A 288,358-nucleotide genomic window follows, 5' to 3' on the forward strand; every position below is an offset into this window, starting at 1 on the left:
TACAATGATGCCCTGTATTGGGGAAGTCAACAGCTAGAAAACATTGCTGCCTTTGAAGCTGCTGGTTGCTGTTGAGGTGCATGTCATAGGCTGTACAAGAAAAATAGGGTTTTGATTATCTTCTCAAATGGAATGATATGCTTCAAAGTGTTAAACTCCTGAGACATTCCCTATTGTACCTGTAAAATGCCTGTGGCATAAAATCTGAGGGCAATGATGGCACAATGTTCAATGTGAGCTTAGCATTGTTTCCAAGGGCGGAATCGTAGCGGGTGGGGGAACTTAAATTTGGCAGGAGGCATGTTGATTCAAAGGCCACCATTCAAAAATCAAGTTCGCCCTTCAAATTAAGTTCTCTCCAGCAAGAATTTAGAACATTCTATCACTATATATAAGTCGCATGCAGCTGGAGTTTCACTTCTTCCACAACTTTGAAGTTAGTTACTTTTGTCTTCTTGGGGATTGTATATCAAGTGTTGGTCGCAAAAGCTGGACCCGTGAGGCAGGGTAGGTTGAGGGGGTGAAGAGTGTCTGATAAAGTGAGGGGGAGAAAGGGGTGAAGGTCCTACGGTGGGAGGTGGAAGTAGTGCTCACAGAAGGTGACTGACAGTTGGCTCAGATAACAGGAGGGAGCATGATCAGGGTGAGCATGGTAGTGGATATCGGCTCGGAGGGAAGGGAAGGCACGTGAATGTGGATCATAACAGGGTCAGGGTAACAGTTGGGAGGTTCAAAGGTGAGATGAATGGTGATATTGGGTGGGTCAAGATGATGGGGGAAATTGGTGCGTGACAGGGGTGGGGTAGAGGGTGGTGCACAGAGTCAGAAAGGTGATGCACACCATTGTTCAAATCTGATCTTGTCCAAGTAAGTAATCAGCAAGTGAGACAAGTGAGATCCCTTGAAGTAGGAAGTGTCTTTTTGGGTGGATGGAGTTCAAGGTCAGCACAAGTGGCAAACTAAAGGGATACCCTAATAATTATGAGGCATCTGGATGCTAACCATATTCAGTTGTGTTCTCCACTCTATGATTAAGCCCACAGGACAGCAGGTTTGTTCCTGACTCATGAATCTCATAACATCGAAATCTCAGCTGTCATTTATTCCGTGTCATTTGCCTGATGCCCAAAGAAAGACACACAAACACCAGCAGTAATACTATGGCTTCATATAGAATTTATAACTGATACAAATGACATTATGGAAGTACAAAATGTATTAAGTTTTGGAATATAATTCTAAAAACTATTTTTTTTTCTTGATTACTCATTGAAACTTCACATTTTCTTCCCACAGAAACTAATCGGAGAAGTTTGTCTGATACTAAATTCCGCAACATGTGATGTCCACATAAGGGTAAAGATTACTTTAGTGCCAGTACAGTGTTTTAATATTGACATGCCAAGGGAGGTAAAGAAAAGGAAACTTCAAAGAGGCTCTTTGTGTCTAATCAATTAGCTTCTCTGATGAATTCATGGAAATTAGAACTTAATTATTAAATACAAACTGAACTGTGTAATCTACTGAGCCTCCACACCGAATTATCTGTGTTTAGCTGCATATCAGTCAATTTCTTTGTAATGTCTCTATAGTGGAAACCTGTAATTGACAGGTGCATCCCCAAAGTACTTTGCTCTTGTTCAATTTGAAATTTCTCTCTGTACTCCTGTATCTTTTCCTCACTATCTAATAAGGGAGTGGGAGGCAAACTATTCTGTTTTTTCTCCGTTTTTGTTCTCATTGTGAACTCATTCTTGGTTTCTGAGATAGCAGAAGTGATGATGTTTCTGAAGGCACGAGCCTCTTGCTCAAGAGCACATCCCAAAATGTCTGTAATTTGGTCTTCAGATCCAGTTCTCATGTGTGTTATCACACAATCCGGCGGAAGGACTCTGATGAGGCCATGAAGGAACATCAGCAAAGATGATTGATTTCTGTGAGGAAAAAATTCAAAAGAAACTGAGTGGGTTGAGATGAGATGCACACTAACATTAGTGTTCGAACAAGGAAGAAAGCTTGCATTTTTACAACTTTGTCTTAACTTCAGAGTTCACAAAGCATGGGTCAGCCAATGCAATATATTTTTATTCAATGTCAATTGTTTTGTAGGCAAGCACACTGCACAATTTGTGAACATGCCCCACAAGCAACAAGTGAGAGATGTTTTGATGATGTTGGTTGATGAATATTGCCTAGGACCTCAAGAGGACTCCTGCTCCTCTTCAAAGGTCATAGGATTTTTATTTCCTCACAATTACCTGATTAGGCAGTTAGAGCCTCCGTTTAATGGCCTATCTGATAAATAGTATCTATGGTAATGGAGGACTTTGGTCAGGATTGAAATGTCAGCATTGATAATATGTTCAAATCTTGGAGTAGGGTTAAACTACAATCTCATGATGCAGAGCACAAAGGTGGCTGGTGTGAAAGTGAAACTGCTACATTAACTGATGTATCAGGATATATAAGGAAAAGGTTGTACATAATTTTATTTTGCGTGAAATGCACTACTCCATGGATTTTAAGAAAATTCCTCCTATGTTTTCCTTCTCTCATAGTAGGTGTCTCAGAACTGAAAGAACCAGAAGAATTCACGATGTTGACATGCAATATGATCTGCACTGAGGAATTGATAGAACTGCATTCCTCCAACATTACTTACAGATGATCAATTGAAGATCTATATAACACTCTGACCTCTCCAATGGTGAGGTAACATCTGACAAAGACAACCTCACCATTGTCGAGGATAACACACAATTAATTTGTTTTCTGCCTTTTTCAAGTACTATTGTAAGAAATGCTTACTTGCAAAGAACTGTTAAAGTCCCTTTAAAAGGATTTTGTGGATGCCAGCTAAGAAGGATGCCCTGTAGAGGTCCCTGTTTGGAGCACAGCAGATACACAGGGCAGATATTCAAAGGTTCACACTGCATTGGACCCAGTAGCCAATCTTTCACCTGAGCCAAAGTATATTCAGGGGAAAATATTTTGAAGGATGACCTTTGAGAGATAGCCATGGTGGTATAAATATCTTCTACCGCATTATCTATGGAAATAAAAAATACCGTAATGGTGATCTGCAGGACAAAGTCAGGAAAATAATGGTTAGTTTTTTAATGAAAATGTTCCAGTTATTTTTAAGCCATGACAGTTTTACCTGGTAGATATTACAAAACATGTGAACTGTAAGAAAACTTGACCAGAAATATTGATCCAAATAGAATTTTTAATCTGCAAGGTTAATTTGTTTCAGAGTACTGAACATTTGGTTCAAAACTAGTCAAGCATTGTAAAACAATAGTGCTGGGATCACAGCTATTTTAAAACTTAGAGGAATAAATCAATTAGGTAATTATAAAGTCAAATTCTAGCTAAACCAAAGGAGTACTTAAAAGTCTAAAGTTGAACTTGACTGAAGGCTTCTCATTAGAACAATTCGCAAAATATTTTTTTATTCCATTAGAGCAATTTGTTTCTGAATAACCTGAAATCACTGAAGTCACAAAGGCATTCAAGGTAAAATATAATTGTATTCATTACAACTTCTGAAGCTGCACAAATGGAAAATGTACTCGGAATGATTCAGGATTGACCCATGATACCATATAGCCTGAAATGGATTCCTGGCTTAATTCAAGGGAAAATAATTATATTCCAATAATTCTAAATCAAGCAATAGAAGAGGACATGCTGATCATAACAAATTAATCTGTGTTCTAATGAAGAATCTCATCCATCATGTTAATCTATTTTGCTCTCTTCTGCTGACTGACCATCATATAAATCAGTGTAGCACAAGGAGGCCAGTCAGACTGCTGCGCTGGTGTGTTCAATTCAAGCTATTTACTATAATCTTATTTTCTGCTTTTAATTCAGATTGCCAGCATTGGTGGTTTCATTTACTTCACCGGTGGACAGGTAAATTGATCATGAGGGGCGTGGGTTTTTCTATACATAGAGAACACTTAGAAGTTTCCATTTCAGAAGTTAGACTAAAATCGTGCATCAGCCACCAGAGGAAAGATACCAAAGAAATGAACTAATTTTTGGTTTCCTGAGTAGAAGAATGCAGCAGGATTTCCTTCTGAAAAGCAAATGTTGAAGAACAGCAGCAACCCGAAACCTGACTAATTTATTATCTCTCCAGGGGCTGAGTAACTTGATGTGTGCTATTTTTGTTTCAGGATATCTATCCATTGACTTTTCTTTTGGTTTTAGAAATAATCATTGGGGCAGACACTGAATAATTGTTAATAATTAGCAACAATAATGGTCAGAGGAGGCTACAAAATATATTAACTAGCTCCTGGCAGCACTCCTCTGCTATTTTAAGGAATCTGAAGGAATCAAATTCTTGAGAATTGGTGGATCTTTTTCCCCACATTTTGGGGTGCGAGGTTCTTTGCAGGAAGTTTTATCTGTTGTCCTTGAACAGATCCCATGTATGAGGGAATTTGGAACTGTTGGAGATATTGTCAAGACTAGGATGGATACTAATATTCCCAGATATTTCAAATGGGTAGACTCCCTTTTAGATTTGAACAATAAAGTGTTGACCACAACGAGATTATTTGGCAAATGAAGAGAGACATTTTAATTACTGGTGTAAAAATAGCTGTGGAAATCAAAATCAATCAGGTTTTTACTTCATTACCCAAAAACAATTTTAACCAAGTGCTTGATTACCTTCACAGAAAAAAAGACTACAAATTGGCAAGCTTAAATTATTAAAGAAACAATCTTAATGAATTTGGAGGACGTGTGATAGTAATGCTCAGTTCCCAATCTGAAAAGTAGTTTTAAAAAAGGGCGAAAGAATCCTAGTTATTGACAGAACGTTGTGCAGACTGTGAAGCTGAAGCACATGATATACTCTGAGCAATCAATGAATAAAGCCCTATAATTTAATATGTACCATGCTCACAGAAAGCTGATGTCATGAGGTTTTAGAAGGCTAGGAGCAATTTACCATGTAACATGCAATGTATATGTTTTATGATAAAAATAAACAAATTTAGTGGGAAAAATGTGGAGAAGTCTTATTCAGTGAGGGAAGAAATAGTTCTTAAATAAACTCAATGAATATCACAGGACTAAAATCATTTAACAGAATATCTGTGGAATTCCATCTTTAGCCACAAAAGACTAAAGTCATGAACAAAATGTGCATATTTCAGAGACAGAAATGGCTTCATCTCTAATGTTTACTTTCAACACAGTTATTGGGACATAACTGTTACAATCATTACAATTCTTTAAAAAAAAAAATTTTAGAGTACCCAATTCATTTTTCCAATTAAGGGGCAATTTAGCGTGGCCAATCCACCTACCCTGCGCATCTTTGGGTTGTGGGGGCAAAACCCACGCAAACATGGGGAGAATGTGCAAACTCCACACGGACAGTGACCCAGAGCCGGGATCGAACCTGGGACCTCGGCGCCATCGCTAACCATGCTGCCCTACAATCATTACAATTCTAGTAAGTCATATTCCCGCCTGTTCTACCTTGAGGGAAGGTAGAAAGGTTTGAAGTGAAAATCAGAAAGCAAAGGGATTTTAATTGTAGAGGGGAAGAGATAAGAGGGACAGGATAAAATTGTTTCCCTTGGCAGAGAATTCTAGAACCAGGGGACAAAGATTCAAGATAAGAGGCAGAAGGTGTGGAGGAGACATCAGGAAGTACTTTTTTTATGCGGAGGGTAGTGGGTGTCTGGAATTTGCTGCCCGAGTTGGTGGTGGAGGCAGAGACCCTAAACTAAAGTACCTGGACCTGCACGGTAAGTGCTCCAAGCTACAGAGCAATGGACCAGATGCAAGGAAGGTGGGATTAGAAAAGGCACCTGGATGTCCTCAGGCTGGCATGGACAAGATCAGCCGAATGGCCTCCTTTTGTGCTGTAACGTTTCTATGATTCTAGGACATATAATGATTTTGAACCAGTTATTTATAAAACATTTCAAATTAGATTATTTTCATTAGAAAAAAGGTATAAATTCAATGCAAACACAATACAAAAAGTGTTAGAAGAAATAACTGTTCAATGTAGGGAGGATTTTTGAATAGAAGTGCAGTCTTTTCTGAATTTGGACACAAAGAGAAGGCTGGAGCTTGAAGGTTAAATCTTTATTGGACTGACAATGGGTGTTAATGGAGTCCAGTTAATTTGAAAAGCTGGATTTCATTGGGAAAGAGATTACCATAGCCGTGTTGCAATTATTAATATGTTGCAAAATATTTCAATTTGGCATAAGCATTATACCACAGCAGTGTTCTAGGATGGTGAGACATTGTTCAAATACTTTATAAGTTAACTCACTGGCTTGGCTTCCAAGACCAATAGTGACGTCAAAAAATTGAATGTCACAGGAACAGAGATGTTTAGAGGTGAAACTTTGTAATGAATTAGTTGATACAAAACATTGTTTTTCTTACTCTTTACAAACTAGAGAATTCAACAACCAACAGTTGCATTAAATAATTGCTTTCAGACTATTGACGTTTGGAACAATTACATTAATATTTAGGAACAGCAAATTTAGAAAAGCAAAGTAATATAATAATAAATACAATGTCAGAGTTAACCTCCCTAGCCAAATAATATGTGAAGCAAAGAAAATGCAATACATTTTAGTGTCTGATTTGTCACAGCACAGGGCAGGGTATGAACTGCAGCTTTATGGCATAGCATGTAGTGAAATGAAAATCTCAGAAATATGTATTATTAAATCTCTTCCCTTCCCTGAAGGCAATCACTTTTGAAGGGCATAGGTCCATGGGTGACACCATGTGATTTGATTGTAGGAGACATTACATACATGCCCAGACTTGGTCTTAATTGATGTCCAGAAAAATACATATAACTCCCAGAAATCAGATAGCAAGCAAAAATGGGGTTCCAGGCTGATTTTAAAAAAAATCAGTTAACTACAACTGCATCTCCTGAACAAATATGAAAAATTGCCCAGATTGGTTCTGCTTTTTGTGGACAGAATCGGTTTAATCCATCCAATTACTGCCCCAACAACCTCCTCATGATACGTAGCAAAATGATGGAAGATGTCATCAACAGTGCCATCAAATGGCACTAACACAGCAACTAAATGCTCACTGATGCTCAGATTAGATTCTGTCGGGGCCATTTGGCTCCGGATCTGATTACAGCCTTGGTCCAAACATGGACAAAAGAGCTGAATCCAAGCAGGGAGGTGAAAGTGACTGCCCTTAACATCAAGGTAGCATTTCACCAAGTATAGCATCAAGGAGCTTTGGCAAAATTGAAATCAGTGGGAATCAGGGGAAAAGTCTCTAGTGGTTGGACTCATACCGAGCTCAAAAGAAGATGGCTGTGGTTGTTGGAGGTCAATCATTTCAGTTCTGGAACATCGCTGTAAAGGCACCTCAGGATAATGTCCGAAGCATTCAAATGCTTTATCGTTGAACTTCCCTTCATCATAAGGGATGTTCGCTAATGATTGCACATTGTTCTGCACCTTTTATATCTTCTCAGAATCTGAAGTCCATGCCCACATGGAGCAAGATTTGGACAACATTCAGGCTTAGGCTGATAAATGCAAGTAACATTTGTGCTACATAGGTGCCAGAAAATGACCACCCCTAACAAGGGAGAGTCCAACCAACTCCACTTGACATTCAGCAGCATTACCATCAGATTCCTCTATTATCAACCTCCTGGGTTTACCATTTACCAGAAACTGAACTAGACCAGTCACAAGAGCCACAAGGTTGGGAACCATGAGGCGAATAACTCACCTCCCACTTCCCCAAAGCCAGTCGAACATGTCAAAATGCAAGTCAGGAGTTTGAAGTACTGCTCTTCACTTATTTGGATGAATGCAGTTCCAACTGTCTGGGTGAGTGCAGCACCAACACTCAAGAAGCTCCACACTATCCAAGACAAAGCAGTCTATGGCCGGAATTCTCCGGCTGCAGGATTCTCTGGTGCCAACGGCAGCACACCCACACTCCACCGCAGGTTTCCCGATGGCATGAAGTTCCCAATGAGAGTTCCCATTGACAGCGGCGGGAGCAGAGAAACACGCAGCTGGGAGGCCGGAGAATCCCACCCTACGTGATTGGAGCCCCATCCACCACCTTAAACATTTATTCTCTCCACCACCAGCGCAGAGTGATAACATATACAAGTATACAAGTTGCACCGAGGCAACTCATTAATAGTTAAGTCCTTCAACGGCCTTTCCAAATCCGCGATCTTCACCACCTCAAGGGCAGCAGATGCATAGGAATACTGTCACCTGCAAGTTCCCCTCCAAGGCACACACCATCCTGAGTTCTATCACCATTCCTTCGCTGTCCCTGGGTCAATATCCTGGAACTCCCTTAACAGCATTGTCGGTGTATCTGCACCACATAGACTGCAGCGGTTCAAGGTGGCTTGCTGCCACCTTCTCAAGGGCAATTAGTGATGGGCACCAAATCTGACTTTTCCAGGAAATCATTACAAAACATCTAAGAATGACTCCAACTAACTCTAGTGCCCTCACAATTTATAGGCACTGTGCTAGTTAAGACCAGCTAACTCAACTCCCATAACAAGATGTGAACCAAAAACCGGAGAACACTGAACAATCATTCTGAATAAACTTTTGTCGAAGGTGTGCAGATTAGGTGGATTGGCCACGTTAAATTTTGTTTTCGTGTCCAAAGACGAGCAAGGTTAGGTGAGTTGGCCGTGATCAATGCGCAGGGTTACAGGGGTAGGGCGGGGGAGTAAGCCTAGGTAGGGTGCTCTTTCAGAGGGTCGGTGCAAACTCGATGGGATGAATGGCCTCCTTATGCACTGTAGGGATTCTATGGATTCAAAGTTGAAGTTAATCAATATTTACTCCCACAGCTACCTTAACTGCACTTCCTCGAAACTAGCTTCCTGTCAGGACTCTATTCCAATTTTCTAGTTTCTCCACATCAGTGACTTTGAAGATGCCACCTTTCATACAAGAGCTTCCAATACGTCTTTCTTTTTCCTCAACCAAGGAATCCCCAACGACGGCTGACGGAGTTTGTTCTATTTCCCACACTTCTGCTCTCACCCTTTCTCCTCCCAGAAACATGTTAAGATTCTCCATATCATTATCTTACATCCCACAACTCAACATTCAACAGATCATCCTCCAACCTCCAACATTTCTGCCACCTTCAGGGTGACACCACTAACAAATAAATCCTTCCCTCCCCTCCCAGTATTCTGAAAGGACTGCTCCCTTTGCAACACACTTCTACTCCATCACATCCAACACCCTTATCCTTTTCCTATGCAAGCACAGGGGATGCAAAATTTACCCTTTTTCCTCCTACATTCTCACTGTCCAAAGTTGTAAGCACACCTTCGAGGCTGGAGTGATTTATTTTTACTTCTTTTATTTTTGTGCACTGAACACTCACTGCTCATAATGTGCTCTCCGGTATATTGGGAAGAAGAAATGAGATTGGGTGATTGATTTCTGTTTGCCTTTCATGTTCTGCCCTATTTTCACTTTGACCTCTCTGTCCTTGACCTCCTTAGTTGTTTCGATGAAGCTCAACAAAAACTTGATGAACAGCACTGCGTCTGTTGATTAGACACTTTAGACCCTTCCAGACCATCATTGAGTTCAACATTTAAGATCATAATATTTCCCCGCATTTTCATTTGGATAGCACCTGTTTGTGGTGATTTTGCTTTTTTCATTTACACCTCCTCCAGCCCATATTTTCTTTACCATAAGATACAGAAGCAGAATTAGGCCATTTGGCCCCATCGAGTCTGCTCCCCCATTTGATCATGGCTGATATTTTTCTTATCCCCATTCTCCTGTCATCTCCCCATAACCCCTGGTACCCATATTAATCAAGAACCTATCTATCTCTAAAGACACAGTGACTTGGTCTCCACAGCCTTCTGTGGCAACGAGTTCCACAGATTCACCACCCTCTGGCTGAAGAAATTCCTCCTCATCTCAGTTTTAAAGCATTATCCCTTCAGTCTGAGGCTGTGCCCTGGGTTCTAGTCTCTCCCAATTAGTGGAAACATCTTCTCCAAACCCACTCTATCTAGGCCTCTCAGTACTCTGAATTTCAATGCGATCCCTCCCTCATCGATCGAATATAGGCCCAGCTAAAAAACACAGCAGCTACAGTAATCTATGTATATAACTCTTAAGGAATCCTCCTTAGCTGTTTCAATTCAATATAAAATCCAATAAAACCAAAACCCCTTTCAAGGGCATGGCCCAGCACACTGTAATCTCACTTGTATGGGACTGGTCTTTTCCCTGAGATTCTGGTTCAGTTTCCAACTAGCAGATTCAAAACTCCTTCAGGAAAGCAACTTTAGCTTCAAGGTTACCAGACCCAATGTGCTTTCAGTTCACTGGAACAGCTTTAAAATAAAACAGAAATCAAGGAAAACTTCCTTCAACTTAACACAGTACTTTCCAACACTGCTTCTTCTTCTGCAGTCCACACGAACAAAACCAAAAATGAAACCAAAACACTAAGCCCCCTCTCACCTGACAGCCACAACCCAACTCCACCCACAAATGACATCACTGAAGCCATGCAACAAGCCATGTGGTAAAACAGGGCAAGGTTTACAATTGGGGGAAGGGTAAATACGATGTTGTCAGACAAGAATTGAAGTGCATAAGTTGGGAACATCGGCTGTCAGGGAAGGACACAAGTGAAATGTGGAATTTGTTCAAGGAAAAGGTACTACGTGTCCTTGATATGTATGTCCCTGTCAGGCAGGGAAGAGATGGTCGAGTGAGGAAACCATGGTTGACAAGAGAGGTTGAATGTCTTGTTAAGAGGAAAAAGGAGACTTATGTAAGGCTGAGGAAACAAGGTTCAGACAGGACGCTGGAGGGATACAAGATAGCCAGGAGGGAACTGAAGAAAGGGATTAGGAGAGCTAAGAGAGGGCATAAACAATCTTTGGCGGGTAGGATCAAGGAAAACCCCAAGGCCTTTTACACATATGAGAGAAATATGAGAATGACTAGAGCGAGGGTAGGTCCGATCAAGGGCAGTAGCGGGAGATTGTGTATTGAGTCTGAAGAGATAGGAGAGGTCTTGAACGAGTACTTTTCTTCTGTATTTACAAATGAGAGGGGCCATATTGTTGGAGAGGACTGTGTGAAACAGACTGGTAAGCTCGAGGAAATACTTGTTAGGAAGGAAGATGTGTTGGGCATTTTGAAACTTGAGGATAGACGGGATATATCCAAGGATTCTATGGGAAGCAAGAGATGAAATTGCAGAGCCGTTGGCAATGATCTTTTCGTCCTCACTGTCAACAGGGGTGGTACCAGGGAATTGGAGAGTGGCGAATGCCGTGCCCCTGTTCAAAAAAGGGACTAGGGATAACCCTGGGAATTACAGGCCAGTTAGTCTTACTTCAGTGGTAGGCAAAGTAATGGAAAGAGTACTGAAGGATAGGATTGCTGAGCATCTGGAAAGACACTGCTTGATTAGGGATAGTCAGCATGGATTTGTGAGGGGTAGGTCTTGCCTTACAAGTCTTATTGAATTCTTTGAGGAGGTGACCAAGCATGTGTATTAAGGTAAAGCAGTGGATGTAGTGTACATGGATTTTAGTAAGGCATTTGATAAGGTTCCCCATGGTAGGCTTATGCAGAAAGTAAGGAGGCATGGGATAGTGGGAAATTTGGCCAGTTGGATAACGAACTGGCTAACCAATAGAAGTCAGAGAGTGGTGGTGGATGGCAAATATTCAGCCTGGATCCCAGTTACCAGTGGCGTACAGCAGGGATCCGTTCTGGGTCCTCTGCTGTTTGTGATTTTCATTAATGACTTGGATGAGGGAGTTGAAGGGTGGGTCAGTAAATTTGCAGACGATACGAAGATTGGTGGAGTTGTGGATAGTGAGGAGGGCTGTTGTCGGCTGCAAAGAGACATAGATAGGATGCAGAGCCTGGCTGAGAAGTGGCAGATGGAGTTTAACCCTGAAAAGAGTGAGGTTGTCCATTTTGGAAGGATAAATATGAATGCGGAATACAGGGTTAACGGTAGAGTTCTTGGCAATGTGGAGGAGCAGAGAGATCTTGGGGTCTATGTTCATACATCTTTAAAAGTTGCCACTCAAGTGGATAGAGCTGTGAAGAAGGCCTATGGTGTGCTAGCGTTCATTAACAGAGGGATTGAATTTAAGAGCCGTGAGGTGATGATGCAGCTGTACAAAACTTTGGTAAGGCCACATTTGGAGTACTGTATACAGTTCTGGTCGCCTCATTTTAGGAAGGATGTGGAAGCTTTGGACAAGGTGCAAAGGGGATTTACCAGGATGTTGCCTGGAATGGAGAGTAGGTCTTACGAGGAAAGGTCGAGGGTGCTAGGCCTTTTCTCATTAGAACGGAGAAGGATGAGGGGCGACTTGATAGAGGTTTATAAGATGATCAGGGGAATAGATAGAGTAGACAGTCAGAGACTTTTTCCCCAGGTGGAACAAAGCATTACAAGAGGACATAAATTTAAGGTGAATGGTGGAAGATATAGGGGGGGATGTCAGAGGTAGGTTATTTACCCAGAGAGTAGTGGGGGCATGGAATGCACTGCCTGTGGAAGTAGTTGAGTCGGAAACATTAGGGACCTTCAAGCAGCTATTGGATAGGTACATGGATTACGGTAGAATGATATAGTGTAGATTATTTTGTTCTTAAGGGCAGCACGGTAGCATTGTGGATAGCACAATTGCTTCACAGCTCCTGGGTCCCAGGTTCGATTCCGGCTTGTGTCACTGTCTGTGCGGAGTCTGCACATCCTCCCCGTGTGGGCGTGGGTTTCCTCCGGGTGCTCCGGTTTCATCCCACAGTCCAAAGATGTGCAGGTTAGGTGGATTGGCCATGATAAATTGCCCTTAGTGTCCAAAATTGCCCTTAGTGTTGGGTGGAGGTGTTGACCTTGGGTAGGGTGCTCTTTCCAAGAGCCGGTGCAGACTCAATGGGCCGAATGGCCTCCTTCTGCACTGTAAATTCAATGATAATCTATGATTAATCTAGGACAAAGGTTCGGCACAACATCGTGGGCCGAAGGGCCTGTTCTGTGCTGTATTTTCTATGTTCTATGTTCTTAAAGGGACACTCACATGACCGCTTAAAGTCTGTTACATCACTTACTTGTTCCAGTTCGGACGATAATTGTTCATTGACTGGAAATGTTAATGCTTTTTCTCATTCTACTGATGCTAACAAACCTGCTGAGTATTTCCAGCTTTTTAAGATTCTAGCACTGCATCATTTTGCTTTTGAAGTCTGTGATGTCTTTTCCAAATTGAGTGGGAAAATTAAAAGTTTTTCAGGCATGTTAAATATGCAATTCTCTGTACGTTAGCCATTTCAATTTTATTGAGCTCCCTGGTAACATATATAATTATTTTTTTCCACATAAAAGCAATTTTTATTTTAAGGTCAACCATTTGCGAAACTCTATAATTAATAAAATCTTGCTAATTTTTATAAATTCATTTGAATTTACAAACCATTACAGTTACCTGTACTCAGCAAAGGATTCTGCAACGAGTTTATTGCATACTTTTCATTCCAAAAGTCATCCAGGCTTAAAGATACTTTCCCACATGGTATGATCATCGCTCTTTTCATCAATTCATTTTTCTGAATATGACCCATTGTACCGTGTAATAATACAGAGCAGTGGATAGTATTGTATACCAGTAGCGGTGACAGGTTTGTGACGACTGTGATGGTCTGCGTATGATCTTTGTAAATCTTAAAACACAGGTCTTCCTTATGGTAGCTGCTCAAAGTATGTATGTCTTGCATCTCTAGTCTAGGCTTCTTTAACGGAGGTTCTGTTAGATAATTGGGAAATGACGGCAATACTTGAGGTTTGTTTAGCTTCAATACTTTACTTTGAGATTGAATCACTGGAGCACTATTAAGGAGGTCATGATCCATCACCAGCGACAAACTCACACAGTCAAAAGTTCTGTAAGGATCAATAGAAAAGTCTCACAAGGGCATGTCATTATTAACTATTAAAATGTAAGGTAGTAGATTTCAATAAATGAGTCTAAAAAGGTTTTCATTTTAGTTTACTCATTATAATCCTTAAAATTGGTTCAAGTGTCTAATTTCATCCCATCTATACTACCAAAAATGAGGAAATTATTTGTTTAAGCAGAATTATACACAATATTCAGTAAAAAGATAATGGACGGCATTCTCTGGTTCATCGGCCGAGGGTTTCTCAGCTGCACGCCATTCACTGACGGTGGGATTCTATCTTTCCGCCGATTGTCAGTGGGATTTTCCATTGTAACCACCCCTCACCGCCATGAAACCCGCTGGTGAGGCTGTGCTGCTGGCAGGAAAATTGAATCGCAGCGACTGGAGAATTCCGAACATTGTCTTTATTGATGTTACAATTATGTAAATATAATAGACAAATACTGAAAATTCAGAGTCTAACTTATTTAAGGAATGAGTACTCCTGTCACATACTGTAATTAAACAATCACTCCTATCCAATATACTACCCATGATTACACACTTTCTAACCTAGTTATAAACCTCCATCCATATAGCAAAGTATTGGATAGAATAGTAAAAGGTTGCTTTGTGTGCACTAGAACCATTGATTAGGCATGCAGTGTACTTTAAATTCTGAGATAGACTATATATTAATCAAGGGCTATATCATTTCAAAAGTTGGAACTTTGTAATCAGTAGCACATTTTAAATGGTTCCCTAAAGGTTCACCCAAGATTCTTTAGTAATTTTGTTGTTGTGCGCTCAATACCTATGAAGAGTGACTGGATCATTTTCCTAAAAATCTTATTTTAGGAAAACATTAAGAATTTGTATGAATGTAATCTATTTTGATATCAATTAAGTCAGGAGTTTACTGTGCATTAACTGTAAAATAAATTTTGCAAAAATTACCAAAATCAGAAAATCTGCACCACGCAACAATTTGTATTTATCTACAAGTATAGCCTTCAATATTTTTCTCTTGAGTATTAAGATTATTTATTTTTCTTCTCTGAAAACTCCTTTACATTAGTCAACACAGGAGCAAATGTGCCTTTGTTTTTTGTCCAATTTACTTACAAATTGACAGATTCAGATAATTGTACTCCCACAATCCAGCTGCCATCCACTATGCGTTGCCAGATCCTCTGTACTGGATGGTTTAACGCTTGATTGGTAGAACAAGTCTCTTCAACAAGACGTTTTAGTTCAGAATCCTCCTCATGCCAAAGAGAAACCAAACCTTCCTATGGAAATACAATGTTTTTATGACTAATAATCAGATTTAATTCTATTGTGATCTTTGTGATTTACGAAGATCAATTGCTTTCTCATATTTCAAAGCCGAAAAGGTAGACTGGCAATTTAGAAATCTATACAAAGTTCTAATATACCAACTTGTTGCTTTGGTCAAAGTTGAATTAAAAGCGAATTCTAAATTCAGCTTTACTGTGATTTTTGACATAAATATTGCTCGAGTCATGCATTAAGACAACACATTAGCACAAAGTTGTCACACATTATTTAAAAACTTGTTAATAATTGTTATTAGATCAGAATATCTGTGGAGTGACAATCACAGTCGAATTGCCACTTTACTCCTTTTTTCCTACCCGTGTTGGGAGCTGCATTTCCTCACCCAACTTTCTGGCTTGGGATGGATGAGAAAACTGCAGGGTTCCTGAGGCCTTCAGTCAAGTACTGCAGAGTTGGATGGAAGGAAGCCACACCCTCTTTGCCAGCCATAACACAAGTAAATTTAAAGGTCCTAGCCATTTTCAGAATCCAGAGAGAAAGCAAGTATGTAAAATGAGGGAAAAGGAGCACATGTACCTTTAAGGTAAATGTTTAAGCTAAATGGCTAGAATGGCAGGAGAGGGAGGGAGTGACGGAGACGGGACGGGATGGCAGTCAACTGCCCAGCCGGAAGGTCAGCAGGGTCGATCAGGGAATTGGGAGGGTCATCAGAGCATGGGGTGCAGTGAGGAGTAATTGGGGGATGAGGGAGGATAGTCAAGCGGCTGGATTGTCCGCCCCGCCACAATTCTGCCTCGACCCGCCGGCGGGATTCTCCGTTACGCCAGCTGGTCAATCGGGTTTCCCATTGTGGGGCAGCCCCATGCCGCCGGGAAACTCCCAGGCACCGGCGAAACGGAGAATCCCGCCCATGGTGGCCCATCGGGGGGGGGGGGGGGGGGTTTGGGTTCAGTACTCTAGTTCCCCAGGAGTTAGATGTGCATTTCTTTCTTCTAATTTTTCCAGGGTAACTACTCTAGTTGGAATCATCCCAAATTTTGATTTAAATTGGAAGTATTGGATGGTTCCTAGTACAGGGTGCCCATTAGAAGTTTGAACATCCCAGGCAATTGCCTAGTTCACCTTCTGGGATGTCTCCCAGGAAGATATAGGCCATGTTGTCAGTATATATAAATGTCATACCTCTTCAGCATCAGGTAAGGTGGACTGCTTTCCTTCAATAAGGTTTGTTAAAGCTTTTGAAGATTGAAGTAAAACTCTCTGTTTGGCTCTTAGTAGTCGTTGTAGCTCTTCAAGAGAAGCCAGGCCTGACTGAAAGGGATGGGAAAAAAATGCATGCAAACTTAGAAGGGCAACAGCTGTATGTACAAAAAGCATTGCATTTCAACATCCACATACAAAAGCCAAAACTGGCACTTTGAAATTTACATAAGAGCGCATTTTCTTCTCCATTCCTCAATTAAACTTTATCTAGTGTCCAACTGACCTTTCAGTCCAAATAATAAACTTGGCTTAAAGCGACTTAATAACCATCACATAGAAAAATTATTCATAAGTATTGGTTTTGTGATAATAACATGCAGACTTAAAACATTTGAAAATTTTGAAATAATAAAACGTACATCTAATAATTTATAAATTATATAACGTGTAAACATTTATACAACATAAATGCAAGAAATTCTCTTTAAAGATAAAACATGTAACATTGCATATCCCAAACAAATACAGTATAGAACCCTATAAGAAACACCCCCATCGATAATGTGATTCTGAAGATCTTGCAGCGAGCTGCACAGATGCAATGGGCTGAATGGCATCCTTCTGTGTTGTAAACATTCTACGATTCTATAATTTCCATAATAGAAGCTGTTTGATTCATGTCACAAGTTTCTGTGGACCAAATTTAAGCATCACAATGCATAGGATATACAACAGATTCAGGCATTACAAGTATTACAGGCAGGTTATTCATTCAGACTCCAGAGTCATTACTGTAGTTTACTTTTCAATAAGGATATAAAATCTAAGCAAAGCATACCTCCAACTAGTCTAAAAAAACAGCTCCATGGAGATGACAAGAGGAAAACTCTCATCACCACAGAAGATCGAAAGATTGAATTTGGAAACTTCTAAACTGGAGTCAGAAGAGAGGTAGTTTAATTTCAATTGACTGCATGTGAATAATTTCTCATTCCTAAATAACTGTAACATTTTCTGTTTCTCTGCTGAACCATGAATGGATTTTGATTAGATTTCTTCAAGTAACTCCAGTAGGAATGCTCCAAAATTAGAATTTACCAAAATTAACCTTTCATCATATTTATTTAGCTGCCTGAATTACCCATTTGGGCAGATCGAACACGAGTAGATCATTTCATTTTTATATTGGTTTACTGCCAACGTTGCATTAAGAGTCATCGGAACTGCAGTGATCTTTCTTAATTTTAACAAGGTTTAGATATAGAACGTGGAGGCAGGCAGTGAATTGTATTTAAAAACTATAAAATATCACTGCATCTCTAAAAGGTACAGCCATTTAAAAAATGGACTAAATTACTGAACCACCTAAAATTATGACACAGATGCTTCTCAAAGAGGAAATCTGTAATTTTCCTTAGCAAGCTATGTGCAATATAATTTTCTTCAATACTATTGAGTAACTCAGAGTCAGAGACTGGATCTAACAATAGCAGTGAGTTGGAAATATTGAAAGTGAAATGTAGATCAATCCAGTTGCCATGTTTTTAAATTTCACCGAATGTCTGTAGTCATTTTTATGTCAAATATATGACATTCCAGGACATATCTCAACCTAAATTAAATTACCTTTGAGTTTTGGCTACCAAAGCACATCATTTAAATTATGGGACTGATATCATCTCGAGTGGTTCCACACATTTTTCTTATTCAATTTTCTTCACTCATTTTCTGAATGTATTAAGTTTAGTAATGAATTACATGTATTAAGTTTACATTCCTATGAAGAGTCATATTCAACTTGAAATGTTAGCTCCGTTTCTCTGTCTCTACAGGTGCTGCCAGACCTACTAGGTATTTCCAGCATTTTCTGTTTTTATTGGAGTAGAATGAGTCTATATATTCTCTGGAGATTAGAAATGAGCAGAGATCTTATTGTAACATAGAACATTCTTAGAGGATTCAACAAAGTAAATGACAGAGAAGGTTGTTTCCCCCATGCTGGAGTGTCTAAAACTATGTGCCACAATTTCAGAATTATGGGGTTGGTCATTTACGCCTGAGACAAGGAGAAGGTTGTGAATGTTTGGAATTCTTTATCCCAAAGGACTGTGGCTGCTCAATTGGTGAGTTTATGCAAAACGGAGATCTATAGATTTTTGGGTATTAAGAGCATCAAGGAATGTGGGGATTGAGGATTGGGTAGGAGAATGGAGTTGATGCAGAAATTCACCCACAATTTTATTAAATGTTGGTGGATCCCGAGGGGCCTTATGGCCTACACCTACTCCTGTTATGACTATCTAAATAATCAAAACAAACAACATGGACAATTGAAAAAAATCAAAAAGCTGTATTCTGCACATAGTACTAACCTGTAATCTTGCCTCCAGGGCTTGGACTGTGTGGTGAAAGTTTACATGCGCTGCATCATTAATCTGCACTGTTTTATCTTCAGCATGCCCAGAGTTAACCTAGATCATAATAATAATTTCTAACCATTTAAAAAAATACTTACAATGAAAATGTTTAAACAAAAGTTCAGCAATAAAATTCACTGTTAATTCCTGTGAAGTGGGTATACATGTAAACTTCTATAATGAAAAGGGCTACCTTACTGATTGGCATCCCTCTCTAATTTCACTGTGAAGAGATCTGCCAGGTGGCCATCTCCCACGTCTCTGCATAGGTCGCTTAATAGTACAGCAGCTTAATTCTTTCTGTGTTGAGTCTCCAATCAGCAATTCCCCTGAAAGCGTGGCATTTATCATCATTTTGCCATGTGGGCACCGTAACTAAAAATCTTCACGAAAGCCATGACATTCTTCTTGAAAGTGTGGTCCACAGAATTGAGACTGAACCGGAATTTTAAAGACATTATAACTTCCTTGCTTTTGCACTCTATCCCTCAAGTCATAAAGCAGGATCTCATTTGCAATTGTTAAGAATTGGGGAAAATTCAGTTTAAAAAATAAAATTGGAATAAAATTAAAAGGGGAACTGTCTGGGGGGATTTTGATATGCGAATTAGTAAATCAATGAGAAAAGCAAGTGTTTACGCCTGTGACTTGGGCAGAATAATGGGATGCAGAAGAGGCAACTTCAAAGTGGAGAGATAAAGGAATTGGCACTTATATGCTAAAATCACAGGGTGGTTTTTAAAATTCATTTACAGGATGTGGGCTTCGCCGGCTGGCATTTATTGACCATCCCAACTGCCCTCCAGTTCAACCACATTGTTGTGGATCTGGAGTCTCATCTAGGCCAAACCAGGTAAAGATGGCAGATTTCTTTCCCTGAAGGACATTACTGAACCAGATGAATTTTTATGACAGCGACACTAGTTCTATGATTATCATTAGACTTTTAATTCCAGATTTTATATTGAATTCAAATTTCATCATCTGCCGTGATGGTATTTGAACTTGGGTCCCCAGATCTTGCCCGGGTCTCTGAATTACTAGTACAGTGACAATGCCACTATTCCACTGCCTCCCCATCAAAGGTAACATCAAAAGGAAAGAATGATATATCCACAGCACAACAAAGAGAAAGGATCACAGAAACAACAGCTACCATTACAGCCACACTCAGCTGCAGAAAAGTCTCCCCTTAATGCAAATTAGCGCAAAAAGGGTGGCTGGTTAAAATCCAAAACTTGAACCTAGATTACTCTTTCGTTGAAAACGAAGACAGTTTTCCCCAAATGTGGACAATTAACTAGGGTGTGGTAACTATCTGCTGCATTTAGCTCATAGAGTTATATAATATTGGATGTTGTTTGGGAAAAGGGGCATCCCAGAGTTCAAGACACCTAGGTAGTTGGGAACAAGAGGGATCATGAGAAACTGTGTGTATAGCCATCAGTGTAGTTAAGTGGAACGTTTTGTATTATAGCCCTTCTTGGGTGTTTTTTTATATTTATAAATATTCTTTATTAATTGATCACAAGGACTTCCAGTGACTGAGTGGATGCACAAAAGATGGCTCTCCCCCTAGGAAATCGAATCTAAGCACTTTTAACTGAAAATAGCCCCTCAGAATCGAGAAGAAAACGCATCCCCTCATCAGCCTCTTAAACCTACTAACAAAAACGAAAATAGAAATGTCGAGCAACAACTACACCAGAAGGCACAAGGGAACAAGAGGCAACAGGAACCTGGAGAAACCTGCAAGCGAGATGGCAGACCCACGAGGCGAAGAAGCCCCGGTTACACCTGATAGAGAGGGGCCAACAAGTCGTGCACAGGACTCCTCCTCGCTGGAGGGCGGATGGAGGAAGTTCTTCACCAGAGAGGCAAAGGAGCTCAAAGAGGGCATAAATCTCAGAATCCAGACAGCGGTCAAGGTGGCGGTCACGGAAGCACTGGCCACCATGCAGGTGACCATCGACAAAGCGAAGAGGCGAATAGAGGCCCAGGGGAGCATAATCAGGAACTGGAAAAGGCTTCCATAAACCAGAACGACCTGATCATTGCCCTCGAGACAGAAATAGCAAGGTTGGTAGCAACCCAAGGAAGCCCTAAGGGGAAGGTGGAAGACCAAGAGAACCAGTCAAGGCGTCAGAACCTCAGAATAGTGGGCCTGCACGAACCTCACGGACTAAGTGGCCCAGATGCTGGGAAAGCTGGTGGGAAGGGGCAGCTTCCCCAACCTGCCTGAGATAGACAGGGCTCACAGGTCGCTCTGGCCACAACCCAGGATCGGGGAACAGCAATAATTGCGAAGATGCACCGATACCTAGACTGGGAAAGAATCCTGCGATGGGCCAGGCAGACGAGAACCTGCAACTGGGAGGGACACCAGATACAAATCTATCAAGATATTGGGGCAGACCTGGCCACATGCTGGGCCGAATTCAACAGAGCAAAGGCGGCCATGTTTAAAAGTGGGGTGATCCATGGGATGCTCTACCCAGCCAAGCTATGGGTAACCTTCCAGGGCAAGGAGCACAATTTTACGGCCCCCGCAGACGCGGACAAGTTCATCCAAAAGAATGGGCTGGGAAGGAAGCAGCAGAAACAGAGGTGAAGATATCACCCTGAGAAACTGAGAGGCTGAAAATAAATTTGTGCGGGTCTGTACCGCCTCGCTCTGAAACAGAAAACAAAGGCACAGGAAGGAGGAGGCGAGAGCAGCAGGGCGCAAGAAAAAGGGAGAAAGAGGAAGAGGGGAAAGGGAAGGAAAACAGCAGGCGAAGAAGAGGCTCAGACCGACCCCGGAGGGGGCCAACACACTAGTGGGAAAGCTAGCACCGGGAGGTACAAGTGAGGGGGGGGGGGGGGGGGGGTGGCACATCTCCCATGGGGGAGAGTAAGCAACTGCCAATTGGGGGGGGGGGGGGGGGGGGGTGGTAGCATGTATTAGGGATCATGTGGGACTGGAAGCCCTAATGTCATTGGCTGACAGATCCCGGGTCCTGGTTGGCCGTTGACCTCTAGCTCCGCCCTGAAGGCGGAGTATAAGAAGCCGGAGTCCTCCCTCGCAGACCATTCTACTATCGAGCTGCGGGGGAACAGACACGCTTAATAAAGCCTCATCGACTTCACTCTATTCGTCTCACGGAGTCTTTGTGCGCTACAATTTATTAAGCGTGCCTAAAAAGGACTATGTAGCTCAGGATCATTCCGGAATGCCTGAGGATCAGCCCCCACGCAGTGAACGCGGCAGCAGCCTTCAAGCACTGGCAGACTTGTTTCGAGGCCTACCTCAGAACGGCCACCGGCCGGGTCACAGAAGACCAAAAACTACAGGTCCTGCACTCGAGGGTAAGCACGGAGATCTTCTCCCTCATTGAAGACTCGGAGGATTTCCAGACGGCGTTCGCAGCACTGAAAAGTCTCTATGTCCGCCCAGTTAACCAAATCTACGCTCGCTACCAGCTCGCGACGAGACGGCAAGGCCCCGGAGAATCGATGGACGAATTCTACGCCGCGCTGCTGATTTTGGGACGAGCCTGCAGCTGCCCTTCGGTGAACGCAAATGAACACACGGACATGTTAATGCGCGATGCTTTTGTGGCAGGTATGAATTCCTCCCAAATCCGCCAAAGACTTCTAGAAAGAGAGTCGCTAGGACTCTGAGGCCCGGGCCCTAGCAGCCTCCCTAGACGTGGCCGCGCGTAATACCCGCACCTACGGCCCCGACCGCGCGGCAGCCCATTGGGCTCCGTACGTACCCGTCGCGACAAACCCACCCCCCCCCCCCCCGGACACCCCACAGGCTTGCGCGGTCCAAACGCCAAGTCGCACCGGGGGCGCCCGCTGCTATTTCTGCGGCCAGGCGAAACACCCCCGACAGCGCTGCCCGGCCCCGCGCAGCGATCTGCAAGAGCTGCGGGAAAAAGGGCCATTTCGCGGTTGTGTGCCGGTCCCGCGAGGTCGCCGCTGTCCCGGGAGAACAGGGAGCCCTGCAAGCCGTTTACGCTCCCCAACCCCCCCAGCGCATCATGTACGACCCGCAGGCGCAGCCGCTCTGGGTCCCGACCACCGCGGTCCCGGGAGAACAGGGAGCCCTGCACGCCGCTTACGCTCCCCAACCCCCCCTCCCCCCCCCCGCAGCCCATGTATGACCCGCCGGCGCTACCACTTTGGGTCCCGACCACCACTCCCCACGGAGAAGAGGGAGTTCTGGGCGTCTCAAACGCCCCCCTAACCCCCCCCGCGCCCCACGTCTGACCCGCCGGCGCTACCAACTTGGGTCCCGACCACCGCTGTCCCCGGAGATGAGGGAGCCCCGCGCGGTCCTAACGCTCCCCAACCCCCCCAGAGCCCCATGTGCGACCTGCAGACGCCGCCATTTTGGGTCCCGGCCACCACGAGGGGAGGAAGGGCGCCATCATCTTGGACCACCCCAAACCTGTACGACGCGTGGGGGCGGCCATTTTGTCCACTCCCGCCGCCATCTTGTGACCCCCCAGCCATGTGCGATGTATGGGGGCGGCCATTTTGTTCATCCCCGACGCCATCTTGGACGGCAACAACGGACCCCACTCCGCTACTACAACCACGTCTCGCTTCAATTACGCTCGATCAAGCTCGGCCCCGGACACTCCAGACGACGACGACAACGGTGCTAATAAACGGCCATGAGACACCATGCCTAGTCGACTCCGGGGACACGGAGAGCTTTATCCACCCCGACACGGTAAGACGCTGTTCCTTGACCACCTATCCCAGCGCACAAAAGATTTCCCTAGCTGCAGGATCCCACTCCGTACAGATCTAAGGATTCTGCATAGTTACCCTAACGGTGCAGGGGAGGGAGTTCAAAAACTACAAACTAAACGTCCTTCCCCAACTCTGCGCCCCCACCTTACTGGGATTAGATTTCCAATGCAATCTACAGAGCCTTACGTTCAAAATCGGCAGCCCAATACCCCCACTCACTATCTGCGGCCTCGCAACCCTCAAGGTGCAACCCCCGTCCTTGTTTGCGAACCTCACCCCGGATTGCAAACACATCGCCACTAGGAGCAGACGGTACAGCGCCCAGGACCGGACCTTCATTCGGTCCGAAGTCCAGCGGCTACTAAAGGAAGGCATAATCCAGGCCAGCAATAGTCCCTGGAGAGCGCAGGTGGTAGTAGTGAAGACAGGGGAGAAACAAAGGATGGTCATAGACTATAGCCAGACCATCAACAGGTACACACAACTAGACGCGTACCCTCTCCCCCGCATATCCGACATGGTCAATCGGATTGCCCAATATAAAGTCTTCTCCACCGTGGACCTCAAGTCCGCCTACCATCAGCTCCCCATCCGCCCAAGTGACCGCAAGTACACAGCCTTCGAGGCAGACGGGTGATTATACCATTTCCTAAGGGTCCCATTTGGCGTCACAAACGGGGTCTCGGTCTTCCAACGGGAGATGGACCGAATGGTTGATCAACATGGGTTGCGGGCCACGTTCCCGTATCTCGACAATGTAACCATCTGCGGCCACGACCAGCAGGACCACGACGCCAACCTCCAAAAATTCCTCCAGACCGCCAAAGCCTTGAACCTCACGTACAACGAGGACAAGTGCGTTTTTAGCACCAATCGGCTAGCCATTCTGGGCTACGTAGTGCGCAATGGGATAATAGGCCCCGACCCCGAACGTATGCGCACCCTCATGGAATTTCCCCTCCCGCACTGCTCCAAAGCCCTGAAACGCTGCCTGGGGTTTTTTTCATACTACGCCCAGTGGGTCCCCAGTACGCAGACAAGGCCTGCCCCCTAATACAGACCACGACCTTCCCTCTGTCGACAGAGGCGTGCCAGGCCTTCAGCCGCATCAAAGCGGATATCGCAAAGGCCACGATGCGCGCCATCGACGAGTCCCTCCCCTTCCAGGTCGAGAGCGACGCCTCAGACGTAGCTCTAGCGGCCACCCTTAACCAAGCGGGCAGACCCGTGGCCTTTTTCTCCCGGACCCTCCACGCCTCAGAAATCCGCCACTCCTCAGTGGAAAAGGAAGCCCAAGCCATAGTGGAAGCTGTGCGACATTGGAGGCATTACCTGGCTGGCAGGAGATTCACTCTCCTCACTGACCAACGGTCGGTAGCCTTCATGTTCGATAATGCACTGCGGGGCAAAATCAAAAACGACAAGATTTTAAGGTGGAGGATCGAGCTCTCCACCTTCAACTGCGAGATTTTGGATCGTCCCGGAAAGCTGAACGAGCCGTCCGATGCCCTATCCCGCGGAACATGTGCCAACGCGCAAATTAACCGCCTCCAAACCCTCCACGAGGACCTCTGCCACCCGGGGGTCACTCGGTTCTACCACTTTATCAAGTCCCGCAACCTCCCATACTCTTTAGAGGAGGTCCGTACAGTCACAAGGGACTGCCACATCTGCGCGGAATGCAAACCGCATTTCTTCAGGCCGGATGGTGCGCACCTGATTAAGGCTTCCCGCCCCTTTGAACGCCTCAGTCTCGATTTCAAAGGGCCCCTCCCCTCCACCGACCGCAACACATACTTTCTTAATGTGGTGGACGAATACTCCCGCTTCCCATTCGCCATTCCCTGCTCTGACATGACCGCGGCCACAGTCATTAAAGCCCTGAACACCATCTTCACACTGTTCGGTTGCCCCGCAGACGTCCACAGCGACAGGGGGTCCTCTTTCATGAGTGACGAGCTGCGCCAGTTCCTGCTCAGCAAGGGCATAGCCTCAAGCAGGACGACCAGCTACAACCCCCGGGGGAACGGGCAAGTAGAGAGGGAGAACGGCACGGTCTGGAAGACCGTCCTACTGGCCCTACGGTCCAGGGACCTCCCAGTTTCACGGTGGCAGGAGGTCCTCCCGGACGCTCTCCACTCCATCCGGTCGCTATTATGTACGAGCACTAATCAAACGCCTCATGAGCGCCTCCTTGTCTTCCCTAGGAGGTCCTCCTCTGGAACATCGCTGCCGACCTGGCTGGCGGCCCCAGGACCCATCTTGCTCCGAAAGCATGTGCGGGCACATAAGGCGGACCCGTTGGTCGAAAGGGTTCACCTCCTCCACGCAAACCCGCAGTACGCTTACGTGGAGTACCCCGATGGCCGACAGGACACGGTCTCCCTGCGGGATCTGGCGCCCGCCGGCAACACACACACCCCCCCCCGACACAATTCACCCAACCCCCCCCCCTTCCTGCCACTGCCGCACCCCGCGACCGCCCCCTTCCCAGGAGGATCGGTTCCCCTCCCCTCAGGCCCGACCAAGAATAAAGCCCAAGCGGAAACCGTAAGGCTCCCGGAGACGACAACACCGGTACCACCACCACCACCACTGGGGCCGAGGCGATCGACACGGACGACCAGACCGCCCGACCGACTCGTGGCGTCGATCTAAATCAATATATGGACTTTTCACAAGAACATTTTTGCTTTTCTCCCGATACCTTCTGTAAATAGTTGAAACAGGACAAAATTGTACAATACTGTATTGCCATGTGAATGTTTTTTCCTCCCAGGACCAGCCCTGTAAACTCTTACCACCATACGAAGCATCACCCCGCCGGGTTCATTTTTGACAAGGGGTGAATGTGGTAGTATGTATTAGGGGTCATGTGGGACTGGAAGCCCTAATGTCATTGGCTGACAGATCCCGGGTCCTGGTTGGCCTCTAGCTCCGCCCTGAAGGCGGAGTATAAGAAGCCGTAGTCCTCCCCCGCAGTCCATTCTACTATCGAGCTGCGGGGGAACAGACACGCTTAATAAAGCCTCATCGACTTCATTCTATTCGTCTCACGGAGTCTTTGTGCGCTACAGGGGGACGGGACTGTAAACATCACAAGAGGGGGACAGGCAGGGGAGGGGGGGGAAGCGGAGGGGGAAAAGTTCAGAACGCAGGGACGGGGGTGCTACAACAGGCCACACATGGCAACAGTGAAAAAGATGGCACTGCAAGCAGCCGCTTTGGAGCTGTTCAAACAAAGGGAAATCCCAGAATGCAGGCACACCCACACGGTAAATATAGTTGATCTCGCAGGTTGGGAGGGAAACTTGATCACACAGGATGGGATGGAAACCCTCATCAGAATAGTCACCTGGAACGTCAGGGGACTTCAGCCCAGTGAAAAGCTCCAGTGTTTTCACCCATCTGAAAAGTATGACATAGTATTCTGTCAAGAGACACACCTGAGGGAAAAGGACTGACTACAGGTAAGAAAGGACTGGGTGGGACAGATGTGCCATTTGCGCCACTGAACGCGAGCTACGGGGGGTGGCCACAATGCTTAATAAGAGGACGGTGTTTACAACGACGAGGAAGGTTACGCACCCAGGCAGATGGTACATCATGGTCAGCGATGTCCTGGAAGGTGCATCAGTGGTCCTTGTTAATGTGTACCCTCCCAACTGGGACAGCATGGAGTTTATAAAGAACATGATGGCGGAAATCCCTGGCATAGAAGAGAGGGTGGCGAGGCAACAGCTAGTTGACTCCATACTGGAGATAGACCGGCGATATTCTGCGGTCGTAGAGGAAAAAGCTACAAATGGACTTTGACCTACTCTCCATGAGGAAAGCAGTAAACCGACTCCGCCAGACATGGGGGACCTTCGACGAACACGGAGACAAAGCCAGCCGCCTGCTGGCCCATCAGCTGAGAAAGCAGGCAGCCACGAGAGAAATAGCACAGATTAGGGACAAAGCCAGACTGGAAATAGAACATTACAGCGCAGTACAGGCCCTTCGGCCCTCGATGTTGCGCCGACCTGTGAAACCACTCTAAAGCCCATCTACACTATTCCCTTATCGTCCATATGTCTATCCAATGACCTTTGAATGCCCTTAGTGTTGGCGTGTCCACTACTGTTGCAGGCAGGGCATTCCACGCCCTTACTACTCTCTGAGTAAAGAACCTACCTCTGACATCTGTCTTATATCTATCTCCCCTCAATTTAAAGCTATGTCCCCTCGTGCTAGACATCACCATCCAAGGAAAAAGGCTCTCACTGTCCACCCTATCCAATCCTCTGATCATCTTGTATGCCTCAATTAAGTCACCTCTTAACTTTCTTCTCTCTAACGAAAACAGCCTCAAGTCCCTCAGTCTTTCCTTCATAAGATCTTCCCTCCATACCAGGCAACATTCTGGTAAATCTCCTCTGCACTCTTTCTAATGCTTCCACATCCTTCCTATAATGCGGCGACCAGAACTGCACGCAATACTCCAAATGCGGCCGCACCAGAGTTTTGTACAGCTGCAACATGACCTCATGGCTCCGAAACTCAATCCCTCTACCAATAAAAGCTAACACGCCGTACGTCTTCTTAACAATCCTCTCAACCTGGGTGGCAACTTTCAGGGATCTATGTACATGGACACCGAGATCTCTCTGCTCATCCACACTGCCAAGAATCTTACCATTAGCCCAGTACTCTGTCTTCCTGTTATTCTTTCCAAAATGAATCATCTCACTTTTCTGCATTAAACTCCATTTGCCACCACTCAGCCCAGCGCTGCAGCTTATCTATGTCCCTCTGTAACTTGTAACATCCTTCCGCATTGTCCACAACTCCACCGATTTTAGTGTCATCTGCAAATTTACTCACCCATCCTTCTACGTCCTCCTCCAGGTCATTTATAAAAATGACAAACAGCAGTGGCCCCAAAACAGATCCTTGTGGTACGCCACTAGTAACTGGACTCCAGTCTGAACATTTCCCATCAACCACCACCCTTTGTCTTCTTCCAGCTAGCCAATTTCTGATCCAAACTGCTAAATCACCCGGAATCCCATGCCTCCATATTTTCTGCAGTAGCCTACCATGGGGAACCTTATCAAACGCTTTACTGAAATCCATATACACCACATCAACTGCTTTACCCTCATCCACCTGTTTGGTCACCTTCTCAAAGAACTCAATAAGGTTTGTGGGGCATGACCTACCCTTCACAAAACTGTGTTGACTATCTCTAATCAAATTATTCCTTTCCAGATGATTATACATCTTTCCAAGATTTTGCCCACAACAGAAGTAAGGCTCACTGGTCTATAGTTACCGGGGTTGTCTCTACTCCCCTTCTTGAACAAGGGGACAACATTTGCTATCCTCCAGTCTTTTGGCACTATTCCTGTAGACAAAGATGACTTAAAGATCAAAGCCAAAGGCTCAGCAGTCTTCTCCCTAGCTTCCCAGAGAATCCTAGGATAAATCCCATCCAGCCCAGGGGACTTATCTATTTTCACACTTTCCAGAATTGCTAACACCTCCTCCTTATGAACCTCAAGTCACGGGGAGGATAGGAAACGGGGGCTGGAAGCACCATTATAGCTGGGAAAAGGCATGGAGAGCGTCAACTCCATACAGGCGGGGAAGGCACCGGGACCAGATGAATTCCCGGCGGACTTCTATAAAACATTTGCGACAGCACCGGACGCGCATCTGTGGGCGGTGTTCACTAGACCCGCTAGCAAGGGCACCCTGCCTCCAACTCTAGCCTCAATCTAGCTGATACCCAAGAAAGACAAAGATTTGACAGAATGCCGGTCCTGCAGACCCATCTCGCTGCTCAATGTGGACGCAAAAATACTGGCCAAAATCCTAGCCAGGCAACTGGAAAACTGCGTACCCAGAGGTGCTCGCAGGGGACCAGATGGGCTTTGTTAAGGGTAGGCAGCTAACATCGAACATCAGGCGCCTGCTAAACGTGATAATGACCCCATCTGGGGAGAGAACACCAAAAGTGATCATCGCCCTGGATGCAGAAAAGGCCTTCGACAGAGTCGCGTGGAAGTACCTCAGAGGTAATGGAATGGTTCAGGCTTGGAGAAGGGTTCACAGCATGGGTGAAACTTCGGTACAGCGCTCCCATGGCGAGGGTGTGGACTAACACCACCAGCTCTAAATAGTTCCAGCTGTACAGAGGCACAAGGCAGGGATGCCTGCTGTCCCCGCTGCTATTCACCCTGGCAATTGAGCCACTAGCGATCGCACTCAGAGCGGCAAAACACTGGAAGGGGATCTGGAGGGCAGACAGGGAGCACAGAGTCTCACTCTATGTGGATGATGTGCTCCTCTCTGTCGCAGACCGCCAAAGAAGCATGCAGAGGGATCATGAAAGAGTTTGGAGCCTTCTCGAGCTACAAACTCATCCTGAGCAAAAGTGAAATCTTTCATGTGAACCCACAAGGAAGAGGGGCAGAGCTGGAGGGACTTCCATTTAAACAAGCCCAAAACAAATTCCGTACCTGGGGATCAAAATTGTCCATGACTGGACACGGATCCACAAATGGAATCTGGCAGATCTGGTGGAGGAAGTAATAAAGAACATGCAGAGGTGGGACAGATTCCCACTCTCCCTGGCGGGGAGGGTGTAGACGATCAAGATGAACGGACTGCCCAGGTTCTCCTTCCTGTTCAGATCCATACTGATCTACATCCCCAAGAGCCCCTTTTAAAAATAAATTTAGAGTACCAAATTCTTTTTTTCCCCCAATCAAGGGGCAATTTACCGTGACCAATCCGCCTAGCCTGCGCATCTTTGGGTAGTGGGAATGAGACCCATGTAAACACACGGCCCAAGGCCTACCTTAACACAATAGACAAAATGATCATGGCATTTGTGTGTGTGTTTGTGTATGTGTGTGGGTCGGGAGAAAGAATCCAAGGAACCCCAAAAAAGTCTTACAAAGAACGGGAAGCATGGGAGGCCTGGCCTTCCCAAACCTGCAATACTATCACTGGGCAGCCACAACAGAGAGTGAGGGGATGGGTAAAGGAACCAGAAGCAGAATGGAGGGGAGCTCCTGCACAGGGACATCCCTCCAAGCCCTGGTCATAGCTACGCTCCCATCCCCACCAGCCAAACACTCAACAAGCCCAGTGGTAATAGCCAAGCTCCGGATGTGGAACCAACTGAGACAACACTTTGGTCTGAATGAAATGTCCATTATGGCCCTCATCTGCAACAATCACAGGTTCGCGCCAGTCAAAATGGACGCCACCTTTAAAAGGTGGAGACAGGATGGGGGTACACTGACAGTTAGTGATTTCTACACAGACTGACAACATTAGAAGAACTGACGGAGAGGCTTCAGCTGACTGAGCAGAACGAGTTACAGCACAAGCAAGTCAAAAACAACGACATACCCACGGGGACTAGGACACACAACCAGGCACACATTATTAGAAGAACTATTGGACAGGGTGACTTGTTGGGAGGGGGGGGCGGGGGGGGGGGGGAGAAAGACTGCGGGGACCTGTATGGTTGACTGTTGGGAAAGACACACCCTACTGGACGAGACAAGAGAAAAATGGGAGGAAGAGCTAGGGATCAAAATAGGATGGGGACCGGAGCGAAGCACTGCACAGGGTCAACTCCACTTCCACAAGGACAAGTCTAAGCCTAACACAGAGCGCACCTAACCAGAACCCAAATGAGCAGGTTCTTCTCGGAGGTGGAGGACAAATGTGAATGGTGCCAGGGAGACCAGGTCAACCACATGTTCTAGGCATGCCCTAGACTGGTTGAGTTCTGGACAGCCTTATTTGAGGCAATGTCCAAGGTTGTGGGAGTTAGAGTGGAGCCGTGCCCAAAAGTGGCAGTCTTCGGGGTTGTGAGACCAGCCAGAACTCTTTATGGGGAGGGGGCCGATGCCCCAGCTCTTTTGCCTCCCGAATCGCCTGCTGAAGAATGCTGCTCGGCTGGCGATCAGCTGCACCACCCAAAGCTGCAGATTGGCTGGCCGATCTGTTGGAATTTCTCCAACTGGTGAAAATCAAATTTGCTATCTGGGGGTCGGAAGAGGGCTTCCCCAAGACGTGGAGACCATTCACCAATCTGTTCCAGGACTGGTTTGTAGCCAACAGCAATAAAGTGATGGGATAGGGGCCACAGAGAGACCACAAGCACCATCAAAAGAGAAGGGGAGGGGAGTGGAGAAAATAAGGAGGCACATACGCCGACCACGAGGGGAAATTGAAAGTTTGTAAATACGTGCAGTCTGAGATTGATTTATCACTATGTAACATATGCATCATTATACCACCTTGTTATGTATGAAAATGATAAACCAATAAAAACATTTTATATCAAAAAAGGGGAAGGGGTTGTGGGGGTTGGGGGAACGCAAGGAGGCCTGGAGTTATTTTTAATGTTTGGTCTTTGTAAATTGCATTTGGTTTGTACAGATTTGTCTATTTTATAAAATGAAAAACTCTATTAAAAACATTTTCAAAAACAAAATTAATTGATCACAAAATGACTGGACTACTCCTCCCTGGTTTACATCTTTTCTCACAGTATACCAAATACACCATAAGAACCGGTGTTCCACGTCACTCTTCTGGGTTTTGGGATATCCTCTCATTCAACATTAGTGGGATTCTAAACACCATTTTAATCTCTTTGTTAATCTGTCCTACCGCCTTCAATGATTTGTACACAAACCAATTCCTGCATTCCCATTTGAATTTTCTCTTTAGTTTGTATTGCCTCTGTTCTTTCTTCCTCCCAAAATGTATCAATTCACACTTCTCTGCATTAAATTTAATTTTCCCGGTGTCTGCCATTCCATCAGTCTGTCCAGATCCTCTTGAAATATATCACTATCTTCATTCTTCACAATGCTTTCAAATTTTCTCAACTGCAACTTTTGAAATAGTGTCTGCACACCAAAGTCATATCAGGAAAAACAGTAATCTTAGTACTCATTAAAACTCCTCCAGTCTGAAAAACAACCACTTACCACTCCTGTCCATTTCCTGTCATTCAGCTAACTTCTTGGCCGCGATTCTCCACTCCCACGCCGGTTGGGAGAATCACCTGGGCCGCCAAAATTTCCGGGGACGCCGGTCCGCACCCTCCTGCGATTCTCCCAAGCGGTGGGAACGGCCCGGTCGAGCTTCGCGGGCCGCAGGCCGGAGAATCGCCGGAGACACCGAAAATGGCGATTCTCCGGCACCCCTGCTATTCTGAGGCCCGGATGGGCCGAGCGGCTGGCCAAAACGGCGGGTTCCCCCCAGCGCCGTCCACACCTGGTCGCTACAGTCGTGGGCGGTGCGTGAACGCTGGGGGGGGCGAGGGGGGATTCTGCACCGGGGGTTCCTTAAATGTGGGGTGGCCCGTGATCGGTGCCCACCGATCGTCGGGCCGTCCTCTCTGAAGGAGGACCTCCTTCCTTCCGCCGCCCCGCAAGATCCGTCCTCCGTCTTCTTGCGGGGCGGATTTGGACAGGACGGCAACCACGCATGCGCGGGTTGGCGCTGGCCAACCCGCGCATGCGCGGATGACGTCCGTTATGCGGCGCTGGCCGCGTCATCTATGCGGCGCCGCTTTTACGCGGGCGACAAGGCTGGGGGTAGATGACGCGGCCCCGATACTGGCCCATTTTCAGGGCCTGAATCGGTCGGGACCGGGGCCGTTCCGCGCCATCGTGAACCTCGACGGCGTTCACGACGGCGCGGCCACTTCGGCGTGGGGGTGGAGAATCCCGCCCCTTGTCTCTGTTACCAATGTCCCTTCTATTCCATGGGCCCCAACTTTGCTGACAAGCCTATTGTGTGGCACTTTATCAAATGCACCAAGGTGCAAGCATTCTCCACATTTTGGATCTTCAAATTATATTAGCCCTTATCTTGCTGCAAGTGGCATGTGAATAGCGCAATGCAACCTGGACAGAAACCTCTGGGTTTTCAGGTTTAACTGAACATTTGTTCTCGACAGAAATTTCTGTCCACTATACCGACTTATGCTAAATAACAGTGAACACTGTTAGCTTCACCGATACTTTCACAGCAAAATAAGACCCATTATGGAAGTCAAGTTTTCACTTCCTGTAGTACTGACAATAGCCTGTAATGGCATGTAATCACATCTCAGAACTTTTTTAGTGAAGAATGAGATGAAGGGGCAGAAGACAAGGGGACTAAAACAGCAGAAATAATTAAATATGAGGAAATTAAACAAAAGCAGGAACTTACTGTGTAACTGACTTCACCAAGGTCAGTTAATACAAAATCTTTGAAACAGTCTTCAACAATGGAAGTTGTCATAGAGAGCAATAAAATTTGCTCCGTCCCCTTGCCTAAGAAGTCGTCCAATTGTACTGACCATATCTCCTGCCAAACAGCAGCAATCTAGGGTGAAATGAAGGCCATTATTTTACTTAAAACCATGATAAATTGATGTAATTAGCAAAAGGGTTGGTTGTATAAACCTTCAAGAGTACAAGAATTATCTGTCCATTCTTACCTAAAAACATTTTTAAAAAATTATTTCACAAGATGTGGGCATCTTTGGCTAGGCCAGCATTTGTTGCCCATCTCTCATTGCCCTTGAGATTTGATAGCTTGTAGAATTTATTGGAAACTGTTAAATCAGTTGAACTCATAACATGCAAGTGGTAAATATAAATTCTGGCAGTAGTTTTGTCATTTCAGGAACATATTACCATGTTTTCCAAGTTGACTGTAACAGCTGTGTTCTTGACAGTAATTTATCAGGTGATGTATTGCTTTGGATCCTTTCGGCTATTTTTGTAAATGTGTCTTTTGTTTTGGCCACTCTGTTCCCATTCTCTCCTGTTCATGCTTTCTTTCTCAGTTGGGAAAGTTTTGATAATTCATGTCATCAATGCACCATCAAGGCTACAATTGCTGACTAGTCTCCTTACTCCCTTCCACTTAAATAAAAAGCACAATCGTCTGCGACAAAGGGAAATGACAAACAACCACCGAGACTTGAATTAGTCTCTAGTAAGATCAATTTTTAGTGCTATATATATCTAGCTGCTTCACTTCCTGATTTTAAAGTGCTGTGAATACTTAAAGTAAAATGAAAGGGTCCATATATTTTACCATCACTGAACTGAATACTTTATCAGTGAATCAGTTCTGAAGTCATATTGGACTCAAAACGTTCACTCTGTTTCTCCCTCCACAGATTCTTCTAGACCTGCTGAGTTTTCCAACACTTTGAAATCAGATTACCAGCATTCATAGTATTTTGCTCTACCTTATCATTGGAGTTATGTAAAAATGTTACTGATGTCATTATTAAAGTCTTATGCAAAAAAGGGTATGAATAGGATTGTTTCGATACCACTGATAATTTACACCTCTCTTTGAAATAACCAATTTACAAATTCCAGCAAAGTAACAATATCCAGTTTTGCTGTCACTTAATTAGAATAATTTTGAAAATTCATAATGAAGACTATCACAGTATCACTGGACAACTGAACGAATATCTCATAAGCTGAGAGAAAAATCTAAAATATGCAGAATTGTTTTCCACAAACCTGCAGCTTTCCTGATAGAACATACAGTGCAGAAGGAGGCCATTCGGCCCATCGAGTCAGCACCGACCCACTAAAGCCCTCACTTCCACCCTATCCATGTAACCCAATAACCCTTCCTAACCGTTTTGGACACTAAGAGCAATTTATCATGGCCAATCCACCTAACCTGCACGTCTTAGGACTGTGGGAGGAAACCGGAGCACCTGGAGGAAACCCACGCAGACACGGGGAGAACGTGCAGACTCTTCACAGACAGTGACCCAGCGGGGAATCGAACCTGGGACCCTGGCGCTGTGAAGCCACAGTGCTATCCACTTGTGCTACCGTGCTGCCCCTTTCAGCAGCATTTATTTCTTTGTAACCCAACTTCATACAGACATGGCTAAAATTTAGTGTTGTCGTAAAGGGAAAATAATTCCAAAGACAGGGAATTGTTAATTTAGTGGACATTTTCTCTCTCATCTTTACCTATATATTTCTAAAAAGGTTTCTGAACAAAAACTAAATTTTTCTGATAAGGTCCAATGAGATTAAAATCAGGCAAAAATAATTGCATCTGTAAGAAACAGAAGAAAATTAATATTCACAGGTTCTCAAATTAGAAGACTAATCTCGGTGGTTGTTTGTCATTTGCCTTTGCCACAGAGGATTGTGCTTTTTATTTTAGGGGAAGGGAGTAAGGAGACTAGTCAGCAATTATAGCCTTGATGGTGCGTTGCTGACATGAATTATCAAACCCTTCCCAACTGAGAAAGCATGAACAGGAGAGAATGGGATCAGTGGCCAAAACAAAAGACACATTTACAAGTTTTAAACTTTCTGTAATCTTGATGAGCTACGAAAGTAGTTCAATACCAGGTGTAGAGTAACAAATGTTTATTTACATCACCTGAATCTTACAGAAAAGATTTTAAGTAAAGATTATTTGAATAATTTTAAATTACTACAAAATTGTTTAAATGGTCCCAAACAAGTCTCTGAATTCAAAGTTGCTTCATTGAAGTTATTAATAATGCAAATGTTTCAGCACAAAAAAAATCAGTCATTTGCATTCATTCAAATGTTTGCATAAACTAATTGTAAATGCAAAAATAAGTTTGAAGTAACAGGCTATGATCCGAATGCTGCAATATCTGATTATTAACATCAGCTTCTAAACAGCGGAATTTATAGGCACCAAATGGCACTGTGTGTGTGCCAATAATTACTGTACTTTTAAAATGCTAAAAATTTCCTTTTGGAAAAATGATTTAAATATCACTCTTCTGTAAACAAACACCAGCTGTACAATTCAAGTGGACCCATAAACGTATTAATAATAATAATCGCTTATTGTCACGAGTAGGATTCAATGAAGTTACTGTGAAAAGCCCCTAGTCGCCACATTCCGGCATCTATTCGGGGGGGGCTGGTATGGGAATTGAACTCGCGCTGCTGGCATTGTTCTGTATTACAAGCCAGCGATTTAGCCCACTGTGCTAAGAGGTCAAAAAGAAACATGGTTATTGTATTTGTACCTGCCAACTTTCCTTTGAGACAGCACAAACATGTCCAGCCTTAGAAGACACAAGGAAAAGGCAATTCTCTCTGCTAGTTGTGACCATCTTTATATCAGAGGTTTCTTCAAAAGGAAGCTGGCAGACATTCTTGGGGACACAGTTTTCGAACAAAACCAGCTGCTTCTTACAAGTGCTTGCTACAACTGTAGTCTTTAGTTGATTATCTATGTCTTCAATAGGGCAAATAAGTATGTTTGTAACTACAGAGCTGTAAGCATGTGGGATGAAATGATGGCTGCAGCAGTTTCCCTTCTTTTGTAAGGAATAAGTGACAAATTCACTACCCCAGATCAGTTTATCAGTTTGACAAACAGAGGTTTCATCATGTTTTACAGGTCCAACAGTTTTTCTTACACCCAGTACAATTATGTCCTCATAAGAAATTTCTCCAATCCATTTAACTTCAGTAAATGAAATGGGAATGTTCAAAATTCCATTTGTTTCAAAAGATACATAATACACTTGGTCACTACAACTCCAGAAAATACAAGGTCCAGGTAACAGGGTCAGATTCTCCTTTATTTCATATTCCAGTTCAAAGCCCAAACAGTGCTCAATTTCATTTGAACTGTGCAGCATAAGTAAATTATATCCAAATTTAGAATGAGCCTTTTTATGCTTCTTCAGCAAAATGCACGGGGAATTTTGCCCTGTTCTTGAATCAATGGTACAACAACAGGCAATGATTTGCAAGAAGGAACCTTTTTGATTAGAGTTGAATTTTCCTGAAAATCTTTGGATGAATTTCCCTGTCTCTGAATCAAATGTCATCCTTTTGAATTGCAGTACTGCTTCATTATTCCCACTAGGTTGTTTTTCCTTGGATACAATAAAAGAGATCACTTCTCCTTTTAAAGTTGCTACATTCACAGTCTTCTTAATGGATTCCAGCTCCATTACAAATAGCTTTAAACCAGCCCTGATCTTTTTTCGGAGGAGAAATATTTCAACTGAAGTGATCCAAACACAGCTTTTAAATGGAGAAGATAATAGTATTTGCAAGTCCTATCTCCAGTTGTTGATGGATATTTCTGTGTACTAAGGTCTCAGAATACAGCAAATCATACAAGACTTCTCCAGCAGAAACAACACATCATCTCCAATATGTGCTTGTTCAATCGTCACAAGAGTGCATCACATCCAATATGTTGAGACACCACTTCAGCAGACTGGATAATGCAACATCAATATGTGGGGCACTCCTTCAGCAGATACAATAACACATCGGCTCCATTTGTTGGACCTCATTTCGGCAAACACGAGAGTACATGATGTTGATTATATGGGGACTTCCTTCAATGGACATTATGTTTTATCACCAATACGTGTGGATCTCCTGCAGCAGACACAACAGTATAACCGCTCCAATATGTATGGACATCATTTTCACCAAGATATACCACAAAACTACATAGTGTGCACAGCATGGGATCCTCATTCAGTAGCCGATATTTCCAAGCTGAAAAATTTAGCACAAACATAATACCTTCATTGTCTGGAGATACAGTATAAAGCAGATATCATAGTATGTAGTCCATAATATGTACAACTGACAGCAACACAAAAAACATTCTTGGTTAACCAAACCCCTCAACCACCCTACCCAGGTTTCCTACATCTGGAGCCCTCCTTCACCTCTCCATTAAATTGGGACCACCCCCACCCATTAACGAGAAACCTTCCCTGACAGTGTTCATTAACCAGGAGCTCTCCCTTACTGTCTACATTAATCAGTATTCCCCTCCTAATCATCTCCATTAACCAGGAACCTTCCCTCATTGTCTCCATTAATCGGGACTCCGACGTCCTCCCAAAGTCATTAACCGGGACACCCCATTCCTTCCCTCACTATCTTCATTAATAGGGAATCCCTTCCTCACCTTCTCTATTAACCAGACCCTCCCGCACTGTCTCCATTAACCACACTCTACCTCACCATCTCCATTAACCAGACCCTCCCTCACCGTCTCCATTAACCGGGCCTCTCCCTCATCATGTACACTAACCGGGGCTCTCCCTCACCTTCTCCATTAACCTGGGCCCTCCCTCACTTGCACAAATAACCGGATGCTCCCACACCTTCTCCATTAACCGGATGCTCCCTCACCGTCTCCATTAACCTGGCTCCTTCCTCAGCATCTCCATTAACCGGGCTCCTCCCTCACCGTCTCCATTAACTGGGCTCCTCCCTCACCGTCTCCATTAACCACACCTCTCTCGCTTACCGTCTCCATTAACCACACCTCTCCCCCTCACCGTTTCCATTAATTGCACATCTCTCCCTCACTGTCGGCATTATCCTGCCCCCCTCCCTCACTGTCTCCGGGAATCTCTTCCCTCACTGTCTTCGTAAACCGGCCGTGCCCCACACCCTCACTCGGGCATCTCTCCCTCACCGTCTCCAGTAACCGGGCATCTTTTTCCTCACCATCTCCATTAACAGGATTCCTCACTATTGCCATTAACCAGGTTAACCTCTCCCTCACTGCATCATTTGTTTGGAAAAATAAATTTAGAGTACCCAATAATTTTTTCCCAATTAAGGGGCAATTTAGCGTAGCCAATCCACGTGCCCTGCACATCTTTGGGTTATGGGGGTGAAACCCATGCAGACATGGGGAGAATGTGCAAACTCCACATGGATTCAAACCCGGGTCCTCAGCGCCATAAACAGCAGTCCTAACCAATGTGCCACCTATCCTCACTGTATCATTAACAGGGCCCCTCACTATCACCACTAACCGGGTCCTTCTCCCTCACCGTCTCCATCAACAGGGCATCTCCGTAACCTGGCACCTCTCCCTCATCGTCTCATTAACTGCACCCCTCTCCCTCACCGTCTCATTAACCTGGCTCCTCTCCCTCATCGTTGCATTAACCGGGCCCATCTTCCTCACCGTCTTATTAACCGGACCCCTCTCTCTCACTGTCTCATTAACCGTGCCCCTCTCCCTCACCGTCTCATTAACCGGGCTCCTCTCCTTCACCGTTGCATTAACCGGGCCCATCTTCCTCACCGTTTTATTAACCGGGCCCATCTTCCTCACCGTCTTATTAACCGGACCCCTCTCCCTCACCGTCTCATTAACGTGCCCCTCTCCCTCACCGTCTCATTAACCGAACCCCTCTCCACCGTGTCATTAACTGGACCCCTCTCCATCCTGTCATTAACTGGACCCCTCGCCATCGTGTCACTAACCAGGCCTCTCTCCCTCACCATCTCTGATAACCGGGCCCCTCTTCCTCACCGTCTCATTAAGCGGACCCCCTCCCTCACCATCTCCGTTAACCGGGCCTCCTCCCTCATCATCTCCGTTAACCGGGCTCCCTCCCTCACCGTCTCATTAACCGGGACTCTGTCCCTCACCGTCTCCATAAACCGGGCCTCTCTCCCTCACTGTCTCCATTAACAAGGCCCCCTCCCTCACAGTTTCCATTAACCAGGCCCCTCCCTCACAGTCTCATTAACCAGGCCCCCTCCCTCATGTCTCATTAACCGGGTCCTCCCTCACTGATTCCATTAACCGGGCCCCTCTCCCTCACCATCAATCGGGTCCCTCACCATCTTCATTAACCAGGTCCCTCTCCCTCACCATCTCCACTAGACTGGGACTATACCCATTGGAATTTAGAACAATAAGGGAGGATCTTATAGAGATGTAAAATTATGAAGGGGATAGGATAGAAGCAGGGAGGTTGGTTCCACTGGCGGGTGAAACTAGAACTAAAAATAGCCTCACAATAAGGTGGAGCAGATTTATGACTGAGCTGAGGAGGCTCCTCTTCATCTAAAGGGTCGTGAATCTGCGGAATTTGCTGCCCAGTGACACAGTTGAGGCTACCTTGTTACATTTTCTAAGGCAAAGGTAGATAGATTTTTGAACAGTAAAGGAATAAAAGGTTGCGGTGAGCGTGCTGGTAAGTGGAGCTGAGTTCACAAAGAGCAGCCATGATCTTATTGAATGACGGAGCAGGCTCGAGGAGCCAAATGGTCTACTCCTGATTCTAGTTATTCACTAGGCCCATCTGCCTCAGACTCTCCGTTAACCGGGCCCCTCGCCCTCACCGTTAACCGGGCCCCTCGCCGTTAACCGGGCCCCTCGCCCTCTCCGTTAACCAGGCCCCTCGCCCTCACCGGGCCCCTCGCCCTCACCGTTAACCGGGCCCCTCGCCCTCACCGGGCCCCTCGCCCTCACCGTTAACCGGGCCTCTCACTGTTAACCGGGCCCCTCACCCTCTCCGTTAACCGGGCCCCTCGCCCTCTCCTTTAACCGGGTCCCTCACCGTTAACCGGGCCCCTCGCCCTCTCCGTTAACCGGGCCCCTCGCCCTCTCCGTTAACCGGGCCCCTCACCGTTAACCGGGCCCCTCGCCCTCTCCGTTAACCGGGCCCCTCACCGTTAACCGGGCCCCTCGCCCTCTCCGTTAACCGGGACCCTCGCCCTCTCCGTTAACCGGGCCCATCACCGTTAACCGGGCCCCTCGCCCTCACCGTTAACCGGGCCCCTCGCCCTCACCGTTAACCGGGCCCCTCGCCCTCACCGTTAACCGGGCCCCTCGCCCTCACCGTTAACCGGGCCCCTCGCCCTCACCGTTAACCGGGCCCCTCGCCCTCACCGTTAACCGGGCCCCTCGCCCTCTCCGTTAACCGGGCCCCTCGCCCTCTCCGTTAACCGGGCCCCTCGCCCTCTCCGTTAACCGAGCCCCTCGCCCTCTCCGTTAACCGAGCCCCTCGCCCTCTCCGTTAACCGGGCCCCTCGCCCTCTCTGTTAACCGGGCCCCTCGCCGTTAACCGGGCCCCTCGCCCTCTCCGTTAACCGGGCCCCTCGCCCTCACCGGGCCCCTCGCCCTCACCGTTAACCGGGCCCCTCGCCCTCTCCGTTAACCGGGCCCCTCTCCGTTAACCGGGCCCCTCGCCCTCTCCGTTAACCGGGCCCCTCGCCCTCTCCGTTAACCGGGCCCCTCGCCCTCTCCGTTAACCGGGCCCCTCGCCCTCTCCGTTAACCGGGCCCCTCGCCGTTAACCGGGCCCCTCGCCCTCACCGGGCCCCTCGCCCTCACCGTTCACCGGGCCCCTCGCCCTCACCGTTCACCGGGCCCCTCGCCCTCACCGTTCACCGGGCCCCTCTCCGTTCACCGGGCCCCTCACCGTTCACCGGGCCCCTCGCCCTCTCCGTTAACCGGGCCCCTCGCCCTCTCCGTTAACCGGGCCCCTCGCCCTCTCCGTTAACCGGGCCCCTCGCCCTCTCCGTTAACCGGGCCCCTCACCGTCAACCGGGCCCCTCGCCGTCTCCGTTAACCGGGCCCCTCGCCCTCACCGTTAACCGGGCCCCTCGCCCTCACCGTTAACCGGGCCCCTCGCCCTCTCCGTTAACCGGGCCCCTCGCCCTCTCCGTTAACCGGGCCCCTCGCCCTCTCCGTTAACCGGGCCCCTCGCCCTCTCCGTTAACCGGGCCCCTCGCCCTCTCCGTTAACCGGGCCCCTCGCCCTCTCCGTTAACCGGGCCCCTCGCCCTCTCCGTTAACCGGGCCCCTCGCCCTCTCCGTTAACCGGGCCCCTCGCCCTCTCCGTTAACCGGGCCCCTCGCCCTCTCCGTTAACCGGGCCCCTCGCCCTCTCCGTTAACCGGGCCCCTCGCCCTCTCCGTTAACCGGGCCCCTCGCCCTCTCCGTTAACCGGGCCCCTCGCCCTCTCCGTTAACCGGGCCCCTCGCCCTCTCCGTTAACCGGGCCCCTCGCCCTCTCCGTTAACCGGGCCCCTCGCCCTCTCCGTTAACCGGGCCCCTCGCCCTCTCCGTTAACCGGGCCCCTCGCCCTCTCCGTTAACCGGGCCCCTCGCCCTCTCCGTTAACCGGGCCCCTCGCCCTCTCCGTTAACCGGGCCCCTCGCCCTCTCCGTTAACCGGGCCCCTCGCCCTCTCCGTTAACCGGGCCCCTCGCCCTCTCCGTTAACCGGGCCCCTCGCCCTCTCCGTTAACCGGGCCCCTCGCCCTCTCCGTTAACCGGGCCCCTCGCCCTCTCCGTTAACCGGGCCCCTCGCCCTCTCCGTTAACCGGGCCCCTCGCCCTCTCCGTTAACCGGGCCCCTCGCCCTCTCCGTTAACCGGGCCCCTCGCCCTCTCCGTTAACCGGGCCCCTCGCCGTCTCCGTTAACCGGGCCCCTCGCCGTCTCCGTTAACCGGGCCCCTCGCCCTCACCGTTAACCGGGCCCCTCGCCCTCTCCGTTAACCGGGCCCCTCGCCCTCACCGTTAACCGGGCCCCTCGCCCTCTCCGTTAACCGGGCCCCTCGCCCTCTCCGTTAACCGGGCCCCTCGCCCTCACCGTTAACCGGGCCCCTCGCCCTCACCGTTAACCGGGCCCCTCGCCCTCTCCGTTAACCGGGCCCCTCGCCCTCTCCGTTAACCGGGCCCCTCGCCGTCTCCGTTAACCGGGCCCCTCGCCCTTAACCTTAACCGGGCCCCTCGCCCTCTCCGTTAACCGGGCCCCTCGCCCTCTCCGTTAACCGGGCCCCTCGCCCTCACCGTTAACCGGGCCCCTCGCCCTCACCGTTAACCGGGCCCCTCGCCCTCTCCGTTAACCGGGCCCCTCGCCCTCTCCGTTAACCGGGCCCCTCGCCGTCTCCGTTAACCGGGCCCCTCGCCGTCTCCGTTAACCGGGCCCCTCGCCCTCACCGTTAACCGGGCCCCTCGCCCTCACCGGGCCCCTCGCCCTCTCCGTTAACCGGGCCCCTCGCCGTTAACCGGGCCCCTCGCCCTCTCCGTTAACCGGGCCCCTCGCCGTTAACCTCGCCCCTCGCCCTCTCCGTTAACCGGGCCCCTCACCGTTAACCGGTCTCTGTCTCTGAAACCTGTCCCGCGCGCGCCGATGATTCAAACCGAGCGGCCCACTCGTGCGGATGACCCAAAATCAAATCTTATGCGTTTATATTTTTTAAAAACTTGCTGATCGGATGTTGTATTCGGGGGGGGGGGGGGGGGGGGGGGGGGGGGGGCGGGGGGGGGAGCGGTTTATTTTTAACCGCCTGTGAATGGGCGTCTCCTCTTGAGGGAAGGGTGAGAGGTCACCTGGGCTGCGGGCGAGTTGAGAGGTCAGAATGGGGTCACGTGGCCGGCCGGCTCCAGCTGCCGCTGTGAGTGTGATGGAGGTAAGGAGAGCAGCGGAGCAGCTCCGGGGCGGGGGGGGACTCCTCGGCGGCTCCGACAATAACCATTCCTGTCTGATTTCTTTTGTAGGATAGAGAGAAGTTAATAAATGAGACGAGGCAGCGTTTTGCCAGCGAATATTTACAACAAGGTACCGTGCCCGCTGCGCTCATATCGGGAGGGACTCGGGCTGCGGTCTGTCCGAGCGGCTCGGCTGGGGGAAGGGAGGGAGCGGCCGGCCGGTCCGCCCGCTGCCCCGACCCAGCACCGCTGCCCCGACCCAGCACCGCTGCCCCGAAACCGCTTTTCCTCTCTCTTCCCTTTCGTCGCAGTGTCTTCTCTTTTTTTTTTGTTCTCCTTGATGTGAGGTTGTGACTGGACATCTCCCGCCCCCCATGTTAAGAGATATAGTCGGTCTTTCGATTTATTTTCAGCTGTTTTCCTCGCACCGGCTTGCGGTAGCGGCTTCGCTGCTCCTTGAGCTGTCGGCTTTCCGATTGAAAAATAGCTTTTAAAAATTAAAGTCACCACATGATGATTCCCGGAAGTAACGTTCTGTTGAATGAAGCAATTAGAACTCGCAGCAGTAAATCAAACTTGTTTTCTGTAATTTATACTAATGCCGTACCGTTACAAAGTTGCCAGCTGTGTTGCTTTTTAATTGATTCAAAAGTTAATGGGAACCTAAAGCAGCAGGGCTGCCATCGCACCTAAATCTATGGGTGAATGCCATACTGACCCATAGCACTGCCCAAGGATGGGACAATGCTAGGTGGTAGTTATCTATCTAAGTCTGGCTGCTGTTGGTAACGATAGGCCAGACTTTATTAGCTCAATTGGCTAGATGGTTCAGGGCAACATGTGTTCGATTCCCATTTCCAGCAAAGCTAGACTATTCCTGTAGACTATGCCCTGCCCCTGGGTGTACTGGGAAAGAAAACTGGCTCAGAATGCAGCATCAATTGATATTGAGCCAAGGATCTGTCTTTGTGCAGAGCACCTGGTGTGCATTTCTAACATTCCATGGGTTATTTGGTTATTGACCTGCATGATACAGAGTTATTGCACAGTCCACATCCGAGCTCTATATTTAATCCAGCTCTCTAGTTACCCAGTGTGGCAGTGGGTGACTTGCCCTGTTTCAACCTGAGATGAGGTTTCAAATCCCATGTCCATTGTGTCAAGATCACTGATTTCACCTTTCAGTCTTTAGCTACTTCCCTGCTGCTGAAAGCTTCATTCACACTTCCAGGTTCCACTTCTTCACTTTCCTTCTCTGCCATTCTGATCTGTACGCAAAACTATAGCTCCAGAATTTGGTGCTTTAATTCCAGCCCAAATCAAGGCCCATCTCACTAATTCTATCATGCTCTGCTTGTTTTTCATTCCCCAAAGCATTGATTTTAAATTCTGTTCACAAATTGGTCTGGGCTTTGTTCAGATTTGTACAACTTCCAGATATCCAATTTACAATCTCTCTTCTGATTCTGCATTGTTATGCTTTCTTTCTAATCTCATGTTGCATTTCCTCAGTTATGCTTTTGTTTAGCCACATATTGGATGCTAATAGCACACTCCTGGTTGTAGATGATGGATACCTGCTTCTAAGAGTGATTGGTGATGCTGAGTCTGAGGAAATATCTAATTAGGCATGTAAAAAGCTTGCTGCACATGATAAATGGCCACCTGGATAGATTATTGAAAGGTTGCTGGTGCCCTTGGAATGTGGAACAATATGATAATTGAATTTAGCAAAGGAAGGGTCAATTATTGGCAAAGCAACCAGGGCACAGTTTTTGGGTTGATTCAGAATTTTGGGATTCAAGTTCCGTCCCAGAGATTTGAGTGCTGATACAGTGCAATCACAAGGGAGTGATTCATTGTCAAGGGTACAGTCTTTTGGATGAGATGTTAAGCTGAGGCCCCATCTGTCTGCTCAGGTGAATGTGAAAGGTCCCACAACACTATTTGAAGAAGTGTTAAACAGATAACCTAATAATTTATCTTGCTGTTGTTTGTGGGGTAATTGCTGTGTGGTAATTGGTTGCAGCTATTACAATCATGGTTATGCTTCTTAATTGGAGGCATGAGATTTTGAAAGCTATGTAAATACACATTTCTTTGCTCAATTCATAGGCTACTGGAATTATGGCGAAGAGATGGTCTTTTTCACACTGCCACATTTCTAGATTCTTTCACTTTTTCTACAGAGGATTTAGGGGGAAAGAAGCATTGAACTTTTATATTTTTATAAAATGCTAACAAATGAGGCTTCAAAGTTGTTTCTCTATATACTGTAAATAATAAGTAAAACAACTCAGCCACTATTAGGATGTCTCTGGTCCTGGTGCTTGGCGTGGTGTTGAACATAAAATACTGTTAAAATTCTTTGAAAAAGCAGATAAAACCTTTGAGGGCAAGCTTTTACTTGGCTCAGGTTTAGCACACAAAAACTATATTTTTGTTTTAGTCAAGATAAACGATCAACTAATATGTGGAAGCTTGATATCATTATTTGTAAGAAAAACTTGGATTTATGTAACACCTTTCACAACATCAGGACATCCCAAAGTGCTTTACAACTGATAAAGTGCTTTTGAAATGCAGTCACTGTTGTAAAGTGTAACATGCGGCAGCTAATTGTGTACAGCAAGCTCGCAAACATCTGTATGACAATGACCAGTTAATTTGTTTTTGCAATGTTGATTGAGGAATAAATATTTGCCAGGAGCCCAGGGATAACTCCCCTGCTGTTCTTCAAAGTAATGCCATGGGATATTTTACACCCACTTGAAAGACCAGATGGGACTTCAGTTTGGCATCTCCCAACAGTCAGTACTGCACTAGTTAGCCTATTTTTTTTTTGTTTTCAATTCTCTGGAGTGAGACTTGAACCCAGAACTGAGTGCTACCAACTGACTTGATAATGTAGCTCATACTATTGATATTCCGTGAAGCCAAATTTTACTGATTTAGATTCATTGAGTCTGATGATAACTGATGGACTGCACGGTCACTAGCTGTGAAAAATCAATTTTTATCTGGCCTTGTGAGGCATTTACTCGTCCTGTGTTTGATAGATTGGAGTGGTGGCAGTGTGGCCACAACTGCTCCAAATCTCACAATGCTCCTGTTGTCATAGCCTCGGGTTATGCTATCATATGAATAGTTGCAGAGTGGTGTGAATCCACTGCAGCTGTGGGGTCCACTTGCAAGAGCCACTGATGCATCTGAATCCAATGTTTCTGATGCTTGCTATTCATTTTGTTGGTTGGCGAGATCTTGTGATGAGATTGCTGTTTTCTTTTCCCCACATAGCTTCGCGACAAGTTAATTTTACAGTCAAGGAAAGATGATTGGATTTTGTTTGTATTTCTAAGGGATTTAACATTGCTAAATAATTGGTGTCCAATTGTTGGAAGGTGGGTGGGTGTCTCTTCAAAGAAAGAACATTTTCAGTTAAAGGGGTGAGTAGACTATTAATTTTCATAAAAACAAACCGAAGCAGACGTAGAATCATACAACATTATAAATAACCAACACCCCCCCCCCCGGGGCTCCCCACCCTTTTCCCTTCTCCCATCCTGCATTCCCCATTATAACCCCCTTCTCCCCCCGTTTGCTGACTCTGCAATCCTCCTTAAAGAAGTCAGTGAATGGCTTCCACCTCCGAGCAAACCCGTTAACCAACCCCCTCAGGAAGAACTTGACTTTCTCCAGCCTCAGGATTTCTACCAAGTCGCTCACCCACACCCCTGCTTTCGGGGGCTGAGGCTCTCCATCCAAGCAAAATCCATCTCCGGGCTATCAGGAAAACAAAGGCCAAGACATTGGCCTCTCGCCCCCTGGACTCCAGGGTCTTCTAACACCCCAGCAACAATGGGAGCACATCCCACCTCTCAAGTCCCCCTTCATCTGCTCCACCAGCCGAGTCAAATTCAACTTGTGCCACTGCACCCAATCCCACGTCACCTGAATGCCCTGATATCTGCCCCCACTACCTTAAATGGCAGCTCTCCTAACCATCTCTCCTGCCCTCTGGTCTCAATCAGGAACTCCTCGCTCTTGCCCATGTTTAACTGGTACCCTGAGAACTGGTGAGAGTCCTCCAAAATCCCCATAATGGTACCCAATGGGTCTGAAATGTATAACTAGTTGTCCACGTACAGCGAAACCTGTGCCCGATGACGCCCCCCCCTCACCTCGCACAATCCCTTTTCAATTTCTCGACGCTCTTAAGTGACATTGCTAGTGCATCTATTGCCAAGGCAAAGAGCAACGGAGAGTGGACACCCTGCTTCGTCCCCCTGATGCAGACCAAAATATCCTGAACTTATCCGTTTCGTTCACACACTTGCGACCGGTGCCTTGTACAGCAATCGGATCCAGTTTACAAACCCCTGACCGAACTGCCCCAGCACTTCCCACAGATATTCCCACTCCCTGGTTGAAAGCCTTCTCCATGTCCATCGCCACTACCACCTCCACCTCCTGTCCCTCTGGAGGGATCATAATTACATTGAGCAGCCTCCTCTCATTTGCCAACAGCTATTTCCCTTTCATGAATCCCATTTGGTCCTCGCCTATCACCCGCGGGACACAGCTCTCAACCCACAAAGCCAACACTGCCCCCCCTCCCCCGGCCGGGGCTCCGACTCGTACAATTTCCTGTAAAAAGCCACAAATGCCCCATTCACCCCCACTGGGTCCAACAATACCCTTCCCATCTCATCTTTTACTCTGCCAAAATCTCTCGCCGCCACTTACTTCGTCAACCGGTGAGCCAGCTTCCTGCTCGTCTGACCACAGTTATATACTGCCCCTCTTGCCCGCCATGGTTGACCCACCGCCTTCCCCATGGACACTAATTTGAACTCCATCTGGATCCTCTGCCTCTCCTTCAACAATCCTGCCTCCGCGGCCTCCGAATACCTTCTGTCCACCCTCAGGGTCTCCTCTACCAGCCTTGCCATCTCTGCCCCTCCCGCTTTCTCCCTATGCGGCCAAATTGAAATAAATTCCCCCTGAACCACCACCTTGTGTGCCTCCCACAGTGTGGCGGCTGTGACCCCCCCCCCCCCCCCCCCCCCGTGTCATTGAGCTCAACGTATCCCTGAATGGCGGTCCTCACCCACTCGCACACCACCTCATCTGCTAACAGCCCCACATCCAACCTCCACTGCGGGCGCTGTTTCCCCCCTCCCCCAGGTCCACCTGCAAATCACCCAATGCGGCGCGTGGTCAGAGACCACGATCGCGAATACTCCGGCTCAACCACCCGCCAGCAATGCCTTGTCCACCACAAAAAAGTCAATCAAGGAGCACACCCAATGCATCCCCCCCTGCCCCCGCAAATTCACTCCATAAACCCCTTCAACTCCTTCGCCACTACCGACACCTTCCCCCAACCTCTGCTCCCCCTCTCAACCATCACCACTACCACTGGTGTGAATCTAGGTCCGGAATCTTCCCCATGAAGCATACATCCCAATTTAGGGTGTAAACGATTACCAGGGATACCGGCATCCTCTCCAGCTTCCCACTCACCTTCACAACATTCCCCCCCCCCCCCCCCCCCTTTTCTCCCTCGAGTCTGCCACAATGTTCCCCACCTCGAACGCTACCCACTTATTCACCAGCACCCCAGACCTCCTCATCTTCATAGCCAGTCCCGAGTGGAACACTTGCCCCACTCATCCTTTCCTCAAACTTGTCTGATCCCCTATCTTTTAATGCATCTCCTACAAAAAGGCCATGTCCACCTTAAGACTCGTGATCACGCGTGACCATTTGACCGGCCCATTCAGCCTCCTCTCATTCCATGTGACCAACCTGTTTCGTGGGCTCTTCTGCCGATCAACCATATCCTTTTTTGAGCCATCACACGACCCTCCAGGCCCACCTTCATCACTCCCTTTCTAGCTGCACCTCCTCCCCCAGACAAAACAACAACCCCATCCCCCTCCCCCACTTCAACCTCCTACTGCACTCCCGTTAACTTGCCTGCCCAGCTAATATGGTGACCCCTGCCCAAGGCACCAAACCCCTACCCCAACTAATATCCCCCCCCCCCCACCCCGTACACCCCCCCCCCCCCAAAAAGCAGAAAAGGTGCCCGCCAAACATCCCGCCGTCAAAACAAAAGGAACATTTCGAGGGGAAACGTTTAGCGAGAATAAAGAAATATTTGCACAAACTCCTCAAATTTCAATGTCTTCCTTCTCCTGCCAGCCCATTGTCCCTCATGAACTCCCATTGCCTCCTTTGGCATGCCAAAATAATATTCACGCTTCTGGAAAGTCGCCCAGTGGCGGGCTGGGTACAGCACCCTAAACCTCACCTCCTGAAAGAGGGCAGCCTTGACACGATTAAACCGGGCCCCCTCTTCGCCAGTTCTGCACCCAGGTCCTGGTACACCCGCCGCTCCTTTCCTTCCCTGGTGCCCTTCCTAGTCTGCCTCGCCCACAGAAGAATCTTCCCTTTATCCAGAAAGCTCTGCAACTGCACCACCATTGCCCTTGGCGGTTCACCAGCTTGCAGCCTCCTCATCAGTGCCCTGTGTGCTCGATTGACCTCCAGGGGCCGGTCAAAGGCCACCTCCCCATCAACTGATCCAACATTTTGGCCACACACGTGACAGCCTCTGCACCTTCAATATCTTTGAGCACCCCCACAATCCTCAAAGTTTCCCTTCTGGAGCAGTTCTCCAGATCCTCCACCTTCTCCTCCAGCCTCTTCTGGGTCTCCCACATCACCCCCACCTCGGCCACCAATTAGACCAACTGCTCCTCGTGCTCCCCCACCACCTCCTCCAGTTTCTGTATCGTCCGACCCTGGGACTCCAGCCTCTGCTACACTCTCTCGATACCTGCTGTAACTGGCTCAACCACTTTGGCCAGGTCTTTCAGGGCCTCCTTCCTCTGCTGGCTGAACTTAGCGTTCAGAAACTCCACTAACTGCTCTGTTGACCACTGGCTGGGCAGAACAGCCCCTTTGCCCTCCGCCCTCTTGACTTGTGGCACACCATGAAGACTCCTGTTCCAACAGCTCTTTTCTTCTCGCCCAACTCCTAATTCGTGGATCCATCCCCCAGCCACATCAGAGGAGTTGCACCTTCTCCAGGTACTCTTTCCATCCAAAAGCTTTGTTCTTCAGATAGGAAAGGACTGAAAAATGCCGCCAAATGTGCAACCGCTCACTCTGTGGCCGCCACCAGAAGTACAATTAATTTCTTAAATATACTCAGTCCATCAGCACTGGTGCGCAAACAAAATAGTATGTTTACAATTGTAATCAGTATCACATTGAATTGTTGGAAGTAATTTAACACATGTTGCTTTGATATATCTAAGGAGTGTATACTTGTTATTAGAAACCACAATCTTGACCAGTAAATAATGAGCAAAACAACTTTGGAGCCGCTGTCAGGAAGTGTCTGGTCCTGGGTGCTTGGCAAGGTGTTAGCATAAACTTTCCTCTATTTGCGAACAAAAATATGGGGGTAAGTGTAAAAACGTGTGTTTTTTTTAAAAAAAAGTCCTTGTATTTTGTAATACACACCAATGCACACTTTTGTCACTGCTTTTGCTTTTAAAAAATATTTTGTTGAGGTATTTTTGGTATAGTAACAACAAAATAAACAATATACGTGAAACCATAAACATAGTACAAAAGCCATTTATCTTTTGTACAGGTCCCACCCTTATTGACCCCCTACTCTAATCTAAACTACTCTTTCTCGCCCCCCCACTCCCCGACGATTAATTTTCCGCAAAGAAGTCGACGAACGGTTGCCACCTCAGGGAGAACTCTAACAGTGACCCTCTCAAGGCGAACTTGATTTTCTCCAAACAGAGAAGGCACGCCATGTCCGATAGCCAGGCCTCCGACTTCGGGGGCTTTGAGTCCCTCCATGCTAATAGTATCCGTCTCCGGGCTACCAGGGAAGCAAAGGCCAGAACGTCTGCCTCTTTCCCCTGGATTCCTGGGTCGTCTGACACCCCGAAAATCGCCATCTCGGGACTCCGCGCCACCCTTGTTTTTAACACCGTGGACATGACGTCCGCAAACCCCTGCCAAAATCCCCTAAGCTTTGGACATGGTTCGCTGGTCCTCCTGCAAATTTTGCGCACCTGTCCTCCACCACAAATAATCTGCTTATTTGGGCCACTGTCATGTGAGCCTGGTGAACAACCTTAAATTGTATCAGGCTGAGCCTGGCACATGTTGCGGACGCGTTGACTCTACTCAACGCGTCTGCCCGTAGACCATCCTCTATCTCACCCCCCCAGCTCCTCCTCCCATTTGCGCTTCAGCTCCTCGATCTGCGTCTCCTCCGACCCCATAAGCTGCTTATAAATGTCCAAGATGCTCCCTTTTCCTACCCACCCTCTGGAAACTACCCTGTCCTGAATCCCCCTTAGCAGTAGGAGCGGGAAGGTTGACACCTGTTTACGAAGGAAGTCCCGCACCTGCAAATACCTGAATTTGTTTCCCCTTGCCAACCCAAACTTTTCCTCCAACGCCCTCGTACTCGGAAATTTCCCCTCTATGAACATATCCCCCATCCTCTCAATCCCCGCTCTCCGCCGTAACCGGAACCCCCCCCCGTCCATACTCCCCAGGGCAAACCGGTGATTATCACAGATTGGGGCCCAGACCGATGTTCCCACATGCCTCCTCCATTGGCCCCAAACTCTCAAGGCCGCCACCACCACTAGACTGGTGGAGTACCGTGCCGGCGGGAACGGCAGAGGCGCAGTTACCAGCGCCCCCAGACTGGTGCCCTTACATGAAGCCACCTCCATACACTGCTTTTGCTTTTTGTGCAAAATTTTTATTCCGCTTGTAGGTCTCATGCTGGTACTCGTTAGGACAGTACATCATCTCTTATCTAGCAATACCAAGAGATGTCTGCGATAGTAATAATTTTTTCTCCGACCTCCATTGTGTGAGCCACTAAAATCCACTTGAGATTTACCAGAAAGCACTATCAATTATAATGAATGGCCTGAATTTTGTAATGCGAATGATGAGATTGTGACTGAAGCTGACAGTGCACTCTACAGTTTGTCCATGTCTAGAATAAAGCAGCAATTTGGAAATTTCATCAGGACATTATGTCCCTGTATTTTCTTTTTAACACCTAAACATTTGGCCAGAGAACTTACAAATATGAAGAGACTGCACTGAAATTTAATAAACAGTGGCACCCTCGACGTGAAATGCACCTGTTACTAAAGTCAGTGTTGTCCATCCTTATTGCAGGGCAGGCTTAATGTGCTTCCTTCAGTGTCTGTTTGATTTTCTGAAATTAGAACAAAATAAAGAATACCAGATACACATACTGTTGGTAGAAAAATTGTGAGAAAAATTTTAAAGATGCTAGGAACCATTCTAGCCACTAAATCACTAAAATTCTGACTGAGAAATTTTAAAACTCCGTTCCATTGTCATTGACATCTGATTGTCAGGATTGCCATTTAGGAACCAGTTCTTCAGCGATCCATTGGATGTTGCACATCATTGGTTACTTAATAAAAAAAAGCATGGGAGTTGCTGTAAAATACTACAGCCCATCGGAGGCAGAGAATCGCTGAGGCCCTGGAGAATACTGGGTCGGGCCCGCTAATGACTTGCAAAAGGTGTTTACTGTAAATGCATTCGGGACCGCATTGACGTTGTTGTCAAGGTGACTAGAGAATTGGGATCTGGCGTCAAATTGTCGGCCGCCGTGATTTTAGCATCGGAACCTATTCGCCGCCCAATCGTGTTTCGCGATTTTGGCGTCAGCCAACAGAGAATCACGCCCAATAGCATTTGACTGTTGAATACTGTGAGCAAAGAACAGGAGTAGTCAATTCAGTTCCTTGAATTTGTTCTGCCATTCAGTCAGATAATGCCTGATCTGCGCCACTACTCCATTAACTCACCTTCAATCTGTATCCCTTGCCGAACAAAAAATTATCGAATCTCGTTTTTAAACTCAGCATCCACAGAATTTTGAGGGGAAATGTTCAGATTCCCAACATTGTTTTAAAAAATGTTGAAGTTCTTCCTGATCTCATCCTAAGTGGTCTCATTCTGATGTTTAAGATTGTGCCTGCAAATTCCCGCAGAGGAAATAGTTTCCATTTGCTCTTTTGAATCACTTTATCATCTTAAAGACTTTGAATATCTCTGCCTTCTAAATGTACGGATAAGCCAAGTTAATGCAACCTGTCTTCGTAATTTAGGCTTGTAAGCAGTGTTACCAGGCTGTAAAATGATTTCTCTCGGCAAGGACTTTTTCCAAAGTCAAGCAATTAACTGACATTGGTGAAGAATAATTTTAGGTGTCCATAAAGCAAAACTGGAGTATAGAATATTTTACATTATAACCATCTAAGGAACTTAGTTTTTAACCTGCACAGCAGTATGACCACTGCACCAAAGCCGAGTGTGCCTCTAAATGAAGTAATTTAGGAGATAAAATGTGAATGTGTAACAATCATCATTGGATGTAGAGTTGTCTTAATTGAAACGTTGTGGAATTAAGTTGGATAGTGTGGGAGTGAATATGATAGAAGCTCACACCAGGAATTCAGATAATGTAATAGGCCACAAAAGTGAAGCTCAAGTGGTCTATGAATTGCAGCCTATTTCACTTTGACACTGCCATTCCCTCCTAATCGTTAAAAGGACAGCATTGTATTGAAGTCTGACTTGATTGTGCTTAACCTGCAGTGCTAATATTGCAGATCACTTAAGACCATAATAAATTATTTTTGTTTTAATCGAATTTGGAGTGATAAATTGAAATGCAAATGATTTTGTAGTATGTTTCTTTCTCCTTGTATAATGTGATGTCCCCTTTTAGGGTTCATGGAACCCTGAGGATCCCTGGCGTTATACCACTTCATTTGTAAATAAATTGAAGCCCTGGGATATAGACATTGATTGCTGGTAAGTCAGCACTTATGCCAGCTTCCCTGAGAAGTGTTGTGCCTTCTTTTACTTTATCTTTTCTGTGGCTCTGTTCCAATTATGGCAATCAGTGAATTTGCCCTTTCTGGGTTATCTATGTCCGAATGCTTAGAGTCGCTAGGTATCAAATGATACCACCACAAGTTTCAACCGGCTATCGATCAAAGAGCCAAACACCAGTTAGTTCAAGGTCAAGGGTACTTTATTTGCACACAATTAGTCATGCAACATAAACAAACTAGTTAACTACACCATTCGACTAAGACAACCTGTATTTATCTTCGGGAACCCGGCTTAGGTCAGAAAACAGTGGCCGCTGTTCGATTCTGGATCTATCCGGTTCGAAGGAGTAACTGCTGCTCAGCTGGGCTCATTTGAACTTGTACTTGCTTCTGGTGTTGCTACACTTGGCGATGGCCGTGACCGAGGTACCAGGACCAAGAGATTTGGCGAACTCTTCGTATACTCGGGGAGTTTTCGTGCTCTTTTGGGCGGTCCTTCGATTTGGACCTTACTAATTGGGTAAACCCTGATCACTCTGTTCGATTCCTTAGCTATTAAGTGGGCGGGGATCTGGATGGCTGGGTGTGTCCCAAACGGTCACTGACCCCGTTGTTTGCTTTTTCCTTGAACAGGGAGTGGCACCGAAATGTCTGGGACTGTCCCGGTTGCTTGAGTACCAGTCCTTTGTTTTGGTGAAGATGGGCCATCAAATGCTAATCGGCCCCATTAAAATGCTAATTGGACGGAGTTTCGATACCGTCTGGACTTCTTGCTTGCGAATATGCATTTCAGGCTCTGAGTCTTGGCTTGTCCATTTTACCTGGCAGGCTTAGAGTTTCTCTGTACCTAGTTGGAAGTGGCCATCCCAGATGGCTACACTCCGTCCTCTTGATCCTCAACACAAAGCGTGAACGATCACAATACTGGGTCTTCTTTGTTCTCTGAAATGCCGGGTACCCTTAACCAAGGACAGTTCTACTCTACTCTGTCCTATGGGTCAAAAAACATTTACCTAATTTTCCCTAAACAACACGTATCTAAGAATTCCGAAGGGGCCATTTAACATTCAGTGAAAGGGGAACCTCTGTCTCTAACTAGACTACACTCATGCTGCTATTTAACAATCAAAGAACCTATATTACAATACAAAAAAAAATCCGATAGCAGCATCACATTTCTTCCTATCACTAACATTCACATACAGAGAACCTACTTTATTAACAAAAACAACAACCGCAGATTTTATTAAAGAGAAGGGTTCAGAAAGAGTGTGGGGTTTGCTGGAGTCCGAGGAAAGTGGCTCTATATGTGTATACTGGAGGGCGGGAGGCTCTCCTCCATTTTCGCAATCTGATTGTCTGAATGATACTGTACAATATGGCTATCACTAGTAAGGGGCGAGATTCTCCGGAAACGGCGCTATGTCTGCCGACTGGCGCCCAAAACGGCGCCAATCAGACTGGCATCGCGCTCCGCATCTTTGGGGGCCAAGCCCCAACATTGAGGGGCTAGGCCCACGCCGGTCGAATTTCCGCCCCTCCAGCTGGCGGAAAAGGCCTTTGTTGCCCCGCCAGCTGGCGCGGAAATGACATCTCCGGGCGGCGCATGCGCTGGAGCGTCAGCGGCCGCTGACAGTTTCCCACGCATGCGCAGTGGACGGAGTCTCTTCCGCCTCCGCCATGGTGGAGACGTGGCGGAGGCGGAAGGGAAAGAGTGCCCCCACGGCACAGGTCCGCCCGCGGATCGGTGGGCCCCGATCGCGGGCCAGGCCACCGTGGGGGCACCCCCCGGGGCCAGATCACCCCGGAGCCCGCCCGCGCCGCCTTGTCCCGCCGGTAAGGTAGGTGGTTCAATTTGCGCCGGCGGGACAGGCAATATATCGGCGGGACTTCGGCCCATTCGGGCCGGAGAATCGAGCGGGGGGGGGGCCGCCAGCTGGCGCGGCGCGATTCCCGCCTCCGCCGAATCTCCGGTGCCGGAGACTTCGTCAACCGGCGGGGGCGTGATTCACGCCAGCCCCCGGCGATTCTCCGACCCGGCGGGGGGTCGGAGAATGTCACCCAAGGCTTCCATTGTGTACGACAGGTAATACCACTTAACGAGATTCTCACACCATGTGGTGGTATCGGTGGCTGGCTGTATGTGTTGTAGTGTCCGGGCTGGGGGTGTTGTGTTGGATAGTCGTGTTCGGGGCCTGTGTGGTGAGGGGGTAGAGGTGGGTAATGCGCGCAACTGTACTGTTCCAGTGACGATCATGATGCCGATCATCAGGGTCGTCTTCATTTTGTTCAGGTTTTCCTTCGCCTTCGAGTATCTTTGTATCTTTCTAAGGGAACAAGCATAGTATCTGTTATAATCGTGTTGTTTAACATCTCGTATGTCTGTCTGTTTCTCCTTAACGTCAATGTCCCATTAGAATCGTCACCGTAAGTGACTCCCTCATTTTTGTTTTAAACCAACCATTTGCGGAGACAAGCCATCCAAAAAAAAATTCTGTCACAGTGCGAGCACTCTTGCAGCCTATGTCTGTTTGGCTGAGTGGGTGGACAATTTCTCCGTCCTCTGCAAACTTGTTTTTCTAACCAAGTGTTTCTGACATGTAAATAGAATGTGGGGGACAGCAACCGAAGGGTTGCTGGGAAAGGAAAACGTCGTGGCAAAAAGCATTCTTTAAACCACAAGACTGCAAAAGAACCGCAAAAGAGTTTCGAAAACTATCTGAATGGGGTGGTGCGTATGATCTGCGGCAGGGCAAGAATTGGAATCCCCGGGTAGGGCGGTGATCAGTGCCGTTGCTCCACTACCCGAGCTTGGCTGACCAAATGTATAGGGGGTCCCCAGGCAGGGCGGGGATAAGTGCCGTTACTCCACTGCCTGAGTAACCTTCCAAGAGCGGTAAGAATTTGTAAATTATGGGCTCCAGACAAACTTGTTTCTCTAACTGCCATGTGGCGTCAGAAGAGTAATTATGACTGCATCAAGAAAGCGTCCGAGAGGACGACACACAAAATCGTACAAGAGAGAACGAACAACATTTACACACAAACTAAACATAAAAGCGGGCAGGTTCCATCAGAGTACAGGACACCGTAAATCTCAATCGGTTCCTGACTCTCATCATCTGGACACTGCAAGGTTCCATTTCAAAAAGATTTTCAAAGGGGTTATCATGGTGGGAGTCAGACTCGGAGTTGTCACCATCTCCCGGGTGCCAAACTCGTTCATGGAGTTTGCGTGCTAATGCGACGTGTGTTGATCTGGGGTCCATTTCATCATTCCTGGTCAGGCGACAGGAATTATCATAGTGCCAGTGTTTCATGTTCCGTAGGGAGATTGCAAGGGGGCTGTCGCTATCGTCAGGTTCCGGTGTGGGCAAATACATCGTCTCAAAGGGGCTGAACGTATCGTGGTCGGGGTCTCCGGGCCTGTAGTGACTGGGGCCTGGTTCGTGGGAGCTTTGTTCGGGTCTCTTGGGGGCTTCAGTTGTGCTGTCGCTAGCAGCCGAATCAAGCGTCAGGGTGAAATTTGAATCTGGGGGCGTGGTCAAGGTAGTGTCTGTGGACGTGCTGCTGGGGGATGGGGAACTTGGGCTGTCAGTGGGCGGGTCCTCATTGTCTGCCATTGCCAATAAGAGGTGGTGTGAGTGGCTGCGCTGCGTTCCATAAACCTTAAGTTGGTTTACATGGAACCATCCAGATTTTCCATTTGGATATGTGATTTTATAAACTGGGGTTGTATAAGGTGATCCGACTGTATACTCTTGACTGGTGTACTGTTTTATCAAAGCAGGCCTTACTCTGCTTTCGTTTAGCGCCTAGTCGAACAGCTGCAGCCAGCTGTGCTGCTTTAATATTCTCTACCACGTGCTGGACTGCTTTCTCATGGGTCAGGGCAATGACTGCGGGGCTGGCCAAATCAAGTCCGAATAAGTATTCGGTACCCTTCATGGGGTCAGAGGCTTTTCTCCAGGGTAGAGGGGTCAATTACTAGGGGGCATAGGTTTAAGGTGCGAGGGGCAAGGTTTAGAATAGATGTACGAGGCAGTTTTTTTTACACAGAGGGTAGTGGGTGCCTGGAGGTGGAAGCAGGGACGATAGTGACATTTAAGGGGCATCTTGACAAATACATGAATAGGATGGGAATAGAGGGATATGGACCCAGGAAGTGTAGAAGATTGTAGTTTAGTCGGGCGGCATGGGCTTGGAGGGCCGAAGGGCCTGTTCCTGTGCTGTACATTTCTTTGTTCTTTGTTTTATCAGTGCGAAGGGGTCACTGTTTTCCATGTTGTGTTCTGCTGCTGCACATCTTTCTGAGTGTGGCTTTTAGTGTCCGATTCATGCGCTCCACAATGCCGCTGGACTGCGGGTGATAGGCAATGTGGAACTTTTGTTTAATCCCAAATATCGTTATCACATTTTTCATGACCCTTCCTGTAAAATGGGAACCTTGTTCCGTCTCAATGCTATGGGGGAGTCCCCATCTCGTAAAAATTTGCTGGGCAATACAGTACTCTCGTACATAATCGGACTCAACCCAGTAACCATTTTGTTAAGATCGTCGCCGTGGACTTGGCTGTATTTGTTCTCGAGGGGAAAGCTTCGACCCATTTCGTGAATGTGTCTATCACCACTAACACATACTTGTATCCATTTCTGCAGGGGGGGATGGGACCAATATAATCCAATTGAAGGTTTGTCCATAGGCCATTTACAGGGCGGGTGTGCCGTAGCTGGGCTTGTATCTATCGGGGTTGTTTTGAGCACAAATTCAGGCCACCAGCAGAAGGTCTGAGGTGGGCAAGGATGGATTCAATCCCTTTGTGCCCATGTCCGTCATGGAACTTACAAATTATCTCATTCCTGTCTTGGGTGGGGACTACATAAATTCCATCTTTTAAAACGATTCCCTCATGGACCGTCAACAAATTTCTAAACTTTTGGTAGGGAGCTGGGAAGTTTCCTTTTAAAATCTCCTTTAATGCTTCATCTTTTTGTGCCTGGGTTAGGTCTTGGATGTTAGTCTGTGAGACCTGAACTGCGTGTACTTGGGCACTCTCGGGGGGGGGGGGTTGCCAAAAGTGGCCATGTTGTGAGCCTGCCTTCGTTAGGGCGTCAGCTTTCACGTTACCGGGTGGGGAGGAACGATGGTGACTTCTTACTTTAGCGATGCCATATTTCCTGCCTTTAGCTGCCTGAAGGATATGTTTGAGCAATGGGGCTGAGGGTAGTGGTTTTCTGTTGGCGGACATAAATCCTCTCGATTCCCAAAGGGTTAGGAATTCTGTTAGGCTGTTGCAGACGTGCAAACTGTCCGAATATATGTCTGCAGGGGTTGGGAATGAATCGGGGTGCTGGACGATGTAAGCAATGGCTGCTAGCTTGGCTGCCTGCGAACCTAAGTGTCCAGGCAACTTTAAAGCTATTCTTCTAAAGCGTGTCCTCTACATAAATCCCACAGCCTGTTCTCCTTTTTCCCCTCAAGGACTGTGGAGGAGCCATCTCGTAAATCCTCAGTGCTTTGTCTGTGGGCTGGGGTCCGATACCTGTCTTTCTTGGTACCGACTTGGGAACAAAGGGGCCTGTGCTGTGCTTGGGGGCTATGATCTCACACTCGTGTAGGTTTCCTGCATAGTGCAAATTATCGGCCAGAAACGTGTGTGTTTTTGTCTGTTTTACAGTGATGTCACGTCCCTGTAGGAGTAGGTAGGGTCCATCGCGCTGCTCGAATTTGGCTTACTGTGCCGTCTTTTAGTCTGCGGTCCAATAAAAGCTGGGTCGGGGTGTGCTCTGTCAAAATGGTTACTGGGTTGAGTCCGGTTATGTACGAGAGTACTGTACTGCCCAGAAAAATGCTAACAGGTGCCTCTTGCAGGCTGAAAATCCTTGTTCCACTGAATCTAAGACTCTTGAGGCTTAGGCTCCTGCCTTTCCTGCAGGAGTACGGCCGAAAGGATTTGGCCTGTGGTCGCTACCTCTATCGCGTATGGGGAGTGTGGATCTGGGGCTTGCAAAGCGGGGACTGTGCTCAGGGCGCGTTTCAATGCATCCACGGCGTCCGTGTGCTGTGGAAGCCATTTCCATGGGGCCTGTTTCTTTAGTAGCTCGGAAAGTGGGGCTGCTTTTGTGGCAAATCCGTCTGTGGTTCCTACAATATCCAACCAGTCCTAAAAATGACCGGAGTGCTGTAACCTTTTGGGGCAAGGGCAAGTTTACAATGGAATCAATGCGTTTGAGTTCTATGTCACGCTTCCCATGCGTGATGACCGTACCTAAATATGTGACTTTTTCCTGAAAGATTTGGGCTTTCTTGGGGTTAATTTTGCATCCAATCGTTGTGAGCAGTCCTAATAATTCAGAAAGAAGCAAAATGCGCTCTTCCTTGGTGTCAGTCTGCAGGAGCAAGTCGTCCACATACTGAACAAGGCATTCAGGGTGGGAAAATTTAGATAATCCGTTTGCCCATTGTCTGTGAAAAATGGAGGGGGAGTTGTGGAAGCCTTATGGAAGGCACGTCCACGTGTACTGCTGTCCCTGGAAAGTGAACGCAAATTTATACTAGCATGCTTTGTCCAGTAGTATGGACCAAAAGCCATTACTGATACTAACACCGTGAAAAATTTCGACTGGGGTCCCTGTCTCAACATGGTCTCGGGACCCGTGGCAACGGTGGGGGCTGCTAGGGGAGTCACTTTGTCAAATTCTCTGTAGTCGATGGTCAGTCGCCATGCTCCATCAGGTTTTCTTACTGGCCAAATCGGGGCATTATTCGTCGATGCGACGGGTCGAATCACGCCTTGATTCAATAAACTTTGAATTACCTTGGCTATCTCTCCCTCGACTTGCTGGGGGAAGCCGTACTGTTTCTGGGGCTTGGGATCGGGATCTGTAATGTTTTCTATTCCTGGGATTTTGCCACAGTCGTGCTTGTGCTGGGCAAATGCTGCCTTATGTCTTTTCAAGACCTCCCTAACCGCTTTGTCTGTGGTAATGGTTTGTGGATCAAACGTATTCTCCGACTGAGCTGATTTTATGGGCATAATCTCCTACTGTGAGCATGCCGGGGGCTCGCGCTGCTCTCGCCATTTTCCATATGCATCGGTTGACTGGGCTGAATGATAAGGTTGTGTGCGCTCATGAAATTGATGCCTAGGATGTGTTCTGCTGCCTGGGGCAAGTCTAGTAAAACAACCGAATGTTTTGTCCTGATATCACCGAGCTGTTCGTCCACAGGGGCTGTGATGTGTCCCTGCTGGAGGTAACCTGTAAAGCCACTAAGGGTAATGATGTCCATAGTGGGCCATATCTCTTTCTGGTACATGATGGAGGAGTTTAACGTGGTTCGGGACCCTCCTGTGTCCCAAAGGAACTCGACGAGGTGTCCCCGGACTATGCCTGCAACGACCGGTCTTCCGGACTTATCACAAAGGGTATCGCAGACCCACGTTGGGGAGCCCGAACACCGTCAGTCGGTGCCATTCATGGCCAAATTATCTGGTCGGGCGCTAACACTGTGGATGGGTCTGGTATTGTTTCTGGGGGTGGGGGTGCTTGGGTGCTGATTCCTTTGCTGCTTTGGGGGGGGGGGGGGGGGGATTGACATTCTCGGGCGTAATGTCCTTTCTTTCAGCAATTATAGCATTCCTGTGTCTTGGGGTGCTGCGCTGTACCTCTGCCTTCATTTACCCATGTGGGGTCTTGGTGTGCCCTTACTGGATTCATTGTGGCGTCTCCTCCCTCATGCTCTGTTATTTTCTGTACAGACTGTTCCCAAGCTCTAAACAATCGTTTCAGAACCCACACTTCATTGTGTGCTGGGTCTGAGGGATCGTAACTGGCACATGCCTTCTGTCCTGCCTCTGTGGCATGGGATACTAACGTACGGGTCCATTTGGCCGTATTGTCTGCTGATAAATGGGCGTGGGCTAACTCACCAAATACAGCAGTAAAATGCATCCAAAGGCGTCCAGCAAACGCTGTTGGATACTCTTCCTTTTTCTGCCTGCACTGGTTGAGTCCGTCTACCAGATCGCCTCTGTTATATCCTATGAAGTCTAAAATGGCCGTTTTCAATTCTTGGAGGCTATCTCCTCCTACATTTTGTGGGTCGGGAAGGGCTGAACTAACTGAGTGGTCTTAGCACATAACTATGAGCTTTACCTGTTCCGGCTCATCTCAACCATACATGAGGTTTTGTTGTTTCACTAACTCGAAAAAGTGGTGTGGGTCTGATGTGGGGTGGAAAGTATCTATCTTCTCGTGGGCATCTCGTAAATGGGTGATCGTTAATGGCGTGGTGTACACAAAATCAGGTTGGTCTTCCGTGGTAACCCTGCGCTGCATGGTAATGGGGTTCATTGGGTTGGGTGCTGCCTGTGCAGTCGGTGGTGCGGGTGCTTTTCTTTTCGGGACCTTGGGGGCTCTATTTTGATTCTCGGTCTCGCTTACGTACCGTTGGGCCGTTTCACTGAGTTCCTGCCAATCGGGGCAGTCTTCCTCGTCTAGCTGTGGGCCAAAGGTGTCTCTAAACCAATTTTGAACTGATAGCAGGGATTGCAACTTTGCAATTTGCTGCCTGCATTTGGCATGATCCACCGAACTCTGCCTCTGTTCCGTGGTGGAACTGTGGAGTGCTCGGAGGGCTGCCTTTAGATGATCGTACTGTTCCTTTAACTGTTGTATCTGATTCTCTATCTCTTCTCGTATCATTACAGCACGTTGTGTATCCTGGTAGCCCTTATCGTACTGGAATTGGAAGCTGCTAAGGTGGGCGAGACAGGATTGATGTGCCCTCTTGACATCATCCATTTCCTTGTCCTTCAGCGCTAACTGCTCCTGGAGCTGTACATTTAATCTCTCGCTTTCACTTAAATCTCCCTCTCTACTTTTCTTCTTCTCCTCAAGCTGCTTGCGGAGCGACCTCACGACGTCCTCTGTGCCTCGCAATTGTGCCAGATAGGACACGATTGCCGTCGGCTTATGAACCTTAGTCAAACTCTTTTTATGGATCTCGGACAGGCTGTCCCACCAAGTCTGTCCTATGCTGCCAGGACCTGTCTCTTCATCCGCGCAAAATTCGGACATCCTTTCCCCTTTAGTTATCTCCTAATCTTTTCTTCCATGCGAGACACTGTTCTGATCTATTGGTCGCTGCGACCTCGGGCTCTTGTGGATGCATAATGCGTTCCATTGCCTTCATGGCCATCCCTACAATTACCTGTCTCTTACCGGAAATTTGGAACAAGGGGAATAAAGTGGTGGTGCAAACACGGATATGGCTCAAGCTATTTTCTGGTTTATGCAACTCTCGAAAGTTTCACGCAGCAAAATCGATTGAGTTTACCGTATATCCCTTTGTTAGTACGCATGCAAATTACACAGTTCCGAATTCTGGAGGTTTGATCGATACTGGTTTCGCTTGTGGTTTCTTTTACTTTGCTAATTTGGATTCTAATTCAAACGCCTTTGTGGGTTCTCTCGGAGTGACACGGTCACTTCTGGGTCGAGTCCCATCAGATGTCGCCAATAACTGTTTTGCTTTCTTTTACTTTGTCTTTTCTGTGGCTCTGTTCCAATTATGGCAATCAGTGAATTTGCCCTTTCTGGGTTACCTATGTCCGAATGCTTAGAGTCGCCAGGTATCAAACGATACCACCACAAGTTTCAACCGGCTATTGATCAAAGAGCCAAACACCAGTTAGTTCAAGGTCAAGGGTACTTTATTTACACAAAATTAATCATGCAACATAAACACTACTAGTTAACTACACCTATCGACTAAGACAACCTGTATTTATCTTCGGGAACCCGGCTTAGGTCAGAAAACAGTGGCCGCTGTTCGATTCTGGATCTATCCGGTTCGAAGGAGTAACTGCTGCTCAGCTGGGCTCATTTGAACTTGTACTTGTTTCTGGTGTTGCTACACTTGGCGATGGCTGTGACCGAGGTACCAGGACCACGAGAGAGCGAACATATGGCGAACTCTTCTTACACTCGGAGGGTTTTTGCGCTCTTTTGGGCGGTCCTTCGATTTGGGCCTTACTAATTGGGTGAACCCTGATCACTCTGTTCGATTCCTTAGCCAATAAGTGGGCGGGGATCTGGATGGCTGGGCGTGTCCCAAGCTGTCACTGACCCCGTTGTTTGCATTTTCCTTGAACAGGGAGTGGCGCCGAAATGTCTGGGATTGTCCCGGTTGCTTGAGTACCAGTCCTTTGTTTTGGTGAAGATGGGCCATCAAATGTTAATTGGCCCCATTAAAATGCTAATTTTACAGAGTTTCGATACCGTCTGGACTTCTTGCTTACGAATATGCATTTCAGGCTCTGAGCCTTGGCTTGTCCATTTTACCTGGCAGGCTTTGAGAGTTTCTCTGTACCTAGTTGGAAGTGGCTATCCCAGATGGCTACAGAAGGTGGTGGGTTGTCATCCTGAAATACCACTGAAGAAATTGTTGGACCACTTCAAAGAAGACTTTAAGATTGGGACTGGGATCACAGATAGGTTAGGTTGAGTAATGACAGGAAGCTTTGTGAACCTATAACATTTTTGTGTTACAGTTTAGTGGTCACTTTTATCTAAATTGAAAACTTATTGCTACAACTGTCTTGATGAGATTTGAACCGAGGTCTCTAGATTACTGACCCAGTAGTGTAACCACTGCAACACTATTCCTAATGGTCAATATAATGCATGTAGGACATTATACCCAGGAACATTCTCGTGTACAACGTGACCCCTGGGATGTGAGCAGTTGATCCTTCACAATAATCCAGCAACTTTTTCTGACACCATCCATGAATAATCCAATTTCTTGAACTAAACTGTTCAGTTTGTCAGATTGGGATTTGGACTCAAATTCTGGGTACTTTAATTCCTGCCCTACTGCATTTTTGTTCTATCTCCTGTGCTGGTGTACTGAATATCTTAAGTACTGCGAGATAACAGTCATTGGTTACCTGGTAAGTTAGCTTGGTTGTTGGGAAGCTCGCGCAATAAATGTTACAGATAGATCACTGTCTTTTTTTTTCTTTGTTTAATTGTTTTCTCATAATTTTCTCTTTCGTGAAAATTAAAATTAACTTGGTGGTGGAGGATGAGAGAATGGAACTGTGCCCTGTAGGTGGTCTTTAATATTAAATGAGGACAGAAGCTGGTCGATATATCATAGAAGGTTTGTTGGCTTAGCAATCCTTTATCATAGGAGAATAGTTGAGGCAAGAAAGCACTGTCTATGGACGGCTGGATATGTAATTGAAGCAGGTAGTATGGGGCTGGTTTAGCTCACTTGGCTAGACAGCTGGTTCATGATGCAGAAAATGGCCAGCAGTGCTAGTTCAATTCCCGTTGAGGTTTATACATGAAGGCCTCACCTTTTCAACCTTACCCGAGGTGTGGTGATCCTCAGGTTAAATCAGTCATTTTCAGAGCTGGGGTCACGACCCGCAGGTGGGTCGTGGAGCCATCCATTGCGGAGTTCCTGATCACGGGAATTAATGAGCAAAGCCCCCAACAGCCGTCTTTTAAAAAATTACCCGCAACCGGCTTTAAAACTGACGGCTGCGACCGGCTTTCTGAATGCAGGCGTGCTTCGCATGTGTGTCCACTCATCAGTGCGCATGCCTGGAGTCCAACAAGAAACACTGCCTTCTCCTAATGTCAGCTCGCTGACCCAGCAGAAGAGTTTTAAAAAAATTTGATGCAGTCTTCCTGTCTGAAGCGACAGCAGAGATCAGGTCACGTGCCCAAATACTGACGTCACGTACTCTGGGCGCGATTGAGATTCCTCCATTTTGTCAGCAGCAAACCAGCAGCAGGACTGTAAAATTTAAAATTGATCATTTTGTAATAAGGAACGGAGGTCCAGAGACACTAACAGGCCAGGATCTCACAACTAAACCTGCTGGAGAGAGTGGCTCAGGTGAATCCGGAGCAGGACAAAGCAGTGGTGGTGTGAGCTCCAGAACCTCGGATGAAAAACCCATATAGAAATGTAACATCGAATGACAAAGCAAGTGAGACTGTGAGGACCAAGCAGGCTCACCTGTCTGATTCAAGGCACAAGTGAAAATGGTGGGTCGCGATGGTCGGCCGGCATGGGTCGTGACGGTCGGCTGACTTGGGTCCTGAAGATTGGCCGGTTGGTAAAAATGGATCATCGGAAAAAAAGTTTAAAAAACTGGGTTAATTCACCACCAGCCAACATTCCCCGACAGAAGAAAGCAGCCTCTGGTCATCTGGTACTATATCTTTAACTTTATGGATTTCCTCGCCCCACTTGCCGCCCCCGGCCCTTCGCGCAGAGTTCTCGCCGTCAGCAACCAGGGGTGAACGGCGCCAGCAGGTCTCTGCCGTTTCCGCGCGGCCGCTCGGCCCATCCGGGACAGAGAATCGGCAGCCCGGCCGCGAACAGCGGCCCTCGACCGGTGCCGCGCCAGCGAAAATGGCGCCAATTCTCCGCACCGCAGAATATCGCGCGTCGGGGTGGCATGGCGCGGTTGATGCGATTCTCCGGCCCGCGCGGGGCTGGGCGAATCTCGCCCAAGGTGTTTTTAAGTTGATGCTTGTGACATGTTTGCTATAGCTGGTACCTGGGGAATGTCTGTACAAGCTGATGATTGCTTGTGACAACGTGGCAGGAACACTTAGTTACTGTGCCTGCTGGCAGCTATATTTTGCTAGCTACCTTTGACTCTCATGGCAAGTTGTTTGGCATTTACACTGAAAGCTGAAGTGGGGAGGGAGTTGTGCAGTGTCTTACTGTTGAAAGTTCCCCAAGTGTTGCAGAATTGCTGAGACAAACAAACTCCAACATTAAGGAGGATTTTAACTGCTTTTCCAGTTGAATTATTGCAAGGATGGTCTGTTCCAATGTGTAACAATAATTATGATTTTAAAGTATATAATAAACTTCACACCCTTCCCACTGGTCCTTGATTTTCAAAGTCACCGTGTCCCTTTTGAAGCGTGTAATGAACAAATATTTTTAAAAATTGATTAATGCGTCTGCAGGGTCAGCATTTGTTGCCGATCCATAATTGCCCTCTTAAGGTGGTGGTGAACCACATTCTTTAGCTGCTCCAATTGATGTGGTCTGGGTACACCCACAGTGCTGCTTGGGAGTTTAAGTTTTTGATTAAATGACAGTGAAGGAATGGCAATATAGTTCTAAGTCAGGATAGTGTGTGGTTCGGAGGGGAACTTCAAGGTTCATGTTCCCATGTATCTGCCTGCCTTTCCTTGTAGGTAGTAGAAGTAATTGATTTGGAAAGTGCTGTCCAAGGAGACTTGGCGAGTTGCTACAGTGTGTATCTTGTGGATGGTGCACACTGCTGCCACTGTGCATTAGTGGTGGAGTGAATGACTGGATCAGGTTGTGGATGGATTGCCCATCAAGCAAGCTTGTCCTGGATGGTGTTACGTTTCTAGTGTTGGAGCTGCACAGATCTCGGCATGTGGAGAGTATTCCATCACATTGCTGACTCTGCCTTGTAGTTAGTGAACAGGCTTTGGGAGCTAGAGCTAAATAACTCACCATAACATTCCCAGTCTCTTCCCTGCTCTTGTGGCTGGTCCAATAAGCTTCTGACCAAAGATTTTGCCCAGGGTGTTGATAGGGATTCAGCGACTGTAATGCCATTGAACTTGATGGTAATAGTTAGATTCTCTCTTGTTGGAGATTGTGAAGGCTGTGCACTTGTGTGGCGCAAATGTTACTCTCCATTTACCAGTTCAATACTGAAGGCTGTTCAGGTCTTGCTGCAGCGCAGACTGCTTCAGTACCATAGGAGATGTGAATGGTACGGAGCACTGCAATGAGCAGCAAATATTCCCACTTCTGACCTTCTGCTGAAATCTTGAAGAAACTTCTTAGTGCCGATTACAATTGGTTAGTTTTTTAATTGAATTGATTGATTCTTTCATTTCAAACCTTTGCTAGTTTAATTTGTTTTTGTGTGAGCAATTCTTTTCTCAACTGTGACAGCTGTTGCATTTATATTGAGCCTCCGTATAAGCAAAATGTTTAGAAGCAGTAAAAGGGTTAAAAGACACTTGTATCTTGGCAAACCATGATGTCGTCACAGTTAGTGGTCAGTGCCTAGTTAGCTGCCAGTGTCAGAATTGCGGGCTTTTTCTCTGCTTGTCGTTTGAACCTGGTAACTTTTTTCATTTTCACCTGGAATCAGTTGGGATTTCTCCTTTTGAAGCTTAACCATCCAATCGGTACCACATACTCTAGATAATCAATTTTTTACCCTTGAAATTGAATTATCTAATCATTTGGTGATTGAAGTAACTTCAGTTACACTGCAAAATTGAAACTTAAATGATGGACAAATGGAATGCTTAGATAATCAGAGCAGAGCTACTCAGTTAAGAACATAAAACATACAGTGCAGAAGGAGGCCATTCAGCCCATTGAGTCTACATTGACCCACTTAAGCCCTCACTTCCACCCTGGCCCCGTAACCCAATAACCCCTCCTAACCTTTTTGGTCACTCAGGGCAATTTATCATGGCCAATCCACCTAACCTGCACGTCCTTGGACTGTGGGAGGAAACCGGAGCACCTGGAGGAAACCCACGCAGACATGGGGAGAACGTGCAGACACAGACAGTGACCCAGCGGGGAATCGAACCTGGGACCCTGGCGCTGTGAAGCCACAGTGCTATCCACTTGTGCTACCCTGCTGCCCAGAAGAGCAGACTGTACTGGGAAACTTGGTTTGTGCCACTGTTTGGAAAACTTGGAGGTTTGGTGGAGCACCATGCAATGTTACGCAAGAGACATTAGAGGAAAATAATGAAGTTGACATTTTATCAGGCGTCGTGAGGATTTCTCTCCACCTCTGTTAAGAATTTCATATCTCTGTGAGGCATGTTTAAACCTTGTGCTGACATGGTTTTCACGATCAGCAAAGAATCTATTCATAGGAATTTACTGTACTCTGGGCTTGGTCCTCCGGTTAGGATGTTGTCCTTCCTAAAAACTGTATAAAAGTGTGAATTGAGATTCCTGTCAGATCATTGCAATGATTTGTCCTTAGAATCTGCATTCTGAGGAAATTATTAGTATGGCTGGTGGGTTACTAAAAATGTCAGTGTCAGCCTGGAATTGTCCTTTATCTGTTGTGTCAGGTGGCATAATGGGGATCTTTCTCTACACTTGGGGTGCAGATCAGATAGACTCTGGTTCTTGCATTTTGCAGCCTAGCTTTTTATTTTGTTGCAATTTCACTTCGTTCCTACAATTTGAAATGACTGCCATACATAGTGAGATGAAATGGAAACTTTTAATTGTGAATGGAGACTGTGCAAGTTCTCATTTAAAGTAATATGTAGCCATGGTATTTTGGTTGCATGTGTGTTAGAAATGGTTTGAGATATGTGTTGCTATATTTATTTGGCTCTGAATATGGCGGTCAATATGGTTGTCTTCCTTAATTCTAATTACGTTTGCTCCAGAGTCGCCAGGTATCTTTCGATACTGCCACATGGTTCAAACCGAATGCTGATCAAGGACTTGATACACCAATTAGTTAGTTCAAAGTCAAATGCTTATTTATTTACTCACACAGTTAAATATACTCATGCACAAATACTACAGACTAAACTATCACTACTGCTAAAGCCTATACTTAGCTTCGGGCGCCCACTCAGTCAGAGGACAATGGCCGTTGTTCGGTTCTGAGGCTGCTGGGGTCGAAGTGGTGAAGGGGAACAGCTAAGGTAATATGTCTGGTAGCGTGCGTTAACCTTGGACTTGCATGCTTCTGGTGCAGCTGGTGGACAGGTCTCTCCTCGGTGAGAGCCGGGTCCAAGAGAACGATTCTCTCTTGGGGGCTCCTTCTTATACCCAAAGGGACTTCACGCTCTTTTGGCTGGGCCTTGAACTTGGCCCCAATCAATTGGGCCGTTTCTTGATCATTCATATCGATCTCATCCAATAAAGGGGTGGGTGCCCTGATGGCTGGGCGTGTCCTAGGTGGCCGTTGGCCTGCTTTGTTTTCGGTCTCCCCTGGTGTCTGCCTTCGCATCGGTTACTCAAATGTTACTCTTTTGTTCCCGGAGATGGGCCATTAGTATGCTAATGGGCCTGCAGTTTTGGTATTGTCTGGGAGCTGCGGCTCCAATAAACAGACAAACCCTGAACCTGCTTGTTTTCTCAGTATTGTCCATTTTCCCTTTGCAAAGTGTCCATTTTGTAATCGGGAAGTGGCCATCCCAGATCCCACCAGTGACCACTGAATGATGTGATGACATTGTGATTTCAAAGAAAACATCAAAAGCCATTGCTGCCAATCTTGATAATATGTTCATTTTTATTTACTGAGGTATGTGTTGTTCATGCTGCTGACCGTAGTTAATTCACATAGATTAAACATTGCTGATCCATTTGGTTTATGAGATTTCCTTAATCTTGTAATTCATTTATGGGATATGGGCATCACTGGCTAGGCCAGCATTTATTGTTCATCTCTAATTGCCCTCGAGAAGATGGTGAGCTGCTTCCTTGGAACTACTGCAGTCCCTGTGGTGTAGATACATCCACAGTGCTGTTAGGGAGAAAGTTACAGGATTTTGACCCTGCGACAGTGGAGGAACAGTGATATATTTTCAAGGCAGGATGGTGAGTGACTTGGGAGGGGAACTTCCAGGTGGTGGTGATCCCATGTATCTGCTGTCCATGTCCTTCTAGATGGTAGTAATCGTGGGTTTAGAATGTGCTGTCGCAAGGAGTCTTGGTGAGTTCCTGCTCCTAACTCGAGTGTTAATTTTTGCCTTGCCCCCTGTCAGAACTCAGGCCATAGTGGTCACTGTGCTTGCCATGTACAGCAGCTATCTTTGAAATCTGCAATGTTTTGTCAAGTGCTGTTTAATCCTAATAGGTTTTGGTTAATGGTATTTTAAATAATTGTGTTGTGAATGTCCATACTTTTAAACCTGCTTTTACATGAATAAAATAATCTGCATCTGATATCATTAAACTATGTATGAAACTACCTCTTAAATTGGGGAAGGAATAGATTGAAGGAAATGTTCCGATCTTGGCCTAAATGGGTCCGAACTGTTTGACCTTGGTTCCAGTGTCTGAGAACTAGGTATGCTATTAGAACGCTAGGTTAAAAATACAGATAATGAATGGAAATCAATTTCATTTGTTTACAGGAAAGTTTTCTTCAGTCTTCTAATAGCATTGTCTTTTCCTGTAGACAAAGCTGAGAAATATGATTCCCGAGATGTTGAAAGACTACAGCAAGATGATGGGTGGATTGAGAGCTATCTGAAATGGAGACATCACAATGTGGATGACACGTTGAAAATGATCGATGACAGTTTTCAATGGAGAAAGGAATTTTCGGTTCATGGTAAGTTGTTAGCAATATGGAAATATATTTGGGATGACTATTTGAATCCTTTTCACAGTCTGCCTTTTTAAAACCTGGAACATGTATGGTTTTCAGAAGGATACTACTTTGTGCACTGAATTTATTTCTCAGGTAGTTGCAACCCGTGGTGCATAAGTTACAAAGTTTCTGAATGTTTCACTTAGAAAAACTTACTGCTGGCTTTCTCAGTTAGACATTCAGATTGTGTGTATTCAGGTTGTGTGTCGGTAATAGGTAGCGCTACGATTTAATGGAGCTGAGTTTTTAACTTTCTCTATTAAAATGTAACAGCTTGCTGGGTCATTTCTTCGTTCACTTTAGTATTACAGCATAAATTTAAATTGTCCCCGTTCCGATTTTTATAAGTAGGTATAGAACATTCTTGAAAATGATGGATGTAGTAATTTTATCAATTAAAAATGTGACTTCAATCAAGATTAACTAATTAAAGATATCAATTAAGATTCATGTTGGAAATTGCTTGACAGCCTTAATTTCCTGGAATGTTTATTTTGTGGCAACTTTATATCTTGCATTTCATTTATGTGCTTACAACTTCAGCAAAAACTGGAAATGTTGATAAATGCTATTATTGGTACATTGCTGATTTTAATCTGTGAAAACTGGGTAATTTCAGTCTGCATGACGAGCTATAAGATATTTTTGGTACATTAAAACTTGTATAATTTGTATAATAATTCTACTTGTCTAATATATGTAATATGCAAAATGTAATAACTTTAAAGTTCTAAATTATAAGCTTTTGTTTATTTGAATTACTCAGCACTGTTATGTTCTGTTAGTGCATGATTCTGAAGGCTGCTTCAACAGATACTGACAGCCCAGATTTGCTACAAGTGTTTTGAGTACATTGCATCTCCATATCTGCAGTTGGACGATTGGCTCATTGAAGCTTCTAGCGCAGCCCAAGAGCTGTGGTCCTGATTCAATTACAAAAATTTCCGTTTGCAGTTAGCAGTAATTAGCTTGGACAACCCAGTGAGGGTTTCTCTTGGCTCAGACAAGTGTGCATTCATCAAGAAGCCAATATCCCCATTACAGACTGTTGATTCAGGCAAAAAAAGTTCTTCAGCGAAACTAGGTCAGATTGAAGCATCTGCCTTTGTAGTTTTCAAGGTCTGACTCTTTTAAACCACATGTTTCAGCTGGAGCTCTGCAGAAGTGGGCCTTCTTTAGCGTCTACCTGTTATGGATTTGCATTCATGCACTTTTCAACAAATGCCACGAGTGCTTAGGACTGGGAAGTCCGGCTCATTTGTTTTCTGTCCCTTCAGTTACAATGGAAGCTTAGGCAAATTGTCACACCTCAATTACTGTGCAGATGAGGCCAACTAGCCCTGCAGGGAGATGTGAAGTTGCTCATAATTTGTGAATCATATTCTTGTAAAATAGTTCCATTGGCCTTCCAGTTAAGGACAAGGTGTTGTATTTTGTTGAAAGATTTACTGAGGCATTGTGAGCATATAGCTCTAAGCTGTGTAAAAACATGTATTAATCATTAGTATAATTATGTTTTGACTTGTATTGCAGATTTAAGTGAGTCCAACCTCCCTCAATGGACTTTTGAAACTGGAGCTGTATATCTTCATGGATATGATAAAGAAGGCACCAAGATGTGTACGTTAAAACTCATTTATTTGCAGGGTGCAATTTGCAGACTATGCAGGCAAATGGAGTTAAGATGCAGATGAGCCATGGGCAAAATGGTGGGATGGACTGGGTGCAACATTTCATATTTCTGGTTCTCTGTTATTATGGCTGAACTTCTATTTTTTTTTTTTTTAAAGTTCTTCAGATCCTTGAGATTTTACTTCCCATTTATTTTTTGGGAACCTCCAGGTGGTGGTGTTCCCAGGTGTGCTGCTCTTGTCCTTCTAGATTGTAGTGGTCGTGGGTTTGGAAGGTACTGCCTAAGGAACCTTGGTGAGCTCCTGCAGTGCACCTTTTAGATGGTGTACCTGGCTTCCACGATTCATCGGTGGTGGTAATGCAGGGACTGGTAGTCTGGCATTAAGAGCAATAACGTATATTGCTGTCCCCTTAAAAATAGTGAAACCCTTGATGTAAAATATATTGAGTAGAAAATGTAAAAAGTAATTTTTGCAATGGTAATGTAATTTTCGGAGATAGTTGCTGCAAATCCAACTCTCCTTTGTTCATGTGATTTAACATAGGTTTGCTTGGAGTTTTATGATGACACCGATTGTTTAAAGGTTAATGAACCGAGGCTGTAGGTCAAGCCCTACAGTTCCTTTGAACAATCTGCTGCAGCATGTGCTTTAATTTGTTTTGAATTAATGAGGGTCAAAATAAATAATTAATTGCCAGCTTGTCTCGCAATTAGACATTTTCAGTCTGCAGAAGAAGATGTGAATGGTGTCGACAAATGATCATCAAACTTTGCACATTTTACTGGCAAATAACAGTGAATGCCATGGGACTGACTACGCTGATACTTAAAAAAATGATCAAAAAATTAAAAGCCCAGTGGATGCAGGGTAATGTAGCAAACCGTGCCGCCCTCCTGAACTCTTTTCTAAAAAGTACCTGAATCTGCACCTTTAAGTGCTCTAAGCTACAGGGCTTTGGGCCAAGTGCAGGAAGATGGGATTAGAAAGGGCACCTGGGTGTCTTTGAGCTGGCATGGACAAGATGGGCGAATGGCCTCATGATTCTAAGGGTTGGAATGCTTTTTCAAAATTCCCACCAATAATGCAAATCTGAAGGATTCAGTGATAGAGATTGTTTGGCAGCAACAATTATCTTATTACAATATTAAACATTCACTTAAATTGAAATACAATAGCTTTTTTTTGGTACATTTAGTGGCTACACACAATAACTTCACCCACCTGTGTCTTAATGCGGAATATGTTGGTGAGGTTCCAATGAAGTTTGTAGACGAGCACAGTAAATCAGGCAGTAACTTCCTGATTTTCCCATTTAACCCTGTATCTGACATGGGAGCACAAATGGCCTCTTATTTGTACGGAAAAGTCAGTGCCTTTGTCTCTTTCTGTCCATCAAACTAACCAACGTGGCGTGCGGGAGTTATTTTCTTCGTGTAAGGATACTGAACGGGTTTTAAACCAAGGTGGCTCAGTAGAAATGCACCTTGTTCCAATAACTTCTTAGTGATGGCCAGTTCCCTGGTGTTGTCCTTCAGACAATTAATGTGGATGATTGTCTGCATGGTTCAGTGCAAATTCAACGAAAAAGAGTTTTCATTTACATTTCAAATGAACTGCTTTTGGGACTCCTTTCAAGATTAAGTGAACAATATTGCCTATAAAGTTCAATGATGCGATAGGGAATAAAACTTACTCTACTGACTTTTTATGCAGCCGTACAGGGTTGACAAAGCTTTGATTTTTTTTTTCTCTTTCTTCCAGTTTGGTTTAGGGTGAAGATGCATGTCAAGGATGCAAAGACATCTTTGGACAAAAAGAAGTATGTAGCCTTCTGGTTAGAACGTTATGCCAAAAGAGAGCAAGGAAAACCTCTGACGGTAGTGTTTGATCTGACTGAGACTGGATTAAGCAATATAGTAAGATCTCAGCATCCCTTTCTTTCTGCATGCATAAAATACTGCTCTCGGCTAATTTTGGAAATTTTGTTTCTAATGGATAATACCTCTCTGAGCTGTGCCAACTTCATTTAAGTACCAATTACATCAACCAATGTCATAACTTTGTATATTAATTAAAACTTTGAAATTAACTTTCAGAAAACAATTGGCACCCCTATGAGTTAATTTGTTTTAAAATAGTTAAGAATGGATTAATGGAGTTTTTATTGTTTTTGTTGTATCTTGAAGTATTACTGCGCTTGGTTATAATTTCTACGTGATAAAATCCTGACTGATGTGAAGGTATCTTTCTTACATGGAAGGAGAAAGGGTGCTGTACCTGTATTGAAGGCAAAGTTGGCATTGGTTTAGGTGCCTTGTCCACCCGTTTAGCTGGTATGGAGATATCAAAAGGAGGCAATGTTTTTTTTGTAAATAGAGCGTACCCAATTATTTTTTTCCCATCTAGCATGGCCAGTCCACCTACTTTTTTTGGGTTGTGGGGGTGAGACCCACGCAGACACTGGGAGACTCCACACCGATAGTGACCCGGGATCGAACCCGGGTCTTCGGCACCGTGAGGCAGCACCGCTGAGCCACCGTGGCCGCCCTAGGAGGAGTTAATATTTTGTAAGGAAAAATGGTTCTACCAATTAATCCAGAGTTAAGGTGTCTGCCTTGGGTTAGTGGCAGCAAATTTGTTTTTGAGTCAGCAGATTGTGGGTTTAGGTCCTTCTCCAGAGATTGAACCCACAATCTACTAACCCAGGCAGTACAGAGGAATGTGGCATAGTTACAAAAAAAAAACCCTTATGGATAAGACATGAAACTGAAGGCCACCCCATGGGTCGCACGGTAACAGTGGTTAGCACTGTTGCTTCACAGCGCCAGGGTCCCAGGTTCGATTCCCACTTGTCCTCCGGGTGCTCTGGCTTCCTCCCACAAGTCCCGAAAGACATGCTGGTAGGTGAATTGGACATTCTGAATTCTCCCTCTGTCTACCCAAACAGGCGCTGGAATGTGGTGACATGGGGATTTTCACACAGCACGTTGGTGACTGTTGCTTCACAGCGTCTGGGCCCCAGGTTCGATTCCCGGCTTGGGTCACTGTCTGTGCAGAGTCTGCACGTTCTCCCCGTGTCTGCGTCGGTTTTCTCCCGGTACTCTGGTTTCCCCCTACAAGTCCTGAAAGACGCTGTGTTAGGTACTTTGGACATTCTGAATTCTCCCTGTGTACCCTAACAGATGCCAGAATGTGGCGACTAGGGGCTTTACACAGTAACTTCATTGCAGTGTTAATGTAAGCCAACTTGTGACAATAATAATGATTATTATGTCAGGTGGGCATAAAGATTCCATTACATTGTTTTGGCGAAGGATACTTGTGGTCCACTGGCTGATATTTATCCCTCAATCAACATCATTGAAACAGATCATCTGGCTATTGTCACATTACTTAGCTATGTACATTACACTAGCAAAGATATAACTTTTAGAGCAGTGCATGCCTATTATAGCAAATGTCAAAAATCACGTAAACAAAAAAGAATGGAATCATAACGGCCAAAGCACATTGCTTGAAGTCTGAAGCCCAAACATCATTCAGAGACACCGGAGTCTTGGTTTCGATTCTATCTCTTGGCAGTTCCAAAATCGGTGGGAGGGACTGCAACAATAGGGGGGAAATTGGCTAACTGGTTTTCCTATTACAAATCCAACTTTATTGCGCTTCTTAGTGCCTTAATAAGCTGTTAATCTAATGCCAAATGTTGATCTTTTAATAAATAAACAAATATGCGTTTTAAGAGAAATGAATGTCAAATCTCAAAACAAATGGCTACCAATAATTTAATAAAATAATTTAAGTATTGAATGCTAAAAATTTAAGAGTACAAAACAGTTTTCATCACAATTGGAATAGATGTAGTGATTATTTTTGTTGTGTTAAATGAATTGTGCATCTGGGCTTCTGTTTTGAAAGATAATGTGTGTTTTCAGATCTTTCTGGCGAAATCACAAGCATTTCAAAATTTATTCTTTATTAAATTTCTCATTTTGCGCACAGCAATAACTAGAAGATAGAACAAAAGTAAAATTATTCCTTCACTTATGAGTAAAAATATCTAAAACCCATTTACACTTCGCTGACAAGCTAGATTTGTATTGAAGGCCCATAATTGAACCCCTCAATAAAAACAAAAACAATTTTGACCGGCATTGTAAAATAACCATTTTCCTTTCCTACCCCTAAATCCTTCTTTTTAAGGATTTACAGATTGCTGAAGAGACCCCAGTGCATCCCAAAATTGACTGGTTTCATTTACTTTCATAAATAATTTCCTGTAGCCACACTTAATTACTTCATGTTAGTATTTACTTTGCCTAGTATTCGTTATGTGTCTGAGTGTGCTACAGCTAAATCTGATTTTGGTGTCATCTTGTATCCATAACCTATACTTTTTTCAGCAGTAACTGAAAGACCTGGGGCGAAATTCTCCGGAAACGGCGCGATGTCCGCCGACTGGCGCCCAAAACGGCGCAAATCAGTCGGGCATCGCGCCGCCCCAAAGGTGCGGAATGCTCCGCATCTTTGGGGGCCGAGCCCCAACCTTAAGGGGCTAGGTCGGCGCTGGACGAATTTCCGCCCCGCCAGCTGGCGGAAAAGGCCTTTGGTGCCCAGCCAGCTGGCGCGGAAATGACATCTCCGGGCGGCGCATGCGCGGGAGCATCAGCGGCTGCTGACAGCTTCCCACTCATGCGCAGTGGAGGGAGTCTCTTCTGCCTCCGTGGCGGGGGCGGAAGGGAAAGAGTGCCCCCACGGCACAGGCCCGCCCGCGGATCGGTGGGCCCCGATCGCGGGCCACCGTGGGGGCACCCCCCGGGGCCAGATCGCCCCGCGCCCCCCCCAGGACCCCGGAGCCTGCCCGCGCTGCCTTGTCCCGCCGGTAAGGTAGGTGGTTTAATCTACGCCGGCGGGACAGGCATTTTAGCGGCGGGACTTCGGCCCATCCGGGCCGGAGAATCGCGGGGGGGGGGGGCCCGCCAACCGACGCGGTGCGATTCCCGCCCCCGCCGAATCTCCGGCGACTTCGGCAACTGGCGGGGGCGGGAATAGAATTGCAGAAATATTTGAGAGCTTGCTCAATGTTAGATACATGTCATGTTCTGAGAAATTTGAACTGTGGTTTTCTCATTAATCCTATTTTTGCTTTTTAAAAAAAATCTAGGATCTGGACTTTGTGCGCTTCATCATCAACTGCTTTAAGATCTATTATCCTAAGTACCTTTGTAAGTACAAATCATCATTTACGACCTGTTCTATTGATCAGCTATGATCTTGCAATTGGAGATGGGTTCATCAGTCATTAGTTTACTCCTGTTTATGGATTTAAATCATCGGATGTGAAACTTTGACCCTTGTTTATATTATTTTTTTACTACCGCTTATGTTCCAGCACGGTGATGCCCAATTTACTCACTTAAGTTAAAACTCCCAAAGCACCAGATATTTGTTTCTCTTTCTGTTCTAGCTCTGTTCATTACATCAAATTAATTTTAAAACATATAATTTTGCATGCATTTATAACTGAAATGTACAGTGGACTCCACTGATAACTCAATGAGTAAAAGCTCTACCCATTGTAGAATTGAGGCATGTAGACTAAAAGACTACAGTGCTGTGTCATAGTACTTCGCTCATCTCACTTGGGCAACTCTGATCTTGCTTCTGGTCAGTGCCCAAATGTACGTCCGTTAATGGTGGAGGATAACACACTCCCCCATTACACAATTAATGTTCATGTAAGTTCTGAAAACCCAATATCTAACCTTAAATATGGAGAATGAGTACTTGGGCAAAGATTTTGAGGTCTTCCAACACGGTGGAACCCCAGCAAGTGATAACACAATTTTAGAGGAGGAAAATTATGCTGTTATAATAGATCTCCGAACAAATCGGTACATGAGCTAGTCCAGCTTTGCTTTCATTGTTTGTGAATTCATCAGAACCCCTCAGTCTGCTATAGCCCTGTGTAACAGGTTCCCAAGTAGAATAAGGAGAATAAGTGATATTATTCAATAAAACCTTTAGCATTGATAAGTGTAATGTATAATTGGCAAAATATGAAAGAGCACGTATTACAGAAAATAGGGGTTCTAATGACTCAATTTTTCAGCTTTGTTATGTAAATTTATCATTAGTCCCTTGTCATGCATTCAGTCACTTTTGATAGTCTAACCTTTCAGGAGCATTATAATACAGCCCAAGTATTCCTTGAGTAAAAATCTTCTCTTGGTGCATGAGACTAGTGCATTTTTCAAATTAAATTAATCTCATCTAGCATAATGTTTGCACCAAAATGTTGTTATGGCATAATGAAAAGTAGCACAACTCAGCGGTATCTATGGCAGTAGTTAAAGCAGCACAAACGACTTGGCAATCGTAAATGAGATCAAATGAAAAGATTACAACAGAACTGGCTCTATATATTACTCAAGTGAACTCGGTAACATAAAGGAATTAGGATGACCGTCATAAACTTTGAAAATTGTACTTTTACTTGGTATTTACAGCCCAGAGGAAGGTGTTGGCCCATTGTACCAATGTCTGGTCATCTGTAAAAGCTATCCACTTAGTCCCCTTCCCTTTTAGTTCTCTTTTTCTCAAATATTTATCCACTTCCCTTATAAATGCTGTTATCAATTCTACCACCATTGCTGTTTCATGTGAGGAATTCCATATTGAAAGAACCTTTTTGCATTAAAATAAAATTAATTAAAGTGTTTTTCTCTATCCCGTTGTTCTTAAATCCATGTTGTCTAGTTACTGAAATACTGATCTTTGGAAATAATATTTCCACCAGTGATTTATAGATATTTTGCATTGCCTCTGAATTTGTATGCTATATAGGGCTATGTAAAAAAAACATAGCAATGCACATGGTGGTGTCATCTGATTTGTCAGCTTAAAGATAACTATAGTCCTATTTTCCTTAAACATAAAGTGCTGTGTGTGTTCAGTCTGCTATTTCGAGTTTGAGTTGGAATAGCTGTGGCATTGTTTACTTACAAACTGTTGAAATGGTGCACGTGTTACCACATTGGGAAGCTGTCCTACATTTTTGAAAAAGAAAAACCTTTTGAGTTCTTTTCTAACCTTTTTAACAAAAGTGAAATGTACATTTAAAAAATGTTTTTTCTGTGCCTATTTACTGATGGAGAAACTGAATTGCAGAGGTCAGCAAATTTTAAGTTGCACGTATTAGACCAAGGTTTTATTAGACTTACGGCTTTTCACGGTAACTTCATTGCAGTGTTAATGTAAGCCTACTTGTGACAAAGATTATTATTATTATTATTATTATTATTATTATTATAGGGTTTAAAAGTTACTCCTTGTTAATTTCCAAGCCCTGAAATTTCAATTAGTTGACATGCAGGGTATTAGTTCTCTTTTAAAAATATTTTTATTTGGTTTTAAAATTTTATACATAAAACAAAACAGCACAAAGCAAAAGAAAAACAGAAGATCCCCCACCCCACTCCACCAACCAACGCACATGATTCAAAGAATAGTCCTCCCCCTTCCCTTAGCAGCTGATGGTGACCAACTCTTTAAAGTGAAGAATAAGTAGACCCCATCTCTTATGGAACTCCTCAGTTTCCCCCCCCCCCAAGGTGAATATAACCTTCTCAAGATACAGAAACTCCCATCAGGTGCACTGAGGCACAGGACGGAGAAGCTGACCTCCACCCCAATGGGGACCCACCTGCAAGCAATCAGCAAGGCAGAGGCCAAAACATCCACTCCCGCCTGCAGCTCCGGCAACAGTGTTAGTTGATTCTAACGGACACATTAATTCATAGAATGGTTACAGCAGCGGAGGCTATTTGGCTGTGATGTCCTTGCTGGTTCTCTGCAGAAGCAACTTAGCTTGTTCCAATCCCTTTCTTTTCGTTGTAGCCCTGCAACTTATCTTTAGGTAATTATCCAATTCCCTTTAAAAGGCACAATTAAATCTGTCTCCACCACGCATTCAGGTATTTGATGCTAACCACTCTCTGTGTAAGTGGGTTTTTCTCACGTCGCCTCTGGTTCTTTTGACAATCACCTTAAATTGCTGTCCTTTGGTTCTTGACCCTTCGCCAGTGGGAACAGAGTCTCCCTAGCTACTTTGTCCAGACTGCTCAAGATATTGAACATCTTTATCAAGTCTCCTCTTAACCTTCTCTGAGGAAAACAGCCCCAGCTTATCCAACCTTCTCTAAGGAAAACAGCCCCAGCTTATCCAATCCATACACCTAACTGAAGTTTCTCATCTCCAAAACCATTTTCATTACTTCAGAAGGAGACACAGTTACTCCATTTGAGAATGAACCAGTGTTTCATGAGGGTTCATCATCCCTTCCTTGCTTTTGTACTTTTGTACTCTGTTTATAAAGCTCAGGGTACCATCTGCCTTATTACTTGCTTTCTCAACCTTCCATGCCACCTTCAACAATTTATGTACATGTACCCATTGGTCCCTTTTGCCCTTGCACCACCTCAGGAATCATATCTTTTATATTGCCTCTCCTTGTTCTTCTTAACCACAGGGTATCACACAACATTTCTCTGTATTTAATTTCATCTGGCCATTCTGCCAATCTATCTATGTCCTCTAGAAATGTATCACTATCTTACTTCCATGTTTTGTGTCTTCTGCTGATTTTGAAATTCGTAGACCCAAGTCTAGGTCATTAATATTGATCAAGAGAAGCAGCCGTCCTAATACACCCGAGAGAAGTCCACCATATACTCTCCACCCTAATCTTTGTTTCCTGTCACTTGGCTAATTGCTTATCTATGCGGTTGCTTGCTATACATTTTATTACATAGGCTTGTCAGCAAAGTTAAATCCTAAGACTGTTATGTAGCACTTTATCAAACTTTTGGAAGTCCATGTACACCGCATGTTATTGCATTCAGAACTCAAATTGATCCAACACAATTTGCCTTCAACAAATCCGTTCCTTAATTAATCCATATTTGTCCAAATGACTGTCGGATTATCATTTCTCAAACCTTTCCCATTACCGGGGTTAAATTGATTGGCTTTTAATTACTAGATTTATCCTTCTGCTCTTTTTCAAAACAGCAACTCTCCAATCCTCTGGCACCTATAATATGAGGATTGGAATTAGACAGTGTCTCTAACTTGCGCCCAAGTAAGGAAGTAATCCTCAGTATCTTGAATCAGTTTAGCTCTTCCAATGTCTCAATTGTCTCCTCTTTCACCACTACTTTTGCAGCATATTCGGCATGAATAATTAAGGTTTTAATTATAGGATGATTCTGAATGGATTGCAGTGCCCTCCGTACTGTGTATCCTTCTGAGAGAAAAGTACTGTGGGGAAAAATAAAGATAGAAATATAATGTTCTTGAGCTTGCATTTTCCCCCACTCTTCCAAATCATTCAAACTGGCAGACATCTCGTGTTGAATCGTACTGAAATTGTGCTCCTTGAAAAGCATGCTGTAAAAACCCTTGAAATACTAGCTTAACGTCAACTTTGTTTTTTTTCTGTGGCAAGGCGAGAGTCTGACTTAATAAACAGTCTGATTGCTTTGGAATGCAGTATCTGTCAAAACCTGAAGGCACAACATATGGTATAGTTTGCAAGTGCGGATCTAACTCTTGGGCTGTCTTTTGTTATCCATGAATAATTGCAGATTTTGAAATGATTGATTTGTGCAATGTTCCTAATGAATCTGCTTTTGACTGTAATATTTTGACAAGCTAGGAGCTATGTTTCAAATAAAACCGATGTTGGCAGACTAATTAGCTATGGCTTATGTAGCTTATTGATCAGATTGTTTAAGGGTATGTGATGCAATCTTTGAAAGAATTATTTTGCAGTTTGCATTTAAAATCAAAAATACTGTATTTTTATGTTGCAGCAAAAATGATCATCTATGAAATGCCATGGATAATGAATGGTAAGGAGTGCTCACACCTTTTTAAATAATGAGTAGCTTTAGACAAATGGGCAAATAGAAACTTTGTGATCTTTTTTTGTTCTGTAGCTGCCTGGAAGATGATAAAGTCATGGCTGGGACCAGATGCTGTCAACATGCTGAAATTTACCAACAAAACTGATGTGCAGGAGTATATAAATACTGAGTATTTGCCAGCACACATGGGGGGAATTGTAAGTTGCGTCCTTATAAATTTTGACCAGATAATTTAAAAAGTATATATATTTTTAAGTAACAGAATTTGAAAGGGCTGGTGGCCAACCACCTGAAGGTGATTAGAAATATAACATGATTGGGCCTAGTTGGGATGGTCTTTCGAAGGATCGGTGCAGACTCGATGGGGCAAATGGCCACCTTCTGCACTAGGGATTCTATGTTCTAAACCAAAACAGACACTGATTATTTTATGGAGTAATCCGCTTTCAAGTACATAATGGATTCTGCAACAAGCAAAGGATTTCACTTGTGCTGCTGCAGAACATTTTTATTATCTTATTATTTTGTCTCCTATTGTTATTATGCTGTTGAAGGCGCGGAATTGTTTTTTCCAAATTATTTGTAGAACATGACAGTTATGTGACCAAAAAAAACCCCAAAAGGCTAAAGTTGCCAGAGATTAATAGGTAAGAACTCCCCCTATTTTTAATATAAAGGGCAAGAAATATAACTTATTGATGTTTAGGTTCTCCTGCATAACAGCCTGCGTGATCGTCATCTGAAGCACATTTTTGAATTTTGCAACTTTAAATCTGAAGGCATTTTGCAATGTTGTTGCTTTCGACAAGGTTTTTGGGGCAAATCAATGAACACACCCAAGTGTAGAATATTGTTAGTTCTATGTTTGCTAGCTATCTTTTTTACTGTCAGGATCCATGTCAGAGAATGGGGTACCACTTTAAAGTAACTGCATTTACCTGGATAGTTCTGAGATGGCGGTAGCGAAAACTCCATATTCCATTTGGACATCGTGTTCTGGTGCTGGAAGTTCTAGACATTTAGTGGACAGAATTGCATGATGTATTAGACATTTTAAGCAAACTACATTTTTACTCGAGTTAGTTTAGAAGCAAAATGAAATGTAAGTGGCATATAGAACAAGAGCAAGATAAATGTATTTACACAGAATTGTGAGGTGATAGAATCTGATTCCAGGGTGCATAGTTAAAGGAGAAACTATATCAACATTCAAGATTAGACTGGATAAAATAATAAAAAAGATTTGAGAATAGTGCAATTCAATGTAATTGGGACTATTTGCTTTCATGTTGAGTAAACACCGACACAGACTGGTGGGCCGAGTAATTGGTTAATAATTAATTTTCTATCACTGTGGACAAGAAGTTATTATGTGTTAGGTTCTCACTATTTATATCTCTCTTTAAATATTCTGACTTCAAAATCTTTAACTACAGTTTATATAGCTATTTCCTAAGCGCATGTGTGACTTCTCATTGCTTTCACCTGCAATAGTAATTGGTGTCTGTGGTTTCACAAGAAGGAAATGTGCAGTATTTGGAATTTAATATTCCCTCTTTCCCATGACCGGTCTATGACTTTAATCTATTGTTGGAAATGTTGTTGAACTATTTACTCATTTTAAAATGTCTCTGAATTTCACCAGATGTTGTTTTCCCTGATCTGTGAAGTAGGGTGTGATGCATGGCCTCGGTTCTTATTTCCTTCCTGTGTCAGTCCTCTCATCCTATTTTAGGCAGTCCTTCAAGATCAAGGATGACTTGCTTCCTCTCGGTTCAATGGGTTTGAGATGGCTGATGAACTCTGCGCAATCTGCAGGTTCTCGCGTGTGGGGCAGCTAGTACTTGAGGGTTGGGTAGATGAGTTATTGGGAGGTTTGTGCACTCCAAAACCTGGATTTCATCTCTGCATGTTCCTGATGAAGTTTCTCGATGTATTCATTACCTTTATCGAATGAAGCTTCCCCATTTTGGTCAGTCATATGCCAGGGACACCGGTGAATCAGAGTGAATGTTTGACTATCTTAGGAACCCTTTGAAGACATACTTAAAGCATTTTTGCTGTCCTGCTGCAAATCCCCTATCAAGACCAAGTTCTCAGTAGAGTAATTGTTTTGGGAGTAACATGCGGTTTGGGAGACGACGCTGCTGTTGGACTGCCTTTCTCACCATCCGGTTTGGAGGATCTTACAAAGGCACTGCTGGTACTTCTCCAGCTCTTTGAGGCGACTGTGGTAGGTTATCCAAATTTCCATAGCATATAAGAGCATGGGAATCACCTGCTAAACCATGACCTTATTCCAGGATTTCACCATTGGTCTTGATGGCTAGGGGTGGTTTTGTGCCATGATTGGCTGATTGGGAAAAAAACATAGTTTTCTGGCCTGTAGTGAAAAGTCCATTTTCTCATTCACTTCAAAAGGGAATCGACAATGAACTAGAGTGAGTGTACACACAAGTCTCATTTGCATACTAGAACTCCGTGATTGAAGTTGGAGTGTTTTTGGTTCTGGATTGAAAGTGGCATAGATTGAACAGTTTCCCATCTGTTCTGTGAATTATCTCCATGCCTTGGGTAATTTGCAGAGCTGAGGTGCAGTATTGCAGTGAGAAAGATGGGGAAGAGAGTTGGTGCAGTGCTACAGCCTTGTTTGACCTCTGTCTTTGTATCCTATTGAATGGAACACAACCCATTCCAATCTGTCAGGCACAGGTCCACTTTCCTGATCTGTTTGCTCCTCGGGCAATTGCCAAATGACTTGGGTAATAATTATGAGATTGCCACTTTCAAAGTTCCTCTTTATAAATGTTAGCTGTACATCATTGATCCAAATGTGGATCACAACTGATTTGTTACTGTCCCTTTTTCAGGTTCCTTCCTAGCCACTTTGAGACACCCCTTCCACTACACACAATAAGTAACACGCCCTTTAGGACTCTTGATCATGACTGCAGAAGATACTATCTTAAACCCCTAATAATGAACTATAAGATTTCTACTCCGCACTCCCTGGTGGCACCGATCTGCTTCCTGCTGCTTGGTGTTACCTTGGTTAACATTGTGGCTGACCTTTCCCACAGCCTTTCTCCTTGCCTTCCCAGATAGCAAGAACATCTCAACAAGACCAGATTTGTCATGGTGTAACTGAGTTCTGGAGTAAACTATCCACTCTCTTTTTGGACAGAATTCCCAGCCCTTCCCCACTGGCAGGATCTTCCAGTCCTGCTGAAGTCAACCCTCGCTACGGGTTCCCCGATAGCAGCATGGGAGAGGAGTGTAATCAACATTGACTTCAAGACTGGAAGATCCTGCCGGCAGTCGATGGCAAGCCATCTCTTCTGCAAGAAAACCTGGCGCAGGCGTGCTGGAGAAATCCCTTCTTTGTCAGTGTCTCTCACCTGTACTCTGTTTTAAGGACTCTGAGCTGGACTAACCCAAGGCAGAAATATTTCCTGCAAATGGGACCCTTCGCTGTACAGTTTGGAATCTCCAGAATTGAAACTTTGGGCCAAATTGCTGAAGCCTTATTTATCAATTCGAGTTTTATAATTGTCTGCCAATATTTAATACACACTGGCCGGTATATATATTTTTAAAAAGACTATATCAAAGCAAATTACTGCGGATGCAGGAATCTGATACCAAAGAGAAAATGCTGGAAAATCTCAGCAGGTCATGGTCCCATCTGTAGAGAGAGAAAGGAGCTGACGTTTCAAGTCCAGATGACCCTTAGTCAAAGCTAAAAGCTATAGAAAGTGGGAAGTATTTGTACTGTGGGGTGAGAGAATGAAAGATGAGTCATAGCCACAGAAACCAAGGGAACAGAGTGCTATTGGCAGTCCCCAGAGAGAACAAAAGGTGTGAAAGGCCAAACAGCAGAAACTTCTCTGCTGTTTGGCCTTTCACACCTTTTGTTCTCTCTGGGGACTGCCAATAGCACTCTGTTCCCTTGGTTTCTGTGGCTATGACTCATCTTTCATTCTCTCACCCCACAGTATAAATATTTCCCACTTTCTATGGCTTTTAGCTTTGACTAAGGGTCATCTGAACTTGAAACATTCACTCTTTTCTCTCCCTACAGATGCTGCCAGACCTGAGATTTTCCAGCATTTTCGTTGTTTTCAAAACAACTGTTGTTGAGCAAAATTTCATTTTCCAGTTTGATTTTGTTACGATCCCTGACAGGGAAGTTTTATTTTTACTTGTTAATAACTGAAAAAGTAAAGCAACAAAGTTTCATGTTTTAAGACGTCTTCTGTAACACTGGGCTAAAATCGCTATTAACAAACCACTATTTTTGTAGGCAATTTATACTTAAGACCAAAGAACAGAACCTTCCCCTTTTACTTTTAGCACAACTGAGAAAACACACTTCACAAATGTACTTTAAAGTGTCCTTTAAGTAGACATTCAATTTTCCCAGAATCTGTTTATTTCTGTTCTTTTCCCTTCTCAGACTGGTGTTTCTTACCACACGGGAAAAGTATTTCTGGAGATCCTTCCTAGATCACAAGCTTGGCAAATCTTCCAGCTTGTAAGTTTTCACAAATTAGTTTTTGTGAGACCGAATGTGAGCTTTCTCCTGCATTCTACCATGGTGAACCTCTAGCTCGATGATGGGCAAGCTAGGCTAGTGAGTGGGCCGCATGAGTGGCCATCCGTCATCTCGGTGGCCGCAAGATTGAAATCAGACTTGTTCACTAACTATGGCTCCGTGAATAAGATTAAATACATTTAATATGTGCCGAATATTTCATAACGAGTTATGGAAAATGCATAATCATTTCACAAATTTAAATGGTGAAAACAAAAGAAGTATTTCCACATCAGATGAGAGGGAGCGCACAGCTCTCAGTATGTTGTGTACATGCACCGCACTTCACTTGCCCTTGCTTTACGTGCGTATCGTTTCATTCATGTCAGTAGGAAAAAAGCTATGCGGATGTAAATCAGCGGAATGTGGCAACCCTGCGCATGCACAACGGTCAACAAAATGCCTTGTGGGCCGCATTCCGAATCCAGGTGGGCTGCATGTGGCTCCCGGGCTGCAGGTTGGCCACCACTGCTCCAGCTGATTTCTCTTTCCAGGGACCTGGCAAACTAACTGCGATTGAGTTTTCATCTTTCCCCTCAAAGTCCATTGTCAGCATGCTTCACATGGGCCTTCTAGCTAAGTGGAAATACTGATCAGCTATCCTTGAGATGCAAACACTTTTACCTTGGAACTAAATGTACAGCTGAAAGCATACCAGTTTACAACCCAACATTCTTGACACTTTTCTGGGAATTTGGAGACTTACAATCTGTCCACTGTTGGTTGGCACACAGGCTGCTGCCATTATTTCTAAATGTAAACATCTTGCACATTCTTCCGAATAAAAAAATCTGGGCCCCCTGTAATCTCTAACAATTAAACCACCAAGCTTGCTGTCTGGTAAACCTCAGAACAACTCCCATCTCCCCCTATATTTTACCTTTAAAGGCCTAGTCCCAAATGTTTTAAACCTTGTAATTTAGATTTATTGTCACGTGTAATTTGCATTTATTGTCACGTGTAATTTAGATTTATTGTCACGTGTACAGAGGTACAGTGAAAAGTATTGTTCTGCCAGTCCAGGAGATGGTTCCGTACATGAAAAATGTAGTACATACATAATTGGAACAGTTCACATTGTACTTCTGTGAATGTGATATTTGTGTTATTTTTGTGGTTTGTTGTAGATGAGTAAATCTTAGTAGAAGTACAGCCATGTCATTGTTTCCCACTTTTGCATTGTGAACGTTATATTTGAGAGTTCCTTTAAAGATGCTGTTGAGCTCTTTGCAAAAAGAATTTCATAATCTTTGTGGCTGGATGTAGGGTTGGAAGCCGTCAATTATATCTTTTGAACCACAAATCTGACTAAATGTGGCATTAAAAAATAGGGAAGAGACAAGTGAGATTGGTGGATTTAAAATGGGATTTGTTAAATAGCAATTGAGGTGGGATTCTCCGATTTAGGAGACAATTCAAAATGCCATTTGATGGAAAACTTGCATCGTGATTTATTTTTGTTTGCAGACATGAGCTAGATTCTGACCAGTGTTCACATCTGGTTTTGCCTTTTATATAGGTGATTTCAAAGGATGAGCACCAGAGGCTATTTTTTTCTGCTTTGTGGAGTTTATACTGATGCTCACTGAATTTTCAGTTCTGGCTGCCAGTTTTATTTTGTTCATTCTTGGGTGAACGATGTTCATGGTGTTGTGAATAAACTTGCAATGACTCGATTCCTTCCAACTGCTCAGAGATTTCCACAGTAGCAACTATTTGCCACAATGCAATTGTACCCTAGTTACAATTGGAATTCTACCTTACATGACATGTTGTGAGTTTCTACTGAAGTCAGTAAAGCTTTACTTTATTGTTTTCGATATGGAGACTTTGGATATTGTGATCAGTCAAAATAAAAGTAACCACTGCAATATTATTAGTTGCTGTTCTTAATTTATGATTAAAACATGGAGCTTTCCACCAGAAGAAGCTGTTGACATGAATAGCATCGATCCTTTTAAAGGAAGCTATTAAGTACATGAGGGAGAAATGAATTGAAGGTTATATTAATAAGGTTAGATAAAGAGGGGTGGAAGGAGGCTCATGAGCCATGAACATAGTCTGAATGGACTAATGTCCCCATTTATGTTCTGATCTCTTGAGAGGTCACATTTTGGGGGTCTATAGACAACTACTATCTTTGTCTTCCTTCCCCTGCTATTCATGATTTCAAGCCAAACTGATTATACATCACTATCCACTGCCTTTATATCACGACTCAGCACTGCTCTGAAACCTTCCTTGATTAACAACACAACCCCACCTCCTTTTCCCTTTGGCCTGTTCATTTGGAACATTGTATACCCTGGAATGTTGAGCACCCAGTCCTGTCCACCCTTAATAGCTCCTATGTTGCAATCTCTGCCATCAACTCGTCTATCTTGTTGCAAATGCTTCATGCATTCAGATAAAGAATAGTTAGCTTTGAGTGATTACAACTGAATTTGCTTTGCGTTGCATATTTTTGTTTACATTCCCTGGCCTGTCAAAGTACAACAGTCAAATTCACCCCACTATTCTGTGCCACTGCTCTCCCGTGCACCTCTAATTTTTTAAACCTGCTGTTCTTAGCACCTTCACCCCTCCCCGTTGGGGCTCTTGTATGAGTCTTTAGTGCAGTATAATGTTCATATGATCTATCCGTACCTGTTTTCTGTTGACACTGGACTGATCACTAACCTGCACTCCTACCTTTAACTGTAACTTCCTAATTTCGCAAGCACCTGAACCTTCACCCCCACTCTTGAGTTTAAAGCCCTCACTACTTCCCTAGTTATAGGGTCTGTAAGAACACTGGTCCCAGCATGGTTCAGATGTGCGCCACCCCAATTGTACAGCCCCAACATATCCCTGTACTGATGTCAATGACCCACAAACCGATACCTACTTCTCCCACGCTTGGTCTGAGCCACGTATTCATCTCTCTAACTTTACGCACCCTTTGCCAATTTGCACGTGTCTCAGGTAATGATCCAGAGATTATAACTGTGGAGATTCTGTTCTTTAATTTAGTGCCTAACTCCACACACTGCCTACACAGAACTTCTTCCCTTATTCTACCTACCTGTCATTGGTGCCTACATGGAACCCCTCCCCAACCACTATTTCCTCTCCAATCCAGAGCAGATGTCTCGCCTCGTACCCTGGCACCAGGCAGGCAACACTAGCCCTCGAGACTCTCAATCTTGGCTGCAGAGAACAGTGTCTATTTCCCTGACTATACAATCTCCGACTGATTTGGATTTTTCGATTTGATTTATTGTCACGTGTACCCATGTACAGTGAAAAGTATTGTTCTGCGTACAGTCCAGACAGATCGTTCCATACATGAAAAAGACATTGGACATATAAATGTAAATAGATAGACACAGGTATTGGGTGAAACCTACGGAGTGTAGTACTAAGCAGAGAAGATGTGTGAAGAGATCAGTTCAGTCCATAAGAGGGTCAGGAGTCTGGTAACAGCAGGGAAGAAGCTGTTTCTGAACGTTGGTGCGTGTTCTCAGACTTTTGTATCTCCTGCCCAATGGAAAAGGTTGGAAGAGAGAATAAACCGGGTAGAAGAGGTCTTTGATTATGCTGCTTGCTTTCCCAAGGCAGCAGGAAGTGTGCACCAAATCAATGGATGGGAGGCGGTTTTGCGTGATGGACTGGGCTGTGTTCACGACTCTATACGTATGGTCTTGGGCTGAGCAGTTGCCATACCAGGCTGTGATGCAGCCAGACAGGATGCTTTCTATGATACATTGGTAAGAGTCAATGTGGGCATGCCAAATTTCCTTTGTTTCCTGAGGAAGCATAGGCGCTGTTGTGCTTTCTTGATCGTAGCGACGACGCGGGTGGACCAGGACCGATTGTTGGTGATGTGCACACCTAGGAATTTGAAGCCGTCAACCATCTCCACCTCGGCACCATTGATGCAGACACGGGTGTGTACGATACTTTGATGACCGCTCCTTAGTTGCGGGAGAGATTGTTGTTGTTACATCACGCCACTAGGTTCTCTATCTCCCTCCTGTACTCTGACTCCTCGTTGTTTGAGATCAGACCCACTATGATTGTGACATCAGCAAACTTCCTGAACATGATTAGAACATGATTGGGGATTGGGCCGAGGTGGGATGGCCTTTCAAAAGGTTGGTACAGACTTGATGGGCCGAATGGCCTCTTCTGCACTGTAGAAATTCTATGATCTATGTTCTAACTTGTAGGAGTCAGACATTGCCACGCAGTCGTGTGTGTGTATAGGGAGTATAGTAGAACACAGCCTTGCGGGACCCCGGTATTAAGAACTATTGTGGTGGAGATGTTGGTTATCCTTGCTGATTTTAGTCTATGGGTCAGGAAGTAGAGTTGCAGAGGTAGGAGCAAGTTCGAGGTTTTGGATGGGAAGGTTAGTGCATCTCATGAATTTTCCCGCCTCCGCATGATGGTGTTTTGATGATTTGCAGGGGGGATACGTGGGATAGCACTAGGAGCCATTCAGTTGTGGACTTGAGTATACTTAAAACCGTCCTCATGGTGGTGTTCAGCTTCATGCTCACTATCTTGTGAGGTAGTTGCAGGACCATCAGGCAGAGCAATATTCTGCAGCAGACTAGATGTGGGCCACCGTTGTAGTGCAAAGCTTCCTGGCTGTGCGTCCCATGACGCTCCAGTTACTTTCTGGACCAGGTTAATCCTGGTTTCTACCTTTTGACTGCTGCTGTTAATGCAATGAGGTCAATAGGTGAAGGTTTTGTCGAAGATGACAACCAGGCATTTTGGTTGGAGGGTACAAGTTGCCTTCCGTAGAAGCAAACCTTGAAACCCTTCCCAGCTGTTATTATTCTGATGGAGCACCAGTGCATCTGTTTTCCTTGCATTGGGCAGAGGCACCTGGCTCAGAAGTAGCATTCCAGGTGCCTTGTCCGTGACTTACTTGCTCCAGTGTTAATGCCCGTGTCTGTAGTGTCCAGCCATTGGCGTAGATTAAAGTAGGCGGTTGGCAAAGATTTTTAGTAGCTTGGTTAAATATTACTCCAGAAACATTGACTTATTAAAGTGCTCTAGGTTCTGAGCTTAAGTTGCAGTATCGGTCAGCACGGTAGCAAAAGTGGATAGCACTGTGGCTTCACAGCACCAGGGTCCCAGGTTCATCAAGCATAGAACATACAGTGCAGAAGGAGGCCATCGGCCCATCGAGTCTGCACCGACCCACTTAAGTTCTCACTTCCACCTTATCCGCGTAACCCAATAACCCCTCCTAACCTTTTGGACACTTGAGGGCAATTTAGCATGGCCAGTCCACCTAACCTGCATGTCTTTGGACTGTGGGAGGAAACCGGAGCACCCGGCGAAAACCCACGCAGACACTGGGAGAACGTGCAGACTCCGCACAGACAGTGACCCAGCGGGGAATCGAATGGGACCCTGGTGCTGTGAAGCCACCGTGCTAGTCACTTGTGCTGCCCGTTGATTCCCCGCTGGGTCACTGTCTGTGCGGAGTTTGCACGTTCTCCCCGTGTCTGCGTGGGTTTCCTCCAGGTGCTCCGGTTTCCTCACACAGTCCAAGGACGTGCAGGTTAGGTGGATTGGCCATGATAAATTGCCCTGAGTGACCAAAAAGGTTAGGAGGGGCAACGGGAATAGGGTGGAAGTGAGGGCTTAAATGGGTCGGTGCAGACTCGATGGGTCGAATGGCCTCCTTCTGCACTGTATGTTCTATACAATCATTAACTAAACTGGTTGTAAAATCTTTTTGCCAACTAAAAATGTTGATACAAACCATCAAAGGTAAAGCACTGTTTTATAGGGAGTGAAAGAGACACATTTTAATTCCTGTCCCAACAAAATTTAAAATACAAAGATTATTCCTAATGTAGGGTGAATATTTTAACCTTAAATATAACTAGCATCTTCCAGCATCTGAAAAGATGGTTTAGACTTTCAGATGGAGTCCTTTCGCAAGAACTAGACTCTGAACTATCCATTTTTTTGCTGTGTATTACCAGCACTTCCAAGGTTTTATTTTATATTTTTGCAGGGTTTTCTTTTTCTCTGGTCATGCCCTCTCAACCTGCCTTGACGAGACTTGCAGTATTTATTAACCTTGCATCTGGTCACATTCCAGTAGTTTGAGATGTTGTCTGCCTCAAGCTTTCCTGAGACTGCTGTTGATAAATTAAATGGTTGCTGGCTTTCCTGAATAAAATTCACTTTCTTTTCCAATATTTCTACTTCTTTAATGTTAACTGTACCAAAGATTGCTAACCACTTACGGAATTTGACTTATGAACCTTTAGCATTGACTGATATATAACATTGTTTCTATTTGAATATTTTACCTGAAAATTGAACCATAAATATTCTCCAGCATTTAAACTGCCACTCCCTGTACTATTATTAGAAATGGCACGAAGGAGACTTTATTTTGCGTTACTTTGTCAACAGTGAAAGACTTGAACGGCCAGTGTATATTTACAAAATTTTTTTGCAGAATGTTGATAAACTATAGTAACAGTTGTGTGGCAGATGCAATTTTAAAGAGCTTTGCAATGTGAACAAAATCTTACCATGTTAAGGGTGGTTCACATAAGCAGGTCCTGAAGTCTAACACTGTTTCTATGCATCTAAATCAAGCTCAGTGAATGATTATAGTCAGGTTGGAGCAGGGAGGAAGAAGGAGCCTGAATTGTTACAAACTATATTGGTCAATTTGTAGAAAAATAAAACTTTAAATTACTGATTTATTGAACTTTAAATTACGGACTTATTGAACTGATTAGTTCTTCATCAAATATGCAAATGTTATGTTCAGTAAATTATATTCCATTGAAGAGTGAAATTGAGATTGGGATACTCTATATTACAAGGAAATAGATTTAATTAGTTATTTATTAACGGTACCAATGATTTTACATTACAAAAGTATACTGTTCAAATGGTTTATATCATATTACAAGATGCTGGAATGTCTTCATAGTAAAGTTGGAAAAACACCTGCGGGACTAAATTGGTACACCTGCCAAGGTCACCGAAAATCTCTTTGGCAACTGAGATCTTGATTGTTGGACCAGTGGACAGCACCACTGTATTCAGAGCAAAAGGTAACGTGTGATATTTGATGGGCAGCACGGTAGTACAGTGGTTAGCACTGTTGCTTCTCAGCGCTGGGGACCTGGATTTGATTACTGGCTTGGGACACTCTGTGTGGAGTTTGCACGTTCTCCCCTTGACTGCGTGGGCTTCCTCCCACAAGGCCCGAAAGAAATGCTTGTTTGGTGAACTGGACATTCAGAATTCTCCCTCCACTGTGTGCCCGAATAGGTGCCGGAGTGTGGCGACTAGGGAATTTTCACAGTAATGGCATTGCAGTGTTAATGTAAGCCTACTTGTGACATTAATAAAGATTGTTATTGTTGTTTAAATATTTTTTGTCTAAGACTTGATCTTAATGTAACTGCCCCTCTTTGTAGGATCCTTTTAAATACAGCTACCCGCCATTGCCAGATGATGATTTCCAAACACCCATATGTGAAAATGGCCCAATTCCAGGTGAAGATGAATTGGATGGAAAAGAAAAAGGAGATGGAGATAGCAAGGAAATTGTTGACACTAACCACAATGAAGAATCTTTGCAAAAAACAAAAAAGGTAGAACTTTTAATATTTACTACAATTGTAACCTAGTTAAATCAGATAATTTGGAACATGTAATAATCATTGGGTTTGCTATTGAGGTAATTTCTTTGTTCACTTTACAAAAAGTATTTGCGTTTGCCTGTTAATTGCTACATTCCATATCCATACATTAGCTCAAATATATATTGATAGCACAGTTGCTTATAACTGGACAGGTAGGATGCCTACAGGTAAACACATACATGTACAATAAGAAAGGTGGATAAAGGCCATCAGCTCATCCAGCCATTAGTGAGGCACAGTAGCACAGTTGCTTCACAGCTCCAATGTCCCAGGTTCGATTCACGGCTTGGGTCACTGTCTGTGCGGAGTTTGCACTTTCTCCCCGTGTCTGCGTGGGTTTCCTCCTACAGTCGAAAGATGTGCGGGTTAGGTGGATTGGCCATGCTAAATTGCCCTTTGTATCCAAAAAGGTTGGGTGGGTTTACTGGGTTACGTGGATAGCATAGGCGTGTGGGCTTAGGTAGGGTGCTCTTTCCAAGGGCAGGTGCAGACTCGATGGGCCGAATGGCAGCCCCCTGCACTGTAAATTCTATGATTCTTGCTAACTGCTGTGAAAACAACAAAAACAGCATGGAAGTCTCTTCTGAGGCAGTATAAGGCTATGGTCAAACCCCATTTGGAGTATTGTAAGCAGTTTGGGGCTCGCATCTAAGGAAGGGTGTGCTGGCCTTGGAAAGAGTCCAGAGGAGGTTCACAAGAATAATCCCTGGAACAAACTGCTTGTCATATGCGGAGCAGTTGAGGACTCTGGCTCTGTACTTCCGTTATTTAGAATTGCAGGATACTGAGAGACCTTGATAGAGTTGACATGGAGAGGATGTCTCCACTACTTAGGAAAAAACAGAACCCGAGGGCACAGCCTCAAACTGAAGGGTCAATCCTTTGAAACTGAGATGAGGAGGAATTTCTTCAGCCAGAGGGTGGTGAATCTGTGGTACCCGTTGCCGCAGAAGGTTGTGGAGGCCAAATCACAGTGTCTTTAAGACAGAGGTAGCTAGGTATTAATTAATAAGGGGATCAGGGGTTTATAGGGATAAGGCAGGAGAATGGGGATGAGAAACATATCAGCCATGATTGAATAGCGGAGCAGACTCGATGGGCCAAATTGCCCAATTCTGCTCCTATGTCTTGTGGTCTTCTGGAGTCTCATTTGGATTCAGAGCCATACTCTGGACGTAATAGGATTGATTGACAAAAAACACAATGTGTTAAAACAAGAATGTTATTGAATAATGATCGTAGTGATGTAACAATTATTGACAGGAGAAAGCACTTTATATATTAAAGTAAAAGAAGAAAGATGACTTTACTTGCATACCATATATAATATATTATAAATGTTAACCCCAAATTAGTCTGTCCCCCAGAGCTCCCCAAAATGATTAACCATAAATTTGTGTCTCCACGAGTAATTTGGTAAAATGCCCCTTGGAGCATACATCACCATGTCTACGAATAATTGTACACAAGGGGGCACTTCGGTCAGTCACTCTGTTCCTGGCCCTTTCTCCCGAAGTCTTGAGCAGTTGACTATTCCACTCCGGCTGTAGCTGTGAATCCTTGAAGCGGTGTCCATTTAAGCCGAATCTCTGGTTTTCAAGGTAAACATGAGCCCTTGTCAAATTCTTCTCTCAGACATTACAAGACTTTGCAGACTTCGCAATATTCAAGCTGTTTATGCATTTTTTAATAGTGTCTCCTAACTGCGATCAATCAGTTTATACGTCCATCTATCAAACTCCATCATCTTGATTCCACACCATTGTTGGCAACGTGTAAGGCTATTCCGTTTTTGCTTCAGTTCAACAGTCATCGAAAGGAGTAAGAAAAAAGGACTTCTTGAGGCATAAAATACAACTTTAATTTAGCATTCTAGTTTGAAAGGGGAAAGCCAAGATGTAGACCAAATACCAGCTGTGGATGGTGTTATGGGCCAGGGCTTAGAAACTCCAAAGTGTATTGTGAAGTTCACCTGACCTGTAACCTTTATGTTGAATTTGGCAAGGGTGAGCTTCAAAAAGTGAAATTCATCCGACTTCCTAGGTGCTTAATGAAAACAAGGTTTATTCTAAGAATGTAGTTAACACATATATATATATATATATATATATATATTGAAAAAAACACAGCAAGAATCTTTTATCAATTACAAACATAAAGACAACATCTATGTATATAACACTTCATGAATCCCCTCTTAGCTGTTCGAATTCAATAACAAAATCCAATAAAACCAAAACCCCTTTCAAAGGTGTGGCCCAGCACACTGTATTCTCACTTGAATGGGAGTGGTCCTTTCCCTGAAATTCTGATCAGTTCCAACCAGCAGATTCAAACTCCGTCCGGAAAGCAAGTTACCAAGGCAGTTTTCCACAGCCAATGTGCTTTTTCACTGGAACTGCTTTTAAAATGAAAACGGGGAAAGACTTCTCTTTCCTTCTGCAGTCCAAAGCAACCAACGGAAACTGAAACCAAAAAAAAAACCCTCTCGCCTGACAGCCACAGCCCAGCTCCACCCACAAATGACATCACTGAGGCCGTGCTACAAGTTACATAATAAGAGACCAAACCTTTCTTCAAGGGACATTCACATGACAATGGCCAGTATGGAAAAAATAATTCTTGCAAAACAGTGAATAGCAACACTAGTGATTACTATTGATTAATTATTTGCAAAACTCAACCATACAGGGTCTACAAAGTAACTTTAAATATTCAATACAGGCTTGCAATTGAGAGAAAAGAATACACAATTGCACAAATTAGTGGCTACAGGCCTCAGGCCTTCACTCTGACCAATTTTAGCCAAATATCTTGTAAAATTCTTCAAGAATCAGGCATGCTGCAGGAGGCACAGTAAGTAAAATTGAGAGTGGATGAAAGTAGGCAGATGGGATTTCAGTGTGTAGTCATCAACTTCAGATACAAGAAAGACCAATGAAACTATTTTCTTAATGAAGAAAGACACCGTGTCTGGAGGAACAAAGGGATTTAGATCACCATATGCACATTATTAAAAGTTTGTGCAGGTGCAAAAAGCAATATAAAGGCAAATGGTGATCTTTCTGTCGAGCTAGGGAGGATGTTATGCTTCACAGATGATTAGACTAAATCTGAAGTACTTCATTCAGTTTTGGACACCACATCTTGGAAGGATGTACTGACTATGGTGTAGTTACAATGCAGGTTCCTGGAGAAAAGATCGGAATTTGAAGGATTAAGTCATGAGGCAAGGTTGTGTAAGCTTGCTTTGTATTTCCGTGACTTTCGAAGTTTGAGCGGTTCTCAAATCAATGACTTTTATGTCAATGGTAAAGGGATTCAATAGAGAAAATATAAAGCAACTGTCCCTTTGGTGCGCGAATCCTGAACAAGGTGCTAATCTTAGGGGTGAAGTTGAGAGGCTGTTTTTTTGTAGAAATAGTCGTGGAATATTGAAACTTTCTCCTGCAAAAAGATGTGGACCTGATTCACTTGAAACTTTCAAGACGGGTAGATGAAGTACAGAAGTGAAGGCTATGGATCAAAGTCTGGTGAACGGAATTGAGGTATTAATCAGCTATGATAGAATGACAGAACAGACTTGAGGGGCTGAGTGACCTACTCCAGTTCCTATATTTTTATATTCTCTCACACGTGGATACAAAAAATGAATAATGTTCTAATTATGTGTGTGAATGTATGCCCTTTAAACAGCAAAACATAGTTTGTAATATACGTCGGGTGTTTCTATTGATGGCACTTCCCCACAGGAAGGAGTTTGAGTACAAGTTCTCAAAGCAATGATTTTTTTTTCTGTCAATAGTAAAGAGATTCAATAGAGATGGCTCATTAAATTAGATGGTTCTTCTCAAGCCTTCCCAATTGTACATTTGGAAAGGATTATTGGGGCATGACCACTCCTATTTATTGCATAATTGTGTTACATTTTATAACCTTGTCATCTCCCTACTTGCTGTCTTGGTAAATTTGATGGTTTTTTTTAATGAACGTTTTGCTGCATTCCCTAGACTCCTCCACTCGGGAAAATGCAATTTTTATTTTGCTGTGCAGACATAGTTATGAACTATAGCATTCAGCATCTGTTATATGAGGTGAGCAATATGTCACCGTAGCAATGTGCTGTAAGAGTCTGTATATGGGTTCTCTTGAGGTAGTCCTAAATAGTGTGTTCATTTCGTAATGTAACCTCTGTTCTACAATTGTATATTAATATATTTATAAATGTAAGTAATAAGTCAATAAACTATTCATTTTAGGAGAGACATTGCTAACTGGCAATTGTATCTGCTTTTGCTGAATTGAATTTTGCATTTATAACAATCCTTTATCCTTCCTTGTATTTCACCATTATATATTCCGTTAGTAACTTTATTACTTAAAGTTGCAGCAGCTGTTTTGTAATAAACGAACCTTTTACCTTATTTAAGATTATAACTTTCTGCTGATTATTTTTTAGTTGAATTACTCAAATTTAACTGGGAGCTACATACACATGATCACATGCACACCCATTCTGAGCTTGGGGACCACTTTGAAGAACAGCTTTTTAAGTTGTGACAAAATGTTGAATTGGCTGTTTACTCTGATACGTTTTCTTATGCTGTGTTCTATGTCAATTACTATTTTTGTGATTTGCTTAAATTTACATTTACAAAATTGGTTTTAGAATGAGAGTTCAATTGGATGTGATGAATATAGTGACATATGCAATCTTTGTCTTCAGTAAGATGTGAATTTCTTTTTTTTTCTTGCATGTAGGTTTCTTTCGATGACACTGAACGGTCAGATTCAAAGACTAAATCAGCAAAGAAACCACAAACAGTATTCAAAGGATCATTGCTAAACATAAGGTATTTCAGTTGCATTTATATGATACATTCAAACTGATCTTTAGTAGTGCATTGTTTAAAATTATGTATGCGCAGATGAGGCAAAGTAATGAATGTTGGATATGAGTTCTGATTAAAGAGGTTGTTAGTAGGTGAATGATGGGGTTGATTGAGCAGTGACTGAGGCTGGTGGTACAATTGGTGGGGTATGGCATTTTAAGATTCTGTTCCTTGACCTTGACATTGTGCAAGGTCATTGAACTTTTTACTGAACTACATCCAAGTCCTTGGTTCTAGATTCCTGACAATGACAACTATAACTAAATGCTCCCACTGCCTTCTGAGAGTTTGTCTGAAGGGCCTCCAGAACCCCGTGTGAATAGATGACATCCGTGCTGTTCTCCACCACCTGCACTAAGGCACCTACATCCCTGCTGTTCTCCACCACTTGCACTAAGGCACCCCTCCCCCCATCTCTCTCTCTCTTTCTCCCCCATCCCGTTGTGCACTCTTGGAACCTTCTTTCTTCCATGTTCTGTCATTTTCCGGGTCAAGTTCACTTTTGCAGTGACTTTCGGTACTTGCTTCAGCCAAACTTTCCCCTTTTTAAGAGGTGCACGCTGACTTTTAAGTAGTTCAGCTGGCTTGAGTTCCTGTTAGCCCCCCTCCTTTTTGCTCCGCCTACTCAGCTGACGCACAGTTCACAGCACATTTACAACTGGCTGCAAATTAGTCATTTAACATGAATACCAGTCTGAAGTTTTTATGTTGCCCGTATTGAAAGCAATGGATGCATGATAAATGTGCATCACAATCCCCATGCCGGTTTTCCAGAATAACCCAATTTTGCGGCCAAACCTTTTAGCATTAGTAATGTGTACATTTGTTTCGGAATCTGACTCAAAGGAACATTGACTTTAGAAGTAAATGCACGACAGTATTTGCAAATTGTTTTCATAATTACATCCAGGAAAAACTTTTATATTTCTGATATCCTGAACTAAGAGAATAAAGCTTGAACAATTGGCTTCAGACCACTGGTTTAAAATTAGATTTTTGCTCCGAAACCATGGTTATGTTGTGGAATACGTTTATGAGGAAGCCAGGAAGGAACCTCTTATCTTTTCATATGCAGCAAACTGAGAATGATATGGCGAAATGAGTGCTACCCTGTTGTGGTAATAGTGCTGTGTAATATTTGGGTCTTCATATCCTTATCACAGTATATAGTGCATTTATTTCAGCAAAGAATTAGAGAAAAGTGAGTTTTACAATATTGGTACTGCCTCTTTGGTTCCTTTGAAATACTATGTAAGTTTGGAACCTTCGTTTTCGCCTTGAGATTTTGTAGATTTATATGTTCAGAGACTTCCATGCATAATATGGAGAAAACGAACCAGAACATCACTCCTATGGGGAAGAGAGTTCTTTTGTCATATAGAGTGTTCATTTCTAATGTCCACTTTTCAACCAGCTATGCTTATTGACCTTTTTTTTTTTTTTGTTTTAAAAAGTCCTGCTGAAGATATTCACTTTGGCTCTAAAGAAAGTGGAGAAACAAAATGTTTGATAGTTCTGACCAATGTGACAAAGAACCCTGTTGCATTTAAGGTACGTTCTTTAGTTTAGTAATCATAGATTATCATAGAATGTACAGTGTAGAAGGAGGCCATTCGGCCCATCGAGTCTGCACCGGCTCTTGGAAAGAGCACCCTACCCAAGGTCAACACCTCCACCCTATCCCCATAACCCAGTAACCCCACCCAACACTAAGGGCAATTTTGGACACTAAGGGCAATTTATCATGGCCAATCCACCTAACCTGCACATCTTTGGACTGTGGGAGGAAACCGGAGCACCCGGAGGAAACCCACGCACACACGGGGAGGATGTGCAGACTCCGCACAGACAGTGACCAAAGCCGGAATCGAACCTGGGACCCTGGAGCTGTGAAGCAATTGTGCTATCCACAATGCTACCGTGCTGCCCTTCACTCGGCTTCTGGAATTGGAATTAATCATTTGTGTTAATCCGCAAGAAGCTCACATATTTGATTACAAATACAAACATTTTTAATTGTATAGTTATGGAATTTAGTAGAATGGGCCTATATTCTTTGACGTTTAGAAGAATGAGCGGTGATCTCATTTAAATCTCTGAAAGTCTGAGGGGCCTTGATAGGGTTGATGAGTCACTGTTTCCTCCGGCTGTGGAGTCCAGGAGGGGGGGTGCCATGGTTATACATTGAGGCTATTTAGGACGAAGATGAAGTGTTTATTTATTCAGATTCATAGAATCCCTATAGTGCAGAAAGAAGCAATTCAGCCCATTGAGTTTGCACTGACCCTCGGAAAGAATACCCTGCCCTATCCCCGTAACTCCACCTAACCTGCACATCTTTAGACTGTGGGAGGAAACCGAAGCTCCCGGAGGAACCATGAAGACACTGGTGGAACGTGCAAACTCCACAGTCACCCAAGGTCAGAATTGAACCCGGGTGCTATAAGGCAATAGTGCTAACCACTGTGCCACTATGCAGGTTGTATACCTTCGGAATTCTGTACCCAAGAGGTGTGGACGCTAGGCTGAGATCCGTTGGCTTTTTGGGACACTCAGCAAATCACGGGATAATGGTGATATTGGGAAAGTGGAGTTACTGTAAAGAACAGCCACTCTTTGCTGTTAATTCTATGATCATAGAATGGCGGAGGAGGCTCATGGGTCATAGAATCCCTACAGTGCAGAAGGAAGCCATTAGGCCCATCGAGTCTGCACTGGCGCTTGGAAAGCCCATGCCTCCACTCTATCCCCATAATCCAGTAACCCCGCCTAACCTTTGGACACTGAAGCGTCAATTTGTCTTGGCCAATCCACGTAACCCGCACATATTTGTACTGTGGGAGGAAACTGGAGCATCTGGAGGAAACCCACGCGCACACTGGGAGGAAGTGCAAACTCCAAACAGACGGTTACCCGAGGCAGGAATTGAACCCAGGTCCCTGGAGCTGTGAGGCAGCAGTGCAAACCACTATGCCACCTTGTCACCCTGTGGCTAATTCTGCTCCTATTATGATAATTGGTTATATTTCTTGTAAAAATGAAGGTATTTAGACAATTCTGTAAAAATCCATATTTCTCCCAAAATAATTTTGCCTTTTCCATATAACTGAGGTTTATTCCAGAATGAAAGCGTGAATATGAGCTGGTCGTAAATATACCCATGATTTTGACCCAGTTATATGAATCCTAGAGAAGCCATTGGTCTTGCGTTTACATCTTCTTTCACCACAGACTGTCCCGAAGTACTTTGTAACCAGTTAACTAATTTTAGAAGTACAATGTCTTTTGTAATGTCGGAAATACAGTTTGCACGCAGTAATGTCTAACTAAAGCAAATTGATAATGGCCTGAATAACGGGAATGTATTGCCCAGGGTTCAGAGAAATACCAGGGGCGTCATTCTCCGACCCCCCCAGCGGGTCGGAGAATGGCCGTTGGCCGCCGTGAATCTCGCCCCCGCCGGTTGCCGAAGTCTCCGGTACCGGACATTCGGCGGCGGCGGGAATCGGGCCGCGCCGGTTGGCGGGCCCCCCCCGCTCGATTCTCCGGCCCGGATGGGCCGAAGTCCCGCAGAGAAATTGCCTGTCCCGCCGGCGTAAATTAGAGTACCTATTTACCGGCGGGACAAGGCGGCGTGGGCGGGCTCCGGGGTCCTGGGGGGGGGGGGTCGCGGGGCGATCTGGCCCCGGGGGGTGCCCCCACGGTGGCCTGACCCGCGATCGGGGCCCACCGATCCGCGGGCGGGCCTGTGCCGTGGGGGCACTCTTTCCCTTCCGCCTCCGCCATGGTCTCCTCCATGGCGGAGGCGGAAGAGACTCTCCCCACGCTCCCGCGCATGCGCCGCCCCGACATGTCATTTCCGCGCCAGCTGGCGGGGCAACAAACGCCGTTTCCGCCAGCTGGCGGGGCGGAAATCCCTCCGGCGCCGGCCTAGCCCCTCAATGTTGGGGCTCGGCCCCCAAAGATGCGGAGCATTCCGCACCTTTGGGGCGGCGCGGTGCCCGTCTGATTGGCGCCATTTTGGACGCCAGTCGGCGGACATCGCGCCGTTTGGGGAGAATTTCGCCCCTGGTTGTTCTTAATACTACAGTGGGAATTTTTTTTTTTTTTTTTTTTGCAAGATCGCTGTTTTGTCCAGGAGGCTGCCGATAGTGTAGCATACGACTAGTGTTGTGCCAAAATATTAATCGAGATTACATGTTCACGCTTCTGGAGAGGAGAATATTAGTTTGCTATGTAGAACAGATTATCCAAAGATGCATTTATTTCCCTCCTAAGATAGAGGCCTGGATTTTCCACGGTCAGTAGCGGGGTCCCCAATGCGGCGGACAATCGAAAAATTTAGGATTGGTGTCACCGGGCGTCAATCCAATCGCGATGCTCCAACCCCCTGCTGGCGACGAGACGAGATTGAGGTTCATGACCGCGCGCAAACAGGAGGATGTAAATTAATCCCAATGGGTCTTAATGACCCATTTAGCAGACATGACACTCTATTCTCTGACTCTCTGTGAATCTCCGGTCCCCGAGGCTGGGAATTACATGGGCAGGGATTATCAGATCTCACCAAACATGAGCCTGAGGTGGTGGGCTTGGCAGTGGGCCAAGGGATAACTCCTTGAGGGCAGTAAGTGCATTGCAATCGCAGGCTTGGGTGATTGGAATGTATGTAGTGATTGCAGTGCACTTGCCTCTCTTTGATGTGCCGATGTTTGTAAACATTGGGGTTTCAGCACAGTCACTGGTCCATAAAGGCTGCAGCTGTTTTGTGGAAGCTGTCAATTACAGACCACTACTAGAAATAAATTAATGGCTTGCAGCTCCAGGATCAGAGGGGTTTAAACAAAGGTCACAGCTGTTCTCCCGGACTGCTCTCTAGCTTCCATACACGGGTCTCTTTTCTGGGGTGGGGTGGCGGTGTCCAGCCACAAGACTTTGCAATCGAGCGGCCCGATAGCGGGATTCCCTCGGGAACCCTCTCATTCCTTACCATGGATAAGTTTGAATGGCAAGGGGTACTGAATTGCTTCCCAATTTGCACTCGGCAAGAATCGGTAAGAATTCGCCTCCGGCTGGAGAACCTAGTCTCTCAGATGGAGAGGTTCGCCCGGAAGTTTTCCATGCATGATTTTGGAGTGTAAAATTTGAATTATTTTGGAGCAGTTGCACTGCGTTTAAAATTTCTAAGTGCAAAGTATTTAACATTTTGGGCACTGTTTCTTTTTGTTGTAATAAATAAATCATTCTGGAAATTAGAAACCGCCCCTAATTTTGAAAAACAATTGTTAAAAATGGATCTCTATACAATAATGTCTTTAGATAGGTATTTCTCGAAGCTGATCAATGTGACGTGTTTAGAAAAAAAACTATTCCCATGTCCATTGGGCAATAACGTAGTAATGGTATTCAAGTCCTCTTGTCTATTTTTCTGAACCAGGTTAGAACAACAGCCCCAGAGAAATACAGGGTGAAACCAAGTAATGGCAGCTTCGAGCCAGGCACTTCACTGGATATTCTAGTATCACTCCATGGAGGTATGGCGTCTTAGTTTTAACTGTCTGTAAATAGAGTACTAAATAATGGATTTAATATGTTCAGTCAAGTATTTTGTACTTGCAAAATACAAACTGGAAATAATTAATATAAGGAATTTAACCAATAAACTTATTTTACAGACTACCGTAGTCAATTGGCTAAAAATTAGGCATCTTTTATACCTTCCAATGACAAATGTTTAATTCTCTACATGCCCAAGTAATTAGTAATATACATTGCATAATTAGTGCATGCCTTCATGTAACTCAAATGGTACTCCACTCCACAGAGAACATTTTGTTTTCGGCTGCATGTGCTGCCATTGGCATGCATGCACAGTTGTACTGTTTTACTCTGTGACATCATTGCGAGTGACCGAGTAGGCAGCGGCAGCAGCAGTGTTGCTTATACAGCTGTTAAGGACAGTGATTAAAAATACTTCGCCTTCTGCAAGTCAATGGGGTGGAGGGGGACAAATCGAGCCAGGCCAAGGGGAGGCTTATAATCCACTGGTGACGACTGCAGTTCCGGATTACAATCTCCATATCCCCTACCTTTGGAGCTCTGGGATTTCTTCCAGTATGAAACTGCAGCCTCCCTGCAATTTTTGAATTTTCCACTCCAGAGCCTTAACTCGGCCCTGTCACTGGGAAGAAGCTCCAGAGCTGCCAACGAGGTATATGGAGGTTTGTAATTTGGATTACGAATAAGATCCAACCAGCTGCAAATTAGTCTCCTGCAAATTATGTCATTGATTTTCTACAAATGTGTGTCAGATATTGGTGGCCATCTTGAGTTGTCAGGAGTGTTATGGGCCAGGGTTTAGAGAAGCCCAAAGTGTATCATGGAGTTCACCTGACCCACAACTTTTAATAGGTTGTGGTATGGGGAGCACACGGCCCACTCTCCAGGTGTACAGCAGAAATGGAAAAGTATATTTTAAAGCAAAACAATGTTTATTCTATGAACTCAAGTTAACCTTTTTAAAACGTACAGTGAACATCACAGCAACCATTAATTCAGATACAACCCCCAAAGACTACAACACTAAGTAAACCTTTAAGCTTTCCTTTTTAACATCAATACAACTTAAAAAGAAAACCTTTATCAGAAGCACATCAGGTTAAAGTCACTACTGAAAACATTTATAATTCTGAATTTACCAAATGATCAAGAGATAGTCTTTTTATGGCAGAGAGATCAACAGTACAGGTGCTCCGTCTGGCTTCGGCTCCCACACTGAAAACAAAACTAAAACACACCCTGCAGCCTGCTCAAAAATGAAAGTAAAAAGCTGACAGACAGCCCAGCTCCACCCACTCTCTGACATCACTGCAGTAGTAAACACCCATTTCTTAAAGGTACTCTCACTACAGATATTTATAGACACACCCATTTATAAACACCCATTTCTTAAAGGTACTCTCACATGACACCTCCCCCCCCCCCCCCCCACCCAAGAAAAAAAAACCATCAACTTCAAGATGGTTTCATTTTTAACCTTTTCACTACCCTTTAAGAAATGCACATAGTAAATATACTTTGGCGTTTCAAAAAACAATGCACGCAAACAGCTATAATAATATAGTCCATTTTTGTTCTTCCTCCAATTGAAATCCTTCTCTATTGACAGTCTCTTTGAACAAGAAGGTCTCTGCACGATCCGTCCATTTCTCTACGCCTCGGCATTTCTCTTTAAAGTCAGATACTTTAGTTCAATCTGATCACAGAGTCCCTTGTAATTCTCCAACACAGGAGCATTGATTATCACAGCTTTCAGGCAGTCAAATGCCTGTTGAAACTCCGCTGTCCACCGAAATTTTGGACGTTTCTTCAGCAAGTCCATTAGTGGAGCAACCACGCGACAAAGCTTTTTGTACAAATGTTCGAACAAATCCACTCATGCCAAGAAATCGCATTATTTCCCTTTGTCTTGAGGGTATTGAAAACTCCTCAACTTTTGGTTTCACACCCCATGTGACCATTCGACCCTGTCCGATTGTATGGCCAAGGAAAGCGACTTTGGCTTTTCCAAATTCTCGTTTGGCTTGGTTTATCACCAAACCCGCCTCCTTAAGTCGATCGAATAACTCCATCAAATGTTCTTTCCATGTCTGGCTGAAAATTACCAGATCGTCGATGCATACCGCACAATTGGGTAACCCTGAAACAACTTTGTTAGTTAACTGTTGAAATGTGGCTGGGGCGTTTTTCATGCCAAATGGCATAACTTGGAATTGGTATATACCATCTGGAGTCCTAAAACCTGAAATCTCCTTCGCCCTTTCGGATAAAGGTACCTGCCAGTAACCTTTAAGTAAATCCAGTTTGGAAATAAAAGCTGATTGTCCCACTTTCTCAATGCAATCCGCCAAACGTGGGATAGGATAAGATTCCGTTCTTGTAACTGCATCAACCTTTCTATAGTCCACACACAACCGTTGGGTACTGTCTGGTTTTGGCACCATCACTATGGGGGAGCTCCATTGGATGCAACCCACTTCAATTATGCCATTTTTAAGCATACTCTCAATCTCTTTGTTAACCTGTGCCAATTTTAAAGGGTTAAGTCTGTATGGATATTGTTTGATTGGAACAGCATTTCCTACATCTACATCATGTATAGCCATTTTAGTACTTCCCAATTTATCTCTCCAAACTTGCCCATGTGATATCAATAACTCTTTCAGGTCAGTTTGTTTTTCCTCTGGAAGGTAACTCAACAATTCATCCCAGTTTTTAAAGAGCATCCTTGTTTTCCAATTTAATTTGAGGTATGTCAAACTCACAGTCATCTGGATTTGGTTTGTCACTTTGAGTTAGAATCATTAAAACCTCCTCCTTTTTCTCACCTCTTTCAAAGTACCTTTTAAGCATATTCACATGACACACTCGGTGAGTCTTCCTTCTATCTGGTGTTTTTACCACAATTCACCTCACTTAATTTCCTTTCAATCTGATAAGGTCCACAAAACCTTGCTTTTACAGGTTCACCTATACTGGTAACAACACTAAAACTTTATCTCCACTGGCAAAACTACGAACTTTGGATTTCTTGTCCGCTACCCATTTCATCACATTTTGTGCAACTTTCAAATGTTGTCTAGCCAATTCACCTGCTCTATTTAATCGTTCCCTAAAATTTGACACTTAATCCAATAATGTAATTTCCGATTTATCACTCATCAATTTTTCCTTAATCAATTTAAGCGGCCCTCTTACCAAAAATTAGTTCAAAAGGACTAAATTTGGTTGACTCATGAGGTGCATCCCTAATTGCAAACACTACGAATGTAATTCCTTTATCCCAATCCTCTGGATAATCATGACAATAAGCCCTCAACATTGCCACTAATGTCTGATGCCACCTTTCTACCGCTCCCTGCGATTCTGGATGGTACGCAGTTGATTTAAATTGTTTTATTCCGAGGCTATCCATAATTTCTTTGAATAACCTTGAGGTAAAATTCGATCCTTGATCCAATTGTATTTCTGTGCGTAGTCCATATCTAGTAAAGAATTCAAGTAACTCTTCCACAATCTTTTTAGCTGTAATACGTACTGGAATGGCCTCTGGAAACCTAGTAGACACATCCATTATAGTCAAAAGATATTGATTCCACATTTTGTTTTAGGAAGTGGTCCTACGCAATCAATTAGGATCCTTGTAAAAGGTTCCTCAAATGCTGGAATGGATATTAAGGGCACTGGTTTTATCCAATGCTTGAGGTTTCCCTATCACTTGACATGTGTGACATGATTGACAAAATGTAACTACATCTTTATGTAGTCCAGGCCAATAAAAATGTTTCTGGATTTTAGCTCGAGTTTTCCTTATTCCCAAATGACCTCCCACTGGTACCTCATGTGCAACTCACAACACCTTCCTATACCCTACCGGCAATACTACTTGATGAACTTCTGCCCACTTTTCATCCGCCCGCATATGTACAGGTCTCCATTTTCTCATCAAGACATCACTTTTACGGTAATAACACTCTGGTATACACTCAGATTCCTCTTCTGTGTATGCTTTCTGATATATCCGTTTTATTTCTCTATCTTTCTGTTGTAACTCCGCCAATTTTCCTGAACTAAAAATATCCACCTCATCCTCCACCTGTTCTTGTCCTTTTTCAACCATCTGATCAAAAATCGTTTCGGAAAAATCCCAGGATATTCATCCTTCAACACTTCAGCTGTCTGATTTTCCACTGGCTTATCAACCACAGTAGGCATCACTCCCACCTGCGATCCAGCTATATCATTACCCAAGATAAACTGTATTCCTGGACAAGATAGTTTCTCTATTACTCCTGCTACCACTTCACCACTCTTCACTGGACTTTCCAACCTTACCTTATATAATGGAACGCTACTCCTCTCACCCTGAATTCCACCTTTTCTGGCAATATTCTTCCCAAACTACATAACTCCTCATCTCTTGCCATTAAAGGTTGACTAGCTCCCGTATCTCTTAAAATTGTGACTTCTTTACCTGCTCCTCCTGATACACATGAGTAAACTTTACCCACACAAGTAAATTCTTTAAAGAGATGTGGCACCTTCTTATCAATCACCTCTTGATCATGCTGTACAATCTTTTGCACCTCCTTCGCTTCACTTGGGCTTTTCTTTACCACTTTAACAAACCCCAATGTCTTACCCTGATTTAACATATCAGCCTTCCCGGTGCTTTTCTTCAACCACCAACACTGTGACTTTACATGGCCTAGTTTATTACAGTGGAAACATTTGAAACTTTTCATTTCTTTTCCACCCTCCTGGATTTATTTTTTAATCTGAGTTACACACTCCTTATTATCTCCCATCAGATCACCTTTACCTTTTATCACTTGAGTATTTCTCATGTCCCCAGTTTCTATCCCTCACAGGCTGAAACTGATGTCGGAAACCAAGCTTTGATTTATGAACTAATTCATAATCATCAGCCATTTCTGCGACTAATCTCGCAGTTTTAACCCTGTGCTCTTCCACATGAGTTCTCGCTACATCAGGAAGTGAATTTTTCAACTCCTCAAAGTATAATTTCTCTGAGAGCTTCATACGTTTGGTCTATTTTCAAAGCCCGTATCCACCTATCAAAATTACTCTGATCCTTTCAAACTCCATGTATGTTTGACCAAATTCTTTCCTTAAATTTCTAAACCTTCTGTCTGTAGGCTTTAGGCACTAGGCACTAATTCAAGGGGCTGTTTAGCACAGGGCTAAATCGCTGGCTTTGACAGCAGACCAAGGCAGGCCAGCAGCACGGTTCGATTCCCGTAACAGCCTCCCCGAACAGGCGCCAGAATGTGGCGATTAGGGGCTTTTCACAGTAACTTCATTTGAAGCCTACTTGTGACAATAAGCGATTTTCATTTCATTTTCATGTGCACCTAAGATGGATTTTTTTCACCTCCTCATACGTCCCAGATACCAGTGATGCAAACACTTCACTAGCCCTACATTTTAGCTTTGTTTGAATCCGTAATATCCACATGTCCTGTGGCCATTTTATTTGTTTAGCTACCTTCTCAAATGAAATGTAAAAGGCTTCTACCTCCTTCTCGTCAAGCCTTGGCAATGCTTGGACATATTTCAATAGATCCTCACCAAGCCTTCGATTATGACGCTCTTTATCACTATCCTCATCACATCATCTAACTGTACGTTTCCCTTTACACCTGCCAATTTTAACTGACTGTCATGATTCATGGCCATTTTCTGATGTTCAAACGCTCTTTATCTTTTTCCCTGATCTGTATCGCCCTTTCTCTTTCTTTTTGTTCTGCTAGGGCTATTTTTTCTGTTTTCCTTTCTTTTCTCTCTTTTTCTTCTTTCTCTTTCTTTTTCCTCTCTCGCTCTCTTTCTCTTTCTTTTTCCTCTCTCTCTCTTTCTCTCTTTCTTTTTTCTCTCTCTTTCGTATTCAAGCTGCTTTAATTCTTTCTCATGTTCCATTTGTTTAATTTGCAACTGAATTTTTGCCATTTCCAGTGAGTCAAACTGTATCTCGGGCAACTTTAAATGCTTAGCCACCGCCATAATGACCTCATCTTTTCGCATTTTGTCAGGTAATTTTAACTGCAATGTTTTTGCCAAATCTAACTCTGCTTTTAGTCTCCCGTAATGTACTGCCTGTGACCGTCTCCACCCCCAAAAACTTCAGAGCCTCTGAAAGAGCCATTGTCCACAACACACTCCCTACTTAACTGAAATACCACACTTGAAAAGCACCCACAATGTGCTTATCCCTCACTGTCTTTAAGTTCACTAAACCAATCCAATAGACTTTTATTTCCCTTGAGCCCCCAATTTGTTATGGGCCAGGGTTTGGAGAACACCAAAGTGTATCATGGAGTTCACCTGATCCACAACTTATAATGGATTGTGGTATGGGGAGCACACGGCTCACTCTACAGGTGTGGTACAGCAGAAATGGAAAAGTATTTTTTAAAGCAAAACAATGTTTATTCTATGAACTCAAGTTAACCTTTTTAAAACATACAGTGAACATCATAGCAACCATCAATTCAAATACAACCCCCAAAGAATACAACACTAAGTAATCCTTTAAGCTTTCCTTTTTAACATCCATACGACTTAAAAACAAAACCTTTATCAGATGCACATCAGGTTAAAGTCACTACTGAAAACATTTATAATTCTGAATTCACCACATGATCAAGAGATAGTCTTTTGATGGCAGAGAGATCAACAGTACAGCTGCTCTGTCTGGCTTCAGCTCCCACACTGAAAACGAAACTAAAACACACCCTGCAGCCTGCTCAAAAATGAAAGTAAAAAGCTGACAGACAGCCCAGCTCCACCCACTCTCTGACATCACTGCAGTAGTAAACACCCATTTCTTAAAGGTACTCTCACTACAGATATTTATATACACACCCATTTATAAACACCCATTTCTTAAAGGTACTCTCGCATGACAGGAGACAGGGTTTATCTTTAAGGTGAAGGGCATTTTACTGCATTTCCAAGTATTGTCAGCTGTGATTATTGTATACATACTTGAACCTTTCAGCTCTTCCCTGTTGTGCTTTACTAATACATGTGAGGGAGCAGACGTTTGTTACAACTGGTCCCTGGGCGAAATCCCTCAATTTGCTACCCTCTGTCCCCTCCGTGGGAACTTTCTCCGCAGAAGCCCTAATTTGTTATGATTCTGGCCAGGCACCCCGAAGTGGTTATGTTCCTGGATGAGGAGGAGTGAACTGGCTCGCCACCTTTATTCAGCCCCTTTGGTTAGCCGCAACAAGTTAATTTTAAAAAATGATCACTTCCCTTGTGAATATGTTTCTCCAGTCCAAATGTATTTGTTTTAAAAGGAGCTTTTAACCAGTCTTTATTGAATTAAAGAGTGAGTTTATTACTTACTAAAATGCGAGAAGAAAATAATAAAATGCACTACACACGCACACAGATTTGAAATGAGAAGTCAAGTCCAGAAGTGAATGTTTGAAAACGATATATGAATCGGTCTTTGACTTGTCTGTGAGGGGTAGATAGTGAAAAGTTGTGGCCATTAAGATTCCTGATTCCGGTCACGCTGACTTCAGTTGAGCAGTTCATTTGGAGTTTCTGGTTCTGCAGTTCAGCTGACAGGACTTGTTCTGCTTCCTTTTCAACTGTGACTTTGCTGACTTAATTTGTTTCGAACAATTAGAGATAGCAACTTTACTTACAGTGCAGGAGTATCATAGAACTTGCAGTGCAGAAGAAGGCCATACGGCCCATCGAGTCTGCACCGGCCCTTGGAAAGAGCACCCTATCTAAGCCCTCACCTCCACCCATCCGAACAACCCCACCCAATCTTTTTGGACACTAAGGGGCAATTTAGCATGGCCAAACCACCTAACCTGCACACCTTTGGACTGTGAAAGGAAACCGGAGCACCCTGAGGAAACCCACGCAGACACGGGGAGAAAGTGCAAACTCCGCACAGACAGTGACCCAAGCTGTGAATCGAACCTGGGACCCTGGAGCTGTGAAGCTACTGTCCTACCGTACCCCCCCCCCCCCTTACTGTACTTAGTCTGTGTTCAGCTGCAACCCCCACCGCACACACTTGCACAGTGGAATGAGAATACCAGACTAGCACACAGACTAGAGTTGCAGTTGGTTTTAAGACACCGTTTCCTGCAGGATATCTGGAAATCTGTCTGATTTCCTTTAGCTTGTGGCTTTTGCTGAGCTTTCTTCCATCAATAAACCAAGATCTTTCCCTGCAGCTGCCTTTTTCAGGGGTGATTGTCTGCTGTCTCTTCATGTTTCTGTGTCGCACACTCTCTTGACACCCCCCAGCAGCAGTACACCCTGATCCGGTCTGCAGCTGGCTTTTTATCCCAGCTCCTTATTTATTCCTAGAAGGGGAAAACCACAAACAGGTCTCTGAGATATAACTTACAGAATAGTTGTAGATTCGACTGGGATAGTATTCAGCTTCCGTTACCTCCACAGGAGATCACAGGATGGCACGGTGGCCCAGTCATTAGCACTGCTGCTTCACAGTATTGGGACCCAGGATCGATTCCATCTTTGGGTGACTTGTGGAGTCTGCGTGGGTTTCCTTGGGGTGCTCCAGTTTCCTCCCACAATCCAAAGATGTGCAGATGAGATTGATTGGCCATGCTAAATTGCCCCTTGATGTCCAGGGATGTTCAAGTTAGGTTACAGGGATAGAGTGGGGTGGGTGGGGGAATGGATTTTGGTACGGTGCTCTTTTGGAGGGTCGATGCAGACTCAGTGGGCCGAATGGCCTCCTGCACTGTAGTGAGTCTACAGTTCCTATGAAACATCTCTGCCTGAGAAACGGTGTAGCATTCCATTATCTCTTTTGGGGCTTAGTATAATCCACATTCGGGGCTTAGTATAATCCACATAGGAATTACAGCAAATGGTTACTTTCCAATCTTGCAATTTGCATTCTCAACCATCCTTGGCTTGTATGTCCATTTCTGAAAATGCATGTCTTACTTAAAAACTCAACATGTCTGTGCGTAATTTGGGGTTATGGTCCATCGTCATGATACATTTTAGACAGAATTTGTTCTGGCATGATTTTTTTCCAAGAGGAAATCAAATTCAAGTGCTGCATAAATCTTTGTTCTGAGACTGTTTTTGACAAATACAGGTAGCTGAAATGAGAGAGTACAGAAACATTGCCAAATATTTCCTGTTGGCATTCCTGAATAGGTTTGGTAAAATATATTACCTTTAAACATTTGCATTCATAAACTTTAAAGTTCATAGTAAACATAATTGCCCTGCCCCCTCACCTGCAGCTCTGGAGAAAAAGCATTGATTATATACTAAGTGGTAGCTCCTTAGGCCATGTGTCAGTAATTTACCCCAGCAGTTCTTGATATGATTCATAACAGTAAATGTTAGCAAGATATTCAGCTGCAAGAGCATCAAAGTTTGTCCTCAACTATTGCTCATAGATCAGTTAAATTGGTAATGTTTGATTATACTCTGTTTATTCAGTGAGTAGGGAGAGCGAGAGAGATAAGTTTAATTAGAGTGGCTTGAAATTAAGATGGCGTAATAAAATTTTGTCTGTTATGAATTCTATTTCCTGCATGTATACATCTGTAAAGCTTCAGATTTCAACAGATTCAAGTGGCGATTAATATGATTTATGTATGTGACATTTTCAACTGCATTATATAGCAAATTGGTGTCTGGTTTAACTCCCAATGATATATAACCATCCTAAAAACTTGGTATGGTCACAACGTAATTGCAAGATGCCAAGCTGCCGATGTGTCTCTACTTTATTGCCCTTTCTCATGGTGTCCTATCAGATCTGCATTCAACATAGTCTTTTCTTTAAAAACTTGATGTATTCTCTAATGACATTTTGATCAGTGTGTCTAATCTTAGTTGATACTGCTTCTGATGATGGACCTGCTTGGTCTTGGTATCTGTATATTTAATGAATTACCCCCTCCTATCTTTGGATGTAGTTTTCATAATAAGTATTTTAATCTTCATTTGCATGAGTAGAAGACAGCTAAACGTCTAGCAGATTTATCAGAAAATTAAAACTTTTGTAGCATTTCCAAGTTACATGTAATATGAAGTATGCTGTCATTAATAATTAAAGTTATCTGACAAACCTGAGACACTGAATTATACGGTACTAATTAAAACTCATGCATATCTGTAGCAGGCGATGATGAAATGGGTCTGTGCACAGATTGTCAATTGACTGGATTAAGATAACATTCACATGATCCTCAATTGTGCATTATGGTTTAGTCATGTTTGTTCTGCATCACAAATATAATCAGTAACAAGTTTTCAAGGGGAAGCCACTTTACTGTATTTGTTGAACATGCTAGTTTTCTAATTCTTTTGCCAGGCAGTCTCTTCAAGGGTAGCTGCCACTGTCTTTTAGAAGTCAGCACAGCAAATGAGTATTTATAAGGGGTTTCCACATTTGAAACGTGCAAGAACAGTGGTCTAACAATTGAGCTGGTCAACTTTACTGCAGTGAGTTTACTCAAGCTTTCATTTCATAGACCAATTAATTCTGTGAAGCAAATGTCCTCCATTTAAACAAATTAGCACAGGTTAGATAGCCCATACTGAATGCTTTATTGTGCATCAGTTAGAATTAATATAAAAACCTGTATGGTTTTAGACTAACAAAGTTGGCTGAAGTTTCTAGTTCTAAAGTAGATTATCAGAGCAGTGGGCTGCAAGGTGCTCAGGAAGAAGTTGAGACCTTATAAAGTGTGAATTTGCTCATATGGGAAATGTTTGAGCTCTCCAGACATCATGATATAAAGAGAAATAGTCAAGTATTGTATCTACTCTGGATGCTTCAGAGCAAGAGTAGCTAATGGGACTTGATGGAAGAAATGGAAGAATGAATTGTTGTAATTGGATGCAGGAAGATATTCTGGAAATCATACAGATTACCTGAAGAGACATTGGGTTGAAAGGTCAGGGCAAGAGGGAGTTACGATACAGACTATAAGTTAAGTGATACAATTTACCCAAACGGCTGAATGGCCTATACCTGTTCCTATGACCCTGTCATTGTGAGCAGTGAGGACTTCAAAATTGAACAGTGACAGTCAAGGAAATTCTTGACCAAATGAAGAAAATTATGGCCGGCACGGTGATTAGCACTGCTGCCTTACAGCACCAAGAACTCCGGTTCTGTTCCAGCCTTGGGTCACTGTGTGGCGTTTGTACATTCTCCCTGTGTCTGCATAGGTTTCTTCCGGGTGCTCCGGTTTCCTTCCACAATCCAATTATGTGCAGGTTCGATGGATTGACCGTGCCAAATTGCCCCATAAGTGTCCCAAAAGTTAGGTGGGGTTATGGGGATAGAGTGGGGATAGGTAGGGTTCTCTTTCAGAGGGCTGGTTCAGACTCGATGGGCCGAATGACCTCCTAGAACATGGAACATTACAGCGCACTACTGGCCCTTCGGCCCTCGATGTTGCGCCGACCTGTGAAACCACTCCAAAGCCCACCTACACTATTCCCTTATCGTCCATATGTCTATCCAATGACCATTTGAATGCCCTTAGTGTTGGCGAGTCCACTACTGTTGCAGGCAGGGCATTCCACACCCTTACTACTCTCTGAATAAAGAACCTACCTCTGATATCTGACTTATATCTATCTCCCCTCAATTTAAAGCTATGTCCCCTCGTGCTAGACATCACCATCCGAAGAAGAAGGCTCTCACTGTCCACCCTATCCAATCCTCTGATCATCTTGTATGCCTCAATTAAGTCACCTCTTAACTTTCGTTTCTCTAACGAAAACAGCCTCAAGTCTCTCAGCCTTCCCTCATAAAATCTTCCCTCCATACCAGGCAACATTCTGGTAAATCTCCTCTGCACCCTTTCCAATGCTTCCACATTCTTCCTATAATGCGGCGACCAGAATTGCACGCAATACTCCAAATGCGGCCACACCAGAGTTTTGTACAGCTGCAACATGACCTCATGGCTCCGAAACTCAATCCCTCTACCAATAAAAGCTAACACACCATACGCCTTTTTAACCCTCTCAACCTTGGTGGCAACTTTCAGGGATCTATGTACATGGACACCGAGATCTCTCTGCTCAGCCACACTGCCAAGAATCTTACCATTAGCCCAGTGTCTTCCTCTTATTCCTTCCAAAATGAATCACCTCACACTTTTCTGCATTAAACTCCATTTGCCACCTCTCAGCCCAGCGCTGCAGCTTATCTGTGTCCCTCTGTAACTTGTAACATCCTTCCGCACTGTCCAAAACTCCACTGACTTTAGTGTCATCTGCAAATTTACTCGCCCATCCTTCTACGCCCTCCTCCAGGTCATTTATAAAAATGACAAACAGCAGTGGCCTCAAAACAGATCCTTGTGGTACACCACTAGTAACTGGACTCCAGTCTGAACATTTCCCATCAACCACCACCCTTTGTCTTCTTCCAGCTAGAAAGTTTCTGATCCAAACTGCTAAATCACCCTGAATCCCATGCCTCCGTATTTTCTGCAGTAGCCTACCGTGGGGAATCTTACCAAACGCGTTACTGAAATCCATATACACCACATCAACTGCTTTACCCTCATCCACCTGTTTGGTCACCTTCTCAAAGAAATCAATATGGTTTGTGAGGCACGACCTACCCTTCACAAAACCGTGTTGACTATCTCTAATCAAATTATTCCTTTCCAGATGATTATACATCCTATCTCTTATAAACCTTTCCAAGATTTTGCCCACAACAGAAGTAAGGCTCACTGGTCTATAGTTACCGGGGTTGTCTCTACTCCCCTTCTTGAACAAGGGGACAACATTTGCTATCCTCCAGTCTTCTGGCACTATTCCTGGAGACAAAGATGACTTCAAGATCAAAGCCAAAGGCTCTGCAATCTCCTCCCTAGCTTCCCAGAGAATCCTAGGATAAATCCCATCCGGCCCAAGGGACTTATCTATTTTCACACTTTCCAGAATTGCTAACACCTCCTCCTTATGCACCTCAAGCCCTTCTAGTCTAGTAACCTGAATCTCCGTATTCTCCTCGACAACATTGTCTTTTTCCTGCGTGAATACTGATGAAAAATTTTCATTTAGCACCTCTCCTATCTCCTTGGACTCCACGCACAACTTCCCACTATTCCTTGACTGGCCCTACTCTTACCCTAGTCATTCATTTATTCCCGACATATCTATAGAAAGCTTTAGGGTTATCCTTGACCCTACCTGCCAAAGACTTCTCATGTACCCTCCTGGCTCTTCTTAGCTCTCTCTTTAGGTCCTTCCAAGCTAACTTGTAACCCTCGCGTGCCCAACTGAACCTTCATGTCTCATCTTTACATAAGCCGCCGCCTTCCTCTTGACAAGTGTTTCGACTGCTTTAGTAAACCACGGTTCCCTCGCTCGACCACTTCCTCCCTGCCTAACAGGTACATACTTATCAAGGACACGCAGTAGCTGTTCCTTGAACAAGCTCCACGTTTCCATTGTGCCCATCCCCTGCAGTTTTCCTCTCCATCCGATGCATCCTAAGTCTTGCCTCATTGCATCATAATTGCCTTTCCCCCAGATATAACTCTTGCCCTGCGATTATATACCTATCCCTTTCCATCATTAAAGTAAACATAATCGAATTGTGATCACTATTACCAAAGTGCTCACCTACCTCCAAATCTAACACCTGTCCTGGTTCATTACCCAGTACCAAATCCAATATGGCCTCGCCTCTTGTTGGCCTATCTACATACTGTGTCAGGAAACCCTCCTGCACACATTGGACAAAAACTGACCCATCGAACTATAGCGTTTCCAGTCAATATTTGGAAAGTTAAAGTACCCCGTAACAACTACCCTGTTGCTTTCACTCCTATCCAGAATCATCTTTGCAATCCTTTCCCCCGTTTGTAGAGGTCCCACCTACCCCAGAATGAGCCCCAATTATCCAGGAATCTGAAACCCTCCCTCCTGCACCATCCCTGGTGTTCAACTCCTCTCTCTCCCTATTCCTTGTCTCACTAGCACGTGGCACAGGTAACAACCCAGAAATAATAACTGTTTGTCCTAGATCTAAGCTTCCACCCTAGCTCCCTGAATTCCTGCCTTCCATCCCTATCCCTGTGTCGTTGGTACCTATGTGGACCACAACTTGGGGCAGCTCCCCCTCCCCCTTAAGGATCCCGAAAACACGATCCGAGACATCACAGACCCTGGCACCTGGGAGGCAGCACATCAACCGCGAGTCTCTCTCGTTCCCACAGAATCTCCTAACTACCCCCCTAACTATGGAGTCTCGATGACTAATGCTCTACTCCTCTCCCCCCTTCCCTTCTGAGCAACAGGGACAGATTCTGTGCCAGAGACCTGTACCCCATGGCTTACACTGGTAAGTCTTCCCCCCCCCCCCCCTCCCCAAAGTATCAAAAGCGGTATACTTGTTACTAAGGGGAACGACCACAATGATCCCTGTACTGACTGTTTCCTCCCACCCCCACTCACTTGTCATCCATCTATCTTTATTCTTCGGAGTAACTACATCCCTGAAGCTTCTACCTATGACCATCTCTGCCTCCCGAATGATCCGAAGTTGCTCCAGCTCCTGTTCCCTAACGTGGTTTCTGAGGAGCTGGAGATGGGTGCACTTCCCACAGATGAAATCAGCAGGGACACTGATGGCGGCCCTCACCTCAAACATTCTGCACATTGCACTACCTTCCCTGCCATCCCCTCTAGATAAAAAAAGAAAAAGGAAGAAAGAGCTTACCTGTTATTCCTCTATAGTGATTCTACGAAAAGACCATTTTCAGAAGTTCTGGTGTGAAATCGTCAGAACCGATGAATTAAAAGAAATGGAGTTTTGAACGGAAGAATGAAGAGAACAAATGAATCAAGTTGTTGTGGAAATCTACTTCTAAAATTATGAATCAAGTTCATTATTGGCTAATTCTGTCTTCAATAGTACCTCCTGAAAAGTATTAGGCCCATTTATTTAAAATCCAAAGTCTTAATTACTGGTGCAGTGAATTCAAACATATTTTCCTTTTCTCATACATGACGCTTGTAATGAGAGTTGAATTAAAATTCTCTTTCTTTTGGAGAGAGATAAACGAGCTCACTGCCAATCCAGCCTCTGTCGTCAACTGTGAAGGAACCTTCAGAGTGTCTTAATGATGGAATTAAGTCAATAATGTATTATGGCAGTGTAGATCAAAGCAGATGCTTTTTCAATGTGTTGTTGGCAACTTTGTAGAAAACGACTTGTGCAAAGAGAACAACAGTAAAGTCGCCACAGTCCCAGATGATCATAGGCTGCTTTTCCCTTTGAGGGGGAGAGCTGACTGGTGATGATTTAACTTGACGATCACCACACCTCAGACGAGGGGCAAGGTTAATAAGGCGGGACCTTCATGACTAACCTCAGTCGGTATGGGTGTTGAACACTCGCTTTTAGTCAAGAATTTTCTCTTAATGTCCTTGCTCCCTCTAAATTTATAATCTCTTGTCACCACCCGCCCAAACAAAAAAAAGGGTTTTTTTTTTGGGGGGGGGGGGGGGCTGAATAGTGAATTACTATGTTTTAAAAACTTCGAGCTCCACTTTTAATCTTCACTGCATGAGTAGAATTACTCCTAGTGGTGTAGTGGTAATGTTACTGGAGATCCAGAATAATTCAGGACATGGGTTTAAATCTCACCGCAGTTGATGGAATTTACATTCAATTAATTAATAAATCTAGACTTAAAAGCCAATCTCTGTAATGGTGACCATGAAATTACAGATTATCTTATGAACACATCTGGTTCCTTAATGTCCTTTAGGAAAGGAAATCTGCCACCCTTATCGGAACTGGCCTACATGTGACTCCAGATCCACAGTAATGTGCTGACAGTTAACTGCCCTCTTGAGATAACCTAGTAAGCTATTTGATTGTACCAAACAGAAATGTCAAAAATTAATAAACCACCTGGCACTGACCCAGGCACCAGAAACCACAACACACCCTGCCTAGTCAATCCTGCAGAGTCCTCCTTTTTAACATCTGGGAACTTGTGGCAAAATTGGGAGAGTTGTCCTGCATACGAGTCAAGCATCAGCCTGACAGAATCATTTTTTTTAAAGTATTAATTTAGAGTACCCAGTTCTTTTCTTTTCAATTGAGGGGCAAATTAGCATGGCCAATTCAACTACCTTGCGCTTCTTTTTGAGTGATACACGCACGGGCACGGGGAGAATGTACAAACTTGACACGGACAGTGACCCGAGACTGCGATTGAACCTGGGTCTGTGGCGCCGAGAGGCAGCAGTGCTAACTACTGTGCCACTGTGCTACCCAAGCCTGACAATCATACTCCTCAAAGCACACATACAGATCATGTCCCAGACTCTCCATCACCATTCCTGCATATCTGTCCAACCGACCTGACAGATTCACCAGAAATGGCAACATAGTGGTATATATTCAGGAGGAAGTGGCTCTAGGAATCTTTCGCATCGGCTCTGGACCCCATGAGGACTCATGCACCAGATAAAACAACGGCAAGAAAACCACCTCCTGATTGCATTCTACCATCCTCCCTCAGCTGATGACCTGTACTCTCCTATGCTAGACACCAACTGGAAAAGCACTGGGGGTAGCAAGAACACGGAATGGACTCTGGGTGGGAGACTTTAATGCCCATCATTAAGTTGTGGTGCTACTGACTGCTGGCCAAGACCTGTTGGGATGGCAGGTGGTAAGAGAACCAACATATTAACCTCACCGATTTACCTATCGCAGATGCATCTGTCAATGACTGTATTGATGGGAATGAGCACTACACAGAACTTGTGGAGAAAACATCATGGGCTGGATTCTCCATCCTGATGTGTTCGGTACTCTGGATCTGTGGAGACTACGTTTACCTTAGCAGTGACATGGACAGGCTACCAACACTTGTAATAGTACAACTCTATTTTATTTAACTAAGAACTGTTAAACATATTTGCACTGTGAGTCAACACTGTTAGATTGACTGAAGACCTATGCCTAACCTGACCAGCCAGTACTGCTAGCACATGGTGGATGTTTGTGCTACTGACTGCAGGCTCTGTCTGTCTCAGAGGCTGCATCCTGAATGAGCGGGAAAACTAGTGCCCTCTGTCTTTCTAGTGACTGTGCCCTAACTGGTGATTGGCTGCTGTGTTGTGTGTGTTGATTGATCTTGCAGTATGTCAGTCAGTGTGTGCTGCTAACTTTCCTTTGGTTCAATTGCTCTGTTTTATTACCTTTGCTCTCGAGTCGCCAGATATCTTTATGATACCGCCACGAGGTTCAAGTCCGAGTGATGATCAATAACCCAATATACCGATTAGTAAGATTCAAATCAAAGCACATTTATTATGCACAGTAATCGCTACTCATGCACAGATTCTACGTCTAAGCTACTTCTACAGCTAACAGGCCTATACTTAACTTCGGACTGGCCCACCAGGTATGGGGAACAAATGGCCTTTCGTTCGGGTTCTGAGTCTGCGGGATTCGAAGTTGGTATGGATTGGTAGCTAGGAGCGCCTATCTCGTAGCGAGCGTTGAATTAAGACTTACTTCTGTCGGTGGTCACTGCACCGGTCACGGTCAATGTTGGTTTGTGTTGCTGGGTGGCCCGGGCAGGACTAAGAGAGAGAGATTTGAACTTGGGGCTTAACTCTTATAGTCCCCAGGGGCTTCCTGCCTTTCGGGGCGGACCATGTACCTGGTCCCAAGTGATTGGACTTCGTCCCAATCGCTTCGTTTGATTTCTCCAATACTGGAGCGGTTCCCTGATCGATGGGCGGTCTTGAGGTGTTTGTTCACCTCCTTTGTGTTGGCTCCTGCTGCCGCCGGTGAGTCTGGCTTTGCTTTGTGTGTCCCAAATGTTACTTATTGTTCCCGGGGATTGCTCATCAGTATATAGATGGCTGCTACATTGTTCTGCTGAAGGTCGCTGGTATTGATGTTGTCTGGCCTTTTGCAGAGTTAAATACACAGCAAACCTGCACCTGCTGCTTTCTGTCTGTGTTGGCTGACTTTCCCATCAGCCTTTGCCGTTCGCCATTTTAAATCGGGAGTTGGCCAATTTAGGTGGCTACAGTGTCTCTGCACCACTGATGTGTCTATTATGACACATCCCGCGCCAGATTTCTGTTTCAGCACGCTGGCGGGATGCTCCATTACGTCGGCTGGTCAAAGGGGTTTCCCCATGCCGGCAGGAAAGCCCTGGGCTGCCGACGGAGAATCCAGCCCCATATCTTCACACTTGAGGACGTCCTCTGTTGCTTTGTGTTACATTAGCACTGTGCCGAATGGGATGGAATCGGAACAAATCTTAGTTCAAACCTAGGCATTCATGAAGTTCTGTGGATTGTCAGCAGCAGCAGAATTCTACTTGAGCACAATTTGTAATTCATGGCCTGACCTATCCATCACTCTATCATTACCATCAAGTCAGGGACCAACACTGGCTAAATGAGGAATATAGGAGAGCATGCCAGTGGCTGCACCAGGCATACCTAAAAATGAAGTGCCAATCTGATGAAGCCACAACACAGGACTTGGGTGCCTGTTAAAATTTGGAACAAGCTGAACCTTGGAAGGAGCATGTTTTAGTCAGTGCCAAGTGATCCATGACTAATGCAACAGTCAAAAGTTATGCAGTCCTGCCAAACCCAGTCGTGAATATAAAAACGGGAAATTCTGGAAAAACTCAGCATGTCTGGCAACATCAGTTGAGAGAAACTTGGTGAATGTTTCAAGTTCATAGTACTCTTTTCTGAGCTAAAGGTCATGAATATGGTCGACGATTAAATAACTAGCCCAAGGAAAAGGCTCCCAAGACATCTCTGTGCCGTAATGATAGAGCCCAGCATGTCAATGACACCGAAAAGGCTGAAGCAGTCGCAGCTTTCTTGAACCAGAAGTGCCAAGTGGATGATCCATCCCAGCCTACTAAGGTCCCCACCATCATAGATACATGGCAGTAAGAAAGGGCTGAAGGTATTAGATACTGCAAAGGCTAAGGGCCCTGGCAACACCCTAGTTATAGTATTGAAGACTTGTGCAGTAGAACTAGCCACACCCATGGCCAGGCAGTACAGTTACACTAACATTTAATGTCAAAAATTGCTGAGGTATGTCCTGGTTACAATAAGTAGGACAAATCCAATCATAGCACCCCCCCCCCCCCCCCTCTCAATCAGAGCACTCGATGACAGGTGTCCTTGACATTGCTATCAAACAGAACGTCTTCACCAATAACCAGCTTCAGATGTCATCACAGCCTTGGTCCAAACATGGATAGCGGAGCTGAATTCCAGAGGTGAGATTGTTGTTATTAGTGATTGTTGTTATTAGTGTATTATCACACCAATATACCTTTTTTAAAAATATTTTTTATTTTTTATTTTTTTATAATTTCGAATATCCAATTCATTTTTTCAAATTAAGGGGCAATTTAACATGGCCAATCCACCTACACTGCACATCTTTGGGTTGTGGGAGTGAAACCCCTGCAAACACTGGTAGAATGTGCAAACTCCCCACGGACAGTGACCCAGGGCCGGGATCGAACCTGGGACCTCGGCGCCGTGTGGCAGCAGTGCTAACCTCTGCGCCATCGTGCTGGCCACCAATATACTTTTTTTAACAAGTCCTGGCGTTGGACTCTTAACTGGGCTTTTGGACCAGCGGTAGGGGTGCTACCACTACGCCACAAGGCCTCAGGTGAGGTGATGGCCTTTGACATCAAGGCAGAATTTGACGGTTTGTGGTATCAAGAATCTCTGTGTCAAAAATAAATCAGTGGGAATCTGGGGAGAAACTCTCCCAAGGATTGGAATCATACCTGCACAGTGCTCTGTACCATTAGTGACTCCTCAAGAGACCAAAGCAGTCAGTCCGTATGGGCAGTCGGGAGGCTTGAACTGATAACTGGTAAGATACATTCACACAAGTGCCAGGCATTGACCAGCTCCAACAAGGGAGAATCCAACCATCTCCCTTTGACATTCAGTGGCACATAATCACTGAATCCTCTACCATCAATATCCTGGGGAATTACCATTGATCAGAAGCTGAACTGGACTAGCCATGTAAATATTGTGGTTACAAGAGCAGGTGGGAGACTTGGAATTCTGTGGCAAGTAACTCACCCGATTACCCAAAGTCAGTCAACCATCTACAAAGCAAGTCAGGAGTGTGATGAAATACTCTCTCCATTTGCCTGGATAAATGCAGTTCCAACAACACTCCAGAAATCCGACACCATCACCATTTTATCTCCTCATAACTGCAGTTTCCCATTCCTGGTGAATGCTGTCTGGCCATTGCCTTTCCTATAATTGGATGCATCCAGTAGTCTTAACTAGCCTATTCTCTGGCTTTGCCAATTAATCATTATTTTGTTAATACATCATCTCTCCCAACATATTCTTGACCTTTCAAGGGTGTAACCTGCACGAAAACATAAAGGGATTTGTGTATTTGAATCTCTAGGTTTTTCTGCCCATTCTTTTACGGAGTATAAATTCCCATTGTTTTGGACTTTCCCACGGCTCCATTAGCCGGCTTGTTACCTAGTTTATACTTCTCGCCCTTCTTGAATGGATGTGTTCAGATGAAAAACACAGGCCTGAAGCTTTACTGTTTCTCTCACTCCATAGATGCTGCCTGGGTGGCTGAACATTTCCAAGCTTCCTTTCAGATTTCCAGTAAAAAATTACAGCCAAAGTTTCAGCTACCTCTATTTCTGACAGCAGCCTATGGTGAATGCCATCTAGTCTCATAATTATGCACCTTGAGCTCAAGTCATTTTTTAAAAAGAACTATTTACTTTTCTACAGTAATCTTGAAAGGTTCCCTATTCACGTATAGTGGACCCACGTTTTAAATTCCACTGTCCAAAAAGTAACTTTTATTCGGCATACGAAGCGTTGTCAATTTGCAAAGCACAATCTATAATCTCATAAATAGCTAACTACGATATGAAACTGTTGTAAAAATTGTTCCAATCAAATTCTTCTGAATTTTACAGTCATCCCTTGTAACATCTTTTCGAATGGAGATTGAGCTTGTGGAAACTTTTCTTTAACACTCTAGACGTTTTGAAGCGATCCATTGAAATGAATTTGCATTTTTATCCAAAGCTTGGCCACTTAATCACGTTTCCCTCGCATAAACAAAAATGTGCTCTGACCCATTAATAGAAATGCTGGTGCCTAACAGAATAACAATTAACTATTGATGAATTTCAAACTCGTCTTCTCACGCATCCACGTATCCATGCTATAGGTTTATAAAGCTGCAAGTGTCTCATTTATCTGCAGTATTTTGTAATATTTATTATCATAATTCCATGGAGTACAGAGTTAAAGAACATAAGACAAAATGCTTCATTTTGAAATTGACTTATACTTCAGTGATTTTAGTGCAAGTTTATTTGTCAGTAAAATTCTGCTGTATTTGGGATATACAGATGAAGTTTTAAATATACTGGATTAATATGCTGCTACTGGTTAAAGCTTCAAAATTTATATCAAGATGGTGTTGCTCTTTTTAACCTTTGTCTATTTGCTCTGATTATGTCACCTTTGCTCATGAGTCACCAGGTATCTTTATGATACCGCCACGTGGTTCAAGTTCAGGTTATGATTAATAATACAGCACACTGCTTAGTAAGGATTAAAACAACGGTCATTTATTATATACAACAAGCAATATTAATACCCTAATACTACTTTCTATATAATAAACCTATCACTACTGGCCAATACTTAACTTCAAAAGAGCCCACCAGGTCAGGGAAACGAATGGCTTGTCCAATCAGATCTGACCCGTGGGATTCAAAAGGCTGCTACAGGTCGGTGGCTAGGTGTCTCTGCCGGATAGCGATCGCTGGATTCAAACTTACTATTGCCGGTTGCTGTTCTTGCGAAGGTCACGAGCAGGCGAAGAGGAGAGAGAGAGAGATCTGAACTTGGACCCTCACTTTTATAGGGCCCAGGGGCTTCCCGCCTCCCGGGGCGGCCCTTGACCCTGAGTCCCAAGTGATTGGATCTGTCCCCAATCTCTGGGGTCGATGTGTCCAATGGTGAGGCGATTCCTCGATCGGGGGGTGGTCGCTCACCTGTCTTTGTTTCGGCCACTGCAGGTGCCGACAGGTCTGGCCCGGTATTCAATTGCTAATATGTTGCAATTGTTCCCGGGGATAGCCAATTTAACTGTGGATGTCTGAATAGATGGGCTGCAAACAGTCCTGAATGCAACTGCAAATACCTGGGTTGATGGGCTGTTGATAGCCCTGAGTATCGATCTGGGCTAACTTCCCAGAGCCGAATATGCAATACTGTCTGCAGCTGCCTGCTTGTGTCTTCTTAGCTGCTTTTCCCAGCAGTCTTTCGGGTTAGCCATTTTAAACTGGGTTTTGGCCAGATTAATCAGAACGCAGCCATTTTACGTGGCTACAATGGGTTGACATTTCTATACACTGTACTGACCTTTTGTTAGAAATAATTTTGCAACTGTTTAATTTTAGATTATATAGTGAAGAACAAAATGTTTCTCTCCTTTGCGATTGTATTTTAATTGAGACAATATTTTAATCTTTGCTTGTGTTTTATTCAAAACTGTATGAATGATTTGATACACAGGGATACTTTGTAACGGGTTTTGATTTTTCTGTAATGCTTCAACAGTGGAACTTCAATATTAGGCGAATAACTTTGATCTTAGAATAATTACAGACCAGAGCAGTTTGCTTATGTTTTTAGTCTCTAATTGTTTGTATGCTTAATTTCTTATCCATCATCTCCGATCATCACAATTGGCAAGGGGGAAGCGGAAAACGGGAGTGTGATTCCAAAGGGTAAACTCTCAAGACATTTTCATACCAGCATATTGATGTTGATAAGAGATTTTTTTCCTATGTTGTTCATAGGTGTGGGTATCCCTGGTAAAGCCAGTATTTATTGCCCATCCCTAATTCCACTCGAGAGGGTCATGGTCAACCCTTTTCATAAACCGCTGCAATCCAGGTTGAGCAGATTAGGGAGGGCGTTACAGGCGCCGGAATGTGGCGACTAGGGGCTTTTCACAGTAACTTCATTTGAAGCCTACTTGTGACAATAAGCGATTTTCATTTCATTTCAGTGACAATGAAGGGGCAGTGATATCATTCTAAGTCAAGATGGTGAGTGATTTGGAGGGGAACTTGTAGGTGGTGTTATTCAACCGGAACCTGCTGCCTTTGTCCATCTCGATGGAGAGGTTGTGAGTTTGGAACAATGTGTGAAAATTCCCATGCTCCTAAAATTCTATTGGGTGTAACTATTTCTTTATTCAGCAGGTCAGTCTCCTTGCTGATTTCCATTTAGGATCTCATTTTTTGCTCGTGTATGAATTGGTCTCAAGTTAGAGAAAGTGTTTCGTCCCTGGCTGCATTTTCCCTAAATATGGTTGCTACTGGTGTTAACTTTGTATTCCGTAAACAAAGGTTCTCTCCCAGCCCATTCCTGCAACACACAACTGCACCCCCCCCTCCCTCCCTCCACCGGACCACCAAGATCCATGGTGAGCCCCTGGACAATATGGATCATTTTTCATACCTCTGGAGCCTTCTCTCAATGAAATCCAGCATCAACGCTAATGTGCCAGTGCAATCTTCGGGTGCCCGAGGAACACAGTGTTTGAAGACCAAGACCTCAAATCCAGCAGCAATCTCATGGTCTAGCAGCAGTGGTCCCCACCCTCCTGTATGCATCAGAAACACGGAAAATGTACAGCAGACACCTCAAATCCCTGGATAGATATCACCAATGTTATGTCTGCAAAATCCTGCAAAACCACTGGCAGGATAGGTGTACCAACATGGTGTCCTCTCCAAGGCCAATATCCCCAGTATTGAGACACTGGTCACGCTCAACCAGCAATGATGGGCAAGCAACAGTGTCAGCATGCCTGACGAAGGTCTCCTGAAACAAGTGCTCCACACCAATTCCACAATGGCAAGCAATCACTCGAACGGCGGAAGAAACGCTGCAAGGACAGTCTGAAAGCCTCCCTAAATAAATGCAACATCCCCATCGACACGTGGAAATTACTCTCCTTAAAACGCACAAACTGGAGAAGAAGCATCCACAAAGTTGACAATCACCTCAAGCACCACAGGGTGGAGCACACACAAGCCGAGCGCAAACAACGGAAAAAGAGCATAGAGTTCAAAATGACTCACCCACCTCATCAAACACTACCTCCCAAACCTGTGGCAGTCTGTGGATCCAGGACTGGAAAAGTCAGCCACTGCAGGACCTACCTTCCCGGAATTGAAGCAAGTCATCCCTGAGGGACTGCGCAAGAAGATGGCAGAGTTTGTGGGTTAGAACAATCTGTATACAAATTTCCATGCTCCTAAGATACCTTTGGGTGTAACTATTTCTTTGTTCAGCAGGTCAGTCTCCTTGATGATTTCCATTTAGGATCTCCTTTTTTGCTCATGTATGAATTGGTCTCAAGTTAGAGAAAGTGCTTCGTCCTTGGCTGCATTTTCCCTAAATATGGTTGCCACTAGTATTAACATCGTAATCCAAACGGAATATTTTCCATTGGAAGAATAAATTAAGCCAAAAGATATCCAGTCTTGCATCCTATGAGCTATGTCAAGCATTGGCTGACGTGTGTTCTGTGCTCCTGGTGTCATCAGTACATCATTTGTTTGCATCATTTCAATGAGACTGACACTGGTTAGAGTGGAGAGTTGATCTGCAATTAACTCTGGGCCTAGTGCCTGTTCAATAACATGCAGGGAATACTTTCCACAAGCATTCTGTGCTCCTCTAGCATCTTCCAGAAAACTAAATCAACAATGAATCTAAATCCACAATGAATCTACTGTTGCTAATTCATTGGGTAGTAAACCTAGGAAACTAAAAACTGGGACACCTGGTAGGTGGGACCTCTACAAACGGGATAGTCTACACCGAGTGATACCAATATCCTGGGGGGGGGGGGGAAATTTGCTAATGCTCTTCGGGGGGGGGGGGGTTAAACTAATTCAGCAGGGGGATGGGAACCTGAATTGTAGCTCCAGTATACAGGAGGTTGAGAGTAGTGAGGTCATGAGTAAGGTTTCAAGGTCGCAGGAGTGTACTGGCAGGAAGGTGGTTTCAAGTATGTCTACTTCAACGCCAGGAGCATCCGGAATAAGGTGGGTGAACTTGCAGCATGGGTTGGTACCTGGGACTTGGATGTTGTGGCCATTTCGAAGACATGGATAGAGCAGGGACAGGAATGGTTGTTGCAGGTTCTGGGGTTTAGATGCTTCAGTAAACTCAGGGAAGGTGGTAAAAGAGGGGGAGGTGTGACATTGTTAGTCAAGGACAGTATTACGGTGGCAGAAAGGATGTTTGATGAGGACTCGTCTACTGAGGTAGTATGGGCTGAGGTTAGAAACAGGAAAGGAGAGATCACCCTGTTGGGAGTTTTCTGTAGGCCTCCGAAAGGGTCCAGAGATGTAGAGGAAAGGGTTGCAGAGATGATGCTGGATAGGAGCGAAAGTAACAGGGTAGTTGTTATGGGGGAATTTTAACTTTCCAAATATTGACTGGAAAAGCTATAGATGAGTACTTTAGATGGGTCAGTGTTTGTCCAATGTGTGCAGGAGGGTTTCCTGACACAGTATGTAGATAGGCCAACAAGAGGCGAGGCCACATTGGATTTGGTACTGGGTAATGAACCAGGGCAGGTGTTAGAATCTGCTTCCTTGAACCTTTTCATGTAAAATGCTTCAGACCTTGTTAACTGAGTGAAAAAGAATTCTCATCTCCCCTCTACACCTTTTATCAATGATTTGGAATCCATGACCTCTAGTTGTTGATTCACTCGCAAAAGGGAATAATTTTACACTCTTTCCTCTTGACAAACCTCCGATAATCTTAACCTCCATTAGATCACTTCTCCATTTGAAGGAGAACAGGCTTGACTTTTGCATGAAGATATTGACTGTCGTGCAAGACTCCTTCACCATACCTAGATCTTCACAGATTTTTAAGGAAAATATAAGAAATGTATCATATACTATTGTTCTTAGTACGGACACAGTGGTCAGACACCCCACTCTGTTGCATTGCAGATAGCGCAGCAGCAAAGTTGCTTGCAACAAGCACCCTGAAACATCAATATGACAATGAGATCATTTGTTTTTGTGATGTTAATAGCCAAAACACCAGGCGTAGCTCCTCCTCTTCAAAATAGACACAAGATATTTTATGTCTACCTGAGAGAGCAGATGGGACCTTGGTTTAATGTCTTATTTGAAAGATGGCACCTCTGACAATGCAGCACTCCCTCATTGTCAGCCTTAATTTTTGAGCTGAATTCCTGGAATAGGACTTGAACGCTGAACCTTCTGACTCAGGCAAGAGTGCTAGCAACTAAACCACGGATGAACCAACAAGACCAATGGGGCTGGCAAGTAAAGAAACAAAATATATGTTGAGGAGGTGTGAATGGCAGTTCCTGCCTGAAAGCAAAAAAGGGGAAAAGAAAGAAAAACCAAAACCAGCAAAAAAAAAAAGGAAACAAAATGAGAGCAGTGTTAATGATCTAAAATGATTAAACCTAGTGTTAAGTCCAGAATGTTTTGGAGTGACGAATTGAAACTTTGAGGTGTTGTTCCTCAATGGAACATTGCTATCCTCGGCCTCTTGCAATGTCAGATTGGGGACTGGTTGAGAATTAAAATTACATGTGACTGGAAGTTGAGGGTCTACTCCCAGACTTCATGGAGCTATTCTGAAAAGCAGTCACCTAATCTGCATTTGCTCTCCAATGTCAAGAAGACCACATCGTGAGCAGTGAATACAGTGTTACAAGTTGAGTACAGTGTTACAAATTGAAAGCAGTGCAAATAAATTGTCGTTTCACTGGAAAGGAGTATTTGAGGTATTGGACAGTGAAAGAAGAGGTGAAAGAGCAGGGGCGAAATTCTCCGACCCCCCCCCGCCGGTCCCAGATGGGCCGAAGTCCCGCTGCTAAAATGCCTGTCCCGCCGGCGTAAATTAAACCACCTACCTTACCGGCGGGACAAGGCGGCGCGGGCGTGCTCCGGGGTCCTGGGGAGGGGGGGGGGCGATCTGGCCCGCGATCGGGGCCCACCGATCCGCGGGCAGGCCTGTGCCGTGGGGGCACTCTCCCTTCTGCCTCCGCCACGGTCTCCACCATGGCGGAGGCAGAAGAGACTCCCTCCACTGCGCATGCGTGGGAATGCTGACAGCTGACGCTCCCGCGCATGCGCCGCCCGGAGATGTCATTTCCGCGCCAGCTGGCGGGGCACCAAAGGCCTTTTCCGCCAGCTGGCGGGGCGGAAATTTGTCCGGCGCCGACCTAGCCCCTAAAGGTTGGGGCTCGGCCCCCAAAGATGCGGAGCATTCCGCACCTTTGGTGCGGCGCGATGCCCGTCTGATTTGCGCCGTTTTGGGCACTAGTCGGCGGACATCGTGCCCATTCCGGAGAATTTCGCCCCAGGTGTTGGTTGCATCTCCTTCACTTGCAAGGAAAGGTGCTGCAGGAAAGGGAGGTGGTGTCGGGGTGACTGAGAAGTGGACCAGAGGTATCGTAGAGGGAACAGATTTTGTTCACAATTAATCTAATAGTTTACTAAAGGAATACAAAATAATAAAGTACGGTGTGAAGCTGTATTCCTAAAATTAGTGATGGGGAATTCCAGCCTTTTTGACACCCATTTTTACACTGAAAGTTCCGTTTGATTCTTAAGGTATTCGGGTGTGAGCTGGGAATGTTATGAAAGCATATGATTAACTGTGATCATATTTTGTCTTTACACACAATATAAAGTATGAATATTACACTTTTTGCACTCACTTTATCAATTTATGGAGGCTGTGAAGCTGCTGCTGTCCATTTGGATAACCTTTCATCAATTTTTTTTAAAAATCCACTTTTTAAATAAATCAATATTTTTAAAAAATCAGCTATTTTCTTATTTTTCCATTATCAATTGATTTTCTATTGTGCCAATCTTTTTATTTCATGAATAGCTATCTTAAATTTGGAATAGTTCTAAGTGCTCTATATTTGGGATGCAAAATTAAATGTACCTTTAAATCACTATTCTCAACTTCCATACCCTCCTACATTTGTCCTTATTAACCAACAGATCCTTATCCTTGAAGTTTTTTTTTCTAACAGCCTTCTTTTACAGCATTTGAGAATTGAGTCAGATGGGTGCTAAATGCTGACTTCTGTTCGTTCAACTTGTTGCTAATAATTGGTTCAGACTTTGACATGAATATGATTACTGAAATATAATGGAATTTGTCACTTGCATAAGGTGGGGGTTAACATTGTTTTAACAAACGCCAAACGAGAACAATTTGCTTTATGTAAAGACTGGAACTTTATTTCTAAACTCTTTTGGTCTGGTGCAGTCTGCACTGATTGACATAAGTGGAACATGCATTGTTTAGTTTTTGTGTCAGGTGTCAAATGTAATTAACGCCTGATCAATTTTTAACCATGAGCTCATATTGAAGAACTGCATTTATAACATAGTGAGCAAGGAGGATTAGTTTGCATTTGAAGTATTTTCCCCTCACTCAAAAGTTCCTTTTGTAAATTAAGTTAATTAAAGATGCAAGCACGATAATGTCAGTGACTTTGACATGTGAATAACAAGTTTAAGGCTGTTTAGCACTGGGTTAAATCGCTGGCTTTGAAAGCAGACCAAGGCAGGCCAGCAGCACGGTTCATTTCCTGTAACAGCCTCCCCGAACAGGCTCTGGAACGTGGCGACTAGGGGCTTTTCACAGTAACTTCATTTGAAGCCTACTTGTGACAATAAGCGATTTTTATTTCATTTTTCATTTCATTTTTTTTTTTTCGTTTAAACTTTGATCTAGATCACAGTCAGTCAGCCCCTCAAACATAATTGAGTTACTTCTGCCTGTCCTTTTTTTTTTTTAAAACAAGAAATGTTTTTAATAAAATGATAGAATCCCTGTACCACATGAGACCATTCAGCCCATTGAGTCTACGGATCGTAACATTTAAAATGGTACTGCTGACAATTGGCTTCTAGAAATGAAGACCCACCTATGGATTGGAAGGCTTCACTTTATAGGACCGCAGCATTTTATTCACTACTTGTTAGTTTTGTGGTTTCCTGTGGCAATCTCAAGCTACCAAGGTTTAAAATGTATTTTTTGTATTTTCAGGTGTTGAAGCCTCTCCCCAGGACAGGTTTCTGGTGATGGCAGCTGAAATGAATCAAGCAGCAGGAGGAGGCCCTCCTGATTTGGGCCAGTTCTGGAAGGAAGTCCCGAGAGACCAAGTGATGGAGCACAGGTATTGAAGAGTTATTTTTTTAATTTTACTCCAAATCTTCAATATTATCTTTATTACTTTTAGCGACTTGTGCTTTAGAAGTACATGGCTTTGGATTTCTTTCGATCTTAAATTAAGGTTGGAGCCACATTTGATCTAGTCTTGACTGTTTATACCTTTAAAATATTGAATGCTTACAACATATCTCCTCTTCATCTCTGCAGGGACCTTAATCCATAGTTTAATTACCTTGAATGTTAAACTCTGTGACACCTCCCTGTCACCCTTCACAATTTGTTTCCAACACTCTGTGACTTCACTACGCAAACTGCGACAAGCTTATCACTTTGTCCTTGCTCAGCTTCAGTTCCTCCCTGTGCCCTACAAGTTTCCCTGTCCTCTAAATCTATCCAAAAATCGACCTTATTAATCACTGTCTCCAACAGAAAATGTCCCTCCCATTCCTTGGCAGTAACTCCACTCTCTGAAGCCAATATTTTAATAACTGTAAACAGCAACATAATCTATTTTGTCAACCGTGACTTGGTGGTAATCTTAAGGTTGTGGCTCAAGGTACAGTCCAGAGACTTGAGTACATAATTTAACCTGGCAATTTGATGCAGTACTGAAGGAATACTGCATAGTTCCAGGTGGCATCTTTCAGATGAATGTTTAACTGTAAGTTCTGTGGATTGTCTTGGCTGAATGTTAATATTCCATGGAAGAAGGTGCAGTGGACAAGAATTCTCCCTGGGGTTGTCAGCAATATTTACCCATCAACCAAGTGACCCAGAAATTGCTGAAAAAATTGCAAAATAGCATTTGTTAATATTTGTGTGGGTGAGAAAAAGCAAGCCATTTGTGACAAAGTGCAGCATGATAGAAGTTTGATTCCTCTCAAATTCCTGGATAAATTGGAGTTGTTGCTCTTTTTAACCTTAGTCTATTTGCTCTGTTTAGGTCACCTTTGCTCATGACTCGCCAGGTATCTTTATGATACCGCCACGTGGTTCAAGTTCAGGTTATGATTAATAACACAGCACACCGCTTAGTAAGGATTAAAACAATGGTCATTTATTATATACAACAAGCAATATTAATACCCTAATACTACTTTCTATATAACAAACCTATCACTACTGGCCAATACTTAACTTAGGAAGAGCCCACCAGGTCAGGGAAACTAATGGCTTGTCCAATCAAATCTGGCCCGCGGGATTCAAAAGGCTGCTACAGGTCGGTGGCTAGTTGTCTTTACCGGATAGCGATCATTGGATTCAAACTTACGATACACGGTGGCTGGTCTTGCGAAGGTCTCGAGCAGGCGAAGATGAGAGAGAGAGAGAGAGATCTGAACTTGGACCTTTACTTTTATATGGCCCAGGGGCTTCCCGCCTCCCGGGGCGGCCCTTGGTCCTGAGTCCCAAGTGATTGGATTCTGTCCCCAGTCTCTGGGGTCGATGTGTCCAATGGTGAGGCGATTCCTCGATCGGGGGGTGGTTGCTCACCTGTCTTTGTTTCGGCCACTGCAGGCGCCGACAGGTCTGGCCCGATATTCAATTGCTATGTTGCAATTGTTCCCGGGGATAGCCGATTTAGCTGTGGATGTCTGAGTAGATTAGGTGTAAACAGTCCTGAATGAAACTGCGGATACCTGGGTTGATGGGCTGTTGATAGCCCTGAGTATCGATCTGGGCTACGTTCCCCGAGCTGAAGCTGCAAACCTGTCTTTTTGGCTGCTTTTCCCAGCAGTCTTTCGGGTTAGCCGTTTTAAACTGGGTTTTGGCCAGATTAATCGGAACGCAGCCATTTTACATGGCTACAGAGTTGGCCCATGAAAACTTTGCCAGAACATACACAACTTAGCAGTTCACCATGAGCATCCCTTCCCATTATGTGCAATGAAATTGCTGAACTTACACCATTGGTACAAAATTAATCTCCTAGCCAATTAGGGCTGGTAATTCATGTCCGTAACTGGATTCTTATGATGTGACTTCGCATCTTGCCATGCCATGGAGGGCAGAAAAGGTAACCGTGATACTCATGCAAGTGGCACATTGTCCTATGAGGTATTTTTATTGTTTCTGTTACTTTTCCTTTCTACATTCTTCCTCTTAATTCGCACTCTCTTTCTTCCTTCTAGTGGAAGGCAGCTCACTTCCACCTTCTCGAGGACAATTTAAGATGAGCAATAAATGCTGGGCGTGTCAGCCATGCCCATGTCCCCTGACTTATGAATAATTATTTTTCTGCATATCCAATTTGACTCTTGATTTCTTACCATAATTTGCTTTTCTCTATCGTTAAATTTCATTGGTTAGGGTGACTAGAAACACTATTCATGAAGTGCCAGATGCCCAATTAACATCTTTATGCATTACAACTTCATATCTTCCAGAATTTGAGGTGCAAAAATAATTTAACCTGAAAGTGGGATAAAAATCAAATTTACAGCTTCCTACGATGTGCTGTTCCAGCAATTTCTGGGCTACTGTCTGCTCATTTGAGTTTCAGAAAAGGTTTATGCTTGGCTGGGTAAAGTTTAGATCAATATTCATAGCAGTACTTTACGTCTGGGGATTTTTTGGGGGGTATTTTATTGTGGAAGTCCTTGAACATAAGAAATAGGTCCTTTAAAATTCCAGATATAAAGATCCTGCCAGCAAGTTATTTAATAAGAAAATTTCAATATGACTGCACCAAGTAATGAGATGCTCAGCATTGAGTATATTTGAGGATTTCATCAAACCAAATAAATGTTTGAAGAGCAGTGAAGCATAATTTAGCTATCCATGTATGGTTGTGCTCATTTATGACCATCTACATATGAGCAAGCTGATTATAAACTTCCAGCTGAGTGAGGACTGAAAAGACCCAGCTGGCTTGACAAGTCCTTTAGGGTTTGATTTCTTATAGACATTTTCTTTTTGAAGGCAAGTACTTGAGTACTGTACTTAATCAAGACTGGCAGTAATGCCACAGGCTCATTTGATCAAAGATACTTTATTTTTCATTAAAGATGCATAATTTCCAGCTGCTTTCTAAGTGTGTTAATAGTGATGAAACACCTATCTGAAATATGATGTTGGAAATCTTATTGTTTTAGAATTGTTTATGTACTGCATATTGGGTGCATAAAACGTGTAATCTTGTTTGTAGGACACCCTGCATTTGTGATCTGAGTGTTTTTGGTACTTACCATTGTTCAGTAATTAGCCTAAGTTGCCAGTTGATGGCAATGGGCGATGGTTTTCTGAACCTGAATGTTCTATGCCAGTCAGAGGAATTAGCAGATCTCCCCATTGTTATTGCCATTGTAACTGAAATACATTTTGAATGCAGTGACAGACAAATGCAAGGGTGGAGAGATCAAAATGCTATCTCTGGCTCCAAACTGGAATTTTTCTTCTTTGCTTTCAATAAAGGAAAGGCAGTGAAAATATAATACAAACTTTTCCCATTCCTATTTCCAAAACCTGTCAGTGTTGTGTATTCTTCATCAAACTGGCAAATGGTTTACAGTTTTAAGTTCCTTAACTAGGAACTGAGCAGTGACTTCTTTACTGCTCTGGGATAACCTCCTGCAATGCCCTGGCTTCCAGTGTCAAAAATGCTCCCCTGGCAGCTTTGGGGCAGTAGCAGCAGGGCCAAAAAGCACCCTTTAATCTCTTGCCTGGTGTATGATATTCCTGGCTGGGTTGAGATGGATTCCATCGCCTGCTTTGCCAGGCTGATGGAAATTTTTTTTCCAAAATATTACTGCTAATTTAGCAGGATGCCCAAAGCGGCCTCACACTGTCATTTAACTGTCAGCTATTCCTGGTTCTCAGTACTGGTGCTGCTTTTAAGTGAACCTATATAGGAGATTGGCTGATGAATTATCTACTTCTGTAGCCAGTTACATCAGTGTTAAAACAAGCCTGAAAATGCAGTATATTTACAAGATGATAAAGCCAGAAATTCATGTTGCTCTCAGAACCTGGCAGCACTGACATTTAGAATGTAATGAAGCAACATTTGTCACAAGCAGGGGAAAATGTTCCCTTTTCATCTATTTGTAAAATCAAACTCTTATTAACTATAAAGCAGATATGGGTGTCATCCCAGTTTTTGAAGTTTATAATTCCATTGTCACTCAATAAACTTCAGCCTACTCTAAATTTAAATGATCTGATAATTCAGGGTTTAAGCAAAAAATATTATTTTTATGGCTTGTTACTTAAATTGGATTTTGGGGATAATTCCATTCTTCATGTGAAAATGTGATTTCAACAATCAGGAGCAAACTAAAGTTTCCCTTTATGATCAGTCACTACAATCAATGTACACTTAATGAGGATGAAACTTCCACTAAATTGTTTGTGTGACTGAATGAATGGCATATTATTTGAGGAACATGCGTGGATGAAAATCCAATTCAGTGTGGGGAGTGCAATTAAAAATGGCAATCTGTATTTGAATTATAGTGAGATTCAATACTGTTGGAATGTCACAGCACTGAGTGCATTAAATTTATTGGAACAAACTGAAGTTAAATTTGGGAGTCGCAGTTTAAGATAATCATGGACCTCTCTTGCTGTAAAAATAATGTTGAGACTCCCCATTATTCTTGTGGGAATCAAGTGGCAAATTCAGGTTTGCATCAAAACAACACTTCTGCAGCAATTTAGTTTTAAGCGCCCTTCCCAATGGTGTGAGTAGCCTTAATTACCAATAGCCTCTCTGGCACTGAATATTAACATTTGCAATTGATGAATCTAATTTCTTCAGATTTTAATAGTTGGAAAAATTGTTTACTTTTTCTCTTCTTCCAGTTTTTCTTCCCCACTAATTATATTGTTTTCTGTATCTAACTTTACATGAAATTCAATTTTTAACCTATACCTCATTAATGTGTTTCATAATTCGTCAGCCTGTTTCAGGGGACATGCAGTTACATTCCTTGTTCCACCACAGGTCCCTGATGTCCTATAAAGGATGTCATGTGTTTATGTCCAATTTGCTGTGTGTATTTGCCAGCCACAATAAATTCATAGAACATAGAACAGTACAGTACAGGCCCCTCGGCCCACGATATTGTACTGACCATTTATCCTAATCTAAGATCAACCTAACTTACACTCCTTCAATTTACTGCTGTCCATGTGCCTGTCCAAGAGTCGCTTAAATGTCCTTAATGACTCCGACTCCACCACCTCTGCTGGCAGTGCATTCCACGCACCCACCACTCTGTGTAAAGAACCTACCTCTGACATCTTCCCTATACCTTCTTCCAATCACCTTTATGTCCCCTCGTGACAGCCATTTCTGTCCTGGGGAAAAGTCTCTGGCTATCCACTCTATCCATGCCTCTCATCACCTTGTACACCTCTTATCAAGTCACCTTTCTTCCTCCTTCGCTCCAGTGAGAAAAGCCCTAGCTCCCTCAACCTTTATTCATAAGACATGCCCTCCAGTTCAGGCAGCATCCTGGTAAATCTCCTCTACACCTCTCCAAAGCATCCACATCCTTCCTATAATGAGGCGACCAGAACTGGACACAATATTCCAAGTGTGGTCTAACCAGGGTTTTATAATGCTGCAGCAAAACCTCGCGGCTCTTAAACTCAATCCCCCTGTTAATGAAAGCCAACACACCAAACGCCTTCTTAACAACCCTATCAACCTGGGTGGCAACTTTGAGGGATCTATGTACGTGGACCCCAAGATCCCTCTGTTCCTCCACACTTCCAAGAATCCTGCCTTTAACCCTGTATTCAGCATTCAAATTCGACCTTCCAAAATTAATCACTTCACATTTATCTAGGTTGAACTCCATCTGCCACTTCTCAGCCCAGCTCTGCATCCTGCCAATGTCCTGTTGTAACCTGCAACAGCTCTCAACACTATCAACAACTCCACCAACCTTCGTGTCACCAGCAAACTTACTAACCCACCTTTACACTTCCTCATCCAAGTCATTTATAAAAACCACAAAGAGCAGAGGTCCCAGAACAGATCCCTGCGGGACACCACTGGTCACTGACCTCCAGGCGGAATACTATCCATCCACTACCACTCGCTGTCTTCTTTCGGCCAGCCAATTCTGTATCCAGACAGCCAAATCTCCCTGTATCCCATGCCCCCTAACTTTCTGAATGAGACTACCATGGGGAACCCTATCAAATGCCTTACTGAAATCCATATACACCACATCCACTGCCCGACCTTCATCAATGTGTCTTATCACATCCTCAAATAATTCAATGAGGCTTGTGAAGCATGACCTGCCCCTCACAAAGTCATGCTGACTATCTTTAATCAAACTATGTTTTACTAAATAATCATCAATCCGATCTGTCAGAATCCTTTCCAAAATTCTGCTCACCACAGATGTAAGACTGACTGATCTGTAATTCCCAGGGATTTCCCTATTCCCTTTCTTGAACAGGGGAACAACATTCGCCTCCCTCCAATCATCCAGTACTACTCCAGTGGAGAGTGAGGAAGTAAAGATCATCGCCAACGGCATATCAATCTCCTCCCTCGCTTCCCGTAGTAACCTTGGGTATACCCTGTCAGGCCCTGGGGACTTAAATCCAGCACATCCTCCTTCTTAATATCATCCTGTTAGAGTCTAGTAACCTAGTTCACGCTGTTCTCCTGAGCAACAAGGTCCCTCTCGCTAGTGAATACTGAAGCAAAATATTCATTTAGGGCCTCCCCTTCCTCCTCAGACTCTAGGCACAAGTTCCCTCCATTCTCCCTGATCGCCCCTACTCTCACTCTGATCATCCTGTCATAAGTGTAGAATGCCTTGGGGTTTTCCCTAATCCTTCACTTCAGGGCTTTATCATGCCCCCGTCTAGCTCTCCTAAGTCCATTTTTTAGTTCCTTCCTGGCTACCTTGTGACCCTCTAGAGCCGTGCCAGATCCTTGCTTCCTCAACCTTGCGTAGCTTCCTTCTCCCTCTTGACTAGAAGCTCAATTTCTCTTGTCATCCAAGGCTCCTTCACCTTACCATTCCTTCCTCGTCTCAGTGGGACAAAACTATCCAGCACTCGCAGCAAGTTCTCCTTAAACAACCCCCACATTACTGTTGTGCATTTCCCCAAGAACAACTGTTCCCACTTTATGCTCCTCAGCTCCTGTCTAATAGCAGTATAGTTTCCCCTCCCCCAATTAAATACATTCCCAAACTGTCTGTTCCTATCCCTCGCCATGACTATGGTAAAGGTAAAAGGAGTTGTGGTCACTGTCACTGAAATGCTTTCCCACGGAGACATCTGACACCTAGCCTGGTTCGTTGCCAAGCACCAAGTCCAATATGGCCTCCCCACTAGTCGGCCTATCTACATATTGATTCAGGAAGCCTTCCTGTACACCCCTGACAAATCTGCTCCATCCAAACCATTTGCAGTAAGGAGGTTCCAGTCAATATTAGGGAAGTTAAAGTCACCCACGACAACAACTCTTTTGCACCTTTCCAAGATCTGCCGCCCAATCTGTTCCTCCATCTCTCTGCTGCTATTGGGGGGCGTCTATAGAAAACTCCCAATAAAGTAAAGTGACTGCTCCTTTCTTGTCTCTGATGTCCACCCATATTGACTCTGTAGACAAACCCTCCTCGACTACCTCCTTTTCTGCAGCTGTGATGCACTCTCTAATTAAGAGTGCCACTCCCCCTCCTCTTTTACCCCCTTCCCTATTCTTCTTAAAACATCTAACAGCCATTCCTGCCCCTGTGAAATCCATGCCTCTGTAACGGCCACAACATCGTAGTTCCAAGTACTCATCCATGCTCTTAAGTTAATCTCCCTTATTCCTGACACTCCTTGCATTGAAACAGACACACTTTAACCAATTCCACTGAGTGCAACTTTGCCCTATCAACTGTCTATCCTTCCTCTCAAACTTGCTGCATACTATTTCTGCCTGTTCAACCGCTACCCTATTCTCCCGTCCATAGCTCTGGTTCCCACCCCCCTGCCAAATTAGTTTAAACCCTCCCGAAAAGCTCTAGCAAACCTCCCACCCAGGATATTGATGCCCCTCCAGTTTATGTGCAATCCTTCCTTCATGTATAGGGTTCCACCTTCCCCAGGTATCCCACTGATCCACATATCTGAAGCCTCTTTCCCCCTCCCCCCCGCCCCCCCCCCCCCCCCCCCCCCGCACCAGTGTTCAACTGCACTCGCCCTCTGTTCCTTGTCTCACCTGCACGTGGCACTGGGAGCAATCCTGAGATTACTACTCTGCTGGTCCTGCACTTTAGATTCCAACCAAACTCACTAAAATCACTTTTTAGATTCTCATCCCTTTACTTAGCTATGTCGTTGTTGCCTATGTGCTTCACAACTTCTGGTTGCTCCCCCTCCCCCTTAAGAATCCTGTAGACTCGATCCGAGACATCCCTGACCCTGGTACCCGGGAAGCAACATACCTTCCGGGCATCTCGTTCGCGACCACAGAATCTCCTATCTGTTGCCCCAACCATTGAGTCTCCTATCACTATTGTTTTACTATTCTCTCCCCTTCCCTCCTGAGCCACAGAACCAGGCTCAGTGCCAGAGACCTAGCTGCTAGGGCCTTCCCCCGGAAGGTCATTCCCCCCCCCCCCCCCAACCGCATCCAAAACTTCTTTTGAAGGGGAACGGGCACAGAGGATCCCTGCACTGTCTGCCTGCTCCTTTTCCTCTCCCTGACTGTAACCCAGCTACTCTTGTCCTGCACCTTGGGTGTGGGTACCTCCCTGTAACTCCTCTCTATCACCCCCTCTACCTCCCTGTAACTCCTCTCTATCACCCCCTCTGCCTCCCGGATGATCCATAGTTCATCCAGCTCCAGCTCCCTAACATGGTCTCTGAGGAGCTGGAGTTAGATGCACTTCCCGCAGGTGTAGTCAGTGGGGACACCAGTGGTGTCCCTCACCATCCACATCCTACAGGAGGAGCATGCAACTGCCCTTGCTTCCATCCCCTCTGATCTGAATTCCCAAAGAGATTTCAAAGGAAAAATAAAGATTAAGCACCTGTTAGGCCCTTTTAAAAAAAAAAAATAAAAAAAAATATATATATATATATATAAATATACACATATACTGCTGCTACTCTCTCAAGTGAACCCTCTAAAATTGGTGATTCTGCTAAATGATACATGGATAGCTTGCTGTTTCCAAAAAACAAAAACAAAAAAATAGCAAATAAACAACTCTTACCCTACAGAATGTAGCTGCCTATGAACCAACTGAAACTCCGCCCTCCGACTCTGCTCCCAGTCTGCTGCACTCTCTGTTAACTCCTGGCTCCCTTCTCGCTCTTTGAGGAAATGTAGGAAATGAAATGAAAGGAGCACCTTGCTCCCTCCTCACCTAGCTCCCTCAGTTACCAAACTTTCACTATAGCTCTCAAATGCACCCAAATTCAGCACTCCAGTGCAAACAAAGTCAGCACTGATGGCTCACCTTTATACTGTCTTGACTCGAGACTCTAGCCTCTGAAAACTGGCCTAATCCATTAACTAATTAACAAGCTGCAGCTGCAAGTAGAGCCTGAGTGAACTCTGTTTAAAGCTGGTTTAAAACTCCCCTTCTTCTAACCTTCTTCTCCCTCCATGCCTTTTCGCACCACGGGGAGGTGTTTCCTGTACGGCCTGCTGTTGCACACCTTCCACCTCTTTATCCTCGCCCGCCACCCGGATACGTCTTGGCGTGCCTCGTTGCCGTCCGGCAGAGAAGGTCCCCACTGGAGGTCCTCCTTCGGAGGTGTCCTCCCCATAAAACTAGAGGACCTGGGGTGGAGGGTGCTGCGCATGGCAGTGCCGTGCAACCATCAATTAAATCACTTCATAGCCTTGCCCGAGACCTGCCACTTTTGCAGCCTGGTGGAGACCGTAGAGCACATTTATGTTGTCTGTCCGAGGCTGCACTCCCTTTTTTGGTTTCTTGACAACGTTGTTGTTGAGGTTTTCTTTGCACTTCAGCCCCACGCTCCTGATCTACGGACGTCCGGTGCGGAGGGGGGCGGGGAAGGCGGAGGACCTCCTCGTGAACCTGCTCCTGGGCCTGGCCAAACTTGCCATTTACAGGTCCAGGCAGCGGGCGACCGAGGGGGTTGTCCAGCCTGACGGTCTGCCCATCTTCCGTGGCCTCGTTCACGGCTGGGTGTCCCTGGAGTGGGAGCATGCGGTGCCCACGGGCACACTCTCGGCCTTCCACGCTCGGTGGGCACCGCAGGGATTGGATTGCCTTATCAACCCCGATTTTCGCACTTTAATGTGACGGGTTTTGGATAAGTTTTTGCTTCCCTTCTCGTTCTTTTTGGGCTGTGCTCCACGCGTTGTTTTGGGGCACTCCCCTTTCTTTTGTTTTATCCATCAGTTAATTTATGTTCTTTTGCTTGGTTGTTACACTAAGCAACACGCCAGTGTAAGTGATGGATTGTTACATGTAAATAAACATACAGGTCATCACACACGAAAAAAACCACAAACAAAAAAAAATATAAAACAAAATGCATAAACAAAATATTTTTTTTTTTTTTGCCTTTCTGGCCCTATTAAATTAGAGTAGTAAGACCTTATAAAAGGTTAACCTTCTTCTAACCCAAACAGCAACTTTTATGTTAATTTACTAAATAATAGAAAGACTAGACTTTAGATAAAAATGAACTCTTAATATCCCTCCATCACCAAACTCTCACTGTAGCACTCATGCACCCAAATTCAGCATTCACTTGTTGTTCTATTATTAAGATCCCAGACCAAACCCCAACATTTGTTAGGATACCAGTTTAACCCGAAAAAATGTTTTTACAGTTGTAAAACTGTGAGGAAAGGTTACTTTGCCCCAGGAGTGATATCACTGATCGATGGGTACCTTTTATACTGAAACAAACTTTATTCTTAACAGGATTAAACACATTAACATAATAGAAAGTACCTGCCAAGTACAGTTAAACAATTCTTGAAAATAAAAGGAAACACTAACTTCTAACTGATACTTTCTCTATCTCCAACTAAGCAAAGTCTGTCACAGGTCAAAGGCCACTTTGATAAACAGAGATAGTTGCTCTCTGCTAGATAGAGATTTCTTGGATACACTGCTTGGAGAGAGAGAGAATGAAACCCTTTCAAAGATCAGCTGCAAGTCTTGCTGTCTTTGGGAGACTACTGTTTAACCTGACAGCCTTTAGCAAAAGCTCCTGATCCGCTTCAAGTTCCTGGCAAACGTTTTTTAAAATCCTGCCTGCTACAAATCTGGCTCCTCCCATTAATTACATCACCTCTATCCTACTAACTGGGTTATGACCATCCTACTTGGGCAAACCATAACTCCTCAATTATCTAAACCCCGGGGAATCATCAGTCTATAAACAAAATTCCATTAACCCTATATAGGTAAACAATATGCATGGTTGGAATGATGATCACATATTTACAACATCTTAAATTGCACCTTTTGCAGCTACAGATTCTGGATACCTTAATCTCGATTCTTTAATATGACTGTAACATATTAGATATAATACATCTTGTTCTCAATTGGAAAAAATGAATTGGGTGCTCTAAATTTTTTTATTTTTTTTTAAAGATATGCACATTGAAAATCATTTTGTACTGGTGGAGTTATACTTGCTCTCCTACAATTCAAAATGGAGATCATGTCATTTGTGCGATTGACGACCGGGACATTATTGAGCTATTGGAGCTTTACATATTTCCTGGTAGTTTTATTAAGCTATGTCATACAATGTTATTGTTTTAATTATCTGAACACAAACCACATTTGTTAACTTATGAACAATTGGTTTGCGTACAATCTTATTTTTTGTGTGTGTAGATGGTTCAAAAAGTTGAAACTTCTATCCCCATAGTTTTTCATGGCTGTGTTCCACAGGGGAGGCAAATTAATAAAATGTATAATAAAAAGAAAATGCTGGAAATACTCAGCAGTCACTTTGGGGTGACATGGTGGCACCATGGTTAGCACTGCTGCCTCACAGTGCCAGGGACCCGGGTTTGATTCCGACCTTGGGTGACTGTGTGGAGCTTGCACGTTCTCCCTGTGTCTGCATGGGTTTCCTGAGTGCTATGGTTTCCTTCCACGGTCAAAGATGTGCAGGTTAGGTGGATTGGCAATAGTAATTTGCTCCTTTGTGTGCAAAGGTTAGTGAGGTTATGGGGATAGGTGGGGGAGTGGGCCAAGGTAGGGTGCTCTTTCATAGGGTCTATGATTCTAGTTCAGGCAGCATCTGTGCAGAGGAACAAAGAGTTCAGGTTTTGGGTCATTGACCACTCTGAAAGTCATTGACCTGAAACATTAACTCTGTTTCTCTCCACAGATGTTGCCTGATCTGTTTATTTCAGATTTCCAACATCGGCAGTATTTTGCTTTTGTGTCATTAAAATGTATGCTTGATTTTACCTACTAGAGGCCAAAATTGTCTACAATACTCAAAAGGCATTGACTAACTTAATAGAAGAGGCTTGGGTTTGGAATTTCCACAGGCATTCTTCAATCTTCATGGAGTTCCAGAGAAATTGTCAAGATGATTCAGACTGTTTGTGTTGAGTATTTCCAAATTTCAACTGGGAGATCACCTCGCCCCATAACATTCTGTCACTGAGAATCTCGAACAGTTAATATGACCTGTTATGTAATTTTGCACAAGTTATTCACGACTTACTTTTCTTTGTCGCAAACTGCAAACATAATTATAATTTTGGCGGAGAATTAAAACAATCCAGTTTTTCCACTTTAACAAATAATGCAACAAAACCACAGGAATGGTACAGTGTAACAAAAGCCTCTCAACATGCATTGATACAGAGGAGGACAGAAGAACAATGCAGTTGGCCCAGTACAATCACTAAACTTAGTACCTCTATACACATTACCAGAGAACAAGGGAGAGGAGGATAAGGATTTGAAAATTTGGTAAAACAGTGCACACCTTCCCAGAGGGCGATTGCTGCAAATTCTGTGTAAGATCTTCACGACAGGTTCAGGCGCGCACCAGAGCATATCTCCCTCAACTGCGGCAACACCGGAGGCACCAATAAAATGCTGTAATATCCTTCTCTCTGATATAAGACTTGCCTGTACCCTTTTCGGAGTTAATCACAGATTCTTTAACCCCACAACAAAAAATAGTCAAATTACAGAAAAAATTCATAAGGACGCTAGTTTTAAGAAGGATATTTTACATATACCACGAGTCACAAAGAAACCTCCCAAACTCCGATTGTACCGAACGTTCATTATTCCACACACTTATGCAGACAGGACCAGCAAATATTCATACAATAGGTTCAGATTATAATCAGTGCAGTCCGCGCTTCCCAATGAACTAACCGGGACAGGATAAAGGAAAACTACCAGGAGTGAGGGTCTCCTCAAGAATCAGGACATAGCCTTTAGCCCATGATTCTAGGGTGTACACCCCTCACTATAAGACAAAGAAGAGAAAAAATTGCTCATTCAAACCTCACTTAGCCTCTGAAAACATCCCAGCTAAGAAGGAATGTCCCAAGCGTATGGGGACAACAGGATACCAGCCACCATACTAGACCAGTCCCAGATGCTGGAGTGGTCCAGAATACGCTTCACATGCCGAGACCCACCACCCATCCAACCTCACTCCTCACTAACCGCACCCAAGGCAGCGCACCAGCTCCACCAAGACAAGAAGAATCACATTGTCCTCAACCAAGGAGAGGCCCCATCACCGAGAAAGAGAAGAATCGTCAAAACGCACATCAGTTGGGTGTCTTGACTGTCTCTTTCTCTCTCTCTCTCTCTTCCCCCCCCCCCCCCCCGCCCCCCCCCCACCCATAACGATAAGGGGAACTCTTCTCTCTTTCCCCCCACCCCCTATAACCCAATAACCAAATCGGAACGTGCAACAACAAGCTCCCAACCCAGATAAGGAGAAGAAATCCCCCCATAAGGGAGGAACGCCAGGGTACTAGTGGACAAAGCAGCGCTGCCTCAACAGAGACAAAAACATCCTCCCCATGCAAGGCCCAACTACAACAAGAAGGGCACTCAGGAAACCACTTGGAGGAGGGTACCTATCTCTCCCATCTAGCCTACCCTCAAACTGAAGAAGGGTTCCAACAAGTAGATCCACAGCGTACAGATTCTCACTCCAACAAATCGAGCACAAGGATTAACCGATGACACTCAGACATGTGCCATCACACATTTCCCCCCTTCTCCAACAACTCCAGGATGCCAATCACAAGGGACCCAGTCCTCGCTGGGATTTATGATCTGTCCAGGCATTTGTAGGAGATGAGCATAGATTTTCAAGACTAAAAGTAACAAAAATACAAAATAACCTGATACAAATAGTTCTAACTCGGGGCCTTCCTCAATCCAAACTTGCCTAACACTACCACCAACGTCCCTGCCATGGCTCCACTTATTTTCTCTATACGAGATGAGGGGTTTCCAAAATGGACTCCGTCTTTGTAAATGCAAAGATTACAGCACATAAAGAAGAGCAAGACTGTGCACAAACCACATGTCACATTATCGACTCTCTGGTTTTTGCCAAAACACCCTTGTCCTTGTGTTCATATATTGCACACACTTGTCAAGAAAAAAAACAACATGAAACCAACAACAAAATTACAAGGGAATAAAGTTCAGGATTATTGATTAACTGCTGGATAATATCACCATCCATGGCGTTTGGAAAGGCCATAGCAGGATCGTCAAGCAACCCTCAGGGTCCTTCCAAAGTTCCATTGAATGAAATACCATGTTGTCTCCAATGCCCAGACAGCGAGAACCTAGGCCCTGGCAGGAGTGGATGACTGCCTCCAACCCCTCAAGACGCGAATTGAGCTCAAGACAGTGGTCAGGGTCTCCAAACAACCCCAGACCTCGAAGACCGAATACAATATGCTCTGTCGAACCTGCCCAGTCAAATAAAGATTGCGAAAACGTGGCAGCCAAGCTCCATCCGTCGGGAACTCAACCCCACTTCTCGCAAGAGACCCGAGTGCACAACAAGTATTTTGTGTCAGTCTTCACCATGGAAGACTTAAATAACATATAGGTAATTGATGGAAAGGATGCTATGGCAGGTGACAATCTAAAAGGCAATATTATCACTAAGGAGGTACTGTTGGGTAAGCTAATGGGGATACAGGTACACAAGTTCCTGGCCCTGCTGGAATGTATCCCAATGTACCAAAAGAGATGGCGGGGAAATAGCAAATGCTCTCGTGGTAATTTACCTAAATGCTCTGCAGGTGTGAGCAGTTCCGACAGATTGGAAAACAGCAAATGTGACGCCACCGTTTTTTAAAAAGGAGGTAGACGAAAGGCAGGTAATGATAGGCCGGTTTAGCTTAACTTCTATCGTGGGGAAAATGCTTGAATCTATCATCCATGAAGAAATAGTGAGACATCTGGATAGAAATTATCCCATTGGGCAGAGGCAGCATGGGTTCACGAAAGGCAGGTCATGTTTAACTAATTTATTGGAATTCTTTGAGGACATTGCGGTAGACAAAGGGGAAAGGCGGATGTGGTGTTTCTGGATTTCCAGAAGGCATTCAACAAGATGCTGCACAAAAGGCTGTTGCGTAAGATGAGGGTGCACGGCGTAACGTGTAATGTATTCGCATGGATAGAGGATTGGTTAACTAACAAAGTAAAGAGTGCGTATAAATGGGTGTTTTTCTGGTTGGCGATCAGTGGCTAGTGGTGTGCCTCAGGGATCAGTTTTGGGACTGCAATTGTTTACAATTTACATTGATAATTTGGAGTTGGGGACCCAAGTGTAATGTGTCAAAGTTCGCAGATGTGACTAAGATGAGTGGTGGAGTAAAGTTGCTGAGGGATATAGGTGGATTAAGTGAGTTGGCAAGAGTCTGAAGATGGAGTACAATATTGATAAATGTGAGGTCACCATTTTGGTAGAAATAACAAAATAGCAAAATGGACTTTTATTTAAATGGTAAAAAATTGCAGCATGCTGCTGTGCAGAGGGACCTTGGTGTCCTTGTGCATGAATCACAAAATGTTGATTTGCCAGTGCAGCGAGTAATTAAGAAGGCAAATGGAATTCATTGCTAGAGGGATGGACTTTAAAAGCAGGGATATTGGGCGGGATTCTCCACTCCCGCGCCGAAGTGCCCGCGCCGTCATGAACGCCGTCGAGGTTCACGACGGCGCGAAACGGCCCCGGTCCCGACCGATTCAGGCCCTGACAGTGGGCCAGGATCGGGGCCGCGTCATCTACACGCGCCAGGCCTTGTCGCCCGCGTAAAAGCGGCGCCGCATAGATGACGCGGCCGGCGCCGCATAACGGGCATCATCCGCGCATGCGTGGTTGCCGTCCTCTCTAAGCCCGCCCCGTAAGAAGATGTCTGACTGATCTTGCGGGGCCGCGGAAGGAAGGAGGTCCTCCTTCAGAGAGGACGGCCCGACGATCGGTGGGCACCGATCGCGGGCCACCCCACATTCCAGGTAAAGCCCGGTGCAGGATCCCCCCTCGCCCCCCCAGCGTTCACGCACCGCCCACAACTGCAGCGACCAGGTGTGGACGGCGCCGGGGGGAACCTGCCGTTTTGGCCTGGCCGCTCGACCCATCCGAGCCTCAGAATAGCGGGGGTGCCGGAGAATCGCCATTTTCGGTGTCTCCGGCGATTCTCCGGCTTGCGGCTCGCGAAACTCAACCGGGCCGTTCCCGTCGCTTGGGAGAATCGCTGGAGGGCGTCGGACCGGCGTCCCAGGAAAATTTGGCGGCCCAGGCGAATCTCCCAACCGGCGTGGGAGTGGAGAATCGCGCCCATTATGTTGCAGCTGTATAGGGTACTGGTTAGGCCACACCTGGAGTATTTTGTGCAGTTTTGGTCTCCTTACTTGAGAAAGAATGTACTGATACTGGAGTGGGTGCAGAGGAGATTCACTAGGTTGATTCCAGAGTTGAGAGGATTGGCTTATGAGGAGAGACCGAGTAGACTGGGGCTATACTCATTGGAATTTAGAAGGGGGGATTTGATAGAAACATATAAAATTATGAAGGGAATAGTTAAGATAAAAGCAGGGAGGTTGTTTCCACTGGCGGGTGAAACTAGAACTAGGGGGCATAGCCTCAAAATAAGGGGAAGCAGATTTAGGACTGAGGAGGAACTTCTTCACCCAAAGGGTCGTGAATCTGTGGAATTCCTTGCCCGGTGAAACAGTTGAAGCTACCTCGTTGGGTGTTTTAAAGCAAATATAGATTTTTGATCAGTAAAGGAATTAAGGGTTATGGTGAGCGAGCGGGTAAGTGGATCTGAGTCCACAAAAAGAGCCTTGATCTTATTGATTGGTGGAGTAGGCTCAAAGGGCTAAATGGCCTACTCCTGCTTCTCGTTCTTATGTTTTTATGTACGAGCACTCCCTGCCCGGTCCCTACTCCCTAACGAGTAGAGCCAGAGCTTGTGAAAATGCAGCTGCTCCTGCGCTTCCATCATGTTACAACCACTCCCCCACCCCCCAATAACTGAGGTTTAAAACTGTATACCTTAAATCAATCCAGTCATCGAAAATTCAGTTAGTGTTCTTTAAAGGTTATAGGGAAAGCATTTAAGCACCTGATTAAATCCTATTCAAGTTGTACTTCCATTTCCTTTACTGCAGACATTTTTTTTTAAAAGGGAAAATAGGGGCATGCATTTGGATGGAACAGGAAATTGCATTAGAATAAAGATGCCTGTTGAACATGATATTTGGTCATGAGGAAATTCTGAGATTTCTGCTCCAAAATGAACAGTTATGATTGCAACAGCAGTAGACCAAACATCTAACTGATTAAACACCAAAACATTAGCCTGCTTTAAACATGCAATATTCATGACAAATTGAGCCATGTCTCTGAGCATGAAAAAGCAGATAAAATAATTAACATTTTGGGAATAAGCTATGTCTGAATCTGAACAATTTACCATCTACAACTCTGTGCCATGCTATTTGTTAGATCACGCAAGTGGTTTTTTTTTTAAAGTTTGCTGGTTTGTTCTGTGACCACACTTTATACATGTTCGCTCTCCTTTGCCTTGTGCGTACAAATGTTTAACTACAGCTGCTGTTTTTGGACTTCAACCGAAATTTCAGAAATTAGAATGTGTAATTTCTACCAAATAAACGATAGCACATTCTGCTTTTGTAATCCTGAAATTTTAGAAAGCAGAGTTGAGAGTTGGGGGCAGCATGGTGGCACAGTGGTTAGCACTGCTGCCTCACCGCCAGGGACCCGGGTTCAATTCCAACAACGGGCAACTATGCGTGGAGTTTGCACATTCTTCCCGTGTCTGTATGGGTTTCCTCCAGGTGCTCATGCTTCTCCCCACAGTCCAAAGATGTGCAAGTTAGGTGGATTGAACGTGCTAAATTGTCCCTAGATGGGGTTACAAGGATATGGGTAGGGATTGGGCCTAGATTAGGGTGCTCTTTCAGAGGGTTGACGCAGACCCGATGGTTCTGCACCATTGGGATTCTATCAGAAGGGGAATATTATAAGCTTAAATTATTGGCACTACTGGAATTTAGCAATTTTAGCCTTTCTCTGCTGATGTGCTATTTTGCAAAAGCAAATTTGCACTTTTTTTTGGGGGGGGAACGTTATCACTTCAGCCTTGTTTTATTTGTAGGTTTCTCTAAATTGTAGCTTACTGTTGAAGTATCCATTTCCAATGGTACATTCAATAACCTGAAGCTCATTTGATCTTAATATTGAAAAGTTGCCTTATTAGGTACCAGCACCAACCAAATAATACTTTTCTCCTTTCCAGATTAAGGTGCCATGTTGTAGAAAGTTATAAGGCTAGTAATGTTGCCAAAGAAAATTTCTCTAAAGGATTTGCAGTTGGTTCCAGTCAAGAGGATTTGCATTCGAAGGTAGGTAAGCAATCAGTTTGAATTAATCCTTTACAAAAAATAATGTTGGATTAATACTTCATTCTGCATACATGAAACTAATCAAACAAATTTTCACATTTCCTACCATTGTCTTTGTTTGCATTTTTGCTAACAACTGGCTTCTACTGCTCATGTAATTGTGAAGATTCAATCTCTGAGGGTTTAAGATAGTCTTACTTGCCTTTCCATGCGCATCCTCACTTCTATCTGTTCTGCCATTCATAGGAACAGCAGGTGGGGGCCGGTTTAGCTCCGATGACTCGACAGCTGATTCGTGATGCAGAGACGAAGCCAGCAGCGCGAGTTCATTTCCATACCGGCTGAGGTTATTTATGAAGGCCCGCCTTCTCAACCTTGCCCCTCGCCTGAGGTGAGGTGATCCTTGGGTTAAATTACCACCAGTCAGCTTTTCCCCTCAAAAGGGAAAGCAGCCTATGGTCATCTGGCACAATGGCAACTTTACCTCGCCTTACCTAGTAGGCCATTCAGTCCCTTATGCTTGTGCCACTATTCAGTTAGGTCATGGCTTCTTAACTCAGTTTACCTGCCGTGGTTCTGTAAATCATTGATATATTTTTGTTTGGCAAGGAAAACTATTTCCATTTTTAAATTTTCAATTGAACTTACCTCAACAGCTTTTTGAGGGAGAACGTTCCAGATTTCTGTGACCATTTGTGTGAAGGCATCACCCTAAATAGTCTATCTCAAATTTGCCCCCTTGTTCTGGACTCTCCTACCGAGGAAATAGTTTCTTACCATCTACGCTATCAAATCCTTTAATACCTTGAGCACCTCAATTAGATCAGCTCTTAACCATTTATATTTAAGGGAGTACAGGTCTACTCTACGCAAACTGACCTCATAATTAACCCTTTTAGCCCTTTTCTGGTGAATCTGTTATACCTCACTAAAGCCAACATATCCTTTGAGGCATGGTGGCACAGTGGTTAGCACTGCTGCCTCACAGCTCTAGGGTCCCAGGTTCAATTCCAGGGTGACTGTGTAGAGTTTAAATTTTCTCCCCGTGTCTTTGTGGGTTTCCTCCGGGTGCTCCGGTTTCTCCCGCAGTCCAAAGATGTGAGGTTAGGTGGACCTGCCATGCTAAATTGCCCCTTAGTGTCCAAAAGGGTAGGTTAGGTTACGGGGATAGGGTGGAAGCCTGGGCTTAAGTAAAGTGCTCTTCCCAAGGGCCGGTACAGACTCAAGGGGCCGAATGGCCTCCTTCTGTACTGTAGATTCTATGACCTGCATGTGGTACTCCAGATGGGGATCTAATTTTATTCGTACATAATGTTCATTTAGGTGGCAGTGAACAAATTAGTCAAATTCTGTTTTACCTACTTGGATTTTTACCAGTGTTTTGAGAGAATTTTCTGCTACAGAAAACAAGACCTTATAGACCGCAGGTGGAACTCCTGTACAACTCCTTTGCTACAGCGGCCTCTTAACATGCTTTCAGTCTCTTTTTGTTGCCAAAATATGTTTTCTCCTCAACTCTCAAAGCTAAATTCTAGTCAATGCTTGCTCCCTTATTTTGGGAAGCCATTCTAGTGTAGCTCTTGCACTTCTGGAGATCATACTTTTTTTTAAAATAAGCCTGTTGCCTGAGTAAGTACTGTCAATCTCAAATTCATGGTCAGTACTACTTGACAATACGCAATTTTATGTGGGTAGCACAGTGGTTAGTACTGTTGCTTCACAACACCAGGGTCCCATAAGACATAGGAGTGGAAGTAAGGCCATTCGGCCCATCAAGTCCACTCCACCATTCAATCATGGCTGATTTCAACTCCATTTACCCGCTCTCACTCCATAGCCCTTAATTCCTTGAGAAATCAAGAATTTATCAACTTCTGTCTTAAAGACACTCAACGTCCCGGCCTCCACCGCCCTCTGTGGCAATGAATTCCACAGACCCACCACTCTCTGGCTGAAGAAATTTCTCCTCATCTCTGTTCTAAAGTGACTCCCTTTTATTCTAAGGCTGTGCCCCCGGGTCCTAGTCTCCCCTGCTAATGGAAACAACTTCCCTACATCCACCCTATCTAAGCCATTCATTATCTTGTAAGTTTCTATTAGATCTCCCCTCAACCTCCTAAACTCCAATGAATATAATCCCAGGATCCTCAGACGTTCATCGTATGTTAGGCCTACCATTCCTGGGATCATCCGTGTGAATCTCCACTGGACCCGCTCCAGTGCCAGTATGTCCTTCCTGAGGTGTGGGGCCCAAAATTGCTCACAGTATTCTAAATGGGGCCTAACTAATGCTTTATAAAGCTTCAGAAGTACATCCCTGCTTTTATATTCCAAGCCTCTTGAGATGAATGACAACATTGCATTTGCTTTCTTAATTACGGACTCAACCTGCAAGTTTACCTTTAGAGAATCCTGGACTAGGACTCCCAAGTCCCTTTGCACTTCAGCATTATGAATTTTGTCACCGTTTAGAAAATAGTCCATGCCTCTATTCTTTTTTCCAAAGTGCAAGACCTCGCACTTGCCCACGTTGAATTTCATCAGCCATTTCTTGGACCACTCTCCTAAACTGTCTAAATCTTTCTGCAGCCTCCCCACCTCCTCCATACTACCTGCCCCTCCACCTATCTTTGTATCATCGGCAAACTTAGCCAGAATGCCCCCAGTCCCATCATCTAGATCGTTAATATATAAAGAGAACAGCTGAGGCCCCAACACTGAACCCTGCGGGACACCACTCGTCACCGGTTGCCATTCAGAAAAAGAACCCTTTATCCCAACTCTCTGCCTTCTGCCTGACAGCCAATCGTCAATCCATGTTAGTACCTTGCCTCGAATACCATGGGCCCTTATTTTACTCAGCAGCCTCCCGTGAGGCACCTTATCAAAGGCCTTTTGGAAGTCAAGATAGATAACATCCATTGGCTCTCCTTGGTCTAACCTATTTGTTATCTCTTCAAAGAACTCTAACAGCTTTGTCAGGCACGACCTCCCCTTACTAAATCCATGCTGACTTGTCCTAATCCGACCCTGCACTTCTAAGAATTTAGAAATCTCATCCTTAACAATGGATTCTAGAATCTTGCCAACAACCGAGGTTAGGCTAATTGGCCTATAATTTTCCATCTTTTTCCTTGTTCCCTTCTTGAACAGGGGGGTTACAACAGCGATTTTCCAATCCTCTGGGACTTTACCTGACTCCAGTGACTTTTGAAAGATCATAACTAACGCCTCCACTATTTCTTCAGCTATCTCCTTTAGAACTCTAGGATGTAGCCCATCTGGGCCCGGGGATTTATCAATTTTTAGACCTCTTAGTTTCTCTAGCACTTTCTCCTTTGTGATGGCTACCATATTCAACTCTGCCCCCTGACTCTCCAGAATTGTTGGGATATTACTCATGTCTTCTACTGTGAAGACTGACGCAAAGTACTTATTCAGTTCCTCAGCTATTTCCTTGTCTCCCATCACAAAATTACCAGCGTCATTTTGGAGCGGCCCAATGTCAACTTTTGCCTCCCGTTTGTTTTTAATGTATTTAAAGAAACTTTTACTATCATTCCTAATGTTACTGGCTAGCCTACCTTCAAATTTGATCCTCTCTTTCCTTATTTCTCTCTTTGTTATCCTCTGTTTGTTTTTGTAGTCTTCCCAATCTTCTGACTTCCCACTACTCTTTGCCACATTATAGGCTTTCTCTTTTGCTTTGATGCATTCCTTAACTTCCTTTGTCAGCCATAGCTGCCTAATCCCCCCTCTGATAACCTTTCTTTTCTTTGGGATGAACCTCTGTACTGTGTCCTCAATTACTCCCAGAAACTCCTGCCATTGCTGTTCTATTGTCTTTCCCACTAGGCTCTGCTCCCAGTTGATTTTCATCAGTTCCTCCCTCATGCCCCTGTAGTTACCTTTATTTAACTGTAACACCTTTACATCTGATTCTACCTTCTTTCTTTCAAATTGGAGATTGAATTCAACCATGTTATGATCACTGCCTCCAAAGTGCTCCCTTACTTTAAGATCTTTAATCAAGTCTGGCTCATTACATAACACTAAGTCCAGAATGGCCTGTTCCCTCGTGGGCTCCATCACAAGCTGTTCCAAAAAGCCCTCCTGTAAACATTCAATGAATTCCCTTTCCTTGGGTCCACTGGCAGCATTATTTACCCAGTCCACCTGCATATTGAAGTCCCCCATGATCACTGTGACCTTGCCTTTCTGACATGCACTTTCTATTTCGTGGTGCATTTTGTGCCCCCGGTCCTGACCACTGTTAGGAGGCCTGTACATAACTCCCATTATGGTTTTTTTGCCTTTGTGGTTCCTCAACTCTACCCACACAGACTCCACATCATCTGACCCTATGTCATTTAGTGCTATTGATTTAATTTCATTCCTAATTAACAAGGCAACCCCGCCCCCTCTGCCCACCTCTGTCTTTTCGATAGGTTGTGAATCCCTGGATGTTTCAATGCCAGTCCTGAACCCCCTGCAACCATGTCTCTGTGATGCCTACCACATCATACCTGCCAGTCACAATCTGGGCCACAAGCTCATCTACCTTGTTCCGTACACTGCGCGCATATAAATATAGCACCTTTAATTCTCTATTGACCGTCCCTTTTTGTTTTCTTAGTGTGGTTGACCTTGGTTTACTGAGCCTTTCCATACACTGTGTCATATTTTCTGGGATGGGGACTATCGTAACCTCTCCTGAGTTTTGTCTGTTCGTGTTTTTTTGTATTCCTAAGCAGCTACGCTCCCCGCTGACTACTTCACCTCTTGGCTCCCTGACTTTCCCTTCCCCCCCCCCAATCTTTAGTTTAAAGTCCTATTGACCACCCTATTTACTCTTTTCGCCAGAACACTGGTCCCAGCTCGGTTCAGGTGGAGACCATCCCAACGGTATAGGTCCCCCCCGTCCCAAAACCTACCTCACACCAATGGATCTTATTATTAGGTTAGAGGAGGAGGGCGGGTGGGAGTCACTACACGTGTAGTGTCTCGGGTTTCCTCTCCACCAGAATTTATTGGTGGGGGGGGGGGCCTTCCCAGAAGTCGAACTTCCGGTTCCCGCCTTACATTAAAATTTTTTAAAAAATAAAACAGAAAAGAAGAACAGAAACGGGACTAGATAAAGAAAAACTTACCTCCCAGAAATCACTTGCGCACCGCTCCCGCCAAAATCCAAAAGCCTGCTCCTGTGAAGGTAAGTGTTTTTAAAGGAAAAACTTATCTCCCAGAAATCACTTGCGCACCGCTCCCGCCGAAATCCAAAAGACTCCAGTTGCGGAGTCTGCACGTTCTCCCCATGTTTGCATTGGTTTCCTCTGGGTGCTCTGGTTTCCTCCCACAAGTCCCGAAAGATGTGCTTTGTTAGGTGAATTGTGTACCTGAACAGGCGCCGCAGAATGATTTCATGGTTTGAAATCCTATCTGACATTCCTGGCTCTTTTTTGTGGTGGGGGGAGTGGGGTGGGGTGGAGGGGCGGAACAAGCTATGTAGCGAAAGACTCTCCTCCTCATCCTCCTATCAAACATATAATAGAATATATATTTGGGCACACTGCAAGTGCTGTAATTGTGAACTATTAAAATGGTGAAAGTGCACAGTAGGACTTGGAGCAACAACTGAAAAGAGAATGCAGATTAGTGTTTTGAGTGTAGACCCTTCGTCAGCTCTTGATAAATGAAAAATATTCATTCAATTTTATTTTTAAGAGAATGCTGCTGCGATTTAATATTGCAAAATGAATTCTTGTGAAGCCACAAGGTGATTACAGATGTCTTGAGGTTTAAATGCATTGTAAATTTTGTTATCTCTGACAACATTGGTGCTCTTTTTAATTAATTGGTACAATGAATATTTTCAAGAAAAATGCTGTGACCATATAGCACTGGGCCTTTCAATATGAAAGTCATAAAATGGAACAAAACAGATGTGTGTGCACATCTTAAAAGGATATTTTACTGAATGTGAGGTAATGTCTTACTGTTTCTCTGGAGAACGACCATCATGTTTGCATTTGCAATACACTGTTGCTCTGCTGATAGCATTTGTTAAGGAACTGCTACTGTAGAAAATATGAAGATCAACACCTGGGACTCTGCCAGGGAAAGCTGCGTACTGTGTGCGAGACCAGATTTGAAATGACAGATCTTCAGCCCTCCAAAACAGGAATAAAGTTCTCCTATTATCTCCTACCGTGTGATCCTTACTCTGTTTACAGTTTAGGATTATGAGTACTTCACATTATGCATCAGGAAATATAAAGATGTCTATTCGCAGTCATCACCGGTGACTTGCATGCAATATAGACAGCATGATTGAAGCAGGAGTGAATTTAGTCATGACAAATTAGTTGAAAGAAAGCAGTAGATTCTCTGTTAAATATGATTTTTAAATCTTTCACTAAAAGATGACTTTTCAGGTTCTTGTGACATCAGTGTTTTGTAGCTAATTAATTACTTTTCAATTTTAATCACTGTTGCAGACAGATGAAGTAACTAATTTGTGTACAATAAAGCCCCACAAACCGTAAACATGAAGAATGTCCTGTAATGTTTTCAATTAATTTAGTTATAGAACATAGAACGATACAGCGCAGTACAGGCCCTTCGGCCCACGATGTTGCACCGACATGGGAAGTCAAAAAACACAAGCCATCTAACCTACACTATGCCATTATCATCCATATGCTTATCCAATAAACTTTTAAATGCCCTCAATGTTGGCGTGTTCACTACTGTTGCAGGTAGGGCATTCCACGGCCTCACCACTCTTTGCGTAAAGAACCTACCTCTGACCTCTGTCCTATTTCTATTACCCCTCAGTTTAAGGCTATGCCCCCTCGTGCTAGCCATTTCCATCCGCGGGAGAAGGCTCTCACTGTCCACCCTATCTAACCCCCTGATCATTTTGTATATAAAATTACACAACAGAAGGCATAAAAACAGGCGATTTGGCTCAATTAATGTGTACTGGTGTTTATGCTCACCACCAATCTCTTCCCATTACCTCTGTTGTTTCAGCATATCTCTCTTTCCCTTTTCGCATGCACCTAGTTTCCTTTTTGAAAACCTCAAAGCAACTTGCTTCAGCACTTCCTGTGGTAGCAGGTTCTTGATTGTAACCATACTGTAAACAAACACTTTTTTCCTTATTTCCCTATTGGGTTTATTGGTAACTATGAAAATATTCTTTCCTGTCCATCCGATTCTTAATTGAGCGGCCTAACAGGTCACCTTAGTTTTTAAAGGCAAAAACTCCAATTTGTTCAACCTATCCCTGAAGCTGTAATCTTCCAGTTCTGGTCCATCCTTGTTTATTTTTCCCCCTCTGTGCTTTTTTGTAGTTGAGAAGCAATATTCATTTTAACTCTCTCAATATTTCACTTACTGCTGCTGCCACACTCGCAAGAATTGTAGAGCTGTAAGCTGGGGAGAAAATATTAATTTATTCTTGACATTAAATAGAACAGAAATGGCTATGAAGCGAAATTTGTTCAGTGAATCAGGAAGTAGGATTTATACATAATAGTTGATCTAACAGTGGAAGTGTCACATATACTATACCAGTAAATGAATTGTTCAAATAGTGCACAATTTTTAAATCTTTAAAGAATACTTCAATAACATTTTGTAAAGTACCTGAGATATATTATTATCCAGTCAATCAATCAGGATTTGAGTGCCAATATAGTTTTGTAAATTATTAATAAAAGCTTAAGATGGGATATAACTTTGCAGCAAAAAACATAACTGTGACAAGAAACAAGTACCTGTCCAAATCAGGCAGGGTGGTTGGTATGTGCAAACAGTTCTTTGCCTCTTCATTTCTGCTCTTCTTGGTGCTCAGGTCAGAACTTTGACCCCATCAGGAAAGTTCAGGGAGTAGCTATGTCGGGCATTTCCCATGCTCCGAGTGGCTTAGTGAATCTTGACCCCATGCAATCCAGAGATCTCTTTCTTCACGCTATTGTGTCCTATGTTGATTGAGTTCAGAGGTCCTGTTTTTTTTTCCCCCACATGCCAGAGAGTTCAGAAATTTGGCATGGACTGTCCCAAGGTGGCCCAATTTGAAGTACTTAACGTGTATTACGGTTAACTCTTCATACATCTTTCACATGGCTGAAAAAGAGTTGAAACAAGTTAAGATGGGGGCAGCAGAGATTTTGGGAAGATCTCTAGGTTACAGAAGGTGCAAGTTGAAAGTCTGTACATGAAAAATTAGAAGCAGTGGAAGGGTCATGAAGTAGCGCTGGATGTCATCAACAGACATGTGAAATGTGACTTGCTTTTGCAGGATGACGCTGAAAGGCAAAATGCGTATCTAAGAATAAATCTTGTGAAACTCTTGCGGTAATGCTGTGGAACAGGGCGAGCCATTGCAGGTCATTCTCTGGCTACGAATTGATAGGAATAGAACCGGGTAGCAGTCCCACCCAGCTAGATGACACGAGGGGTTGGAAGAGAATGCTATGGTCAACATTTGGAGACTGATTGAGGAGGATGAAGAGGGATAGTTTACCGTGGTCACAGTCTCATAGAATGCAGTTTGTTACCTTGGGGAAAGTGGGGGGGTGTTTCAATGCTTTCCAGCTTTACACCTGATTGAGGGATTCCGACATGGAATTATGGGGAAAATTGACACAGATTTGGAAGGTAACAACAGAATCAAGAATTTTAGAAAAGAAGTAAGGTTTGAGATGCCAGTTTGCATGTTCAGAAGGGTGTTTTTTCTTTAGGGGTTGGTTGGACTTGGTCTGTTATTGCTGATGCCATATTGGCTACCTCCAATGATGTGGTGGTCTTGAATGTTTACCTTCAGAATTATCTCTGAACTACCTTATTTCCCTACTTACTCAGCATTTTTTCCTTGTGCCTTTTTCTGGCATGTCTTGAGATTACCCTTTATATTTATGCAGTCTTTTTAAATGTAAACTGTTTTTACCTCTTTTTGAAAATGAGGAGTCTCGTTTGTCTTTCACTTCATGTTGCCTTCGAGTGCACCCTACAGCAGGGTAAACTACGTTCTACTCCAATTCTGTATTTTCGTCTCAACCTCAGGAAAGCACCAACTAGCTCCACTTTAATTCTGTATACTTTTCGAACACGACTGTATTAGGTAACCAATAATTGCCAATATACGGTTGGTCAGTACAGTATCCTCTGTAGGATACTGAACTCATTTAGGCTTGGTAGTTTTATGTTTTTTATGAGCCACACATTCTTTGTGTGCAGTCTATAGACTACAATTAGAAATGTAGTCTACTGCAATAATCTTGTTAAAATGTTCAGACTCTTGCTAATGGAATCAGGATGTTAGTAATATTTATTTTTTTGAGCCCCCTCGTTCCGTAGTTGGTTGATTGTATTTAAGGGTGACCTTTTTGTTGCTTGTATATTGATGAATGGCCTCATTGTGTGACCTCATTGTGATGTTTGTGTTTAAATCATAACTATGAATAATCATTCGTGTTTTGCCTTTAATTTGCATTTTTGTTTTAACAGATAACAAAATTAATGGCATCCAATAGGCGACTGGAGGAACAGATCAACCGCTGTGTCTGGTTCCAGCAACTATTAACTGGCTTGGTTACGTTGTTAGTAGCCATTGTCAGTTTGTCCCTGTACCAGCAATCTCCAGACAAGGACATGCAGTAACCGAACAAGTTTCTCAATCCACACAAGATCTTTGTAAACCAAAGTCACAAATTTTTTTTCTGTTTTGTTTTGTTTCTAAGTTGCCAATAATTCACATGTTGGAGGTTGACAAGCTGACCAATTTTTGTTTGTTATAACTGCCGTTTTTTAAAAACAATTTGATACGGTTTGTATATAGGAAACTAATTTTCATCTCTGGGGGGGAGGGGGTGGAGAAACCTGCCTAACAGTGACTGTCTTAATAATGAATCATGAATAATTGTGTGATTATTCACGATTCATTCATCAGTATATCTTGGTGCTACTAATAGACATGAATCAAAATTAGGAACCCACTGTTCTCCCTGGAAATATTTGGGTCGTGTTCTGAAGCCTTTTCCATCAATAAAAACTTCCATGTCAAAATGCACTTGATATCTGTAAACACTTGTCACAAGTTACAAAGAAAAATATTTTTTTCTGGTAGTTCCTTTAATGTGCTAGATGCTGAGGTTGTAAGAAAATATTGAACCATCTCACGATTTTAGGTTCTGGGGAGAACAGTGGTCATTCATTACCCTTTTACACCCAGTGGTGACAACCATCGAATGTACCTTTCACAATCAAAAAAGATGTAATTTACTAAACAATTGGTATTGACTGTTTGCCAGCCTGATGAGTTTAGTTACTGTGAATGCAGTTATTGGGGGAAACAAATGAAGGTTCCCAGGTTTACTTCCAAGATTGTTTCAGACAAACCATATAAGAGCTGGATTTATCTTATACAGTCCACCAACAATACATTTTAGATTAATTTAAAATAATGGAGATGTAATATGCTGTATAACAAACTATTGTAAATGATCATGTTTTTCTCTTGCTTTCCATTTTTGATAATTAAGTATCCTTTTTGACCTAAGTTTGCATCATGTTCTAAGTTTAATACTGTGTACCGAATCCAAGATTCTATGCCAAGGATTACAGTTACATGAATGCAACAGTTGGCTTAAATAAGCTTATTTTCTTCTGGAATAAGCACATAGGAAGAACCAAGTGTGCCCAAACTGACACGAGTGAACTCTGGCAGTTATTCCCCTTGAAGCTCGGTAACTCGATCTCATTTGCGCTTAATGTTTGATCTGGAGTTTGGAAAAAGCCCCATGTGCTGTTGCCTCATTACATTAAAATGTTGACAATATCTGTTCACAAGATGGAAGGAATTTAATGAAAACATAGATTAAACGTTTAGTGACATCTGACGTCCTGTGGCTATGTGCCCGCAAAGACACTGGAGAAACAAAGTACCCCATGATCCCAAGGAAACTTAATTCCCCTAGTCACATCTCCTGCAGTCTGGTGGGGCACCTGCCTTTTGATAACTTTGTGCCATGGATAGCCCCACACTTAATGCAAAAGCTTGGATTGTGACAAGAGATTCCTTAATAGAAAATGTTAAAATTACAAAATTGAAGGTTAAGATTGCCACTCGGACATTGTTAGAGATCCATTTAGTGCCATGTGCTGTAAACTGATATGTGTGTGTGAGCAAACCTATACTGCAAACATTGGACCAGATATACTTAACTACTTAACTACTTTATAAATGCAGTACTGCAAATCCTTCATTGATCTACTGATTGTAATTTCCAAAAGATAGCATATCAAAAAATAGTACATTTTTAAAAGGTTTCCAAGCAGCAATGCATTGGAGATGAGTTAACTGATATTTAAAATGTGAACTTAATCACTTCAATAAGCAAGAAAAAGAGCCTTACTGAATTGTAGTAATGGTAGTGTGTCAGTATTCACTTTTTTTCCAGATTTTCTGTTTTTAAAAACAAATATAATTGTGTTGCACTGGAATTGAAAATAATCAGTTGTGATTAAACAGCTAATTATGTGGGGTTTATGGTTTAATACCAACAAATATAAAAATAAATTCACAAACAAAACTCTACTAGATTTAAAACTGTTACAAAAGAACTGTAATAATTCATCATATTTGAACAGAGTTGAGCTTCGATCACATACCCCTGCCATTCCACCTCTATAGGAACATTATTATCGATACAGAAAGCTGGCAATTTAGATTAAAATGCACTTTATAGTATGAAATTGCTGATTTATATTGCCTTTGACACCCACTGCAAATGGATTGTTTGCTCATATTTTATATTGTTTTAAAATAAATATTCTGTAATCACATTTTGAGAATGAATACTTAATGTAAAGTTTAATTTTTTACAGGAATACATTTTTGAGTTAAATGTGGAAATTGAAAGTAGTTGGACAAATTGCACAGAGATAATAACATTCATGAAAATATAATCAACACCTATTCGAAGCTAGTTCTTGAAGTTCCCTTTTATTGCACCTAAAATGGGACCTTGCAAAAGAAGAAATAACAGAACATGGGATCAGGAGTAAACCATCCCTCGAGCCTGTCCTCCAATTCAATGAGATCTTGGCTGATCTGTGACCTAACTCCATATGCCTGCCTTGGGCCCATATCCCTTAATATCTTTGCTTACAGAAATCTATCTATCTCAGATTTAAATGAACAACTGATCTAGCTTCAACTGCTGTTTGTGGGAGAGTGTTCCAAACCTCTACCACCCTTTGAATGAAGGAGTGCTTCCTAACAACTCTTAAACAGTCTAGCCCTAATTTTTAAACAATGTCCCATAGTTGTAGATCTACCATGCCTTTCCCTGTTAATATCTTGAATACTTCGATCAGATCACCCCTTAACTTTCTAAATCCGAGCTAAAACATGTCCAATTTGAGTAACCTCTCCTCATAACTTAACCCCTGCGACCCAGGTATCATTTTTGTAAACCTACGTTGCACCCCCTCATAGGCCAAAAGAGCCTTCCTGAGGTGTGGTGCCTAGAAATGTTCACAATATTCCAAGTGGGGTCTAACCAGGGTTTTGTACAGCTGCAGCATAATCCCGTGCTTTTGTATTCCAATCCTCTAGATAAAAAAACTAGCATTCCATTCGTCTTTTTGATTATTTTCTGCACTTATTCCTGAAATTTTAAAGACCTATGCACCTGAACTGCCAAATCTCTTTTGACATCCACTGTCCCTAACCTCTTTCCATTTGGAAAGTACTTTGTTCCACCCTTTTTTGGTCCAAAAGCCATGAGCTCACACTTCGTTTACATTAAATTCCATCTGCCACAACTTTGCCCAGTCACCTGGATGAATACTGAACATCATGTAGATGCCTCTTTCTCCACCGACCCCCTGCTCCAGAACTAGCCATGCCCCTAGCCAAGCTTTCCGCTACAGTTACGCCACTTGCCTTAACCCAGCATTGGAGAAATTTGCCCAGATATATTCGATCCATAAACAGGATAAAACCAAAATGGTCAATTATCGTCCAATCTGTCATGAGCAAAGTGCTTAAAGATATCATTAATAATGGTATCAAGAGATGGCAGCACAGTGGTTAGCACTGCTGCCTACAGCACCAAGGATTTGAGTTCGATCCTGACCCCAGGTCACTGTCCATGAGGAGTTTTCACATTCTCCCCGTGTCTGCGTAGATTGGCCACATAAATTGCCCTGTGAATAGTGTTATCAAGTGGCAGTTACTCAGTAATAACCTCATTCAAATTTCACTGACCATTCATTTCACTATGATCATTACAGCTTTGGTCCAGAAATGGGCAAAAGCAATCAATTCCAGAAGTGAGGTGAAAAGTCACTGCAGCTTGACACCAAGGCAGCATTTGACAATGCAGCATCGACAATCCCTGGCAACATTGAGGTCATGGGAATTAGGGTTTGGATGGGGGGGGGGGGGGGGGGGGAGAGCGGAGAGAGAGAATGAAAATCCACTTGTTAGAGTCATACTTAGGACATAGATGGCTGTTGGAAGCCAAACACTTCAATGCTAGGACATTGCAAAAGATTCTCGGAGCAGAATGCTAGAACCAATCTTAAACTGCTTTGTCAATTACCTTTCCTCTGCCGGTTCAGAAGTGGGGATATTTGTTGATGACTGCACAATGTTTACTCCCATGTACAATTCCACAAATATTAAAGCAGTCCATGCCCATTTGCAGCAGGACCAGGCCAACATTCAAGCTTGGACTAAGAGGCAAGTAAAATCTGCACCGTGCAATGAGCTTCGCCAGCAAGAGAAATTTAACCACCTTCCTTTGATATTCAATGGCATTACCATTGGTCAGCATTGACCAGAAACCCATTGGATTAGCCAAATAAATACTTGATCTACATGAGCTAGACGATGCAAAATTTTCCTGGATGAGTGCAGCTCAATAATGTTCAAGATTCTCAATATCAACCAATGCAACCTGTCTGATCACTTTATCCGTCAACAAAGCATTCATTTCCTCCACCGCTACTGTACAGTAGCAGCAGTCTGTACCACCTACATGTTGCATTGCAATATCCTCCACATCACATACCATCTCAAATATATAGCCATTGTTATTTCATGGACAAAATCCTGAAACTCCCTTCTTAGCGGCACTGCAGGTGTACCTGCCCAACACATGGACTGCAGTATTTCAAAAAGGTGATTCACTACCATTACTTCGAGGGCAATTAGGGATAGGCATTGCCTGTGATGCCTATGCTGCAAGGAAGAAAAAACTCAAATGCTGATGGGCAAGTGGTACCCACAAAATGCCTTGCGGATCAAGAACAGAAAAGTACAGCACCGAAACAGGCCCTCCAAGACTGCGCCAACCATGCTGCCCGTCTAAACTAAAATCTTCTGCACTTCCGTGGTCTGTATCCCTCTATTCCCATCCTATTCATGTATTTCTCAAGACGCCCCTTAAACGTCACTATCGTCCCTGCTTTCACCACCTCCTCCAGCAGCGAGTTCCAAGCACTCACTACCTCTGTGTAAAAAAAACTTGCCTCGTACATCTCTAAACCTTGCCCCTCGCACCTTAAACCTATGTCCTCTAGTAATTGACCCCTCTCCCCTGGGAAAAAGTCTCTGTCTATCCACTCTATGCCCCCCAATTTTGTAGACCTGTGTCAGGTCGCCCCTCCGCCTCCTTCGTTCCAGTGAGAACAAACCCAGTTTATTCAACCTCTCCTCATAGCTAATGCCCTCCATACCAGGCAACATCCTGGTAAATCTCTTCTGCACCCTCTCCAAAGTCTCCACATCCTTCTGGTAGTGTGGCAACCAGAATTGAACACTATACTCCCAAGTGTGGCCTAACTAAGGTTCTAGACAGCTGCAACATGACTTGCCAATTTTTATACTACTGGCCAATGAAGGCAAGCATGCCATATGCCTTCTTGACTACCTTCTCCACCTGTGCTACTCCTTTCATTGGCCTGTACCTGTGGATCGGGGAATGGGCAGGGAGCAGAAAGGAAAATTAAATGCTGGTGTGGAATTTTTCCCTATTAAATTATTTTACTTTAGGCCACAGAATCTGAGGATTAGCTCGGGCAATTCTGACATTGCTATTAAATGACCCAGTCCAGCAGTTGTTGGACAGTGAGGTGCAGTAGGTATGCTGGTGGATTTTACCTCTCGCCTGAGCTGCTGAAACCAATTGTAGTACTCCAAACATCAACTAACTTTGCGTGTAATGAGAAATCAAACAGGAATTTACTTCACCTGAGACCAAACTATTTTCTGCATAAACTGGCTCAAACAAAGTCTAAAATGTATATACTATTGAAATAATGGTTTTGTGTGTAAGATAACTCAAGACATTTTTTTTTTAAACTAAAAATGCAAGGACAATCAGTTACAATTTTAGAGAGCTGCTGAAAATCTCCCAAAGGTTTCTCTGATCTGCATTTCATGCAGGCATTCTGAAATATTATGCAAGTCACTTAAATTTTAGTTTAAATTTTCAGTAGTATATTTTGCTCCAAGGTTTAAATCCAGAAGTCATTTAGATTTTCAAGCCTTTTCCATGGATTCAAATAATTGACTCCTGAAGCCATTAATAAGAGTTGAATAAATGTTTGATACAGTTGTGTAAATTCAAAAATTGAGATCAAGCTGACCTGATCATTAACATGCTAAGTTTATAGCTCAAACCTACGTTCTTTGTTTTCCAGGCAGCCACTGCACTAACTGAACTATAATGGATGATACACCATCCACCTCTGTCCCTGAATGATTGGGTTTTTTTCTGAGGTCAACTCCTATGTATATATTATATATATTGGGCCATTTACATATGGATGAGTGGACACCTGCTGGAGCTGGATAGAAGAATAAGAATAGGTGGTGGAAAAGATGGTAAAAGACTTGAGGAAGAAGCTGGAAGGGACAAGACAGATGGCTTCTAATATTGCTGAGGGTGAGCAGGTGATCCTGTTGGTCAAAGTCAGGGAAAACTGACCTATACTTTGGAGGGGAGTGACACTGGCCTGCTCCTGCCAAATCTCAAGTGGTAGTTCATTGCTGTAAGAGATTGAATGAACGGATGATAATGAGCAAGGTAAGACCAGCAGTCCTTGCCAGACTGCTGCTTCATCCCTGGCACAATCACAGAATGATCACGCCTACTTCTCAAACCATTTGCAGTGTTCAAAGACCGATTGAGATAATATATGGTAATTTATGGTGATATTAGTGGAATTGTAATACTTATAATGCTGCGCGTTGGCTGCCATGCTTTTGTGCATTATTTAGGAAGCAATGCATATGGATGGGCATTATAAAAATAAAGCCATGCTATCAAAAATAAATGAATAGGTTCAAATTTAAAGAAATTCAATTGCCAAACATTCTCATGTTGTAGATAATTGCACATAGAGCAACATACTAAATATATTTTTGGGAGGATGGTGATGGTGGGCAGGTAACGCATTCGATTAGATACTTGTATATCCCCTGAAGATCCCAGAATTTAATCTAGCACAGACTGTTAACAGCCGTAACAGCCTCCCCGAACAGGCGCTGGAATGTGGCGACTAGGGGCTTTTCACAGTAACTTAATTTGAAGCCGACTTGACAAGCGATTTTCACTTCATTTAATTTGATGCAGTCAATGTTATCTTTGCTCGATGCAGGGGCCCTAAGGTTAAATTAATGAAAGAAATCTCAACCAGGTAAAGGAAATCTGGAATTGTCTGGGCTATGTGCAACCCCGGGCATGTTTGATTACATAGAATTTACAGCATAGGAACCATTTGACTCAACAAATTTTACTGAGTTTATCATCCACATCCTACTTGATCCAACTCTTACTAGGATATCCTCCATTCCTTTCTCTTGTGCACGTTTTTGAAGGTGTCTGTGCTGTTTGCTGCAGTTCACTCTGACCGTGTGTTCTGCAATCTTACAACTCTCTGGGTAAAGCGGTTTCTCTTGAATTCCTGATTTAGTGACTCTTATAATCACCCCACAAGTATTGACAACTTCTCGGTCAACCCTATAAAACATTTTCATGACATTAAATATCCATATTAGATCATTGGATGCTTTTCTTCATCCTGATGAGCACAAAATTCAACAAACTATAAAAAAAACATTTATTATATATAAATTGAAAATCTTTAAACCAGAGAATATACACCAGAAAATATATATTCAATTGCATAAAAGTTCATGCATCATTTCATATTTATCTGTTAAAATTAATTCTGATTTGAAGTATTTGGGGTCCGGGGAGTGCAGGGGATATACCATATATTCTGTCGTGCTCATCAGCAATCGCAAGTGATTAACTTAAAATCTGGCATCCCTTCACTGAGTATATTTTTTAAATGTTTAAATCCATTCATAGTCAGGACTATAATAAAGGCCAATAAAGCTTGAATGCTCCATTCTCTTGCTTTCCCAGAAGTGAAGCATGAAGATATTAAACTCTTTTGCCCGGAGAAAGAAAATGTTTACTCAGCTTTGATTAAAAGGGACTCCTGCTCCCTCAACCCCAAGCTGATTATCCATATAATCCCTTCCCCAAGCAGATCAAATATCTTTATTTCCCCATGCAACTGGAAGCCAGTTCTTCTAAATTACTATATTCTGATCTTCCATATTCTACCTTCCTAAAACTTGAGGTCATCCCCAACTCTCTTGCCCGTGCCTGAACTCACAGCAGGGTCCGGTTTCCCGAGCACTCCTGTACTCACTGACCTGCATTGACTCACATTTATACGTTTATCAAATCCTGCTGAGGCCTCATCTCTCCCTCCCTCTGTAATTTCCTCAGCATTATAGCCCTCCAAAATAGCTGCACTCTTTTAATTCTGGCTGCTTAAGCAATCCCAAACTGATTTGTTACACCTTTGATGGCCTCGCCTTCAGTTACCTAGGCCCCAAGCGCTGGAATACCCTCCCTTCACCACTCCGCTTCTCTATTTCACTTGGATGTTCCTTGTAACTCACCCCCAGTGAGTTCTCCCAGTGAGCCAGAGAAGACACAGCCAGGGTGAGGCACAGCAAAGTGTGAGTTTGGGAATTGGAAGCAAGGTGGGAATTCGAAGCTGGGTGGGGAGGAGATGCTTTTTAACCCTGGTAAGTGACTGGTAAGTAGTTTATCTTTTCATTGTCTAATTTATTTATTTATTTATTTATTCTTTTGTTTTTTGGAATTGTAATTGAATAAGTTAACCTATGGTTTAAGAACTGGCAGGAGATCCCAGACCTGTGTCATGCTCCTCGTGTGCGATGTGGGAACTCAGGGACACGTCCACTATCCCTGGTTCCTTCACGTGCAAGAAGTGTGTCCAGTTGCAGCTCCTGTTAGACCGCTTGACGGCTCTGGAGCTGCGGATGGACTCACTTTGGAGCATCCGCAATGCTGAGGACGTCGTGGATAGCACGTTTAGCGAGTTGGTCACACCACAGGTGAAAGTTACTGAAGGAGGTAGAAAATGGGTGACCAAAAGACAAAGCAAGAGTCGGAAGGCAGTGCAGGTGTCCCCTGCGGTCATCTCCCTGCAAAACAGATATACCGCTTTGGATATTGTTGAGGGAGGTGGCTCACCAGGGGAAGGCAGCAGCAGCCAGGTTCATGGCACCGTGGCTGGCTCTGCTGCACAGCAGGGCAGGAAGAAGAATGGCAGGGCTATAGTGATAGGGGACTCAATCATAAGGGGAATAGACAGGCGGTTCTGCGGATGCAATCGAGACTCCAGGATGGTATGTTGCCTCCCTGGTGCAAGGCTCAAGGATGTCTCGGAGCGGCTGCAGGACATTCTTGGGGGGGGGGGGGGGGGGAGAGGGTGAACAGCCAGCTGTCGTGGTGCACATAGGCACCAACTATATAGGTAAAAAACGGGATGAGGTCCTACAAGCTGAATTCAGGGAGTTAGGAGTTAAACTAAAAAGTAGGACTTCAAAGGTTAGAATCTCAGGATTGCTACTAGTGCCATGAGCTAGTCAGAATAGGAATGTCAGGATAGATAGGATGAATGTGTGGCTCGAGAGATGGTGCAAGAGGGAGGGATTCAAATTCCTGGAGCATTGGAACCGGTTCTGGGGGAGGTGGGACCAGAACAAACCAGACGGTCTGCACCTGGGCAGGACTGCAACTGATGTCCTTGGGGGGGGGGGGGGGGTTGCTAGAGCTGTTGGGAAGGGTTTAAATTAATGTGGCAGGGGGGTGGGAACCGATGCAGGAAGTCGGAAGGTAGTAAAACAGGGACAGAAACAAAAGGCAGTAAGGGGGAAAGTGTAAGGCAGAGAAGCCATAGTGAAAAATCAAAAAGGGTGACAGTACAAGGTACAGTGACTGAGGGGAGCTCAGTGAATAGGCCCAGTAATACTAAAAGGAATAAAACGGGAAGTAAAAACATAAATGGTAAGCGATGCGGCAGGTTGTTACATGAAGATATGGGTTCAATGACAAGGAAAATTAGGAGAAAAGTTAAGAGGAAATATAACTATTGAGAGGTTACTGATCGAGGTGTTACGATTCAAAACAGAAGTATAAAAGCCAGCATAAGTGTACTTTACCTGAATGCTCGTAGTATTCGGAATAAGGTAAATGAGTTGATGGCGCAAATCGTCGTGAATGACTGATTTAGTGACCATTACTGAAACATGATAAAAGGATGGTCACGACTGGGAGTTAAATATCCGAGGGTATCAAACTATTCGGAAGGACAGAGTGGATGGTAAGGGAGGTGGTGTAGCTTTGTTATTTAAGGATGACATCCGGGCCATAGTAAGGGATGACATCGGTGCTATGGAGGATAAGGTTGAATCCATTTGGGTGGAAATCAAGAATAGTAAGGTGAAAATATCGCTGATAGGAGTAGTCTATAGGCCACCAAATAGTAACATTATGGTGGGGCAGGCAATAAACAAAGAAATAACTGATGCATGTAGAAATAGTACAGCAGTTATCATGGGGGATTTTAATCTACATGTCGATTGGCTTAACCAGGTCGGTCAAGGCAGCCTTGAGGAGGAGTTTATAGAATGTATTCGCGATAGTTTCCTGGAACAGTATGTAATGGAACCTATGAGGGAACAAGCGGCCCTAGATCTGGTCCTGTGTAATGAGACAGGATTGATTAATGATATCATAGTTTGGGATCCTCTCGGAAGGAGCGATCACAATATGGTGGAATTTAAAATACAGATGGAGGGTGAGAAGGTAAAATCAAACACTAGTGTTTGTGCTTAAACAAAGGAGATTACAATGGGATGAGGGAAGAATTAGCTAAGGTAGACTGGGAGCAAAGACTTTATGGTGAAACAGTTGAGGAACAGTGGAGAACCTTCCAAGCAATTTTTCACTGCTCAGCAAAGGTTTATACCAGCAAAAAGGAAGGACGGTAGAAAGAGGGAAAATCGACCGTGGATATCTAAGGAAATAGGGGCGAGTATCAAATTGAAGGAAAAAACATACAAAGTAGCAAAGGTCAGTGGGAGACTAGAGGACTGGGAAATCTTTAGGGGGCAACAGAAAGCTACTAAAAAAGCTATAAAGAAGAGTAAGATAGATTATGAGAGTAAACATTCTCAGAATATAAAAACAGATAGTAAAAGTTTCTACAAATATATAAAAACAAAAAAGAGTGGCGAAGGTAAACATTGGTCCTTTAGAGGATGAAAGGGAGATTTAATAATGGGGGCTGAGGAACTGAACAGGTTTTTTTGGGTCGGTCTTCACAGTGGAGGACACAAATAACATGCCAGTGACTGATGGAAATGAGGCTATGACAGGTGAGGACCTTGAGATGATTGTTATCACCAAGGAGGTAGTGATGGGAAAGCTAATGGGGCTAAAGGTAGACCAGTCTCCTGGTCCTGAGGGAATGCATCCCAGAGTGCTCAAAGAGATGGCTAGGGAAATTGCAAATGCATTAGTGATAATTTACCAAAATTCACTAGACTCTGGGGTGGTCCCGGCGGATTGGAAATTAGCAAACGTGACACCACTGTTTAAGAAAGGAGGTAGGCAGAAAGCAGGTAATTATAGGCCAGTGAGCTTAACTTCGGTAGTAGGGAAGATGCTGGAATCTATCATCAAGGAAGAAATAGTGAGGCATCTGGATGGAAATTGGCCCATTCGGCAGATGCAGCATGGGTTCATAAAGGGCAGGTCGTGCCTAACTAATTTAGTGGAATTTTTTGAGGACATTACCAGTGCGGTAGATAACGGGGAGCCAATGGATGTGGTATATCTGGATTTCCAGAAAGCCTTTGACAAGGTGCCACACAAAAGGTTGCTGCATAAGATAAAGATGCATGTCATTAAGGGTAAAGTAAAGCATGGATAGAGGATTGGTTAATTAATAGAAAGCAAAGAGTGGGGATTAATGGGTGTTTCTCTGGTTGGCACTCAGTAGCTAGTGGTGTCCCTCAGGGGTCAGTGTTGGGCCCACAATTGTTCACAATTTACATAGATGACTTGGAGTTGGGGACCAAGGGCAATGTGTCCAAGTTTGCAGATGACACTAAGTTGAGTGGTAAAGCAAAAAGTGCAGAGGATGCTGGAAGTCTGCAGAGGGATTTGGATAGGTTAAGTGAATGGGCTCGGGTCTGGCACATGGAATACAATGTCGACAAATGTGAGGTTATCCATTTTGGTAGGAATAACAGCAAAAGGGATTATTATTTAAATGATAAAATATTAAAACATGCTGCTGTGCAGAGAGACCTGGGAGTACGAGTGCATGAGTTGCAAAAAGTTGGTTTACAGGTGCAACAGGTGATTAAGAAGACAAATGGAATTTTGTCCTTCATTGCTAGAGGGATGGAGTTTAAGACTAGGGAGGTTATGCTGCAATTATATTAGATGTTATTGAGGCCACACCTGGAGTATTGTGTTCAGTTTTGGTCTCCTTACCTGAGAAAGGACGTACTGGCGCTGGACGGTGTGCAGAGGAGATTCACTAGGTTAATCCCAGAGCTGAAGGGGTTGGATTACGAGGAGAGGTTGAGTAGACTGGGACAGTACTTATTGGAATTTAGAAGGATGAGGGGGGAAACTTATAGAAACATATAAAATTATTAAGGGAATAGATAGGATAGATGCAGGCAGGTTGTTTCCACTGGCGGGTGAAAGCAGAACTAGGGGGCATAGCCTCAAAATAAGGGGAAGTAGATTTAGGACTGAGTTTAGGAGGAACTTCTTCACCCAAAGGGTTGTGAATCTATGGAATTCCTTGCCCAGTGAAGCAGTTGAGGCTCCTTCATTAAATGTTTTAAAGATAAAGATAGATAGTTTTTTGACGAATAAAGGGATTAAGGGTTATGGTGTTCGGGCCGGAAAGTGGAGCTGAGTCCACAAAAGATCAGCCATGATCTCATTGAATGACGGAGCAGGCTCGAGGGGCCAGATGGCCTACTCCTGCTCCTAGTTCTTATGTTCTTATGTAAAACTTACCTCTTTGATCAAGCTTTCGGTCACCTAATCCAATATCTCCTTGTATAGCTCAGTATCGTTTTCTATTGCTCCTGTGAAGTGCTTTGGCAAGTTTTATTATGTTAAAGGTGCTACAGGCTGTTGTTGGTCAACATTGCATAGCATTTTGTAGTGACATGAATAATCACCACAATTCCTGAAGACAAGAAACACAGCTTCACGAGGCAAACTTGAAGCTACTTCTACGAGATTCCAGGTCTGCCGGTATTCAGCTAGTTGCCCAACGCCAGCCATATCAGAGGAAGGAAGCTTATGTGGAGCATAAATACCAGCATAAGCCAAATGCCCAATTCTATGCTGTAATTTCATGAATCAATTGAAGGGGCTTAGAAAGTCAGCTCGTTTGAGTGACATTCTAATAATTGCTGTGTTTAATCCATTAACATTCAATGTGCTTGCTGATATTTGCTGGGAAAAGATAGTCACCAGGAAATAAAGTGGGGAATTCAGAAGAAACCTCTACCTGAAGAGTAGTGAGAATATGGAACTCTACCACAAGGAATGATATAGATAGAAAGAAAGGAGAAGGGAGTAGTGGGCTATATTGGTGGTTAGATGAGGAAGGATGGAAGGGTTGAGTGGAGCATAAATACTGGCATAGGCTGGTTGTACCAAATGATCTGTTTCTGTGCTACATATTCTATGATTGAATCATAGAATCCATTTGAACCACAAGGAAGACTAGGGTTATGGGGTCAGGCAAGAAAATAAAGTTAAGCCCACAATTGGATTAACCATGATCTTGTGGAAGGTTGTGGAGATTCGAAGGACTGAATGGCCCACGCCTACTCCTATTTCTTGTGATCTTATAGTAACTCTTTCTCGATCCTCTAGGTCATGCCATTTGACCCAAGGAGCTCCTTCAGAAAATCAAGGACATGCAGTCCTTTTGAGCACCAATTCAAATTACATGGGTTGCTCAGGGCTTAATCCCATTTCCCATTATTCAATTTATTATTTGATTTATTATTTTACCTTTTAGAGTGAAATTGCACTGTTTAATATTAGCATATTTGATTACCATGTGAAATTCTTCTGATGAATACTTTAACAGTGGCTTTTAAATGGCTTGATCCTCCAATAAGTTTGCGGATAGCTGAATCCCCTCTGTTTTAAGAATTTATATGCTCATATGTCACAGTGTAGTCAACCAGAATATTAAAGCCTTGGATTTTTAAAAAAACGAACTCTGAGTGTGTCCAGATGTATTAATTTTTAAAGAAAGCTTTCAAAACCATCTCCAAATCCTCTTTTTTCTTGTAGATGCAATCTCGAGAATAAGAAGTGGTTTTGACAATTCATCCATTTAGACTATGGCCTCTGAACACTATTACACCTTTTATTAATTCACCATTGACATCCAGAGACAACAAAGTACTCGGTATAACAAAATAATTGGTCTGTGAGCCTAAAAGGGGCCAATTATTAAAGTGGGAAAATAGGTCCCAAGAAGTTTTAACACTTCATAGGTGGAGAATATAAGCTATTAACTTGTCCCCTTTTCCTAATAAGTTTGTGTTTTTCCCTATTGGATTTGCACATTCCACACCACCCGTGGGCAAGAGAGAGAGCTACCAATGCTCTATGGGTGAGCTCTACTTGTTCTTGGTAACTCACTGAAGGAATGGAAATGCTTTAGATGCTTGAATTTTTAAGTAGAAACAGAAAATGCTAGAACCACTCAGCAGGTCAAGCAACATCTGTGGAGAGAGTGTGTGTGTGGTGGGGGGAACCGGGGCTTAAAGAAATATTTAATTAGTAGAAGTGAGTTTTTGTTAGCAATGTTCAGATATCAAAAGGGAAAAGGGATTCCAGTCACACCCAAGTGTTATAGCTAGTGAGACATCATCAATCAAAGAGTGACAACTCTGAAGAAGGCCTTTATGTTTCATAGCTTATGACTTGATTGATTATTCTGTTAAGGTGAAGGGGAGAGGAGCGATTCTTGTTAAAATTGAAGTCCAACTATACAAGGTGAGTATTGGAATAGATCCTTAAGTATTCGGCAATTGAGATACTGTTCAGCTCAACCTGTGATGCAGAGAATTTTCTCGTCTTGTTTGACCATGATGATGTAAATTTTATTATTTGTATATATCATTGTAGTCTTATTTATTCTGATGGAAAAAATACATTTAAACACTATTATCTTTGAAACAACTTGTAAGTACTTCCATTCCATTACCGTTTCCAGCTTTTTATCAGACCTTCTATAACATGGCTGAGATTAGACACTCTTCTGCAGTTATACACAGACTCCCATTCATTTCCATAATGCTTTGCCATGATGTGTCCTCTGTGCTGCTGCGGCATGGTCTACTGAGCTCCCACGATAGTTGAACTTTAAAAGTTTAGAAAATGTTTCTAAATAAGGCATACCCATTCTATCTGCCAGGGTGCTGCACATGACAATGTGCTGTGATTGGTTGGTAGTAACGGGCAGACTACAATTCAGTGTGTACAAAGCTTTTAATTGTGCTGGAGAACAAAAGCGAGAGTAATCAGTTTGATTTTCTGGTACATGTGTTATGGGCCAGGGTTTAGAGAACACCAGAGTATATCATGGAGTTCACCTGACCTACAACTTTTAATAGATTTTGGTTATGAGGAGCACAAGGGCTGACTTTCCAGGTGTTATGCGACAGAGATCTTAAGTATTTTTAAACAAAACTGGATTGTTAACATTTTATAAACACACAGTAAACATCTTATCAACTACCAACACTGATAACCCCCGCCAAAGATACAGTACTCTATAGGTAACTCTCAATAACTTTCCAAACAACATCCATAAGCCAACACCCTTTATCTACAAAACAGTAGGTTTGAATTCCTTACAGACAACAGGTATTACTTTGAAGTTATCAAGTGGTCTGGAGACATTCTTTAGCATGCACAGAGAGAGTTATGTTTTCAAAGCAGCGTTCAACCAAAAACATAACTCCTCGCAACATCTGCATGAAGTGAGGCTGGCAACAGACAATCCGAATGTGGCTGGGATTTTAACATCTGATGCTTTGTGATTGATTTAAAGCAGTCACTAATTAGTTAAAATATTTTTTCCCCCCCCCCACAACCTTTTCAGGACCGCTGATTTAATGGACTTTGTGATCACCAGCTGAATATACAACAGGCAAGCAAACAGGGCAATCCTTTCATGTAGCAGATGCCTACTCAAATTCAGAATCATAGAATCCCTACAGTGCAGAAGGAGGCCATTTGGCCCATCAAGACTGCACTGACCCTCTGAAAGAGCACCCACCTAAGTCCACTCCCCACCCTATTCCCCATAACTCTGCAACCCCAATTAACCTTTGGATACTAAGGGACAATTTTAGCATAGCCAACCCACCTAACCTGCACATCTTTGGACTGTGGGAGGAAGCCGGAACACCCGGCGAAAACCCAGACCGACACGGAGAGGATGTGTAAACTCCACACAGGCGGTTACCCAAGGCCGGTATCGAACCTGGCTCCCTGGTGTGCGGCAGTAGTGCTAACCCCTGTGCCACCGTGCCATCCTAATCCATGGCATAGGCTCATTTGCTCTAATATTCTGATATCACCCTCTTAATTTGAATAGGCATCTGCTACACGAAGGCTTGCCCAGATTGCTTGTCCTGTTGTATATTCAGCTGGTGATCACAAAGTCCATCAAGGTATAATCAGAATATATGGCGATTAAGTGGAGAATTGATTTTCACGTCGAAAACATGGCAGGCATCTGGTTCACGCCAAATCGCATCCGGTGCCTCAACAGCGGCTTCAATACGTTCCACTCCGCACATACAGTAAATGCCGTTTGCATATCATTAGTGGGGCTGACCCAGCATTCTCCGGGGCCTCCACGATCCTCTGCCTCTACTGGGGGAATTCCCGATGGCGGGGTTCACTTTTGCTTTTACAAAGCAGGGAACTGGTGCTGTGGTCGACGAGGGAGAGAGAAGAGGTAGGACATGCAGAGGCAGGACTGTGGGTTGCCGATCCTGACACTGGGCAGGTGGCTGGGAGGGGTGCCATGCTAGGGCAAGGAAGAGGGACAGGCCATGGGGGCGGGTGACCCCCCCCCCCCCAATGGGACTGGGGTGGTATCCAGACATGGACCGCCATTGCTGCAGCCTGCAAGGCAGCCATCTTGCTCCGTGCCTCACCGTGACCCATGGTTCTGCAGAGTGCCACTGGCCTTATGGGTGCCCCCAACCCCACCAGGCCGACGAGGAGAAAGTGCAAATGAGGCGTCGTGTGTACCGGCAGCGCCTGTCGTTCAAGGACCTTCCGGACCGAGCATGTCGTCGAAGACTCCGGCTGAGCAGGGGGACAGTGTGACATAACTGCTGGAACTTAGTGTACCTGGCACCGTGGGGGAATGGGGAGGACAACCACTCCCGGTGATGGGTGACAGTCACCCTGAAGTTCTTGGAGACCTCGGGCGAGCACCATTCAGGACTGGTCTCCACAAACGGGGACCAGACAGAATAGCACTCGTGGGGGTCTGCCAGGGTATCAGAGGCCGCCAGGTGCATTCCCTTTGGGCAAGATGGCACCCTGGCACTGCTGGTGCCACCTGGACACCCTGACACTCCAGCCTGGCACCATGACAGTTCTGCCTGTGTGCCAGCCTGACACTGTCATGGTGCCCAGCTGGCACTGCAAAAATGGCAAGTTGGCATTTTGTGCATAGGTGCGATCCGTTCGGGGTGCCCTATTGTGGGTGTTAGGGTGGGGTGGGGTTGGGCGGGGACCCTCCCAAAGTTTGTTGGGGCTTGGGAGGGGTTGGGGTCTCGGAGATCAGGGCGCGATTTAGAAATGGCATCTTGATCTCTCGCTATGTTGAGGAGTTCCAGCAACTGGATCTCCTCAGTGTATAATTGGGGCAATGTGTGGCCTCGGCTGTATAACGAGCTCCCCAGAAATATTTTTTCTGGAAAGCAAGTTAGCTATGAAGCTTTGCCAATTCATGGTGGCTTACTGCCTAGCATTTAGCTTGTAAGAGAAAGCTTGATCTCGAGTTTCATCTGATGCCAAAAAATTGGTACAGGGTCATATGATCAACATTAGAAGGGAAATGAATAAATCAATACTGCTGACCGCCTGAGGGCCTCAGTGTGCTATGTTAGTCATCATTAGCCTAACAAGTAATGTTGCTGGTATTGACCTCCGTGTCCGTGGTCTAGGATGAGACATCGGCCAGGGTTCACTGCCTACGTTCTGATTAATCTTACTGGAAATATATTTGGCAATTAATTAGGCCCTCAATGGACAAATAAGTACTTTATGCTTAACTCAGGGCACAGAGGGAAGGGACAAATTGGAAAGTGAAGATACTGAGCCCTGGAACACAAAACATGGGCAGCACGGTAGCACAGGGGTAACACTGTTGTTTCATAACTCCAGGGTCTCAGGTTAGATTCCCGGCTTGGGTCACTGTCTGTGTGGAATCTGCACATTCTCCCCATGTCTGTGTGGGTTTCCTCCGAGTGCTCCGGTTTCCTCTCACAAGTCCCAAAAGACGTGCTGTCAGGTGAATTGGACATTCGGAATTCTCCCTCTGCGTACCCAAACAGGAGCCGGAATGGTGTGACTAGGGGTTTTCATAGTAACGTCATTGCAGTGTTAATGTAAGCCTACTGTGACAGTAAAGATTATTATTATTATTATTACATGAAAGATTGAATGCCTGGGCTCCATTAACTTGTTCTATCACTGACTCCTCTCCAAGGCTTATGCGAGTAAGGTCACCAGAAGTGGATGGGGGTTGAAATTTGGTATGGGGATGTTCAAGCTGCAGTGGGATCCCTGTGGCAAGGCAAGTTAGGGGTGAGTGGGGGTGGGGTGGGGATGGTTGTTAGTGTAGGAGCGTTTTCAGGGACTGAGTATTGAGCTGGCTTTTACGTGGGGATCCTCCCTCTTAGTTACGACTCAGCTAAACACAAAGACCCGAGGAGACAGCAACTCTGGTTGAGATGACTTTATTTTCCAAGCTTGGTCAACGTACGAGGTGTAGTGATCTTTATATATACACAAGTGTTCAATGTAGATGCAATACAACTGAGCAAGCACTAGAGGGAGCACAGGACAGGTATAAATAGAGACAGACAGGAAGTTAGAGGGCACTTCACAGGAATGGCAGCTGGGAGCAGGACACAGGCAGGCAGCACAGATGTAACAGTTGAAAATGAAAGAAATGAAAATTGCTTATTGTCACAAGTAGGCTTCAATGAAGTTACTGTGAAAAGCCCCTAGTCGCCTGTTCGGGGAGGCTGGTATGGGAATTGAACAATGCTGCTGGCCTGCCTTGGTCTGCTTTAAAAGCCAGCGATTTAGCCCAGTGTACTAAACCAACCCCAGTTTAAGCACTGGAGAGAGAACGAACTCAAAATAAAGCATCTACTTCAACTGTAAGACTACAAGTTTTATTCAGACACAAGGAACAACACATGGTACCAGGAGTCTTCAGAATGCTTACTATAACATTACACAAGCTGCAGACTCAAAGACCAAAATGGCAAGGAAATCTACCGGACATTCGACGTGGGTAGACTTCGCTAATTTGATGATATTTGTTGGAACCCCACCGCAGCTGAACACAACCGGTAATTTAAGTAACAACTGGAAAAGATTTAAACAAATGTTCGATATGTATATCATAGCTAATGATTTAGAAGCAGCCTCAGAAGAAATGAAAATAGCACTGCTCATCGCAGGACATGAAGCTAGAGAAATATATAATTGCTTTAAATACTTGAATGGTGAAGACAGCACAAAATTAGAAGTAATACTGAAAAAATGTGAAGGGTACTGTATGGAATTTGAAGAGTACTGTATGCTCAGAGACCAAATTGCATAGTGAATGAGTGATGCAAAACTCAAACAATCACTACCAGAACAGAAAGGGTTCAGTCTAGAAATCGCGAGTGAAAAGTCCAGATCGAAAGGAAAAAGTAACTTTAACTTTTTGCAAAGAAAAAACGCTGAAATCCACTGTAAAATGGCGCCTGAGCACATTTTACAGTCTCCGGGGAACAAAAGACGGAAATCTGCGTCTGCGCAGAAAACAGAAGCCACGCATACGCAGTTCAAATCAGCCGTTTTGCGCATGCGCGGCAGTGTACAAAAAACTGCACAGTAAAGGTAGATCGAGTTGCGCATGCGCAATCGATTCCTACACATGATGTCTTGACGTCAGCGGACCCGTACAACGCCCACTTAAAAGGGAAATGCCCGAAAATTAAAAACAAGACAATTAAAGCTGTAAAACCCAATTTTCTTACCTCAAAAGACAGAACAATGCCTGAACTTATACCAGCAGTTGAAAATAACTTTCATAACACCCTGGAACAAGCAGTCTGCACCACCCAAAGTGAAGAGAATTATAACAACTCCGAAACAAAAAGAAATGATTTGTGAACGCCATGCATGAACAAGACCATGAAGGTCTACCCACCGCATCTGAGCAACCAGAAGCAGACTATGAAAGTCTACCAAGCTCACATAATCAACAAGAAGACAATGTAAGGCTACCCACTGTATGTGAAAACAGTGACAATGTGATCACAATCGACATACAGGATGTGCAGGATCACAGCAAAACTGACAGAACTCAGCTCGTCTGTACAGAAGCACTTAACAATCAAAGTAGGGCTACCCAAGAGTCCAGAGAGACCACGTCAATAGAAATTTTGAATATTTTGACTCCAGAAGAGGAGCACCAAGACCCACAACAAAATGAAATCGAGAAGATTTTGACTCCAGAAAAGGAGCACCAAGACCCACAAGAGAATGAAATCATGAAGAATTTGACTCCAGAAGAGGAGCACCAAGAAAGCAAAGAAGAGGAATCAAGTCCACCACAAATGACTCCAGAAGAGGAGTACCAAGGAAGCAAAGAAGAGGAATCAAGTCCACCACAAATGACTCCAGAAGAGGAGTACCAAGGAAGCAAAGAAGAGGAATCAAATCCACCACAAATGACTGATGTTACCAACATCAATGCAACATCAGATCATTTTCACCATTCTCTAGAAGAAACGCTCAATGTAACAGATACCACAAAGGACACTCACGCCAATAACTGACAATTACTCAAATTATCCACATGGAACACTCATTGAGCACAACAAGAACAACAAAAACAGCAAGGAGCATAGCAGAAACAAGAACAACAACAGCAACAACAAAAACAACATGAAGCACAACAAGAACAATAAAAACCACAAGAAGCAATGCAGAAACAAGAACAACAACAGCAACAACAAAAATAACAAGTACAACAACAAAAACTACAAGAACAACAACAAAAACAACAAGAATCATAAAGACAACAACAAGCACGACAGGAATAACGACAAAAGCAACAAAAACAGAAACAACAAGCACGACAAGAAAAACAGCAAGAACGACAACAACAAGAATGACAAACAAAACAACAAAGACAGAAACGACAGAAACACCAACAATGAAAGAACAACCTGTACAACATGGTACAACTTTGCACATGAAGGACAATGCCACAGCACACTGCAAAACAATGACAAGACTACAAACACACCATGAATGACAAAGAATCTCACGGATTCACATCTGCTCCAGAACAAGCAAGCACACCAGCTTTCAAGCCAGATGACACACTAAATCGATACCACAAGCACAAAAAAAAGTCCACGTCAGTCAACATCAGTGGTTCGACCATTCAAACACCTCGGCATGACTTGTTGGTTACTTAACACACAAGAACACTGACGACATTCACAAAGGAGTTGCAATATCAATATCACCACGTCAACAACAAAAAGAAAAAGAAAAAAACTCACCGAACAAATTCATAAAGTTTGGACTCATAAATGTTTTTATTCAGGTTGGACTCATAAATATCAATTGACTTTGTATAATAACCAATATCATCCCCACTTGTACAGATATACATATCATAAGTAATCTAACTGTTTTGTACAATTTCTTTACCACTGTACAGAAAAGGTGTAAAAGAAAAAAAGGGGGATGTAGTGATCTGTGTATATATACAAGGGGTCAATGTAGATGCAATACAACTGAGCAAGCACTAGAGGGAGCATGGGAGAGGAATAAATAGAGACAGACAGGAAATTAGAGGGCACTTCACAGGAACGGCAGCTGGGAGCAGGACACAGACAGGCAGCACAGATGTAACATAGTTTAAGCACTGGAGAGAGAACAAACTCAAAATAAAGCATCTACTTCAACTGTAAGACTACGAGCTTTATTCAGACACAAGGAACAACACACAAGGTAGAGTGATTTGGAAAAATGCCCAAACCACTCTGCTTTACATTGCCTCAGGTTCAACAGTTATACAATTTCCAAACATCAGTAGCCCAACCCAGTTGGACTCGATCCAATTCTTGTAGCTGTAGATTTTACCTTGACCCATGTATTTTACTTTGGGCAGCATGGTGACTTAGCTCCATCTTTTTCTCTGGCCATCTGTTTTTCAAGACCCGTGCATCCGCTGTCTCTTACCCTCCCCTACTGCCATTTCTCTTATTTCAGTTCCTGCCCATACTATTATCAGTCTGAGCACAGGGTGTTGGGAGTTACTGCTTATTGAGCTGGTTGTATTATTGCTGACCACATTATTTCTGTCTGATTCTGTCTGTCTTAGGAATGTGGTCAAGTTAGCTAGCTTAAATCCCATCATACATTGCGGCCACTACTATTAGCAAGAGTTTAAATGCGTGATACTTCTAAGAATACATGTTTAATGGTTAATAATAATTGCTGGGTATACTTTCTGTGATTAGTTTCAACCCTCAATAACCTAACTCATGTAGAACTATTCTAGTCTTATCCTAGCTATCCGATTTTAAGAGATCTCATCCCAGGACCCCCCCACCCCTTCAGTTAGCAAGATTATCCATGATCAGGAAAGGAGGTGGGTGAACCTACTGTGTCCTTATGGAATAACAATGCTCCTCTTGACTCACAATGCACCTTTGCAAATGGTCAGAGTTTGAGGTTTGTGGCTCTTGGGCTCCCAATTAAAATAGTGATCACATCCTTTCAACATCGTTGGGATTTGACTTTGTCATTTACATAAGGCCCCTGTGCCCCAGGATGTAATTTCTATTCTGAATTCAGAATGTGCCACCACCATCCCTCCACATTCACCCCTGCAATTTTAACCATCACCTTTATACAGCTCAGCCACTTGAGCACTGCTACAGCACTGCCATTTTCTACATGTGAAATGGGTCAGAATTGGAGGAACAATGAACTCTGAGAGGTTTGCAGGGCTGGAGAAAGTTATAGAGTTAGGGAGGACCAAGGCCATGGAGGGATTTGATCATTAGGATGGAGATGTTAACTTTAAGGTATCAACGATCCTGGAGGTCAGTGAATATAGGGATAATGGGATTAGATGTGTGATAAGACAACAGACAGCACAGACTGTTGGGGCGACATTCTCCGGTCGGCAACGCCGAAATCACGTTTGGCGGCGGCCGGAGAATACCCGTTTACAACCAAATCAGGGGTGGAGCCGCTTTCGCGATGTTCTGCCCCCTCCAAAGCGGCGGACTAACAGAGTACATCGCGCACCGTATCGACTGCCTCAGGACATTGCCTGCGGCCCATCCCCGATGCTCAGCCCCGAACGGCCGAGTTCCCGACGGTGTCGGTCGCGTGTGGTATCATCCGTCAGGAACTCGGCCTGGTGGCTGCGGACTCAGTCCAGTGCCGCCACAGGCGGAGTGGGCAGATCCATGGGCAGGGGGGACTTTGTCAGGGGCTGGGGGCACTGTTGGGCAGTGGTCCGGGGCTCGCGGGCCGACCAAAGGGGGGGCACTATTTCGCAGGCTGTGTCTGTGAGCAGCAGGCGCCATGTTGCACGGTGCAGCCACTGCAGGCAGCTGCTGTGTGCATGCTCCACGGACCCGGCAATTCTCCGGGCAGTATCGGCATCTAGAGACGGGTGCCCTACACTGCTCGGCTGCTAGCCTCCAGCCAAACGGAGGATCAGTCGCTGTTTTATACCAAATCTTTGGTCGTAAAATGCCACCATTCCCACGCAGGCGTGGGGAAATAGCCTCAAAATCGGTGAATCCGGCCCTTGGATATGTTGAAGTTTGTGGAGAGGGGAAAACTGGAGAGCAGCCAAGAGGGCAATAGAAAATTTGAATCAGAATGTAGTCGTAGATGGTTTCAGGAGAAATTGGGCAGATGTAAGGATGGAGATGGGCGACATTACCAGGGTAGAAGTATGTGGCCTGGTGATGAAGAGGAGATATGGTTGGAAACTCAGATCCGGTGCTAGGATGCTATATTGAATCCTTTAGATGAGGAAGAAGAGATCGAGGCCTAGGATAGGACATTAGGGAGGGGGCTCGTGATATAAACTACCACAGGAAAAAAGGTCAGGCCCACAGTACAACCATTTAGATGATGCACCAGGGATCTGCTGGAAACCATGAAACTGCATCTCATTAAGGGACTTCAGGAATGGCTGGGGGTGGGAAAAAAATAAAGGAAAATTATATATACCATATATTTTATAGCTGATGTCAAACACAAAACGTCATTGAACTAGACTTATAAACATTTTTATTTTGACCAACTGGAGTGAAAAAAACAATCCTGGTTATTTTGGCTTGTGTTTTTCTCTGTACCATTGGCAAAACACCATTACGATGGATTCCTAAATAAGAATAAAATGGAGGATGGAGGAAGTTTTCAGGGCAGCACGGTAGCACGAGTGGATAGCACTGTGGCTTCACAGGGCCAGGGCCCCAGGTTCGATTCCCCGCGGAGTGTGCACGTTCTCCTCGTGTCTGCGTGGGTTTCCTCCGGGTGCTCCGGTTTCCTCCCACAGTCCGAAGACGTGCAGGTTAGGTGGATTGGCCATGTAAATTGCTCTTAGTGACCAAAAGGGTTAGGTGGGGGTTATTGGGTTGCGGGGATAGGGTGGAAGTGAGGGCTTAAGTTGGTTGGTGCAGACTCGATGGGCCGAATGGCCTCCTTCTGCACTGTATGTTCTATGTCTAAGTTTGAAGTTTCCTTTTAAAACAGCTTGTCATTTTAGTTTTAAAAATTGCGGAGACTCCGTACAAGCTGATAATGCTACATAATTGCATGCTGCATCCTGCCAGCTTGACACTTTCATTATATCTCTAAATTAGACTTAATTCTGTTCAATTCCCCAGTTTCCCTTGTGTTTGTTTATGAAGCCTGTTGAGAAGTTACATTTCAAACTGATTGCTCCGATCTTTTCCCCTTCACATTTCCGTGTTCAGATTCAAATTGGCGCAGCTGATATCAGAAAGATCAACAGGGAGTTCAGGAATTTGCAAAGTAACCATTCACTGTCTGGATTAGTAGCTTTCTGCATCATTATCTCTCAATACTGCCTCTAGATTTGTGAACCCAATGCCACAGAATACATTGCAAGAAAGAGGCCTTATTCATTATACAAAAGGGGTTATAATTAAATCTTATTTTGGACTGCAATGTGTACAGATATTCAGCTGAAACATAATACTTGGGACAGGAATAGACCATTGTGCCTGTTCATTGCTGAATTGTAGCTTGACTCCAGCACCTTGGTTCTGTAATGCTCAATACCTTTGCCACACCAAAGTTTGTTCATCTCAGTTTTAAAGTTTTCTATTAACCCAAGCCCCTCAAAAGCTTGTTAGGAAGAAAGTTCAAAATTTGGCTTTAATACCATCTCTGGTTCTGGGCAACGTTGAGTGCGCAATGCCACCAATCCAAATATACACCACAAGTGTCCTTCGGGGTACCCCTGCTATAGAAGTCAGTTTAAGTGAGCAAAATACAGTTAGATAGTGATTACATTTTTGATAGTAACCAAGGTAAACAAAACCATGTCATCTGTGGCTAACAAAGACAGTACTGTGAGACTGAGGTCCCTTAATTTTTGGAATATTACACAGAGTCGAGAAAAAGTTTCACAGAGCTTGGACATTTCACCTTGGACATTTCTATCTAGTGTGTTAGCTTTCCCAACAAATTGTCTATGGTAAAATGGTAATTTTCTGTTAATGTGAAAATACACTAGTCCAGGGTGGGATTCTCCGCCCCCCCCCCCCCCCCCCGGCGATTCTCCGGCCCATGATGGGCCGAAGTCCTGCTGCTGTCATGCCAGTCCCGCTGGCGAGAATCAAACCACCTCTCTTACCGGCAGTACTAGGGAGCGCGGGCGGGCTCCGGGGTCCTGGGGGAGGCGCGGGGCAATCTGGCCCCGGGGGTGTGCCCCCATGGTGGTCTGGCCCGTGATTGGGGCCCACCGATCCGCGGCGGGCCTGTGCCATGGGGGGCACTCTTTTCCCTCCGCCTTGGCTACAGCCTCCGCGATGGCCGACACGTAAGAGACACCCCCCCGCGTTGACGCTCACGTGCATGTGCGGACAAGTTGAGGGCTTGGCCCTAAAGATGCGGAGAAATCCGCACCTTTGGGGCGGCCTGACGCCGGAGTGGTTCCCTCCACTCCATCTCGCTGGGACCCCCTGCCCCGCCCTTGTGTAATCCTCTTGCATGATCACTAGGATAATGGTTTCCCCCAAAAATAGTGGCGCTACAGGGCCGGGATTTTTGTTTCTCCGTCTGGATCGTGGTCGGGGTATACTGTTGGTCATTCAGTGAAAATCTATAGGACTTGCAAAACCTTACAATACTCCTGCAGTAATGTCAGAGTGAGGAATGAAATGTCACTGGCACATGGAGGTCTAATTCAGAATGGCATGGTGGTGAGAGATTTGGGGCCTGATTAACCGCTGTGTCCTGCCGGAATCAGGACGGGACACGGCCAGTAGATCTCGGGAGAAGCCTCTTCCGGGATCCCCAAAGGTCATTACACCTCGTGAGATCTAATCAGATCTCGCAAGACGTAGTGACCTGGATCCCACCCACAATGGATGGGACCAAGACTTCCATAGTTAAGTGAGCTCAAAAGTCCACTTAATTATGCCACCCTTAATCTGCCTGCATCGCCAAGGAGAGCCCAACCAGGCACCGTTTAGCACTGGACCCCACAAACAGGGACCAGGCGGAGACAAAAACCTTGGCGCTCTCCATGACGGTCACATCCCGTAACATAAAATCGTACCTCTCCCGCCACGCTGCCCACCCTTCTACTCCTTCCTACCCCACCGACGACCTCCTCAGCCGGGGCCCTGCCTTACCAATACGCCTGCGCCGCATGCCGATCCGCGCACCCCGGGGATCCCCACTGCTACTTCTGCGGTCAGCAAAAGCACGCCCGTCAACACTGCCCGGTCCGCACTGCCGTTTGTAAAGCCTGCAGTAAAAAGGGCCACTTTACGGCTGTGTGCCAGGCCCGCGCAGTCGCTGCGATCGCGCCCGCTATCGCCCCCTCCCCCACGCCAGACGCACAATGGGAGCCGCCATCTTCTCCTCCCGGGTCTACCCTGCCAATCAAAGGTTCTCCCTAGCCTCCGGATCCCACTCCGTCCCGATCCGAGGCTTTTGTAGAGTCACCCTCACGGTCCAGGGCGTAGAATTTAGTAACTTCCGCCTCTATGTCCTTCCCAATCTCTGCGCTGCACTCCTGTTGGGCCTGGACTTCCAGTGCAACCTCCAGAGCCTCACCCCCAAATTCGGTGGGCCCTTACCCCCCCTTACCGTTTGCGGCCTCGCGACCCTCAAGGTCGATCCCCCCTCCTTTTTTGCCAATCTAACTGCGGATTGCAAGCCCGTTGCCACTAGGAGCAGACAGTACAGCACCCAGGACAAGACCTTCATCAGGTCCGAAGTCCAGCGGCTGCTTAAGGGCGGTATTATCGAGGCCAGCAACAGCCCCTGGAGAGCCCATGTGGTAGTGGTTAAAACTGGGGAGAAACACAGGATGGTCGTGGACTACAACCAGACCATCAATCGGTACACGCAGCTCGACGTGTACTGTAGCCACCTAAAGTGGCTGATTCCCGATTAATTTGGCCAAAACCCGATGTAAACAAAGAACAAAGAACAAAGAAATGTACAGCACAGGAACAGGCCCTTCGGCCCTCCAAGCCCGTGCCGACCATACTGCCCGACTAAACTACAATCTTCTACACTTCCTGGGTCCGTATCCTTCTATTCCCATCCTATTCATATATTTGTCAAGATGCCCCTTAAATGTCCCTATCGTCCCTGCTTCCACTACCTCCTCCGGTAGTGAGTTCCAGGCACCCACTACGCTCTGCGTAAAAAAACTTGCCTCGTACATCTACTCTAAACCTTGCCCCTCTCACCTTAAACCTATGCCCCCTAGTAATTGACCCCTCTACCCTGGGGAAAAGCCTCTGACTATCCACTCTGTCTATGCCCCTCATAATCTTGTATACCTCTAGCAGGTCGCCCCTCAACCTCCTTCGTTCCAGTGAGAACAAACCGAGTTTATTCAATCGCTCCTCATAGCTTATGCCCTCCATACCAGGCAACATTCTGGTAAATCTCTTCTGCACCCTCTCTAAAACCTCCACATCCTTCTGGTAGTGTGGCGACCAGAATTGAACACTATACTCCAAGTGTGGCCTAACTAAGCTAACTAACTAACTAAGCTAACTAAGTAAAATGGCTAACCGAAAAGGCTGATGGGAAAAGCAGCCAACAGGGCACAAACGGACAGCAAAGGTGACAGAATTAGAGCTAATAAAACTAAGGCTAATAAGAGCTACAGTACCCCCTCCCACGCATATCTGATATGGTCAATCAGATTGCGCAGTACCGGGTCTTCTCAACAATTGACCTGAAATCGGCCTACCACCAGCTCCCCATCCGGAAGTCGGACCGGCCATACACTGCCTTCGAGGCGGACGCTTGCCTCTACCACTTCCTTCGGGTCCCTTTCGGTGTCACAAATGGGGTCTCGGTCTTCCAAAGAGAGATGGACCGAATAGTCAACCAGTTTGCGGGCCATCTTTCCGCACTTAGATAATGTCACCACCTGCGGCTATGACCAGCAGGACCACGATGCCAACCTCGATAAATTCCTCCGCACTGCCACTCTGCACGACCCGGTTAGCCATTCTCGGCTATGTAGTCCAAAGCGGACTTCACGGGCCCGACCCCGAACGCATGCGCCCCCTCATGGAACTTCCCCTCCCCCACTGCCCCAAGGCCCTCAAACGCTGCCTGGGGTTCTTTTCCTACTACGCTCAGTGGGTCCCAAACTATGGAGACAAGGCCCGCCCACTCATTCAGTCCACCCAATTCCCCCTTGCGGCCGAGGCGCAACATGCTTTCGCCCGTATTAGAGCAGACATCGCCAAGGCCGGGATGCGCGCAGTGGACAAGTCACTGCCTTTCCAAGTAGAAAGCGATGCTTCGGACGTCGCCCTTGCCGCCACTCTAAACCAGGCAGGCAGACCCATGGCATTCTTTTCCCGCACCCTTCATGCCTCTGAAATTCGACACTCATCCGTTGAGAAGGAGGCCCAAGCTATCGTTGAAGCTGTGCGGCATTGGAGACATTACTGGCCTGTAAGAGATTCACTCTCCTTACGGACCAACGGTCGGTAGCCTTCATGTTCAATAACACACAACGGGGCAAGATCAAAAATGATAAAATCTTGCGGTGGAGAATCGAGCACTCCACCTATAATTACGAGATCTTGTATCGCCCCGGTAAACTCAACGAGCCCCCAGACGCCCTCTCCCGAGGTACATGTGCCAGCGCACAAGTGGACCAACTCCGGGCTCTACCTGACAGCCTTTGTCACCCGGGGGTCACTCGATTGTACCATCTGCTCAAAGCTCGCAATCTGCCCTACTTCGTCGAGAAAGTAAGGACAGTCACCAGGGACTGCCAGGTCTGTGCGGAGTGCAAGCCGCACTTCTACCGGCCGGACCGTGCGCACCTGTTGAAGGCTTCCCGCCCCTTTGAATGTCTCAGCATGGATTTCAAAGGGCCCCTCCCCTCCACCGACCATAACACGTACATTCTCAATGTGGTCGATGAGTACTCCAGATTCCCCTTCACCATTCCATGCCCCGATATGACGTCTGCCACCGTCATCAAGGCCCTCAGCACCATCTTCGCTCTGTTCGGTTTCCCCGCCTACATCCACAGTGGCAGGGGATCCTCATTCATGAGCGATGAGCTGCGTCAGTTCCTGCTCAGCAGGGGTATAGCCTCCAGCAAGACGACCAGCTACAACCCCCGGGGAAACGGTCAAGTAGAACGGGAGAATGGGATGGTTTGGAGAGCCATCCAGCTGGCTCTACGATCCAGGAACCTCCCAGCCTCTCACTGGCAGGAGGTCCTCTCTGACGCTCTGCACTCCATCCGGTCACTATTGTGCACCGCCACTAATAACACACCCCATGAACGTGTTTTTACCTTCCCCAGGAAGTCCACATCCGGGGTGTCGCTCCCGACTTGGCTCGCTGCTCCAGGACCGGTCCTTCTCCATAGGCACGTCCGACTCCACAAGGCGGACTCCTTGGTGGACAGGGTTCACCTGCTCCACGCCAACCCTCAATATGCCTACATTGAGTTCCTCGATGGCCGGCAAGATACTGTCTCACTCAGGGACCTGAATCCTGTTTCAGAGGATATTGTATTTGAATGTTAAGAAATTCTAATTTTTCCTGTTCAAAGCTTTAGGGCGGGATTTACCAACCAACCCGCTGCGTGTTTTTCAGGGGTGGGGGTGACCCGCCAGCAGGACCTACCGGTCCCGCCATTGTCAACGTGATTTCCCGCTGACTGCACCCCTCATCGTCGGGAAACCCATGGGAATTTCCCACCGGCATGAACACCCTTAGTTTAATTCAGCTTTTGTGAACATTTCTGCTGGGTGGGCAGCCCTCTACAAATACTCACACATTCCTGGAAACCTCTGAAGGCACTAACACAATCAGTGGCAGTCCCTGGCCATACCGATACACTCTGTAGGATTTTTGCACGTACTAACACACTCATCGGAACTCTGAATATTAAAACATTGTGAAGGCCCTTTGTAGATATGACATGGTTTGCCATCTCCTAAGCTCTGACAGACAGTGGCACCACTCCCACTTCTGAAAAAATCTGCATCATTGGAGAAATCGTACCTTAATTCACAGCAAATAAAATAACATACTGACGTGCAACAATGCAAGAAACTACAGAGATTCTGATGTAAAGTTGACACAAGCATTGGTTTTCATGAATTGTGGGCAGCACGGTAGCACAAGTGGATAGCACTGTGGCTTCACAGCGCCAGGGTCCCAGGTTTGATTCCCCGCTGGGTCACTGTCTGTGCGGAGTCTGCACGTTCTCCCCGTGTCTGTGTGGGTTTCCTCTGGGTGCTCCGGTTTCCTCCCACAGTCCGAAGACGTGCAGGTTAGGTGGATTGGCTGTGATAAATTGCCCTGAGTGGTTAGGAGGGGTTATTGGGTTACGGGGATAGCGTGGAAGTGAGGGCTTAAGTGGGTCGGTGCAGACTCGATGGGCCAACTAGCCTCCTTCTGCACTGCATGTTCCATGTCTGTATGTTTCAAATACTTCTGGCTAGATTTTCCCTCCAGGCACAGAAAACAGAAATATGAATTGTTTGGGAGCCGTGAACCCTGTCCCAGAGGGAAAGTCATTCATTGGGATTGTCACAGAGCCACCGCCTTGACTAGATAAGGAGCCAGATTCCCTGTCCAATTAAGGATGCCGGGCATGCTCTCAATGTGGGAGGGTTGATAAGAGACCTTCCGGCATGAGTAGAGCAGCATATTATAATGGCAGATAATTAAAGGAGAGGACACATTATCACAGATGCACCAAGTCAGCCATATTTTTAAATATTTAATTAAGGAATGGTTCTTTCAGCCAGGCCACCACTATTGGGGTGGTTTACAGGGCGCCTCTCTACATGGTAGCATGAGACTGTTCTCTCACCTAAGCAGGCAAGAGAGTCCTTCTAACCTGTCTGGAGCATTGCAAGATATATTTCCTTTCAGATCAGATGCTAAACCATAGCACTGTCGGCCAAGATATTCTTTACAATCCACGGTGTCACTTAACGTTCTCCAGATGCTGTGTCCAACATTTCTTTCTCAACCAACACAATCAAGAAACAAATTGATTGATCGTTCCCCTTGCTTGCAGTTTGTGTGGTTGGGTGTTATGCTGTGTAACTTAGATGCTGTGCTCAGCTACATGCTAACAGAGACTGTCCTTCAAAAAGTTGGTTGTCAAAATCACGTGGATGTGATGAAGGACATTGCAAATCTAATTTCTGGATTTATTTTCAAGGTTTGTGAATTATACAATCACCTACCAGCACCTCTAAACATTGCTGAATTTGTGATGCAAGAGGTTTTAGTACGTTTGACTGGTAAATGTTTAAACTGCCTATTCACACATTACACAATGATATAAATCAACCTTCCCATTTGAGAACTCTCCAGCTCAATTTTAATGAAATGTTTGCGCAGGGAAATCTTTCTTTCCTTTCATTATTTTCAGCACAGATAACAAAGTGACAAATAATTGGTTATTGCAAGGCGCTGTACAGGACTGAGGCGCATGGAAAAAGACAGCTGTTTACACTTAACTATTATGCTGCATTTGCACAACTGGCAACTCATGTATGTCTTTATTACAATTATGAATAAATATGTAACAGAACAGTTATTACACACAGAGTTAAACGTTCATCTCAGCCTTGGTATCAGAGTGTATTTATACTGAGCAGTACACCTCTTGCTACATGGGCTGAAACAGTGGTAATAGAGTTATCGCATATAATTGTATGTAAAAACATACGCCCCACAGCCCCGCAGGTCTCTTCCACCATACAATGGTGGAATCTCTGCAAGACGTGCCAGATCATCGACATGGATACCACTATTACACGTGAGAACACCACCCACCAGGTACGCGGTACATACTCGTGCGACTCGGCCAACGTTGTCTACCTCATACGCTGCAGGAAAGGATGTCCCGAAGCGTGGTATATTGGCGAGACCATGCAGACGCTGCGACAACGAATGAACGGACATCGCGCAACAATCACCAGGCAGGAATGTTCCCTTCCAGTCAGGGAACACTTCAGCAGTCAAGGGCATTCAGCCTCTGATCTCCGGGTAAGCGTTCTCCAAGGCGGCCTTCAGGACCCGCGACAACGCAGAATCGCCGAGCAGAAACTTATAGCCAAGTTCCGCACACATGAGTGCGGCCTCAACCGGGACCTGGGATTCATGTCGCATTACATTCATCCCCCACCATCTGGCCTGCGAAATCCTACCAACTGTCCTGGCTTGGTACAATTCACACCTCTTTAACCTGGGGTTACCCCATCTCTGGATCTGTAAAGATTTAATCACCTGCTAATGCTCGCATTCCAAGCATTGTTTGGCATCTTTGAATTTGTCTATATATGTGTTTCTGGAACAGACCTCTTCATTCACCTGAGGAAGGAGCAGCGCTCCGAAAGCTAGTGACATCGAAACAAACCTGTTGGACTTTAACCTGGTGTTGTAAGACTTCGTACTGTGCTCACCCCAGTCCAACGCCGGCATCTCCACATCACCATACAATGAGATTATGGTTAATCTGTATCCTAACCCAATTTAACTGCCTTGGCTTCACATCCCTAAATATTTGGTAGCAAAAATCAATTAATTTCAAATCTGAAATTATTAATTACATCTGTTACTTGGGAGAAAGTCCTGCCTTTCTGCTTGTTTCCTCACTTTGCTCCTGGGTGGTCTGGCTCTGATTTTAAGGTTATGACTCCTTGTCCTAGACTCCTCCAGTAGAGGAAAAAGTTTCCTCTCCCGAACTTGCTCTCAAATCCCTAAAGGCCTCATCCAGGGAATACAAGCCTAGTTTATGTAGTGTCTCCTCATAATCTAACCTTTGGACACCTGGTAGCATTTGGTCCACTGCACTCCTTCCAAGGCCAAAATGTGCAGTATTCAGAACTGAACACAGTGCTTCATGTGAGGTCTAACAAGGATTTTGTATCAAAAGATCCTCCCCTTTATTGTCCAGGTCTCTTGTTGTACACGGGTCCCTGAATCCTTTTGGATCTCTACCGTTCCTTGCTCTTCACCAATTAAAAAATTCTCTGATCCATCCATTTTGGTTCAAAATGGATGACCTCACATATTGAAACCCACCTGCTGATCGACCACTTATAGTTCACGATTCATCTAAAAGGGAACATAGTCCCATAGCGAGTGCATTTAGCAGTGTGTTTCCTGGTGCTCACAGTGCTGAGAATCACAACACTATACAACGTCACTCATGTTAAATAAGGGGCCTCACCGTGGCCGAGGTCGCACATGGCCCCGTTTTCTACATCGAAGAGATCCGCTCGCCGGAACTCCTCAGAATAGCGAGAGATAAATGGCGTCCCAATTTCTGAGGCCCCCCGACGTGACCCCCGACACCCTCCCAAGCCCAAATGCACTATGGGAGGATCTCTGCACCCCCCCCCCCACACGCACCCCCCCCCCCCCAACACACATGCCAGGCCAATCGGCAGCACACAAAAAATGTCAGCTTGGCAACCTGGCAGTGCCATTGCCAGCGCCACCAGAGCACCTTCGCAGTACCAGGCTGGCACCCAGGTGGCACTGCCAGGGTGCTCAGGTGACACGAGCAGTGTCAGGGTACCACCCTGCCCAAAGGCATGCACCTGGATCCCTTGGCAGACCCCCATGAGTGCCATCCGGTTCCCCTTTGTGAGGACTAGTGCTGGACGACGCTCACCTGAGGTCTCCGAGGCAAAGGGGACTGGCTGGCTCGCTCAAATATGCAGATTTCTAAAAAAGTGATCCCAGCCACAATAGGCAGTCTCGGGAGATTGCATTAGATCACGCGAGGCGTTGAGAGCCGGGTAGATTCCGAGAGAGGGGTCTCCCGGCTTTTATCGGCCCTGCTGCATGGCAAGAGGGTATTGAGGAAAGAACAATTCCCAAAGTCTTGTCTGTGTGTTTATTGCTAATTCACCTGAAGTGCCTACAATCTATCAATATCTGTTTGTAACTTTCTGCCCCTATAACTTACTACTTCGCCAACATTTGAGCCAAAGTTAGGTGCATGACTCTTTCAAAAAGTAGTCTTCAAAACGTTCAAATTAAGTGACCATCACATTTTAAAATGTACAGCTGGATTATAAAGGCCATAAAAATCAAATGCTAAGAAGAATTGGATTCCCTCACCTTCAGTGTGCTGTGACGTGCCAGATTATGACAGTGAGGGTGTCAGCTGCTTTCACAGGCCCTGGGCGGGTAAAGAAGCACACAATCGTGAATCTGACTGCTACCCATGAGAAAACTTTGGGGGTAATTCAAGGGCGAAAAGGCAGCAAAGTTGGAACATAGGAACAGGAGTAGGCCATTCAGTCCCTCAAGTCTATTCTGCTATTCAATTAGATTATGGTTGATCTGTATCTTAATTCAATTTGCCTGACTTGATCCCATAACCCTTAATACTTTGATCAACATAAATCTATCAATCTCAATCTTGAAATTTTCAATTGGTCCATCACCAACAGTTTTTTTTGGGAGGATGGAAGGTTCCAGATTCCCACAACACTTTATATGAAGAGATGATTCCTGATATCACTCCTGAAAATGCAGCTCTATTTTTTCGGTCATATCCCCATACCCTGGACACTCCCAGCAAAGGAGCAAATCCTTGCTCATTTGGTCAACACTAAGTGGGAACAGAAAATGCTGGGAAAACTCAGCAGATCTTGCAGCATCTGTGGAGAGAGAAAGAGAGTTAATTTCCAGTCCATATGACTCTTCTTCAGGTCTTCTTCATATTAATGTGTAATAATAACTGTTGGCATCAACATGGATGATCATCATGATTGCTTACTTCTGCTAGATGGAGGACATGTATCCCCCGCCCCCCCCCCCCGCCCCCCGGTGTGGGGTACAGTCTGACAACTCATAAGTTTCATGCCGATAAAGCAACCGGGAGACGTTGGTTAATCTGAGCGATTCAGAAGCTGCATGTCGAGCTGAGGGCAACACCTTGTTACAGGGCTCATTCCACCTAATTTTCCCAGTATATGGGATCATCAGACAGCCAGAGGGAATCCCAGCTGTATACACATTGAACCTTACTCCATCTGCGTTTGGTTTCTCAATCAGAGAGAAGATTGCCCCAAAATAATAGAGTGAAAGAGGGAGATGTAAATCATTGTCTTGCATTGAAATTATTTGGTGAGGAATGTGGGCAGTAATGTATGGTAGGTGTCATGAAAAGCTAATAAACAATTCCTACTGTTTTTATGAAAATATTAGCAAAACTGAAGTGAATGTGATTAAAGGGGCAATGGAGTGAAATTAGTCAAGAACCAGAACCCAAACAGTAGGTTTTCACACATTGGTGTCGCTTAGGGGTTGGTTTTAGACGCCTGCTTCTTTGGACACGGGTTTGGGTGATAGGGGACACAATTTCCATGTCTGTAGATGATGGAAGATCTTGAGACTGCTCCTAACTTTTAGGGTTCTATATTGCTTTGAAGTGACATTTATGGATTTAACCTGGACCTCCTTTTAAAGTGTTCAATTTGAATTTCTGCTAGTGAGATAGTTAACAGTTAGAGCAGACTGTGAACAGGTAGGCAGTTACAAAACTATTCTTGAGACTTTAAAGATGTTGAAAATTCTGTGTTCAAAGAAATATATTTGTTTTAATTATACAATTTAATTGCACTATGGGTAATTGACAGTTTTGATGAAATAAGCACAAGCTTTGAACTCAGCAGTGTGAAGTTTTTATCATAATATAACAATCTTTATTGTCACAAGTAAGCTTACATTAACACTGCAATGAAGTTACTGTGAAAAGCCTCTAGTCGCCACACTCCGGCACCTGTTTGGGTACACAGAGGGAGAAATCAGAATGTCCAATTCACCTAACTAGCATGTCTTTCGGGACTTGTGGGAGGAAACCGGAGCACCCGGAGGAAACCCACGCAGACACGGGGAGAACGTGGAGACTCCGCACAGACAGTGACCCAACCCGTGAATCGAACCTGGGACCCTGCCGTTGTGAAGCAACAGTGCTACCCATTGTGCTACTGAGTATGACACTATGGGCAGGATTTTCCGCGCAACCCGCCGCGTGTTTACTGGCAGTGGAGGCGGCACTCTATTGACCAGCAGCAGAATCTTCTGGTCTCACCATTGTCAACGGGGCTTTCCTTTGAATGCACCCTTCGCCACCCTAGAAACCTGCAAAAAACATGTATTATTAGGTTTGGATCACTAAATACCGTAACTGATTAACCATAGCTGACGGACAGAAATTCTATATTTTAAAACAAAGACATTCCTTGCCTGACATAGTCATAGGAATTATTAACATTTGTTCTTAATTGTCTTGGTATCCGTGGGAACTGGATAATATGGTGGTGTGAATTGTTTATGATGGGTTGTGTTATTGATAAGAGGATGTGACATTATCTACAAGGATATGTAATTTATCCACAATAGAACACAACTCAAGGGGAAGGGGCTGGCATGTGCAGGGAATTGGCAAAGAACCCTTTTCCATCATGCTTGCTTTGTCTTATTTTAATCTTCCCTTTTTCTACCAACAGAATTACTTCCTCAGGACTTGAATGTAAGCTCGCCATAAAGAGGACATGGGGTTGCACTTTTTAAATTCTTTTAAATTCACATGGGATGTGGCTGGTACTAGCAAGGCCAGCATTTATTGCCCAATCCCTAATTACCCTTGAGAAGGTGATGGTGAGATACCTTCGTGAACCACTGCAGTCCATGTGGTGTAGGTACATCCACAGTGCTGTTAAGGCAGGAGTACCAGGATTTTGCGACAGTGAAGGAAGGATGATATATTTCCAAGTCAGGATGGTGAGTGACTTGGAGAAAAACTTCCCGGTGGTGGTTTTCTCATGTATCCACTGCCCTTGTCTTTATAGATGATAACAGCTACAGATTTGGAATGTCCTGTCTAAAGAGCCTTGGTAAGTTCCTACAATGCATCTTGAAGATGGTGCACACTGCTGCTACTGTGTGTCAGTGGTGATGGGGTGAATGTTTGTGGATGGGGCAGCAAACAGGCGGACTGCTTTTCCTGGATGGCATCAAATGTTTTGTGTGTTGTTGGAGCTGAACTCATCCAGATAAGGGGAGAGTGTTCCATCGCACTCCTGACTTGTGCCTTGTAGATAGTGGACAGGCTTTGGGAAATCAAGAGAAAGAGGTACTCACTACAAGGTTCCTAGCCTCTGACCTGTCCTTGTAGCCACAATTTATATGGCGAGCTGAGTTCAGTTTTTGGTCAATGTTAATAATAACAGATTAAGCTAGAAGGCTCCTTTTAGAAAAACTAATAAGAATAGTTGGACTTCACTTCTCAATTCAATTTGATTTGCATGTCATTTCCTGGTACAGTTCATGACCAAAAAGCACATTAGAGATATATGGGCTTGAGGCATTCCTCAGGGTCCTTACATCATCAGCACAAAGCCAATATGCTCTCTCTCTGTGGTTTGGAAAGTTTTAATTTATCTCAATAGCAAGGGAAACAGAGTGATGGAAGGCTGCCTTGGGAGCCTGTTTGCTGAAGTGAAGACGATGAAGATATTCATGCTTAATTTGTTATGTCAGCTGGTCTGTTTTTTTTACCTAATCTTGCTCACCAGTTTCCCTTTGACACATTCCGCTCAGTTTTCATCATTTTCTTTTCCAATTAAAAAAAAATCTTGGTGTTAGAAAGCCTCTGGTAGAATTACTGGATGAATAACGTACATCCTTGTGGTTTGCTAAACCACAAATATTTCATCATTTATTTGGGTTATTTAACGGCCTGTGAAGTAGTTAAGAATTAAATTCATAACTGATTTACTGTTACCACTCTGCATGTTATGGTTATTTCAAGATGGGAAAATATACGCCAAAAGAAAATCAAGAATAAGGTCATTTGTTTTATCAAAGATAATTGCTGTCGTGCCCAAGCCCAGAAATGCCTGGATGGAAGAAACAGAATTGGACAGGGTCCAGTTCTTTCGACACACAGCCTTTTTCAGACATAGCGAGAGGTGATTATTGTGAGAAGCTGTGGCAGGACTTTGACTGGATGATATCATCCTCTCAGTCCTGCCACAGCTTCTCACAATAGCCGCCTCTCGCTATGTCTGCCTCCTGTACCCTGACAAACACATGCACTTTTTACTTGGCGATATTTTGTGCTCATATGGGTGCCCACATTAACCAGTTTTCAAACAGAAATGAGTTGTAATGGGATTGAGTACCATTGCGGATAATGACAACAATGGGATTTGTTTAGTGTCAAACGTATTCAGCCGATTTGACCAAAATTATTTTCACCTTCATCTGAATGACAACGTACTTTCTAGTCTTAAATTCTGGTTCCCTGATAGCGTGAAAGCCCAAGGAATTCTGTGAAGGGCACAAGTGCTCATTCACTGTACGCTAATGTCCTTGTCCCCAAGATTTAGAATGGAGTCAGAGACAACACGGACAAGCAAATGGAATTTAGGGCTGCTTATGGAGTGGGTGGATTATTCCGAACATTTCTCCTTCTTTTGAGTAAAAATGTTCTTCCGATTCTTTGTTTGAATTTATTTTTCAAAATAATTAAATTATATTCAGTGGTCCTATTTTCCAAGCTTACGCCCTTGGTACCTCATCTGTACCATTAATGGCCATGTCTTCCATTTCCTGGGGGTTGTACCCCAGAAGATGAACTAGGAAACTCCCCAACGTCCCCAGCATGGGAATTGCACAAGAAATTTCAATTTCTAATGGGCAAGTGCCCAAAGTCTGGAACCATCTAATAATTCAATTTTAAATCAGACTGTGGGTGGTTCTGACCCTCTTAGCATAATAGTTAGGAAATGTTAAAAGGGTAGAAACCACTTCTTGCTCCAGAGCGGCACGGTAACACAATGGTTAGCACTGCTGCTTCACATCGCCAAGGATTCGGGTTCGATTCCCGGCTTGGGTCACTGTCGGTGAGGATTCTCCACGCTCTCCCCATGTCTGCGTGGGTTTCCTCTGGGTGCTCCAGTTTCCTCCCACAAGTCCCGAAAGACGTGCTTGTTAGGTGAATTGGACATTCTGAATTCTCGCTCTGTGCACCCGAACAGGCGCTGCTGTGTGGCGACTAGAGGATTTTCACAGTAACTTCATTGCAGTGTTAATGTAAGCACAAGATGGCACCGGAGCGTCCTAATATTTTAAAATTTAATTCTAAGACTAAATACTAAGCTCTCTCTTTTATCTTTACTTGCAGGCTTGAACCACCCGATGCCGGTGTTATCTTGTTACATTGTGTACCTTGTGTTGCCCTTTTATGTATTTTCTTTTATTTCCTTTTGTTTTCATGTACTTAATGATCTGTTGAGCTGCTCGCAGAAAAATACTTTTCACTGTACCTTGGTACACGTGACAATAAACAAATCCATCCATCCAATCTACTTGTGACAATAATAAAGATTACATAGATTATTTTACTCGGCTACTGACCCTCCCTGAGCCTCATGATCTCCACATCTCCATCCCCCTCCCCCGCCACTGGACTCCCTTGATGACTTCACTCACCCCGACCACCTTCCCACCTCTGCCTGACAATCCAACCCTCCATCCTTTGACCACAGCCCCATCAGCTAACTCCAACTGTCTGATCTCCCTCACCCATGACTAACTGACCAATTACCTGAGCAGAGCCCCCTTTGATCACCCAAACCCCGACTAATCCCTTACCTGCCTTGACCACTCTATTCCCAACCACCCTAACTACACTCTAACCCCCGCGACTACCCCTCTACCTCCACATTCCTCTACCACTCATCACCCCCACCATTTGACCTCCCCATCTTGAAACCCATCGCGAGTCTCCTGGCCTGCTCCTCATGACGGGACCAGGTTCTCGCCTAGAACAGCGAGAACCTGATCAGAATTAATTAGCATCCATTTCAGTATCATTAGCGAGATTGAAGTGGAATTCTTTGGCCTTACGGGATGCTTCCACACACCCCCCTGCTGGAAGTCCCGCGGGCACAAATCACTACTGGTCCCTAAAAGTGGGGATCAGGTGCTGGGGACACCGAGGGGAGCAAGCGGGTGAGCATCCTTTTAACACTAACCTTCAGGGCGGAGAGGGGATTCCTTTAAGGAGGTGGGGGTCACGGGAGATGGGCTGTTCCCGGGATGGGGGGGGCGTGTGGCAAGTCTTCCATCTGTAGCCTTGAAAACCTTTAAATTCTGTCCCAGCGTGCCAAATTCAACAATCTGTCAGATTAAATTTAAAGTCTTCCCTTTGATGTGTTGGAAAACTTTGAAGCTTTTTTTTATACTCAATTTCATTTCCCTTTAACCTTTTAAGCCTCTGGGCTTGGGGTGAAGCCTAAAGCTTTGAACTGCATTGCTCACATTAAATTTCACAGTCCGTTATCTTTTCAAGATTCTTGATTTACAAGATGTAGCGCACAAAGACTCCATGAGACGAATAGAGTGAAGTCGATGAGGCTTTATTAAACGTGTCTGTCCCCCCGCAGCTCGATAGTAAACTGGCCTGCGGGGGAAGACTCCGGCTTCTTATACTCCGCCTTCAGGGCGGAGCTTGAGGTCAACGGCCAACCAGGACCCGGGATCTGTCAGCAAATGACATTAGGGCTTCCAGTCCCACATGACCCCCAATACATACTACCACATTCATCCCTTGTCAAAAATGAACCCGGCGGGGTTATGCTTCGTATGGTGGTAAGGGTTTACAGGGCTGGTCCTGGGAGGACAAAACATTCACATGGCAATACAGTATTGGACAATTTTGTCCTGTTGCAACTATTTACAGAGGGTATAGGAAGAAAAGCAAAATGTTCTTGTGAACAGTCCATATTCGTTTCACATTGACGCCACGAGTCGGTCGGGCGGTCTGGTCGTCCGTGTCGATCGCCTCGGCCCCGGCGGTGGTGGTGGTGCTTGTACCAGTGTTGTCGCCTCCAGGAGCCGTACGGTTTCAGCTTGGGCTTGATTCTTGGTCAGAGCTGAGGGGAGGGGAACCGATCCTCCTGGGAAGGGGGCGGTTGCGGGGTGTGGCGGTGGCAGGAAGGGGGGGGTTCGGTTGATGGTGTCGGGGGGGGGTGCGTGTTGCCGGCGGGCGCCAGATCCCGCAGGGAGACCGTGTCCTGTCGGGCGTCGGGGTACTCCACGTAGGCGTACTGGGGGTTCGCGTGGAGGAGGTGAACCCTTTCGACCAACGGGTCCGCCTTATGTGCCCGCACATGCTTTCGGAGCAGGATGGGTCCTGGGGCTGCCAGCCAGGTCGGCAGCGACGTTCCAGAGGAGGACCTCCTAGGGAAGACAAGGAGATGCTCATGTGGCGTTTGATTAGTGCTCGTACATAATAACGACCGGATGGAATGGAGAGCGTCCGGGAGGACCTCCTGCCACCGTGAAACTGGGACCTGGACCGTAGGGCCAGTAGGACGGCCTTCCAGACCGTGCCGTTCTCCCTTTCTACTTGCCCGTTCCCCCGGGGGTTGTAGCTGGTCGTCCTGCTTGAGGCTATGCCCTTGCTGAGCAGGAACTGGCGCAGCTCGTCACTCATGAAAGAGGATCCCTGTCGCTGTGGACGTATGCGGGGTAACCGAACAGTGTGAAGATGCTGTTCAGGGCTTTAATGACTGTGGCCGCGGTCATGTCCGAACAGGGAATGGAAAAAGGGAAGCGGGAGTATTCGTCCACTACATTAAGAAAATATGCGTTGTGGTCGGTGGAGGGGAGGGGCCCTTTGAAATCAAGACTGAGGCGTTCAAAGGGGCGGGAAGCCTTAATCAGGTGCCCTCCATCTGGCCTGAAAAAATGCGGCTTGCATTCCGCGCAGATGTGGCAGTCCCTTGTGACTGTACGGACCTCCTCTAAAGAGTATGGGAGATTGCGGGACTTGATGAAGTGGTAAAACCGAGTGACCCCCGGATGGCAGAGGTCCTCGTGGAGGGTTTGGAGGCGGTTAATTTGTGCGTTGGCACATGTGCCGCGGGATAGGGCATCGGACGGCTCGTTCAGCTTTCCGGGACGATACAAAATCTCATAGTTGAAGATGGAGAGCTCGATCCTCCACCTTAAGATTTTGTCGTTTTTGATTTTGCCCCACTGTGCATTATCGAACATGAAGGCTACCGACCGTTGGTCCGTGAGGAGAGTGAATCTCCTGCCGGCCAGGTAATGCCTCCAATGTCGCACAGCTTCCACTATGGCTTGGGCTTCCTTTTCTACTGAAGAGTGGCGGATTTCTGAGGCGTGGAGGGTCCGGGAGAAAAAGGCCACGGGTCTGCCCGCTTGGTTAAGGGTGGCCGCTAGAGCTACGTCGGAGGCATCGCTCTCGACCTGGAAGGGGAGGGACTCGTCGATGGCGCACATCGTGGCCTTTGCGATATCCGCTTTGATGCGGCTGAAGGCCTGGCAAGCCTCTGTCGACAGAGGGAAGGTCGTAGTCTGTATTAGGGGGCGGGCCTTGTCTGCGTACTGGGGGAACCACTGGGCGTAGTACGAAAAGAACCCCAGGCAGCGTTTCAGGGCTTTTGGGCAGTGCGGGAGGGGAAATTCCATGAGTGCGCGCATACGTTCGGGGTCGGGGCCTATTATCCCATTGCGCACTATGTAGCCCAGAATGGCTAGCCGGTCAGTGCTAAAAACGCACTTGTCCTCGTTGTACGTGAGGTTCAAGGCTTTGGCGGTCTGGAGGAATTTTTGGAGGTTGGCGTCATGGTCCTGCTGATCGTGGCCGCAGATGGTTACATTGTCGAGATACGGGAACGTGGCCCGCAACCCATGTTGATCAACCATTCGGTCCATCTCCCGTTGGAAGACCGAGACCCCGTTTGTGACGCCAAAAGGGACCCGTAGGAAATGGTATAATCGCCCGTCTGCCTCGAAGGCTGTGTACTTGCGGTCACTTGGGCGGATGGGGAGCTGATGGTAGGCGGACTTGAGGTCCACGGTGGAGAAGACTTTATATTGGGCAATCTGATTGACCATGTCGGATATGCGGGGGAGAGGGTACGCGTCTAGTTGTGTGTACCTGTTGATGGTCTGGCTATAGTTAATGACCATCCTTTGTTTCTCCCCTGTCTTCACTACTACCACCTGCGCTCTCCAGGGACTATTGCTGGCCTGGATTATGCCCTCCTTTAGTAGCCGCTGGACTTCGGACTAAATGAAGGTCCGGTCCTGGGCGCTGTACCGTCTGCTCCTAGTGGCGACGGGTTTGCAATCCGGGGTGAGGTTCGCAAACAAGGACGGGGGTTGCACCTTGAGGGTAGCGAGGCCGCAGATAGTGAGTGGGGGTATGGGGCCGCCGAATTTGAACGTAAGGCTCTGTAGATTGCATTGGAAATCTAATCCCAGCAAGGTGGGGGCACAGAGTTGGGGAAGGACGTTTAGTTTGTAGTTTTTGAACTCCCTCCCCTGCACCGTTAGGGTAACTATGCAGAATCCCTGGATCTGTACGGAGTGGGATCCTGCAGCTAGGCAAATCTTTTGTGCGCTGGGATAGGTGGTTAAGGAACAGCGTCTTACCGTGTCGGGGTGTATAAAGCTTTCCGTGCTCCCGGAGTCGACTAGGCATGGCGTCTCGTGGCCATTTATTAGTACCGTTGTCGTCGTCGTCTGGAGTGTCCGGGGCCGAGCTTGATCGAGCGTAATCGAAGCGAGCCGTGGTTGTAGTAGTGGAGTGGGGTCCGTTGTTGCCGTCCAAGATGGCGTCGGGGATGAACAAAATGGCCGCCCCCATACATCGCACGTGGCTGGGGGGTCACAAGATGGCGGCGGGGGTGGACAAAATGGCCACCCCCATACATCGCACGTGGCTGGGGGGTCACAAGATGGCGGCGGGGGTGGACAAAATGGCCACCCCCACGCATCGTACAGGTCTGGGGCGGTCCAAGATGGCGGCGCCCCTCCTCCCCTCGTGGTGGCCGGGACCCAAAATGGCGGCATCTGCGGGTCGCACATCGGCGCCCCTCCTCCCCTCGTGGTGGCCGGGACCCAAAATGGGCTGCGGGGAGGGGGGTTGAGGAGCGTAGGCGGCGTGCAGAGCTCCCAGTTCTCCCGGGACCGCGGTGGTCGGGACCCAGAGCGGCTGCGCCTGCGGGTCGCACATGGCGTGCTGGGGGGGTTGGGGCGCGTAAACTGCTTGCAGGGCTCCCTGTGCTCCCGGGACGGCGGCGACCTCGCGGGACCGGCACACAACCGCATAATGGCCCTTTTTCCCGCAGCTTTTGCAGATAGCTGCGCAGGCCGGGCAGCGCTGCCGGGGGTGTTTCGCCTGGCCGCAGAAATAACAGCGGGCGCCCCCGGTGCGACTCGGCGTTTGGACCGCGCAAGCCTGTGGGGGGGGTAGGGGGTTTGCCGCGACGGGTACGTACGGGGCCCAATGGGTTGCCGCGCGGTTGGGGCCGTAGGCGCGGGTATTACGCGCAGCCACGTCTAGGGGGGCTGCTAGGGCCCGTGCCTCTGAGAGTCCTCGCGACTATTTTTCTAGAAGTCTTTGGCGGATTTGGGAGGATTGCATACCTGCCACAAAAGCATCGCGCATTAACATGTCCGTGTGTTCGTTTGCGTTCACCGACGGGCAGCTGCAGGCTCGTCCCAAAATCAGCAGCGCGGCGTAGTACTCGTCCATCGATTCTCCGGGAGCTTGCCGTCTCGTCGCGAGCTGGTAGCGAGCGTAGATTTGGTTAACTGGGCGAACGTAGAGACTTTTCAGTGCTGCGAACGCCGTCTGGAAATCGTCCGAGTCTTCGATGAGGGAGAAAATCTCCGTGCTCACCCTCGAGTGCAGGAAAATGCAGTTTTTGGTCTCCTGAGACTCGGCCGGTGGTCGTTCTGAGGTAGGCCTCGAAGCAAGTCTGCCAGTGCTTGAAGCCTGCTGCCGCGTTCACTGCGTGGGGGCTGATCCTCAGGCATTCCGGAATGATCCTGAGCTCCATAGTCCCTTTTTTTTTTAGGCACGCTTAATAAATTGTAGCGCACAAAGACTCCATGAGACGAATAGAGTGAAGTCGATGAGGCTTTATTAAGTGTGTCTGTTCCCCCGCAGCTCGATAGTAAACTGGCCTGTGGGGGAAGACTCCGGCTTCTTATACTCCGCCTTCAGGGCGGAGCTTGAAGTCAACAGCCAACCAGGACCCGGGATCTGTCAGCCAATGACATTAGGGCTTCCAGTTCCACATGACCCCCAATACATACTACCACACAAGTCCAGGCTATTTCAAAGGAGGGAGAAGCTTTGTTTCTTTTTACAGCTCTTCACAGTCCATTAACTCTGATGTGCTTCCTCTTTTGAGCAGGTCTTGTTTCTAAACATAGTTTTTTCTAAAGGCTGCCGCTTTGTTCTGAAGTGGTTCCTAGAAAGAGGAATTGTTTCGACCCAGAGCTTTTTAAAAAAAAAAAACATCTGTTTCTTTGTTCCGAAGTCATTCCTAGAAAGACCAGGTGCTCTGTCAGAATGTTTTTTTTTTCCTGCTGGGGTTTCCTTTGTTTTGAAGTCCTTCAGAAAAACCAGATACACTGCCTTAATGCTGCCCCCGATCTGAGTGCTGACCAGGTTAGCACTGTCAAGGGGCAGGGCCTGAATGGGGGCACTGAGAGAGGGGCCTGAAGGGAGGCCTTTTGACGAACCCATAGCAGGATGTCACTCACTTAGGGGATGGCCTTGCCAGTGATCGTGGTGGGGGTGGATGGGGGGAGTGGGGGTGGGGGTGGGGGGGGGGGGGGGGGGGGGGAATCAGCAGCGTTATTCTGCGATTGCAATCTGGACCGGACTGTACTGATCCATCCAGAAATGTTTTGGGAGAATTGTTCCCAATGATTCTTCATTCATCCTCTTTGGAATTTCACAGGGACAGGTATTTGAAAAAGTCCTATATCTCTCTCTTGTACCTGTTGCTGTCAGTCTCCTGCTCTGATGCTTCAATTTTTTTCTGAATTTGACCTTGGCCATAGTGTAAACTGAAGGGAAGTGAATGGTCATTACCTTGTACACACCGCCTGATTTACTTTCTCATTGAAGGCAAACACAGTTGATTTGAGCTTCATATTGAGTGCAAAAGTAGGGGAGTTATGCTGAACTTTTATAAATCTCTGGAGAGCCACAACTAGATCATTTCATCCAGTTCTGGTCACCACACTTTGGAAAGGATGAAGTAAATGCTCCAGTCCTGCCTACCTTGGCAATTTCACGGACGGGACAGAAAATTTTGATTAACCACTTATAGGTCTGGTGACCTTGGGCCGGAATTTCCAGATTTCCGGGTAGGGACAACTGGAAAGTGCCGCCCGATGCGAGGGATCTGGAGAAGGTGCAGAGGAGATTTCTGAAAATGGTTCTAGGGATGGGGGCGGGGTGCATTTAACTTACAAGGTTCGGTTGGAGAAGCTCAGTTGTTCTGCTTGGAACAAAGGAGATTGAAGGGAGATTTGGTAGAGATGGACAAGATCATGACAGGTTTGGAAGACAAATTAAAAAAATATATATTCCCATTCGCTGACAGCACATGGGTGAGGGGGGACACAGATTTAAGGTTTTGGGAAAGATATGCATGGGGGAATGCAAGGTGGAATTTTTTTACATAGAGAGTGATAATGATCTGGAACCCGCTGCCTATGAGAGTGGTGGAAATAGAGATAATGAATAACTTTAAAATGAAATTAGATGAACACCTGGGGGAAATAGGCTTACAGGGCTGTGGGGATAGAATAGATGAATGGGATTGATTGGATTGCTGTACAGTGAGACAGGATGGTCTCAATGGTCTAAATGTTCTCCGTTTGAGTCATTATGCGTTGAGTCATTTTGCACTCCCGTCGAAAACTAATTTCACCCCGATTTCTCACAGCCTCTCTCACATTCATTGTTACTGTCTCCCTTTTTCTCTCTCTGCATATCTCTTCAGACAGTTTTGTTGTCTCGGAGTTCAATTCAGCAATTGAGTATTTTGCTTACAACCACACACTCTAAGGACCTTACAGCCACACACTATAAGGACCAATTTGGCAGGATGGGAAATCTCCTGAGGCTCCTTATCACCAGCCATCTTTCCTTCCTGCAAAATTGTTGCCACCTGACCTATTCTTTATTTCTTTCCTACTGCCTTTTAATCTTAGTATGACTTTAAATTTATTTTTAAATAAAATTAGACAATAGATTTCATCGTCTATTAATTTTTTGACTGACCTAGAAATCAGTCTCATAGGCCCTGGGTATGTTTGTAATGGGACTAAAGGTTAGCTGGAATCAAAACACATGAAGGAGTTCTTATTGCGGGTCAACTAAATGAAAGGCTTCAGCTTGACTAATGTTGGAAACATGTTTAGGAAAGGAAAACAAAGCATTGCTAGAACTACAAATGTCCAAAAGAGTGAAAAAATGATCTTTAGATAAATTACTGAACAATCAAACAGAGTTTTAAGAAGCAAAGTTCCAAAGGCCCGAGCAACACACTCCAGTAGTGTTTATTTTTGTGTAGAAACTGCATTAACAGAGTGAACAGGTAAGAAACATCATTGACTTTAGGGGAACCAATTTTGTGTGATTGTCTGAAAGCAAGAATTGTAATGAGTTCTAGAAAGCTTCTTGCAAATTCTGTCAAATAAAATCAATGTTTTCCAGCAGTAAATTTGGCACTCCACCAATTTGGTGCTCCAGTTTGTGTCCAGTTTTCTGATGCAAGATGAAATTAAACAAATTAACTTCAAGCGCAAATAATTGTTATTCCGTTGACATTCTTGACAGTTTGAGAACATTTAATAGTTAAGTGTATGGTGGAACTTTGGATCCGAATTTATCTTTCTGTTGTTGCATAATTACCTTACTCTGATGGTGATGCTACTAACCATCCTCCGAGTAAACAAATGCATCTTCACAAAGAGAAACAGAAGCAGCAGAGTGGTTTAGTTGTAAGATAAAGGAATTCATTTCCTTCATGAGCCATCCTTAAACTTGGGAGTTCTGCACCAGTGATATGCTAAACACCATTCTATTATGCAATTTAAGTAGCTGGATTGGAAGATGGATAATAAACAGCTGCATGGAATGATATGGCAGTGTTGTGAATTTACATGAAACAACATTGAGCTCATAGCTACAAGAGCAAGACCAATATGATCTTTTTCAAGCAGAAGAAGATACATGATGCTTAGTGACATACACTCTCTGGTGTGAATTAATTTTATAATGAGTTAAAGAAATGAAAAGAGCACTAAATGTCACGTTAGTATTTTGCGCACTGGATTGTCGAGTTCTGCCTCAGAGATGAACATGAAACACTTTATTGCGATGAATGTAACATGAAGTTTTACTCAATATTAATTGAGGAAATGGGTTTAAATGATGCTTAATATTTCAGGGTAATAGTTCATATTTAACAGATCATAGAGCATAAGAAACTTCAACTGACTTGTTAGCTGTGGAATGTAACATGATAAAGATACTGAGTCCTCCACAATATAGAATCCTACATCTTTACTGCCTTCATAGCATCTGACGTTCATTATTTGGATCAAATCATTTAGTTAGAATGTAATATAAAGTTGTTTAATTGCCGAAAGGAAAGTGACTTGCTTGGCCTAGTTCAATTTGTAACGGTTATCAACGCATGAGTGTGAACCCATAAAATTGGCTTGCTGCTCATCAGGTTGGTGTGGGAAGTACAGATTGCAGAGTGTGGGCACAGTCAATGGAGCTTCACCCTTAATTTATTCTGTCAAATATTTCAGGGGTTACTGCCTTCGGGCTATATGCTCTCCTTAAACTCCTAAACAATCTGTCACAAAGCTCATCCACCTCATTCCTATTTGCAGTTACATTTCTTATTCACAGCTTTGTCTTGTTTGAATTTGGTAGACTTGTTAATTTGGAAGGGGCTGTACTATAAGTTGTTGCCTTGAGATGGATAACAATGTGTAGCATAATCAATCATTCACGAGACGAGATGAGAAGGAGTCGAATGATGGCTTTATTACACAGACTTGTTCCCCAGCAGCACAGTTACAGAATGCAGCTGCTGGGATAACTCGGGCTCTTATACTCCGCCTTGCTGGGTGGAGCCAGCAGGCGGCTGATCCAATCGGGATCCAGTGTCTATCTACCAATAGCCTCTCGGCATCCCAGGGTACCTTAATACCCCTAATACATACCACCACATTCACCCCTTGTTAAAAAAGAACCCGGCGGGGTAGTGGGCCGTATGGTGGTAGGGATTTCCAGAGTCGGTACCTAGGATGCCGCTAACACAGCGGCTATGCTCCGATATTAACTACTTACAATGCCGCTTTTACTGGGCAACCAAACCAAAAACAAATTATTTACAGAGGCATTTTGTGCTTCATTATACAGATTTGATGAGTCGGATGGGTGCCCTGGTCGTCCTCGCCGATCGTCTTAGCCCCGGTGGTGATGCAGGTGCAGGTTTCAGCCTCGTCATCTCTGGGAGCGTTGCGATGCCTCATTCCGCTCCAATATCCCTATCTGGGGCCGGGGGAAGGACCGACCCACCCTGGAAGGGGGCGGCTGTGGGGTGCGTCGGCGGGATGGAGGGGGTGATCGGTGTTGGGGTGGTGTGCGTGGTTCCAGAGGGGGTCACTGGTGTTGGGGGGTGTGCGTGGCTCCAGAGGGGGTCACTGGTGTTGGGGGGTGTGCGGGGCTCCGGCGGGTGCCAGGTCCCGCAGGGAGACCGTGTCCTGTCGGCCATCGGGGCACGCCACGTAGGCGTATTGAGGGTCCGTGTGGAGGAGATGAATCCTCTCGACCAACGGGTCCGATTTGTGCGTCCGCAGCGACCCGATGGAGTAGAAGGCGTCCGGGAGGATTTCCTGCCAGCGGGAAACTGGGAGACTTCTGGACCATAGGGCCAGCAGGACGGTCTTCCAGACCGTTCCGTTCTCCCTCTCTACCTGGCTGTTCCCCCGGGGGTTGTAACTGGTCGTCCTGCTCGAGGCGATGCCCTTGCTGAGCAGGAATTGACACAGTTTGTCGCTCATAAAGGAGGACCCCCTATCGCTACGTATGTAGGCGGGGAAACCGAACAGTGTAAAGATGGTGCCGAGGGCTCTAATGACCGTGGCCGAGGTCATGTCGAGACAGGGGATGGCGAATGGGAACCGGGAGTATTCGTCAATCACGTTCAGGAAGTACGTGGTGCGGTCGGTGGAGGGGAGGGGGCCTTTGAAGTCCAGGCTGAGGCGCTCAAAAGGACGGGAAGCCTTTATCAGGTGCGCTTTATCTAGCTGGTAGAAATGCGGCTTGCACTCTACGCAGATCTGGCAGTTCCTGGTGGCGGTCCTGACCTCCTCGATGGAGTAGGGCAGGTTGCAGGTCTTCATGAAGTGATAGAACCAAGTGACCCCTGGGTGGCAGAGGTCCTCGTGGAGGGTTCGGAGATGGTCCACTTGTGCGTTGGCACATGTGCCGCGGGATAGGACATCGGAAGGCTCGTTCAGCTTCCCGGGACGATACAAGATCTCATAGTTATAGGTGGAGAGTTCGATCCTCCACCGCAAGATCTTGTCGTTCTTGATCTTGCCCCGCTGTGCATTATCAAACATGAAGGCCACCGACCGTTGGTCAGTGAGGAGAGTGAATCTCCTACCGGCCAGGTAATGCCTCCAATGCCGCACAGCTTCCACTATGACCTGGGCGGATTTCTGAAGCGTGGAGGGTGCGTGAAAAAAAAACCACGGGCCTGCCCGCTTGGTTGAGGGTGGCCGCCAGAGCTACGTCAGACGCGTCGCTCTCGACTTGGAAGGGGAGGGACTCGTCGATTGCGTGCATTTGCGATATCTGCTTTGATGCGGCTGAAGGCCTGGCGGGCCTCTGTCGACAGGGGGAAAACCGTGGACTGGATCAGCGGACGGGCCTTGTCCACGTAGTTGGGGACCCACTGGGCGTAATAAAAGAAGAAGCCCAGGCAGCATTTCAGGGCTTTGGAGCAGTGGGGGAGGGGGAACTCCATGAGGGGGCGCATGTGTTCGGGGTCAGGGCCTATCACTCCATTTCGCGCTACGTAGCCAAGGATGGCTAGACGGTCGGTGCTAAACACGCATTTCTCCCTGTTGTATGTGAGATTCAGGGCGTTTGCGGTCTGGAGAAATTTGCGGAGGTTGGCGTCGTGGTCCTGCTGGTCGTGGCTGCAGATGGTGACGTTGTCGAGGTACGGGAACGTGGCCTGCAAACCGTACCGATCAACCATTCGGTCCATCTCCCATTGGAAGACGAGACCTCGTTAGTGACGCCGAATGGAACCCTTAGAAAATGATAGAGCCGCCCATCTGCTTCGAAAGCAGTGTATTTTCGGTCGCTCGGGCGGATGGGGAGCTGGTGGTATGCGGACTTAAGGTCCACCGTGGAAAAGATCTTGTACTGTGCAATCCGATTGACCATGTCGGATATGCGGGGGAGAGGGTACGCATCCAGCTGCGTGTACCTATTGATGGTTTGACTATAGTCTACGACCATCCTCTGCTTCTCCCCGGTCTTTACGACTACCACCTGGGCTCTCCAGGGACTATTGCTGGCCTGAATTGTCCTTCCGTCAGCAGCCGCTGGGCTTCTGACCGAATAAAAGATCGGTCCTGGGCGCTGTACCATCTGCTCCTAGTGGCGACTGGTTTGCAATCCGGGATGAGGTTCGCGATCAGAGAAGGCGGATCGACCTTGAGGGTCGCGAGGCTGCAGATAATGAGTGGGGGTATAGGGCCGCTGAATTTAAACGTTAAGCTCTTGAGATTGCACTGAAAATCCAATCCCAGGAGTGTGGCAGCGCAGAGGTGGGGAAGGACGTACAGCCAGTAGTTTTTGAACTCCCTCCCCTGCACCGTGAGGTTCGCGATGCAGAACCCTTTTATCTCTACTGAATGGGACCCTGCCACCAGAAAATGTTTTTGATTACTTGGGTGGATCGGAAGGGAACAGCGTCTTACCATATCAGGATGTATAAAACTCTCCGTGCTCCCAGAGTCGATCAGGCAGGGTGTCGCGTACCCGTTAACGAATATCGTTGTTGATGCTGTTTGGAGCGTTTGGGGCCGCGACTGGTCCAGGGTCACCGAAGCCCGTTGTAATTGTTGCACCGGGGCGTTTTCTTCAGGCCCCATGTGGCCATCAATCCTGGGGTCCTTAGACGTCAGCCAAGATGGCGGCGTCCACGGGTCGCACACGGGCGGGGGTGGGCAAGATGGCGCTGCCCATGGATCACACGTTGCCGGGGGTGCACAAAATGGCGGCGCCCATCCCTCCCGCGTGGAGTCCGGGACCCAAGATGGCGGTGCCCGTTGGCCGCACATGAATCGCTGGGGGGGTTGAGTTTGGGGTTCTCCCCCGGAGATTGCGGCTACCCCCCAGGCCTGGCACACAGCGACAAAATGCCCCTTTTTCCCGCACCCTTTACAGAGGGACGAGCGGGCCGGGCAGCGCATCCGGGGTGTTTCCCCTGCCCGCAAAAGTAGCAGCGGGGCCCCCCGGGTGATCCGCTGCACTGGCAGCGCAGGCCTGCGGGGCGGCAGGGGTTCCCGGGGGTTCGGTCGTGGCGGGGGTCCACGGTGCCCAAGGGGCTGCCGCGCGGTCGGGGGCGTAGGCGTGGGCGTTCTGTGATGCCACATCAAACGAGGCCGTGAGGGCCTGTGCCTCTTTGAGGCCTAGTGTGTCTCTTTCAAGCAATCACTTTCGAATTTGGGATGAAAGCATACCTGTCACGAACGCATCTCGGACCAGCAGCTCTGTGTGTTCATTAGCCGCAACCGATGGGCAGTTGCAGTTTCTCCCCAGTATCAACAGTGCATTGTAGAATTCGTCCAGTGGTTCCCCGGGGATCTGCCATCTTGTCGCGAGTTGGTGGCGTGCGTAGACCTGGTTGACGGGCCGAACGTAGATTCCTATCAGCATCACGATCGCTGTCGGGAAATCCTCTATAAGCGTGTAGCTATCAGGGCTCACCCTGGCACGCAGGACCTGGATTTCTGTTCCTCTCTAGGTATGCCGGGGGCCATTCGCAGGTATCCCTGGAAACACGCTAACCAATGTTTAAAAGTGGCTGCTGCGTTTGCCGCGTGGGGGCTGATTCGCAGACACTCCGGAATGATTCGGAGCTCCATGTCCTTAAACGTTTGCGTAATAAATTGTAGCACAATCAATCACTCACAAGACGAGAAGAGATGGAGGCAATCGGTGGCTTTATTACGCAGACTTGTTCCCCAGCAGCACAGTTACAGAATGCGGCTGCTGGGAGAACCCGGGCTCTTATACTCCGCCTTGCTGGGTGGAGCCAGCAGGCGGCTGATCCAATCGGGATCCAGTGTCTATCTACCAATAGCCTCTCGGCATCCCAGGGTACCTTAATACCCCTAATACATACCACCACAAAATGTCATCAGAACACCATGATTTCTCAGTATCCACAGCTTGAGGTATATGTAAATTAATGTGACCATGAATTGAAACTTTACACATGGTTTCTGAGGCTCCACATCAAGCAGCTCATGAAGACAAAAACATTGTCATCCCAAACAACTTAACAACTTGCATTTATATAGTGGCATCAATGTAGTAAAATGTCTTGAGGTGATTCACAGCGGCGTAATCGGACAAAATGTGGCACCAAGTCACATAAAGAGCTATAAAGGCAGGTGATCAAAAGCTGGGTTTTAAGGAGCATTTTACAAAGAACAAAGAACAAAGAACAAAGAAATGTACAGCACAGGAACAGGCCCTTCGGCCCTCCAAGCCCGCGCCGACCATACTGCCCGACTAAACTACAATCTTCTACACTTCCTGGGTCCGTATCCTTCTATTCCCATCCTATTCATATATTTGTCAAGGTGCCCCCTAAATGTCCCTATCGTCCCTGCTTCCACTACCTCCTCCGGTAGCGAGTTCCAGGTACCCACTACCCTCTGCGTAAAAAACTTGCCTCGTACATCTACTCTAAACCTTGCCCCTCTCACCTTAAACCTATGCCCCTTAGTAATTGACCCCTCTACCCTGGGGAAAAGCCTCTGACTATCCACTCTGACTATGCCCCTCATAATTTTGTATACCTCTATCAGGTCGCCCCTCAACCTCCTTCGTTCCAGTGAGAACAAACCGAGTTTATTCAATCGCTCCTCATAGTTTATGCCCTCCATACCAGGCAACAGTCTGGTAAATCTCTTCTGCACCCTCTCTAAAGCCTCCACATCCTTCTGGTAGTGTGGCGACCAGAATTGAACACTATACTCCAAGTGTGGCCTAACTAAGGTTCTATACAGCTGCAACATGACTTGCCAATTCTTATACTCAATGCCCCGGCCAATGAAGGCAAGCATGCCGTATGCCTTCTTGACTACCTTCTCCACCTGTGTTGCCCCTTTCAATGACCTGTGGACCTGTACTCCTAGATCTCTTTGACTTTCAATACTCTTGAGGGTTCTACCATTCACTGTATATTCCCTACCTGCATTAGACCTTCCAAAATGCATTACCTCACATTTGTCCGGATTAAACTCCATCTGCCATCTCTCCGCCCAAGTCTCCAGACAATCTAAATCCTTCTGTATCCTCAGACAGTCCTCATCGCTATCCGCAATTCCACCAACCTTTGTGTCGTCTGCAAACTTACTAATCAGACCAGTTACATTTTCCTCCAAATCATTTATATATACTACAAAGAGCAAAGGTCCCAGCACTGATCCCTGTGGAACACCACTGGTCACAGCCCTCCAATTAGAAAAGCATCCCTCCATTGCTACCCTTTGCCTTCTATGGCCTAGCCAGTTCTGTATCCACCTTGCCAGTTCACCCCTGATCCCGTGTGACTTCACCTTTTGTACTAGTCTACCATGAGGGACCTTGTCAAAGGCCTTACTGAAGTCCATATAGACAACATCTACTGCCCTACCTGCATCAATCATCTTAGTGACCTCCTCGAAAAACTCTATCAAGTTAGTGAGACACGACCGCCCCTTCACAAAACCATGCTGCCTCTCACTAATACGTCCATTTGCTTCCAAATGGGAGTAGATCCTGTCTCTAAGAATTCTCTCCAGTAATTTCCCTACCACTGAAGTAAGGCTCACCGGCCTGTAGTTCCCGGGATTATCCTTGCTACCCTTCTTAAACAGAGGAACAACATTGGCTATTCTCCAGTCCTCCGGGACATCCCCTGAAGACAGCGAGGATCCAAAGATTTCTGTCAAGGCCTCAGCAATTTCCTCTCCAGCCTCCTTCAGTATTCTGGGGTAGATCCCATCAGGCCCTGGGGACTTATCTACCTTAATATTTTTTAAGACACCCAACACCTCGTCTTTTTGGATCACAATGTGACCCAGGCTATCTACACCCCCTTCTCCAGACTCAACATCTACCAATTCCTTCTCTTTGGTGAATACTGATGCAAAGTATTCATTTAGTACCTCACCCATTTCCTCTGGCTCCACACATAGATTCCCTTGCCTATCCTTCAGTGGGCCAACCCTTTCCCTGGCTACCCTCTTGCTTTTTATGTACGTGTAAAAAGCCTTGGGATTTTCCTTAACCCTATTTGCCAATGACTTTTCGTGACCCCTTCTAGCTCTCCTGACTCCTTGCTTAAGTTCCTTCCTACTTTCCTTATATGCCACACAGGCTTCGTCTGTTCCCAGCCTTTTAGCCCTGACAAATGCCTCCTTTTTCTTTTTGACGAGGCCTACAATATCACTCGTCATCCAAGGTTCCCGAAAATTGCCGTATTTATCTTTCTTCCTCACAGGAACATGCCGGTCCTGTATTCCTTTCAACTGACACTTGAAAGCCTCCCACATGTCAGATGTTGATTTGCCCTCAAACATCCGCCCCCAATCTATGTTCTTCAGTTCCCGCCTAATATTGTTATAATTAGCCTTCCCCCAATTTAGCACATTCATCCTAGGACCACTCTTATCCTTGTCCACCAGCACTTTAAAACTTACTGAATTGTGGTCACTGTTACCGAAATGCTCCCCTACTGAAACATCTACCACCTGGCCGGGCTCATTCCCCAATACCAGGTCCAGTACCGCCCCTTCCCTAGTTGGACTGTTTACATATTGTTTTAAGAAGCCCTCCTGGATGCTCCTTACAAACTCCGCCCCGTCTAAGCCCCTGGCACTAAGTGAGTCCCAGTCAATATTGGGGAAGTTGAAGTCTCCCATCACCACAACCCTGTTGTTTTTACTCTTTTCCAAAATCTGTCTACCTATCTGCTCCTCTATCTCCCGCTGGCTGTTGGGAGGCCTGTAGTATACCCCCAACATTGTGACTGCACCCTTCTTATTCCTGATCTCTACCCATATAGCCTCACTGCCCTCTGAGGTGTCCTCTCGCAGTATAGCTGTGATATTCTCCCGAACAAGTAGCGCAACTCCGCCTCCCCTTTTACATCCCCCTCTATCCCGCCTGAAACATCTAAATCCTGGAACGTTTAGCTGCCAATCCTGCCCTTCCCTCAACCAGGTCTCTGTAATGGCAACAACATCATAGTTCCAAGTAGTAATCCAAGCTCTAAGTTCATCTGCCTTACCCGTAATGCTCCTTGCATTAAAACATATGCACTTCAGGCCACCAGACCCGCTGTGTTCAGCAACTTCTCCCCGTCTGCTCTGCCTCAGAGCCACACTGTCCCTATTCCCTAGTTCTCCCTCAATGCTCTCACCTTCTGACCTATTGCTCCCGTGCCCACCCCCCTGCCATACTAGTTTAAACCCTCCCGTGTGACACTAGCAAACCTCGCGGCCAGGATATTCATGCCTCTCCGGTTTAGATGCAACCCGTCCATCTTATACAGGTCACACCTGCCCTGGAAGAGCTCCCAGTGGTCCAGATAACGGAAACCCTCCCTCCTACACCAGCTGTTTAGCCACGTGTTTATCTGCTCTACCTTCCTATTTCTAGCCTCACTGGCACGTGGCACAGGGAGTAATCCCGAGATTACAATCCTCGAGGTCCTGCCTTTTAACTTTCTGCCTAGCTCCCTGAACTCCTGCTGCAGGACCTCATGCCCCTTCCTGCCTATGTCGTTAGTACCAATATGTACAACGACCTCTGCCTGTTTGCCCTCCCCCTTCAGGATTCCCTCTACCCGTTCGGAGACATCCTGGACCCTGGCACCAGGGAGGCAACATACCATCCTGGAGTCTCTTTCACGTCCACAGAAGCGCCTATCTGTGCCCCTGACTATAGACTCCCCTATTACTATTACTCTTCTGCGCTTTGACCCTCCCTTCTGAACATCAGAGCCAGCCGTGGTGCCACTGCTCTGGCTGCTGCTGTTTTCCCCTGATAGGCTATCCCCCCCGACAGTATCCAAAGGGGTATATCTGTTCGAGAGGGGGACAACCACAGGGGATTCCTTCACTGACTGCCTGCCCTTTCTGGTGGTCACCCATTTCTCTGCCTGCACCTTGGGTGTGACCACATTTACATAACTGCGATCTATGATGCTTTCCGCCACCTGCATGCTCCTAAGTGCATCCAATTGCTGCTCCAACCGAACCATGCGGTCTGTGAGGAGCTCCAGTTGGGTGCACCTTCTGCAGATGAAGCCATCCGGGACGCTGGAAGCCTCCCGGTCCTGCCACATCTCACAGTCAGAGCACAACACCCCTCTAACTGACATTGCGTCAATTAATTAAAATTAAAATTTGTCTTTTTTTTAAATACTTTTTAAAAAATTTCAAAGTTACTGTCAACTATCTGTTTCCTAGCACTAGATTTCTAATAGAAATGCGATAGCTAACTATAATACTCTCCGATCTTAGATATCCTCTAAATTATAATTAAGTTATTATGTTTAATTAGTTCCCAAATACTCAAATTTTTTTAAAATTTAGGTTAGAATCCCAACCAGCCACTCTGGCCACAGCTTTTCTGTGATGTCACTTTAGTTTCCCCCCGACACACACAATTTGAAAAAAGGTATAAAAGTAAAAATAAGTAAAAATCACTTACTTACCTTCTTACCTTCTGAGTGTCTTAGATGTTCTCAGGTTCTCTCGCTGACAGAGACTGCTCCTCCACCTCCGAACCTTGACCTGCACAATGCTACTAATATAATAATATAATATGGCACTTACCTTACACCAATGGGTCTTATTATTAGGTTAGAGGAGGAGGGCGGGTGGGAGACACTACACGTGTAGTGTCTCGGGTTTCCTCTCCACCAGAATTTATTGGTTGGGGGGGGGGGGGGGGGACTTGCCAGAGGTCCGCGGGTCGAACTTCCGGTTCCCGCCTTATATAAAAACAAATAAAACAGAAAAGAACAGACACGGGACCAGGCAAGGCTTTTTAAATACACTACTCACCTCCCAGAAGGCCCCTGCGCACCGCTGCCGCCGAAATCCAAAGGGCTGCTCCTGTAAAGGTAAGGCTTTTAAATACACTACTCACCTCCAAGAAGGCCCCTGCGCACCGCTGCCGCCGAAATCCAAAGGGCTGCCCCTGTAAAGGTAAGGCTTTTAAATACACTACTCACCTCCCAGAAGGCCCCTGCGCACCGCTGCTGCCGAAATCCAAAGGGCTGCTCCTGTAAAGGTAAGGCTTTTAAATACACTACTCACCTCCCAGAAGGCCCCTGCGCACCGCTGCCGCCGAAATCCAAAGGGCTGCTCCTGTAAAGGTAAGGCTTTTAAATACACTACTCACCTCCAAGAAGGCCCCTGCGCACCGCTGCCGCCGAAATCCAAAGGGCTGCTCCTGTAAAGGTAAGGCTTTTAAATACACTACTCACCTCCAAGAAGGCCCCTGCGCACCGCTGCCGCCGAAATCCAAAGGGATTTTAAGAGAAAAAAGTGAGTTAAAGTGGCTGTGAAGTTTAAGGAGGGAATTCCAGAGCTTAGGACCTAGATAGCTGATTATGGTGGGATGATGGAAATTGTGGATAGGCAAGGGGTGAGAATTGGAGGAATGTAGAGTCCTTGGAGGACTATAGGGTTGGAGTAGGTTATGTAGATAGGGACTGGTGAGGCCATGGAAGAGTTTGAATATAAGCATGAGAACTTTTAAGCAGAGGTGATGATAAACTAGGAAACAATGTAAGTCAGTGAGGACAGTAGCGATGGTTAAATGGGATTTTGTGCAAGGTAAGATGCAAGCAGTCCAATTTTGGAAGTCTTAAGTTGGAAGTGCTTCATGCTAACGCGGCACAAAAAGTGGGAAAGTATTCTCGCCCCCAATTAATATGGCTCAAGTTGATAACCTTCTTTCAACATCATCTCTTCTCCACTGTCAAATAAAAATAATTTGCTCTGCAAAACAACACTATTGCACTCCAGGGACTTCGAATTGTCCTCCTTTTCAACAATAATTTTAAGATTTAACTATTGAAAAATAACTGACAACATAAGCGGACAGGAACAGTCAGGGATGAGAAAAGACAGCCTGTTTTGTGGAAACTCATCACTCTCACTCCCTATCTTTCCATTATAACATTTAATTGTGCTTCAAACATTCCTATTAGTTTCTGCTGTCATTATTTGCTAACCCCACCACCACCACCATAGATTGTTCTAAATATTGGTACTCTTTGAAGAAAGAGATTTCTCTAAGTATCTGGACTATTTTCTCATAATTTAATCCATGTTCCTTGATGTGGTGCCCTCCAAAAAACCCTCTGATTAAATCAAGTTGGCAGGAATCGAACAAGCGTTGCCATCAATTATATCAAATCCACTCAATCTGCTTGTGGTTTTAATTTATGAAAAGCAGGTCAGTCTTGGCAACTGTACAACTTGCATTAATGTACCAAACTGGGAATAGAGATCAGTTATAAATGAAATTGAGTGCAACATGGATCCTAAAAAGTACTATTGCAAAGGAAAACGTGACAGATTCAGGCTATTTATCATTTCCTGGAGGAAAAAGAAACTAAGTAACTGCATAAAAGTCATGTAGTGCCTTCTGTTATGTTGTGTGTTGTGGTTGTGGTAAAGATGCACACAGAACATCTAGTTCTTTGGCTAATAAGATAGTTTATTAACAAAATGAACACGTGGAAAGATAACTAACAAACTATGATACAAACGGAAAGTCGGAAAATTCTGCCCCCTGCAGTGTAAGTTCTCCCATTCTATTTTCATGAATAAAGCAGACAATTAATTGATTGTGGTAGCGATCAACTATCCCCTCAAGTGAAGGGATCCGGGTCAAGGGGGTTGTCGTGTTAGTCACCCTAGGGTAACATGGACTGCAACTGGATGCAGTTGTACTGTAAAGTAGACACCAAACTTAGATGTTAGTTCAATACGTTTTATTGAACTTCTGGAGCAGTGCACACAGCTTGCTGTGGGTTGACACTCTACTGATCTAAGTGTGCTAACTATAACTAACTAGACCAGACTAGCTCTGAGCCACGTGTAGAAGGTGCTAACTGATATATACACCCTGACTATCACTACAGTTGTCACCAGTGGAAAGAGGCAGAGTGCTGATGCCTCATGTGTTTTATAATGGGAGACCACCCTCTTGTATTCTGCCTGGTGATTGGTTGTGTTCTGTCCTGTGTGTTGATTGGCTGTACTGGGTGTCTGTCACTGCCTGTCTGTATCTCATTATGTGCATGAGTGCATATCATGACAGGGGTATGACCTTAGAACTAGAACTTAGGTCATTGAGGGATGATGCCAGGAAGATTTCTTCATACAAAAGCGAGTGGAAATTCTGGAAAGCTATTGAGTCGAGGTCAATTGAAACTTCAAACCTGAAATTAATGGATGTGCTGAGAATGTAGAACTCGTGTGGCATAAGTCTAGTGAAGGAAGATAAAACACTGGCCTGGAGTTGCTGGACTGAATAGCTCATTACTGTGCTGTAAAATTCAATGTACTTTAATTGGAACCATTTTGACGTTACCTCCTCCACAAGAGTGTTGAACACAAAAACTTATCTCAAAATGTACCCGCACATTTCATCAAGCAAAGTCCAGTAGGAAATAGAAGTGTGATCTCCTGTCTAACTTTGTAGCACAACAGATCTCTTAGAATCTGTCTATCTCTATTCATTAAGGGTGAGGAAAGAGGGCAGCACGGTGGTGCAGTGGTTAGCACTGCTGCCTCATGGCGCTGAGGTCCCAGTTTCGATTCTGGGTCACTGTCTGTGTGGAGTTTGCACATTCTCCCCATGTTTGCAAGGGTTTCACCCCCACAACCCAAAGATGTGCAGGGTAGGTGGATTGGCCACGTTAAATTGCCCCTTATTTTGAAAAAATGAACTGGGTACTGTAAAAATTTTTGTTAAAGTGTAAGGAATGCCAATGTTAGGAATACTTTTCTAATTTGGTAATCCGATTCAGCCCAAAGCATCCATCACCAGTCTGATAATGATGAGCGCTAAATGCCAAACAACGCGCGCAGTACTCAACCCCCAATAAACACCTCAGCCCTAAGCACAAGGAAGCACAAACTAGTGCACATGTCTGTCATTTCTATTTCCCTAATAGCAGGTGATTGAATGCTCTGAGGCTTTGTGAAAAAAAATACTGTGTAATGGGTTCATTTGATGTCTCAATGATGAGACCTTATGACTTCTATGTTTAAACATGAACCATTTATTGTTAATCTTTAGCTATGTCCAGGTATTGCCATGCATGGTGCTGCTGCCTGAATGAAGTTCTATCTAGAGTGTTCTCAGAGTCTATTATCAGGTGATTCTATGTATCATAGCGTGGACAGTGCTCTCCAGTGCTGCATTAACCCTTGCTCTGCCAATCAGCTTTACGTTATAATTGCATGCAGGCAAATACAACATCAGACAACAGCCCCCCCAACTGTATTTGAGATGAAGCCGAATTCTAGATGCTTTTGGTCTGATAGGCCAGTTCAAAGAATTGTTGTAATAATAATCGTTGCAAGTAGGCTTATATTAACACTGCAATGAAGTTAAGGTGCAGAAGGAGGCCTTTTGGCTCATTGTGGACAAAGGAGGGAAGTTATGCGTAGAGTCAGAGGAAGTGGATAAGATCCTTAATGCGTATTTTACGTCGATATTCACCAAGGAGACAGACATGACGGATGTTGAAGTTAGGGATGGGTGCGTGAATATTCTAGGACATGTCAGTATAATGAAGGAGGAAGCATTGGAGGAAGTGTAGATATCTTAGGGAGACAAGGCCCTTGGGCTGGATGGGATATATTCCAGGTTACTGTGGGAGACAAGAGACGAAATAGCTGAGGCCTTAATAGATATCTTTGCATCATCTTTGACCGCAGGCGAGGTTCCAGAGGACTGGAGAGTAGCCAATGATGTCCCTTTGTTTAAGAAGGGATGATCCAGGTAATTATACATCGGTGAGCCTGATGTCAGTGATGAGGAAGCTGTTGGAGAAGATACTGAGAGACAGGATTTATTCACATTTGGAAGCGAATGGACTTGTTAGTGATAGGCAAAATGGACTTGTGCGGGAAGGTCATGCCTTTCCAACTTGATAGAGTTTTTTTGAGGAGGCGACAAAATTAATTGATGAGTGAAAGGCTGTGGATGTCGACTACATGGAATTTAGTCAGGCATTTGACAAGGCCTCTCATGGCAGATTGGAACAAAAGGTAAAGTCGCATGGGATTTGGGGTGTGCTAGCTAGATGGATAATGAACAGGCTTGGCAACAGGAGACAGAGAGTAGCAGTGGAATTGAGTTTTTCAAATGGAGATCTGTAACTAGTGGTGTTCCATAGGGATCAGTGCTTGGACCACTGTTGTTTGTAGTATACATAAATGATCTGGAGGAAAATGTAGATGGTCTGATTAGCAAGTTTTCAGATGAGATAGGTGGAGTTGCAGATAGTGAAGGGACTGTCAGAGAGTACAGCAGAATATAGATAGATTGGAGAGTTGGGCAGAGAACTGGTAGATGGAGTTCAATCCAGACAAACGTGAGATCAAATTCAGGTGTGAATTATACAGTAAATGGCAGAACCCTTAGGAGCATTGACATTCAGCGGGATTTGGGCATTCGGGTCCATAGTTCCATCAAAGTGGCAATACAGGTAGATAAGGTGGCCAAGAAGACATACAGCATGCTTGCCTTCATCGGCCAGGACATTGAGTATAAGAGTTAGCAGGTCATGTTACAGTTGTATAAAACTTTAGTTGGGCCACATTTGGAATATTGTGTGCAGTTCTGGTCACCACACTACCAGAAGGATGTGGATGTTTTGGAGAGAGTGCAAAGAAGGTACACCAGGTTGCTGCCTGGTCTGGAGGATGTTAGCAATGAGGAGAAGTTGAATAAATGTAGATTGTATTTGTTGGAAAGACGGAGGCTGAGAGACCTGATTGAGATCTACAAAATTACGAGAGGTATAGACAGGGTGAATAGTCAGAAGCTTTTCCCAGGGTGGAAGAATCAATTACAAGGGGGCACAGATTCAAGGTGAGAAGGGGAAAGTTTAGGGTGATGTGCGGGCAAAGCTTTTTATGCAGGGTGATGGGTGCCTGGAACGCGTAGCCAGTGGAGGTGGTGGAGGCATGCACGATAGCAACTTTTAAGATGTATCTGGATAGATACATGAACAGGTGGGGAATGGAGGGATACAGATCATTTGGGCAATAAGTAGCAGATCTAAATAAGGAGTCTGGGTAAGCGCAGGCTTGGTGGGCTGAAGGGCCTGTTCCTATGCTGTAATGTTTTTTGTTCTTTGTGTCTGCACCAGCTCTCCAAACGAGCATTATGACTCAGTGCCATTCCCTTGCCGTTTCCCCATACCTCTGAACATTGATAACTTGAAAAGAAACATCTAATTCCCTCTTGAATACCTCTTGGTAGTACAGAGCTTGAGTACTGCAGATAAAACAAGGAGCTGGATTCTCCGCTGTCGGGATTCTCTGTTGCACCGGCAGCGCACCCACACCTGGGGACTTCCCACACCCGGGGAAACCCCGTTGTCTGCCGAGCAAGTCGGAAAATCCCGCTGCCGGCTGGGACACGCCGCATCAGAAAACTGGTGCGGCGGGATGGAGAATTCCGCCCAAGATCTTCTGGCCCTGCTGGGGCGGGACCCATTGCGAGGGATGCAACGGGCCAGCCAAAATTCCATTGGCCTTTGGCGAGCCCGGACAATCCCAGTGGCAGGCGGGGCTGGAAAATCCTGGCCCTTGTCTCTTTTCACCATTCCTCATATGCTGTAAATGTTGGAGATGTGGAAATGTAACTATAAAATATATACTCTCATAATGAGGGCAGATAAAAACGATAGAAGTATAATCTCAAGCACTTCCCTTCTATTTTCCATGGCAATGTTTGCAATTGGATTGTCATTGCCATTTGAATGAAAGCTATACATGAATGTATTAATGGAGTCGATTTCTGTCAGTACGTTTCCTGTGGGCAGGCATTCATTTTAGCAATTATAATTTACATGCTTCAGGAGATACTCAATTAGCAGGGCTTCACATTGTCATGGAAGAAGCTCACAGATGCTTGGCAATAAATTCTTGGGGGTTCACAGTGACAAGAAAATGCAAACTTTCTGTGTCTGATCAATTATTAAAACTGTGAAAGGCTTTGCATTGGAGATCTGTGCAACATGAGTGACTGATTTCATTGAAAATCAGAATTAGTTTTTGTAGCTCATTCTTTTTTTTTTAATTGAAAAGATAATTACTGCAGGCAAAGTAGCAAGGATGCTATAGTCACTGATGCAAAATTAATTTTAAGCTTCATCTTTAACTAACCCTCCTGGATTATCATGTTTTCATAGAGCTTTTATGAGCAAATAATGAAGATGACGCCTGTATGGCATGTTGCCAGTAAACTATAAAGAAATGTGTTATTAAAGAAATGAATGCTGAACATTCTCATAAATGATGGAGTCAGCTAGGGTGATACAACCCAGTTGGAAACGATTGTATTGCCTGCATGGTTTGGACCTGGTTGTTAACAGAATTATCACTTCCCACAGCTATCCATTAGTGTTTCTCTACAAATGAAACAATTACCATCTCTCCACGCAGGACTCTGCAGATGTGAGAAGTTGCTTTTACCTCAACAATTGATATGGTTAGAATAATACTTTCATGTGTGAGTGTGAATTCACGTTTCGCAACTTCTATCTAAGGTAAGTAATTGTCTTGCTCCATTGGTCACTAACAGGGTGTAATTTTAAACCTTCACTGCTTGGGTGGTAAACTGATCTGATTGGTCTCCTGCCTGTTATAAAACTTATCCAATTATCATTTGACTTTGGGTTCTATGACGGATGGGTGACACATTCCACCAGTTAATTGCCGAAGCAGAGAAGGTGAAAATGACCTGCCCAGTTGCTAAAGTTTAATGTGCAGATGGAGTCAGTCAATGTTAATTCAGGATTGCTGTTAGCAAGAATATAATGGATGAATAAACTGGTTGATGTGGCGGTGGCACAGTATTTAGCACTGCTGCCTCACAGTGGCAGGGACCTGGGTTCAATTCCGACCTTGGGTAACTGTCTGTGTGGAGTTTGCACATTTGCCAGTGTCTGGGTGGGTTTCTTCTGGGTGCTCCGGTTTCCCCCCGCAGTCCAAAGGTGTGCAGGTTGGGTGGATTTGCCTTGATAAATTGCCCCTTAGTGTCCAAAAGGATGGGTGGGGTTAAGGGGAAAGGGCGGGAATGTGGGCTGGGTAGGGTGCTCTTTCAGAGGGTCGATGCAGACTTGATGGGCTGAATGGTCTCCTTCTGCACTGTAGGGATGTATCTTTCTATGTGCCTCCTTTTTTATCCATCTTGGTCTCAACAGTTGGTTGATTTATTTATCCTCTTACTTTGTTCGAGTTTATTTCTTACTTGAGAAAAGTGACTAGCCAAAGTGAAACAACATGCACTGGAAGGATGACAAGTCAACACTGTGCCACAGAGTGACAGTGTATGGTTTCACACCTTGCATCAAGCACACGGTGACTTGCCAGTCTTGGTCAGGACGTGAAGGTGAGGCACAAAATAAAAATTGCTGCCTCATTGCGATAGAGGAAAATTGGGGAGAGGGGCCTCTCGCAAGATTCACAATTCTTGGGACGCCTCATGATATCTATCGAGACCTCATGATCTGGTCTCGCCCTCACTGGGTAGGATCCAGATTTGCATATAAGTGAGCAGTTATCTTAACTTAAATATTCTCCCCGTGTCTGCGTGGGTTTCCCCCGGGTGCTCCGGTTTCCTCCCACTGTCCGAAGATGTGCAGGTTAGACGGATAGGCCATGCTAAATTGCCCCTTAATGTTCAAAAGGTTAAGTGGGGTTACTGGGTTTATGGGGAGAGGGTGGAGGCACGGACTTGGGTGGGGTGCTCTTTCCAAGGGCCGTGCAGATTCGATGGGCCGAATGGCCTCCTTCTGCACTGTAAATTCTGTTTAAAATAACCATCTACGATCGTTCAGTTGCAAAGTGCACTGGTCACATAGATCAGGAATATTCCAGATTTGATCCCGTAATTGAGCCCAAGCTGTGTGCTGATCTATCTCAGAAACAACAGTGGATACAATCCTTGCCTTCCCTGTCCCTGGATTGGGAGAGACTACATCAGGAATGATCAACATTCCTGATCACCATCTGGTGCCTTTTGCTGAACCAATGAATTATAGAATGATACAGCAAAGAAGGAGGACATTCTGCCCATCAAGTTTGTATTAGCTTTGTTTCCTCAGTTATACATTTCAAAATCTCTACAAATGTTTGCAGCATTTTCTTTTATGCCTTTAGTCCTTGAAGGTGGGCATCGGTGGCAAGGCTGGCATTTATCTGCTCATCTCTTGTTGCTCTCAGAAGGTGATGGTGGACCTTCCTCTTGAACTGCTACATTATAGTCGTTTTATAGAACTGGGTGGTTTAATAAGCCATTTCAGAGGGCAGTTAAGAATGGTCTGAAACTGGAAACACATAGGGCAAACCAGTAAGGACAGCAGGCTTCCTTAGTTGGCCATTTGGTCCCTTGAGTTTCCTACACCATTAATAGAATTCCTACAGTGTGGAAGGAAACCATTCAATCCATTGATTCTGCACAAACCCTCCGAAGGCGCATGCTTCCTTGGCCCACTCCCCGACCCTAATCCTACGTGTAACCCCACCTAACCTTTGGACACTAGGGGCAATTTAGCATGGCCAATTCATCTAACCTGCACATCTTTGAACTGTGGGAGGAAACCAGAGCATGCGGAGGAAACCCACACAGAGAATGTGCAAACTCCACAGAGACAGTTACCCAAGGCCGGAATTGAACCTGGGTCCTTGGCACTGTGAGACAGCAGTGCTAATCACTGTGCCACCATGCTGCCCTATATTAATAAGACCATGGCCTCAACTAAAATTTCCTGCTTGTGTACCACCTTGCCCCCATCCTCCTACCCTCCTAACCCTGGACTCCCCAGTAAATGAAAAAGCTGCCAACCTCAGCCTTGAATGTATTTGATGATTCAGTATCCACTGCATTTTTGAGTAGAGAATTCCAAAATTAATGACCCTCAAGAGGGAAGAAATTCTTCCTCATCTCTGTGCAAGGCCCCTTGTATTGAAACTGTGCCCCCTAGTTCTGATTCCCACATGAGGGGAAACATCCTCCCAACATCTACCTGTAAAATCCTTTCAGCATCTTATATATTTCAATTTAAATCACCTCTCATTCCACTGAACTCTATCGGCCCAACCTGCTGAACCTTTCCTCATAAGATAACCCTATCATTCAATGAATCAATCTAGTGAACCTTCTCTGAACTGCCTTCAATGCAAACATGTCCCTGCTTGAATAAGGAAACCAAAACTGTACCCAGCTAGTGCAGTCTCACCAATGCCCACTGCAGTTGTATCAAGGCTTCCTTACATTCATACCCTATTCCTCCTAGTAATGAAGAACAACATGCATTTGCCTTCCAAATTACTTGCTATACACACATGATAACTTTGTTATTTATATATTTGGGCACATCCAGATCCCTCTGTACCATTGCATTCTCTAGTCTTTCCCCATTTAAATTTTTCTGCCATTTGCTACCAAAGCTTTCCCCATTTTCCCCACATTATACTCCATCTGCCATCTCTTTGCCCACTCATTTAACCTATCTATATCCCTTTGTACACACTTTCTGCCCTCTTCACAACTTATTTTTTGTGCCATAGCAAATTTTGCTTTAATACATTTTGTCCTTTCATCTGAGCCATTAATATAGCTTATAAATAGTTGAGAACCAACCCTGATCAAACAGCTTCTTGTTAGTTCACCAATCCTCTATCCATGCTAACAGATCACCCTCAACCCCATGAACTCTTATCTTGCACAGTCGCCTTTTATGTGCAGATTAGCGGGGTTGTGCAGACTTGGTGGCCTGAATGGCCTCCTTCTGCACTGCAGGGATTCTATGTGGCATATTATTGAATACCCTTTGAAAATCCAAATACATTACATCTAGTGGTTCCCCTTTATCCACTTGTTACATCTTCAACAAACTCTAATGAAACACAAGTTTCCCATGTTGGCTCTGCCTGATGGTATTTTGATTTTGTAAATGTCCTTCTATTACTTCCTGAGAAATGGATTCAAACATGTTCCAACGAAAGATAGTTAACTGACCTAATGTGTCCTATTTTCTGTCTCCCTCCTTTCATGAATAGAGGCATTACATTTCCAATTTTCTAATCTGCTGGGACCTATCCAGAACCTATGGAATTTTGAAGATGAACTCAGCAATTAGTAGGAGAACATTAATTAACAAGTTGAATTTTTATTTCAAGCCAACGGTTTATTAAACCAGAAATTTTGAACCTATAAAAGCTCAGGATATCTGAGAAGGTAAGTTAAATGGTATTTAATAAATCAACACAATGTAAAGGTCACAACGCAGCTTACCAGTTCCAAGGTCCCAACCAAGACTACCGATCACACCGGTCCCAGTCTGGGTTGGCTTTTGTTAGGTAGATTTATGAGCCCCAGTTAGGCGGGCCTCCACCCACTAGTGAGGGATCTCATATTCCACTAGTCTCATGGCGAGATCAAATAAGGTGTCCCCGGGGGTCTCGTGAGGGCAGCATTGTAGCACAGTGGTTAGCACTGTTGCTTCACAGCGCCAGGGACCCGGGTTCGATTCCTGGCTTGGGCCACTGTCTGTGCGGAGTCTGCACATTCTTCCCGTGTCCCTGTGGGTTTCCTCCGGGTGCTCCGGTTTCGTTCCACAAGTCCCTGAAGACATGCTTGTTAGGTGAATTGGACATTCTGAATTCTCCCTCAGTGTACCAGAACAGGCGCCGGAGTGTGACGACTGGGGAATTTTCACAGTAACTTCATTGCAGTGTTAATGTAAAGATTATTATTATGTTATTAGAGAACCCGGCTTCACATTTTTCAAAGCACCATGATAGGATTTGAATTCACAGTCTCCAGATTTTTAATCCCAGAGATTCTGGCCAGGATTCTCCAAAATCCCGGCCAATTGTTGACGGCGGCGTAAACACCGAGAGGTGTACGCTGGCATCAACGGGCCTCCTGGTCCAGCAATTCACCGGTGTTCAGGGGGCTAGCACGGTGCCGGATTGCGTGCTGCTCCGGCACCGAAAGGCGGCCGTGCACGGCCAGCACGGGTCTGTGCATGTGCGCGACGGCAGTCTCCGCGCCAGCACATGCGTGTGGTTGCCGCCTCTGTCCTGGCACGGAGCAACATGTCGGGGACCTAACAACAGGCCACGTGGAAGGAGGTGGTCCCCCTTCAGATCATGGCCGCCCACCCAACGGAAGCCCTGATCGCGGGCCTGGACCCCCGGAGTCAGATACCCTCGCGCCCCCACCAGTCCTCCGCAGCCACGGGTCCGACCTCCCGCCGGATGGTACCAGGTTGGAACCATGCCTGTGGGACTCGGCGGAACTCGGCAGGAGTTCGGCCTGTAGGCCGCGGAGAATCGCCCTGGGGCCTATTTCAGCGGCCCCCGACCGGCTCCGCGGCAACCGCGTGGGCCGATTGGCGCCGATTCTCGGGTCGCTGAAGAATCGACGGCCAGCCATCAGAGCAGCGTGGTGGGAATTTCCCGCGCCCCCGGCGATTCTCCGACTTGGCGCGGGCTCTGAGAATCCCGCCCTATAGGTCTGGTAACATAACCACAATACTGCAGTGTAATAGCGTATACTAATATATGCAGCAGGATCCTCAGCTTTAATTACTGCTTGTCACTAGTCATCAGTCCCAGCAGAGCTTTGCACAGGAAGAATTAACATGTCAAGGCTGCGTCAAAAACAATGCACATCTCCATAACTTTGTTGTCTCATTTCATTTGCCCTACCAACTCAAAATACTTCTCTTCACTCCAGCTCAACTACCTGCTTGCCCTATTGGAGCTAATTCCACCAATCAAACGAGAATTCAATCCACAACCTCAAATCATTTACATTATAGCGCTCACCGAAGTGAAAACATCATGTTAAACCATTAAATTAGAATAAACTGTAGTATGGTTCAAAGTGGGTTGGAGGTCATGTGATTCGTACACTTATGTCAGTGATTCAGACAGCACACATATCTCTTACAACTTGTATATGATGCAAAGTGTTATGGGGCCAAAACGTAACATTGTTGAACTAATTTTATGGCTGTAAAAGAGATGCAATGATAGTCAATTTGATCGGCGCTTGATGGCTGGCCCAGGAATGATGGGTCAAAGGGCCTTTTTCTGTGCTCTACAACTCTATGGCTATGACTCCAAATATTGTCAAACGTGAGTAATGCAGAATAAGGCCAGCAGCGTGGGTTCAATTCCCGTACCGGCCTCCCCGAACAAGCGCTGGAATGTGGCGACTAGGGGCTTTTCACAGTAACTTCATTGAAGCCTACTTGTGACAATAAGTGATTATTATTATTGAGTTGCTAATGCCATACAGAGTGGGCCATCCCTCCCGATGACCACACGCCCATTCTCCTGTAGGACCTCCAGCCGACTGTGCTGGCCCTTCTGGGGTGGCCCCCCATGCCTCCCATAAGAGCACCTCGGAGCAGACTCCGAGCATTCTACCATCAATGGGTCAGAGCTGTCACCCACTCACCATCAGCGCAGACACACACACGTTTGTGGGCAATGATAGCAGTCAGGCATCTGGGGCACAATCTGGTGAGCACCATACATCTGCAGATGTACATCAGGTGGAGGCAGGAATGCCCAGGCGAGACAGCAGTCAGAGGTCTGCTGGATCCCAGGACCCAGCTGGGTCCCAGTCTGATGCTGAGCCTCTGGACCAGGTTTCCCCGGAGCTGATGTGAATGACAATAGAGTGTGGCCGTAATATTCAGAGGGTAATTTCAGCAACCCTCCCGCAGGTCCATAACCGATTGGAAGAGTCCCAGAGGCTATGGGTTCAGGAGATGGCGCTGGCAATGCGTGACACCGAGACCAACACTGCTAGGGTGGCGACCACATAGAGAGCCTGGTGCACAATGTTGGCAGCATGAGTGAAACTGCCCAAGGCGTGGCTCAGGCGGTGACAGCCATGGCTAAGGATCTCGACAGAATGTCCGACTCTTTGGGGCATGTGACCCAGTACTAGGCGGACCTTGATGAGGCACTGCATTGCTTGTCCCAGTCTCAGGTGAGTATAGCTGAGGCACAGCGGACTTGCCCCAGTCACAGCTGGGCATTGCGGGGAACTTCAGAGCATGCCCCAGTCACTAAGGAGCATCGCTGAGGGCATCGACACTGTGCTGCAGTCATTGGAGAGCTGCAAGGGCTGGCAGAGCCCGATGACGCAGGGGCAGCCGGGGTTCGATCGAGCTGGCCCTCCACCCTGAGGTGAACCCCAGGACCCTCTGGGCACTGACCGGGAGGAGAGCCCGCTGGTTACCAACTCGATAATGTTGGTAATTCCATTATGGAATATGGTAGCCAGCAGCTCCCCTGCGTTCAACCCCTCGACAACGCCACGTCTCACAGTCCGCACCTGGAACTGGGTGGCACGGCTATGCATGTGCTGCCAAGTGCGCCGGGGCCCCAGAGCAGCCAGAGGATGCCCGCCCAACATGCTGAGAATCACTGAGAGGGCACTGGGGGTTGGTGGTCCTGGACCCCAACACCACTACCCCCAGGTACACCGTGAGCAATGATGAGCGAACACTCAGCAGACAGGCAGGGGTCACACATGACATAGATTGAGGAGCTCCAGTGCTCAGCTCTCTGCAGATTACCATCACACCCCTGCCCTCGACAGTGACCTGCTGGCAGTGCTGACACAGTCCCAGCCCTTGGATTAATGTAACACAGACTCTGGGAGGGTGAGAAATAGGTTGGGGAGGGGGCTTAAGAGGGGGTGCAGAGGGATGGGAGGTAGGGGAATGGGAAGGTGGGGGGTAAGGGGGTGCGGTGACAGGCTAATCCATGTCCTATGTGAAGCGAGCGATGATGAGGGGTTCCCAGGCCCTCCAGTCTTGCTACCCCTTGCCACCTGTCCTCTAGCCTTAGGCTGGTCCTGCAGATCCTCCCCAGGATCGTCCTCCAGCCCCTTATGGTCCAGCGCCTCTTCCTCGTCCTCCTCGGAGGAGGCCACATGTTCCTCCCCCTTCACCTCCAGCACATCGTCCTGTTGCTGTGCCAGGTTGTGGAGGCTAGAGCAGACCACCACAAAGCAAGAGACCCTCTGGGTGGTGTACTGCAGGGCACCACCAGAGTGCTCAAGGTATCGGAACCGCATTTTGAGCAGTCCGATGCACCGCTCAATGACAGACAGGGTGGCCACATGGGCCTCATTGTATCGGGTCTCCACAATTGGTCTCCGGCCTCCGTACTGGCGTCATTAGCCAGGTACTCAGCGGTTACCCCTTTTCCTCATAGAGCCGGCTATCCTGGGTTGGTCCTTTTAGCGGCCAGGGATGTCTGACTGCCCCAGGACGCAACTGTCTGCTTTCCATGCTTCTTACTTTTGTCCAAATATGGGATTGTATGGGGTAATCTCATTGAGCAGGATTTTCCCAGATATTGTAACTACCCGTTGGAAGACTTTGGCACCACTCTTTACATTTGGAATAAACCATCTTAATCTGTAACAGTTGAAACTGGGACAATTTCACTGACAGAAATGGAATTTTGGAGTATGTCCCTAGCTGATCGTTCATTCAGTTACTCGTGACTATAACCCTAGATTCCCTAACCTTTGATTAATCATTCAATTTACTTGCCCCTAATGGAATCTGTATGTGTGCAGTGTTCCGGAAATGTTCACATTGCCGGATTCTCTGCCTCTCTCTTTCATTTTATTGTTTCACATTATTTGTCAAAATTTCCGAAATGATTAGTTGATGGCTTGCCAGGGTGTTTGCATGACGATTAACAGTTTGATGATTGTACGTCGCTGTCACATTGACACAATTTGTTTGCATTCTGTCATGTGCTCTGTTTGATATTGATGGGACTGACAGCAGCATTTCTGTAGGACGTGATACCAGGCAGTGACAGAGTGTTCTCGGATTGAAGAAGAAGTATTTATTTGTAGATCACCTTCCATGACCCAGGACATTCCAACCCACTTCATACGCCATGCCCTATTTCTGTTGTGAAATATTGAAATAATGTTTCACTGTTTTTATCCAATTATTCCCCCAATCCATGAAGGCAAATCATACCAGACCTTTTGGGTATATTTATTTATCTTATTTTCATTCTGACTGAATACATTAAAGAAAACAATTAAACTATTTCTGTATTTTCCTTCATTTGTTCTCACTTGAAGGAACAGGAATATAATTAGCCTCCAAAATTTATAAATCATTTACTTCTCCTGTCAATCCTTCTGCATTTTTCATTTGTCTTTAAACTGTTTTTCTTTTGTTTCTTTTCCTATCTACTGCCATCATTCACCCTCTAAATTTGAGCTGAAAAGAATCTCTGCTCCCCATTGTCCGAACTCACACTAAGTCCCGTTCGCCCGTCAGCATCTATTTATTGGCCTATATTTTGGCCCCTGGTCCAAACTGTCTCAATTTCAATATTCTCATTCTTTTTCTCCAAATCCCACTCTGGTCTTGCTTCTCCATATCTCTGTAACAAAAACAGCAAATATTTATATGGCGCCTTTAACATAGTGAATATAAGCAAGGGTGTGATTCTCCTAAAAGATTTCTAAATTAATTTGTGGCCGGTTTTTCAGGGAGTTTTCTGCCGGCAAGTTCCCCACTGCTATTCAATGACATTTAATCACTTTTTGGGGCCCTGGCGAATTTCCCACTGGTTTGGCCCACACTTAGCACCGGGGAGCTGAACTCAGATCAGGCTGCCATTTTGAAAGTGTGCCCCGATCTCTAAGTGAGCTTGTGGGTCCACCACACCTCCTACCCACGGGCAATATAACCCCCCACATACATGGACACTACCCCCATCCCTCAACTGAGGACACCCCTCTATGGGGTCCTGGGGTCCCCCCTCTTCAGGCCTCCCAAAGCCCCCTTACATCGTACCCTCAATTCTAGGAGCCCCACCCATCACCCCCTACTTACTTGCCCTGCACTCCCCCACCCTTCAAACCCTCCATCCACCCTCATTTCATGGGCATGGCCCCCTTACCCCCTGACCCTTGGCAGTGTCAGCATGGCACTCAGATACCCTTGCACTGCCATCCTGGTACCCAGGGAGTGCTCCTGCAGGCTTGGCACTGCCACCCAGGTGTGGTGATATGCATGTGCACATCAATGTATATAGTTATGTATCAATGTATCTAGTTATCAGTATGACCTCTGGCAGCACATGGCGATAGAGATCCACCATGTGACTTGAGAGATTTGGCATTTGGTAGTAAGTTGTACTGGAGGGCAGTCTCACAAGAAGTAGCTCCAGGAGAATTCACTGAATTCAATCACTTGTCATCATCTGTAATATAGTTTGTTAGTTATGTGTTTGCAAATAAATCATTTTACTAGTTAAAGAACTAGATGTCCTGTGTGTATCAGTACTATGGCCATAACACAGAACATAACATGGTACCAAGAGTGTTGAACAATTAAAGATAAAAATGGAGAAGGCGGGACAAAACTGGCTAAAGAAAGAAAAAGACAATTTTTCCACCTACCTCGTAAACGATGGCCAACTTTAACGCAACACAAAGGAAGACTGTGAAGTTTGAGATGGACTGTTCGAAAGCACCCCATCAGCTCAAGTCACCAGTAATGTAGACGAAAATTGGTGTGTTTTCAAGCAGCAATTCAGACTTTATTTTGCAGCCCTTGGCCTGCAGGCACAACCTGATGAGAGGTGTGTTGCGTTGCTGCTCATGGTCGCTGATTCTCAAGCAATAGGCATTTATAATACCTTTGTGTTCAATAGCGAAGTGGAAAGCAAGAGCTTTGATTTTTTTTTAAACCAATATTTTAAAAAAATCATTGTTTGCTTGAAGTCCATCCATACGACACTTATAGGTGATAAACATAAGCAAAATAATGAGTGCGATCCTTAAAATCTTTTTTAAATGACCAATGTTCAAAGAGTAAAACATATACTTAAGAACAGTGACTTAGAAATAAAGAAGAATCAAACAATTACTAAATAAATTATTTGCTCTCATTTGTTAGTTAGCTGAGCAAGTCTGACTTTCTCAGATGTAAATGTTTCATCAAGATCAAAGAGTTCCAAAGTCGGTGCTGGTAACTCTCGAAAAGAGGAAGGAAAGACAGCAGTGCGAGAAAAGCTGGCTGCAGTGTAGGGAGCGGTGTTTCAAACTGAGGTTGTATTAGTTGGAGTGATTCATGTTTCACATTTAATTGTTCATATGCCATGATAACATTTGGAAGAGCCATTGTGTCCAGTTTAAAGACCGACATATCAAATAGAGTGGTAAAATCTCTTGGATTTTCACCCCCTTCTTGCAAACACACTCTCAATCTGTCAGATAGTTTCGCTGTATCTGGAAGCATGGTGTAATCTGAAATCTCCGGATCTTCAGCGTCAATTTCGTTCAACTGGTTTTCATTTGTTGTCAGCCACTGAAAAACAACTGGAGTCAAGATAAGAGGAAATGGGTTCAGTGGGGCAGGAGCATGCTGACACAATGGGCCTGCCGGGACAGTCCTTTTTGTGGATTTTGCGAAATAGGTAAAAGCGGGCTGTCCGGGGTTGGGAGGCTATGAGGTTGGAAGCCGTAGGGGGAAGGCATCCAGAGGAAATGAGGTCACTAACGGTGTTGGAGATAATGGCTTGATGTTCAGTGGTCTGGTCATGGTCCAGGGGGATGTAAGAGGAAGTATCTGAGAGTTGGCGCTCAGCCTCTGCGAGGTAGAGGTCAGTGCGCCAGAAGGCAACAGCACCCCCTTTGTCAGCAGGTTTGATGACAAAATCGGGGTTAGACCTGACGGACTGAAGAGCAGAAAGTTCGGAAGGAGAGAGGTTGGAATGGGTGAGGGGGGCAGAAAAATTAAGACGGCCAATGTCCCGTCGACAGTTCTCAATGAAAAGATCAAAGGCAGGTAATTGTCCCGGTGGGGGGGTCCACTTGGAGGCAGAATGTTGGAGGCATATGAAAGGATCAGTGGAACGGGGGGAGGACTCTTGCCCAAAGAAGTGGGCACAGAGACGAAGGAAAGAAGAGTTCAGCATCATGTCCTGCCCGGAATTCATTGAGGTGGGGACGTAAGGGTACAAAGCTGAATCCTTTGCTGAGAACAGCACGCTCAGCCTGAGAGAGGGGAAGGTAGGAGGGTATGGTGCACACGCGGCAAGGGCTGGGGCTGGGAGAAATGGGGTACGAGGAATTGGGACTGGTGGAGGGCCTGTGATGGGAAATGGTGTTGATATTGAGAGAAATGGGGTACGAGTGATTGGGACTGGTGGAGTGCCTGGGATGGGCAATGGTGTTGATATTGAGAGAAATGGGGTACGAGTCATTGGGACTGGTGGAGGGCCTGGGATGGGCAGTGTTGTTGATACTGGAAGAAATGGGGTACGAGGGATTGGGACTGCTGTAAGGCCTAGGATGGGCTGTGGTGTTGATGAGTTGTTGAAGCTTGCGTTCCTTAACATCTATAAGAAACAGGAAAAGATTCTTGTTAAGGCATCGAATGATGTGAAGAATGAAATGAAACTGGGGACAGGGACAGCTTTGAGAGAGAGTAAGTCAGTGCTGCTGGAGAGAGATGTCGAGTGCCTTCATGTGGCGGCGCATGGCACTGAGTGTGGCTTTCAGAATGTGGCGAGAGCAGCAGTTGGAAGAATGTTGTATATTCTGGAGGTACCTGTAATCCTGGAGGTTACATGCAGGGTAGAATTTAAGTTGAAATCCCCGTGGGGTAAGTCGGAGACGAAGACAGTCACTGAGGAAGGAAATATGGCTGTGGAAGCGAATCTTGGTAAATACCTTGTCCAACACTCAGAGAAATGGAAAGCAGTGAAGTTGGATAGTGAGGGAGGATTTACAGAAATCCTGTCGGAGAGAAGAGCAGTACTTCTTCAGGGTAGGCATTCCTGGAAGAGAGGTGGCAGTGAGTTAAACGCTGGATAAAAGCAAATTACTATGGATGCTGGAATCTGAAACGAAAGACAAAATGCTGGAAAATCTCAGCAGGTCTGGCAGCATCTGTAGGGAGAGAAAGGAGCTAACGTTTTGAGTCCGATGACTCTTTGTCAAAGCTAACAGACAGAGAAAGTGGCAAATATTTATACCGTGGAGCGAGAATGAAAGATGAGTCATTGCCACAGAAACCCAGGGAAACTGGGTGGTAATGGCCACAGAAACCAAGGGGAAAGAGTGCTAATGGCAGTCCCCAGAGAGGAGAAAAGATGTGAAAGGTCAAACAGCAGGGAAACTAACATCAGAGGATGAATTAAATATATATTAAGAAAGAAAGAAATGGTAAAAGACAGTTAAAATGAAATGGGATGAAAACAAATGGGTCGAGGTGGGGTAGAGCTGATCATCTGAAGTTGTTGAATTCGATGCTCAGGCCGGAAGGCTGTAGCGTGCCTAACCGGAAGATGAGATGTTGTTCCTCCAGTTTGCATTGAGCTTCACTGGAACATTGCAGCAAGCTAAGAACAGACATGGGAGCATGAGAGCAGGGTCTTTTGTAAAAATGGCAAGCCACAGGAAGGTCAGGGTCCTGAATGCGCACAGATCGAAGATGCTCAGCAAAACGATCACCCAGCCTGCGTTTGGTCTCTCCGATATAGAGGAGACCACATTGGGAGCAGCGAATGCAGTAGACCAATTTGGAAGAGATGCAAGTGAAACGCTGCTTAACCTGGGATGAGGGTTTTGGGCCTGGGATATTAAGCATGGAAGAGGTAAAGGGGCAGGTGTTACACCTTCTGCGATTGCATGGGAAGGTGCCATGGGCGATGGGATAGGTACTGGGTACGGTGGAGGAGTGGACTAGATTGTCTCGGAGGGAACGGTCTCTTCGGAATGCTGACAGAGGGAGTGAAGGGAAGATGTGTTTGGTGGTGGCATCATGCTGGAGTTGGCGAAAATGGCGGAGGATTATGCTTTGCATACGGAGGCTGGTGGGATGAAATGTGAGAACGAGGGGGCTCTATCCTTGTTCTGGGAGGGAGTGGAGAGGGTGAGGGTAGTGGCGCGGGAGATGGACCGCACACTGTTGAGGGCCCATTTGTTATGATGCAGCTTTTTGAGAACCCCAAAGTGTATCATGGAGTTCACCTGACCCACAACTTTTAATAGATTGTGGTATGGGGAGCACACAGCCCACTCTACAGGCGTGGTACAGCAGAAATGGAAAAATATTTATTAAAATTAAAACAATGTTTATTCTATGAACTCAAGTTAACCTTTTTAAAACATACAGTGAACATCTTAGCAACCATTAATTCAAATACAACCCCCAAAGAATATAACAGCTTACGCTGTCCTTTTAACATCTAGAAGACTTACAAAAAACATAACCTTTAACAGAAACACATCAGGTTAAAGTCACTACTGAGAACATTTATAATTCTGAATTCACCAAATGACCAAGAGATAGTCTTTTCATGACAGAGAGAACAGCAGCACACCTGCTTTGTCTGGCTTCAGCTCCAACACTGAAAACGAAACCAAAAAGACACAGACACATCCAAATGTTCTCAAAGTGAAACTAAGAAACAGAGCCAGAGCTCAGCTCCATCCACACTCTGACAGCACTGCAGTAACATGAGCAGCCAAACATTTCTTAAAGTGACATTCTCATGACACTGTCCACAACTGTAGGTGGGAAATCACGGTTGAGGGAGAAGGAACACCATTTCGGGAAGTGGCATCATCGGAACAAATGCGACGGAGGCGAAGGAGTTGAGTGAAAGGGATCCTTACAGGATGGAGGATAACAAAGAACAAAGAACCAAGAAATGTACAGCACAGGAACAGGCCCTTCGGCCCTCCAAGCCCGTGCCGACCATGCTGCCCGACTAAACTACAATCTTCTACACTTCCTGGGTCCGTATCCCTCTATTCCCATCCTATCCATGTATTTGTCAAGATGCCCCTTAAATGTCACAATTGTCCCTGCTTCCACCACCTCCTCCGGTAGCGAGTTCCAGGCACCCACTACCCTCTGCGTAAAAAAACTTGCCTCGTACATCTACTCTAAACCTTGCCCCTCTCACCTTAAACCTATGCCCCCTAGTAATTGACCCCTCTACCCTGGGGAAAAGCCTCTGACTATCCACTCTGTCTATGCCCCTCATAATTTTGTATACCTCTATCAGGTCTCCCCTCAACCTCCTTCGTTCCAGTGAGAACAAACCGAGTTTATTCAACCGCTCCTCATAGCTAATGCCCTCCATACCAGGCAACATTCTGATAAATCTCTTCTGCGCCCTCTCTAAAGCCTCCACATCCTTCTGGTAGTGTGGCGACCAGAATTGAACACTATACTCCAAGTGTGGCCTAACTAAGGTTCTATACAGCTGCAACATGACTTGCCAATTCTTATACTCAATGCCCCGGCCAATGAAGGCAAGCATGCCGTATGCCTTCTTGACTACCTTCTCCACCTGTGTTGCCCCTTTCAATGACCTGTGGACCTGTACTCCTAGATCTCTTTGACTTTCAATATTCTTGAGGGTTCTACCATTCACTGTATATTCCCTACCTGCATTAGACCTTCCAAAATGCATTACCTCACATTTGTCCGGATTAAACTCCATCTGCCATCTCTCCGCCCAAGTCTCCAAACAATCTAAATCCTGCTGTATCCTCCGACAGTCCTCATCGCTATCCGCAATTCCACCAACCTTTGTGTCGTCTGCAAACTTACTAATCAGACCAGTTACATTTTCCTCCAAATCATTTATATATACTACAAAGAGCAAAGGTCCCGGCACTGATCCCTGTGGAACACCACTGGTCACAGCCCTCCAATGAGAAAAGCATCCTTCCATTGCTACTCTCTGCCTTCTATGGCCTAGCCAGTTCTGTATCCACCTTGCCAGTTCACCCCTGATCCCGTGTGACTTCACCTTTTGTACTAGTCAACCATGAGGGACCTTGTCAAAAGCCTTACTGAAGTCCATATAGACAACATCCACTGCCCTACCTGCATCAATCATCTTAGTGACCTCCTCGAAAAACTCTATCAAGTTAGTGAGACACGACCTCCCCTTTACAAAACCGTGCTGCCTCTCACTAATACGTCCATTTGCTTCCAAATGGGAGTAGATCCTGTCTCGAAGAATTCTCTCCAGTAATTTCCCTACCACTGAAGTAAGGCTCACCGGCCTGTAGTTCCCGGGATTATCCTTGCTACCCTTCTTAAACAGAGGAACAACATTGGCTATTCTCCAGTCCTCCGGGACATCCCCTGAAGACAGCGAGGATCCAAAGATTTCTGTCAAGGCCTCAGCAATTTCCTCTCCAGCCTCCTTCAGTATTCTGGGGGAGATCCCATCAGGCCCTGGGGACTTATCTACCTTAATATTTTTTAAGACACCCAACACCTCGTCTTTTTGGATCTCAATGTGTCCCAGGCTATCTATACTCCCTTCTCCAGACTCAACATCTACCAATTTCTTCTCTTTGGTGAATACTGATGCAAAGTATTCATTTAGTACCTCGTCCATTTCCTCTGGCTCCACACATAGATTCCCTTGCCTATCCTTCAGTGGGCCAACCCTTTCCCTGGCTACCCTCTTGCTTTTTATGTACGTGTAAAAAGCCTTGGGATTTTCCTTAACCCTATTTGCCAGTGTCTTTTCGTGACCCCTTCTAGCCCTCCTGACTCCTTGCTTAAGTTCCTTCCTACTTTCCTTATATTCCACGCAGGCTTCGTCTGTCCCCAGCCTTTTAGCCCTGACAAATGCCTCCTTTTTCTTTTTGACGAGGCCTACAATATCTCTCGTCATCCAATGTTCCCGAAAATTGCCGTATTTATCCTTCTTCCTCACAGGAACATGCCGGTCCTGAATTCCTTTCAACTGCCACTTGAAAGCCTCCCACATGTCAGATGTTGATTTGCCCTCAAACATCCGCCCCCAATCTATGTTCTTCAGTTCCCGCCTAATATTGTTATAATTAGCCTTCCCCCAATTTAGCACATTCATCCTAGGACCACTCTTATCCTTGTCCACCAGTACTTTAAAACTTACTGAATTGTGGTCACTGTTACCGAAATGCTCCCCTACTGAAACATCTACCACCTGGCCGGGCTCATTCCCCAATACCAGATCCAGTACCGCCCCTTCCCTAGTTGGACTGTCTACATATTGTTTTAAGAAGCCCTCCTGGATGCCCCTTACAAACTCCGCCCCGTCTAAGCCCCTGGCACTAAGTGAGTCCCAGTCAATATTGGGGAAGTTGAAGTCTCCCATCACCACAACCCTGTTGTTTTTACTCTTTTCCAAAATCTGTCTACCTATCTGCTCCTCTATCTCCCGCTGGCTGTTGGGAGGCCTGTAGTAAACCCCCAACATTGTGACTGCACCCTTCTTATTCCTGATCTCTACCCATATAGCCTCACTGCCCTCTGAGGTGTCCTCTCGCAGTACAGCTGTGATATTCTCCCGAACCAGTAGCGCAACTCCGCCTCCCCTTTTACATCCCCCTCTATCCCACCTGAAACATCTAAATCCTGGAACGTTTAGCTGCCAATCCTGCCCTTCCCTCAACCAGGTCTCTGTAATGGCAACAACATCATAGTTCCAAATACTAATCCAAGCTCTAAGTTCATCTGCCTTACCCGTAATACTTCTTGCATTAAAACATATGCACTTCAGGCCACCAGACCCGCTGTGTTCAGCAACTTCTCCCCGTCTGCTCTGCCTCAGAGCCACACTGTCCCTATTCCCTAGTTCTCCCTCAATGCTCTCACCTTCTGACCTATTGCTCCCGTGCCCACCCCCCTGCCATACTAGTTTAAACCCTCCCGTGTGACACTAGCAAACCTCGCGGCCAGGATATTTATGCCTCTCCGGTTTAGATGCAACCCGTCCTTCTTATCCAGGTCACACCTGCCCCGGAAGAGCTCCCAGTGGTCCAGATAATGGAAACCCTCCCTCCTACACCAGCTGTTTAGCTACGTGTTTAGCTGCTCTATCTTCCTATTTCTAGCCTCACTGGCACGTGGCACAGGGAGTAATCCCGAGATTACAACCCTCGAGGTCCTGTCTTTTAACTTTCTGCCTAGCTCCCTGAACTCCTGCTGCAGGACCTCATGCCCCTTCCTGCCTATGTCGTTAGTATCAATATGAACAACGACCTCTGCCTGTTTGCCCTCCCCCTTCAGGATTCCCTCTACCCGTTCGGAGACATCCTGGACCCTGGCACCAGGGAGGCAACATACCATCCTGGAGTCTCTTTCACGTCCACAGATGCGACTATCTGTGCCCCTGACTATAGAGTCCCCTATTACTATTACTCTTCTGCGCTTTGACCCTCCCTTCTGAACATCAGAGCCAGCCGTGGTGCCACTGCTCTGGCTGCTGCTGTTTTCCCCTGATAGGTTATCCCCCCCGACAGTATCCAAAGGGGTATATCTGTTCGAGAGGGGGACAACCACAGGGGATTCCTGCACTGACTGCCTGCCCTTTCCGGTGGTCACCCATTTCTCTGCCTGCACCTTGGGTGTGACCACATTTACATAACTGCGATCTATGACGCTTTCCGCCACCTGCATGCTCCTAAGTGCATCCAATTGCTGCTCCAACCGAACCATGCGGTCTGTGAGGAGCTCCAGTTGGGTGCACTTTCTGCAGATGAAGCCATCCGGGACGCTGGAAGCCTCCCGGACCTGCCACATCTCACAGTCAGAGCACAGCACCCCTCTAACTGACATTGCATCAATTAATTAAAATTAAAATTAAAAAAAAAAAATTTGAATATTTTTTTTAAAAAAAATTCAAAGTTACTGTTAACTATCTGTTTCCTAGCACTAGATTTCTAATAGAAATGCGAAAGCTAAATATAGTACTCTCCGATCTCTGGCTTAGATATCCCTCTAAATTATAATTAAGTAATTATGTTTAATTAGTTACCAATGCTCAATTTCTTTTTAATTTAGTGTAGAATCCCAACCAGCCACTCAGGCCACAGCTTTTCTGTGATGTAACTTCAGTTTCCCCCCGACACACACACAATTTGAAAAGGTACAAAAGTAAAAATGAGTAAAAATCACTTACTTACCTTCTTAGTGTTAATAATAAAATATGGTACTTACCTCACACCAATGGGTTTTATTATTAGGTTAGAGGAGGAGGGTGGGTGGGAGACACTACACGTGTCGTGTCTCGGGTTTCCTCTCCACCAGAATTGATTGGTGGGGGGGGGGGGGGGGAGGGGCCTTCCCAGAAGTCCGCGGGTCGAACTTCCGGTTCCCGCCTTATATAAAAAAAAATAAAACAGAAAAGAAGAACAGACACGGGACCAGGTAAGGGTTTTTAAAGTAAATACTCACCACCTCCCAGAAGGCCCTTGCGGATGTGAAGAGATGTATTCCAGATAGCTGTGGGAGTCAGTGGGCTTGTAGTGGATATTAGTGGATAGTTTATTGCCGGAAATGGAGACAGAAAGATCAAGGAAGGGAAGGGAAGTGTCTGAGATGGACCAGGTGAAAGTGATGGATGGGGTGGAAACTAGAAGCGAAGTTGATGAATTTTTCCAGGTCCGGACGAGAGCATGACAAGACACCAAAATAGTCATCAATGCATCGGTAAAGGAGTTGTGGGAGGGGTCCTGGGTAGGCCTGGAACAAGGAATGTTCCACATACCCCATAAAAAGGCAAGCTTAGCTAGGACCCATGTGGGTACCCATTGCTACTCCTTTGATTTGGAGAAAGTGAGATGAGTTAAAGGAGAAGTTGTTGAGAGATAGAACGAGTTCAGCCAGGCGGAGGAGAGTGGCGGTGGATGGGAATTGTCCGGGCCTCTTTTCGAGAAAGAAGCAAAGAGCCCTTAGGCCATCCTGGTGTGGGATGGAGGTGTAGAGAGATTACACGTCCATGGTGAATAGGAGGCGGTTAGGGCCCGGGAACTGGAAGCTGTCAACATGACGCAGGGCAGCAGAGGAATCCCGGATGTAGGTGGGGAGGGGATGGACCAGAGCAGTGAGGATGGAGTCAAGATAAGAGGAAATAAGTTTGGTGGGGCAGGAGCAAGCTGACATAATGGGCCTGCCGGGACAGTCCTTTTTGTGGATTTTGCGAAATAGGTAAAAGCGGGCTGTCCGGGGTTGGGAGGCTATGAGGTTGGAAGCCGTAAGGGGAAGGCATCCAGACGAAATGAGGTCACTAACAGTGTTGGAGATAATGGCTCGATGTTCAGTGGTCTGGTCATGGTCCAGGGGGAGGTAAGAGGAAGTATCTGAGAGATGGCGCTCAGCTTCTGCGAGGTAGAGGTCAGTGCGCCAGACGACAACAGCACCCCCTTTGTCGGCAGGTTTGATGACAAAGTCGGGGTTAGACCTGACGGAGTGAAGAGCAGAAAGTTCGGAAGGAGAGAGGTTGGAATGGGTGAGGGGGGCAGAAATGTTAAGGCGGCCAATGTCCCGTCGACAGTTCTCAATGAAAAGATCAAAGGCAGGTAATTGTCCCGGTGGGGGGGTCCACTTGGAGGCAGAATGTTGGAGGCACATGAAAGGATCAGTGGAACGGGGGGAGGATTCTTGCCCAAAGAGGTGGGCATGGAGACGAAGGCGGCAAAATCAGGATATCAGATGAGCAGTCTGATAATATTAGCAACTGTGGGGGAGCTGAGTGAGCTGGGTGTCATCAACATACATGTGAAAACTAACACTGTATCTTCAGATGATGTCACCTGGGGCAGCATGTAAACAGAAATGGTGTGGGGGGGGGGGGGGGGGAGGGAAGGGGAGAGAAGGGTTGGTAAGGAATGATCCTTGAGGTAATGGCATGGAGAAACTATTGTAAGTGATTCTTTGTTACTGTGTAGGTAGATAGGAATGAAACCACATGAGAGCAGTTCCAACCAGCAGGGCGGAGTTGGAGGAGGATAATGTGGTCAACTGTGTCAGAAGCTGCAGATGGAGTCAAGAACCAAAGGACCATTGGAAGGTCATGGTACAGAGAGGCCATTCAGCATGTCGTTGCCAGCAGTTTCAGCAAACGAGAGCAGGAACCGGTGGTGTTTTAAGTGGTCCCATCAGATCTGCCGATAGATAGTTCAGCTAATTTTGGTCCATACCCTTGCAAATCTGCAAGAGCGGAGATGAGTGCCCTTGTAGGGAGAATAGGCAGGGCAATAGAGTCATGATTTTATTGGGGACTAGGATGTCAAAGATGGAGTGGAGTGAATGGTAGCACAGTGGTTAGCACTGTTGCTTCACAGCGCCAGGATCCCAGGTTCGATTACCGGCTTGGGTCACTGTCTATGCGGAGTCTGCACGTTCTCCCTGTGTCTGCGTAGGGTTTCCTCCAGTTTCCAGTTACTCCAGTTTCCTCCCACAAGTCCCAAAAGACGTGTTTGTTAGGTGAATTGGACATTCTGAATTCTCCATCAGTGTATCCAAACAGGCGCCGGAATGGGGCATCTAGGGGATTTTCACAGTAACGTCATTGTAATGTTAATGTGAGCCTGCTTGTGACAATAATAAAGATTATTATTAATATTGTCGAGTAAATCAATAGCTGATGTGTGGAAATGGAGAGACAAATGGGCGGGATTCTCCTCTACCCGGCAGGTTGGGCCGTACCGGCGCTGAGGAGTGGCGAAAACCACACTGGCGTCAGGCCGCCAGGAAGGTGCAGAATCCTCCGCACCTTCAGGGGCTAGGCCAGCGCCGGTGGGGTTGGCGCCGTGCCAACCGGCGCGGAAGGACCTCCGCCAGCCGGCGCATGTTGGCGCATGCGCAGGAGCGCCAGCGTGTGCTGGCATCACCCCAACGCATGCGCAGGGGTGTTCTTCTCCGCGCCGGCCATGGTGGAGGTTGACAGCAGCTGGTGCGGAGGGAAAGAGTGCCCTGCCCCCACAGCACAGGCCCGCCCGTGGTTTGGTGGGCCCCCATCGCTGGCCAGGCCACCGTGGGTGCATCCCCCGGGACCAGATCCCCCACGGCCCCCTGAGGACTCTGCAGGCCGCCCTTAGAGCCAGGTCCTGCTGGTACGGACCTGGTTTGATTTATGCCGGCGGGACCGGCCGAAAATGGGCGGAAGCTCGGCCCATCGCGGGGCGGAGAATCGCCGGGGGGGGGGGGTTGGGGGGGGGGCTGCTGGCGGCCCGAGAATTCGGCAGCCGGCGTCGTGGCGGCAGGGCGGGATTCACTCCGACCACCGGCGATTCTCCCACCAGGCGGGTGGTCAGAGCATCCCGCTCGTCTAAATAGTTGGGATTTTGAACATCAGTTGTAAATGAATGAGGGATAGCTTTTGCTGGGGTCCAATACAGAAGTACATAGGGTTGGGATGTAGAAGAGGGATTTGAGTGGAGAACAATATAGGGAAATGATCAGAGATGCCTTATTTTTGAGTGACCCTTGGGAGTAGCAAGATTTGGGACTGGATTCTCCGATTTGGAGATTATGTCCCCTTGCCAGCATGAAAACGGTGGCATTTAGGAAAACTGGCGCAAAACGGCCACCAATTCCCTGCTTTGCTGGGAGCTAGCAGGGAGGCAGCGTAGAGCTCCCAGCTGTTGCTGCCGATATTGCCTGGAGAATTGACAGGTCCATGGCTGCGCATGCGCATGGCGGTAGCCTGTAGTGGACGAGCCGTGCAACATGGCGGCAGCTGCTCGTGGAACCAGCCCGCAAAATAGTCTCCCCTTTCGGCCAGCTCATGCGCCTTGGACCACCCCACCATAGTGCTCCCAGCCCCAAACATTACCACCCCTGCCCGTGGATCGGCCCTCACCCGACTGTGGCGGCGCTGGACTGAGTCCGCAGCTGCCACACTGAGTTCCCCACAGGTGAGATCACACATGACCCACGCCGTCGGAAACTCGGCCAATCGGGGATGGAGCATCGCTGTGCGGGCCTCAGCGAACGTACGGTGTACCCTCCGAATACTTGCCGCTTTTCAGGGGGGGGAGCATCGCAAAAGCGGCGCTGCCCCCGATTTCGCCATCATCGGAGATTTTCCGCCCACTCGCCAAACGCGATTTCATTGCCAGGGATCGGAGAATACTTCCCATGATTTGGCAAGGTCAAGGTGGCGGCCATGAATATGATTGATTGATTGACATTTTATTGTCACATGTTACGAAGTACAGTGAAAGTATTTCTCTGTGGCCAAGGGAGCATACACAGTACGTACATAGTAGACAAAAGAATAATCAACAGAGTACATTGACAAATGGTACATCAATAAATATGAATTGGTTACAGTGCGGAAAAAAGGCCCAACAAAGCAATACATGAGCAAGAGCAACATAGAACATCGTGAATCGTGTTCTGACAGGGAACAGATCAGTCCGACGGAGAGTCGTTGAGGAATCTAGTAGCTGTGGGGAAGAAGCTGTTCGTCTGTCTGGATGTGCGGGTCTTCAGACTTCTGTACCTTCTGCCTGTTGGAAGGGTCTGGAAAAGTGCAAAGCCTGGGTGTGAGGAGTATCTGATAATGCTGTCTGTCTTCCTGAGGCAGCGGGAGGTGTGTACAGAATCAATGTGGGGATAGCATGCTTGTGTGATGCGTTGGGCTGAGTTCACCACACTTTGCAATTTCTTGAGATTTTGGGCAGAGCAGTTGCCATACCAGCTGGGATACAGCCGGATAGGATACTCTCTATGGCACATCTGTAGAAGCTGAAAATCGATGCAGACATGCTGAATTTCTTCGAAATAGAGACGTTTTTGGACTTTCTTGACTGTTGCATCAATGTGAGTGAACCAGGACAGATTTTGGTGATGGTGACCCCCCAGGAACGTAATGCTATCAACCATCTTCACTTCGGTGACATTGATGCAGATGGGGGGGATGGTGTCGTGCTACGCTTCCTGAAGTCGATGATCAGTTCCTTGGTCTTTCCAACATTTAGAGTAGGTTGTTTTTGGTACTCCATGCAACCAAATGATCTATCTCCCTTCTGTAGCCTGATTCACCGTTTGAGATACGACCCACCACAGACGTATCATCCGCAAACGTATAGATCGATTGGAGTTAAATCTTGCGACACAGTTGTGCGTGTATAGGGAGTACAGTGGACGACTGAACACACATTCTTGCGGGCCCCCGGTGTTGAGAACTATTGTGGAGGAGGTGCTGTTGCCTATCCTGACAGATTGCGGTCTGTTGGTGAGGAAGTCAAGGATCCAGCTGCACAGGGAGGGGTCAAGTCCAAGATTGGGGAGTTTGGTTATTAGTCTTGTTGGGATAATGGATAGGGGAGTTTGCTTAGAGGGCAAAACTTAGTGAGCATAAGAGGGAAAAGAGTGTGCTGAGTTGAGATAAGATAAAGGTAGAAATCCCTGAGGATGGGAAGTCGTGTAGTGCAGAGAAAGCAGTGAAGGTATCTCAGTGAGAAACTTATTATATGGGGAGGATGGTGCAGAATGATCATTTTTAAAGACAAATGAGAGGGGGAGATTCAGTCAGGAAGGCTGCCTTCATTAAGCGGGAAGGTATCATTAATCTCCTGCAGCCCCACAGTGCTCCAAGTCCTCGACACTTCTCCAATTCTGGCCTCCGGAGCATCCCCCATTTTAATTGCTCCACCATTGGCAGCCATGCCTTCAGCTGCCCAGGCCCGGTACTCTGGACTTTCCTCTATACCTATCTTTCCTCCTCTAACATAATCCTTAATTTATCTCTTTAACCCAGCTTTTGGCCTTGACCCGGATAGCACCTTAAGTGGCTTGTTGTCAAATGTTTGACAATGTTCTCGTGAAGCACCTTGGGAGGTTTTACTACTTTAAGGAGGCTACAGAAATGCAAACTGTTGTTTTTAGTTTTGGTTTGCTTTGCTTTCTGTTCTCCCTGCTCTTTTACCGTCTTTTGTTTTTTTGGGGGCGGGGAGGTTCTGTCTCAATTCATTATATTGCATTCTTTAAGCCCATTGTCCTCTCTCACTTTCATCCTTCCTCAGTTAATTTGATTGTTAATGTTTGCCTTTGCTCCCTCCAAGTCCCCATGCACAGAACACGGAGATGAGAGCAATAAGCACACTGCTGCTACAACAAAGAGCAATGGCATCAGCTTACAGCAGGGAGGGATCAAAACAGAAATAAATGATGATAAATGAGAAACCTGTGGGGCTTAACCACACCAGCGAGACAGGAATTGCATTCTCCTGTACAATTCCCAATTTGTATATTCTAAAAGCTTGCACCATCGCGTCACATCAGCCTGGGAAGAGGAAGATTTATTTAATAAATTGCAGGGAAGCTTTATGACAATATGAGAACAGGAGTCAGCATAGCAATGAATGTTATTGCCAGTGACCCTGTGTAGAGTCAGCCAGAGAGAGAAATCCATTCTCGTCAGACTGCGGGTGGAGGACAGAACATCATTAAGTTGTATTGCCTCTCCAGAGCGATTCTAAACACGCAACAAGCCTTACATACAGCAAAAGAATTAGCGCAGTATGTTAATAAAGAATCCCCCCCACATCCCTGCCACATCCTCTCACCTCCACACCCACCACCATTCCAAGCTGCTGCCAAACTCACTTCACTGCACAGCTGGATTAGAAACAAACCACTTGCCAAATTTTGTGAATTTGTTATGAAAGACCTTTGGGGGATCCATAGGAAAATGTTGGATACATTCTTTATTCTTCAACTCTGTAGTACGACAGATAGGATTCCAACTGCAACAATCACTTACATTTTGAACTTTCAAGGCTGTAAGGGATCAACCTATCCCTATAATTTGAACAACCGTGAGTTTGATGTCCATTCGCAGTTATTATAATTATCGGGATGCAAATCCTATGTTCCTAACTGTGGTAGAAGATCAGCCATGCTCTAGTTAAATGGCGGAGCTGGTTCACAGGGCTGAATGGTCTACACTTATGTGCCTGATATTCATCGGAACAATGGCATGACTCTTTTAATGAAGCATACCATGGATATGCTTATGAGGGAAAGCACAAGCCACTGTCATTGGAATTGTCTATTTCATTGTGGATTTAAGGATTTAAGGACTATAATTACTCATCCATTTGATTGCTGGTGGTTGAATTAGGAGGATTGGTGTGTGCCCGTATGTGGGGAAATACACCTCCAATCTGGCGGGGCAACTGTTTTATAGCGGGTCATTCCTGTGGTTTTGTGGATATACAGCGTTTTTTAGCAAAGACAAAACCACTCCACTAGATATTGACTAACATACTATTTCTACCATAAATCCAGAGTTGACTAATATGTATGTGTCCTTACTTTGTCATTTTAAAAATGTGTTCATGGGATGTGGGTGTGCATATATTGCCCTTTCCCAATTGTCATATGAGGAGGTGGTGGTGAGCTGCCTTAATGAACCGCTGCAGTCCATGTGTAGGTACACCCATAGTGCTGTTAGGGAAGCTGTTCCAGGATTTTGAGGCAGGGACAGCAAAAGAACAACAATATATTTCCAAGTCAGGATAGTGAGTGACCTTGAGACAAACCTCCAGGTGGTGCATCTGTTGTCCTGGTCCTTCTAGATGGTAGTGGTCACGGGTTTGGAAGGTGCTGTCTTTAAGGAGCCACGGTGTGCTCCTGCAGTGCATCTTGTAGATGGTACACACTGCTGCTACTGTGCATCAGTTATGGAGGGAGTGAATGTGGATGAGATCAAGCAAGCTTCTTTGTCCTGCATGGTGTCGAGTTTCTTGAGTGGTGATGGAGCTGCACTCATCCAGGCAAAGGTAGAGTATTCCATTACACTCCTGACTTGTGCCTTGTTGATGGTGACATCCTTTGGGGAGTCAAGTGGTGAGTTAAAGGCTGCAGAATTCCCAACCACTGATTTGCTCTTGTAGCCACAATATTTATGTGACTGGTCCAGTTCAGTTTCTGGTCAATGGTAACCCTCAGGATGTTGATGGTCATTCCTTGTACAATATCACTCGAATCAATTACAAATTTACATGGCTGCAAAACTTTAAATATAAGCAATACTTGGTTTCGATTATTTAGCTTAGAATGTCAAGTAATTGGGCGAAATCCTTAGATATGGACAAGTGTGCGACAGATGCCCAAATTCAAAACTATTATTTTCTAAGCTAATCGGTTATGGAGGTGATGCGCGATCAATTACACTTAAGACAAAGTGATTCATAACTGAAGGCTTTAATCTACTCGAACTTGTTCCCCAGCAGCTTCGGTACAGAAAGTGAAGGCTGCTGGGATGGCACCATCTCTTATTCTCTGCCTTCAGGGCGGAGCTACGTAATACAGCCAATGGTAGACTCCTGGGTCTAACCAATGGTCATCAGCCTCTTAGGTACCACAATACCTGGTACTACCACAGGAGATATATGTTAAACTAAATTATGCTTTTGAATTATTATCCTCTCAATAAGTCAGCTAGGCTCAGTGTTAGCATTCTTGCTCCAGAAATGGAAGGCTGTGGGTTGAAGTTACACTCCAGCATTGGCCTTTATGGTCTTGGTTGATATAGAATTTATAGTGCAAATGAGGCCATGCAGCCCATCGAGTCTGTATGACCCCCTGAAAGATCACTCTACGTCGGCCCACATCACTACCCTATCCCTGTATCCCCACCCATCCTTTTGGACACTAAGGGGCAACTTAGCCTGGAAAATTACCTAACCTGCACACCTTAGGACTGTGGGAAGAAACTGGAGCACCCGGAAAAAACCCACGCAGACACAGGAAGAATGTGCAAACTCCTTACAGTCACCCAAGGGCGGAATTGAATCAGTATCCCTGGTGCTGTGAGGCAGCAGTGCTAACTACCGCCAGAACCAGTACCTCAAATGAAATGTTAGCGCAAATCGCCTATTCAAGGCGAGGATTTAAAAAAATCAATCCATGGCACTATTCAAAGGAGGGTGGGAATGTTCTCCCAGTGTACTTGCCCAACAGCTATACCATCAAAACAGATTATCTATTTATTTCTTCCCTTGCTGTTTATGGGATCTTACTGTGTGAAATATAGCTGCTGCATTTACCTACATAACAATGATGAGTACATTCAAGAGTGAAACACTTTAGCACTTTAGGGTGTCTGGTAGTTGTGAGAGGAATATACTCTTTCTTTACAGTTTTGAAAATAGAAATATATTATCACTCAATTGGACAGTGGACTTCATTTTCTAAATCTGGACATTTTCCTCATGAACGTTTTTAAAAACTTAATTTGAGGTCGAAATGATTTGCTCTTCAAGAAATAGGTTTTTCAGAACAGGAACAATTTTGTTTGATGACAGTTATGGCTGTAATTTCACTTTTTTCTCTGCCTTAAATCCATTCTGTATTGCTCCATCTAGAAGGTGGCTGATGCCCCCTGGAGACATCTTCAGGAATAGCTCTGACCCCTTCGGCTGAAGTACCAGGAGCAGCAGGATATCGTTAACTGCCTGGTCAGTTCTTTCCCTGTTCCTGCAATCCACTGAAGATTGACACACCTGCCTCTCACAGTAAGCACAAGGTCATTCTAAGAACCGTAAATTTAGGAGCTTCCTGTCGGTTCCAGGAGCCTATCCCTTCACGTGGCAGTCCAGCCAGCAGCATGTGGTAATCTTCATATATTAGGTTTCTGTGACAAAGCAGCAATAAATCTCAGACAAGTGTCAACGGTGCTATTAATGGAGGTCCGCACAGTGTACCAATGTGGGCTTGTAAATAATCTGCCTTATGCCATCCCAGGCCTTGCCAAATACTTGAGTACTTCAACATTAAATCATGTTCCAGACATAATCAAACAAATCGAAATGCAGCTAATCCTCTCAGTGGGTAATGGCAGTGTGACTGTCAGAAATATCAGGTAATCTTCTTTCAACCGTGTATATTTCGATGCTGCAGTGACAGTCTCATTGTCTTTTTCGTTTCAAACCAGCTGGGGAAGGAACAATCCAAAAACCTATAATCCTAGATGCTGAATTCCAATTTATAGGCTCAATGCTAATTCACTGCAAATCAACAAGGGCGTGCTAGGCAGCCAGCAGAAATGAGCTTGAGACATGTGGCGCTCACTTGGTGCAGCTAAAAGGTGCCTACATTTGTCACAGCTTCTGCTTTGGACACCTAGGCCAGGGGTGGGCTGCATCATAGCAGGGAGTGCCATTTAAGTTCGAACCTGCGCACTTTCACTCTTATATTATGATCACAGACCAGTTGCTCGGAAAACGAACAGAAACCCCAATATTTTATTTAGGGTGCAATTTAATGAAAACGTTTCTCAGCGTGGTAGTGTGGGAACTGCCTTGAGCTTCCCGACGCTTGATCCGGCGAGACCATCGTCGGTGTCAAACATTAATTGGTCCACTTAATGAGGCCCCATGGGCTTCACGCCGCAAATGATGGTCCCACCGGCTGATTCACGAGGACCACACTCGCCAGCTCCTCACTAACAAGTGGGAGCAGCACTTAATCAATCCCACACAGCAAACCCCACACAGCTCGCAGCCATGCCAACGAGGAGACCAGCCTCACGATTCTGAGGTGGCCTCACGATTCTGGGATGCCAGTCTAGCCAGAATGTTGGACACGGTCGAGTCAGATGGGATGCATTGTTCCTGCGAGGGGCTCGTAGGGTCAGCCACAGGACATCCAGTGTCATCTGGGAGGAAGTCAGCTCGGGGGGCGTCACCAGGAGGACCGGGATCCACTGCCGTCAGAAGATCAATAGCCTCCATTGGGCCACCTGGGTGCGTTGGCCCCAGCCCCACCGAAAACCATGCACTTAGCACAGCCTGCAGCCAGCACCATACAATGACATAGCCAACCCTTATCCAGCAGTGCTGCCCACGCCTGCCACACCCCATCGCGATGAAGGAAGCATGCAGCTCATGATGTCCTCTCTGTGTCCCCGCAGGGGAAATTGGCCCACAACAGATGGGAGAGGACCCAGACGGGTGGCAGGATGCCGGACATCAGACTCTCCGCCCCCTATGAGAAATGGGCCTTGGAGGTGAGGGAGGGGCGGGCCACCGATGTAGAGGTTGGCATATGGCACAGAAGTGAGGATCCATTGGCCCCGACCCAGATGAGCTATCACATGTGCGTTGTTAATGCCAGGCTGAATGATCCGTCTCTCTCACTGACCACATGTCCATTCTTCCGCATTTTATCCATGCAATGGTGCCGGCCCATCCAAACTGGTCCCCCCCACCCCGCCTCCCAAGTGAACACCTCAGAGGGGAGATCCGAGAAGACCATTATATTTGCGGCACAGCTGTCACCCCCACCCTTCACGAGTGCAGAGACACACATCTCAGTGGGCGACAGTGGGCTTCCGAGGCACATTCTGGTGAGCACTATACAGTTGCTGATGCACATCAGATGGAGGCTGGACCATCCAGGAGAAACAACAATCGGAGGTCTGCTGGATCATAGGACCCAGCTGGGTCCCACTCAGATGCTGAGCCTCTGGACCAGGTTTACCTGGAGCTGATGTAGTCGACAGGGTGTGGCCTGGATGTCAGCGACACTCCAGCAGGTTCATTGCCAATTGGAGGAGACCCAGAAGCTCCGAGTGCAAGAGATAGCGCCGGCAATGTGTGGTACCGAGGCCAGCACTGCTTGGATGGTGACAGTGGAGAGCCTGATACGTGACGTCGGCAGCAAGAGTGGAGGTACCCAAGGCATGGCTCAGTCTCTGACGACCCTGGCTGAACACATCAACAGCATGACCCGGCTGGGGGACATGTCCCGGTCACAGGTGGAACTTGCCGGGATGCTCCAGAACATGTCCCAGTCACTGAGAAGCATCACCGAGGACATCAACACTATGCTGTAGACATTGGGGAGCCGCCAGGGCTGGCAAAGCCAATTGACGCTGGGGCATCTGGAGTTCAATATAGCTGCTTCCCCCCTTTACAGAGGTGAACCCAGGGCCCTATGGGCACCAACCAGGGGGAGGGGGCAGTGGGTGCCAATCTGGAACCAACCCTAAGGAGTGGCGATGGTGGCCAGCAGCTCTGTTGAGGTCGAAGCCCTGACAAAGGCATCTCGGAGTCCACCTCTGGAACAGGGTGGCACGGCAAGGCATGTGCTGCCGACAAGTGGGCCAAGGCCCTCTGACTCTAGGGCCCCCAGAGCACTCAGCGGACAAGCAGGTGGGAGTCAGACTATGGCCCAGACTGAGGAGCACCAGCGCTCAGCTCACAGTGGGTTATCATCATCCCCCTGCCTTTGAAAATGCAACACAGACTCTGAGAGGGTGGAACAGGGTGGTTGAGGTGGGATGGGGGAGGGGGGGAGGATGATATGATGGATGAAGCCATACCCTTGAGAAGCAGGCAAGAATGAGGATCTTCCTGGATCTCCAGGCATGCTGGACCCTCGCCTCTGCTGCTTGTCGTCCATCCTTTAGCTGGTCCTGTGGGTCCTCCCCGTGCCCGTTCTCCAGGCTCTCCTGGTCTGGTGCCTCCTCGACCTCCTCCTGGGAGGTGGCCGCATGTCCACCCCCTCCACATACAGCACTTTGCTCCGTTGCTGTGCCAGGTTATGGAGGGCACAACATATCACCACAAAGCAGACGACTCTCTGGGGGGTGTACTGCAGAGCACCACCAGAGCAGTCGATGCATCCAAACCTCATTTCCTGAGCAGCCCGATGCACTGTTCAATGACAGCCTGGTCCTCGTTGTATTGGGTGTCCAAATTGGTCACCGGCCTCCATAGCCACATCCTCAGCAGGTACTCCTTATCCCCCAAGAGCCAACCAGCCATCATGCTGTAGTCCTCGAAGACTGCCCCAGGATGTAGCTGTCATGCACACTGCCTGGGAAACGTGCACACATATGCATGATCTGGAGGTGCTGATCGCACACGGGTTGGATGTTCAGGTAGTGGAACTCCTTCCTGTTGCTGTACGGCACTCCCTGATGCCCCAGGGAGCGCAGGGTGATATGTGTGCCATTTATTACCCCCTGGACCTGGGGCATCCCATCGATGGCAGAGAAGCCTGCTGCTCGGACACCTTATTACACCTAGTCCAGGTCAATGTTTATATAGTTAGCTGCCCGAGGAAACAGGATATCCGTGACTTCACGGATGCACTTGTGGGCTGTAACTTGTGAGATGCCACACAAGTCCCCGCTCGAGCCCTGGAATGATCCTGAGGTGTAAAGGTTCAGGGCTGCAGTGACCTTGAAGGCCACTGGGAGCGGGTGTCCTCCTCCACGTGGTGCCAGATCTGCGAGGACATGGCACAAGTGCCACACCATCTCTTTGTTGAGGCAGAGCCTCCAGCAGCACACGCTGTTCAACATCTGTTTGAAGGACCAGCGATGCCTGTATGCCTTGGCCAGTCGCTGTCCTGCCCCTCCAGGTCCCTCCCTGGCCTGCTGGGCAATCGGATCCTCAGGGTGTGGAGCGGGGCCCTGCACATGGGCGGCCGCCTCCAGCCTCTTTCGACATTGCTGCCGCTGCCTTTCCCGCGGCTGGCTGGCTGGCCTGCCACCAGCACCGTGAGGGCAGCTTCCATGGCATCAAAGATATCCATCGTGTACAATATCTGTCAGGAATTGGAAAGCATGAGAGACCAACAACTAATGGTGCCTTCCAGCCTGGGACGCTCCAGTCCCCATCGCCCTCGATGCCCCATATATTCCCTGTCATCCTCGGGGCGCCATCCAACCTGCCCTGCTCACGCACTCCCAGCCACAGAGGGGGCCTCTGGTCATCAGACCCCACTCCCCAGACCCCTCTTGATAACGTAACCTGGACCGGGTGCTGGGCCGCTCCCAGTGCATGCACCCACACTCTAGTCGCAGTAATATCCCCGGTGTGGGGCTCAGCCCCTGGATGTTCAGATGTTGGATGCTGAGTCCGTGGTGTTGATTCCTGCAGTAATCTGGCACAGTGTCCAGGCCTCATGGTCTGATTGGAATGCTAGACAATAACTCTCACGTGCGACATGACACTCTTACCCACGGGAATTTACTTGGGAGCTGTGAAATGCTCACATAACTGTGATTGCCAATTCCCTATTAGCAATAGCCTTCAGCTGTGCGGCCAGATGCCGCCATGGTTGGTGAGAGTTATGGGAGGTCGGTGGGACAGGCAGGCAGGAGCTGGGGTTGCACCCTCTATGGGTACACATGATCCGGGTGTGGCATGATGGCCCCATTGATGCTCTGGAACCCATCCCTCCCCCCAGTCCAGGGGCGCACCCCACCCTCCCCCAAAGGATGCCGTTAAATAGGGGATCGTTCCTGTTAATGGTATGAAGATTGCCGTTAATTGATTACTGGTCTCTCGCTGCACCACTGTGGGATTTGGTTCTCACCTATGGGCAGGGGTCGGTTAGATAGCAATCCGATCGGCACCCGGCACGTGTCCCGATTTTTGCACTTCCTGTGATCTAACGGCCACGTCACGCTCTCCCTCAAGTGTGAGGCAGCCGTTAAATCATGGCCTTAATTTGTTAGACTGTGAGGAAAGGATACTTCACTCCATGCACCCATCTCAGGGCATGATCCAGATCACGACGTCTTGCGAGATTATGTTAGATCTCGAGAGGCATTCCGAGCATTGCAAATCTCATGAGAGGCCTTTCGCCCAATTTAATGGCCTCATTACGTCTCTGAGTCAGGCACAATGAGGCTGTTCAATTGCTCTCTAATGTCTCTAATTATCTAATCCCCAAATAACCCTCTTAATATCAATAAAATTCCATGAACCCAACTTCAGCAAACAATCCCCATGGCTGGAGTGAATTATGAGTTTACTTTTATGATGTTTTATTTGCACTTTTGTCTCCAAAAGACCGAGCTGTCTTTCAAACCAGGATTTTTAAAAACTTGACTGCAGCTGTCACATACTAAACCAGGCTTTTAACCCTTACTGAACCAAATAAATGCAAACAATATATCTGAAATTCCCTCTTTATCACAATTTGTTCCTTCCAGGTCTCACTGTGGCTGCTGAGTTGGGGAGCAAGGACGTGGGTTAGGCTCTCACACATGCAAAGACAGATGAGACTTCTCTGCTCTTGGGGTGCAGACATGTGTAAGAAGGTGCAAGGCATCCTTCAGCATAGACACTGACTTTTTACGAAGGCGCAATCAATAAAGGAGCTGAAAAATAAAGACTAAAATCAGTATAACAAAAGAAAACATATGAAACAGCATCACAATGTTATGAGTGCGCCTGTCAGGCATTGTATGCTCTGCATGGTGCAGGCCGCCAGAACGCCAGCTGGTAACCGTGTGCTCCCTCTCCAGGGTCACTGGTCGTGGACAAAACCGTAGAAGAGAGCAGCCAGCAAGAGTGACCTTGCCCTTAGCTTGCGCCGCCTTGGATCTATAAATTGGTGTTTTACCCGGGTTCTGGGACTCAGCCCAGAAGAAGGCCCCACAGCCTACACTCCAATGCCCATCTACTCATATCAGGAAGTCAAAAATCAACAGAGCAGAGCTGAAGTTCAACCACAAATATCTCATTCCATTAAAAATAACCTGATTCAGTCTTTGCTTCTGTTGGATAAACTGAATTGATCACAGAGTACTAGCCAATCAATGCATTCTTTATCTGACGTTGAGCCAAACTATACATCTTAATGTATAATAGGACAAGATTCTGACATCATTAACCCATGTACATTGTAGAGTCAATTAGCACCAGTGGTCGCATCCAGTTTTGAAATTTGAGGTACTGTCCTGATCATTGATAGTTAAAGGGATTTCCATTCTCCTATATTTGATTGATGATTATATGAACATCATCATATCACCAGACTAGGTAAGGACTTCTTTCTCGCCCGAAAGGGGTATTAGTGAACTAGATGATTTTTTAAAATGACAATTGTCTGTGCGGAGTCTGCACGTTCTCCCCGTGTCTATGTGGGTTTCCTCCGGGTGCTCCGGTTTCCTACCACAGTCCAAAGATGTGCGGGTTAGTTGGATTGGCCATGCTAAATTGCCCTTAGTATCTAAAACCGTTCAGTGGATTGGCCATGCTAAATTGCCCTTAGTGTCTATAAAGGTTAGGTGGGGTGACTAGGTTACGGGGATAAGGTGGAGGCATGGGCTTAAGTGGGAGCACTTTCCAAGAGCCGGTGCAGATTCGATGGGCCGAATGGCCTCCTTCTGCATTGTAAATTCTATGATTCTATGATTCTTAGCACAATTGTGTAACTGTTCCAATCAATCGTAGATTACATCATTTTGCCTGTGAACATGGAGCACCATCTCTCCTTCTTTAAGACCTCTCTGCAGTCCTCAACATTGTCAACCACACCATTTTCCTTGAATACCTCTCTTCCAAGGCACGAATTAGCTCAGTGGGGTAGACAGCTGGTTTGTGATGCAGAACAAGGCCAGCAGCGCAGTTCAATTCCTGTGCCAGCTTACCAGAACAGAAGGCAGAAAGTGGTGACTGGGGGCTTTTCACAGTAACTTCATACTTGTGACAAAAAAACGGATATTATTGATATTATTGTCCAGCTCAGTGCCACTATTCACACCTAGTTCCACTCTGAACCACTTGTAGACAGCATCCCCAGCAATAGTTTCTATTTCTGTTCCTGCATCGTTACCTCTGAGCTTCTCCCAGGCTCTATCCTTGGCCCCCTCCTCGTCCTTGACTCAGTCTATATTTTTAAAAATCAGGTAGTCTTTCTTTGAAGCACCTTTAATTATTTTCTCCATTATCCATTGTTGTGAGCTCAGGTTATACATGTACACTGATGACACTCAACTCGACTTCCCTACCACACCTCTTGACCCCTTCCCTGCCTCTGTGTTTTTAACTTCTCCGACACCCAGAGAAGAACTTTTTCTCCAGTTAAATATTTGAAGATTGAAACTGTCATTTTCCACCCTGGTCATGCACTCTTGTCTCCTCGGGCCTAAAATACTCCATTTGTTTCATCCCACGATTGGCCACCATGCATTTAGCCACCTGAGCTCAGGAATTCAGTCCATAAACCTCTCCACCTCTCCTCATGCTCTTTCGAGTTCCTCTATAAAACTCACTTCTTTATCAAAGGTCTGAGGAACCCTTCCTAAAAGTTTCCTCCCACTGTCCAAAGATGAGCATGTTAGGTGGCTTGGCCATTCTAAATTGCCCCTTAATGTCAAAAAGATCCAAGATGGCGCCGGAGCATGGGAACTCTCTGTGAGCTCTCCCACAGACATCCTCTAAATCCAAACCCAAATCCAAAAAGGGGTTACTGATTTGCAGAGATAGGGTGGCGGTGTGACCTTAAGTAGGGTGCTCTTTCCAAGGGCCAGTGCAGACTTGAAGGGCCGAATGGTCTCCTTCTGCACTGTACGGATTTTATGATCTCCTCCTTGGACTCGGCCTCCATTTCTAAAATCAGATAGCCCTACTTTGAAGCACATTGCGATTATGTTCTACATTTCAGGTGCTATACAAAGGCAAACTATTGGGTGGAACCCCCCCCCCAAACCCCCCCCTCCCCTCCACCCCCACCATGTCCAGCGGTGCGTTTTACAGCTGTGGAGCCAGTCCTTCCAGATTTTCCAGTCCTGCCAATGTCCACCACAACATTTTTTTGTGACTCGTCCGTCCTGAGGGAATGGAAGATCCCACTGGGGGAAATGGCTGGAAAATTCCACTTATTGAATTTTTAAAAAGTATTTCTCGTAACTACCAGTCTAAAGCAGATTTTTTAAAAAGTCATAGTCGCTTCATTCTTCCCTGCCCCCACCAGCACATTCCTCTGAAATGTCAAAGTTTCACGAATCATTGAGAATCCAGCCCCATATATTTTTAACATCGCACCAGCTGCTTACTAATTTTAGGATTTAGGACTAATGGAGCCCTTTGACAGTGGAAACATGAAAAGCTACTTTGCCCTGGGGTAAAAATGAAGACATTTGCAACCATTGCTCATAGGCCCCGGACACCAAATTAAAACCAAATTAGGTTTGACTGACATTCCAATTTACAGGAATGAAAGGAAGAACAAGAGATAATGATCAGCAATTAGGGCAAGAAAAATATAAAAGTGGAGACATGGAACCTTACAATTAAAAGAGTAAAAAAAATAATGAGTTTCAGGGCAGAAACATTACAAAAAACTTGTAAAAGAAGAAAATCTTGCTGCAGACTATCCAAACACAATGGTCCCTGAGGTAATTAAAACAATGCATTAGAGTTTGATTGGGTTGCAGCAGGCGGTACAGGTGACATGAATAACACATAAATCTTAACATAACCACCACTGAGGTAGAACTATTCAAATAACTCATCATGGTACATGAACTTCATTATCCCTCTCAGCCAGGGCACTCCTAACCACAAGCACAACTTTTTGTAATATTCTATCCTTTACAACTCTAGGAACACTCCCAACCTTCAACGAAGAAAGAGTGAATGACCATTCTTGTTCTACTTCTGGGAAAATTGTTTAATTTGTGTGTTGTTTATCAGCAAATGAAATTAATAGGTAATATTAATTTTGGATTTGGATTTGTTTATTGTCATGTGTACCGAGGTACAGCGACAAGTATTGTTCTGCGTACCGTTCAGACAGATCATTCCATTCATGAAAAGAAAATACATAGGGCAAACATAAAATACACAATGTAAATACATAGACACAGGCATCAGGTGAAGCATACAGGAGTAGTACTACACAGTAGAGAAGATTTGTGAAGAGTTCAGATCAGTCCATAAGAGGGTCGTTTAGGAGTCAATGTGGACATGCCAAATTTCCTTAGTTTCCTGAGAAAGTATAGGCACTGTTGTCCTTTCTTGGTCGCAGTGTCGATGTGGGTGGACCAGGACAGATAGTTTGCGTGGTGTACACCCAGGAATTTGAAGCTGTCAACCATTTCCACCTCAGCCCTCGTTGATGCAGACAGGGGTGCGCACGATACTTTATTTCCTGAAGTCAATGACCAGCTCTTTAGTTCGCTGACATTGAGGGAGAGATTGTTGTCGCTATACCACTCCACTAGGTTCTCTATCTCCTTCCTGTATTCTGATTCATCGTTGTTTGAGATCCGACCCACTACTGTTGTGTCGTCAGCAAACTTGTAGATGGAGTTGGAGCCAAATTGTGCCACAAAGTCGTGTATGCATCGGGAGTATAGTAGGGGGCATGCAGCATTGCGGGGCCCCGTTATTGTGGATTATCGTGGAGGAGGTGTTGCTTATCCATACTGATTGTGGTCTATGGGTCAGAAAGCCGAAGATCCAGTTGCAGAGTGGGGAGCCAAATCCTAGGTTTTAGAGCTTTGATATGAGCTTCGCTGGGATTATGGTGTTGAAGGTGGAGCTGTAGTCAATGAATAGGAGTCTGATGTTGCCCATCAATATAAACTGCAAATTGTATTAAGTAGAAATCTTTGGGGAAACAATCCGGCCGGTGTTGTTCTTCTGCATAAGTAGCAATAGTAAGATCACTATTGGGTGAGCAGTAGCGAGAATGGGGACCAGGGCATGTACCTTTCCTCAATGGGCAATGGATTATTAACCAGCGCTGAGGACTGGCCTCCAATAGATCTATGAACATCAGCTAAAATGTGTAGGCAGTTGAGATGGCTTCCATGTACATTTGGAAGATTATGGGTAAGAATATGACTAAATGAAAGGATTCTACAACCTGTATTTGAAACATAGTGCACAAACCCTCTCACAATTTTGAGACTGACAGCCTGGGAGATATATGTCGTAGCAAGACAGTAGTATTAACATTACAGGCAGTCCTCGACTTTACAACGTTTGAGTTACGACAAACGGCACATACAACATTTATATATTGTCACCCTATTTCGACTTTACGACAATGTGCTAGAATATTCATACGTGCGGATTGACATTCTGCACCGCCCATCTATATGACTGGACAGATCGAACCATCTCTATTAGTTTGGAAATGAGTGTTTTATTCTATTAAATGTTTTTGGCACAGCCATCCCGATTTTAATGTATTTATACACTTATTTTTGTATTTAATATGTGCTCAGACCCACAGAAGTTCAAGGTTAAACAGGCAACTGACAGTGATTGATGGCTTCATTATATCTCCCACACTAAACAAAACACTTGTGCTAAGGTGTGCAGGTATCAACAATTGTCTCAACGACTTGACAGGGCAAATGTTGAGAGCATTTAATGCTGCCAGGCACCCCATGAGTGATTTCCGGCCTTGGTTCAGGAACTGATCTCCCATTTGTACCATTGTGCCTGTGGGAACATTCCAACTTACGACGTTCCGACATACAACAATAAGTCCTGTAGTAACTACCTGAGTAGCAACTGACAGTGCTAGCATAAATGCTTTGAATAGGATACGTTCCAAGACTTGCTTGTGACTTGGTGTATCAGTGAACACTGTCACACGGGTGTATTGGTGAATATTGTTTGAAGCAATTTGGCAAACTGATGATGCCTGATTGGATCCCATAACTAAAAACGCCAATGCTATGTTGACTATTCCTGGTAGGGGCCATGTTGGTCTCCTGCTGAAATTGAGCTCCATGTTTCACCAGGAATGGCTTCTCATCATAGAATAAAAATAAATGGGATTACCAAAAGGAGGTCTAGCGCAAAGTAAAAGACCGAGCTGAACCTCTTAAAATACTAAGGCCGATATGCAGGAAAAGACATTCTACTTCAGTAACAACTCTCAAAAATGGCTTCCCCAGTTTAGCACCTGCTACTTACTTAGTTAGGGCAAGGTTGGGTGTGGATTATCAGTTGGAGTGGTTAGCCACATCCTGTTTACCCTATTTACATCAGGTGAAAGATTGTGCATTTATATAGTGACTTCATTGCCTCAGGATGCTCCAAGTGCTTTACAACCAATGAAGTAATTCTGCTGTTGTGTAGCTAATGTGACAGTCAATTTGCACCTTGCAAGACCCCACAAACAAACAAGCCATAATGACCAGCTGCGATGTTGGTTGAGGCATTAATATCGGCTAGAGGGTACCTTATTGCTTTTTCTCAAACTCTGCTCACCTGAGAGGGCAGACAATGTAATATTTAATTTTCTTTCTTGATCAGAGTGCTGACGCTGACCCTTATCATGCATGAACATCACACGTGAGCAGTTTTGTTTGTTAACATTAGAAATGGGTGGAAAACAAATGAAAAAAGAACAAAGAAAAGTACAGCACAGGAACAGGCCTTTTGGCCCTCCAAGCCTGCGCCGACCATGCTGCCTGTCTAAACTAAAATCTTCTACACTTCCTGGGTCCGTATCCCTCTATTCCCATCCCATTCATGTATTTGTCAAGATGCCCCTTAAACATCACTATCGTCCCTGCTTCCACCACCTCCTCCGATAGCGAGTTCCAGGCACCCACTACCCTCTGTGTAAAAAAACTTGCCTCATACATCTCCTCTAAACATTGCCCCTCGCACCTTAAACCTATGCCGCTGAGTAATTGACCCCTCTACCCTGGGAAAAAGTCTCTGACTATCCACCCTGTCTATGCCTCTCATAATTTTGTAGACCTCTATCAGGTCGCCCCTCAACCTCCATCGTTTCAGTGAGAACAAACTGAGTTTATTCAACCTCTCCTCATAGCTAATGCCCTCCATACCAGGCAACATCCTGGCAAATCTCTTCCGCACCCTCTCTAAAGCTTCCACATCCTTCTGGTTGTGTGGCGACCAGAATTGAACACTAAACTCCAAGTGTGGCCTAACTAAGGTTCTGTACAGCTGCAACATGACTTGCCAATTTTTATACTCAATGCCCCGGCCAATGAAGGCAAGCATGCCGTATGCCTTCTTGACTACCTTCTCCACCTGTGTTGCCCCTTTCAGTGACTTGTGGACCTGTACACCTAGATCTCTCTGATTATCAATACTCTTGAGTGTTCTACCATTCACTGTATATTCCCTATCTGCATTCGAACTTCCAAAATACATTACCTCACATTTGTCCAGATTAAACTCCATCTGCCATCTCTCCGCCCAAGCCTCCAAACAATTTAAATCCTGCTGTATCCTCTGACAGTCCTCATTGCTATCCGCAATTCCACCAAACTCTGTGTCGTCTGCAAACTTACTAATCAGACCAGTTACATTTTCCTCCAAATCATTTATATATACTACGAACAGCAAAGGTCCCAGCACTGATCCCTGCGGAACACCGCTGGTCACAGCCCTCCAATCAGAAAAGCACTCTTCCATTGCTACTCTCTGCCTTCTATGACCTAGCCAGTTCTGTATCCATCTTGCCAGCTCACCTCTGATCCCGTCTGACTTCACCTTTTGTACCAGTCTGCCATGAGAGACCTTGTCAAAGGCCTTACTGAAGTCCATATAGACAACATCCACTTCCCTACCTGCATCAATCATCTTTGTGACCTCCTCGAAAAACTCTATCAAGTTAGTGAGACACGATCTCCCCTTCACAAAATCATGCTGCCTCTCGCTAATACGTCCATTTGCTTCCAAATGGGCATAGATCCTGTTTCGAAGAATTCTCTCCAGTAATTTCCCTACCACTGATGTCAGGCTCACCAGCCTGTAGTTCCCTGGATTATCCTTGCTACCTTTCTTAAACAAAGGAACAACATTGGCTATTCTCCAGTCCTCCAGGACATCACCAGAAGACAGTAAGGATCCAAAGATTTCTGTCAAGGCCTCAGCAATTTCCTCTCTTGCCTCCTTCAGTATTCTGGGGTAGATGCCATCAGGCCCTGGGGAGTTATCTATCTTAATATTTTTCAAGACACCCAACACCTCGTCTTTTTTGATCTCAATGTGACCCAGGCTATCTACACACCCTTCTCCAGACTCAACATCCACCAATTCCTTCTCTTTGGTGAATACTGATGCAAAGTATTCATTTAGTACCTCGCCCATTTCCTCTGGCTCCACACAGAGATTCCCTTCTGTATCCTTCAGTGGCCCACCCTTTCCCTGGTTACCCTCTTAAAACGCCTTGGGATTTTCCTTAACCCTATTTGCCAATGACTTTTCGTGACCCCTTTTAGCCCTCCTGACCTCTTGCTTAAGTTCCTTCCTACTTTCCTTATATTCCACACAGGCTTTGTCTGTTCCCAGTCTTCTAGCCCTGACAAATGCCTCCTTTTTCTTTTTGACGAGGCCTACAATATCTCTCGTTATCCAAGGTTCCATATTTATCCTTCTTCTTCACAGGAACATGCCGGTCCTGAATTCCTTTCAACTGTTATTTGAAAGCCTCCCACATGTCAGATGTTGTTTTACCCTCAAACATCCACCCCCAATCTAGGTTCTTCAGTTCCCGCCTAATATTGTTATAATTAGCCTTCCCCCAATTTAGCACATTCTCCCAAGGACCACTCTTATCTTTGTCCACCAGCACTTTAAAACTTACTGAAGTGTGGTCACTGTTCCAGAAATGCTCCCTGATTGAAACTTTTACCACCTGGCCGGGCTCATTCCCCATTACCAGGTCCAGAACAGCCCCTTCCCTAGTTGGACTATCTAAATATTGTTTTAAGAAGCCCTCCTGGATGCTCCTTACAAACTCTGCCCCGCCAAAGCCCCTTGCACCCAGTCAATATTGGGGAAGTTAAAGTCTCCCATCACAACAACCCTGTTGCTTTTACTCCTTTCCAAAATCTGTCTATCTATCTGCTCCTCTATCTCCCGCTGGCTGTTGGGTGGCCTGTAGTAAACCCCCAACAGTGTGACTGCACCCTTCTTATTCCTGATCTCTACCCATATAGCCTTGCTGTCCTCTGAGGTGTCCTCCTGCAGTACAGCTCTGATATTCTCCCTAACCAGTAGCGCAACTCCTCCACCCCTTTTACATCCCCCTCTATCCCGCCTGAAACATCTAAATCCTGGAACGTTTAGCTGCCAATCCTGTCCTTCCTTCAACCGGGTCTCAGTAATGGCAACAACATCATAGTTACACGTACTAATCCAAGCTCTAAGTTCATCTGCCTTACCTGTTACCCTTCTTGCATTAAAGCATATGCGCTTCAGGCCAGTCCCGCTGTTTCAGCAACATATCCCTGTCTGCTCTTCCTCAGAGCCATACTGGCCCTATTCCCTAGTTCTCCCTCAATTTCTTCACCTTCTGACCTATTGTTCCGATACCCAACCCCTGCCATACTCGTACCCCATATCTTTTCCTTTATTGTGTGAAGATCAAAGACATGATTGACAAAGAGGAACACCACAGTGATCTTGAAGTGTTCTCCCTTCTCTCATTTCTGTTGCAGGTACAATTAGGAAGGCAGATAAAACATTGGTCTTTATTGCAAAGAGGGCTGATGGCCTACAAACCGCGAGGCATTGCGATCTGGATCCTGCCCATTAAAGTCAGGACCCAGATTTGCATATTCAAGTGAGCAGTTAGTCTCACTAAATCGCGGATCTACCCAGCGTCTTGAACCTAACGGCCTTGCATCGGAGCACTCAAGCGGGCGCCGTTTAACACTGGTTTCCACAAATGTGGACCAGGCGTACTGGCACTTTGGGGTGTCTCACGGGTGATCGGGGGCTCCTGAGTGGTCGGGCCCTGGGCAGGGTGGTACCCTGGCACCCCAGATGCCACTTGGGCACCCTGGCATTGCCAGTCTGCAACTTGGCACTGCCACCTGGGCACTGCCAGGCTGGCAGAGGCACTGTGAGGGTGCTAGACTGGCAGTGGCAATGTGCCCAGGTGACATCTTACCCATGCTGGGGAGCGGGCACTTGGGTGCCCTGCCTTTATGAGATGGGGTACAGGGGGTTCGAAGACCCCCCTAGTGAGTTGGGGCGTTGAAGGCGTCCTGAGGCTGTGGTGGATGCAGTGGTATCATGGTTGTGTTGTAATTCACACTGGCCACTAGGAGTCTCACTTTAAGGGCGGCATGGTAGCACAGTGACTAGCATTGTTGCTTCACAGCGTCAGGGACCGAGGTTCGATTCCCAGCTTGGGTCACTTTGCGGAGTCTGCACGTTTTCCCCGTGTCTGCGTGGCTTTCCTCCGGGTGCTCCGGTTTCCTCCCACAGTCCAAAGATGTGCGGTTTAGGTGGATTGGTCATGCTAAATTGCCCTGTGGTGTTCAACAGTTAAGTGGGGTTGCGAGGATAGAGTGGAGGTGTGGGTTTAGGTATGGTGCTCTTTCAGGGGCCGGTATAGACTCGATGGGCTGAATGGCCTACTTCTGTACTGTAAATTCTATAATATATAAGTAAATGTTAAAGTCAGCTGACCCCCTCAGACTGGCTAGAGGAAGTCAAAGAGAGAGGCTGCTCGTGCATGATTTTATTGTATTTTTCATTTATTCTCCTGTATATAATTCATTCACAGTTAATGTTAATAAATCATTTATAAATCGTTTATGTCATGATATGCAAACACGCACATAATGATATACAGACAGACAGCTAATGAATACAGAGAACAGGACATGACCAATGAGCAGGCAGGACACTCAGGGGTGGGATCTCACTATAAAAGGCATGAGGCACTCACACACCGCCTCTTTCCACTGATGAACATCTACAGAGTGAGTCAGGGTGTATGTACAGTATTATACCTCAAGCACGTGGATAAGATCTAGTCTGGTTCAGTCAGGCAGAGTAACCGCACTTAGGTTAGCAGAGGGTCAAACTCATTAACAACTGTACTGACTGTGCTACTAGTTCAATAAATCAGATTGAACTAACTTCAAGGTCTGGAGTATCTTTTGGTCAAAGCTGCATCCAGTTGCAGCCAGTGTTATCCCAGAGTACATAACACATCATGATACCAGGAGACTGCTTAGTCTAGGTGGTTTACCTCAGTCCATTCCGTGACGACCAGCGAATGTATCCCAGCACCATGGAGAAGATTCAGGCTCCTCACCAGCTCAGGACCTCCGGCAATCTCAGTGCCAACTGGCGGATATTCAAGCAAAAGTTTCTTCTGTACATCGAAGCTTCAGACCTCGTGGGTGCGTCTGATGCAAGGAAGATCGCACTTCTCCTCTCAACAGCGGGTGATCAAGCCATTGAACTCTTTTCACTTCACCGAAGGCCAGGACAAGACAATGTTCCAGACCATCCTGGAGAAGTTTGACAGTCACTGTGAAGTGGACACCAATGAAATCTTCGAGCGCTACATTTTTAAGCAACGCCTACAAGGTAAAGATGAATCTTTCAACTCCTTCTTAACTAACCTCCGCCTGCTAGTGCTGTCCTGCAACTTTGGTGATATTGCTGATTCCTTGATCAGAGACCAAACCGTTTTTGGAGTTCACTCTGATCCTCTGAGAGAGCAGCTACTGAAAATCCAGCATATGACCCTGCCAGTCGCGATTGAAACATGCACAGTGCATGAGCACGCCAAAAATCGCTATGTCCAGTACAAATCGGCTGAAAATGAGAAACCTGCCTCCCACGAGGCAGAGAGTGTGCAGGCCATCTCCCCGGATGCAGCGCCTCAGCATTGATGAGAGCAGCCATTTTGCGCACTTTTCCCGGGGCCCCACGCACGTGCAATGCGAATGGGACAATGAAGCGGCCCGCACTGCATATGTGTGATGACGCGTGGAGCGTCAGGATGCCGACGTCATGACATGCTCGAACTGCGGCAACGCCCACTTAAAGAAACACTGCCCTGCAAGAGGCAGGCGATGTTTAAACTGCGGGAAGCCTGGACACTATGCAGCCTTGTGCAGGTCTGCACCACCAGTCAGGGGCCAACGCTCCCAATTCCGACGATGGCGTGTTCAGAGTTTGGAACAACGATTACAGGATTCTGATCCTGGCAGCACAACGGATCCAGAGGAAGAATGCCTGGACTCCGCGTACTGTGTGGGCACAATCACCAAATGTGAATAGGCCACATCCAACTCCAACTCATCCCAACTCCAGTCCATCCTCGCTGTGGATTCTGCGGACGAATGGCGTGCGGTGATGCAGGTCAACCACTGCTCCATCCAGTTTAAGCTGGACACATGTGCTTCTGCCACCTCCTCTCAGGCAGAATTCAGACGCATCCAGAAGCCCCCCTAGGTCCTTCCAGCAGCCTGCAGACTCCTGGACCACAATGGGAATGCCATCACGGCATTAGGTCCCTGCCATCTACTCGTCTCTAACCGGAGTACCCATGCTCGGTTACATAGAACATAGAACATAGAACGATACAGCGCAGTACAGGCCCTTCGGCCCACGATGTTGCACCGACATGGGAAGTCAAAAAACAAAAGCCATCTAACCTACACTATGCCATTATCATCCATATGCTTATCCAATAAACTTTTAAATGCCCTCAATGTTGGCGAGTTCACTACTGTTGCAGGTAGGGCATTCCACGGCCTCACCACTCTTTGCGTAAAGAACCTACCTCTGACCTCTGTCCTATATCTAATACCCCTCAGTTTAAGGCTATGTCCCCTCATGCTAGCCAGTTCCATCCGCGGGAGAAGGCTCTCACTGTCCACCCTATCTAACCCCATGATCATTTTGTATGCCTCTATTAAGTCTCCTCTTAACCTTCTTCTCTCTAACGAAAACAACCTCAAGTCCATCAGCCTTTCCTCATAAGATTTTCCCTCCATACCAGGCAACATCCTGGTAAATCTCCTCTGCACCCGCTCCAAAGCTTCCACGTCCTTCCTATAATGCGGTGACCAGAACTGTACGCAATACTCCAAATGCAGCCGTACCAGAGTTTTGTACAGCTGCAACATGACCTCCTGACTCCGGAACTCAATCCCTCTACCAATAAAGGCCAACACTCCATAGCCCTTCTTCACAACCCTATCAACCTGGGTGGCAACTTTCAGGGATCTATGTACATGGACACCTAGATCCCTCTGCTCATCCACACTTCCAAGAACTTTACTATTAGCCAAATATTCCGCATTCCTGTTATTCCTTCCAAAGTGAATCACCTCACACTTCTCTACATTAAACTCTATTTGCCACCTCTCAGCCCAACTCTGCCGCGTATCTATGTCCCTCTGTAACCTGCTACATCCTTCCGCACTGTCGACAACACCACCGACTTTAGTGTCGTCTGCAAATTTACTCACCCACTCTTCTGCGCCCTCCTCTAGGTCATTGATAAAAATAACAAACAGCAACGGCCCCAGAACAGATCCTTGTGGTACGCCACTTGCAACTGAACTCCATTCTGAACATTTCCCATCAACCACCACCCTCTGTCTTCTTTCAGCTAGCCAATTTCTGATCCACATCTCTAAATCACCCTCAATCCCCAGCCTCCGTATTTTCTGCAATAGCCTACCGTGGGGAACCTTATCAAACGCTTTACTGAAATCCATAAACACCACATCAACTGCTCTACCCTCATCTACCTGTTCAGTCACCTTCTCAAAGAACTCGATAAGGTTTGTGAAGAATGACCTACCCTTCACAAAGCCATGCTGACTATCCCTAATCATATTATTCCTTACTAGATGATTATAAATCTTGTCTCTTATAATCCCCTCCAAGACTTTACCCACAACAGACGTGAGGCTCACCGGTCTATAGTTGCCGGGGTTGTCTCTACCCCCCTTCTTGAACAAAGGGACCACATTTGCTGTCCTCCAGTTCTCTGGCACTATTCCTGTAGCCAATGATGACATAAAAATCAAAGCCAAAGGCCCAGCAATCTCTTCCCTGGCTTCCCAGAGAATCCTAGGATAAATCCCATCAGGCCCCGGGGACTTATCTATTTTCTGCCTGTCCAGAATTGCCAACACCTCTTCCCTACGTACCTCAATGCCATCTATTCTAATAGCCTGGGTCTCAGCATTCTCCTTCACAACATTCTCTTTTTCCTGAGTGAATACTGACGAAAAATATTCATTTAGTATCTCGCCTATCTCTTCAGACTCCACACACAACTTCCCATCCCTGTCCTTGACTGGCCCTACTCTTACCCTTTACGTTTTGTTTTTTTACGGTTACGTTTTGAGATTGCCAAGCCCGTCAGGGCATCCCCACTTGGCGTGCAAGCCTGCAAGCAGCTGAACTTCGTGCAGCGGGTTTACGCAACCACATCCCCCAATGAGGATCTTCAGGTCAGCATTGACGACATCCTCGCTCGGTATCCGGATGTGTTCGACGGGATGGACACGCTGCCATATTGATACAAGATTCTGCTACGACCGGATTCCAAGCCAGTGGTCCACGCACCACGCCGGGTCCCGGCTCCGCTGAGGGAGCGCCTGGAGGCACAGCTCAAGGATCTTCAGCAACAGGGCATAATTTCGAAGGTAACCGAACCGACTGTCTGGGTCAGCTCAATGTTATGTGTTAGAAAGCCTTTGGGAGACATGCGCATCTGCATTGATCCCAAGGATCTCAATAAGAATATAATGCGTGAACAGTACCCCATCCCGAAGCGGGAGGAACTCACCAGTGAGATGGCACACGCATGTTTTTTCACCAAGTTAGATGCGTCACATGGATTCTGGCAAATCCATTCTGGCAAGTCCAGCAGAAAGCTCTGCATCTTCAACACATCGTTTGGCAGATACTGCTATAATCGCATGCCGTTTGGCATTGTCTCGGCATCGGAGATCTTTCATCGCATCATGGAGCAGAAGATGGAGGGCATTGAAGGGGTCCGTGTGTATGTGGACAACATCATCATATGGTCCACAACCACCGAAGAGCATGTTTCCCATCTACAGCAGGTATTCCGCTGCGTCCATGCCGATGGCCTGAAGCTGAACAGGTCCAAGTGTTGCTTTGGCATGTCGACACTTAAGTTACTAGGTGACCAGATCTCTCAGCTGGGCGTGCGCCCAGACACAGACAAGATCAAGGCCATCGAAGCCATGAAGGTCCCGGAGGTCAAGAAGGCGGCGTTGCGTTTCCTGGGCATGGTCAATTTTATGGGAAAGTTCATCCCGAACCTGGCCTCCCACACCACGGCCCTACGCAACCTGGTAAAAAAGTCCACTGCCTTTGAGTGGCAGGCAGTATATCAGGCAGTGTGGCTGGAGCTGAAAGCCAAGCTCACCACTGCACCCGTCTTGGCATTTTTCGACGCCGATAGGGAGACCAAGATATCCACAGATGCGAGCCAGCATGGCATCGGTGCGGTGCTGCTCCAACGCGATGACACTTCATCCTGGGTACCGGTAGCCTACGCATCGAGGGCCATGATGCCCACCGAAACATGGTATGCGCAGATTGAGAAGGAATGCCTGAGCCTTCTCACTGGAATTCTCAAGTTTCACGACTATGTCTACGGACTGCCGACGTTCACTGTCGAGACGGATCATCGGCCTCTGGTCCACATGACGCCTCGGTTGCAGCGCATCCTCCTCAAACTCAGAAGGTATGACTTTGACTTAGTGTACACGCCTGGCAAGGAGCTCATCATCGCTGATGCATTGTCCCGCTCCATCACATTGCCTAGTGAACCGCTGGAAATCATCCGGCAGATTGAATCACAGGTGCAGCTGTGTGCTAGCACCCTCCCGGCGACTGATGAGAAGGTGGTTCGTATCCGCGAGAAGACAGCCAAAGACCCCCTCTTGCAGCGTATCATACACCACCTCGCCAATGGCTGGCAATTTTATAATGTAAAGGATGACCTGATGGTGATTGGACCGGATTGTCATTCCACTCAGTCTCCAGAGCTTGGTGCTCAGCCAAATCCATGAGGGACACCTGGGCGTCGAGAAATGCAGATGCAGAGCCAGGCAGGCTGTCTACTGGCCCGGTATTAGCCAGGATATCTCGAACATGGTCCTCAACTGTGTGACCTGTCAACGCTTCCAGCCAGCGCATAGCAAGGAGACGCTCCAGCAGCATGAGATCGAAACCTCCCCGTGGTCCAAAGATGGCATCGACCTCTTTCGTGCGAATGATCGTGACTACGTGTTGATCATTGACTATTTCTCCAATTACCCTGAAGTCATGAAGCTCTCAGACCTCACTTCTCGGACCATCATCAAGGCCTGTAAGGAGACGTTCTCCAGGCATGGTATCCCACTCACTGTTATGAGTGAGAATGGCCTGTGCTTCAACAGCCTTGAGTGGTCTATGATTGCAAAGTCATACCATTTCAAACATGTCACTTCCAGCCCACACTATCCGCAGTCCAATGGGAAGGTTGAAAAAGGGGTGCATATTGTGAAACAGCTCATCTGCAAGGCGGCGGATTCTGCTTCTGACATCTGCCTCACGCTGCTTGCGTACAGGGCGACCCCACTGTCCACTGGCATGTTGCCGGCTCAGCTCCTAATGAATAGGGACCTGCGGATGACGCTCCCATCCATACACTTGCCCAACCCGGATCACCTCCCGGTGCTGCAGAAGGTGCAGCAGCTCCGAAACCAGCAAAAACAGGGCTACAATGCTCATGCCACCGATCTGCCCGTGTTATCAGCGGCAGACACTGTCAGGATCAGGATACTGGATGGTGGCTGGTCTGTTCCAGCTGTTGCTGTTCGACAGGCTGCGCCCTGCTTGTATGTTGTCCGTATGGCTGATGGTTCTGTTGTCCGTCGGGCACTGCGCAAGGTTGCCTGCCCGCAACCACATTCTTCTCCGTTTCCGTCCGTTGTTTTGCCACCTCCTGATACCTCAAACTACGAGGCCACCAGTCAGGCCTCCATCCCACCTGTCAAGGCGCCTTCGTCCCGACGACCACCTCTCCGGCGGTCGACGAGGCTCAGACGCAAGCCCCAAAGACTGGACTTATGAACACTTGTGTTGTTTGTTATGTTCTGTTTTCTCGCTTTAGACAGCTGTTTTCACATGTAAATACGTTCACATATGCCACCATTTGTAAATAGGCTAGTCTAGGCCACCACTTGTATACATATTTCCACAGGCCAACAGAACATACAAAAAAAAGGGAGATGCCATGATATGCAAACATGCACATAATGATATACAGACAGGCAGCTAATGAACACAGAAAACAGGACATGACCAATGAGCAGGCAGGACACTCAGGGGTGGGATCTCACTATAAAAGACACGAGGCACTTACACACCTACTCTTTCCACTGATGAACATCTACAGAGTGAGTCAAGGTGTATGTACAATATTACACCTCCAGCACGTGGATAAGAGCTAGTCTGGTCCAGTCAGACAGAATAACCACACTTAGGTTAGCAGAGAGTCGAACTCATTCACAACTGTGCTAACTGTGCTACGGTTCAATAAATCAGATTGAACTAACTTCAAGGCCTGGAGTATCTTTTGGTCAAAGCCGCATCCAGTTGCAGCCAGTGTTATCCCAGAGTACATAACACATCAGTTTATAGCTACAAGTATTCTTGTAATAAATAAGGCCATCCAACAGAACATTAGTGGAGGGTCTAGAATTTTGGTACCATTTAAAAATGGCACCCTGATCTCTTCCTGCACTGGTGAGTGGAGCTCATTAATGCAGGAAATGGGACTAAGTGTGGTCTCAGCGAAGCATGCCTTGCGAGGCCCAGAAATGAAACAGAGTCCCGTTTGATAGAGGGCTCGTTCTCAATGCTGCAAGCGCCGGGAAACATCCCACTAAACGTGCCTGACACGGGACTCTTTCATTTCCTTTTAATTGCGCCATCGGTCTTTAATAAAGGCAATGGCACTGTTGTGATTGTCACTTTAAGACCAGCCTTACTGAGTAAGGATCATCTGGTCTGAACAACTAATTAAGACATAGCATAAGGAATCTCTTTGAGAAGTTAGTTAGAAAGTGTGTGCTATGGACTAGCTAGAAACGTGCAGATAATGAAGCAACCTTGTAGATAAAGCTTGTTTGTTCAACTTAAGTAGCCTCCGTGAGTACAGGCACAAAATAAGGGAACAATAGTTGGCTAAAGGCCAATTCCAGGACATGAGCATATGAAGTTGGCAATTGGTGCTTGACCCACACCTCATCAGCTCCCCCAAAACTTTTAGCCATTTGTACTGTTGATCTTTTGACCTTTGACTTAAAGATGGAGTCTGCAGATGTTTATTTGTGCTGCAATGGCCCTCAGAGAGCAGGCGGTGATGTTTTAAGGGGTTGGGACATGGACAGAATTGGCACTGGGTTCAAGAAGGAGGTTAGGATAATGTGAGCAAGACCAAGGTTCACTGAAGAAGAGAAGCAATCATAAGTGAGTACAGTGACATTGTGAGAGGATCAACAAAGTGGCATGTGAATCTAATGGATCAAGGTGATTTTCATGCTTGCTGGTTCCTGATAATGGGTTGTGGAGATTAAATTTAATAATACATTATTTCTATTTCTCTGTGGAAACATTTTGAACATTTTCAGGTGGCAGCTGGAGGGATGGGTATCATTTAAACTGTTGTTATAAAATCTGAAAAGTTGGAGGTTAGCATGCAGGTGCAGCAGGCAGTAACTGTAATGATATGTAGAATATCATTTGTGTATAATTTAATAACCAAACTGTAAGTTAGGATAGGTGCCGTGTGCATAGACTGAGATTCTAGCATCCGGCCACAGGCGGCATGGTGACAGGAGTAGGTCACTAGAAGACAGGCCTCATGGAGATACGAGGTAATCTCCTGGACAGCACACAGACAAGGAATCTGGACAACAACCACAGTCGCATATCGAGCAACTCCTGAATCAATAGTGATTAATAAGAGTTAACCATAGTTGTTTGTATTAAGCCGTAATATTCAACTGCAATCTTACATCATAGAAACCCTTTACTGATTTAGTTAATTAATAAACAGTTTTGTTTATTTACAAAGCTGCATGTTCTCTGAGCACTTCAACTACAAAGACCTCGACATCCGTGCGTGCAAAGAACATTACAGTAACAAAGGCAAATGGAATGTTAGCCTTCATAGCGAGAGGATTCAAGTACAGGAGCAGGGATGTCTTTCTGCAATTATACAAGGCCTTGATGAGGCCATACCTGCAATATCGTGTGCAGTTTTCATCTCCTTATCTGAGGAAGAATGTTCTTACTCTAGAGCGAGTGCAGAGGAAGTTTACCAGACTGATTCCTGGCAGGGCAGGACAGACACGAGGAGAGATGAGTCAGTTAGGATTGTATTCGCTGAGTTCAGAAGAATGAGGCGGGATCTAATAAAAATGTATGAAGTTCTAACAGAACTAGACAGGATAGATGGAAGAAGGATGTTCCCAGTGTGTGTGTGTCCAGAACCAGCAGTTACAGTCTGAGGATACAGGGTAGACCATTTGGAACTGAGATAAGGAGACATTCTTCACCCAGAGAGGGGTGAATCTACGGATTTCGCTACCACAGGAAGTAGTTGAGGCCAGAACATTGTATGTTTTCAATAAACAGTTAGATATAGCACTTTGGACGAAGGGGATCAAAGGATATTGCGGAGGGAAGGCAAGATCAGGCGATTGAGTTGGATGATCAGCCATGATCATAATGAATGGCAGAGCAGGCTTGAAGGGCTGAATGACCTCCTCCAACTCCTATTTTCTAAGTCTTTATGCAGTATGTCTTGGATTCCCTTGCCCCTTAAGAACAACACAACATGGGCTGAAAATGACAGTCTTGTGTTTGTGAACCTGTTGATTCGTATTTGTTGACTGTGCCATTTTACTTTAGAAAATCATGAACTCAAAGATTAGAGTACCACCCTGTCACACTGCCAAAGTCATTTTAATTTCTTTGTCCTAAATGAGTTCAAAATGATTACCTTACTGCCGTCCTACATTCTTTCAAACATGCTGCTATCTACTCTACTCACGCTCTCATAAGTATCTGTCCTTTCCTGCTTGTGGAATAAAACATTAATATGGCCATTTATCACCCTCACGTTTTTTCTTCAATGCGATTGCAGCAATGTCCTGGAGAATCTCCATTCGCTGCAAAAGGTGAAGGACAACACTTTAATCAACACTCATACCATGCCCAGCAGCCAGACACAACCATCTCTGAAGAAATGGAGTTAAAGATTTAGTAATATCACATTGTCAGAATATGATAGGTTAATGTAGTTTGATTCATTCACAGCAGGGATATATTTTAAAAGGTCAACTGCTGGAAATTTGAAATACAACCATCGGACTGAAAAATATACAAGTTGGTCAGCATTTGAAAGACAAATATAGATCGGGTCTGTTCCCTCTTCAGAACTGGCCATTTTTCACCCTATTTGAAGCTTACAGGTCAGAGGACGCTTACAGCTGAGAATAGGAGATTATACTTTAAACTTAAAAGAGGTGAAGCCAGGTTAGGTGGCTAACCCAAGGTTTTATTAGTACAGATGTAGTCAGCACCTTATGAATTACTCATTAACATCAGTGTTCCAGTTATACAACGAATCCTGAGATCTGCTGTTACTCAGAGTAAGGTTTTGTGTGTTTACACGTAGCACTCTGCCCACCGCCACTGGCTTACTCATGATATTCTTCGCTTACATTAGAAGCTTCAAAAGCCAAGCGGACAACTTGGATTTTCTATTTTTAAGCTTCAGTTCTAACATTTAGAAAGTGCATTGGCACAGTTGTCCTGCACCTGGTGTAAAGGCGAATTGGTGAGTTTATCTGCTCCAAGTGTCTACACACCGGCTTCCATATCTCAACCGGCTTCTAATATGGCTAAAAAGATCGCTTCGCACCAAGGTCATGGAAAATATGGAATCCCTTAGCAGGGGGACAACGTTCAGTGTGACTGCCGTATAATTAATTCGGAGCTGAGAAATTATTTCGAGCAACACCTTTTGTGGTATTCTTCTGTTCACTATTTTGGTCTAGGCATTAGATTGGTTACTTTCAATGGGTTAAACTACTCGTCTAAATCGGAGGTTAGAGGAATATGATACAAACATGTTGAATGTTCAATCTACTGATTATCGCCGATGGTCATTTCCAGACACCACATGCAATGTAATGCATTTAGCAGATACAGCCCTTAGCTCCATCAGCAGGATGATGACATGGCCAGGCCTTTTCCATGCACAGTCCAGCATATCCCTCTGTGCAAACCATCTGAAATTTTAACCATATTTAGCTGCTGCCTTGATCCAAAATGGTAGCATATTTGAGGCTTATTGGTGTGGCATGTATTGTTGTGAACCACATACCATTCTTACATGCATGAATTAGTTCCACTAGAGATTCCCTAGTGTTTTTACACCTCCATGTGCCAGTCGTCACTTCCTGACCCTGAACTGAAATCCATGGGCTCTGAGTCTATTTGAGGGATTCAGTGGCTTTCACAATCAACTGGAGCATATTGTTCAAAGATACAGGAAACTTTGACCACAATCCTGGCTCTCCTTAAACCTTTTTTGTTTCAGACACCAACGCAAGTAAAATGATAAGTATTCTGCTTGACAACCCCAGGCAGGTACGAGTGCAATGCTGACTTCCTTTTTAGCCTTCTTCATTTGACAGACACGAGATTTGAATTAGTTCAGATTGCCCTCTTAAAACCAGCCTAAACCTTTGACAGAACAAAAGCTTTTAACAGCCTTGTTGGGGTTTTCTCCAAAGAGCAGCTCAGCTATTATGATAGAAAAGGAAATCTGCCTTTTTCTTGCTCACCAAGGTGCCTTTATGCCCTGGTCTGTACTTTACAGTATACTGCACATCCTGTTCTCTTTCAAAAGCATGTCCTGGTTCTCTCATGTAGTCTTTAGAGGATAGCAGCTTTCTGTTAGATTAGTGAAACAGAGCAAAGTCCCAAGGCACCTATGTTGTGTATTCCAGAATAATGTTGAATTGAAACATAAAAAGTGTTTGGAATCTTAGTGGACTCAACACTGAACAAGTCTAACTAATACAGATTTTCAAAGCAAGCAACCAATTGAACGTGGAACATTCATGATCAAACCATTCAGTGTTCTGATCAGGATGTAGTTGTGTGTCCCAGACTGGGCTGTTGAGCTCAGAGTGACATTCAAGCACCGGAGGAGTTCAGAGAAGACCTGTAGGATAAGGCAGCTGAGATATGAGGTGCGATTCTTCGGATAAATTTCTAAGTGTGGTAGAGAGCAGGAATTGCCGCAAGCTTCCCTGCGCTCTGCCCAGCGATACCGGCAATGCAATTCAACGTTTATTGGTCCACTTAACGAGGCCTCACGAGCTTCTCGCTGCAAATGAAGGCTCGCCAGCTGATTCGCCAGGGCGGCACCGCCAGTCGTGTCCCCCCCCCCCCCCCCCCCCACTAACAAGATCGTGCAGCACTTAAGCTGCATTTGCTCAGCCAGCACAAGGAGACCGGCCCCAAGATTCGGGATGCTTACCTGGATAGGCTGCTAGACACCGTGGAGGCCAGGAGAGATGTCCTGTTCCCCCGAGGGTCCTGGAGGGTTAGCCACAAGGCATCCGGTGCTACCTGGGATGAGGTGGTGGCAGCTGTCAGTTCGGGAAGTGTGACCAGGAGGACTGGCCTCCAGTGCAGGATGAAGGTTAACTACGTTACACCGGGCAGCACGGGTGAGTAGACACCGACGCTGCCCCCCCCCCCCAAAGGGGACATCCATCCCCCAACTCCGCACACAACCCCCAGCCCCTCCTCCAACCCTCCCCGTCAACCCATCCAATACTCCCTTCACACCCCCACCCCACCACTGTGAACCACGCATGTGGCTAATGATGCCCCCTCTGTGCCTCTTCTGGAAAAGCTCTTTAGGAGATGACCCAGACTGGTAGAGGGGTGCTGGACTTAAGAAACCTCACCTCCTTCAAGGAGCAGGCCCTAGAGGTGACTGGGGTGACCGAGGACAGATCGGTCACCCACGCGGAGGCTGGCGGGCGCCGCAGAGATGATACACCACCGCTCCCCACCCGGATGACCTGTCAAACGCGAGTTGTTATTGCTTTACTAAGTGAGCCATCCCTCCCGCTGACCACATGTCCATTCTCCCACAGGTCCTCCAGCCGATGGTGCCAGCCCATCCCGGGCGGCACACTCTCCTGACTCCGAGCAGATCACCTTGGAGGAGGGTGCAACCATTATAGTCGCGGCACTGCTGTCATACAGCTGGGTGGAATCCACTTGGGATGTGTGAAGTGATCACTTAACCATGATTGCCAATTTGCTATCAAATAATAGCCTTCAGCCGCGAGGCCTGAGGCCTCAGCAGTCAGTGGGGGTTATGAATGGTCATTGGAGCAGAAAGACAAGGACAAGAGTTGCCCCCAGAATGGGTACTCTTGATCCAGGGGTTGACATGGTGGTGCCACGAGTGGTTGCCTGCCTGTTGCCCTCCCTAATGCCCACCCCACCCTCCTATGACAGCCCGCCCCTATCCTATGTGCATCAATGTAAATACATGTAAGCTAGCTAGACACTAAATGGAGCACCAGAAACATCACACACACGCACTCAACCAATAGATAAGTTAGATAGGAGGCGACCAATGGACATTCACGATACACAAGGAGGTGACACGACCACAGGGGGGCATTACACCAACCCACATATAAAGGACACCACACACATGATCTGCCCTTTGGCCAGTGGAGACAGTCAGTGAGGACAGGCACAGGGTTGATTCAATATTACACCCACCACGTGGAAAACAGCAGCTGGTTAGTCAGTCTGGGTAGCTATAAAAGAATTAGCAGTAGTGTCGAACCCAAGTTATAAAAGTGTAAATAGTTTAATAAATGTGTTGAAGTTATCTACACGTCTGAACCTTCCTTTGTTAAATGCACCACAAGGAAGCCGCTTATGTTGCAAATACAACATAACAAAACATATCCCTAGCCGAGGGTCCCTCACCCCTATCAAGCACTGGGGTGGCAATCCCAGGCTCTGCCTCTGAGCAAAATGGCTACTCACCTCCTCGGCTCCCCACAGAAGCCCTTCCACCAAGTTCAGGTTTTTCAAAAGGAGTACTAAACGGCGCCAGCATGAGCACTTGCTGGGGAGGCCGCTAACTGACAGGAGGCCGTTGGATATGGGACAGTTCTCGTTAATTGTGTGGAAATGGGGCTTAAATGGTGATAATTGGCTTCTTGCCACGCTTTGGCGGGATCCCGATTTTGCTTACAGGAGTGGGGCGGTTGTATCACAAACTGTCTGGCGCCTGGCGCGGTTCTCATTTTTGGACTCTCCCACTATTCAGAGAGAGCCACCAGGGGCTAACCTCGGTTGGGGGGGGGGTTGAGGAGCAGAGTGGATGGCTGCCCATGCCTGGGCTAGGTTTGGGAAGGGGTGCAGGGGTGGTGGGGGGGGGGGAGATGGGTGTCTCAGCGTCCGCAGATCCACCATGTCAACCCCTGGACTGTGCGGTCCCATTTCGGGGGCAACCCCAGCCCATGCCTGCCTGCCCCACTGACCACCCATAAGTCCCACTGACTGCAGAGGCCTCTGACTTCATGATTTCACTTGGAATGGGAGTGAAAGCAGTTGGGCTGTACGTCCTGTATCTCGTTTGTTCCCTTCTGTCATTTGTAATGGTTGTCAGTGCCTCACAAACTTCTCCATCGTTTTATTCAGCACTAGGAACAGTCCAGCCATCGAGCCTGCACGACCAATCAATATGACCATGGTTGATCATCCATTTCATTGCCTTTCCTCCCACTCTATCTCCATATCCCTTTCATAGAGTGCAGAAGGAGGCCATTCGGCCCATCGAGTCTGCACCGGCTCTTGGAAAAAGCACCCTACCCAAGCCCACACCTCCACCCTATCCCCATATATTTAAGCCCCAATATATAGGGGCTTTTCACAGTAACTTCATTGAAGCCTACTTGTGACAATAAGCGATTTTCATTTCATTTCATTTCATAACCCAATTACCCCACCCAACACTAAGGGGAATTTTGGACACTAAGGACAATTTAGCATGGCCAATCCACCTAACCTGCACATCTTTGGACTGTGGGAGGAAACCGGAGCACCCGGAGGAAACCCACGCACACACGGGGAGGATGTGCAGGCT

The 288,358-nt window shown here is 45.5% G+C and overlaps 2 protein-coding genes across 7 annotated transcripts; one reads left to right on the forward strand and one right to left on the reverse strand.

Annotated features, from left to right (window-relative positions):
- Positions 1-1,153: 1,153 nt before the first annotated feature.
- Positions 1,154-44,121, reverse strand: fancb (FA complementation group B). Of its 4 annotated transcripts, none has more exons than XM_072514126.1 (9): positions 44,063-44,121; positions 36,729-38,229; positions 33,893-34,048; positions 18,860-18,958; positions 16,467-16,595; positions 15,108-15,274; positions 13,529-13,983; positions 2,809-3,049; positions 1,154-1,934 (listed from the first exon to the last, which is right to left on the reverse strand). In XM_072514126.1, the coding sequence occupies exons 2-9, from the start codon at positions 37,665-37,667 to the stop codon at positions 1,496-1,498; spliced, it is 2,625 nt and encodes an 874-aa protein (XP_072370227.1). In that variant the 5' UTR covers positions 37,668-38,229; positions 44,063-44,121; the 3' UTR covers positions 1,154-1,495. The 4 variants fall into 4 exon arrangements, with proteins under 4 accessions (XP_072370227.1, XP_072370225.1, XP_072370226.1 ...); XM_072514124.1 differs by lacking the exon at positions 44,063-44,121 and adding an exon at positions 43,587-43,735; XM_072514125.1 differs by lacking the exon at positions 44,063-44,121 and adding an exon at positions 40,511-41,445.
- Positions 43,834-166,638, forward strand: mospd2 (motile sperm domain containing 2). Of its 3 annotated transcripts, none has more exons than XM_072514130.1 (15): positions 43,834-43,909; positions 43,998-44,058; positions 72,085-72,240; positions 73,813-73,899; positions 75,675-75,829; positions 79,078-79,138; positions 83,790-83,828; positions 83,916-84,040; positions 95,895-96,071; positions 100,884-100,975; positions 102,469-102,565; positions 106,452-106,548; positions 135,797-135,926; positions 154,683-154,792; positions 164,302-166,638. In XM_072514130.1, the coding sequence occupies exons 1-15, from the start codon at positions 43,859-43,861 to the stop codon at positions 164,325-164,327; spliced, it is 1,464 nt and encodes a 487-aa protein (XP_072370231.1). In that variant the 5' UTR covers positions 43,834-43,858; the 3' UTR covers positions 164,328-166,638. The 3 variants fall into 3 exon arrangements, with proteins under 3 accessions (XP_072370231.1, XP_072370229.1, XP_072370232.1); XM_072514128.1 differs by having other exon boundaries at positions 154,683-154,788; XM_072514131.1 differs by lacking the exon at positions 154,683-154,792 and having other exon boundaries at positions 164,302-164,426.
- Positions 166,639-288,358: the final 121,720 nt, after the last annotated feature.

Source organism: Scyliorhinus torazame, chromosome 8 (assembly GCF_047496885.1).
Source record: "Scyliorhinus torazame isolate Kashiwa2021f chromosome 8, sScyTor2.1, whole genome shotgun sequence".
NCBI lineage: Eukaryota > Metazoa > Chordata > Chondrichthyes > Carcharhiniformes > Scyliorhinidae > Scyliorhinus > Scyliorhinus torazame.

Bases quoted from the DNA above. Each gene is read 5' to 3' on its own strand.
- mospd2 (XM_072514128.1), top strand. From the start codon at position 43,859: ATGGGGTCACGTGGCCGGCCGGCTCCAGCTGCCGCTGTGAGTGTGATG. The intron at 79,139-83,789 runs GTAAGTACAAAT...TTTATGTTGCAG, and splicing joins CTATTATCCTAAGTACCTTT to CAAAAATGATCATCTATGAA. The intron at 154,789-164,301 runs GTAGGTAAGCAA...TTGTTTTAACAG, and splicing joins AAGAGGATTTGCATTCGAAG to ATAACAAAATTAATGGCATC.
- fancb (XM_072514126.1), bottom strand. From the start codon at position 37,667: ATGGAGCTGGAATCCATTAAGAAGACTGTGAATGTAGCAACTTTAAAA. The intron at 18,959-33,892 runs GTAAGTTCCTGC...ATTATGATCTAG, and splicing joins TTGGTGAAGTCAGTTACACA to GTTAACTCTGGGCATGCTGA. The intron at 13,984-15,107 runs GTAAGTAAATTG...TGATCCTTACAG, and splicing joins TTATCTGAATCTGTCAATTT to AACTTTTGACTGTGTGAGTT.